The sequence below is a fragment of the Pelodiscus sinensis genome, chromosome 14 (genome assembly GCF_049634645.1).
Source record: "Pelodiscus sinensis isolate JC-2024 chromosome 14, ASM4963464v1, whole genome shotgun sequence".
In the NCBI taxonomy this organism is placed as follows: Eukaryota; Metazoa; Chordata; order Testudines; family Trionychidae; genus Pelodiscus; species Pelodiscus sinensis.
This window is the reverse complement of record NC_134724.1, coordinates 37,670,031-37,937,195: the sequence shown is the minus strand read 5'-3', so window position 1 is coordinate 37,937,195 and position 267,165 is coordinate 37,670,031. Positions and strand designations below refer to the sequence as shown.

Below are 267,165 nucleotides of genomic sequence, written 5' to 3'. Positions count from 1 at the left end.
GGTCCCTGACTATTACTACAAATATCCGAGGCAAAAGGGAAGCCTGGGCAGCTGTGGGCAGGCTGGGAACTCCAGGCCCCCTCGCCATCAATGAGGGCTCAGAGCTCCAGGGTCCCCCTCCGCTGGCGGTGCCAAGCTCAGAACGCCCCCCTGCTGCTCATGCAGGCAAAGAGCTTCAGCGGTTCTCCCGATCCCATGGCAGGGATCTCCCTTGCTACCCGTAGTGTCTGGGAAATCTGGGGGCCCCCTGCAGCGCCCATGGCTGCTAAAAGCTGTGGGATCTCCTGCTGCCCATGGAAGCAGAGAGCAACAAGGGTTCCCCCACTGGAGATCAGCAGGGGTCCACCCCTGCTACCCACGGCAGCGGGGAGCTATGGGGATCCCTCTGCAGCAGGGACTCTCTCTGCCTCCATGCCTAAAGCTCCTGGCTGAAGTCACGGATTCCCTAATCTTCAAGGCTAAACTGCAGCTTTAGTGATAAGCAACTGAACAAAGGGTCTTACAATGGAAATTGCTGAACATCCTTAATAAAGGCAGAGCTCAACCCTGCCTGTGTTTGCATACACATGATTGGATTCCTTACCCCACTACGCGCGTTCATAGACAGTCATTCCACAAAAGCAGCAAACCTGTGATGACCAACCTCTCTCTCGGGCTCAGACCCACTAGATATTGGCAGGTACTGTTGTTCTCCTAACAAGCCCCTGGATATATCCTGGTGGCTGTAGAGAACTGCAGCTGAAATGACCTTACCCTGTCAGTAGCAATCTGTCACTTCATGGATCTTATACTGCCTCTTGCAGCACCAAAGCATCAGAGCTGTGAGAAGAAAAGTCGTTCTGCAGGTTCTCTGTATTATTCTCTTTATTTGTGGGGACACATGGCCAGCATGGGGAGCTGCCTGGATTCTGCAGGATGAATTTCACATTCACACATGTGTCACTGTAATTTAAGGCGAGGGAAGATTTCCATTACAAGCCCCGTTTTTCCCTGAGATTTATATTGCAGATATTTGGATACATTTTGGGGCTAAACCTCACTGTGTAATTTCTCTGCCAGGAAGCAGCGATTTTTCTTGCAAAGTGTACAAAGCCAGCTCAGCCTTTTTGTTATAAGTCAGTTAAGGAAATCTCTTTCACGCACACGTCTACAAAGCATGCCCCAAAAAACACAGGAAATAAGCCACATTTTAGAAATCAATTAATTTGTCTGGATTTACTGTCAATTAACAATGTTCCAGCAAACCTACAACACCATAATTGCACTCTATCTTGCTTCTATGTTAACTTTAGGGTAGATCTTTGACGCATTATGCCAGCAAGGGTGATAGCAAAATTGAAAACGTTATGAACCCAGGTCTCCTTACGGCTATGCACCGACTGTCTCTTTAGGAATTCTTTCACTTTCATCAGCCTGATGAGGGAGGAATCACCCGAGAAGCCAGACCAGCTCATATATGCACGCTGGGGCCGCTAATCTGCTGATGACTTAGTCTTGTCTAGCAAATCAGTTGGTTTCTTTTTGTTAACTCTTTATCGATTTTACTTTGACGTAGCCCAATAAAACATTGACAGAAGCAATTTATGTTGTCTAGTGACTCTAGTTACAGCAAACCTCCATGGCAGAGTTAAAGAAGGTCTGAGCTTACTGTTGCTAGCAGACAGATTAGCTTTTTAACCGAGCGTACTCATTTCATTCAATCCGCTTCCAAAACTGGGATGGGAAGCGACTTCCTCTCTCTCCTGCTTCTGGGCATACAGAACTAGCCAGGCTTCCACTCACAAACTGTTTTCTCAGGCTACCAGAGAAGGGCTGGCAGAAGGCGGGGGAGCCCTTCATGGCTAGGTCTCCGTTTCGGATAGTTAGAGAGGGGCAAAAGCCGTTCCAGTCACTTGTGTGGTGGCCAATGTGAAATGAGCTGTGGGCGTTAATCTAGTCCTTAGTGAACAGGAGAGATCGACTCCTAGGAACCTAGGTCACAATTGGCATTGTTCCTCACGATCTCGTTAGAGAGGCCCAGGATTAAGACCAGCCTGCAGAACGTGCTCCCTCAGCTACGCAGAGGGTTCCTCCATGCCAGGAGGAAGGTACACTGGTAGAGGCCAGGGGGAGCTTGCACAATCAGAGCCTATGTTGTTCCTGTAGGTAGGCTGGTCTGTCCTCGGTAGCACCCATCACTCTACAACAGGTGCACGTTCCTTTATCCTGTGCCCTCCCCCAACGCCTAGTTCCACAGCAACTGGGAACATTACTATACCGGCCTCGGAAAGGGAGGTTGAACAAACACACCGAGGCCAGGCCAGGCTCCCAGACTGCTCCTTTCACAAGCCCCATATCGCAGGTAGGGGCAAGCGCAAGGGGAGGCTCCGCTGCGTTCCACATCTCATGACGATGCGTGCGCTCATGGGCCACAGCCAGCACAGCAGCCCCGGTGTCCACGCCATGAGCGGCAGCCTGTCCCCGCTCCTATTAGATGCGCCGACTGCGGGGCCTCTGCCCTGGAAGAGGGAATGACCAGCTGGTCAGCTTCCAGATGTCGCTTCACGAAAAGGAAGGATGAACCGTGGTGAAGGCCCGAGCGGGAGTCCCTGGACAAGTCCCCTGCTGTGTGTGTGGATTTAGACTCTGTGCCTCAGTTGCCCACCTGTCACTGCCCCACCTCCCTGGTCTGTTGTGAGATAGACGGTGAGGTGCCTGGACATGAGCCTGATGGGGGCCAGGGAAGCCCTTAGATACGGTGTCGAGAGACCAGTGATTCTGGGCGAAAGAGAAAAAAGAGAGCAACCCCCAACTCTGCTGAGGCTTAAGAGGGCGCCTGGGCTCCAGGTTTTGCTGACACAAGATGAATGGCTTATGCAGTTCCCTGCGCTAAGTTCCAGTCTTCTGCTGCCCCCATGCGCGGGTGTGGTGAAAACAGCGCGGGATGGGAGGGCCAAAGGGGAAGGAGCTCTCTGGCACGCTCTGTTGGTGTGGCAGGAGAACGGCTGCAGAGGGGGCTCCAGTACGTCGATGATGGCAAGCGATATAAAACCCTAGGCAGATGCGATAGACAGATCAGTCCACAGAGGAGGGACGGGCAGCTAAAGCTACAGGTGGCCAGGCTGCAACATTGGGCTGACACTTTGGGATCTGTGGGCAGCTCTGACAGGGAGAAGCCTGAGAACCCCTGACTGTCCCAGGAGACAGAGGGATCAGCACTCATGCGTCTGCTCCTTCTCGTGTCCTAGAGCAGGCAACATTTCACTCATGAGCACCCCTGCAAACGCATCTCTCGCCGTATCCAACAGCATTCCCACATGCTAATGGCTAAGCCGGCCCGGGGGGACTAGACATTCCCAGGGCTTATCAGAACACACACAAGCGGCCCTCTGGAATGTCACTCCAAAGTCATGAGGCTGGCATTCCACTGCTCTGTCTCTGAACAGCAACAGAAAGCCAAGCGAGGCCGCACGGCTTTGTCAGTTCATAATATTAACACAAACCACGTGTGTCCCCATTGTGGAAGTGAGCAGGAGCCCACGGGTAAGAATGGGGCTGATTTCTCCACTCCTGAGCTTACGGTTCCTCTCTTTTCAGTGCAGCTTTTTGTTTTCTGGAAGGCTTCCCGGGCTAGGCATAGTTTTGAGCAGGTGCATAACCAGAGGGGGCAGTTCGGGTCACCATCTCAGAAGTACAGACGTGTCTCCATCTGTCTCACTGGAGTCACCTGCGGCACTGTGAGAGAGGGAAGGGAGAGTAACCAGCGGGCTGGAGGAGGAGGAGGGGACACGGCCAAGGGAGGGTGCTGGTTCCAGGGGATGCTGATTCCTTCAGAGCACCATAAGCAATCTGCATGGAATCACTCTCCAGAGATCCTGTGGTGCAGTTTGGGTTATTTACAATTTTTACTTCATTTGACTCTGCGCTTTCTTTCCCATGTAGGTGTCACTCCCCCACCAGCACAACCTGTTCTCTTCTCCCAATATATTTTATACCCTGGTATGACTGTGCCCCATTGATTATCCTCATTCCACCAAGTTTCTGTGATACCTGTTATATCAATATCCTCATTTAATATGAGGCACTCTACCCCACCCATCTTATTATTGAGACTTCTGGGCTACGTCTAGACTGGCATGATTTTGCGGAAATACTTTTAACGGAAAAACTTTTCCGTTAAAAATATTTCCGCAAAAGAGCGTCTAGATTGGCAAGGATGCTTTTGCACAAAAGCATCCGTGCCAATCTAGACGTGCTTTTGCGCAAGAAAGCTCCAATTGCCATTTTAGCCATCAGGCTTTCTCGCGCAAAAAATTAAGGTGCTCATCTACACTGGCCCTCTTGCGCAAGTATTCTTATCCCTGAGCGGGAGCGTGAAAGTATTTGCGCAAGAAGCACTGATTTTGTACATTACAAAGTCAGTGCTCTTGCGCAAATTCAAGCGGCCAGTGTAGACAGCTGGCAAGTTTTTGCACAAAAGCGGTCACTTTTGCGTAAAATCTTGCCAGTCTAGACACACCCCTAGTGTTTGTATATAAGCACTTAAAAAAATTGTCAGCTGTCTGCCATTTCATGTTGTGATTGAATGGGACTCTTTAATTACATTGTTTCCCATCAGATCTTATTGTATTTTATCCTCTTCCATCCTCTCCTCTTCACTAGAACACAGTGAATCTCTATTAACAGACCCTCTGCTGAGAGATGTCTCTGTCCGATCCATGTGCTCCTCTGCACCTGTCGGCTTTCCTCTAGCCCTTAGTGTAAAAACTGCTCTATGACCTTTCTAAAGTTAAGTGCCAGCAGTCTGGTTCCACTATGGTTTAGGTGGAGCCCATCCTTCCTGTATAGGCTGCCCATTTCCCAAAAGTTTCCCCAGTTCCTAATAAATCTAAATCCCTCCTCCCTACACCATCATCTCATCCACGCATGAGACCCTGCAGTTCTGCCTGTCTAGCTGGCCCTGTGTGTGGCACTGGAAGCAGGTCAGAGAATGCTGCCAGGGAGATTCTGGATTTCAGTCTCTTACCTAGCAGCCAAAATGTGGCTTCCAGATCCTCTCTCCTACCCTTTCCTATGCCATTGGTACCTGCACGTACCACGACCACCAGCTCCTTCTCTCCAGCACTACACATAAGACTGTCTAGATGTCTCGAGAGATCTGTTACCTTTGCACCGAGCACGCAAATCACGCTGTGCGGTTCTCTCAGTCATCACAAACTGTCTGTTCTAATGAACGAATCCCCCATGACTAACACCTGCCTCTTCCTGGAGTTCCCTCCCGCTAAGAGGTATCCTCAGTGCCAGAGGATACAGAAAGATCATCTGGAAGGAAGTCCCAGCTATGGGATTGTTTCCAGTTGGGTGTTCTCCTTCCTTAAGACTTCTACCTTCTTCAACAGCACAGAGGCTGTCAGACTGGGGGTCGGCCCGTTCCAGTATCCCGAAAAGTCTCATCTATGTACCTCTCTGCCTCCCTTAGTTCTTCCAGTTTAGCCAATCTGGTCTCCACAGCCCATACACAGTCTCTGAGGGCCAGGAGCAGCCACACACACCCTGTCCATAGGGCAGGTAATCATACATGCTACATTGGCTGCAATACACTGCAGAGTCCTCACTCTGCTGCTGCGCTTCTGCCTGCCTTCTCTCTTCACTCCTGGAGCTCATTCCTTTGATGAGGTTTGGATTTTGTTGGGAGCAGGGGGTGTTTTTGATTTTAAGTTTAAAGAAAGTTACATGTATCAACCCCACAGACATCCTTTCCAAACGCCCTCACAAAACTCCTCTGTTAGCCACTCCTGTTCGCTAGCCCCAGGTTTCTTTTAGCATTGGAAAAAAGACCACTCTCAAAGGCTTAACTCCTGGAAATACTTGGCCCACGTGGGTATCTATGCAGCACTACTACTCGCTTATGTTAATAGCCCATTATACTGGGGAAACAGTGAAAAAGCCTTGATCCAAAATGCCATCCAGCGAACAAGAGGAAACAAAAGGAAAATACAGACGAATTCTTTCCCTTTTAGTCACATTAGGGGCTCAGGGCAACGGTGCCGCGTTTTTCAGGCAGGAATATGATTTTTCAGGTTTCCTTTAATTAATTAATTTTCCCAATTTGTGAGACATGCTGCTTGCTGGCAGTGGAAGCACGCACCTCAAGGAGAAGGCCACACCAATTAAAACAGTGCCTGACTGAGAAAATGTCAGTTCCGAATGAAACGCACAAAGAAACTGCTCCTCACTGACAAAGGAGTGTGAATGGCATTCACAAAGGGTGCGACCGCAGCGGCTGTTCTCACAAACCAGGCTCACTCGGATGAAGTACGCCCAGGTATGACAGCATCCGCTAGGGATTTCAATGCTGCTTTCAAACTAGCAGCACTGAAGGCAAGAATACCTGCTCTGGTGGGAAAGTCGTTCTCCTCGGCTACTACAAGTCAAGCTGAGTGATGTCTGAGGGCTGGTTATGGAGTTCCTGAGTGAAGGTCCACGCAGCACTAAGGTGATGGTAAGAAACACTTGCACTCCCCACGTCTAGACTGCTCCCAACTCCAGAGCCACCCCCATGTAATCCAGTCAGCCCAGATTCACTGGTCTACTTAGCATGGCCTGGATCAGCTCCCTCCCTCGTATACCTGCTGGGACATGCTCTGCACTGCAGCTGGGCGTCAGCATCCTGCACCTTCTCTGGGCCACACTCCAGCCTTCTCCCGGCTGAGGAAGGGTAAGGCTGTCTTTAAAGCTGGTTACCTTACCATGACATGGGCCTGAGGGCTCCCTGCTGGTGGTGAACCCCGAGGCACCCCTCTGGATAACCTCCCCCCCTTCTCCACAGGAGAGCAAGAGACCCGTGCAGAACGCCAGGTGCCCACGTGCCATCCCTGGCAGGTCACGCAGCTGGAGCCCTGACCAGACACTTTCAGCTCTAATTTCCACCCACTGCCCTCCGTAGACCCTTCAGGCCTGTGTGCCCAGAAACAGAAGGAGGGGGAAATGCAGCCTCCTCCGGAAGGGATGCTGGCAGGGCGCCTTGAAGGGGACGCTGTTCCTTTTGCAGAAGTCCCTTGGGGCTTGCATTATTCCTGGGGCTCCCGCATTAGGGATGTAACAGTACAGTCTATTAACTGATAAGCAAAACCTTATTGGTTAATGCTATCGACTACACACATTTCTTCCCCACCCCAGAAGTGGCTGGCAGCAGGCCTGGTTCCTAGGTGGGGGTGGGGAGCACACAGGGCTCCGCGCACTGCCCCTGCCCTGAACACTAGCTCCGCATTCCCATTGGCTGGGAACCTGCTGCTGGCTGGTCTGCGGTGCCAGGAGAGGCAGGAAGCTGCCTTAGCCCCCCGCTGTACCGCTGCCTGGGAGCCGCTCAAGGTAAGCCCCTCCTGCCCCCATTCTGACATCCCCAAAGCTCTCATCCTCAGTCCCACCCCGGAGCCCACACACCAGTCACATTATGTTGGGTCCCGGGCATCAACAATTTTCTTCAACTGGGTGATGAGGAAAAGAAGCCTGAAGACCCTGCTCTAGAGGGAGCCTGCGGGGGCTAATAGTTAATCAACTGGAGGGCGGCGAGCAAGAGTTGGCTGCAAACAGCTTTCAGCAAACAGCCGCTGCTTGCCTAGGATCTGGCCCGCGCGTGGGTCCCGAGTGTGAGAACACCGGGTCCACAGCAGGCATGGAAAGAGCAATCTAGCAAACAGCATCCGTCAGTCTCAACAGGCTCGGCCACTGACGTGAGTCAGAGCAGCGCCCGCAGCGACACGACCTGCAAGGAAACTCAGAGCCACTATTGATCCTTCTGCATCAGGACAAGAGCTGCTCCCCAGCTGGGGTCGGCTCGAAATCTCCCCCCTAGGAACCTACTGCACAATTAGGTGCATTATGGGGGTTTTATGCCTTCCTCGGGGGCATCCGGCCGGGCAGCTGTTGGAGCCAGGATACTGGCTAGATGGACTATTGGTCTGCTCAGCTCAGGCGGTTTTTATGTCCTAATTGACAATTTATAGCTCTCAAGGAGGCTGCAGGCAGCAAAGTCGCGTGTTCTCCTTGCATCTCGCTCCCGCCCCTTGCCAGCGGGTGGTGCAGCCTGTGGCTCCAGTCTCCGAGGGAATGCAGACAAGTTGGGACTTGAGTGCTGGCAATCCTCCGGGAGTCTGGAGGAAGATGCAGCAGAATTGGCTACAGCAGCCAGGAGTAGCAATCGGGATCAGGACGACAGTGGGTCCAAACGCTTCTGCAGACAGGAATGAATCCTCACAACAGCCCATGGAGGGGGCGTGTCAGTTACTCACCCCCTTTTCCAGAGGGGGAAACTAAGCCAGGGTGCAGACATCAGTTGCCCAAAAGTTACCCAGCAAGACAGTAGTAGCTCCTGAAATCCCTGCGGTGGGCTGTCTCCTACATAGTGCAGCCACCCTCAGATGAGCTAGAACTCATGGACGCATTAGCCAGACATAAGGAGGGTTACTGCTAAGTGGTCTGCTCCGGAGTGAGACGTGTTACCAGAACATTTCCATTGCTTCAGTGATTCCTGGGAGCCACACAGCTGGGCTGGGGCGTAATCCAGCCTGAGGGAGACTTTCCACCTCCTTACAGCCTTAGACTGTATCCACACTAGCCAGAATGAGAGCCACAATCCTCCGCCGCAGTGGGAAGCTGTAATGGAGACAGGACTTGGGCTGCAGGTGTTTTTCCCAATGCATCACCTAAGGTTGCCAGACTTTCCTTGGTCTTTTAGGAGACAATGGGCAGTTCCATCATGGAGAGGATAGATGGCCTTCCAAAAATTGTGCTTCATAATCTGTGCAGAAGTTCATTCCTGTCTGTGAAAGGACACCACATTCATTAGCCAGAGAAGCAGGCAGAACCTCTCAGCTGTGTGTGACAGAGCCTTTTACCGGGGGTTCTTCCCAGACTACAGGTTGAATCTCTCTAATCTGGCACTTTCAGGGCCTGAGCGATGCCGAACCAGAGAATTTGCTGAACCATGAGAAGTCAATATTGTCTAGCAGCATCACCAACACTTCCACTGCTTGCTGGGCTCTGAGAAGACATGGAGGGGTACATTAGAGCAAAAGAACAGCACAGAACACTGAGAGCCGGGACTGGTGGCTGTAAACAAACTTTATGGGAAACTTGGCCACACCCATGATGAGTGGACATCGGGCCAACTAAAATCATGCTGGAGCAGAGAGCGTCAGCCTGTATGCCATCTCCCTCATGGGTCGTTCATTTCACAGAAAGGAAAATCAGCCATGTTGGGCCAGATTCTCAAGGGTCCAGCAGCACCCGCAGCCAGAGCTGGGCTTTCAGAACTGGCAGCTCCTTGTGCGACCCACACGGCCAGAGTTTCAAGAGATCCTAGTGCTCGACATGCACAGCTCTTCTGACAACCAGGCCACAGCTTGCTCTTTTGGCATCTGGCCCTGACTGTGGGCACTGAGCCCTCTTGCAAGTGCAGCCAAGTCGGGTTACCTTGCAGCTTGTGCCAAGTGTCACCATGAGTCAGTGCCAGGCCTGGGAATAGTCCTGGTTCTGCCTCCTGCAAAACCACCTTTCTTTGTTCCCATGTCTCCAGTTCCGGAATGGGCAGTGTCACTGGGCCTGCACAGGCACAAGGGAGAGCGGGGGCTTTCTGTGCTGTTCTTGGACCCACAACCATGAAACTTAACGGATAAAGCAAACCAGCGGCCAAAATGGCGATTTGTTTCCGTTAGAATCCAGTGTCGCAAGCACTCTAGGAAATTGATCAGCACAGGGGAGTTAGAAGCAGACAGGAGTGGATCCAAGAGGCCAGGTTTCTGCAGTAACCACTAGTGCACACTTCCTTCCTGGCCTGACCTGATCTCAGCCCTTTGCCATCTGTTTCCAAAGACGAGTCCGTGGGATGATTCATAAATGTGCCATCTCAGCACCTTGCCAGGACTCCTCTTCCAATTCCTGGCCAGCAGCAACATGGCCTCCTGAACCCCAGGCAGGCTGTCAGTCCCGCTGCCCCTCACTGTGTGTTTCCCCAGCCCTGCTTTCCTTTCCCATCTCTGTCAAGAAGCCAGTGCTCTCATTGGAAAAGATCCAGACCAACTAGCGCAGAAGGCAGAAGGCCATTGTTTCAGTTGGCAGGCCGATCAATACTTTTCATGCAAAATTATGCTTTCTGTGACTAATAAATATTGATTGTTTCTGTTCCCATGCAGCACTGCAATAAACAAAGCTGAGTAGCCTCTGTACCTTCTCCTTGCATCAGCTCTCTGACTCTAGCCCCATCTCCCGCACATCACTAGACGATAGGCTTTCACACTTGCAATTGTTCCTGCATTTGCCTTAACCCACTGAGTACCATGCTGCCAATGTCTGTCGCACTGCCCCGCCGCCTTTGAACTGGGAGGGTCTGTGGGCTGTGCCACAACGAAGCACTGGAGCATTGGGGTGTCCTGCAGCATGGGGGCAGTGGAGAGGGCTAAGGGGTGCCCTTGTCATATAGCCTTTGGGGTTTGCCTTCAGACACTCACGAAAAGGGTGGAAGCGCGTAAGCCAGGATGCAAGAGGAGATGGGAAAAGACCAGGGCACATTGTGGGCAGGACCAACATAATACACTGGAGAAGTATGGCTAAGAACAGAACGCATGGGAGAACGTACTGCTTCTGGCATGGAAATCACATGGCCAGGGCCAAGCTGCTGGGAACTTGCAACATCAAAGCCCTGAGACTCAGCAGTGACGTGCCTGACTGTGACCTTCACTGACCACATCTGCACTGGATGGGCACCCAGACAGCCCTGACTAACCCCAACACCTGGTCCACTCTCACCTCACAGGGGTAAGCGACAAGGCGCAAGATGGGGGAGACTAGCTGGATTCGCCAAAGGATCGGACCTTCTCTGGCTGTTCCAAAATCCTTGTCAGGAATCTGCAGGGAGTATCCCCAGGATCCACACACAGTCTAGTGCTGAGTAAACCCCAAGTGGCTCTGTACTTGTCAACCACAGCTGGAATCTCAGCAGCGAACAGGATTTGGGGCATTTCCTGTTGCCAACTGGACCTTCTCCTCCCCGGGCCCAGTGTCATCCAGGGAAGGCAGTGGGATGAGAGGCAAAGTTAGCCCAGCTGCACTGAACTTCAGAAAAGTTGGGGGCTGATTCCTGTCTGGGTGGCCATTCAGCTCCTACTTCATCCAAACCATTTTGCCCGTCCCTAGAAAACGCCCCATAGCAAGTGAGAAGTACCTGCAGTTTTCTGGCTGCTGACACCAAGGAGGTGCCGAGTGGTAAGTACCATGGAAATCGCACTGGGGAGTTAGGAGACACCGCTACAATGATCAATATCCCCCCACAACACACCTCTCAAGGTCCAGGGATCTTACGCATATACCACATGTGGCAACAGGTATCTCCTCCTGCGCCCTAAATGTCTCGCTAGCACCTGTGCGGGTGAAATCAGACTATCAGTACCACTGCCAAGTGGACTCAAGCAGAAAAATGACAAGAGACAAAAACACCACATCACCTGGGGGTGAACACTTGTCACAACATGATCACTCCATATCCCACCTCAGCCTCAAAGGAAACCTGTATGCCTCCTTCAAAAGACACGCCCAGGCGCTTACATTCATAATTTTGTGAGACACCAAAAATCATGGAAGATGCTGGATTTTAACTGGTTAACATAATACAAAGGCAATTTCCCCTCCTTTAATATTTGCATGGGACACATCTACCCTGACTTAATTAGCTTCATTAACACTGGTCCTACAACTGACAGGTAAATTCTTTTGCTGTTATATAGACCTTGGATTCTGTAATTTCCACAGCAACTCATCTGCTGAAGTGGGTTTTACCCATGAAAACTCATGACCTAATACATTTATTAGTTTCTATTGTGCCACTGGACTGCCTTTCTCTTAAAGTTACAGGCTGACATGGCTACTCCTCTGAGACTCCTTGTGCTAAACAGTCTAGTCCACCTTGTATTTAGCTGTGACTCACAGCACCTTTCCCAGACCTGAAGACTCTTGAAAGCTTGTTTCTTTCACCAACACAAATTAATCCAATAAATTACTGCACCCACGTTGCCTCCCTAATGCAACGAGAAGGCATTTCACAGCATCAGGATGAGGGCAAGTGTGAAAAGCCGCCAAACAGAAAAGCTTAAGTAAACCACATCTCCCTTTGATAGGGAATGGACTTGTTAGAGAATCTCTCCACTTCTGCAGATCTTCCCCTTCCCCCACCATCTCCTGGGAAAAAGTGTAGGTGGGAGGAGGCTGCTGTAGTAGCAGATTCACGGGCGTAGGAGTTGAGGAATCAATGAGGCTTTGAGCACCGAGAGCCGGTGGGGAGAGCTGTTCTGCACTTCCCCGACACCAGGAATAAATGATTCAGTGGGGGATGAGGCTGGAATTACCCACTGGAGAGATATTTCATCGTGAGGAACTGCACTCGCTGCAGTGTTCATCTTAGTGAGGCTTAATACTGAGCCAAAGGTCAAACCTAAATGGGAATCATTACAGCTTCATATGCATCCAAACACCAGGCCATTTGCACGCATGTAGAGCACCCCCCCCCCCGGAGCCCGCCTGAAACTTGCCCACCTGGCTCCGGGTGTGTGAGAACAAGGTTTGTACACAACAGCCCCAATAGGTGAAGGGTATATGCGTAAGAGTCAGGGGATGTGTGGGCTCCAAGGGTGGATTTGTGAAACATTAATCACCTTTTGGTGCCTACATTGTTACTGACCGTCATCATCCCTGTCACTTTCCATCTTCCAGGCGTGCCCCCAATGCTAGCTAAGACCTCCCAGCTGGGGAGCAAATGCAGAGCCTGGAAAAGAGGGGGCATGGCTCCCAGTTCTGTGCTTACCCTCTTGCTATGGCCCCGTAACACACATGGGGGCCGAGCCCTGAGAGGCAAGGGCAGCACAACTTAGCTGGAGGGCTCAGCTACCCCGGCACTGGTGCTCTCTGGCCTCCCCCCACAGCTAGGGGGTGGCCCTGTTTGGCTCTGGGGCTCGGCTTTGGCCCAACAGCTCCATTTTATTCTGGCCTTTCCCCCTTGGCCTGTGCCCTCCCTTCTACCCCGCTCCCCCCTAGCTGCATGCTGAGTAAGGGCTTTGCGGGCATGAGGGGCCCTCCACGTCCCTCTTGTGGGTGGAGGTCTGGGCTTAGCCTCTCCCTTTCTGCTTCCACGCAGGGCACCGAAGGCAGACTGAGCATGGAGGGGTCATCCCTTCCCCCCGCCAGTGTGATCCAATTGTTTAAAAATCGCCGGCTGTTGGCAGTGTCCTGCCCAGCAGCCTGGTAAGTCTGGGTAAACTACCGGGTTTCTCAGGCGGGTGCAGTCCCCCGTTGCCGGCTGTTGTGGTGCGTAAGACGAGGTCATAAGGTCAGCGACAGCAGGGAAGGACACCGTGGGGCTGGGGAGAGCTTGGACAGCTGCGTGGAGCTTCACTAGCCATGCAGTGTACGTAGCCGTGAGAGAATCTCCTGCCTCAGCAAGGGCCAAAGGTGCTCAGCAGGGGCCCTCAGCCCAAGTGCAGAGGAAGGGGTGAGGCAGCAAGGTCAAAGGGGTGGCTAACTTTAGCGGAGCCCCGCAGAGGAAGGGAGTCAGAGAGGCAGGATTAACTCATTCCTTTCCCCCTTCCAGGCAAGATCCACACATGGCTTGGCCATGGGCTTCCTGCATACCAGTAAGTGCGACACCCATAGCTTATGGCTTTCCACTCGGCTTGGTTCCTTTCTCCCATGTAACTGTGTCCAGCAAAGAGCACAGCCTCCCAAGTCGACTTCCCTCTTCATCTCCATACAGAGAAGCTCTGATCCAGCGCTGGGATGTGCGTGTGACCCTGGCACGATCCTCGAAAGCCACCAGACTCCCAGCTAACTGGTTTATACAACTCCTTCCTCTCTTATGACCTCCACTCGGAGCTGGCACATGCTGTCCATTCGTACCGCCCTCCCCCCCGCACCTCACCTTGCTTGTGCAGCCCAAGGTGCAGCCAAAGTGACCCAAACTCCTCTGGCTAGGGTCGCAGCTGTTCTTGGCTGCACCCTTTGCCTCCCGCAAATAGATCAGCCACACATGCAGACAGCGGGGTAGAGGTCTCCCGCCCTGCCAGATGAGGGACCACTGAGCCCGACACGCAGGCGATATCCTAAACACACACTGTGTATAAACCCCTTGTAAATTGTTTACTTGGCTGCTGAAAAATGACGGAAGAGCAGCAGCTGGGGCCATGTTCTTCCCAGGTCTGTCAGGGATGGGAGTAAAGCAGACACACGCGCAGAATCGGTGTGAATGAGGGAAGTGTGCAGAGGAGTCTTCAGGGTCCATTCAGAGCTATGAGACAGGGAAAGACTGACAGCCATGGACACCTCCCCCGGGCAGGCAAGTGGAATTGGTCTTGGGTACCCCATGACCTCCCCTGACAGCTGTGTTCCATCAGCACAAGGATGCCCTAGGGCTGTTGTGGAGCCCGAGGTCAGCTGGGCCTGGACTCCACACGGTGCTGCCACTTTGAAATGCCGGGAAGAGCCTGGTGCTGGGCTCCCACGGAGGCGTTTCAAAATGGCAGCGCCGCGTGGAGCCCAGGGTCTGGCTCCAGGCTCCATGCGGCACTGCCACTTTTAAGTACCCCCTCTTTTCCCCCACAACCTGCTGCCTCTTTCTGACAGAGGCAGCAAAGGGGGGGAGCGACTTAGGGTTTGCTTATCAGATAGTTGACTAGTCCTCACATCCCTAGGCCTCACCCCTGGTGCTCATTAACAAACCCTTCCTGAGAACAAGTGTCTTGTACATTTCTAGTCCACTTTCCCCTCTTACAAACTGTTGCGAGATGCTACTAATCAGGTTCATGCTCCACTCGAGACGGCTGCTGCTTTTCCGACATGGGTGAAATGCTCTCTTTTTCAATCCATCCAAGTGTTTTTCAATCCATCAGGCTCAAAGAATGCAGGTGGTCAAACAGCAAGAGAGAGCTGCAGATTCATAGTTAGCTAATTCACTTGTACGGTGAATCAAACACACATGTCGCTCCAGCCATCATACTCGCATTAGTGACCCACAGTGGAGCAGCTCCAACAGGAGAGAGCCCCTCCACCCCAGCCAGGTACGCCCTCGCGCAGCCTTCAGAGCCCTCATACAAGAGGCAGGAGACCCCCATTCATATCCCATCCCCCCTCCCCTGAGCAAAGGGGAATTGACCCTGGCTCTCCCATGTCAAAGGTGAGTGTTGGATCAGGTAACTTAGGTGGCTGAATACTTACCTTCCCCTGCTTTGTGACTCCCCGTGGGGCTTCAGCGGGAAATGGGCATCTAGCGGGAGGCAGCTCAGAGGCAGGAAGGCAGGTGTTGAGGGAGCTTTTACCCTGCAAACCGAGGGGCTTTTCATGTTCTCAGCATTCAGGAGTTTTGTGGATTGCACTGGCGCACAATCGCACAGGCAGGCTGTGGAAGAGAAAGACCTAACCCCAGATCTAACCCCTGGGCCACCCGTATTCTCTGCATCATCCTTCATCTTTCTAAGACTACTCTGTCCTTCCTGCTGGGCAGGCTTTTCTTAGGCCTAGGCCTCTTAGGGCTTGTCTACACATGGAGATAGGCTGGAACTAGAACTGCTATTCCAGAACCACTTCCTGAATAATTCCATGCCTGGACGCTCTTCATCCACATTAATGAGCCTTGTCTTCCAAAGTAGCTTCACCTGTTGTGGACACTTCTAATGGAGGGCGCTGCAGATTGGCTTTAAGATGCAAATACAGCCTGGAAAGGAGGGAGGATACACAAGGTCACAGCTGCAGCGCTTTGGTGGAACCTCTCGAGAAAGCCTGTCTCAAGCTCTAAAGAGAATAGATGCTCCTAAGTCAAACCCTAGTAATGAGCTGCACTTCAGGAGGGGAAAGATTAATCATTGCTGGCAGCCAAGAATGTGCAAGTCTAACAAAAGCTAAAGCTTTTTTTATTGCAGCGGGGAAGACGACTTTAGCTAAGAATCGTTAAACCTATTGCAGGAATAAATTTTCTTTGAGTCAAGGCACAAAATGTGGAGTAAAATCCTCTTAAGCCACTGACAATTCCTAATGGAATAGACTTTTTTTTTCCTGCAAACCAAAAAAAGGGGAAAAGAAATTAATAAAACTGGGCTTTGATTATTAAGCGAATAGATTAGGTTTCAAATCGGAAAATATTTACTCAGACAAAACCTACTCAAGTCACTATTTTGCTCAATCCATGCGGCAATTAATTTTTAAAATTTGTGATTATAATTGGACAGAATAATGACATTTTCTGCCAGTATAAATACATATTTGCGAGTCCAGTTAGCCTAGAATTCAGGCAGTAAAAGGAGGGATGCTGAAAGCTTTTACCTTGCTAAACCCCAGGTAAAATTAGTGCTTCTGTGCTCACCAATAATCATTTTGGGGTCAGACATTTCCTGGCAGCTTATGACCGGTTGGAGGATCTGAGGTGAAGGGAAGAAAGCTTATCAGAGTTGGTCATTAAGTGTCCGGAAATGTCTGACTGGGAGGTCATTACAGCTATTACAATTGGGAAGATATTAAAATGAAGAAAAATGGAAGTTGTTTCCTTTGTGTGTGCAAAGTACAGGCATTCAGATCCAGATCAACTGGATTCTAATTCCTTCCAAGGTTGGTGACTGCAGGTTTGGCACAGCTCCACATCGAGCGCTGGAAAGCTGAAAATGGACCAGCTCCTTGCTAGGGAGCATGCACCCAGCTCTCCAGCAAGAGCACTTTCTTCGGACGCTCTGTTCCCACAGATGTAGACTCAAATCGCGTACATGCCGACGTGCCTGTCTAAAAGCTGGATTTGGTTGTCCTCCTTTGAAGGTTGCAGGCACTGATCTAGGGTTGGCCAATGGTTTCTGAGCAAGCTTTGTAGGTTTATCTGATACCAAGAAGGCTCCTGAAAGCAAGGTATTACTTACTGAGCTCTTAAAACAACATGTGCACCTGCCTGTCTGCCCTACGATCCATCATCCGCAGCCTGGGAAGCCAGAGAAAGTCCCAACTGCTTTAGACACTGGACCGCTCTGTGCCACTCACTGACCCTCCTCCATCATGCCAGAGTCTTTTTCACCGTTTAGTGTCCCTTTGATCTCTGGGGGCCTTGGCAAGCAGCCCGATCACTCTGGGCTGGAGCCTGCAGGGAGCATCTTCATTGCTAAGACCCTGGGATTCTTCCCCAGTGTTCCTTGGGAGGTCACGTATCTAGAGCTGGAGGGTAGCCTTCCTGTTGGTTTTTCCAAGAGCTCCCTATTAAGTTAAGTCAATACATCTCTAGAGGAAAGCACCCACCCCGGATGAGCTATCCAGTGACAGTCTCCTTCACCACTCACCCCCAGTATTCATACCAAGCTGACAGCAGCATGTACAGATTCAGAGCTCACAGCTCCACACCTGGCACAGTAGGGGCATTGCCTGTAATGTCATCGCAGATCTGGGGTCGCTGGGAACGGGCTGGTGGCTGGTGACTCATTTTGGCATCCTGCTTGTGTTTTCTATGGTAGTGGAAGCACATGCCGCGTTGTCAGTAGGAACAAAGAGAATATTAAACGGCAGAGGCCTGACTGGACACAATCTTGCTTGTCTGACTGCAGCACTCAACAGTAACAGTGCACGCCACTGCATACAGAGCATCCCCGGGGGAGTGTGGAGGGATAAGGCAGGATAGTATTTTTTTTCTCCGCAGTTATTGGTGTGCCAGAGTTATATTTCCTATGTTCTGTCTCTGTAAGGCTTGAACGCTGCCAACATCCGGGTGTGGGTGCCACTAGCTCCTCGAAAGCATTGCCGTGTCTGGCGACGTGAGCTGTTCTATGGGATTCTGCCTGTTTTCCTACATTCGAAGGCTGTCGGGATCATCTTGTCTGAGCTCTGGCGTAGCCCAGGCCTCAGAACCGCCTTGAGTTAATTTCGGTGTGAACCAGAGCAGATCTTTTAGGAAAACACTCAAAAAACTTGCCAGTGATGGAAAATCCACCCTGTGATAAGGTGTTCCAGGGGACTATTACACTCCCCGTTAAAAATTAACTATCTGAATGTGTTTAATTTCAATTTTCCCCCATTGGAGCCTGTTAGATTACTGCCTGCAGAGTGCCCACTATCCAGGATTTGCTCCCCGTGCAGGTGCTTACAGATTGCAATCAGGTCTCCTTTTAACTCTCTCTTTGTTAACCATCTTGAGTCTATCGTGTTTGCTAACCCTGTCCCCATTCCTTTGCCTCTTCTCTTGAACCCTCTCCAACCTACTCACTTTCTACCTGAATTGAGGACACCAGCATGGATCCAGGACTCCCACGGCAGTTCTACCATGCCAAGCACAGAGGTGATACAGTCTCTCTACCCCTCCCTGAGATCCCACTGTCTACACAGCCATGATTACATTTGTGGTTTTGGCCACGGCATCATACTGGGAATGGAGACTCACATTCAACTGATTCTCCTTTTTGATCTCCAGCCTTTTCCAGAGTCTTTGTTTCCAGAGCCCCCCCCCCCACCCCGAAAATATGGCCTGTGTTTCTAGATGTACCTAATTCGCCAGAGACTATTTCTACCAGAGAGACAAGAAAACTGCCAAAACAACAGAAACATTTATGAATTGTCAGTTAATTGTGAGCTGGAGATGCCTAGTGGTAGATAGAGCCCTGAGCGGATTCAAATTTATATCTGTGGATGCAGATACTCAGGGATATAAATCAGTATCTGCAGAACTGCAGAGCTCCCCTGGGAACCGCAGTAGTGAAAGGAGCAGAACATGGAGCTGCTGCTGCCAGGGGCCAGAGCCCTGCGCCAGCAGCTCCTCCATTGCAGCTTTACCCCCCCTTTCCTCCCCCTGCCCAATCCCGACTTTTCACTGCTGCGGTTCCCAGGAGAGGCCTGTGGTTCTGTGGCTCCCAGAATCTGTGAATATAGATTTGTATCAGCACAGGGCTCTACTGAGTGGGAGCCCACAGGGAACAGAGATGTCACCAATATCTTAGATAAAGGACGTTTCCAGAGTCACATCTCTCTTTGAGGAAACCTTACAGCTGAACCTTAATTCTAAATGGAGAAGTGAAGCAGTGACCAGAGCAGCGGCGGATTAGCCACTGTGCCAATGGGACCTGGGGACTTGGCCGACTAGAGAGCGGGGTCTCCAGAAAAATGGACATCCTGCTCCGCCTGTCCAGCTCTCCTATGGGATGTGGGGGAAGCCCCGTGCCCTGACCTTGCTCCCCAGTAGGAGCCTGGTAGGGGTGGGAGGACAGGTAGGGTGGCCATATAGCAAGTGTAAAAAAATGGGATGGGGGAGGAGATAATAGGCACCTGTATAAGACAAAGCCCCAAATATCAGGATTGCCTCTATGACTCAGGACACACCAGCCAATTAGAGCTGCCAAGTCAGCACTCAGGTAGGGGCAGCCATGGAGACCCTCCCCAGGAACCACAGAGTGGTGCCAGCTGCTTCCAGGCGCAGTGCAGAGCGAGGGCGGAAGCAGTGACCAGGCCCTTTAAATCGCCCGGGCCCTTGGGCAACTGTCCACTTTCCTGCCGGCCCCCGCAATGGGCCTGCCTTCCACAGCCAAGAAGTGACAGTTCACCCCTTACAATTCCACAGAGCACCAGCTCCTGTTACACCAACAATTCCTGGTGCCCCTCAGAGATCCTCGGCTGTTGCAACCTGTCTTGGGGGCTGCTGCAGGTGGAGCAGCTTAGAGCAGCCTGAGGTACCCAGCCATCCAGGTACCAGGGACAGGAGGCCCCAAAGTGCCCCCCACCCCGAGTTGCCTGAGGCCTCAAATAGCTGGTCCCAAGGGCGTGGCCCTTGGAGTTGCCCAGATCTAATGCTGTTACAGAGAAAGCCCAAGTAGCACCAGCAATTCAGACAGCTGTGCCAAAGGCCCCTGGTCAGCACTCAGTGCCCAGCAACTGCTTCGTCCTGTGCTCAGAACTCCGGAGACAATGTGACCCAGCAACATGAGATCTGAACCTACGGTGCAAACTCACCTAGGGCAAAACTAGCTCGTTTGCCATCAGGGTGACAGAAATACAAACCCTTCCTTTCTCTCTGCTCACGGAGCACTGAGCTAGCACCAGCACCAGAACTCCGGACTTCCCTGATGCCCACCCGGTTTTCATTCCTCAGGAACACACTGCAAGAGCTATAACCTTCCTTTAGGCTTCAGGTGTCGCGCCTGGTTAGCGATGAGCGTCATCGTTGAACCCCACCTAAGCGCTGCCTTCTCCCCCAAGCAGGAATAATTCCAGTTCAGCTCCTCGAGCTCCTCAGCGTAAACATTTCGTTCCTTTGTAGCTAAGGTAAACTGGCTCCACAGGCCGAGTGCTCCAAAGTTTGCCTCACAGCCACTGGCCAGTAAATAATGGAGCGACATGCAGGATCATTTGGCCCGGTGTCTCCAGATCCTGCCTGCTTAACTGTGCCAGAAAATTCTGAGACTTTCAGCATGGCTCTGTTTTCAAGAGCGTCAAGTCTGTCAAGCGCAGCTCTATCCTCATTCCCATGATAGGGTTTTATCAGATCACCCCATGCTCGGAGCCTGATTTCGGTGTGCTCTAACAGCCTCCAGCCTGCGTCTCTGCGTGCGGGTAGGTTATTCTCTCATTTTCTCTTCCAATATGACAAGCAATTCTGGGGAAATGGGCGATAAACTCTCCTGCCATTTCCTCTGATTGCACTCATGTGAGGCCGGGGATAGCTGCAAGTAAATCAATACACAGTGCTGAAAGGGGTCCTGCAGATAGCGAGGGAGATGGAATACCTCCCCCTCCTCCCTCCCAAGCTCCTGCCCCATCCATTTCCTGACTTCATCTCCCACCCCTGGGCTCTGCTTCAGTCAGAACGTTGCTTACAGGCACAGATGCAGTCCCACAGCTGAGGAGTCCGGGCTGAAATGCCTTACATGCAACCCTGACTCCACATAACTGTGTCCGTGGCAAAACCCCACAGACTTCATCACAGCCAGGATTTCCCCCTTGGTGGCTACTGACTTCACATCCGGCCTAGCACCTGTCAGAGTAACCAACCTAGGTATGGAGGGCCTGGAGGAGGAAGCAGGCCTCGCTCCTGGTTGCCTGACAGTCATGGCCAGTCCTCACTCAGGCAAAACTCCCTGCAACACTGTGACTGATTGTCCCTTAAGGGCTAGAGGCCTGGCGCTCCCCTCCCCCTCCCATTATGAAGGAGGCAGCACACCACCCGAGCAGGGCAGGCACTGTCTGATTTCCCCAGAAACGTGCAGAGACAGTTCTCAGGGAGGACAGAGGGGAGCAGGGAGGCTGCAGGGACTGAATAGGCTCCAGCAGAGAAGCCTTGGACTTGGTGAGGCAGATTCAGTCAGGAAAGGCCTGGGAGTGGCCTGCTGAGGAGGGATATGAAGGGGCTTGAGGGGGCTCTTGAGGACTTTACTTGTGCTGTTTTGTTAATTTAATAAAGCAGAACCTGAGAAGGGCAGTGGCTGAACAAAAGGGCTTGGGAGTCACTGAAAAAGCTCCTTGTGGTGGGAAACTGAGGCAGGGACCGTTTGCACTGCTGCCCTAATGCCACCCAGGAGCACCCAAGAGGGGACCTGGTCATAAGTGCATGTCTGCCTGCAGGACAGGGAGCGTACGTCACTCCAAGGCAGAGAGGCCATCCCAGTCCTCCAGGAACCAAAAGCCAGGAGCTTTTGTGCGTGTGTGTGTTTGGGGGGGGGGGTGATTAAGGTGAATCACTTGGGTTATAAACACCTCCAAAGGAGGCGGGGGCTGCACAGACAGGTTCAAATTGGTTTTCCTAGAGACCAATGCACAAAGAAAGGGTGTCTGATATAAAAAAGCTGGATTTCAATGGCTGGATCAGAGAGCAGGCCGAGTCAAAGGGACAGGACTTCTCTCTATGCAGGGGCCCCACCCTTTTCAGTAGGGTTGGAAAGGCTGTGGCCCAGCCTTATGAGCCTGAAGGGTGAGCTGTGGTGAGATTCTAGCACGCACGTAAGTACGGGTGATGTTTGTTCTGTTTTCATTCTGTAACACTTTGTTTATTCTGTAACACTCTGGTACGTTTGGTGAGAGAGAAGGAGCTGGCTCGAAAAGAGCAGGTGGGACCTGGTGACTGCTGGCCATATGCTGATCAGAGCGCTGGGCGAGGAAGTACCTCACACATGCCGGCTTGCTGGAGAGCTCACAGATTGGGCAGGCAGCTGGTCAGGAGGGAGAGAGGAGGGTCTCCGCCCCAGAGAGGTATGGCTGGGACCATGGGGTGGGGACAAGGCCTGGTTACTTACCCTGAAATGTGACACGGCCCACGGGCATGTGCCGGAGCGATAAGGACTGACTGGACAATGAACGCAGCCCCACGGTCCGATCCTGAAAGGTGCTGAGCGCCTGGAACTCCCACCGAAGTTGTTTGCCGTGAGGGTGTTCAATACCTGTCAGGGGATGAACGTAACCCTGAGGGAGGCTCTGGCTGCTGTTCTGTCTCCGGGTGGCTTTGTGCACGTTGCTCTCCCCTCTTTGCACTTGCGTGAGGGCCAGAATCCAGGCTGAGAAGGAAATCTTGCTGTGCTGCACGCGAATAGCCAGGGTGGGCTCCAAGCAGACTGCTCCGCTAGACTGTTGGCTAAACACTTCATTAAGGAATCATTGAGACACCGATTATTTATCCTGCGGGGCTGTTCTGCTCGCTGGGATCAATGCCGCACATTAAGCTGAGGGGCTAAAATTACTCCAGACACGCCCAGCCGCAAGCCTTGCTGGGTGCGTTTGCAAAAGAGTTTCAAAAGCAAACAAACCTGGCGGATTCACTGTGTTTGTTTTTGTTTGCTAGGAATTTCCAAAGAGCAAAAGTGATTTTCAGTGGCCCGTTCTGCTGACTTGGCATTGTCTCAGCCAGTCAGCAGATGTCCAGGTATGGACATGTGACAATTGGGCAGTTTTTACTAACAGTGCCATTTAATGCAAATCCCTGCCTTCTGATTGGCTGCTAACACTGGTATCAGTCACTGGATCACGTACAACTCCCTGCAGTCTCATTGGCTGCTGCCCTCAGAACTGACTCCTGCGTTTGTGCTGCTCCAAACACACTTTTAACCCCTCTGGGCTTTGGCGAGCGGTTTTCACAAGCTCTTCCAACAGAAGCGATGCTCATGGGCAGTCGGTGAAGGCAGGGATGGGGGAGGTAAGCCCCCATCCCCACTCCTTCTGCTGAGCCCCAGCCACGCCCACACGGGAGCCAAGCTCCCTCCCCATCCCCCCACAGGGCAGGGAGGAAGGCGGGAGGCACAAGGCCCCAGCCTCCATGGCCCTGGACTACAGGCAGGGTGGGTGCTGGGGGCAGCAACACTTTGCCCCCAGAATGCCTACAGTAGGCATTCTGGGGGCGGAGCGCAGGTGGGGCCAGGCGGGTCATTTGGGAAGGCAGAGCCTCCCCCCACCTAGCATACTGGGACTGTTCACTAGCAGCCAGCATGGGAGGTCAGAACACTGGGATTCTGTGCCCAGGTCGGCCACTCACTTCTTGTGTGACCTAATGCAAATTCCTTTCTGATCCTGGTGCCCAATTCGAGGGAGCTGGGGCCCCTCAGAGGTGCAGAGCACAAGTCTAGGTGGAGCCCCTGGGAGAGCTGCACCTCTAAAAATCAGGCTCATGCCATCTCAAGTTGGCTCCCAAAAACCAAAGGCCCCCAAAATCAGAGCCACTTTGAAAACGCGAGTCTAAACTTTGCAGTTGCCTTCTTCCCGCTGCAGAGTGGGTGTCATGCCTGCTGCAGCGGAGTGTGCGGGTCAAGTAATTAACATCTGGCAAGTGCACTGGAAGTGGGCACGAGTGTACAGTATTGGAATGGGCATCCAGGCTATTTAAAAGGGTGTTTTAAAAGGGCCTCGTGCATCAGTCACTGCCCTGCTACTGTGGCAGCAGCCAGAGGCCCAGGCTCTTTAAATCACAGCTGGAGCCCTGGGCAACATGTTCTGGGTGGCACTGAAGGGCTGGCTGGGAAGGCTAGCTCCTGTCCCTTCCACCCAGGGCCCCATTCCATCTGGGGCACAGAGCGGGGCCCTCCACCATCTCACCCAGGAGCCTGGCAAGTCTGGGCTCCAGCTTGGAGAGAGGCAGGGGGAACAGACAGTACAACCACATGTTCTTTGCTGGGAGCTGCAGCAGAGACAAACCCTGCCGTTGGAGGGATCTGGCTGCATTAAAGAACCATTTGGCTGCTTAAGACCTAGTCACGCGCTGCTCCTGCATTAGCATCGCTCCAAAGGGGCAGGGAAGGACTGGCTGCTGCGTGGCTCTAGAGTGACCAGAGGTCCTGATTTTAGGGGCACAGTCTTGACACTGGAGTCCCAAGTGTCCTCAGGACAAATGCAGTGTGCGGGCTGCGTTTCCAGGGAGTTTTCCACTCCGATTACCATGGAGCAGCAGCTCAAAGCAGCCTCTGGGGGTGGCCAAACGAGGCGCTGTCTCCCGCTTTTACTTCCTCCTGCATGTCTGACCGGAGCCTGCGGACACACAGGCTGCACATGATTGCAGGGTTACTGCCCCCAGCGAGGAAGACTGGTGGCCACAACCTACAGTTCCAGGAGGCTCAAGAGAACAGGCCGGGCTGCAAGGAGGCCGCCAGGGCATGATCTGAGACAGACCCTACGACTTGCCCAGTTAGGGGCTGGACCTCGGGACCACCCTGAGCATTATTCTCTGTGCAGAGCAGCAGCAGCAGCAGCCTAGCAAGCCTCAGTGACGCTGGGCCACAGGTGCTTCTGCATTCAGGCAACCTGCAAACATCTCCTAAAAGTGTCAATAGCCTCCCCTGTGCCCCAGGGGAGGGAGACACCCCCCAGCCACACTGCCCAGGTTCACCAAGCTGTTTGGAAAGCTCAGCGATCCCAGCCTGACTGTTGGGGCGGTGGCAAACCCCACAAGTCAGAAGCTGGCTCCAATACGCTGCTGGTCCAATACCGCCAATACCCACCACTACAGAGACGGACGTAATTCTGTGCTTGTACCGCACCGATCACAAGCTCCTGCTTCACGGGTGGGGCTCTAAGCACTGCAGCAACACAATTATTCACAATAGTATCTGCTGGTTGGTGCAAGCCGCTCATCCAGTGGGAGGGGCTCAGGATGCAGGGCGTGGTAGCGTGAGCTCTTGCTGTGGCCCTGTGAGGCCTGGGCAGTAGCACTCCATGCAAGGTGAATAAATTATTGCTAATTATTCTGACAAAGTGTCTTTTATTTAGAAGTCCAGGCTCAAAAGGCGCTTGCTGATTGGCTTTCGGTGATGTCATATCCTGAACAATAGTACAGTGTAGAGATAAGAATTTTCTCCTCTTTATTTGGAGTATAATTTTCATTGTATGCTGGCAGTAACCCTCCCCCCCCTGCCCCGGACCTCTCGCTGTGTGCGCCTGAGAAGATGAAATGCAGTGGCCTTTGCTTCTTACTCTTGCAGTGAAGCCGTGGCAAGCAGTTTTAATCCAGAAACACACTGTGTTATGCTGCTCCATCCACAACCCCCTCCCCCCATGTCCTCAGGAAGGAGGGGGAGAGAGCTGTATTTTTTCTTTTTGGCTCACGGTTACCGAGAATCAGCCTGATGGCAAACATGGGATTTGCTATTTAGAGGCTGACACCTAAGAAGTGCAAGCAACAGCAAGGGACCCGTCTGGAGTTCCAACAAGCGGGTGTGAGCAGGGCTTTAACCAGAGCAGCGAATTCCCAATAAATAATGTACTTGACATAATTCACCCTTTTCTCCTTCTCTGCCAGTTGATTTGCCAAATTCTCATCGGTGCACAAAATAATTTGCATGTTTTTTCACGGAAACATTCTCTCCAAGCAGGGCATTTCCATGCTCACTGGGTCTCTTTCATACATCACATGCTAGCGTTTCTCTCCCCTCGTTAGACGTGCCATCTAATATTCAACATGAAATTCGCTTTTGAGAAACATTTAGGCTTTCACCTTTGCTTGTTCCGAGGGTTTGTGCTGGTAAAGGCTGCTTGCTACAACATCCACAGAAAGCAAACCTGAAAGCACTGCGACTGGGGTTGAACTGGAACGCACTCTCAAATTCAAACGGACAGGCATTTTTCCGTTCTGTAGGATGTCCAGGTTTTGAATGTATCTTGTTTTGAAGCCCCCTGAAGCTGTTATAACTGAGGTTCAGCGCACACATGCGTGTGCACACAGAGGCTGAGGAAGGGTGACGCAGCTCTGTTGTTTCCTCCAGCCAGTAGGGACGCTGTGGTGTAAATGTTATCAGCCACCCCTCCTGGAGCACATCCCTCCCTGGCAGTGTCAGGGCCACGCTCCTATCGGTGTGCTCTTTAGAAAAGTGTCATGAGAAAACAGGGATCTGGTGTTGCCCTGGAAGCTTTTCCCTTCAATGTCTGTACAAAGTCGTCTGTCTTACATGGGGGGGCAGAAAGGAAACACAGGCACCATTTGAAAGATGCTGCCTGCTTTGTGGATCTCCCAGATGGCTGCTCTGGAGAAATCCGATGTCAGACAATGCGTGCTCGGGGCGGTTAGATCTGCCATGCTCAGGTCTGGTCCACCATTAGAAGCTGACATAGCGACATCAGTGAGCGACTGAACCGATGCAGCAGAGATGCAGCAATGTAGACAACAAATGCTTCCATTGACACAGCTACTGTCCGTGAGGTCTGGCATATCCCAAAACGGAGGTTGACTTAGACTTCAGGGATGTGAGACACTCACACACCTGTAAGACATAGCGAAGCAAACCTAAGCCCCAGTGCAGACACCACTAAGTTGACGGAAGAATCCTTTTTGTTGACTTAGCTACTGGAGCAACAGGAAAACTCATCATCACCGTGACAAGCGTCCAAGCTTTGGCATTACAGCCACCAAGGCCATCGCTGGGCCACTGGAGTGACTATAGTGTAGGTGAGCCTACCAGGAGGTGGCGTACCTACTCTGGTTGAAAACCCCCTTCCATTGGCATTTGGTGTGTCCACACGACGGGTTTATTCCAGCGGGGCCATGTAAGGCAGCCAAGTTACGCAGAGGGTGCTTCCCAGCTCTTCAGCTGAAGTGGATTTGCTCAACCGTGGGCTCCATGAAGACAGCAGGAGCTTCATGGAAACCCCTGCATGCCAGGTCCTGGGCGGGTCACAATGTTCTGTGGCAGAAAGCACAAAGGACACCGCCGGAGGAGCAGGTGTGAGAGGCCGAGTGGAGGACGCAGTCTGAAAAGAATTTGACAGCTGGGTTTCTCAGAGAGGCTCCTTCTAACCATACCCATGGGCAGCCTGTGTTAGGAGGTGGCTTGGCTGGCTGCTTTGAGATTAAACGGGAGCTGGGCTCAGACCACAGCTTTTGGATCCAGACATACATCTACAGCTGAGACTTTGCCCCAGTTTGAGGAAGGCAGGAGAATGGAGGGGGAATCCCAACTCAATCTGTCAGCTGGCAAAAGAGCATACTCTCTGCCTCGGTTTCCCCATCTGTGATATCAGAGTTTACTGTAAAGCACTTTGAAGTGCCCAGAAGTCAAAAGCTTTGTTGTTGTTATTTGCCATTACGTCGCAATATGTCACAGAGACAGCCCTGAGGTGGGAAGCTCAGAGTTGTAGGTGAACTCCTGGATAGCTCAAGGGAAGAAAGTTTGGATGCAAAATTCGGGTTCAAGTTTATCTCCAATTTCAAAACAACTCTATTGGAAGAAATGAGAACAAAAGGGAGATAAAACACAGCACCAGTGGCTGGCTAGAGAAGATCAGAATTAGCATTGCAGGCCTAATTCTGCTACTCTAACTCACTGGATGTAGGATTTTGCTCAGGGTATGACCCCTATAAGCAGTAGAGAAAGATCTGGCCCATCTGTTTACCCCTTGCCTTGAACTGAAATTTCGTGTAGCATTCCCATTTTTAATGAAGCTGTTTTTGATATGTCAATCTTTCCCTCCCTTTCACGTGTGGACATTATTAGACCCCCGAAAGGCTGTTCTGGGATGATATGAATCACAGTGCTGAATGTGGTATTTAGTTTAATTAATCGTGGCTGTCAGATAATGGTATTGATCTCAGATTGAGAGGTGTTGTGTTGGCCTGGATGATAATTAAAGCAAAGTGGGGAGTCTTAAATGTTTGGGGAGGACAGCTGGAAATTGCAGTGTTATGGGAGAGAAACACCCAGGTGCGTGTGTGTTTGTGTGTGTCCATGTCCCAAATCCATTCATCTGAAAAATCCAGCCTCAACACCACTCAGAAGTCAGAGGTCTTTCCCCAGAAATTCTTTGTTTCTGTGTGAGACAAATGTTTTATGGAACCGAGGCCTCACATACGTGAAGGAAGCGGAGGAGATTATTGATCAGAAATGCTCTGCTTTTGCTTGAGAAGCAAGACAAATGAGGGTGGTTACTAAAAGGCCAAGGATAACAGAATGGTTAGGAAAATGGCAGATGTCCTTGCATTAGGTAACCCCCTTGTCATCTCTCAGGAACACATTCCCTCCCATATGCCTCTCAGCATCTCCCCCTTGGCCAGCATCCAGCCAACATACAACCTCACAGGTGTGACACCAGATCTACAACGGAGGAGCTTTGGGGCAGCTCTGGTGGGATTTGAAATTAACCGGTAGGAGCTGCAGGAGGACTGAAAGGTGCCCCCGTCAGCAGAGAAGGCAGATGGAGCCAAAGCTCTGGCTTGCAGTCTGTGCACACAGGCCAGCCAACCCACTGCTCCCTGCCCGCGGGATCCCCATAATCTCCCAGCACAGGCCTGCTGTTACAAACACTCTCATCACTAACGCAGCGGGTGTAGGTAGGCAGGGAGAGCGCACCATCTAGCAGGGGGCTAATAAAAGGCCTGATGCAGAACAAAAAAGCCTGTCAACTGGCATGAGATGTGCTCCCCCCCAGGAAATTAAAAATGATACCCCGTGGTGTACACTGTGTTCACAGCGGGATGGGATGGGCCCTGGGACTGCTGGGGGAGGGCAGGGCTAAGCCGGGATAGGAAGAGGCATCACAAATCTCATCTCTATTATCTTTGGAACTAACAGACGAGGCACTGTGTAGGGGCTAGCTGGGCTCCTCGCGTCTCCATGCACGCCACTGCCATGTGCTGTCCCTGGGAGCCCTGCCCGGCAGGGAAAGCTCAGAGCTGGACAGTGCCCCACAAGAGCTGCAGGGCCTCGTTTGCAGGACGGGCTCTGATACATCACGTCCCATTTCCAAAAGATCTAAAAGACGTTTCCATGGAAATGGGAGGAGAACAAGCTGCGCAGCATTCGGCCCCTCTCCCCTTTGGACTAGGGCCAGCGGAGTCCAGGTAGCTACTGTAACAAAATCCACTAACGACCCTGGGCTGTAACCTAATCGCTTTTCTGTCCCCTCTTCCCAAGAGTGGGCAGCCCAAAGGTCTCTAGCTTCAAGGCGACTCTCCCACTCTCATTTTCTGCCTGTTATTGTCTGTTTCATGCAGCAGATTGTCCCTAATCCATGGAATAGGAGCTGTTGCAATAAAATGGGCAGCAAAGAATAGGATTTGCCATGCTGTGAAGCAGGGAGGGAACGGAAGGGAAAGCACACAGCGCCCTCTAGTGCCTTTTGGCCACGCTCCAGCAACCCCCGGGGCACAGCTCCTACACACAAGATCCACAACAGGCATGCACACGCGCACACACGCACACACCCACACCCACCCCACTGCTGCCAGTTGGGCTCATCCGTTAAGTTTATTAGAACTCCTTCATCTGCCAGATCCGCAATGTTCATCCCTCCCCCCCCCCCCCCGGCTCCCCGTCACAAGTGGCATGTGGAGTCAGATTTCCTTCCCTCCACCGGTTACCGGTGCTACATCCCAAACCTCTGGGCCAAATCTAGTGGCCTTTCAATGCCCACAGGCAGCTGAATCCCTACTCCTCTCTCAAGCCTCATTTCCCCACACAGCTCCCGTCCCCTCCCTTTCTACCAACAGTTGAGCATAAAGCACAAATGGTGTTACCCAAGGCTTCTCTGGCAGCCAGCGCCTGGCACCTGTGCAGCAGAGCAATTCCAGAGTTGGGGACCATCACTTCCCCCAATTTCCCATGGAAAACACAGTTCTACGTTTCTTCTGAGGGTGTCACATCTTCTCTCCGTCCTACCAATCAGCGAGTGCAAAAGAAATAGGGAAGTAAGGCCAACCCTGAGGGGTCAGGCTAACTTCTCCCGGCCACTCTGACCTGGGGTGGAAGCATTGGCACCATTGTGTTCCTGAGGAGCTGCAGGAGAGGAGCAAGGCCAGCCCCTCAAAGAGCTGGTCACTGTCCTAGGGGTTAAATTGGAGGGTTTTTATCAGTCTTTGTGTTCTCCAGGTTGAAGGGTGAAATCCATGTGAAACTTGTCCAATTCGGACAAACTCGGAAAAGACTAAACATGTGATTCAAGGTCTGGAAAACTCCTACCTCATAGTGGCTTTTCTGGAGTCTGCTCTCCCCAGGCATTGGATGGGAACCCTAAGCACCTAACTCAGGGTTTCTGCTTTCCAGTGATTTTTCAGGGGGCTCAGAGTCCGATGAAGTGTTGCTCATCATAATGCCAACGCACCTCTGTGGAGCCAGGCTCCTGGCCCTTCCCTGGCTCTGTCGCCTTCTTTCCTGATCCTGCACAGAGCAACCCTTCCCAGAGCTTCTCTCCAGAGGTCCAGCTTCTTGTCTGCCTGTCCCAGGCTCTCCGTGTGTCTCTCCCTCTCTCCTAGCCCCTTTGCCAGAGCTCCCTTCGCAGAAGAAGATCCCAAGACCTACTCTCTCCCTTGAACAGCTTCTCTTCTTCTGCCCTGCAGTCCTTGGTTAGTCACCCCTCCTCTCACCTGGGACTCAGTCACCCACCCAGCTCCTCCCCACAGGGGCCTTTCCTAAACTGGGCCTGGCTGCCCCGCCCAGTGTAACAGGTGCATTAATTGCTCCTGGCTCCAGGTTCTCCGTGTGTCTCTCCCTCTCTCCTAGCCCCTTTGCCAGAGCTCCCTTCGCAGAAGACGATCCCAAGACCTACTCTCTCCCTTGAACAGGGTTCTTTGCTAGTGTGGGAGATACCCCACCTCACACCACCCATTTCTAATTGCTGCCACATTGTCGTGTGCTCCCTTCTTTATTGCCAATCCAGGCTCACTAACTTTTAAGTTGTCCATAGCATTTAAATAGTCTATTCTGCACCAAGGAAAACAACAACAAGGTGATTTGCCCTCTAACTTTCAGGCCCTGGTGAGATGTGACCACAGGGCCCAATTATAAAAGAGGCCCATGATGCTGACATTTTTGTTTATTCTTGTGGGTCTACATTTTATAGCAGGTGCTGTCATTGCCTGGAGGGTACTTGCTGTCCGTACTCTTTCTCTGACTGTGCAATGCATTCTTTCTGTGGCTCATGCCTAGTGGGTAGAGCACTAGCAGGGGACACAGGAGAGCTAGGGTCTAGTCCTAGCTCTGGCACTGGCCTGCCGGGTGCCCTTTGCTAGCCACTTCCACCTTAAGGAGTAACTGGTGGTCCCGGTGGAGCTTTTCAGCTCTTTTCACTCATATCCAGAGCTCTCAGATTGCCTTTCCCTGTTTCCTGGAGCTCTACGGGCACATAAGTGCTTCGTGGTTATTAACCTCCAAGAGTATTTCCCATGGTCCAGCTTCCCACCTGAAGCGGAGGCTTGCTTTCCTGTGCTCTTTTAGCTCAAGCTCTTTATGGGGGCATCACCTCTTACTGTAGAGGAAAGCAAAGAAATTCCCTCCAGGGCTGGCAAGTATAATAATAGGCTTCTTTTGTCTCCTGACATTTCTGGGACAAAGCCCTGCAAAGGACAGGCTGCACAGGTAATGGGGGGAGGGGCTGACAGGGTGAATTCTGTGATTTTCAAACCTGGAGTACACGCTGACTAGCCATTTTCCACATCTTACTCCTCGCACAGTCTGGAGTTGGTCTAGGTGTTTTTGCAGCCATTCCTTCTCCCTGCCTCCACTCACGTGCTCATCTTCTGGCGAGTCTCATTTTGGGCAAAGGATTTCATTCTGTGGCTGCCTTCCACAGGCTGAGACCTTCTCTGGCAGCATTTGGCTCTTTGTGGGTTACCCGCTTTGTCTGGGGGACACCTGGTAGTTGCCAGCTTTTTCATTCTGTGCAGCTGCTTCAGAGGAGGGTGGAATATGCATGATACTCGAGCTGTATGTGAGATGCCACCTTCCCCTGCTCTCAGCAAAGGAAAGACAGTGGAAAACATTAAGTGTGGCAAAATTTTCCCTATTTTGAAATAAAAAAAGCTCACATTCATCCATTTAGAGAACCTGTGTCTTCCGGCAGTATTCAAAGTAGTGCTTGTGCGGGACTTGAATGATTGTATCAGTTTTGTGTTAGCCCGTCACATTAAGGTCAGTTTCGCTCTCTCAGAATAAGGAGGAGATTTCCATGTGCTTGATTTTCTACTTCTTCCATTGCCTGATCACATTCGGTTCCTTCCTCTGTTTAGTTCACTGATATTTCTTCTTCCAAATCGCTTTCTGTTCTCCTCCAGGAGCAGTGCAGCTAGCTTGTGTGAGAAAGTGGTCATCTGCGGGGAGATGCCTTTCCCTGACAGATGGAGATCAGTTTTCACATGCACTCACAATTACCGCAGTTGGTTCCCCTTATACTTGTATCAAATTTTCTGCCACTACATGCTGTTGCTCAGCCAGGTGATAAATGCCAGAGACAGCTGTGCTAAAGAAAGATGAATCTACTCAATAACTAGTAAATAGACATTATGAAGAAATCTCTCATGCACCAATTTTTCTGAATGGTGCCAGTTAATATACAAGATGCACGCAGTGTGCGAGCAGTTTGTAATATGGACTGTGCAGCATAGCAGCAGTTTTGGGGCTCTGCCTGGTGATGTTTCTGAAACAGCTCTCTGTTGGCTGAACACCACATAGGCGCATGGCAAAATCCAATTTGGTTTTTCAGCAAAAGTATTGATGAAAACCATGCGAAAGATGTGAAACTGTGTCAGTCAGAAGATCCTCTGTGCGGGGGCTAGGTCTGATTGTTACTGTCTCCACTTGCTGTTGTTTCGGTCCCTGGTACAGTTTCTGTGCTCAGTTGCCTGAGAGATGCAGCAAAGGGGGCAAAGGTGGGTCTGGGGCTCCTGGCAAGGCAAGGGCACCCCCAGGAATGCCCTCTGTTGCAGGACGGTGAGGAGCAGAGCGCCCTAGGCTGGCCTCAGTAGCCCTGTGCTGCTGCTTCACCGGGGCAAGTCTAAGTGAGCCTAGGAGAGGAGCCCACAGCTCATGTTCAGCACACCTGTGCTAGCCTACCCCACCATGACTGGCTGTGCAGCGAGAGCCATGAAGCCACACAAGTGCAGTGCTGACTCCCTCAGCAAGGGGACAGAGTGAAAAGCAGCATGTCCTCAGTCCATCACCTGCTCCAGCGCTGCCAAACTCACAGGGATGCATTGTGTGTGTATGTGTGTGGGGGGGAGTTGAAGACCCCCCTGTAGCTCCTGACTGGAGCTGGATGGCATAATGGCTGATACAAAGCTGCTCCCCCCCAAAAAAATTTTTTTTTTCTGAAATGACGACCTTATTTTAAATTATCCATCTTCCAAAACCAGGAGCATTTGAAGTCAAACGGGGTGGGGAGGGGGGGAAATGTATCTGCTCTGTGTTATTTTCTTCTGTAAGCGCACATGTCTCTAACATGTTCCCAAATTCTGTAGAACATTTAAACAATTGACATTTCAGGGTTTAACATTAGATGTTTATTCAGAATTTAAATTCTGGGTTCAGACTGTTAAGCAACATAATGAAGTGATTTAAAACCAGACACACACACCTTTCCTGCGTGATCCTGCTTTTGATAGACTACACTGATGACACGCATTTGGCGATTGCCAAGACTTGAAAGTAGTTGTTATTAACACATCACCATCTAATTAGGGAACTTCGCAGGAGGCTGGGTGTTCACAGACTTCCTTTTCTCTGCTGCTGACAGTGCTTGGATGAAAGTCACTTGGTGTTTTGTTAGGTGACAAGTGAAAATGAGTTTTGTGGCCAAACCACACAACTTGGCACAATTTATTGGACTCGGCAGCTCAAGAGGCATTGGCAGCACTGTGTGTTTTATGGGGCAGAGTGGCAGGGGGTGCTACACATCAAGATTGAGGTGCGTTTGGCAGAGCAAAGGTGGGGAACCTTACTCAATATCTGAGAACACAAAGCTCGTGTTTTAATCAGTGTTTGCCTGGTCTTCCGTGCAGCTCGACACAAAATGTCTCTTTCTGAATATTTATTAGCATCCTGCCCAAAAGCTTCTGCTGCTGTTACATGTTCTATTACTCTGCCGCTAGAACAGATACCACTGGCTAACAAACAAATCCCATTCCATTGCCACTGGCTATTATGAACTATCACTTAAGAAGTGCCAGAAAATTGCACAGCACTTCATAAGCAGGAACCGAGACCTGGTCTCTGCCCCCAAACCATTTACAACTCACATTGAACAAGGCCCAGACCCAAAGGGAAGGGTGTGGAAATGTTATTGGAGAAGAGGGAAAAGTAGGAAGTAGGTGCTAAAGGATTGGTTTGATAGAGCAGAGTGGAACTTATTAGCTACATGTGTGTGGGACCAGCATGATAAAAAACATGAAGCCAACTGTACATAAAACAAATCAGTTCTGCCTGTTACATAAAACTGTGCAAATGATCAAAAACGGAGACAGCATGAATGTATTCAAGCCAAAAAACATAATTCATTTCTTCATGGTTTCACTGGAAATTTGAGGTTCCTGCCATCATCCTGTCCCTGCTGCATCTCTTCCCCTCTCATTCTTTGGCTTCCCTCTTGCTTGCTCAGCTGCTTAATAGGTATCTAGCTTTGCTGGCTAAGACAAACCCACCTTTGCAAACCTTCTGTGAGCCTATGATCGCAAAGGCAAACTCAAAGTAAAGTCTTTAAATGTTCACCACTGGTAAAGGGAGAGAGCTCTGAGTGGCTAACAAAGTAAAGTCTTTAAACGTTCACCACTGGTAAAATAGTGGTAGAAATGTAGCCGTGTTAGTCTGGTGCAGCTGAAACAAAAAACAGGACTGTGTAGCACTTTAAAGACTAACAAGATGGTTTAATAGGTGATGAGCTTTCGTAGGCCAGACCCACTTCCTCAGATCAAATGGTGGAAGAAAATTGTCACAACCATATATACCAAAGGATACAAATTAAAAAAAGTGAACACATATGAAAAGGACAAATCAAATTTCAGAACAGAAGGGGGATTGTGGGTGGGGGGGGAAAGGGAGGGAGGTAAATGTCTGTGAGCTAACGATATTAGAGGTGATAATTGGGGAAGCTATCTTTGTAATGGGTAAGATAATTAGCGTCTTTATTCAAATTTGCATGTAAAGTGTCAAATTTAAGCATGAATGACAGTTCAGAGGATTCTCTTTGAAGTGAAGTCTTAAAAGGTCTTTGAAGTAGGATGCAGGTAATCAAGTCGTTGAGACAATGTCCTTTCTGGTTGAAGTGGCAAGAAACTGTTTTTTCTTTGTGATCCTGTCTGATATCTGTTTTGTGGGCATTGATCCTTTGGCGAAGTGTCTGAGATGTTTGTCCAATGTACATAGCGGATGGACACTTTCGGCACATGATAGCATAAATTATATTTCTGGATGCACAGGAATATGTGTTCTTGATCTTATAACTCACTTGGTTGGGTCCAATAATGGTATCAGCAGAGTGAATATGTGGACAAAGCTGGCAACGGAGTTTGTTGCAAGGGAAGGTACCAGGGTTGGTATTAGTGTGGTATGTCCTGTGGTTGTTGGTAAGAACCATCTTGAGGTTAGGTGGGTGTCTATAGGAGACTATGGGTCGGTCTCCCAGAGCCTCTCGGAGTTTAGTATCCTGTTCCAGTATAGGCTGTAGTTTATTGATAATGTGTTGGACAGGTTTAAGTTCGGGGCTATAGGTGATGACAAGTGGTGTTCTATTGTTGGTTTTCTTGGGTCTGTCTTGAAGTAGTTGGTTTCTAGGTATTCGTCTGGCTCTTTCAATTTGCTTTTTTATTTCTCTGGGTGGGTAGTTGAGGTAAAGTTGAGTTCACCACTGGTAAAGGGAGAGAGCTCTGAGTGGCTAAGAACCACAAACTCTGCCTGCAATTTCCCACAGCTCGTTTACAAGCCAAGAGGAAACTGCATCTTTTGTCTGTCTCCATACCATACTTTCCCCCCTTTTCTGTAAGCTTGTCCAGAACCAAGCAAGCTCAGCTGCCTTCAGTTACTCAAGACCATCCAAACTGGCTTCCTCTTTCTTATTTCCTCCTCTAAATTGAACAGTTAATACCATCAAAATGAGACAAGGAGAGGATTTTCATTATAAAAGAAAAATTACATGGAAAGGACAAGATGAGATGATTTAAATAACTCTATTTTAACATTCAAGTTTCACAAGCATTTTTTCTCCCCCATCCCCCACTTTCTGGAAGTTTAAGAAAAGGTTACTGTCACGTTACTGAATTTGAGGGAAGCAGCCAGATCACTGCTGCACCCATAGGTGGGGGTGTTGGCCCCAAAAATGGTATAAAAGGGGGCCATGTGAGGTGTTGAACAGAAGCTCACTGTCTGCTAATCCTAGGTACGCTGTTCATGTGTTTGTATAATGTCTGTGTGTGCAATTATAAGCATGTATTTGTATGGATACTGAATATTTCCCTGCATGTGGTTGAGCATTGGGCAGGGCCCGGCCTATGGACATGCTAATCAGCGAGGCCCTGTGGGACAATGGCACTCAATGGGCCAAGGACACACCTAAAGAACGAGTAGTGACTCATACCTAAGGGCTACCAGCAGTCAACACAGGAATAAGGTGGACCAGGTGACCTGCGATAGCCAAGAAGAGACCAGGAAGGAGGGATAAATAGGCCATGTGGTGGTCTCCATCTTGGTTCTCAGCTCAGCACTTCATCCCAAAGGCAGCATTGCAGGGATCGAAGAGCCCGGAAGACCTGTGGACCCATCCTGATCCTAGGATGTGCAACAAGGACTTTTGAGCCAGCAGCTGTAACATCTCTGCTAGAGCCTGCATCGAGAACTGGGAGATTTGATGCATGTAACGTACTATCCTTTAACAACCTTACTCTCGTGCTTTTCTTTATTGTAATAATAAACCTTTAGATGTTAGATGCTAAAGGACTGGCCGAGCGTGATTTTTGGGTAAGGTCCAGAGGGTAAATTGACCAGGGATCTGTGGCTGGTTTCTTGGAATCGGACAGAACTTGTTCAGGGTAGGTGGGATTGGGTGCTAGGACCCCCCACCTGTGTATGAGGCCCAGGGCCATCTGGGGCACGGATATTGCTGGGGTGTTGGAGGGGTTTTGCTCGTGAGGCTTCAGGCAGGCAGCTGAAGCGCTCTGTGGGACTGGTTTGTGGCCTGTTTGGAGAGGTCACCAGTCTGGGGGCTGTAATGAGCCCTGGATTTGAGCAATTCGCCCTGAGCGGACACCCTCAGCTGTGCCCAGACACGGCCCGGTCCATCAGTTACTAATGGTGGTCTTAGAATACAGACAAGTTATTGCTAACAAGTCACACAATGTTAATGTGATCTATGCCATCAAATGTCAGCAATGCCCCTCTGCCAAACTGGACAGTCTCTGTGGGAAAGAATTAATGAACACAAAGAAACCTGTTGGAGAACACTTTAACCTTCCCCGGGCACTTATTAATGGATCTCAAAATCACTGGGTTGTTTCAGGCCAATTCTACAAGCCAAATACACAGGGAAGAGTTGGAACTTAACTTCATTTACAAGTTTGATTCCTATCAGAGAGGAATGAATTGGCAGCACACTACCATCCACATCTTAATGACTTAACCAAACAATGGGTACTTAAAGAGGTGAAAATTATCAACTTTTTGTAACTTGAACAATCTACAAAAGCGACGAGGAGTCCTGTGGCTCCTCGTCGCTTTTGCAGATTCAGACTAACACGGCTACCCCTCTGATACTTGAACAATCTAATTCACTATTTTTAAAAAAAAATTTCCCTCTTCCTTCCCCTCCTTCACTTCCCTTACTTATTCTTGGATCTAGACTTTTAATACTCCAGTCATCTGAAGAAGTGTTTTGTGCCCATGAAAGCTCATGATACCATCTACATGTTTTATTAGTCTTTAAGGTGCTCCTAGACCCGTGTTTCTTACATTTTTTAACACCAAGGAACACCAAACAATAATTTTTTATGGGGAACACCAGGGATTTTTTGTTGAGCAAAAAGGTTCGGGGGGGGGGGGGGGAGGGGGGAGTTATTAAACAAAAAAGTCGCCTGCCCCTTTAAGGGCAGCCATTTTGAATTCTGTGCTGCTCTCCACAGCACACCTCCTACAGCCTTAAGAAACAATGCCCTAGACTATTCCTGGTTTAAGTTTTTCCATGTATAGACTAACTGAGCTAGGTTTTCATTGATATTTTATCTCTTGGGCCTGAGCCATACCCCTTTATCAATCCAACCCCTGCTCTGCCCTCCAACAATACTTGGGGAACCAGATGAATCAGGGATTGGGAATAAGGGACAGACTTTCATTTCTAAACTAACCATTTGGGCAGCCTGAGCCAATCTCAGCTTTCTATTGGCTAGAAGTAACTGCCAACCGATGCCTGTTTGGCTCCTTACGAGAAATGACTTTGCAGGGGCAAGCATGTCATTGTTTTGTGTGTTTTGTATTTTTGCCAACATTATAAAAAAGACACATACCTGTTTGTAACTGGTATTCTTTGAGCGGCGCAGCTCGTGTCTTTTCCATATCAGGTGTGTGTGCTCGCCACAAGCACCAGTGCTGGAAGTTTTTACCACAGCAGTATCTGTAGGGGAAGGGCTCTGGCACCTTCTGGAGAGATGTGCATATGCCGTGGTATAGGAGGCGCTGCTGGTCCCCCCCACCCTCAATTCCTTCTTGCCATAAACTGCAAGAGTGAGGAAAGAGGACAGGGTGGGATGTAGACCACCCTTGGCCTGGGGCACTGAGTGCTGGATCTCCACAGCCAGGTTGTTGCATGGATGTAGACCATCCTTGGCCTGGGACACTGAGTGCTGGATCTCCACAGCCAGGTTGTCGCATGGATGTAGACCATCCTTGGCCTGGGACACTGAGTGCTGGATCTCCACAGCCAGGTTGTTGCATGGATATGGCAGAGGCCATGGAGCACACCATGGCGCCCATCCCCTCAGAAGCTGCCTGCAGGGCGGCTCTAGCAGACACCATGCCCTCCTCAAAGCTCGCTCTGAATTCCTTCCAGGCACCTTCAGGGGCGATCCCTCACATCTGGCCATGGTCCGCCCCATTTTTAAATCAGAGCAGCCACGAGGGGCTTGGTGGCTGGCACCCACAGGTCCAGGCTAGGGGATGAACAGAGCTTATGTCCGAACAAACCCGGCCTGTTGGCTTTGGGTCGCCGTGGCGGCACCGTCTGGCCCTCTGGGTTGATGCCTCCGAGGGAGGCGGGGCCACGCGAGAGAACAAGCGCCACGGCAAAGAGCCCACAGGCGGCGCCTGCACCGGGCACCAGGGGGCTCCAAACACCGGGCTCCTCTGCCCCTCGATTGGCGTTAGCCCGGCCCAGGGCAGCGCGCGCCGCGAGAGGAGCGGCCCCGTGGACACAGCGGGACCCTGGAGCCAGCCCGCCTCAGGGAGGCGCTCGCGGGCCGGGGGGCACGTCCCCCACTGACCGGCCCCAGGCTCGGGGGCGGGGAGAGGTCACATGGAGGGTGGTCACATGACCGGTGCCCCCAGCAGAGGCCAGGGTTAGGGTTAGTCCCTCGGCTCGCGGCTCTGGCGCAGCCCCGCAGCCAGTCGCTCCCGCCCCCCGCGCGCTTGGCCCAGCCCCTGAGGCGCAGCCCAGGGCACGGAGCCACATGCGGGCGGCCGGCCACCCCCCCCCCTTCGAACTGCGCCTGTTGGTACGTTCCGCGCGCCGCCCCCGTCGGCCGCGCAGCTGCGCATGCGGAGCCGGGTGGCCTGGCGGAGAAGGGGGCGGGGGCGCGGCCGCTCGGACGTGGCGCGAGGCGGCTGCGGAGCGCGCGGGCCGGGCCGGGCGGTGCCATGTGGGGCCGCGCGCTGTGCGGGGCGCTGCTGGCCCTGGCCGCCGCCTTCCTCGCGCTGCGCGGGCCCGAGCTGCGCGCCCGCCTGTGGGCCCCGCCGGCCGAGAGCAGCCTGGCGGCGGCCTGGGACACGCTCATCGCCCGGCCCGCCCGGCCCTGGAGCAGAGTGGCCGTGGGGTGAGTCGCGCCGCCCCGCCGGGTCCGCTCGCCCCCCAGGGCCCCGGGACCCCCCCTCCCCCCCATCACCCTCGCAGGGCCCCGGGACCCCCCCCATCGCCCTCGCAGGGCCCCGGGACCCCCCCCCCCCCCCCGGCCTGTGACCTGCTCTCCTGCCTCAGCCGCCTTCTGCAGAGCAGGGTTCAGCTTTTAGCTCCTCCCTCCAGGCTCTATACCTGTAGCGGGCTGGGACTGGCCGAGTCCCGTGCACTCATTACCTCCTTCCCCAACTGAATAGCTGGGGTTGGCTCCTGTGCTCCGTCGGGGTGACTGACAGAACTGCAGCTAAATTAGTCCAACTCCGAATCCGTCCCAAAGACACTCTGCAGATAACAAAAGTGCCTCCTGTTTCATTCATGGCGAGAGGAAGATATGGGGCCTTCAGGAATTTTTTGAATGGCATTCTCTGTGCATCATACCAATGATCTTAAAATCTTCCAGCTGAGGATGCTCTCCTAGCTCCTTACAAATGGATCCAGCTATTAGCAAAATAAATTAATGGCGATTGCCTAGCTCCTAGAACTGGAAGGGACCTTGAAAGGTCATTGAGTCCAGTCCCCTGCCTTCACAGCAGGACCAAGTACCAGCCCTGACAAATTTTTGCCCCAAATCCCTAAGTGGCCTCCATAAGGATTGAACTCACAACCCTGGGTTTAGAAGGCCAATGCTCAAACCAGGAGCTATTCCTCCCTCATAACAAAGTTACAGTTCTTTGATGCTGGCCTAAATGTGATTGGAGGACTGTTTGAGTTGAGAGAAACTTAGTTTTGTTATTAGCAACTGCTTCAAATTGAACATGTGTTTAAATCCCAACAGTAAAACAAAAACAGTTCTGTATTATTTTAAGTATATTGGCAAACCTCGGTAACCAAAGGCAACAGCTTTGGTTTACATAAGTACCTAAAAAAAGGAGTGATACACTAGTCCCTATTTTAATTTGAACACGCAGTTGGAAATCTGTCGCTAGTCTACAGCCTTTCATGTCAAAAGCAGACCACTTTGTCAGTTTAAGCAGTACTTGATGCATTTCTTGAAGCTGTTTGTGAAATTCTCTGGAATCCTGGTGCTAACAAATTCAATAATGCAAAATACCACAACTTTCTCCCAAAACTTTTAGAAGTCCTGTCCCTTCCCCCGCATGCGCGTACACTCTTTTCCCAGCTCATTTTTCCTTTCTGTCGTCTTCTTCCAGAGTCAATGCCTGTGTAGATGTAATCCTCTCCGGTGTGAAGCTCTTGCAGGCACTTGGTCTTGATCCTGGGAATGGGAAAGATCATGCTGTCTTAAATTCCAGAAAGGATCTGAAAGAAGCCTTCATCCATTTCATGCAAAAAGGGGCAGCTGCTGAGCGCTTCTTCAGTGATGCGGAGGCCTTCAATCACATTGCACAAGCAGCCTCAGAATACCCAGGGGCACAGGTGTGTTCTGTATTTTAGGACTAGATTTAGAAGGCTTATCTTGTGTACACTAGCAAACTGTATACCAGATTTTATGGCCCTTTTTATCCTTCAGAATGATAGTGCAAGAGATTCGGGAAACAAAAACTTACACTGCTGCTTTATTATATTAATTAAAAAATAAACTTAACCACTGTATGTGAAGCTGCTAAGAAATCTCAACACTCAGCTAATGTACAGATGCTTTATTTGAAAATGTAATTCTTCTCTAACTCTGTTTATTTGGTAGGATCCTAAATCTCAGAATGTAGAGTTGTCTCTCCTTTCTGCACATTGTGGCCTTCCAAAATCTACATAGCACATACATTGGTTCTGATAGTTGGAATGGCTTTCACAAGAATTCTGTTGAATATAGCCTAGGCAACAAATGAAATGCCTGTTTTTATTGTGGAGGGGCAGGGCTGATACCACAAAGAAAATTCTAACTTGTGTAAATGATGCAGGTGGTGAGAAGGTGGATGCAAGAATAAAGAACTAGAAACATTTCCATAAATTTCAGCATCTCCATGATATAAGTCTTGGAAATGCACATCTCTCTGGCATTAGAGAGCACCAAAGAGAGTAGGCAGTCTTTCTAAAATACACACTTCCTAGTTGGATCATCTGCTATGATGTACACTGGGCCTTTGGGAGTTTTTTGCCATGAGCTAAGTTGGCACTTAGCATTAAGAAGGATAATTTCTCCTGATTGTTCGTGTGGAGTTCTCCAGGTGCACTTCCAAACCAGGAACAGTGCTGAATTCTTTTGCAGCTGACTTCTTATTCTAAGTTTTCATGATCTTCTGACTGTAGCAACTTTGTCTTTGTTAGCTGTTTTGCACCTTGATGTCTGGGCCTGTGGTTTGATTTGTAACTGGAGTTTTCCTTTGTCATTATTACCTCTTTGCCTTCTGCTTTTCATTTTCTGTCACCCGTTTAGATTGCTGTCCCTATCAAAAGGGTAACATTCTCTGATCCTTTCTAACCATTGTTTGACCTAGTGATGTAATAAAAGGTTAACTAATTAGCCTCCTCCTTCTCCCCCCCCCCCTCACACTGGCCTCCCCTGCAGCAGGGCCAAAGCACAGCTTCCTCCCTGGGAGTGGGGCCAGCAGCAGGGAGGTTTCGCTTTGGCCTGTGCAGTATAAAGCTTATTTAAGCCTTACACTGCAGCACCCACAGCAAGTGTAACTGTTACGATTTTTACATTTGCAACTGCATTTTTACATCCCTAGTTTGAACACTATGGTGATTCCATGGGTCGTCCCTGAGCTGTGAAACCTAGAGCACCATTAGGGATTTGCTCATCTCAAGAAGCTTTTTACAGGCTTTGCTTTCTTTGTACAGGGCTTATTGTGCACAGGTAGCAGGCTCAGGGAACGTTCAGATGAAGCCCAAGTAGAAGACAGGCTGTTTATGTCTCCATAGGGCCCATTTGTGTAGAGAGAGTAGTTGTTGTAGCTTTGGTGTGAGTTGTTGGGTTCACTGGACTTTCAAGCCTCTGTGTAAATTGTTCAGTTCTCTTTATTTCATTTTCTTCTGGTGTCTGGCTTTCCGCCTGTTTTTATCTTAAAACTAGTCCTCATAATTCCTGTGGTTTTTGATCAACTCACTGATTTCTACACTTCAAGGTGGTAAGAAGCTGAAGATGGAAGAAAAACAAGCTTTACCTCGAATTCTGGTTTTGGGTGCTTTGTGGGTCTGGTCTTGTACACGTTCATAGTGACTGGACTATACATTTCTTATATCTTGTGGTGCCGTTGGTAATGAATTTACCTGAAGATCCCCATATCTGGCAAAATGGTATCAACAGAAACAGTTAATCATAATAGCTCAGTAAATCTTGCTTTATTTATCAGTTACTTGGAGTTCTGGCATCAGCTTAGCTTATGATGTCTGTCAGATTCTCTCTCATCTGTGAACTTTGCCCTTGATTTTGATCAATCTTTTTATATCTTAAAATGATGGTTTTCCCAGCTCACCAATAAGGATAGAACGAACCCTGCCTCCACCCCCAAACTAAGAATAACAAATTAAATGGACATTTGGTAATGTTTATGGGGTGAACAGACTGAAATGTATAGCCCAGTGGGCTATCGGAAGACTAATACTGGCTAATAATGACCTGGGACAAGAATTGCTAAATTTGGAAAAAACGGTCTTGGGACAGAAAATTGTGGAATTATTCTGACAGTCCCATTATTAACACTGTACATTATTAACAGTGTTCTGACAGAGTTATTGCAAATATGTAGAACTCAGTCTATAAAACTGCTAAAGTGCATGTGTGTGATCCTGTTTTTAAATTCTCTCTTATAGCTCTATGTGGGAGGAAATGCTGCCCTAATTGGTCAGAAACTTGCAACAAATCCAAACTTGAAAGTAAGTGTCTCAACTTTGTCGTCAGGCTCCAAACGTCTGGTTTGTTAGAGAGTATTATGCACTATGCACACATCCCACCTCCTGCCCCCACCATTCCTGCTAACCAAACTGGTGAGTGAATCTTGGAATAGTTCACGGAGTGACTTTGTTATCATGAGAAAAGTCTGAAGAGTGCTACTTAACATGAGTACAGAGAAAATGCTGAAATGCCTACAGATTTTGCTCATTTGGGACATGACACTGTATCTTGTTTGTATTGTGTTTGTTTCTAGATACTTCTTTGCGGTCCAGTTGGTCCTAAACTCCATGAACTACTTGATGATAATGTAATTGTCCCACCAGAATCTATGCAGGAAACTGATGAATTCCACCTTATCTTGGAGTATCAAGCAGGTACTTTGAATATTGCAGAGGATTGAACATTAGAGGGGTAAAAGTTATTAGGTCTAGTCCATTGGCATAAGATACTCATTGCAGCTCAATCAAGGAAACATTTAGGATTTCCACAGGTTTGGTTTGACCCATCAACTCAAAACTAACAAACCAAAAAACCCCTCCCTAACTCGCTGTAGTTGTTTCATTAATCTTTGGGATTTCTTTCTGGTATAAATTTAACCCCAGATATGCAGATTCCAGAATTGGAGTGGTGGTGACAAGAGGAGAGAACCAAACTATAAAATGAGCTAGAGTAGAGAAGGCAAGGAAAAATGGTCCCATACTAAAAGTCTTACTCTACATTGAGAGAGGAAGTGCTGGGAATGGAACCAACCAGCCATATTCATTGCATCAAAGCAGGCGAGTCTTCTTGTCTTTTCATATTGTCTTAATTTTATTTTTTATACAATCAAGTTCTACATCTGCTATAAGGGTGTGTGGGATTATTCAGAAGAGATGGTCCCTAAGGTGGTTTCCTTATAAAATAGTTCAGATAAGAGCATGAAACCCACTGTGGTAGCAGTACTTTTCCCATTGTGTGAGAGCCTCCATGAATGAGAGGATTGTACATAGTCATTTGGGAGACCTGGCCATGGCAGTAAGTGGCACTGTGCTCCTGGAACGGACGCCCCACAGTGCTGACTGTTCCTAGAGTGCCACCTTTGGGATGCCATGTCAAACCAAAGTGTTGACCCTCAGTTGTCACTACATCATCTGGTAAATATGCTGGTCAGATCCCAACTATGGTTCCAGTTGAAGCTATTCTTCACTTCCTAGAAACTGTTGTATATTTTAGCCGATATAGAATGGCTGCCATATTCCATCCCTGAGGTTTGTGTCGATGAAGGGTGATCCCTCTATGGTCTGTAAATTGTTTTAGGATCGTTCTGGATGGAAGGGCCTGTTCCAAAAATCCCTGTCTGTACCTAATTATTCACATTGCCCATTCTCATTAAGTTCCCCTCCCCCCCTTTCTATCTTGTTGAATATCCCAATGGTAGATGGTAGCCACTTGCATAGAACTGGACAGCTAGCAACCTGTAAACAGGTCTTCTGACAAAGAAGATCACCAATCCAGAGCTTCCTTATCTTTTAAGCTGTATTTAGCTTTGGAAATATTCTCAGGAACTGATGCTGTACCTGCCTATTGAGTTGAAGTGGCTTAGGCTTCCAGAAGTAGATCTGAAATAGAAGTCTGTTGTAGGACACTAACAGGTGGGACAATTGTCCTGTTTTTTCCCCAAACTGACATTTAAAAAACCAAAACCTGCACATTGTGGTGGTGAAATATCGAAGGTGAAACATGCCTTAAGCATAACGCAACAGTGTTTCTGGCTTTATAATTTATTTTTAAGCTTTCTGCAAGTCAGTAAACTTCAGAAGAACTGTGTAAATTATCTGTATCGACAGCTGTCACTGTCAGAGCTAATCTGGTAGCTCCATCTGTCCTGTGAGCTGTGGTAGCCTGCTAGGTGAATAAACATCTTAAACTGATTTGAAACTCTTCCTTTGAATTCTGGCCCCTCTATATGCTATATCCTGTTCCAATATTGCTATTGTATCAGATTTCACTCAGTGCTATATCTCTCTGTCCCATAAGCTGGGGGATGTAATTAGTCTCACCATTGCCCTCAAACAGTATTAGCTTAGCAGGTTTGATGAGAAGTGTGTATCCTAAGTGAAGTCTACAGGTATAATTACAAAACACCTGCACTTCTATGTTCATGTTAAATTAGACTGATAGCCTTCCCTGAGTACAAAAAGGTGACAAATAGTCTGAACTCGTCCTGCATGAGGCTAACTGTAATACAAGGACTAAAAATACTTGGCTTTCTTTTGCATAGCGGCAATGAACAAGACGAGTGACAGCAGTCTTTTCCAAACAGAATCTGAACAGGAGTTTCATAGGTATCTGAAATGCTGCATGTGTGGTTAACAAGTTTATTCTGTGCCATAGCAGCAGGTTCCAGAATGATCCCAATACTTACAAAAGCCCCGGCTAATGAAACTCTCTTGTCCTTCCCTTTGGATTGCATTCTGTCTGTCTGAATGCAGAGCTTGCTTCTTCAAAGCTGCCTTCCTCCAGAACTCTTCATAACTGCTAGTTCACCCCAGCTGATATGTCTTTGTCTCAGCCAATGGACAACATGCTGTTTGCTGTGTGTAGAGCTTGTTGGAAGCATGTCTGAAGTACACATTCCATGTGGGTGGTGAGCACCTTTGTTTGGTGTGAGATGCACAGTTCCCCTGTGTGAATCAATTGAGCTATGGCTGTTGTGTCTCCCATAGACTTTAACATACTGCACTGTGAAGCTCTTTATAAACATTCTCTGATGTGCAACTTGAGTTAAATCCAGTGTTGTTGGATAGATGTCAGTATGAAAACAGCTAACCAGCTACGGATTTCATTCTCTAATAGTCTGGAAGAGATGAGCCAGTATGCTCTCTCACTTGACTCTCAGACCTGGAGGTTCTCTCCCCGATTACCCTAGAAATGCCCCTGCCTGGGCAATTTTCAGACTCCTGATCTTTCCTCCCTTCAGAGTGCAGGTAGCCATACAAATAATGCTTTTCATCTCTCCCTGCATTCCCTGCCCCTTCAGGCTGCCTCACCACCTGGCCCGCCACAACCCATTCACAACTGGTGTATGGATTTTTCTGTGTACTCCAGTGTTGCGGTTGTACCGGTAGACAGCTGGGAATTAGTGAACATCTGACCAGTTAGATTCTGGCTTGTCTAATCTGTATCCCTGTTCGACTTTTAACAGTGATTTACCCATTTTTTCCTTTACTTCAGTATCCAGAGGTACCCAGTAGGGAAGGGTGGGACCATTTTGTGTATATTTAGGCCTCAGTAGGATACACAACTCAAGTACCCAGCATTAGTACCCAGTCTGTGTAGCCAGGCCTAGAAGGAGCCATGATAGCTCTGGTGCTGAGATTATCCTTTAGTTATTTGGATTAATTGTTTTATTGTTGATTGGGGGATTTCTTCTAGGTGAAGAATGGGGACAGATGAAAGCTCCCAATGCCAACCGCTTTATCTTCTCCCATGACCTGTCAAATGGAGCCATGAACATGCTGGAGGTGTTTGTGTCCAGCCTGGATGAGTTTCAGCCAGACCTTGTAGTGCTCTCAGGGCTTCACATGATGGAAGGGCAGAGCCAGGAAATGCGAGAGAAGAGACTTCTGGAGGTAAGAACAAGAGTCGTCTCCCTAATTCCTGCCCCAGTAAACACTGCAGCACAGGGGGTTGACTTCTTGAGATTTCAGCATTCTGTTAGGGGATGTCTTTGTTCAACTTCCTTGCTGTCCCTCCTGCTCTTGAGGGCCAAAGACTTCAACTCTGAATCTCTACATTCAGCTAACATCAGGAACTCTAGGCTTGTGAATTGGCTGAAATCCTCGAACACTGACATTACTGTTGGTTGGAGCCAGTGAAGTCTTCCTAGAAGTATCAGCCACATTCTGGTGGTTAGACTGTGGTGGACCTTTCTAGTTATTGGAGCTGAATGCAGTGTTCTATCCCACGTTGGCTGCAGCGGAGACCTTGCTATTCTGTAGGGAGCAGCTGTGTCGGGTAATCCAGAAGGGATTCCTTCCTTCCTTGAAGCAGAAGCAGTTGAACCGAGCCTCATGTAAAAGTTGCTCTTTATCGTATGGCTGACTGTCTCCTGATTTAGCGTGTTCTCTTGTGCTTCAGGAACAAGCATTTCATGGTTATGGCTGGAAAGTCTTCTGCATTTGTCCATTAGACAAATATGGAATTGGGTCTAGATAAGTGGTTCCCAGCCTATGGTCTGTGGACCCCTGGTGGTCCATGACAGTAGTGCAGGGGGTCGGAGGGAAGTTTTAAATGTTTGGATCGGGCCTGTTGCAGTGGGCTTGATCCTTACTTTTCTTTTCCTTTTCCTTTCCCTTACTTTTTTCCCCTCTCCTCTCCTCCGGCGGTGGAGGGGACTCTGTGAAATGTTAATATGTTGTAAAGGGGTCCATAAGCTTGAAAATGTTGGGAACCACTGGTCTAGATTATGGTCCAGCGCTATTGTCATGCTCTGAGATTCTGAAAGTTAGAGCCTGCTCCTATTTCTTCCTCTGAGCAACATGGTCCCTTTGCCAACTAGATCGTTTAGAAATCTGACTGCACCCAGAGGTGAGTAGATAAGGGTGCATGTAGTGGGACCCAAGAGCTGTTTCATTCTGTTTCTTAAAGATGTCTTGTCTTTCCTTGTGCAGGCTGTGACCTCTATCTCGGATATCCCCACCGATATCCCCATACACCTGGAATTGGCTAGTATGACTGACCAGGATTTCATGAGCAAGATTATGCATCAGGTAATTAAAATGACAGGAGCAGCACACAGACTGACTGGTGGGTGGTAAGTGGAATTGGGATTGGGCTTCCCTCTTGTGAGAGCAGTGAGTATTTTAGCTCTATAGCCTGCAGAGCCATTTTGTACTCATACTCCAGCCAAAGTCACTGCTCTGCTGAGGTTTTCATACTCAGCACACCTTAGTTCTCTCTGATTTCAAAAGGCACTTCTAATTTTTAAACAGTATCATTGGCATGGAAGCATGCTGTCTGGAAGGGTGGCTGAAGCATCAAGAGGCATTTGAATGTGTAGCATATGTGGTATGTAAATACAATGAAAGCTTTGTTATCCGCCACTTATGGAGAATGGGGGTTGCCAGTAAATTGAATTTGCCAGATGACAAAACTTACTGCTCTACCCCACCCCCTATTTGCAGATCTGTCTCCCGGTAGCCCAAGGCAGGCTGAGGGAGAAGGAGCATCTACTGATAACTTCAGCCGGCAGTGCTGCAATGTCAGTTAACAAAGACTTGTGATTTAACAAAAGATTTCACTGTACCTTACAGCGCTGGCTACAAAAGTGCCATGTGAACATCTGTTCTCACTTTCAGGTGACATTGTAAATAAGCAGTTAGCAGTGGGCAGAACAAGAAGTAGGACTGAGTAGACTTACAGTCTCTAAAGTTTTACATTGTTTTGTTTTTGAGTGCAGTTATGTAACAAATCTACATTTACAACTTACGCTTACCTGTAAAGAGATTGCACTTCAGTATTTGGATACGGTGAACTGAAAAATACTATTTCTTGTATCATCTTAAATACACATGTATTTGTAAAACTAAAGTAAGCACTGTACACTTCGTATTTCGTAACTGAAATCAAGAGTGAAAATGTAGAAAAAAATCTGCAAATATTGAATATATTTCTGTTGGTATTCAACAGTGCGATAATCACGATTAATTTGAGTTAATTGCATGAGTTAAGTGTGGTTAATCAACAGCCCTTGTACAAATCAGTTGGATAGGGTGCTCATGCAGAAAGAGATCCTTCAATCTTCCCAAAAAAACCAGTCATTTTCTCCCCTGTGCATGTAATCCATTGCCCTAAGGCAGGGATAGGCAATAATTTTTGCCAAGGGGCCACTTCAAAAATTTTTGAAGTAGCCGTGGGCCACCCCGGAAGGGACGGGGCTTCCCCACCCCAGACCATGATTGGTCTGGAGGTTGGGGAGCCCCTTTGCCCCCTTTCTACTAGGCACCCATGCCCTGGAAGAGGCTTGGCACGTTGCCCTGCGAGGAGCACGTGGCACTTTGAAGTGCCTGTGGACTACTCACAGGGCCGGGGCAGGGCGAAGGAAGCTTCACGCAGCTTCCCTGCCCCCAGACCCTGATTGGCAGGGAGCACGGGAAGCCTCCTCCACTCTCCCCTCTGTCCTACAAGCAGCATGTGCTGCTTCAATGCTCTTGGCAAGGCGGACGGAGGTTTCGCACGCTCCCCCGCCCCCAGGCCCTAATTGGCCTGGGGGCAGGGGAGCATCAGGGCCTCTGTGGGCCAGATCCACCTGCTTGTTGGGCCAGATCCGGCCTGAGGAGGCCCTTTTGCCCACCCCTGTCCTAAAGTCTATAACCGTCCCCACAGCAGAACAGTTGAGTGGACTGTGGCAACATAATAGAGCACTGGGAAATGTGATTCTACCTCCACGTTCACTCTGTTTTTGTTAGCAGGTCTTCCCCCTGGTGAACTCTGTTGGGCTAAATGAACAAGAGCTGCTGTTCCTCACCCAGTCGGCTTCTGGTCCTCATGCCTCACTGGCTTCCTGGAACGAGGTTCCAGACGTGGGTATCGTCAGCGACATCCTGTTCTGGATCCTGAAGAAGCACGGCAGGACCATGGACAAGGCATCGAACCTCACCCGGATCCACTTCCACACACTGGCCTATCACATTCTGGCTACTGTGGATGGGTACTGGGGAAACCAGGTAGCAGCTGTGGCTTCTGGAGCCAGAGTGGCAGGGACACAGGCTTGTGCGACTGAAACCATTGACACTGACAGAGTCTTTCTTAAAGCTCCCTTGGAATTCGTGACATCCCGTACCGAGGCCCCCTCCAGAATCTCCTTCAGCCCAGATGATCCAGTGGTTCAGTGGCACAGAGAGGGAATCTCATTCCATTTCACCCCCGTTTTGGTGTGTAAGGATCCCATCCGAACTGTGGGACTTGGAGATGCTATTTCAGCTGAAGGACTCCTATATTCAGAACTCTACCCTCAGTAGAGATGCCTTTTTCTCCAGGAATATAGTGTCTGAGAAATATGGTGTTCTCAGCAGGATTTCAGACAGTGCAGTGGAGGGATGGGGGGGTGTAATATGAGATATTAAACAGTCTCTGGATATTATCTGAGAAGAGCCAAAGAATAATACATTCCAGCCACTTGGCATTGACTTGAGTTTCTCATTTTAATATAAAAGCTGTAGAATTTTAATTCAAAGACTGCCTTTTTGTTTTTGTCTTAAGCTGTCATGAGGAGGGAACCTGCTACCAAAATCCCTATTTGGAACAGAGTTGCTGATTGCTAACTTAAGCCAGTCTTGTCTGCAGTGCTTGAAAACAAGGCAGCCAGACAGAATTTCATGCCTATGAATCCCAGGGAGTACCCAGCAGTTCTCAGCCCTGTCTTGCTTCTGATAAAGCAAAACTAAAGGCTCTTGCATTATCTCCTAGCAGCATATTGTGACATTGCAAGAACAACTCTCCACTGGTTCCATATTGTGATCCTATCACTTCTTACAAAATGACTGCTCAACCTCAGTACCCATGTGTGGGAGGGAGCCAGAGTAAACAATATTGAAATGAGACGTACCATACATACATCCTCCATGCACAGAGCTGGAGAGAGCTTTCCTGGGCTATCTGTGAGTTGTGCTCGTATCTGGTCTGCGTAGCTGTGGCTGTACATATAGGATCCTCTTCAATTTCTGGGTGGCCAGAGTAAGATACTCAAGGCCTGTCTTTTAGGAGATAGATTATTTGCTTGTTTACCTTAAAATGAGCCTCAAATCTAAATGTAACTTAGCTGCACAGAAATCGCCCTGTGTTTTAGCTAGTGAGACTCCCCATTTATGCTTTTCTGGCTGGCGTATGCTCATGTCAGCTTCTTCCTTGAGGTCATACATAGACTATTGCTGATGAAAACTTGATTTACTTTTATGCTAGTGCTATAATTTTCTTGGACATGCTTATCTTTGGTTCAGAGGGGTTGGGTGGTCTCTGGAGAGAGAAGTTATTACTAGTTTAAGGTAGCTGACCTGACCTGTCCCTCACACAAGAAATACTAGGAAGAAGCCTTCTGATTGGCAGTATATTTGGTGTGTGTCGCAGAGTTAATTATGATTTGTGTTTCAGTATATTATTCCACTGCTTGTGGCAACTTTGTAAATCACAAGAACAGAGCATGCACGTCATACTGTGAGAACAAGAGAACTGTCTTGTACTGTAGGATATATTTCGCGTACAGTTTTTTAATTAAATGTTATTTGCCATTTTTCTCTTGGTAGTGTCTCAATAGCATTGTACTAAGGCTTTCTGTGCTTCCCCTTGAGAACTAGCTGAAGCCAGCCTACATTGTACAGAAGCAAAATGCAAGTCAGTGTTGATTGAAAACTCAATATGACTGACAGTTTCTTTCTCCTGCTACAGGTATGTAAAATCCTGCTTAAGTGGTTAACTGTTTAAATATGAAGTTTAATTGGTTAACCAATTAAGTGGGAGGCACTCCCTGGGCTAGAGCAGCCCCTGCCTGCGGTCCCCCAGGCTAGCCAGACAGTGGCTGCTCCAGATGCCCAAAGCAGCCCCTGTGTGCTGGGCCCCACAGGGCTCCAGCTCCCACTGGTTAACCTTTCACATCCCTGCTCGCAAGTGCACATGTTCTGCGTTCAGGAACAGATTTCTTAAGTTTAGAAATGATGGACTTCCAACACTACCAACAAGGGTTCTACCGAGTCGCTGCAAAACTTGCTGGCTGATGTCTGAGGAGACTGTGCTGAGGAGAGGATTTTTTTTAGTTGCCATATGCATGAAAAGTGAATGCTACAGTCAGAAGCAGCTTTGAGAGACATTTTCTTAAGGGAAAACGGGGTGTGTGCACCTCTGCTTAGTGTGTCCAAAGGACTGGGCAGTGTTCTACTCTAACGAACTGCAAGCTGTTCAGCCTGGCCATGCATTCGCCTCTGTCATTTAGGCCTACCGCAAACATCATCAAGAAAACCAGAATATAGTACAAGGCAGCAGGGCACCTATTAGAGCCAAGTCCGTAAAAGCATCCCTGCTGTGTAAGGGGACCAGATGGAATGTCTTACAGTGAATCTACCGGAGAGAATTGGCTGCAGTCACCATCAGTTGAATCTGGCAGTGCAAACCTCTCCCCGCATATTGTCAAACTAGCAGAAGGAGGCTGATGCTAGTTTCCTTTCATGCTAGTATTGCTAACTGGAATTTTCCTGTAGCGAAAACCAGAGAACTGATGTAATCTGGACTTATGGGTCTCACACGCATTTACAATCAGAAGAGCAGTGCCCGACAGGGCTGTGTGAGGTATACATTAGGAGCTGTCGCATGCCTTCCTGCTGCCACACAAAATGGCGTTCACCAGTAACTACTGTTGGCTTGTGGATTCAGATCAAATCCAGAATGCTGGAAAATACTGAGGCGAGTCTGTGCATATGGTGAGAAAACGATCATGATGGTCCTTTCTGGCTTTTAGGTCTGAATCTTTCTGCAACACCATGGCAAGAGGGAGGAACCAGGGCTGTAGCGTGCATCCTCTAGTTCCTTAGATATCCGAACGCCTCCTCCAGTGAATTCTATCTTGGGTTTCGAAGGGACAGCACTTTACTGTTTTTGAGGAAAAGGCCAATTTTCTTCTTGGAGCCATTTTAACAGGTTTGAGGTACCTGCCATTAGGATAAATGTACATTATTGCACAACCTTTGTGAACATGGATGCCAAGCACAAACTCACTAGCACCGCCCAAGACAATGCATCCTGCCAGTTCGGGAATTCATCCTTCGTTTATGGAGTAAGAGGGTTGGATTAGATCTCCCGAGGTCTCTTCCAACCCTAATCATCTGATTCTGTGACTTTAAGAGCCACATGAAGGTGTGTAGCAGCACCACTCAACTTACTTTTCTTCCAGGATCTCAGCTCTTAGTCAGGGAAAGCTGACAGTCTACTATCTTGCCTAGGCCCTGAAATTGTCCTATCATTTACCTTGGCCTGTCTCACCTCTCAGCAGACTGCATGGGCTGATGCACCCTACTTAGCCACAGTTGTGGAGATTCCAAATGTGTCTACAGACACTCATGGCCTTTTGTAAAACTTGATGTGAAGCCAGCTGCAGTGTCTGGGGTTCTTGTCTCTCAAGAAGCTTATTGTATATTGCTTATTGTATTTGCTTGAGGTATAGGCTGCTGCTTCTGGCACGTGCAACACTGACATTCAATGGAGTATAAGAAACAAAAGGCACATCCTATGCTGGACTGTGAAATCCACTGATGAGCTATGCTCTGCCTTGCTGATTTACATGCTATAATTTGGTGTTGAACTTTCAGGAACTACTGAGTAATTGTGTGCCATCAGCAGTTTTCCAATCACTTTCTGAAACATGAAGTGGCAAGTGGGAACAGACTCGAGAGTGGCAAAACCAAAGCATAACCCAGTCAGGTTACAGAAGTAATTTGTACCAATTCCTGCTTAGCTAGGGGAAGACCACTGTCCATGTGTAGCTATCCCATTGGTTCTTTGCAGTAATCTTGATGTCTGGCATAGGTGCCGGTATTCACAGATAGAGCAAATTCTTTTAAAGTAGTGCTGTCAAGTACTTCTGGCCCAAAGCCAGGCTAATGAAGGGGGTGCTTTTATTTAAGACTACAGGTGCCTGCTCACCAGCTAATACAATACAGGCCTGTTAGACTATGTCTAACAGGAAACACATGCCTGCAGTTGTATTCTATCGTGATACTACACCATTATCAGCAACGAGAAATGGCTGAGTAAGACAGAGGAACTGGTGCTTCTCACAGCATAGCCACTGCCTTTATTTTCCTTCACACTGGATGAGACTGTTTACAACCCTGTCTTTCACCAGCCAGGCTACAACAAAGGACTGTATTAGATTACTACAGGACTGTGAGATTACTACAGAGCTGAGGCAAGCCCCCATCTGAGTGGAGTGGGGAAGTCTAAGCTAGGGTAAGTGACAGGTGCTGGATTACTTTGCCTTCTCTACCCCTTTAAGAGTAATAGAATGTACCACACACCAGGACTGTGTCTACACTGGCATGAATTTCCGGAAATGCTTAAAACAGAATAGTTTTCGTTATAAGTATTTCCGGAAAAAGAGCGTCTGCATTGGCAGGCTGCTTTTCCGGAAAAGCCCTTTTTCCGGAAAAGCATCTGTGGCCAATGTAGATGCGCTTTTCCAGAAAAGAGCTCATCGTCATTTTCATGATCGGGGCTTTTTTCCGGAAAAGACTACTGGCCTGTCTACACTGGCCCTTTTCCGGAACAGTGTTCTGGAATAAGGACTTATGCCCGAGTGGGAGCAGCGTAGCTTTTCCAGAATAGTGGCTGACTTTGTACAGTAGAGCGTTGTTGCTTTTCCAGAAATTCAAGGGCCAGTGTAGACAGCTTGCAGCTTATTCCGGAAAAGCAGCTGATTTTCCAGAATAAGTGGCCCAGTGTAGACACAGCCCAGGGGCTTGGCAGAACTTGACTGTTTTGTGAGACTGATTTTAATTTAAAGCTTTTTTAGATTATCAATTTAAATTTTCATTGTGGGAAATTATTGGGGGGGTGAGACTAATTTAATGACAATGTTACTCTTGAGATTCAAAAAGTTAGTTCCTAAATGGCACTAATGTGAGCAATGCAACATGTTTTATACAAATCAAGGTGGAAGTCTAAGAAATTCTCAAGCAGCACTGCTCTTCCTTGGGCCATCTAAATTTAGATGAGCTGGAACTATTTTTGCATGGGTTTGTGTGTGCACAGTGAAATCAGAGTTTACTGATGCGTATGAGTAAGACAGACACCAATCCTTTCCAAGCCTAAATACGTACAGAGAGAGAAGGGTAATGGGAACATTGTCAAAGTGAGAAACACGGTAAGGAATGGATGGTGGTATAAAGATCATATCCTGAGCCTGTGGGGGGGAATCACTAGTTTTATCTATGTTGTTGATCAGGAGTCCGGTTGTGTATCCCTCACAGAATGCTTTAAGGAGTGATGGGGAAAGGAGGCCAGTGCACTCCAGCCCAGCACCCGAAACTGTTTTATGCATTAAACTTTTCTTTCAGCCAAACTTTGTTGCTTCAAGCACTATGCAGCCCACCTCACCTTGCTTCCTTGGCTGAGTGGACAAGGCTGTTTAAGGAAACTTTTTGCCACAATAGAGGAAGGCTGATCACAGGGAATGGTGGGATGTCAGACTTTGTCAGGAGGGAGGGGTGTTGGGCACTTAGGAGCCTAGAAGAGGCATGTTTCTGGGGACAGGGTGAGTAGTTTGTATCTCTTTAGGTCTGCAGATCAAACATTGTGGTGCCTCAAGAGCCACACCTCATTGTGAAGCTGTCAGCAGGGCCTCAGCTGCTGCAATCAATAAAGTGCAGCCAGCATATTTCATAACCTGCTAGAAGCAGCCCTCCCAGTCCTGCCCCTCCCCCACTTCCACAGGCATGCTTCCGGGCAAGATTATCAGTGCAAAGAGGTCATTACTAGGATAACCAGTATTTAGGGAAGGGGGAAGAAGCCACAGTCTTCCTGTTCCAGCAGCTCACCCTCCCATGGGCATTGGCAGTCATCTTTCCATGGGCTTGTTGCCTACTTTGGGCTCAAACACGAGTGGCTGCCTCCTCTCTAGTCTGACGGGTACAAAGCAGCACCTTGCCAAGAGGGGTTAAAGCAACTTTGGTAGGCTCACTTAGTTAATAAATCTACTGCTAATGCTGAAGCAAACTGTTTATTAAAGTCTCTCTACTTTAGAAGCAAAGAGTGCTCCTTGCCCAGAAAAATCAATCCTCCTGCACCCCATGAAATGGCAGTGCCCTGCAGCAGGACTATTTCAGAATAAAACGTCAACTAACAAAGTATCTACATCAAACTGATGTGTCTAGTAAGTCGCTTCCCATTCCACCTACCGTTGCTCTTGTCTAAGCTCTCCAGGGAAGAAACTCTGCTTTGTAGAATATCTAGCCCAGGGCCCTCAATCCAGGGGGATGCAGCGAGCAGCGGCTGTAATACAATGGAACTGCCAAACCAGTTACCTTGTGAGGAAGTGAAAACTGGTTTAAACAGGGCAATTCAGTTAGGGAAAAAAAAGAATCTGTAGCTGTTCCATTAGTGTGTTTAATAGATCCAGATCTTGTCAGCCATTTGTCAGCTAACCCCTCCTCCCCAGTACATTAACTTTGGTTCCTGATTGCACTTTAATAACCTTAGAGCTGCATTCATGTCATTTTGCACAATTGCTAATCAGAAAGTACAACGGGGCTTTCCAGTCCCACTGCTGGACCCTTGCCTCAGCTGCACCAGGCATTCAGTGACTAGGTTTGACTCTGGGAATGTTAACTGTCCTCTAGTGCAGTCTGATTCGTTACTGTCAGCTATGCAGAACAGCACTGATGCCACACTAATACAGTTGTTCCCTAATACAGCTACAGTTAGGGCTGGTAAATGACAGGTAGGTTAGGCGCTCAGCCCTCAGACAGCTGACAGGCCAGCAGCACTAGCAGCTGCAGGAAACCCATGGAACACACAGTAGGCTCATCCACCATCAGTCAGCGTGCTAAGGGGGGGTTGTGTGAAGGGCATTGCAGTGATCACACTCACTGGGGGCGAGGAAGTCGAGGACTACACCGATCCCCATCCCGACAGTTTGGCAGTGGATCCGCTGTGTGCTGAAAGAGCAGCTCTCCTGGCTGCTGTGTGCTGTGGCATGCAGGGCAGGGCAGCTAGAAGATACAAACAGTGGGTAAAGGGGAGAGAAACTGGCTTAACTGTTAAACTAGTCTCAGTGTATAACTGAGGTCCTTTCTGTTGAGGTCCTTAGCGTGGCTACAGCTGCTGGGGAGGAATTTCCGGGGCCAGGCTGGGGTAAAGTCCGCCAGCAGCTCCACTGTTCCAAAGGTGAGAATTCTCTTACAGTCTGCTGTTGCTAAGTGACCTCATTGGTGTAACTAGCAGCAAGCTGTGAAAGGCCAAGCCTGGGCCTGGTCTCACCTTTCTGGGGCAGGGAGCAGGTGGAGCTTGGTAGAGGGTCTCGGCCTAGTGCTCCTCCTCAGCCACCTTGTCCTAGCAAGTCTGGCTCAGGCCAACTATGCTACTGTCTCAGTCCCACAAGCCCTTCCTATAGTCCCTGCCTCATCACAGCTGGAGGACAAGGCAGCCCCAATGCACAGAAGCTGGGGGAGGGGGGTAGACCTTTCCCCGCCCAGCACGCATGGGGCTGAATGGACATGGTGCCAGTTCTCCTTTGTGGGCTGCAATCGAATTTGGAAGAGTTGGAACAGACCAAGGAAATGGGATAATTCTGTTCAGGCAGATCCTCCTGCCTGCAGCCAGGCATCCACGGTTCAAAAAGAGAACTCTCCACCGGTGTAAGCTCTCCAAAGGGGACAGCTGCAGCTTCTGCAGGGATGCTGGGAAAGGCAGAAATTAAAGCAGAAACTTTTCCTGACTCTGGTTGGCTGTGTCAGCCTGTCCCTTCTCACAGTGACTGTGGGAATGGAAGTGGGTCTGGCCTGCCACACCAGAACACACACAGCTGTCCACCTGCTAGAGGTGCTAGAAACTTCCCAGAGAGCAGGGGGCTGGAGACAAGTAGCTCCACATGATGAACCCAGCCTGAGGCAGCGGTTAGTGGGGTACTGAAGTAACTCTGCTCTGCCAGCCAGAGCGCCCTGGAGCAAAACCAGCAGCAGGCTAAGCTTGAAAGAGATGCAAATCCCATCTCCCTTCCTTTGCCACTGGCTGAGACCTCGCTCCCTCGCAGCACACCGCCCTGCGAACAGGCCTGGAGCTTGGTGTGCAGGGAGGCAAAGCCGCTCCCAGCTTAGCTGCCTGAGGAAAGAGCTGGAAACGCTTTCCCCAGGTTTTTGGACACCGAGAGGCTGGGCCTCGGTAAGCAGGCAACGGGCGCACTGGTCTTTGGAGCACTGCACGACAGCCTCTCACTGCCCCCGTGAGCACAGCCTGAACTGCTGCCCCTCCACCCGGCCTGCGGGCAGGGCTGTTTCCCTCCTCGGGCTGATCTGGCTTCCACTCGCCTGTCCTGCTACTGTTCTAGCACCCCCTCCACTGAGCTCCCTACAGGGGCTGGCAGAGCTTCCTCTGAGCCACTTAGTGCCTCTAGCAAGGGAGCCTAAGTGGAGAGCTGCTTCAAGCGCTGCTCACACCCATCTCAGCCGTGCAAGCAATGCGACAGGGAGGCAGGGCCTGGACCGTGGTTCCCTCCTGCAGCAGCTCTCGTGGGTAGCTCACCAGAACCTCTGCTGGGGGCCATGGAGCAAAGACTCCCTGAGGCCAGGTGCTCATGTCCCTGGGCAGCCAGCAGCAATAGTGCAGTCACTGCAGGCCATGCTGGGGCAGCTCCTGGGCTGCTCTTCTACTCCGTGGCCAGCCTGCTTTTGCGCTTCTCTCTCCTCCGCTCTTGGGACTCTGTAGGGGATGTGGTCTCTTCAGGGCCTGGCTCCGGTTCCAGAGGCAGCGACGGAGGCTTTGTAAGGGGAGCCGATGCTCCAGCACCTAAAGATACAACACACAGTTACAGCCAGTCCCGTACGTTCCTCTGTGCCACTGGGACTGGCAGCTAATTGCTCAGGCAAAAGGCTGGCAGCGGCAGCGGGCTCCGCAAGGACCGAGACAGGCTGTACCAATGTGGATGGACCAGATGGACTCAAGGTGCTGGCCTAGTCACAGTCCAACACTAACCATGCTCCACAAGGGCTGACACACAGAGACCTCGGCCTGCTCAGTGCCACAGCAACCGCCGCTAAACCCCTTGTAACCTTTCCACACAGACCCGCGAAGGAAACCAGCCCAGGTCTGGCAGAGGCAAAGCGTTGAGTGGAGCTTTCACCAGGATCAGCCCTGGTTCCTGTTCCGCTCAGCGGGGGGTGAAAGGACCCCCCATGTCCTACAGTCTCTGGTGACCACTGCCCTTCGGGGGACCAGAGCAGAACGCAGGGAGGGGAGCTGGAGCTGCTGTTCCAGTCCCTCATCCCCAGAGGTGGTTGGGATTCAGCCGGAGCTGACAGAGGCGGTGATACTGCCTGGGTGCCTGGCTCTGGCCTCCTCTCAGGGGCTGGCTGAAGGCAGCCCGGGGCTCCGGGAAATTGGGGGGATAGGTGGCAGCCATGAGGGTGGAGCTCATTCCAGTAGCCTTTGTTCTTCCCCATTGGTTTTGCATCTCCTGTTCTTAACAAGCACCATGTCAGCAGACCTCATTGTACCGACACGGCCTTCTTGGGCCAGACTCAGCCCGATTCAGCTCTGGTTTCCCTGCACCCCTTTCCATGCCCAGGCAAGACGTTTTAGAAAGGTTTGCTCCCTATTTACAGGTAAGCCCGCAGGCCCAGTGGTCACAACAGGACTCAGCTTCCCCTGGGTACGGCAGAGCTGGCCCGGGGGCGGCCAGGGCTCACTTCAGCAGGTCAGAAGGGTGCTGAATGGAAAGGGCCTGAGAAAGGCAACGCTTGTTTAACTGAAGGCGCAAGCCGTGTGCCAAGAGGCCCTCGAGGAGGCAGCTTACCTGTGACAGGTCCCTGGGGGCAGAGTTTCCTTCTCTCTCCGGGCTCCACCCCTCGTGCAGCAAGGATCCGCTGCCGGGGAGGTTGGGCTGAGCGTGGCTGTGGGGGAGGAGCCTGGACAAAGTCCCGGCACCTGGTGCTTCCGCTGAGCCCTACTAGGAGATGCCCTGAGCAGGGAAGGCAGGCCAGGCTGGCAGCACCGCTCCACCAGAGGGGAGCTGGGGAAGTCCCCAAGCTGCAGTCGCCTGCTCAGCCATGGGTTAACCAATGCAACAGGATTTCTCATTGCTAGCTGGACGGGGAAGACAGCTAGAGCTCAGCACTACCCCAGCCCCGGACGGGGGAGAGGGCTAGAGCTCAGCACTACCCCAGCCCCGGACGGGGGAGAGGGCTAGAGCTCAGCACTACCCCAGCCCCGGACGGGGGAGAGGGCTAGAGCTCAGCACTACCCCAGCCCCGGACAGGGGAGAGGGCTAGAGCTCAGCACTACCCTGCCCCGGACGGGGGAGAGGGCTAGAGCTCAGCACTACCCTGCCCCGGACGGGGGAGAGGGCTAGAGCTCAGCACTACCCTGCCCCGGACGGGGGAGAGGGCTAGAGCTCAGCACTACCCCAGCCCCGGACAGGGGAGAGGGCTAGAGCTCAGCACTACCCCAGCCCCGGACAGGGGAGAGGGCTAGAGCTCAGCACTACCCTGCCCCGGACGGGGGAGAGGGCTAGAGCTCAGCACTACCCCAGCCCATCTCATCCGCCGCAGGCCACACCCTCTGCACTTGTCACGTGCATTTCTGGTGCCTCCGTGCATCACCCCGCAAGCATCTTGCTAAATATCCTCCCTAGCCCTGGGCTTGGCAGGGGGAGAGATGCAAGGGACCTACCTGTGGAAAGCTGCAGAGTCTTCCCATACCCAGCTGCTGAAGACATGGCCTGGCCCAGGGTTTGGTTAGAGCCCAGAGGCTGCTGGGTGCTGGAGGGCTTGCTAGGTGCAGTGGCTCGCTGCTTTGATTTGGAATCTTTGACGGGTTTAGTCCAAACCAGACTCTCTCCCACCTGCAGGGCCGCTCCCACCTTCTGGGCCATGTCCACCATCTTCTCATGCAACAGAAAGAGGAGAAAGTCAGCCCCAGGAGCACTCCCGCAGCAGCGCCTGTCCCAAGCCGAGGCCACTGTGCCTCAGCGTCCATCTGCGGGTTTGAGCAGCCGCTTCATCCTAGGGCGGGGCTTAGAGTCAGGGCCGCGAGAACGAGCTGCAGCACTCGACAGGAGATAGCAACGCACAACGGCCTCCCCTCTTGCGGGGACTGACCCAAGTGATTGGCATCCGTCCCAAAAGGCCCCCTGCTTGCCGCATGCCAGTCGGGGCTTGTGCAGGTGGGGGGCGAACACGCTCTCCACAGGCTTCTGAAGAGCATGAAAGGGTTCTCGTTAATTGGGCCATGCATTCCCGGGGTGCACTTCAGAACCTTTAGGGAGCCTTCAAGTGTGCCCCAAGCTGGGTCTACACGGACCAGTGATTGCGCCACACACCAGTGCACTCCCTGCCCCACGGACAAGCCCTCTTATCCAGACGGCTGTTCCCACGCACCTACCTCAGGGTCAAAGTCGAGAGTGCTGCTCTCCTTGAGGGCGTTGACTCTCTTCTCCATCTCGTGGTACTGGCCCAGCGCGCCCTTCTGATCGCCCTGGTTGTACAGCAGCACCGCGTAGTTCAGAGTGACCAGGGGATTGCACCTGCAGCAGACCGCCTGGAGGGTCAGTGACAGGCAGCCAGGAGACCCGCTCCCAGCGCACAGCTGGCTCCCGCCTACAAAGGACGCGCAGGCAGCAGCCTCCAGCCACGTGTGCAGCACCATGGCAGCCCTCCGGGGAGGCCAGTGCCAGAGGCAGGCAGGCAGCCAGACTGCGCCCGTGGTACAGGCAAGGTGGGTCAGACTTTTCAAGGGGAAGCCCCTGGGTTCCACTGTTCCTAGCTTTCAGGCCGACTTACTGGATTTCTGCTGGAAAGTAAGTTTCTGTTGAAAGACCAAGCACGTTTGGTTCACATCTCGGGGGGAGCTGTGTCAGTGTCTCCCCAAAACAACGAGGGGTCCTGTGGCTACCGGGCCCCAGCCCACAGAAGCTTATGCCCAACTAAATGTGTTATTCCTCGCTACAATTGGTTCGGCAAATCTGTAGCAGGAAAAACAAACCCACACTTGCCCTGCCCCCAGAAAAATTGTCCACTTGGGACCAGCTCTGCAGGCAAAACAGCTGGGGCTGCCACCTCCAGTGGGATGCAGGAATGGCCCCAGGAGCGTGCTCTGGCTGAGAGCTGTCAGGGAACATGGGGCAGGATGCACTTCATGCTCCCTGGCAAGCGTGTGTCTGCGCAGCAGCCGGGGAAGCCTGGCTGGAGGGGAGCTGGGACACAAACCATGCGTGCACCATCGTACACAAGTGCTCCAAATGCCAGCAGATACCCAGCCACTTGCTGGGGACATTTGTTGTCAGTGTCTCTGTGCACTGAGCGAGTATTCCCTGCAAACCTGGCTCCTCCAACTGCTTAGCCACTTGCTGACACCCCTCTCCCCGCTTACCGGGTGTCCCGAGAACAGTCCAAGGACACTGGGGTAGGGGGAACCACTGTTGCACTGCTTAGCAGATCTACAGCTGGAGTGTGCCAGTAAGTGGTGCTTGGAGCTGCAGCGGGTGGCACCTTGGGGCAACCCTCCTCCATGTCTCCCTGCCCTGGCCGGAGCTGGGTGAACTGGAAGCTATGCAGCCAGGTTGTGTGTCAACACAGGAGGGAGGAAGTACCCTACGGACTCCTTGTCTGAGCCACCCACAAGGTCTTTATCTTTCCAGACCTCTATCTGGCACCCAGAGCAAATATCATGCTGCTGCTATACAAGTTATTCATGGAGATGGAAGCAAACTGTAATCACCTCCCCAGCCAAACTGTGTGAGATCAGCCAGAAGCGTCTGTGGGAAAGGGACAACTGGAGAAAGTACAAGGGGCGTCAGCCGAACAAACAAGAGAGACCCAAGGCTCGCACAGCTAGAGTCTGCTTCCCAGCAATCACTGGAGTTGGCTTTCCTGCTGCCTGGGGGCAGGTTTGTTTTCTGGGTAATGCTACACGGCTGTGGCATCACGCCAGCGCCAGCTCGTTAGAACGGAGTTTGGCAAACTCTGCCTAATTCAAGCATTTTCATTAGCACAAAACACACCGGAGCAAGCATCTGGACCCCTGACAAATCACGGAGGGCGTGGATTTGGAAAGCAGAGAGAAAGACACAGGGCTTGGTGGGCAGCGCCTTGGGTCCGAATGCTTGTTTCGGAGATGCAGCACACTCCCTCGTCGTAGGTACACGGCGTGGTGCTCACAAGTCACCTGTCACATAGCATCGGCAAAGGTGCAGTTCTACTCTGAGCAGTGGGGTCCTGGGGGTCTGGTCTCTCCAGAATGCCAGTCTAAATGTGCCCAGTTTGTGAGCTTTCAAACAGACAGACCTGCAATTTCTCCTTGGGTTCCCTAAGGCCAGGTCTACACTAGGGGATGAGTTGGAGTTAAGAGAGACAGTTCCTGCTCTGTTAATTGTGCAGCTGGAGTCGACATACACTGATCCAAACACTGGAGCTGTCCCCACAGCGGGCCTGCCGACTTCACTCACTCCTCATGAGGGGTAGGAGTACCAGCGCTGATGGGGCGTCTGCAGTGTTCGGTTCCTTACTCGACCCACTAAATCAGCGGGCCAGAAGATCATTGACCGGTGGGTAAGTATAGGCGTGGCCCAAGTCAGGCTGAGATTTTCCTCCCTACACATAACAGTACGCAGGCCCCGCTGCACAGCTGGCGTGGGAACCGAGGGCAGGACGTGCCCATGTGATTTCCCCCTAGTTAATAGTTCTGCTGATGAGGAGTGGGAAGAGACTCCCGCTACTCCCAGGGCTGTGCAAGGCTAACAGGTATGAATGTTGCTACTGAAGTGAGCAGTCAACTCTCCGTACGTGTGCTGAGCGCGGGGCCGTTCCATGGTCGCTTTGCAGCGCAAATGGGCTTATAACCTGCTGTGCTTTTCACAGGCTTCGGTGCGTCCATCATTCCTAAGGCGCCAGAGGAAAAGGACTCCTCACCCTTGCCCTCTGGCTCTTGAGGGGAGGCTAAAAGACGGGTGTTGTGTGGGGCCGCCTAGAGGCCGGTGCAGTTTCTCCTGTTAGCATTAGCGGTGGTTCTCCTAGAGCCCCAGTACCAGTATTAACATAATGCCGAGAGGCCCCAACCAAGACCAGAGCTCTGCTGTGCTATATGCTATATGCAGATTTGGGATGTAAAAAGTCATTTGAAAAGGTAACTGTGGAACCGCTACACATCTTAGTCTCACGCACTACAGGCTCTGCAATATGCAGCTTAGCTCAGTGAAGCCCTCCCCTAAGAGTGGGACCAGTAGGGGCTGCTGGCCCTGCTCCTGAGGAGACACTGCTGCAGGCCCCACAGCATATAACCCATGGCAGGAAGGGCTTGGCCAGGCAGCCATGGACAGGAGCTATTCCAGACATGCGGAACAGCCTCTGCCTGCCGTGGGCCCCGTGGGGCTGGAGCAGCCCTGCCCAGGGTGGGTGGGGAGCCACTCCAGCCCCTAGCAGTTAAGCACAATTGGTAAGTCTCACTCATTAAGGGTGAAGCTCACCGGTTACCTTTTACATCCCTCACATGGGCCCAATGAGAGACGGCCCCTGGCCTGCACAACTTACAAGCGAGAGACCAGAGGGACAGAAAGCGAAAGGGATGGCGGGGTAGGGGAGGGACATGTCGTGCCCAAACAACGGTCAGGAAAGAGACTTACTTGTCCAGTGCTACAGCTTGCTCATAGGACCGTTTTGCATTCTCAACATCCTCGAGGTTTGTCAGAGCAACTGCCCGAAGAAACACAGAGACACACGTAAGCTCGCTAGCACGGCCAAGCCTCCCGCGCACGCCTCACAGGGGTGGTTCTGCTTCCCCAGGCCCAGAGCCTGTTTGCAAAGGGGCGTTCTGAACGTCAATGCTCTCGGAGCCCCCGCGTCAGACTCGGGCAGCAGGGCTATCTCCACAGGAGCGATTTCAAACTGAGCGCTGAAAGCCCAGGACATTCTTGGGCTAACCCTGTCATCAGACTTTTGGAGCCAGCTGGGCCATCCCCACTCCGCAGCATGCCTTGCTTGTATGCAGAAATCAACCCCACGTCAACGCTTCCCCCACCCACCAGCTGCAGCAAAGGAAGTAAATGGTGCATTCTCTGCAACCTAGAGTCTTTACACTAGGATTTGAGGACATCAGTAACTCAGCCAGAGGCCGGGGGCTATTGAAGAGGGGGAGGTTCTGGGGCCAGCTATGTGCTGGAGGTGAGACTAGATGGTTGTGATGGTTCCTTCTGACCTTAGCGTCTCAGACCAGAAGTTGAGCCCAGTCCCAGGAAGACGAGACACCGCCTGCTCAAAGGCAGGGCTTCTGCACAGGCCACCCTGGGCCGTGTAAGCACTGAGTGACTCTGCCCGAGCATGGAGAGGACAATGCGCACAGGCCCCTCACCACATCTGGACAGAGTGCTGGTGAGGAGAGCCAGGCAGAGCACACCACGGACACCCTGCTGCTCTCGCCACTAAGCCATTGGAAGAGCAGCGCCCTGCAAGCTTCTCTGCATCATCCCACTGGCCTCCCACATGCGCTGGGACCAGCCGTGGTGGTGTGGGAGGTGCAGATGCTACTCGAGAGCTCACTGTTTCGGCAGGAGAGAAGGCACTGACTTTTGGTCACGGCTGACGGACTTCAAAACAGTCCACCACCTGGTGGTGAAAAGCTCTTGAATACCAGTGTCTCTTGCCTCCTCCTTGCTTTCACACCTTGTGTCCCCAAGGCAAGATTCATTCAGGTCTGCAGAAAAGCGAGTGGGCCGGAGAGAAGGGCCTTACCTGCCAGCAGCATGTAGAGCTCTCCCATGCGGGGCTGGAAGTTGACAGCAGCGCTGAGAAAGTGGAAAGCAGAGGCGTACTGCTGCATTGTCAGGTGGACTAGTCCCAAATTGTACAGAATCTTCCAGTCAAAGGGAGCCAAGTAGTTGGCTCGCTTCAGGCAACTGATAGCCTGCACAGAGGAACACGACTGCTCAGTGCCATGGCCTGCATGGACAAGACTTCCTCCAGTCTCCACCGCAGAGGAAGGAGCCTTGTTTTCTCTCTCTCCTCACCCAGATCAATTAACTAGAGATGGCAACGGAAGGGAATTAGGCACTTACTGCCACGTATTTCTTCTTGCCGAAGAAGCACATTCCAATGTTGTTCCATAAGGGGGGGCTTTCGGGCATAGTGTGGGCTACTACCCGGTACTTGGTGAGGGCTACATCAAAATCTCCGTGAGTCTGCATCATGCTGCCAGCTGCCAAAATGGCCTGCAAAAGAGCTTGACAGTGAGTGCTTGAGGCATGGGACTTCCCCCAAACATGGGGAGAAAAAAATTCAACAAGGTTATTAAACTAAAAGCCAGGCCAATGCCTGGAATGGAGAGTCTCTTTGGGGGAACACTCTGCTGGAGGCCACCAAAGTGAGAGCAGCTGAGAAATGTACATTCTGACCGGCAGGGAGCAGGGCACTGGGAAAGGGCCCCATGCTTCCCACACCCTCTTCCCCGATCAACACAGCTAATGAGCATTACACAAGAACATAAGAACGGCCGTACTGGGTCAGACCAAAGGTCCATCTAGCCCAGTATCCTGTCTGCCCAGTGGCCAGCACCAGGTGCCCCAGAGGGGGTGGACCGAAGACAACGATCAAGCGATTTGTCTCCTGCCATCCCTCTCCAGCCTCTGAGGAACAGAGGCCAGGGACACCATTTTATCCCCTGGCTAATAGCCTTTTATGGAATAACCTAACCTCCAGGAAATTATCTAGCTTCTCTTTAAACTCTGTTCTAGTCCCAGCCTTCACAGCCTCCTCTGGCAAGCACAGTGAGTCACTACAGCAGCTTCCAGAAGCCTGGGCTCTGAAAAGGTCCATATAATAGTTTCTTTTAAACAACAAACTGGCACAGAAATCTTCCCAGGGCGACTTGGGGAAGATGGAAACATTCCTTAACTCCAAGCAAAACCTGGACAGGTCACACAACACTGGCTGAGGGCAACACTGCAAACCATTAAGCATATGTGATTAAAAAGAGAATCACCGATACTGCCCCAAAAGCAACTCCATTTACACTAACTTACATTTGTCCTACCCATTATTTGCAGTACGTCCCAGTGAGCTGGCGTACAGCCAGGAAGGGCAATGTTGTCTTCCTTATTATAATACTTGCTTTGTATTTACTCATTGCCTCCCCCTCCATAGATTTCAAAATGATTTACATTAACCCCATTATTCAGACCCCACGATGACCTAGCTAGACTAAAGTTACCCCCACACATACTACCGCTGGGAAAGAGATTGCGTATGCATTGCAGTCTTTGCAGACTAGCAGGAGAGTATGTTCTACCGCACCCCCCTTATTCAGCCGTTTCTGTGCTCTGCTCCAGAAAGACTGAATTCCCAGCAAAGTGTTGCACAGCTCTCATGATGAATTGCACCAGTTTGAAGGAATACATTGGTGAAAAGCAATTTCCATTTGTTAAAAATCCTTCTGTGGAGAAGATATGAAACGTTCCATTAAAAGCAAACAGGCCCCATCAATAACATCCTCCATCCCCATCAGATGGAGCTCATAGAAATGTGCTTTGGAACAAGCTTTTGTGAGCATGGCTCCCTCCTCACCCTGTGCTCTAGTATGGAGGATAGTTTACATTAATGAGTTTTTACAGCCCTCGTGTCATCACTAACTGGCTTGTACATATTTCTCATGGTACCTTATAATTGCTGGGATCATATGTAAGTGCATTTCCAAGATGTTCAAATGCCTTCTGATAAGCCCCAAGCTGGGAAAAGATAGAGGAGTGTCAGAAATGCAGGCATAAGGGATTAAGTACCCAGATGACAAACAGCGTTTGTGATTATCACTTAAAACCAGGGGTTCAGAAGAGTGAGCGTTACCCTGCACACGTGCACTGGTCTTGCTTCCCAAGCCATAACCAGCTGGAACAAAATGGATCCCTCTGATCACAGAGGGGACACTGTGCAGCTTGACGCAAACTGTCTAGCCCAGGAAATAGCTTTCTATATTGTTTGTGTTGGGGAATAAGAACTATCTGTGCCACAGCACAGATTCCCTGATCACTTTTCCTCACCCCCCCCTCCCGCCACCCCATCCCTCCACAGGGCCCTTCCCTGGACAGAAATGCCCCCAAAAACTGCTTAGGCCACCTTCAACTACTAAAGTCAATGGGAGTGGAGCATGCTTAGCAGTATTGCAGGAGTGAGGCTAACCCTGATCTTGTTCTCAAATCTCAGTGGCTTCAATGGAGATGCTCAAGGAATTGCACCGGTATAATTAAAGTATAAATTCAATCCATGGTGTTACTTGTTGGTGTGTGACTTTGTTCAAATGCTAATACCTTCCCCCTCCTCCACAACTGCACCAGCTCCTGCTGGCAGAAGATCTAACTCATGGAGACCAGCAAGGTACGTGAAGTGGATTTTGGAGTCCAGGGATGTGATGCACCACAAAAAAGTGAAGTTAGTATGTACAGTTGTGCAAATTTCTGTCCATGCTACTCTGCACATGCACCGCTCTTTGCGCTGCCTCTCCAGCTCCCTCCATAGCTCTACTTATGCCCTTGAGTCCTGGCCTGCAGCAGCCTTGAGCAAAGGATGACAGCTGTACCAAGGACTGCAATGAGAAGGTACTTTGGGAGACAGATGAGCTTTTGCTTATGATCTAAGACCCTAGTAATAAAAGTGCCAGTGTTATTTAAATCACTTCCCATTTTCTCCAAGATGCGTTCGTGTTGAACAATTTCATGGCTGCTTCTCTAGGAGAATAACTTGCTAAGCTCCTTCCTCAGAAACAAGGTAATGACTAGTGACATTTTATTGTACTTGGGAGGATGAGTAACACAATTAGGGCAGAAGCCAAATAGAATTTCTACTCTGGCTCAGAACCAGGAAATCAAGTTACTTCCCTTCGGGAGCCAAATGAGAGAAAGAGACAGAGGAGCAAGCTCCACCTTGTCTTGATATGGCCTTTTGAGCAATATGACACACTCGCATGGAGATGAATAGACATCTACTCCATATACAACTGTCAGGTCATTTAAAATATAATTAGGCCCTCACAGTAGCCAACAGTGTTTAGTACCTGCAAATAGAGTAAACCCAGAGTGGTAAGGAGCTCTGTGTTTTCTGGAGAAAACCTGCAATACAAAACACAGTTACACAGCATCTTGCTTGGCAGTAGTAACACAAGGGGAAGTATGGAAGTCCTCAGACCTTGCTCAATGTAAGATGTATCCTTGTGACTACTGCTAATATAGCCCACTACTACTATCGCCCTCACCACCATCATGTGGTGTTAACGGCAAGTTCTATATGAGCACCTCAAAGAGTTTTACAAAAACTGATCACTCTTCATACTTCTCTGGTAATATTTTACATGGGCTAACTGATGCGTAGAAGGTTAAATAACTTGCTTAAGACAGCACAGTGAGTCAGGGACAGAGCTGCCAACAGATCTGCTTTAACCACAAGGTCACCATTCCCAATATGTAGGTGATACCTCTGTGGTTGATAACATACACCACTCTAATGATCCAAGCTGAGAACCAGACAGACCCACCCCCAAATGGACACTTAAAATGAACATGCCATGTGTTTTCAATTAGTTTGTGACTTCCAAGCTCTCATCTCTAACTCTAAGTCATGTACAGTTTTGTAGGCTCTTTAAAAAGGCCTCCCATTTTCAAGGCCTTTCAAACAAACTATGAATACAATGAATAATCAGCAGCAAAGAGAGAAAGCAGGCTGGGGGCACCACATACTAATGGACTTTCTGCTTATACAGAGTTAAGTTCCAAATCCCAGTTAGGGTCCCAAGAAGAAGGTGCATCGCACAAATACCTAGAAGTCTTAACCAGGTTGAAACCTTGTTGTGCAAACTGTGGTACAAAGATAAAGCAAGGACTGTCCCAACCCCCGAGTTTGGATCTACAGTAAGTGAGGCATACTTATAGTAGGGATGTAAAAACCCATTTAATTGGTTAATCGATTCAAGGAGATGTGGGTGGTGGGGCCATGCCCCGCCAGCTGAGGATGGGCTGAACCCTCACTTTCATACACAAAAAAAATGCACCCATTGAAGTATATAACACTCCAGTAAGTTCAAAGCAGCGGTGGACTGCTCACTGCTCTTTCCAATAGTACAGCTGTGACAGTCGTGAGCAGCAACCTTTCAGCTCTGTGTTTCAGGCTTTAGTAGGTGAATCACAGGATTTGAGAACTGGATTTTGTGCACCATTGCTCCCAGCACCTCCATTCATCTTCACCCTTCTCTGGGCAAGGGCTTCAAAGAGGTACCTCTGCGCCTGATGCATTGCCAGCTAGAGTAAGAGGATTACTGCCAAGATCAGAGATGGGCACACAGCTGGGAAATCCCAGCTATGCCCAGGAGCACTGCCATCTTAAAAACAGACACCTTCCTGTCCTGAATTCACCAATCAAAATTCTCCCAAGAGGTAGGGAGAGGAAATTCTTACTCCACTGCTTTCTTATAGACTTCTATGGCTTTGTCGGTGTCCCCTTCCAGCAGGTGAATTTTTCCCAACATCGCGTATGTCAGATCATGTCTGTGGAGCTGCAAGGCATTGTTCAGCTGGTCTTTCGCCTACGCACAAAACCACACAGAGGAAAAAGTAAAATCAATGCGGTTGCAGAGTTCACAGTGAAGCAATGATCCAAAAGTTGTCCACTGAGAGCACCAACCCACGTGTTGCTAGCTTGGAGGAGAAAGGAATCAAAGGCTCAAGCCAAGCCTGAAGAATCTTATTATAAAGGCCCAGCCTATGAGGTGCTTGTTGACATGAGCTCTGCAATGGGAGGCATGGGCTTTGAGGGAGGAACACAAAGCTGAGCACTTCAAGCCAAAGCAAAACATATCGATCTGCCACGAGAGACAGAGGCCTGTTTGTTCTGGTACAGAAGCCAAGATCCCTCAGGGGCTGCTAAGCTTAACGTATGCATTTACAGTTCCCCTCTCTGCCAAATGCTCATGCTAGCAATGAGCCCGGATTGCCATGGACATGAAGAAAGAATTCATCACCAGGCACATGTAAATCCCCTCCCATAGGGAACACTTCCAGACTTCTGTTGCTGTAACATCTTCTTCCTCCCAAGCTGAGGCAATGGGGAGCAATGAAAGTTTGCAGCTTTCTAGCACATGGCACATTAAAAAAAAAAAAAGATGCTGACAAGGTTAGACAGAAAAGGTTTAAGCAGTACTGGATATTAATTACCTGCAACTGTTAAACACCCAGAAGTCTCCCTGGGCTTCATTATATTTTATGAGCCCAAGTGATAGACTCATAGGCTTGGAAGGGATCTCAAGAGGTCTTCTAATCCAGGCCCCTGCACTCATTGCAGGACTGCATATTATCTAGTCCACTTACAACACCTGCTTGTCTGACCTGCTCTGAAAAGTGTCCAATGATGGAGACTCCACATTTCCCAGTGTTTAGGAAAAACTTCCCATCGGTCAGGGTGGTTAATGTCCAACCTCAACCTTCCTTGCTGCAATCTGAACCCATTGCTTCTCAATGTTCTGTAAGAAGTATGCACTAGGCTTCCCGTGGGAGTAGCATCTAACCACTAGCAAGCCCATGCCACGGAGACAGGGAAAGGAGGGGATTCCCTCCATCTCGGCTGCTCTGCCAGTCCTCAGCCCCTGCAAACTCCCTCTCAGAGTGTCAGGATGGGACATCAGACCCTTCCTATTTTCAGGAAAGGCTCCGTAAGGCTAAACACTCATCAACACCTTTGCCAAAGGCTCCAAGAGAGGAAGAGTCCGGTGTCCATGTGGTTTGTTATCTGGCTAGTCAGGCATGCTCTGGGGCTTCTCCTAATGGCTAGACGAGTTCTTTGGACAATGGAAATACTGTCTGAGAAATCTTAGTTCAGACAAGGCCTGTTGGACCCTGTCTAGAGTAGAGTTCTTGGTCGCTTTGTAGCCCAAGTTTACTGATTGCCAGTTATTCCATGGCTTAGCCTGAAGTGAACCACAAACATTTGGGAAGATATCTCTAGTTGCATTCACAGTCCTGTTGGTTATGTAACTCAAGTGCCAATCCTGGCAGAATGTTACCATGTAGCTGCTCACGAGATTGTAAACGAGAGCTCTGTTGTGTGAATGCAGACAGAACAACAGACCCGCATTATATATCCACTTAGCAATTAAACACCCTCCCTATGCTCACGCTCCCGCCCAAGCCCCAAATGTCCTCACTGCCATTCTACAGCTCCACAGCCAAGCCCTGGGGGTATGTCTATACAGCAAAGTTATTTCGAAATAACTACCCTAGCATGTACACAGCCAAACCTCTATTTCAAAATAAATTCGAAGTAGCGGAGGGCTTATTTCGAATTTGGTAAACCTCATTCTATGAGGAATAACGCCAAATTTGAAATAGCTATTTCGAAATAAGTGCTGTGCAGACACTTATTTTGAAATAGGGGGTCGCCAGCCTTCCCAGGGTGTCCTGGTGGCCACTCCAGCCTCAACCAAGAACACTTCTCTCCCTTCCCCCCTCCCCAGAGCCCTTAAAGGGGTAGACCCTGGCCACAGTGCCTGTGCCAGCTCCAAGCCTGCCAGCCCAGAGCCAGCAGTCACTGCCCCTGACCCAGTGGCCTCAAAACATGAGCCAGCAAGCCACTGGCAGCCAGCCCTCCACCGCTCCCCAGGACCAGTCTGCCAGCTCCCAGCAGCCTGCCAGGGTCTGGAGAAGGCGGGTGCCTTCCTGGTCCAGGGCGGAGATCACGGACCTTATTCAGGTTTGGGGGGGATGCCCCTACCATCCATGATCTCCGCACTAAATGGAGGAACGCTTCTATCTATGGCAGGATAGCTGCCAGCCTGGCCACCAAAGGCCACATGCGAACTCAGGAGTGGGTTTGCATGAAAATCAAGTTGGTCCAGCAAGACTCCCCAACCCTGAGCCCTGAGATTCCCCTCCCCCTTTTCCCCCTTCCAGCTCCCTCCTCCCAGGTTTCCCCCTCCCCTCTCCCACCTCCTTTCCCCAGTCTCACCAGAGTTTCAGTCCCTCCCCCCCAGTTTTGTTAAAGAAAGGGAGTTTGTGTTCATGAAAATACATGTCTTATTTGACATCAGGAAGGGGGGTTAGGAAGGAGTAAGTGGAAGGACGTGAGGGAGGAATAAGGCACGAGCCCCCAGTGGGGCAGACCAAGGAGGCTCTTAGTGCTCCTCAGGGTAGAAGCTCTCCTGCAGGGCCTCCTGGATACTGACAGCCCCCAGATGGACCTCCTGGATGGCAGCCTGCAGAAAGGGCAGCCAGGCTCGCAGCAAAGCGTCCAAGTGAAGCACCAGAGTGCCCAGGGGCAGCTCTGGCTCCGTGTTGCCGAGTGCTGTGGTGTCCCGAGTGAGGGCAACCAGAGCATACAGAGACAAAATGCTTTGCTGTCCCTCGTAGAGGTAGACAAGCAAGCAGGGAAACCTGAAAACTGGCTGTCCAAGGGGGGCCCCTTTAAGCACAGACCTCAGATAGCCTCAGGCAGCAGCCCCACACAGTAAGTCCTGACCTGGTGCCCTGCTGGAACAGGTTCCAGCCAGCCTTAATGTGATTCAGAGTCCACTCAATGTGGATGCGCTATTTCAAAATAGCAAAATGCTATTTCAAAATGCATTTTGTGTATAGATGTGTTATTTCAAAATAACTGATATTTCAAAATAACACTGTAGTGTAGACATACCCTGAGAGTCTGGGCCAGCCTGCCTTGGCCAGCTGGGGGTGTTTTAACCGCAGTGCAGATATACCCTCACTGTGTGACACTAAATGGTGTTAAACAAGGTTCAGGGTTTGCTACACAGAAACCTTAGGCCTGCTCAGTGCCACAGCAAACTCTACATTAAAACCCTGGGTAACCTTTCAGTACAGAGACCTAAGGGGAGGGAAACCAATTAGGCATGATCTCCACAGTCCTGGAGGTATGTCCACAGGCCTTGTGTGTCTCCCTTTGGTTCCTTTTCTCACTAATAGTCATTGGCATTGGGATATTTTATAAAACTTTCGCTCACTTCTTAGCATTGAGCTCATAATTAGGGTAAACTTCTCACAGCAGATCAAACATTTGAAAGAAGAAAAACTAACCTGACTAGACGCGATCCCCTTATCAGTAAAACTGCAGAAAAGAGAATTGGGTTTCTAGTAATGTTGTAAGGCCTGTGTACATGGAGGAGTAATGCCCAGCAGAGAGATGAATTCTAAAGCATGTGAATTCTGTTGCACACTAAGGGTGTGTCTACATAGCACCTTTACCTCGAAATAAGTGACACAATTTGTGCTACGCAAACTGTGTAGCTTATTTCAAGGTGATTTCAAAATGAAGCGCTATTCCGAAACGTCCCTTAACCTTCGCACAATGAGCTTTACAGGGACGTCAGAATAGCGAGCCCGTGATATTTCACTGTAACAGGCTTGCTCTTAAGATGTGGAATAGCTCCGCAGTAGAGACGTAGCCTATCTGACCTGGGTATACTCTGCTGGTGCACACTAAAACTCCCTGAACGTGTGAAGTTTAGTGCACATCAGCAATGGGCAAGAGAGGGTCTGTGGGCCAGACCCAGCCCACCAAGTAGTTTGATACTGCCTGTGGCCACCCTGCTGTTCCCTCATCCCCAGGCCAATCAAGGCCTGGGGGCAGGGGAGCACACAAAGTCTCCTCCCCCTGCCAAGGGTGTGCAGCTGTTCAAAACAGCTGGTGGTTCCCTCTAGCTGTGTGCCCCTGGCAGGACGGGGTGGGGGGGGGGGGTAAGAGACTTTGCATGCTCCCATGCCCCCAAGCCAATCAGGGCCTGAGGGTGTGGGAGCATGCCAAGTCTCCCCCTCCTGGCCCCCTTGCACCCGAGGCCCCGCCCCTTTGGGGCAGCCCATAACCTCTTCCAAAATTTGTGAAGTGGCCCCCCTGCAAAAATGATTGCTCAGCTCTGGTCTACATGGACTAGCTAGTGCATATCACATTGGTGTGCACTGCCACCCCATGCAGACATGCTCTCGGTGGTGCTCTTTGGACAAGACAAGCACTCGAATTACCTTGTTGAAATGCTTCAGGTACATGGAGCACACGCCCAGGTTGTGGCAGATCTCCTACATGAAAAGGAAAAAGCTGTGTAAGGGTGAATTGACACTGGCTAATCAGAAAGAGACTAGTACCAGCTATTGCTTTGGCTAGGAACCTCCGTGGGCTTTGCAGTTCAAAGGACGCCCAGCACTTCAACCATTGTGATAATCTATTTGGCTTGATGCTCAGCATAAAATGCACATCCCAGGGGAAGGCCTGTGTAAAGAGACCCGCACTTGGCTGACACTGCACTGGATTATCAGGGAGATGTATAAAGCCATCATGTGTGACCCCTATTAGGTCAAGAGCCCTACTCTGGGATAAACCCCATGGTGCCAGGGATAGGTGTAAAATGTTGGTCCAATGGGACCCGAATTTGAGAGTTATCCCCAGCTGACCAGAATACAGGCCCTCGAACAGAGAGGCTGGGATTCTTTCAGCACCCTAACCATTATGGTGGTCCCTAGGAAGCGTTTACACCCATCCAGGTCACTGCTAAGAGTCTGTGAACACACAAGAGCCGTGCTGCCTTTTCCCATTCTGGGGGATTGGAGGAGCAATTTCAGGCAGCCAAGCACCCCTGTAAGTTTCTTTCTTTCTCCACTAAATGGATCACGTTACCCGTGTGAAAACTCTTTATAGTCGCTACATAGATCACTAGCAGGCAGAATGCCATCTAGGAAATACTCTACCCTCCTATCCCGACAGGATGCCCTTCCCCACACACAACCCCTCCCTTGTGAAGAATGGTAAAGACACAAAGTGCAACTCAAGGCTGGGTAGAGGTAGCAGGGGGCTTCCATACAAAGCAAGTGAAAGCATCAACTCCGATTCCAACACTGATACCTGGGTTATGGAGATCCCTGCCAATGCCTGCCAGACGGGATATCACAGAATCCTAGAATCCCAGAGCTGGAAGAGACCTCAGGAGTCATCGAGTCCAGCCCCCTGCCCAAGGCAGGACCAAGCCCAACCAGGGCTTTGTCCAACTGAGACTTAAAAACCTCTAGGGATGGAAATTCCACCCCCTCCCTAGGGAACCCATCCCAGTGCTTCCCCACTCTCCTAGGGAAATAGTTTTCCTAATATACAATCTAGACCTCCCCCATGGGCTTATGGGTAGTAAACCATAGGGTTAAAGCCACACCCCAGCACATGCCACAGGCTTTGTGGTAGGTCTACACAGCAATCAAGTGGTGTATCTGCAGGACTTGGGAAACATACTCAAAGTAGTTTTAATCTAGCTAGATCAAAGCGAGCCTGAGGAACAATAGCAGTGAAGCTGTGGCAGCATGGGCCACTGCACAGGCCAGCCTCATCAACTTGGGACCCTGGCTGCCTACTTGAACAGCTGCTGTCCCTACTGCCATGGCATCACTGCTACTGGTATATGAGCCAGCGAGCCCAAAGATAGGAGAGCTGGATCTACACGTGTTGCAGTCACACCTCCGACTGCAGCGCAGCCATGTGCTCAAAAAGAGCAGGGTTGAAAGGTCTTCCCTTTGGTAAGAGCACAGCTGCAGACTGTGCCTGGCCCAAATATTTTCCAGGTTAAAATGGAGATCTGCAAGCCCAAAAATGTTCCACAAATTACTAACGGATTTGCCAAATTGTTTCACTGGAAGAAACCCAAACAAATTTTTTTTTAAAAAATACCGGAACATTTTAATGTTTTGGTTGGAAACAACTTCCATGTAGAAATGTCCCTTGTTTTTTTTTAAAACAATCAAAAAGGCTTTGAAATAGTCCAAGTCAAAATGTTTTGTTTACAATGAAACCCTGCAATTCTGTCAAAATGAAACCTCTTGTTTGCCCCAAAATTATTCATTTACTTTTTAAACAAACTTTCTAGTTCATCAAAAACATACAGGCACTTCTGTTTTTCATTTGACTTAGAACTAGGCGTAATTTTTCAGAATGGCTAGTGACTGAATGTCTGTTGCTTGCAGAGCCCCCAGTAAAAACTGGACCGGTCAGCACAGAGTGGGTGGAAGAAGAGATGGTGGTGCCAAATACGCACACATATTGGGCCTGAATTCAAGATGTGCTGAGCACCTAATGGTAGGGAGCCTCTGGGAATCAGGCCCAATACGCTTTGTTTTATAAGCATGAGGATGACCAATGACTTGCAGCACAAGAGCCCATGAGCAGAAACAGCACTTCCCTAGCAGGCTGTTCTCACTGAGCTGTGAGCAATCACCTCTCTTCCCTTAACCTCACTTAATACTCATTGCTCTTGGCAGATCTCTTCTTTCAGCTCGTCTCTTGCTTGGGCGGGTTTTATTTATTACTAGTGCTGTAACAGTGGACTCCATTTTGCAAAGATAAACAATACTCAGCACAGCCCCTGGGTTATTTGGGGACCACTGGAACAAGGTACCCAGGAGTACCAAACCCCAGGCTGGAGAGGTGCTTCCCACATCTACCCTTGAAGAGTACTGTACATGGCTATACAGGATTTGGCTGGAAGGCTGATGTTCTGCAGAATACAAACATGCTGACCAGGTCTGTTTAACTGGGCCCCAAGAAAAAATTCTAGTGAGCGCCAATTAGTAATGTAAAAGGTGCCGTATTTACCCAATCCTTCTGGTTGAGTTTAGCTGCTTCATTGTACACTTCAATAGCTGCTTTGTGCTTCCCCAACAGAAACCTGTGAAAGAGTTTCAACTTTTTACTTTTCTCTGCCCTTCCAATGTGAGGTCATGCTGCGTCGGCAACACCTGCCAGCAAGGAGGACTTGATTTACAAATCCCATAGGTCTGCATATGGCTTTGCAGTCTCCCAATGACAGCTCTGTCCCAAGGAGACTGCAAGCTAAGGAGGAGGAGCAGGATCTCTCTGCTCCATGCTGATCTCTAGCAAACCAGAAGAGTGCAGCTGAGAGAAGCGAAGGCTCCCTTCACAGGCCTCTGCAATATTCCTTTTGACCCAGAGAGAACAGCTCCTACTTAGTTTGCAGAGCTGGGCCTAGCTCCCAAACAGATAGGTGCCCCTCACCCCCCCCCCCCCACCCAATCACAGGTACAACCATGCACAGCACACACCTGCACTAATAGCCCACAAGCTGATCATCAGCATTACTGGCTCCCAAGCAGTACAAATACCACGAAGAAAAAAATTGTGGAAGAGCATCAGTGATTACAGTTAGGAAGATGCACAGATTCTAGCTGAACTGGGAGCGCTCAGCTCTGCAAACCAATCCACGGACCGATGGGGAGGAAACATGCGTGGGATCAAAACGGTATTAACTTTACCCCTGGAACAAAAGCAAAGCTTGCCCTGTGCTGCGGAGCGTAGGAACTGAGCGACACTCACAGAGACCGCGCCACCTGCTTGAGATTGTCAGCACTCAGAGGGTTCAGAATGGAACAGGTCTGAAAAAGTTCGAGAGATTCTTGAATCTTCCCTTCTAAGCGAAATAGCAAAGCTGCAAGGCAAACCACACAGGCAAATTAGTCCACCCCCCTGGTGAAGACAAGCTGCATCTCTGGCAGGCCTGGACCGCACAGGAGGACAGATAGACCATTCAGTTGTTCCCTCTTGTGACAGCAAGGTAACCAGAAACTCAGATCTGAGTGGGCTGAGGGGCAACGCAGACTGAACTAAGTGCACACAGAACTGTTTGCTCAGAGGCTTAAAGCCATGTTAGAGGGAAGGGAGCCCTACATCTTCATTACCAGAACATCTGAAACTCCCTTCCCCCCTGAAATGCTCCCATGTGCTGCAATGTGAATTCTGCAGCTCACCCCCCAGCCTGCCAGCCTGACACAAGGAGCCTCAGCTTTCAGGGCCATTTTCCTTTACAAACAAATCTTTCTTTTCATCTCTTCTGCAGCACAGACTGTGGGACTCTAAAGAACGGGGGGGAGGGGCTGAGAGTGCTTTTCATTTTCATTAACACTGCCAGGCAATGAATTAGCATTGGTTATGTTCGGAGTCTGACTGTGTAAGCAAACACAGCAGCCCCTGCATACTGATCAATGCCATACAACTGCATCCTTAAAGGAAACCATAGCCAGTTAGAGAACATGGCTCTAGCAAGCAACATATTTTGCATGACACACTCAAATGCACAGGGCCACATATAACCAGAGCCAGGCATCAGCCGTTCCAAAAAGATCTGAAGATAACAGTTCACTATGAAACACTCATGTACTCACAAGAAGAACCAATCCTCATCTGTTCATTACAGTGATAACCCCACCTTTCAAAATCACACCAGGCAAGTTTCAGACGTAACTGCATATCTATGCACTCAAACAGCATCAGAAGTCTTTTTAAGAGTTCACAGCTGGTATTTATATTTGTTGGGGATTTCTTTAGAACTGGGAATTGCACTGAAAACCAGAAGTAACTGAAGAGGACAGATTATTTTCATAGTCTTCATCTGACATACCTTGAACATAGACTGCATATTCACACATTCCCTGGGTCTCCTGGAGTTGTTCTTTGATAGCAATCTGAAACAATGAAATTAATATGATATCAAACAGAGTACCTGTAGGACAGCTGAACAGGATTACCTTATATTAACTGAACAAATAATAATAGTTTACAAAAAAGTATAAAACCCTTCAGATATTAGTATGTCAGTAAAGATAAACTGTACATTTAAGATGCTGTTTATTTCAGCCTGGCTAAATATCCAGTCCTAATTTAGTTGGAAAGCATGTTTTCTAGGTAGTGCGATTGACTGAACTGCACTCCACCAGTCTCAGAACACGAAGGCACAATATCATCAATCTTTAATTGACTCTGAATTTAACAACCCACATTTGAAAACAGACACCATACAGTGCCTTATTGCACTGCACTTGCAGATTTCCTTCCACTCACAGATCTGGCAAAGGTGACACTAGCATGTGATATGTTATGACAACAAAGTCCACACAATCAGAAGTTCTGCTCTGAGCTGCTCTGTAAAATGACTTCCGAAATAAATTATTTCCCCCGAGGACATTAGTGGCTAGCTTGATAACTGTTTAACCAATAAACAATTGCTTATCAATTAATGGTCCTGGTTAACCACAACAACCACACCCACCATCCCCATCCCCCTCCTCCTCTTCCTCCCCCGCCATGTTCTCTGCATTTAAAACTCAGACTGGCAGGCTGGCTCAGTCCCAGCCCGCTGATCCAAGTTTTAAATGAAGAGTATGGAGGGGAGCCATCTGCCACCCAGTGCTGCTGCCTCTAATACAGAGGCAGCAGCGAGGAGTGGCAGGCAGGAGCTAGTCCAGCCTGAGCTCCCCACAGAAAGAAGCTGCTCCGACATCCCACACGCTCTCATCGGCTTCCCTTACTCCTTACAGGAGGAGGAATACAGGACACTGATGGGGGCTGCTCTCAGCATTCAATGTAGAGGTCTACATAGACCCACTAAATCGAATGCTAGAAAAGCGACCTCTGGAATACTGATTTTCTTGTAAGTGTAGACATGCCCAGAGTGAGCTCCCTGTCATCCAAGAAATTCTCCAACAAAGATAAGGGAAGCCAAGACAACCCTGACATTTCTGAAGTAGGAGTAGCAAAATAATAATAATAATAATAATAATAATAATTCAAATGCCAATTCCCCTCTTCATATCCTTTTGCAGTTCCCCTTTAATGACTTGTGTTCATCTTGTCAAGAGAACATACTGTTTAAAGGACTCTGTCTGCTCTGCGTTACAGTCCTGCACCACTAAACAGTTCCAACCTACTCCCCAAATGGAAGAGATATCAAAAGGGTGCAACATGTCATGTGTAAAATAAATAACCTCCAATCAAGCAAAGCTAAGACCTTCTCTCTCACTCTGATGGGAGATGTTTGCTTAGCTGTTGCCTCTATGAAATGATCAGCACTATGGAATAGGGTTAATAATAATCTGGGAAACCCCATTTTTCATTAGAAAAAAATAGAAACCTGTACTCATGTTGATATTTGAGTTTTAAAAGGCTATAAGGAAAACCAACTGGGGAAAAAACACACACTTCAGAGTAACTTTTAGGATTGCTTTACTTATATTTTCTCTAAAATTCCCAAAACAAATGTTGTTGGGACACGTAATGCTCTCCACCTGACTAATTTGGAAAGTATCATTTTCCTCCTTAGTTTATAACTAGAAACCTTAATCAAATGTGTTTACCAAGCTCAGATTTCCTATAGCAAATGCAAATCTGGCTTAGGAACAGCTCTTACCTTACACGCATCATAATCTTTGCGGATATAATGCAGGTGTATCAGCCAGTTCCTTCTCTCCAAGATTGGCAGCTCAGGCACTGTGTGGAAAATATTGGCAGAACACACACAACATTCAGAAATGATCCAGCAGAGAACAGGCATATATGGTAACCAGATGCTCCAATATTATTTGGACCATCCTGGTTTTGGAGCTTGTGTCTTATATAACTATTCTACCCCCACACTCTGAAAAGTGTCCCAGCGTTTCACATGCTCTCTGGTCACCCTATAAACATCGAGTCAGCCAACTTCTCCTTGGTAATGAAAGTCTCTACATGCAGGACAGTCTAAATTAGCACTGCACCAGGAGCGTAACTAGTTTCTTGACTTCAAACCTGGAGTCTGCACGTCAGTGTGAGAAACCAGGAGTTCCAATGGACGGACAGAACACACGGTTCAGTGACTAGCCTAAACAAGCCTCTTTCACTGAAAATCCACTCAGCAGCACATCAGAGCAGCTTGCTGCCTTTGTACCCGTTGCGGCAAACCTCAGAGTAGTTAGTCTGTAACTCAGCTGTGTTAGTCTGTAACTGCAAAAACAACTAGGAGTCCTTTGTCCCCTTAAAAACTAACAGATTTATTTGGAGCTTCAGGGGGTAGCCGAGTTTGTTGTTTTTTTCTGTAACACGAATGGTCTGGTAGCACTTTATAGACTAACAAAACATAGAGATGGTATCATGAGCTTTCGTGGGCACAGCCCACTTCTTCAGATGACCGGATTTATTTGGGCATCAGCTTTCATGGGGGGGGGGGGGAATCACTTTGTCAGATGACACACTGGTTTTGTATACATTGTAGTTTATGGCCAGCAATGGCTTGTTGGGTTTGGGGCTTCCATAGATACAAAGGCAGTTTGGGGAATAGACATATGAGAGACGCTGTGAATAATTTAAACTAACTCAGCTACCTCCTGAAGCTCCAAATAAATCTGTTAGTCTTTAAGGTGTCAAATTTAGTTCTGTGAAACAGTGCACGGTTACAAAATGTCACATCTTTGTGGCATATGGTGAAGGCACTGGTGAAAAATCTCTGATGTAGTGAAAAAGAAAGAAATATGCTCTAGTACATCCATGGTAAGGTGCCTGCAGCAGCCAAGACAAGTCACAAACAGGTACTGCTTAGTTGTCTAGGCTCACGTTGGGTTTAACCCACTCCCAGGCATGTCTTTCAGACTTGAAATATATTCTTTGTTACTCATGTCTGCAGTTCAGATGCTGGTAGCCCAGAGGTAACCATAGCAACTGACAAAAAAGCTAAATGTTTGCAAGTCAATAGAATGAGAGAATAGAAGCAAAACCAGGCAAAGACTCTTGCTGCTGCAGCAGCCAGGAGGAGAGAACACTCGGGCACCTTTCTCTCTGCCCCCCCATGGAATGCAGACCCCACTATACAATCAAACGGAGGCGGACCCCTGGCTTTCACAATGACAGCACAGACAAATAAGAAACTGTCACCAGCTTCCAGCATGGGTCAGGATAAGAGAGGAGAAAGAGGAAATGCAGTAGAGAGAGTCCTGGCAGGAGATCCAGATTTTATCATCTTCTCAAAACTTTTAACTTGAATAATGTAATTAGCAAATTTACTTTTAACTTTAGGAATTACAGCAACCAGTAAGCATGCATTCTGCACTGCCCCAGTTGCAGTCTTCCACAGCTTACCTTTACAAAGCGAAGCAGAGTACTCAAAAATGCAAGTTAAACACAACACAACCTCTCACCCCATCTTAGCTGACAAGTTCCTCTGTGTTACAAACACCACTTTGAAGAACTTATATAGAGGCAATATCCTATTGCCTCTATATATAAATCCATGGTACACCCACTTCTTGACTAGTGCGGGCAGATGTGGTCGCCTCATCTCAGAAAAGCTATCTTGGCATTGAAAAATGTTCAAAAAAGGGCAATAAAAATAATGAGGTTTTCCATTTTTCCAAACAAATAAGAGAGCTAATTTTCTCTCAAAGATATTTTGATAAAAAGCCCAGTAGTACAGTAGATAAACTAAAAAGTAAGCATCTTGCTTAGATTCATTTTCACAGCTAACACACACACACACACACACACACACACACACACACACACACACACACACACACACACCCTTTCCCAGTGCAAGAGGTCACTGTTCATTTTCTGAAGAGAGATAATTTACAGATACAAGTGAAGAGGCTATAAATCCCTAGCTATGTAAGTGTCCCTAACAACAAAGCAAAGGCATATGGCAATAGTTCCCCCCCCCCCTCCAACACTCTTCCCCAGGGATTACTGGTTCAATAGACAGACATTCTTCTACACTGATGATTACTCCCAGTACATCTGAACTAGAGTGAGCTGGGCTGGCAACAGCACTGTCATCTACACACAGAGAGACTTTGTAATAGCCTAACTAGCAGGGTTTGACCAGACAAACCCTCTGGGGTTGCAGCAAGAGGTCAAAGAGCAGAGATAAAAGAGGACCCCGTGTCTCAACCCTCTAACGAGTTTGAAAAAACCTAATCAGGGACCATTTATTATAGCAGCCCACAGGAGACCTCTACATGGCATACTATGTATTTGGAATCCCATCCTAATTAGAGCCCAAAACACATGCTCTCACTTGACCTGATCTCATGGTCTTCTCAGCAGTGAGAAAAACTACTGAATGTGGCTGGGCCTTTGCCAGGTTAGTGGAGCATATTTATCAACCTGCTCACACTGGTTCATTCCAGCTGGACATAAAACGGACTGCTCTCTCTGAAGCAACTTGGTCAAGACCCAGGTCAGAGCTCGCCAGAATTTCTACCTCTGTGTTAAGGAGAGAGACTACTCCATGCCTTTCACCCTCATCTTCTGTCTCTCTCTCTTATGGGATCATTCAGCGAATCAGGCAGCAAGTCTGGAGTCAATGTATGCTCAAATAGGGCAGTCTACAGTCTCTGCGGGGGCTTGATGGAATCCAAAGGGGAATCTGTCCAGATTTACTGCTTTCCTCGTGGTCAGTGATTGATTGCACAGCCCACTTCCACCTATGTGATTTTTCTTTCCGACAGTGCCCCTTTAAGGAACTAACTGCCATGGAAGACGCAGACTGAACAATAAGATCTCCAGGACTGCGTGTCTTTGCAGCACTGTCACCTCTCCATTTTGCTTGCCTTATAGGGTTTCTCCAAGGACTGAAAACAGAATTCATACTTTTGTGAAAACCTCCATCTGAAATTAAATTTGTGATTCTTCATACTGTGTAACTGTAGCACATTTATATGCAAGGCATTAAAAAAAACTCTTCACTGTTAAAGGCTTATGAAGCCATTGGAGAGTTCGAGAGAGAGATCTTGAAAGACTTCAAGACAAGGAATGAGATACCAAGAGAAATGATTCCCAGATCAGCCATCATTCCCTAGGAGAGGATGCCAGATGGAGAAAGAACGGCTTTATACTGTGAAGAGGGGTAGAGTACACAGGCTTTCACTTACCCCACATTTTTCCCTACCATGCTCCATTTCACTCTCCCCTCCAAATAAGTTTTGAAAGCCAAGCCTTAGTGGAGTGAGATCAAACTGGGAGGAAGGCCATGAACTAACACAAGAGGCAAGTAATCAGGAGTCAAAAGGAGATAGGGTAAAGAGGAAGACATTAAAAGATGGGGACCAAAACCCAAATTCTCACAAAACCCCAGAATGCAGACTCTGGGGAGAGCTCTGGAGACAGTACAAACAGACAAGAACTTCATTTCAGAATCAGGATTGCTTATCAAATGTATTGTTTGTATGGAGAAGCACCCAGAGGTCCCAAGCAGAGCTCCACTGTGCTGGGCATGGTTCTCACGTTATAAAAAGATCATCCTTGCCCTACAGCTTACAGTCTAGTCACATGAAGAGATGCAGCAAGTGAAGATAAATGAGGAGGAGGAGAGAACAGAGAAGCTATCCTATGTATTTATAATAAGCAGCAGTCTTAATATGTTCACTTCCCAGGCATAATCAACCGGGGATTTCTCTCAGCTGCCTATTTAACTATTTATCGCAATCAACTAGGCCAACAGCCAGAGGAAATGCAGAAATAAAACCTCTCCCTTTCATTTTGATTCCTCTCAGTTAAGGGTAGGGGTTTGTGCAGGTGATTCTGCTTTGAAATTAAAGCCCTCTGTATATTACTTAATATCTCTAATAGCATCTCTATCAGCTGTAGAAAGAATAGGAAACACTGAATTTAGAGACATTCACTTGTTTTTTGCCATGTTCTAACTATAAAGGCTACATTTTAAAATCAACTATGCAATCAGTCTTTAGTAGGAGCTTGGGCTTTTAGGTGTTTAAGATTAAGAGAGATTGATATAACTGACCAGGTCCATCCCTCCAGTAACTGCTGCTTTTAAGACAATGGGGATATACAATTTGTCCCCCAGTGTATCTTACCTTGAAATTCTAGCCCCATTGAAGTCAATGGGAGTTCTGACACTAACTTCAGTGGGGCCAAGCTTACAACCTGAATGGACAGAATAGTTCTTTTGGCAGATGTGTGTTTGTTGTAAGACCCTAGCAGCCAGCTGACCTTGCAATGATCTTGTATGTGCATGGAGAGAACATTGTGAAGGCAACAGAAGTCCCTGTAGGCTATGCTGAAATATTAAAGTAACAATGTAAATCACATCCCACCAAGTAGCAAAAACGACAAAACAAAGTGGCAAAAATAGTGTTTGTAGGAAGGGTTGGCCTGATAGCTCCAGCCTGAAGACTTCAGTGTAGTCATAGGGGATTTACACAATGGACAGTGGCAGTGATAGCTTTTCACACACTACTTTGTAACAACATGCCTCAAACTAGTTCTTCAAAGAGCATTAGCAGAGAATTCAGTCTGCACCCCCCAGCTGGACAGACTTTCCCGCAGGGATTACAATTAATGCCACTTATGGTGAGGTGAACAAGAATCCAAGCTGACCTTAGAGTTATTTGTGGCTTTTATATAGCACTTGTCACCATAGTAGCCAAGTGCTGCACAAAATTAATGGCAACAAAGAGATGGTTCTCTCTCTCTGCTCCAGGGCTGGGTGGATAGACCAGCTCAGGGAGGACACAGGATTTCAGTCATCATGGTCCATTAAACTGGTGGTCTCTCTGTTGACACTGCCCGTCGGAGGAGAGGAGGGAGGAAGGGGAGATATTAGTGAAGTTGTGATGTTGACATTTCACATCAGTTATGAAAAAGAGTTGCTGTAATCCAGTGTTGGAGGCATAGTGACCAATTTAAAGAGAAAGTTTCTATTTATACAAACACCCCCCATGAGGATCAAACATGGTGAGGAAAGAATCTAATGCATACTGATTTCGAACAGTATTATTATTTTTAAACTAAAGTTGGAATGTGGCAGCATTCTGAAATTCGAGAGACGCTCCAATGCCTTGTAGCCATAACTGTCATTTCTTAATCTACTGGAGCAAGACAATTGGGACTGTGGGACATTCCAGATTCACACCTCTTGCCTTCATTGCCATGTTTACTTAAATCCTGCAGGAGAAGAGGCTTGCAAACATCTGTGCATGTCTCCTTACTTCAGCTTCCAAATCTGACAGTGCAGTGAATTAAAATAGAATCATATATATAGACTCTCAGACACTGGGCTACTAACGCCGAAATGCTGGCTGTTCCCTCTGGGTGGCGCTGTTGCTGAAATACTGGCTGTTCCCTCTGGGTGGCCTGTGCTGCATGGGGAGTGCAGGGCCCAAACAGCCACTTGCTCCCCTGTGGTGGCCCAGAAGTGGCCCAGAAGTCAGCCGAGTGCCACTGTGGGAGGCGAAGAGGGGCGGGGCAGTTACATACAGCATGACAGCGGTTCCAGGCCCCGCCCCCCTTCGCCTCCCACCATGGCGCTCAACTGACTGCTGCACTGCTAAGCCAGGCCGCCGCATGGGAGCAAGCGGCGCAAGCGACCCTTTGGGCTCCGCACCCCCTCATGCAGGATGGGGAGTGCAAAGTCCAAACGGCCATTTGGGCTCCACGGTCCCCCCGAGTGAGAGGCAGGAGCGGGAGGAGAAGTGAAAGAGAGAGGCAGGAGGCAGAGGAGAGCTGAGAGAGAGGGGGAGACAGTAGGAAGAGGAGAGAGAGAGAGACACGGAGTGAGACACCGGAGGCTCAGGAGAGAAGACCAACGTGGAGGAGAGACCTGAACATCCCATCTTATGACGGGCTAATTGGCTAGCTGCAAAATAATAGTGATAACAATGTTAACTTTCTCTAAAAAATCCTTGTTAACATAACAAAATAATAAGGTACAAAATCAAATAGATACAATGAACTCCTCAGAACATCCAGTGGATTCCCCTCTCACCAGAAAAGCCTTCAACCACTGAGGGGGGGTTCCAAAGAGGATGGAGAGAGGCTGTTCTCAGTGGTGGCAGATGGCAGAACAAGGAGCAATGGTCTTAAGTTGCAGTAGGGGAGGTCTAGGTCGGATATTAGGGAAAAAACTTTCACTAGGAGGGTGGTGAAGCTCTGGAATGGGCTACCTAGGGTTGTGATGGAATCTCCATCCTCAGAGATTTTTAAGGGCCAGCGTGATAAAGCCCTGATTGGAATGATTTTGTTGGTGTCGTTCCAGCTTTGAGCAGGGAGTTGGACTAGATGGCTTCCTGAGGTCTCCTCCAACCCTAATCTTCTATGACAAGATGGTGGACAGAAAATATTTTTGAACTCTAATACTGAGATTGTCATTTCATTAGTATTAGCATTAGTAACAAACTACTGCTTTGCAGATGGTAAATGTTTGGGAATCCCTTGCTCAGAAGGTAATCAGATGGTTTTAAACAGAGATTCTGCTTCTTACCAAAATGTTTATATTCAAGCTATAATGAGATAGTAAAAGCTTTAATAGAAAACCAACACAAAAACATTGCCCTTTATGTACACTGACCCATATTTGGGGTTGAGGACATCATAATAAAAGGCACAGTCTTAAGAAACTCATTAATGCTGTTAGAAAAATCTCAAAATATAAAAACACTAAACAGGAAATGTTAGATATTGCACTCCACAGACTGAGTATATTTATATTTTCATATACCGGTAAATTATATACACAACGAATATACAAATGCATACCCATGAAAAGACAATGATTGTTTTAAACTTTTCTGCTCCCCAAGCTGTAACCATCCTCTCCTCTTTGTTCATTTCCCCCTTTTTTATTTTGCAAACTGAAGCCAGAGTAGCTTTAAATCAAGCAATAAACCTATATGATATTTAGTTATCTACAGTCAGCTGGGGTTAATAAAACTTGTTGTATACAAGTTAGCAAGAAAACCATAATTCAGACCTGTGATCTCACTATCATATTAATAGCTTCACTTTACACAGAAAACTGAAATGAAACTAAAAAAATTAAAAAACAGTTTTAAGCAAAAAGCAAACATTCCTGACTCCACACCTCCCCCTAGTGGAAGATCAGCCTACGTCAAACAAGAGCTTTCTGTTACTGTAAAATTGCAACCTCAAACTTCTTCAGTAAATTCAACAGAAAAATTACAAATTTCTATTGTTAGGGTACTTTGCTTAGCTAACAAGGTATTAGTGCAAAGTTAAATAGCCTGTGTCTCATTTAAGACAATGACAACAACTCTGATTTACTCCAGATAAAAATGTTTTTCTCTGTAATTTGCAAACAGTTCCATTAATTATTTTAAAAGAACATTTGGCAACAAATAGTGTTTACATTTCACCTATTGAAGGTGAATAGGGAAGATCTAAAAATAAACAACTTGGGGCCACCTCACATTCACAGTTGCCATAGCCAGCATTCAGTAACTAAAGGGTTAAACCCAGGTAGCTAGAAATGTTGGCAGGGAGCCAGAAGAACCAATGGGAAGAGAGTGGTGAAAGCTGAACTGAAAGGAAACCTGCCCGCTGTTTTTCTTTTGGGAGAGTTTTAAACCAGGAGCTGGGGGGAGGGGGAGATTAATTGAAACTGGCAGGGATACCCATGCCCAGAGAAGGAACACACATGCCCAGAAATGGACTGGACCTTGAAGCTACAGCTACCTAGGAGACAGGAAATGTTTTTCGTTAGATGCGATCAGGTTAATTTCTTGGTTTTGTTGTTTGGTTAAACTGCTCTATGCTGAGTCCACGTGCCACACCTCCCCCCAACCCTAAACTGTACTTAAAGCTGAATCCCAGGGAAGCAATTCTCTGTGTTTTGTTTTCTTTGTTGCTCTATAACATCTAGCAATCAAGTCTGCTTTACCAAGTGTATCTTTTTGTTTTGTTAATAAAATCACCTTTTTTAAGACTGATCTGATTTTTGTGTACTGGAAGGTACAGGAGGTCTGTGTATGCATACCTAAGACTGAGAGGCCAGCTATCAGAGATTACAGGTGTTTTTCCCCAAGCTCTCTTGTGGTAAAAGCTTGGGTGCCCCTCTAGAAGAAGTTCCCATGTGATTTCTTCCTGGGTCCAAGAAGGAAGGGCATTTTTCCCACTTGGGTGGTGGCAGCTACTTCCCAAGGTCAGGCAGAAGCCTATAGAGGCAAGGTATTTTTAAGGTTTCTTGTAGGCCCCCACTTTCTGCACTTGAAATGTCAGAATGAGGAACAGCCTTGACACAGGGGGAGAACCAGAAAAGGAAAGCAGCACAGAAGTCAAAGGAGCAGCTAATGGGAAGGAAGGTATGAATAATAGTGCGGAAAGCAGCAGAGAGGTCACGAGAGAGTATGGAGAAGAGGCTCTGTGAGGCGGCCAGGAAGAAATGACAAGAAATGTAGGTGAAAGCAGTTTCGATAGAGTGGAAAGGATGACAGGCAAATGGAGGAGGGTCCGGGATGGAGAGCGACAAGGGAATTTGAGTTAGCATGTTTGACGAGCTCTGGATTATGGGAGGCCATGTGAGAAAAGGTGTAGTGTTTTTTGACAAACAAAATGGTGGCACCCAAAGAGGAAAAGGTAAATCTGTAGGAAATAAACTCTGCAGAGTCTGTAAATCACAGATACTAAGATGGAACTGGACAGCGAGGTATTCTCCTAGTGAAGCTGCCTATTCTTTTTCAGGATTATTTTTGCAATACTGATTCCAAAACTCATTAGCCATAAAATCCTGCCTGAAGAGTTGTCTGAAATGGGAACGACTATATGGAATTATACCAGCAACGGGAGACATCTTGCCCAGTCAGAGCGGGCTGTTTTCACTACCAGCTTACGGTGAGACATTTACTGTAAAAAAGAAAGCTTTGTGTGATAATGGAAGTGGCACAGGTTGTACAATGAGATCAGCATTAAGGTCTAAGTGGTGTAGTTTTGAATACTAGTATCAATGATAATTATGTTAACACCACAGCCCACAGAAGAGACTCTCTCTCTCTCTCTCTCGCTCTCAAAAGGAACACCTATAATTTTGAAAAGATACTAATACAACATTCATAACCAGTTTATTATTTATAATTGCAAAAGTACTGTATTTGATCAGTATTACAGTCTAATTCCCTGTTCCTTTTCAGAAAGATTCATCCTCTGGCCTGCAATCTCCTGTGTCTGGTCTCTGCTGAAAGGTCTTTTGCATGTGGTGGACTGAGCTAAAGCCAATATGCCATTTCCCAGTCATGAAAAAGGAAATTTTTAAGCACATACTGAGAAGGAAGAGGCACCGTAATTCAATAATGACATTTTTGAAACTTCACAGCTGATACATAACCAATCTCCAGAGGGAAGGTGTAACCGTCAGGCCTGGCAGAGATGCCTCTAACTTTAATATGCCTAACACTTTCCATTATAAAACCCAGTGCCAAACCAGTTCAAAATTTCAATGTCACATGTCTGTCTTAGGCTGACCTTTTGCCTGTGCAACCTTTTCCCCTCCTCGTTGTATGGCTGCATTATGATACAGTCTTTAATTGCATGATTACATATATTTCCACTCCCCCCCAGGATATCTGGCCCATTCAGTGCACAAAACAGATGATGGGGCTCAGGCAAATAAATCAGGACTGTGCAGTGAATATAAGTTGTTTACAAGTCCTCTGCCTCACTGGTTGCAGAAACTGGAACGTATGTATGAATGGCACAGGAAACTGCAGAAAGAGAAGCTATGGTTTCTTTTAAGACACTCCAGTACTATCCTACAGAACTGAATACAACCCCTGATTTGCCACAGAATTTTTATCTGATGCTGGGCAAGAGAGCTCCGCTAGGAACATATAGGTTACGTCTACACTCGCAGCTTCTTATGCCAAAAATATGCAAATGAGGCTAAGCGTGGAATATCGCTGAGCCTCATATGCATGCCCAATGAGATGCCAGGAAAATGCAATACATTCTATACAGTCAATACTTTCTAGATAAGAAATATTCTACCAGGGGAAAAAATAATATAAATCTCTATTCCACACGTTAATATCTACATCAGATGTAGAAGCCAGGTGCACACTTTCAATATCAATGTGAAAAGAGTATTTCATGTGTATTATACCTGAAGTATTTATTCATAATTTAAATTATTTCCCACTCCTGAATTATTAGGTCCGGATGAGCCAAAATCTTATTTCATTGTAACGCTCACAAAGTTGGATAGTAATCTGGATGATGCCAATAGTGAGCTCTTGTAGAGCACTTTTCATCACCAACTCTCAAGGTACCTTTCAAAAGGTGGTCAGTATCATGATCTCCACGTTACTGATGGGGAAACTGAGGCACAGAACAAAAATGTGACTTGTCCAATGGCAGAGCCAATCATGTGACCAGGCCAATGGCAGAGCCAGGAACTGAACCCAGGTCTCCCGAGTTCTTATTGCCTACCCCAAGATCCTCTGTTTTGCTGTGGCATTTCTTTCTGATATTTCTTCTAAGTTCTTGTCTGTTTAGCATGCTTTAAAACCATGAACTTAATTCAGAGTGGTGGTTTTTATCTGGAGTTTTCAAGCAGAGTCACTCTCAGAACTTCAAAGGCAGCTTTGAATTTGACTCAATTAATGGATTTATATTAATTTGAAAGTATTAGGAGTTCAGAAATGATAAGCTCTGCAATGCACAAAATCAAGTTATCCAGGTACTAAACTGTTAATGATATTCACCATGTTTGATCCTTTAGCACATTTCCAAAAGCAGAAGAGATTCCCATCTGTTGATCTGCCAGCATGGGGAGTACCTGGAGAGAAAGTCAGGTGCATCCCAAGTACAGATCATAAACTTCAGACACATGTCAATTTCTGCACAAGCTAAGCTATTACTTTCACAACTTTTAGTTAATGAAAGTGTGTATTTTGAGTTCCATTATTTATCTGCAAGTGTACATCCCTGGCTATTGCACAGGGGCAATACTAGAGAATGTGGGGCTTCTGTGTTTTGTCAAATTGGCAAGTATGATTTCATATTTTTTATATATATATAATCAAACTATTTCTTCTCCTTCAAAGACCAGTTCTCTGCAAGTCCAAAATACAGTGAACTATCAAGATAGCTGTGTGTTAAATGCTGACAGACAATTTAGCTGCACAAAAACAACAAATTGCTTGAGACTATTTCAACACCCAAGTCTAAAAAACAAATTATATTCTAAGATGTTAACACTAGTTGTGGAAACGTGTGAATCAGATCTCTGCATGCTGTAAAAGTAAAAGTTTTAAGCCATTCATAGGGAATGTTACAGTACCAATTAGCATACAAGTCGATTAAAATTACAGCTTTAAGACTTTTTTACATTACATGCTGCCTATATTCCCGTTAAATGTTATCTGCAATAGTTAGCTCCTACTATCCTGTATTATTACATTGTTAGAACATTGAATCCTGGTGTGTTGACCTCTGATAAACCTGTTTCATTGATTCTTTTAAACACAATGAAGTAACTTGCTTTGTCTCAGTAATGGAGAATTCATTGAGACAGAATGAATTTCAGATACAGCACTGATGGCTCTATCAGGTGTTCTGACTAGCTGTATACAACAGAAGCAAAATTTATCTAATGATAATTCACAGGACTTAAGATATCCAGATACATAGTTTATTCTAAAGAAACATTGTTGTGACAAACCAATGCCCAAAGCATATAAATAAAATTAGGCTCCAATTTACAGCAAAGCCATTTAGCAGAGGTTAGCCTATGGTTATTGTTTTCCTGAAGCGGAGACTTAATGAATATCAGGTCCCTACATGTGACATTTGCAAACCCCTTAATGTTAGTTAAGGATGCTAAATAATCTAGGAATTATCAGTTTCCCTGAATCTAAAGACTTAATATAGTTATTTCTCTCTCTACATTTTTGGGTGCTTTTTTTTTTTTAATTGGATTGGCATCCTCGTGAAAAAAGAATGCCGAGAGCGCCCTAAATTGAGGATTCTAGCTGTGATGATCGTGGTATAAATGTCCACCTTACTAGATGTGACTGCATCAGATCAGAGTGAAACTCTCCTACGCTACAATGTCTGTACAAGCTGCCTCCACCCTGCACTACTATGTTCCTCTTTTAGCATCAATTGCACAGGACTTAGTTGTCATATATTAACCTTAATCTACAGTGTCAACGTGCTTTGCTAACATCAGTGAAACCCCTACCTCAACTGTGTGTGGTAATTCACAGGGCTCAACCACTCGCCAGCACCGCACTGCGCATGTGCAAGACCCACACTGTGCGTGCGCGAACCGCCAGTGAAAGGGGCGACCGGCTGAAATCTACTCGTCCATGGCGAGTAGATAAGCGGATTTGTCGAGCCCTGGAAATTCAATCTCAGACCCATTCAGTAGATGGGGAAATGAGAGGTGAAGTAATTTGCTCAAGGTGACAGGAAATCAGACAACAAAAACAAATCCTCTGCTCTAACCACTAACACACAGTTCCACAAACTATCAGAAGGGCTAGGAATTGAGGGAACACTTCAGCTTTTATATCCACTGCTACCCTCACAATCCACAAGAGAAGTTAGTCACTTAGAAAATGATCTCCACGAGTCCATTTTGAGTAAGCACAGCTCAAGGAGTGAATCTACCCAACAAGCTGCTTCTTCATAATCAAGTGTGTGCTCCATATTCATTGTAACATTACTGGGCATATACTGTATCTACTGCATTTGGAAACATTCAGGCTCCCATTTAAAGCTTTTCTATCCTACTCTAAACTGCCATTGATATATGAGCCAGAGGGTGCGTCAAGCGTTGTTGTAGGTCTCAAAATGTATTTAAAGTTACTCCAGAAACCTATCAGCCATGACTAGACTAACAGCAGAGCCCAAACTTTCTTTTCTAAATAACCTTTTCCATGACAAAAGGAAATAAACTGGAGTTATGTTCCATAAGATCAACAATACACACTGGGAAAAGTGGCTTCTCCAATATAGTATTATCAGTTACTGTCAAATGATTTGATTGGAGTGCTTGAGGAAAGGAAATTTGAAAGATGGGAGCCTGTCTATTTCAATTCAAAACCAGGAAAGCATTTTAGAAAATATCTGATTAATTTAAAATGCAGCAGGGAGATTAAAATCCCATCTCAGCAGGCTGATATTAACTCCATCCAGATTCAAGGTGCAGGGCTCCCTTTATTCTACCACCATTTACTTGAGAAAATAAATAACACAGAGAGTAATGTATCTTGATGTGGCAACAAAGGAATTGATTTTCAGAGCAACTCACCCCACAGGGGATAAAGGACAAAATAATGAATGGTTTTAACTACTACCATGTCAGTTCCCGAATAATGGTTGTCACAGAGCACTGCTCTGAAGTGCTCACTAACTCTAAAGAGACTGCAAAAGTGACAAGGAGTCCTGTGGCACCTTACAGACTAACAGACGTATTGGAGCATAAGCTTTCGTGGGCAAAGACCCACTTTGTCAGATGCATGTGGTGGAAATTTCCAGAGGGAGGTATAAATATGCAGGCTAGAGATAACAAGGTTAATTCAGGCAGGGAGGGTGAGGCCCACTTCTAGCAGCTGATGTGGAGGTGTGAACACCAAGAGAGGAGAAACTGCTCTTGTACTTGGCTAGCCATTCACAGTCTTTGTTTAATCCTGAACTGGTGTTGTCAAATTTGCAGATGAATTCTAATTCTAAAGAGACTGGTGGCAAGAGTTATGGATTTCTAACCTGATTCCTGCAGAACACCCCAACCCCACAACCTGCTCCAGACCATTTATACTCTCAGGCCATGTCTATACTAGGAGATTAGTCCAAATTTACCAAGTTTGACTTCTGGCCACCCAATCTTACAAATTTGACATTCCACATATTCACGACGAGGAAGAACTGAATGTGGTCTGAGGCAGGCTCTGGTAACATGGATGCCTTCCCTCGGACTCAGAGCCCCAGGAAGCATTCTGGGGAGCTGCGGGAGGCTTCCCAAAGGCCAATAAGTTCGAATTAGCAGCACTGGAGCATCCACACCAACATTATTTCGGACTTACAAGTTTGGAAATAAGAGTTATTCCTCATGAAAAGCAGGACTAGAGCTTGAATTCCGCGGCCCCTTGTTCCAGAATAACGGGTGTAATAGTATGATGCATGGTTTACAAATTTGATCTTGGGGGGCTAATTTCGGTCAGGCCTCACAGAATGCTGATCACTTCCACTTTAGATTGAACGGTGTGTAAAAGAGATACGGTTTAATCTCAACCTTCAAGTCTTCTGCTATCAAAGACCCATGGGACAGGTTAGCTCTGACAGGTAGATAATTCAAAACACAATGCTTTTGGTAAATCTTTCATTAAAAGGGATCTAAAAGCAGGTTGGAAGATGATGGCTCCAAGTTTCTTACTGCTCCTGTCTTGTAACACACATTTGCAAAGACGGGGCAAACTTTCCATTTTGCATCAAAATGAGAAACCCATTACAACACCAGCAGGGAGAAGTCGCTGGATCTAATGCCCCGTGGTAACAGTATTCTATGCAGCATTATCTAGGACCAAGTCCCATGCACACCGTATGTAAAAGTAGCTAATTTATAACCAATTTTTAAATTGTTCCACAAATGTGATTCACAGTCAGGAAAGGAAGTTTAATAGCAGATTTCTACCTAGCACAAAGCCAATCTTCGGATCTCAACTCAGCATAATTAATAAATACTAATAATTAGGTCTTATGTTGAACTTTTCATAAATTGATTCAAAAGGGAGACCTCATTTTACAGATAGGGGAAACTGAGGCACAGAAAGGCTGCACCAAAGGTCCCACAGCAAGCCAGTAACAGAGATGAGAATGGAACCCAGGCTCCCTGAGTTCCCAGCACACAATACTACTTTCAGAAGGTATTAGTAGACCTCTTCCCCATAGGACGCACAGCGCAGAGATTCATCTGGCGGCAGCAGCTGGATTCTTTGAGCAGCAAGTGGGGCTGTGGCAGGCAGGGAGCCTGTCCAAGGGTCCTAGTGGGCTGCTGGCTGAGAGCCACCAAGAGAAAGTGCCTTCTGGTCAGAGCCTGCACCTAGCACCCCAGCCCTTCCCACACCCCAACTCCCTGCCTCAGGTCACAAGCCCCTCCCACCCTAACTCCCACTCAGACCCCGCAGTTCCTTCCGCACCTCCTGCCTTGAGCCCTTCCCACTCCCCAGATTCCCAGGCCCCAGCCTGAAGCCCCCTACTGTATCCCATCTGATCCCCGGCTCTGCCTGCGCTGCCCCTTTGAAGTGCTGGAGCGGCACTTCAAAGAGGGAGTGCAGCATTAATGTCTGCGATTAACGCATCAATTTTTTTAACACATTAATCCTGTCCTGTGTTAATCGGAGGCATTAACACAGGTCAATTGACAGCCCCATTGAATAGGCATTTGTGGGCTAGCCTGGAAATTTAACCACCATGTATAACATTATTTCTATGGTCCAAGTTCCAAACAACTGACTTACAAATAAACTTTTGGAACACAACCTGTTTGAAAGCTGGGGACTGCCTATAATACTATTGTAAGCACATCCTTAAACAAACCTTTCCTTGGGCGGGGTTTTTGAAGTTCTGTAGCCATCGGGAAGGGGGAAGCCTGAAATGATACAAAAGAACAGTGTTAATATGGCAAGGTGTCTTCAGGGAATTCCCCCACAAAACTTCCCAAAAGGACAACTGCCAAATGTCAAAGCACAAAGCAAAAATAGCAGCATCTCTGCTAAAGAATCAACTGTACCAGTTGGCTAACATCAATTTAGTTAAAACCATGAGGCGTCCTGTGGCACCTCTGAGCCTAACAGATTTATTTGGGCATCAGCTTTCATTAAAAAAAAAAAAGAGTTTTACCAAACCCACGAAAGCTTATGCCCAAATAAATTGGCTAGTCTCTAAAGGTACGTCTACACTTGTACCCTAGTTCAAACTAGAGATGCAAATGTAGGCAACCGAAATTGCTAATGAAGCGGGGATTTAAATATCCCGCGCTTCATTAGCATGATCTCCCTGGTGCATTACTCCGCTGAACAGATGTTCTGAAAGTGAAAGTGCACGCCGGGACGCGTTAGTTTGAACCAAACCCCTTGGTTTCTCATTTTTTGAGGAGTAACATTAGTTCGAACCAAGGGGTTTGGTTCGAACTAACACATCCCGACAGGCACTTTCACTTTCAAAACAGCTGTTCTGGGGAGTAACCTGCCGGCGATCATGCTAATGAAGCGTGGGATATTTAAATCCCTGCTTCATTAGCAATTTTGGTTGCCTACATTTGCATCCCTAGTTCGAAGTAGGATGCAAGTGTAGACGTACCCCAAGGTGCCACAAGGCTCTTTGTTGTTTTTGCTGATTCAGACTAACACAGCTGCCCCGCTTAGACTGATCAATTTAGTTAGTGCACCTACGTTTATAAAGTTTGGGGTAGTGAGAATTACATGTGGTACATTTTGCTTATTGAAAATACAACCATATAAAAAGCTCTTTAAAATCAAAGAGGGAAAGACAGAAGCCCATTACACGAGAACAACCGCTACCTACAAAGCTAATTACACCACTGTGGGTCTAAATTGGTTAGTGAGGCAAAATTCTTCCATTGGCCTAGCCATGTCTACACAGGGGGTCAGGTGCATTTAACTGCAGTGCTCAGAGGAGTGAATTGTTCAGAGTCCTGTGCACCACAGCTATGTCAGCCTAGCTTGTTCGGAAAAGAGAAAGGAAGGTTCTCTGTAGTAGTGAGTAATCCCATGGAACTTGCAGGAACTGCGTGGATGAGCATGGGTTTGCAGGACTGGGCCCGAAGGAAAGGAGACCTAACCAATTCTGAGAAGCATTTGATAACGGCATTTGAATACATCACTGGTAAGGTCTGGTGCTGCAATAGGGTGGTCTCATTCTTGTACCCTAGCATGACACCTTTTCTGAATGAGGACATGTCAGATCTGTTGTGCAGGGTGAGGTGATCTAGTAACCCCTTTTCTATTCTTGGCACTGGCAGACAGAGGATACATTCTTAGCATCCCTGACCAGTAAGACTTCCACTCCCACTCCACAAGCTAGTTGTGAAACTGCTGAGCTGTAGTGAAGATGAGATCTTTTCTATGTTGAGAGAATATACACTAGGATCACAGCAATGCACTGGGACAGATCAAAGAGACACCTAGCCCAGACTTCCTCCTCTGACTGTGCCAAATGGTAAGTGCTTCAGAAATGCCAGAGCCCTGCACACAAGACAGTATATCAGCATTTATTTCCCTACACACCAACATCTCGAGCAGAAGTAGAACTGCTGCTTGTAACACACCTGACATGTTGACAACAAAGAGGAAAGAATTATTCTAACAAAGATCATCTAACTCTTTTTATTGTTTTGACATATGGCTCCCTGCATGAAGCCAAAACAGGTGCTTAGGAAGTTAAGGCAGGCATTCACAAAAGGGAAACAGCCTTTAGACAAAAAAAAGCAGGAGTGACTCAAAGTAGGTTTCTACTCTCAAAACACTGAATAGATCACTTCCTGTGTGCAGTGAGGATCAGAACTGTGTTTTTAGTAACCAGTTAGGTGTGACTACAAGCCAATACAACTGAGCTAGAGTCTATTCCATCTCATACAGCACCAAGAGTCAAAGTTAAAGACCAGCCTTCTGTTTAAAGTAGGGTTGTTAAATTTAGATTAATTGAATAGTCAATGGAAATGCCATCCACTATTTGATTAGTTAGTCTAGAAGGGCGCCTCCGCCTTTGAACTGTAACAAGAGCCCTGCCTCCCTGCAGCGCCTGAGCCTCTGAAATGTACAAGAGGCCCAGTGAGGCTCTCATACTTTTCAAAAAAGAAGCCCTACAGGGAACTGGGACCAGCCGAGGATTCCCCACTGGCCCCGTGTCTCCTGCAGCGCCTGAGCTTTTGACATGTACAACCACCATGTATAACATTATTTCTATGGCCCAAGTTCCAAACAACCGACTTACAAATGAACTCTTGGAACACAACCTGTTCGTAAGCTGGGGGCTCTTGTACATTTCAAAAGCAGAATCGCAGCAGAAGCAGAACAAGTGGAGACTGTTTCAGTCCCTGCTCGCGCCATCTCCCCCATGCCTCTACCTCCCCTGCCCCCCGCAGAAACAGTGCTGGGGGGAACCAGCTTTTAAGCAGGCTCCCCCCCAGCATCAACTCCTGCTCTCCTCACTTGCTGCCTCTGATAGAGGCATCAAGGGGGGGAAGCAACTAGTCGCACCACTAGTCAACTATCCAATAAGCTTATGTTTGTCGGCTAGTCGCTTACATCCCTAATTTAAAGCTCTATCCTAGGATCTCTATAACCTGCCTGGTGACTTTGATTGCTGTGAAGTTGATTAAGCGACGAGGAGTCCTGTGGCACCTTATAGACTAACTGAAGTGTAGGAGCATAAGCTTTCGTGGGCAAAAAGTTAGTCTATAAGGTGCCACAGGACTCCTCGTCGCTTTTGCAGATTCAGACTAACACGGCTACCCCTCTGATACATGAAGTTGATTGTGTCTCATGAGGTCTCAGGGTTCTGTTAGTGACTGAATTTGGGAACCATATGATCAAGTGATTCTCAAGATATAGCCATGGGGGGGGGGGGGGGGGAGAAATACTTTTCTTAAAGTTGATGCATTCTGAAGTATTGTTATAGCCGTGTTGGTTATTAAAGAGACAAGGTGGGTGAGTTAATAAATTACTGGACCAACTTCAGTTGATGACAGACATTTTCAGTTGATGACTGACTCTTCTTCATTCTCACATGGCTTTTTGAACAACTCTGGAAGAACAGCTGCCATACACTTCAAACCAGGGCTGAGATCACACATCCTCCCTCCCTCCCCTACAGTGCCTGGCATCCACCAGCCTTTTGGTAGAAATCAAATTATAATACTATTTGAAAAAGTCTGCTTCTCCAAATAGGTGTGTAACATGCAGTTTGAAGGCAAGAATTAACAGAATGCGTAGCCTTCTAAGATTCATACCACCTGGACAGCTAGTAATTCTTTGTCCTAACCCACTCAGCCAGTGTCAGCTTGAGTCCAGTTTTGGAAATAAATCTGGACATGCTCACAGCCATATTGCTTAAAATCTGTGCATTGATGTTACTTGAAAGTGTGGACTAGGCCTCAACTTAGGACTAATTCTTGCCACTTACAACAATGGAGGACGTGGCAGGTCTTTTGAAAATCTCCCTGTGGCATGCCAGTGCCTCGCTGTGAACATTTTCTATAATCACATGTGTCTTGGCCAGGTCTACAAATTGTTAATCGGGGACTCAGAAAAGAGTGAAGCAGAAGTATGGATATAAAAGAAGAAAAACAGCCTCGCCTCCCCCCGCCTGAACTAGCAACTCCTTTCATTTCCATAGCTCAGACATGTGACAAAATCCATGTGCCACTCTTTCCTATTGGGCATTTTCTTATAGACTCCAAAAGGAGGGTGAAGAAAGTGATCTACTGTGCCATGCCCTGCCACTTCCCAGGACCCACTACAAGATCATTCCCTACAGTATATTCTCTATTAGTCTGGGAGACAACGCTTAACATGTCTGAATCTTATGTTAATATTTCATATTACTCCCCCCAGATGTCACTGCACAGAATTAGCCATACCACATAACACTGGCTGATTCCAACCAAGACGGATACATCCCTGGGCTTCAGCACGCTTATTGGAAGAGCCAATTCATTTAGACTGGACTATGGCCATTCTTCCCTGTGGCACAGGAAGCAATGCAGTGGAGAATAGGCAACGCTGCTGACGCTTTACAGCCCCTGTGAGGTAATAGAAACTCAGAGCTCCCAGGATGCACCAGGCTTGTCAGGTACTATTAAGAGACCTTTTCCACCTCCCTTAGAGCATGGTTGACAGACTAAGTCTTAGATTCAGTGAGGGGACTAATTATGGTGATTACATTTCTGTTTTAATCAGTTCATAAATCTCTTTCAGGTCTCCAATGATTAAAACATACGATGAAAACATATGATGATTATACTGCCAGCAGAGGAGGACAGAAGTGGACTACCTGCTGGGCAGCAAGGCACAGGAAAACTCTCTAGATGAAAAAGAAAACCCTTGCCCCTGTTGAAAGTAAGAGTGAGGTTGAATGCCTATTACACTATAAATACAGGATGGCCCTCCCTGGTCTGGCACTCTCCTGACCTGACAGGTCCTGAACAAGGGAGTTTGCCATAGCAGTGGAAGCCCCCTTGCCAACAGCTCCCTAGCTCACTACCCCTCAGTGCCCCCAGCTCCACTTCCACCCTAGCAGGCCCCGACTCCGGCCCCTACCACCACCAGTCCCAGCTGGGATGCCGTCAGCCCCTTGCCCAGGCCAGGCTGCCTCTGACTTCCACCCAACCTCGCTGCTGTCTCTGCTGCCAGTGGTCCTCTGTCCTGGGGCTGCCAGGTCACAGGCTTTAGCTCCGGTTGGGCTGCTGGAGGCCTTGGCCTCATGCTGCTGTGGGCTGCTGGCAGCTCCAGTTCTGGCTCCTCAGTGCCGCAGGCTGCCAAGGGCTGGAATCCCTGCCCCCTACCGCTGGCCCTTCTGGATCCAGGCTCCCTGGTCCAGGAACATCCGTGGTACTGCTGGACCACGGATGTTGCCAGACCAGAGAGTGCTGTTTTGGGGAGGTGCAACTTGTATTACTGTCCACAAAAACTGCAGTGTTGTTTTTAACCCAGTACACACATCTGGGACCACAGATCTAGCACAAGGAGTGAAGCAATATTTAAACTTTGAAGAAGGATGCTGCTTTGTGATAAGATTTTACATTATACTTTTCACAGATCAAACTGTCAATAGTTTCAGCCTAATGCCAAACTGAAAAATTCTTAACACCATGCTCAAGTGATTTAAATAAAAGTAGGTCACACACAGGCTTTCAGGGCATAATCCTTTTACCAGATGTGCCATGCCAAGCTGAAATGCAGCAATTAAACAATTTGTCTGTCAAAATTAAATTGATTTTCATCTGAAAACAAATTGATCTTGGGATGAATTCACTGAGAGCTGTTACTTGCCAAACTCCGCAGCTGGGGGTACCAAAATGTTCATAACATTTGACACCAGTGGTTCACTCTATTTCTGAAAGGAAGCAGGGGTCAGATGCTCTCCTTACAAACCCACTGTTACAGCAAAGTACTACTCTAGCGACCAGTATCTTTCTCCACCAATATCCCTTGGGGGTATTCAGAACCTGCTCATTCTAGTGACTGCATTTTATTTGTATTAGCCTGACCGCCCTGAGTGAGCAAACTGGATTCTGTTCTATATCACTCATCATTATCAGAATTATTAAGTGACTTATCATCACAGAAATTTAGGGCTGGAAAGGATCTCAAGAAGCCATCTAGTGCAGCCCTCTGAACTGAGGCAGGATAACGTAATCCTAGACCCATCCCTGACAGCTGTTTATCTAACTCATTCTTGAAAACCTCCAGTGACGAGGAATCTACAACCACCCTACATGACCTGTTCCAGTCCTTATTTCCACTTATAGCTAGAAAGTTTCTCCTAATACCGAACCTTAATCTCCTTTGTTGCAAACTAAGCTGATTACTTCTTGTCCTACCCTCAGTGGATATGGAAAACATCTGATCATGGTTTCTGCAAACAATCTTTTACATAGTTGAAGATTGTTATGTCCTTCCTCAGCCTTCTCTTTTGTAGACTAAATATGCTCAATTCTGTCAACCTTTCCTCATAGGTCAATTTTTCTAAACCTCTAATCATGTAGGTAAGCTCTCCCCTGGACGCTCACAGCATTCTTAAAGACCAGTGTCCAAAACTGGACACAATACTCTTCAACGATGCCATGTCCGCTGGAACAATTTCCTCCTGCATTGTACATACAACACTCCTGTTAAAACACCCAAGGATGACATTTTGCCTCTTTGAAACTGTGTGAACCAGAATAAGACCAGTTTGACTGTCAGAGCCCAGCCTGAGAATGCAGTGCAGTCAGTTATAAAGCAAACTAATAGACCCAGATAACTTCTCAGTCAGCTCACTGAGAATTTTAGGGTACATTTCAGCAGGCCCTGGTGACCTGAAGACATTTAACTTGACTAAACAATTATTAATCTGAATCTATTTTAACTTCTGAACCTTCTCATTTTCACCAGCATTCATTACGTTAGGTATCCAACAGCCACCAACTTTCTTGGTGAAAAGTGAAACAAAGATGTCATTAAGCACCTCTGCCATTTGCACATTTATGGTTACTATTTTCCCCTTTCATTGATTCACTACCCTGTCTTTGGTCTTCCTCTTGCTTCTAACATATTTGTAGAATGAATGTTTTCTTGTTATTCTTTATGTCTCTAGCTGGGGATGAGAAGAGGGCTACAGAATTGTTGGGTCCCTAGGCAAGGTGTGGGGGGGCCAGCTCCAAGAAGGGGCACGGCCTCCCATTGGCCAGCCCTTCAGCACTGTGCACAGTGTGCTAACCAGTGCTTTGGCCACTGTCATTGCTGCTGTCTTCTCATTGCTGCATAGACTTCCTCTAATTCAGTGGTTCCCAAAATTTTTGGCATCACACCCCCTTTTTGATTTTTGAGAAACCCTCACTCCCCCCCCCCCAAAATAGCAGCAAATCTTGTTGAGCAAAAAAAAAATTGAAATTTGGGGGGCAATGGGGGCATTGACAGGTGGGCTGGGTCACCTTGTGCACCCCCCACCCCCAGAATTTCTTAAGCCTCCCCCCAGGGGGGCACACACACCCAGTTTGGGAACCCATGCTCTAGTTAATCTGAACTCATTTTGAGCCTTGGCCTATCTAATTTTGTCCCTACATACCTGTGGGGGGGAGGGGTTAGATTCCTTCTTTGTAAGGTAAGCTAGTTTCCTCTTTTTGTGGGGTCCTTGTAGAGGTATAGCTCATCCCAGCTCTCCTAGTTAAACCAGGGCGCTCTCCTCTCAACCTTCTCATCTCCCCTGGGCCGTGGGACAGTTGCTCTTGTACCTTGAATAGCGTCTCTGAAACACGCGCGAGTCCCTTGAACCGTGTTTCCCGCTGCCAGGGATCCGACCCACCACGTGCGGAGCGCGTCTTCGGGCGGCGTTCTCCCGCCGCCACGCCCCAGGCCCAGGAGCTCGCGTTCCGCGCCCCCAGCCTCGCACCCAACTCCGAGTGGAGCGACACCGAGATCCCAGCTGCCGCCGGGGCCGTTTCCGGGGGGCTGGGCACGGATCTCGGGGCGGGGGGCGGCGCCAGCGCCCGTGCAGGGCTCAGGCAGCAGCACTAGGCGGCACCGCCCGGGCCCACCAGAGCGACCCCCACCCCTGGGGAGGGCCCCTCACTGCCCCCCCCCCCAGATACTGAACTCGCAACGAGGCCGCGCGGGCGGGGTCTGGCGCGGTATCCCCAGCCCCGCCCCCTCTCACCGGCTCCGCCAGCGCTCCGCCACAGGCCTGCTCGGCGTCGGAAGTTGTCCGTTTCCCTGGTTACCAGCTGAGCGGACCCATAGAGAGGGGCGGGCCATAGGACCGACAACCACCGCGCCCGCCGGAAAGAGCCTCGCACTGACGTCTAGGGGCGATGCCGGCCGGGGGCCTTCTGGCTGTGTCCAGCCAATCGCGAAGCCCGACGGCTGGTTGCCATAGCAACGTCCCCTACTAGGTCCGGCTGCCTAGGAGCGCGCGGAGCGACGCGGAGCCCCCCACCTCCCAGGCTCTAGGGACTCGGTGACGTCAATGGGCCCAGGCCAGCCCGGGGCGCGTGACGTACCCTGAGCGCGACGGCCAGCAGAGGGAGGGGGCTGCGGAAGCGCGGGACTGTGACGTCACAGTAGACCCCGACCCGCTCATACTGCCCCCCTCCCCCCATGCAAGCTGCCCAGGGCGGAGCCGGCCGCGCTTGGTCCAGGCGTTAGGAGCCGCCGCACAGACACGCCCCTTGGGAGGCGGAGCCGCGGAGGCATTGTCATGGCAACGGCAGCAGCCGCCCCCCCCCCCCCGCCTGCTCGAGGGCTGGGTTTCAAACCGCTCGTAGCAGCGCCACTCCGGTTGTCCGCGGAGGCTGCCCCCTCCCCGCAGCTAGCCCGAGGCACAGGCCCGTCCCGGGGGGTGGGCTCCCCCGCCCCGGGTCTGGCCCCACGGGGGGGGGAGGGGAGAAAGGGAGGAAGGAGACGAGTAAGAGTCTGTCACTTCAACAGCCCCTCCCCCCGCTGCTCGTCTCTGCCCCTGGGAGCCTCCTGCTGGCTGGGCTGGGCGCGGAGATATAACAGGACTGGGCTGGAGCGTGCCGGTTGCTTATGGGAATGCGCCAGAGGCCCCACTGCACCACCCCCACGAACCCCGCGGTCAGCACGAGCCAGCTGAAGCCGCCTCCCACACTCCTACCCCAGTCACGGACCACCTCCTGCACCCCACACCCTGCCGGAACCCCTCGGCAGCCCCGCGCCCTGGCCCAAGAGCAGCCCCGAGCCCTTCGCACTCGGCATTCCTTAATCCAACACCCCAACCCTCTGCCCCAGCCTGAGGAAAAGGAGCAGGGGGAGCAGAGCAAGGTTATTTATATTTGAGCTAGATCTGGGCTTGCCCTTAAAAAGGTTGACACTAAGGGCCAGAGCCGGTTAGGTACTTAAGTGCTGAGCATGCTCAGTTAAATCCCTTTGAGGACCCAGGCTCAATTAGGAAGAAAGAGTAGCTGAAATTAAGTATTAAACTAGACCATTAAAAATGTGCTTGTCACTTTTTCAAATGTGCCTTTACTAGCAAGACTTGGACAGAGATAAAAATAAACGTGATTAAAATCAAAATCCTGTGGAGAGTGGGGTCAGGGTGGCTCTTGTGGCAGTGTTAAAAGTTAAATGATCCCAGCAAGCATGTTTAAACAGCTTCAGTATACTTACGATTTGCTGAGAGAGAGGAGAGGTGATGGCATGGAAGAAGTGAGTTCACTGCTCTCATACTTTGGAGTTTACAGAAAGTGGGACTTTTAAATAAACAGTATTTCACAAACACATACAGGGAACTTGACACTGTTTTCAACAAACTAGGGCAATGAGAACTTAAGACTCCTAAGCGATGACATTGAATATTCAGTTCTCCCCCCTCCCCCCATTTAAAATATTTAGGATGAAAGGGTTTTTTATTTGATCCTGCCCCAAAGCTGTTATTACTTTAAGCACCTGTAATCTCATTCCCTTATCTAACTGTATGTCTTCTTTCAAACTCACAAGTCATTGTACTATTCTTTCCCCATGCCAAGTAAAGTAGCTACAACTGAAGAATCAGAGTATCAGTCCATAAGAAGGGAGGAAGATACCCAGACCGTGGCGTTTTTGTGTAAATACAAGAACTGCAGCTTTGGATGGAGAGCCAAAACAGTATTATTCTTGAAATCTGTAGCATAAATTCCTTGGCTCTTTGGATGCCTTTTGACATCTGGTTGCAGACAGTCATCAGAAGGGCTAATCAGCTCCAAGCTTTGCCTCTGCTCATGGACTGCTGGAACCTATAAAGGCTCATTTCTATAATGACTGGGTAGTTAGTGGAGGAAGCTACCCCACTCTGACATACACATTCCTCTTTCCCTATGCACACATTTCAAGAAGAGACTGGTACTACGGCTTTTACGAGCAGTCACCACCTCTCTCACCGGGAGGGCTTGGCAGCTCATTTATAACATATGGACATTAAGAAACTATCATCCTGACCACTCGGCCATGAGACTGACATCAGAATCCAAGTGGCCACTAAGAAAAATCCAGACCTATACGTCCTGTGATGTCATGGTCACTATTTTAGACAGACAAGCTATGAACAGATCCTCCTAATCAAACCACCAATCAACATACCTTAGCAATTTATGACAAACACAAAAATAACTAATAAAATTAACAAAATAAATGTTTATTAGCATTAGGAATGCTTTCTCTCCCTCTAACCTTAACATGGCAACATTCCAGCAGTTACAATGAAATTACCTAAGAACAATTATTTCCACAGTACGAGGTGCTCTCCGGATGGAAAATTGGAAGGTAGGAGTCATGGATCCATCAACCCGCCAGTCTGATTGTCATACCATCCCCCAAGTGCTGAATAGGGCCCCGTCAGCCAAAAGCTGAGGATAGAGCATGTGTGTGTTTTGTGGCTGAGGATTTACTTCACTCTTAACTTCAATACTGTGGTCATACTAAAAGGAGCTAAACACCAGGCAGTCATTGATCCCTATATCACCAGAGCCACAGTGAGCTACAGGGACTGTAGGGTTCTGAAGACAAGCTGTTCGGATTTGCCTTCTATTGGTGGGGCCTTGTCACAGAGTTAGCCCCAGAGCAAGTTACTGAGGCCCATTCAGTATTTTGCATATTGCTATCAAACAGCCAGTCCATACCTCCTAACCACAAATATTTGCCCTTAAGGGAAGGGCCTGCCAACTTACGTGAATGATCAAACAGTCTCACACTCAGCAAGAGATTCTGCAGCTGGCACTACTGAAAAGGATAATTCTCAATAAGTATGGAGAATTAGAGTACAAGAGCTGGGATAAAGAGTCAGCAAGTAAATAATCAGAGACAGGTGGCCCATGCACAACTTAAACACAACATGGGAGATGGCAGTTTTAATCAGTTGATAAGGTCTATACAGCTCACGATTTAAAAACACAATATGTCCCTTCATGTTAGGAGCTGAAATTGCATGTACATTGGGTTTCAGTTCTCAGGGGAGGGAACCACTGGACATTTAAACAGCTAACTGTGGAACACTTCAGGGGACTCCCACCCACACATCACTGCTAGCTCCAGGCAGAGATGCCATTTTAGGAAGCATTTTGATTCACATTTACATTTAAGGGAATATATTTTCAAGAGCTAGAGTGCTGCAATGATAGGACTCTTTAAATGAGAAGTGAGGCCTGATGTTCTTTGGTGATGTCTCTGTTGTGGGGCGCCCAGGCTATTAGAACAGAGTTCTTCAGACAGACACACCCTCACATTAATTCCCCCCACAGCAGCTGTCTAAAGAGATGTGCACAGGACACAAGTTGGTGAGTGGGGTGCATGCGTTCATTCTGCTTCACGGCAGTCCTGCATGAGGGCTTGAGGCAAACAAGCCGTTGGGAAAGGTGACGCACAGCAAGAGTGGGAGCGCAAAGCTAACCTGTAGATGTCTGAATTCAGCAGCATCTTCAAGAGGCGCAAGAGAGCTGAAGGAAATGACAGACTGGTGTTTCATATTGGGAACCTCTCTCTAGACTGCCTCAGCTCCCCCTTTATTCCTGCCCCCTGAACTTGGTAGGTTGTCAGCAAGCTTTTAAGGACAATGGCCTGGTGAAAAATACCACAGAAGGGATTCCTATACAGAAGTCAATTTAATAAAACCACCACCAATTGTGTACTTCAACATAGCTCTTGTTACAGAAATAATAAAAATGGACGCAGTAGCTAGAACTCTTAACCCTTTTAATTGAAAAAATATCCCAATGATTTCAATTGCTACTGCACTAGATGGAGTGTTTAATATTTGCCAGGATAGTTTGCCCAATAACTGAGCCCAAAACAAACAGACAATTCCACCATCTTCCTTTTTAACGTCACCATTTGTAATAACGTAAGTGAAACTCAAACCAGCAAGGAATGTTCCATTTGATACCAAACGGGAAAGGGGAGGAGATCCACAGTTAAACTCTTTCAATGCTCTTTGAGAAGTGGTCAGCGAGTACCCCCCTTTTCCTCCATCAAACGAAAAATTCCTAACACACTTCTTATAGGTTTGATTCTTAGCCAGGTTCAGAGCCCAGGTCCTGGTGGCATGGGAATAGCTAGGTTTGATTTGGGCAGATAACATTCTGGGTGAAAAAGACAAAGCATCCTGAATGGCAACATGCATTCGTCTCTAATGAAACGCACACCAAGTTAATCGGTTTGCCTTAGGAGGGGACAGTTCCGTTGCCAGCAATGGACACAAACCATGGAGGCCAGGGAATCAACGATGCAGGAAGAGGAGAAACTTGACTTCTCACGTAAAAGCCTTCAAAAGAGTCACTGCACCAGCACACACTTCCCCCACCCCAATCCCCGGGCTAAAAAAAGCAAACCCAAAGAAAATGCACAGCAAATAGACATAATCTTGAAGATTTTTAAAGAATAAATATTTTTTGTAATTAAACATTATGCAAACACGTGCCACGCTTGCTCTTTGTCCATGCATATGCGCTATATACAATTTTGAAAAATACTGTTGTCCTCTTTTGTTTTAAAAGTCATATACAAAGTTTTTTCCTTGCTATGTACCCCCCTCCTCCCCTTCCCGAGAATCATCTTTACAATGAGCCAATCAACATTCATTCATGAACTTGGGTGTGTGAGGAGGAGGAGGGAGAGGGAGAACCCCTTACCAAAGTACATCAAAATGGCTGGTTTGGACATGAAAAGCGGTGTCAAGAAACTGGTTTAAATTTCATCTGTACTACACACAGGAAAAAAAGAAAAGAAAAAAGGAGTCGGCTTGGAGAATGAAGCTACGTTACAAGTTAAAGTTGGAGGGTTTTTTTAGTGCATCTGTCACACTCTTATTGGCCGCCTAGAATACTGTTGTACAATGGTTTATCTACCTTTTTTATTACAATATAATTTACTTAAATTTTCTGTTAGCAAAACAGAATCCCATTACTACAGACCCAGCGGTGTAATAGGCGTAGTGCCTCTTTTTGTGTGTGTTTTGTTTTAATTGCATGAGCACTCTAGATGGTAAAGTTTTCAGAGTTCGTTTTATGCAGGGCCAGTCTCAGTCCTCAATGTACTCCCACAGGTCCTTCTCATAGCCTTCATGCACATGCTGCAACAAAACTCTTCGTCGACTCTCGCAGTATCTACAGAACAGGGGAAAAGCACATCGAGATGCTGGTTAGGAACAGAATGCCTGCTGGTTTGTAGCCACTATATATGCAAGTGAATGCCATGTTTTGCACACCCAAAATTCAACCTACCTTGAAAAAGATTATATTGTGTGGCATGTCTGAGGGACACACTAAAAACACGCTACGCAAGGCTTTGACCTGCAGAAACCGAAGTCCTTCGCAAAGCTACCTCAACATTTTCCCTATTTTACAAGCTGAAACATGAACGCATGGAGCGTCTGTGACATACCTACGGGCACAGTATGGGTTAGCATCAGAGCTGGAAACAGAAACCAAGTTCTGCTGACTCTCAGTGTGTGGTGTCCTGGCCACTGGACTACCTTGAGCTGACAGTCAAGTCAATATGACACAAATAGGGACTGGGTCCAATTTTGTTCAACACAAAATAGTCAAGCTGGAAGCAATGAAGACAAAGCAATGGTTGATTAGCCTAGCGCATGGGTTCCCAAACTGGGGGGGGGGGAGATGAAGAAATTCTAGGGCGGGCATGAGGCAACCCAGTCCCCCCTCTCCCCATCAAGTTTGCTGCCCTGTGTCTGTGTATATATAAAATCAGAAATGGGGGCGTGATGCTGAAAAGTTTGGGAACCACTGGCCTAGCGGGACCAAGGCTGCAAAGTTTGCCCACTACATCCTAAAAAGCCTCTCTAATTTGCACATTCAAAACAAGATTTCTCTGCTGAAGCAATTAACACTGATCCCAGAACTAGGTCCACTCCCTATCCATGTCACTGACACTGGGGCAAGGCAATGAATCAAGGGAAGCCATGTTCATTTCAGGTGCAGTTGCCAACTAGAAAGATGAGAGAATTTTTAAAATATTAAGGTTTTTAGTGGAGATTATAAACAGGGAAGCAAGTCTCCACTATCCCTTTACTGCTACTTACTGACACACTGCTGGAGATAATCCCTGTTGACTGGCTATGCCAAAGTCTGCCTCTCACTCCCTCCCACTTGCATGTTAGGGACAAAAAACTTTCCTCCATTAATTGCTTCCTTGTCCAGCAGGCATGGCCATGCCACTGATTCCAAAGCTAATCAAGGCAGCTTGGCAGCACAGGTGGATACCACCAGCAGAAAAGCCGTTAGCTGAGCCAAGGCCATTCAGCTGCATGGAAATGTTGAGCTGTAATATGAGAAGCTACAATTTAGGGACCAACTCATGAGTTAAGGGTCCCACCAGGGGTAAGAGGCATGTGACCAGGGCAGCAAATTCAGCTTCCAGGCATATTTCTCTGTCAGTGTTGCAGCTGTGTACCATGTCTGCTCTGCAAAACCAAACCACCCCTCAGCCTAGCTAAGGCAAAATGCATGTCAGCAGAGAGGGGAAGTTGTCTCCATAAATCTGCAGGAATCTTCAAACAGCCAGCAAGCCTGGACTCCAAACACTACCATATCTAGGAACAAGAGGGGAAGAGTGGCTGCCTGCCCTCACAACAGTCTTGCTTTAAGTTACACCCTTCACACTAACATTCAGCTCTGATCCAGCTGACAGATTTATTTCAATGAACTATTCCAGTTCTTCCCACTGGTATCAGCTGTTGCAATGTAAATCATAGCACAAAGTCCCATTGATTTCATAGAACATGCAATAAATGGAACATGCACAGTAATTGCTTTCCAATCCTCAGTTATTTTGCTGGGGTTTTCTAACTCCTGTTTTCCAGCAATGTCATGGGCATCACAAGCTGACAGGCCAAAGCCAGCTAGAGCTGAACAAGCAAAGTGAACGTTGACTAGAATTTCCCAAAGAATTCTGTAGCACTGCATAATTAAGGTAGCAGGAGACTGGTTAACCAAGGACCTGTGCATGCCTGAAAGGCCACAGAAATACCAAGGCAGGTTCGAATGCTGCATTTCCAGGCAATCTAGGCCATGTTTAATTTGTCTTATGCTGTTATCAACTGCCTAAAACAGACATCCAATATTAAGATCAACTGCATCAGAGCCAAAAAATCACAGCTTAACGCCAGTTAAGTTAAAATGAACAAGTTACAAAATCCTCCAAACTGCAGTCTAACAGGAATGTTCCAGTTTAGTATGGCTGCCAGCCATTACCAGAGTGGGCAGTACCTCTATCATACGACCACTTGTGTTTATATTCACAAGAGAAACTTCTCAGTCAAAAGAGCTCATTTTACTTGAGAAGTGGTTTGATTTTCCTGCTAGACATAACAGACATTTAGTAACTCTGGCCTGATGCCTCAGAACTGAAACCCTTCTACGGCCACAGTAATTTTCCATATCGTCCGAGCACTCCCCAAGGACTCTGAGGAGCAGTGGGATGTGCTTCCTAAGCCCCATCTCTGAGGCAGCGGTGAAGGAGCACGTGACCCTCCCTCATTTCTTGCATGATGCTCTCTCACTACAGCCTTTCCATTGGTTAGCTTACAATCAGGGCAAAGATGCAATGGAGCCCAGCTACCAAACTACAAAAACATTTTGGTTACTCGTCTCTGGGCAAATTTATTGTAAAACATTAAATCAACTTCTCCCTTCGCTCCATGAGAACCTCCCTTGGTCTCTTTCAGTCCCCTTCCTGCAGCAACTGCACTTTCCCGAGGAGCCTTACGTACACTAGGGCCAGGCTGAATGTTTCCCGCCACTGCTCAGTACAAGAGGAGTTAACAGTGCTGAGAGCCCTGCTGGGAACTTCCCTCCAGGACCACAGCAGTCTGATTTGCCCCAAGAGGGCTAAGTGACTATGCTATGAACCAGTGGTGGGAAATCTGTGGCCTGCCTGAGGCCCACTGGGGTTCTGTGTGCAGCCCGTGAGACATTGTTTACTGCTGCTCATGTGCAGAGCTGCCAGACTGCGCTGGTTTCTGTCCGTGTAGTATTTTTCTTCCCGGTATTACTAACGTGACGAAGAGTACACAAAGCGAGGTGTGTGCCAGCTGCACACTACACTGAAGCGCATTGACACAGCTGCCAGAGCCAATCGTCACAGCATGCAAATTCTAGGGACGCAAGCGCAGTAGCAAAACGACCCTGTCCCAGGAGACCACCTTAGCTATGACAATCCTGCAGCCTACTGAGATGAAGGCCCACTCACTAGCCTCGGTTGCCCAAGGGTGCTGGCAGTCTGTCCTCACTAGCAACCCAGAACTGCTAATACTTGATTGGTTTGGGTGCGCTGGAGATCTGCCTGCTCCTGCTGGACTAAGCAGACTGGAGATTGGTTGCTGATCAGGAAACAGGGTAGAAGGCCAACAATGAGTGTGTGTCTGAAGGGGTAAGGTTTGGGGCAGCTGTGGCCAACCCGAGGCCCACCCCCCAGGGCGGTTCACGGCCCACCCCGTGGCTCGAAAGCCACCCCCGCGACCCAAAAACGGCCCTCTCCTCCCAGCTCCCTGTGCTGACCTGGGCAGGAGAGCTCTCCAGCGCAGCCACGAAAGCTGCAGAAATAAAGATGGCAGCAGGAGCCTGCTGTGGCCAAAAAGCCTCAAAACACATTTAAATGCAGTTTCTTAAACAGGCAGAGCCTTTTTTTGTTGTTGTTGTTTTAGAGCTGCTTCCCCTCCCCCCCCATGCAACCAGGGGGTCCTTTTAAAGGGGCAATCCTTTTTGGGGGAGAAGGGGCTCGATAACTTTGTCCCCATCTCTTCATGCTGGATCCACTGCTATCTTGGCTTTTTGCCCAGAATGGGTTGGCCACCTCGGGTCTAGGAGAACCAGGCTGTCTCACAGGCGCTTTCCACAGGCTGTTCCCTGCCATCCCAAAAGTGACCTACAGAGGGACGGTGCCATGTCGGACAGACGCTCAGTCCAAGTGTACCTGTACTTATCTTGTACTTTCTGCTTGATGTCTTGCAGCGAATCTTGGGAAATATCTCGCTCCAGGTACCCAGAAAGCACCTCTGTAGCATTTTCTAAGTCTGCTTGGTTATTCTGCAAAAACAAAAAGTGGGCCAGTTTTTGTACAGACACTTCCTCACACCACCTAAGCATTCTGACTGAAATGAGAAGCAGATGGGGCAGGTCTGTTGGATAACACTTCAGCGTGTTCCTCTCTGCAGACTGGGACAGAGAAGGAGGAGAATTCATTTCACAACTGAACCAGAAGTTACTAAAGCCTCAGAGGGGCAGCCATGTTGGTCTTAACTTTAAAAACAGCAAGTAGCCCTATGGCACCTGAGACGAACAAAAACATACATTTATAAACTTATACAATAGATGTTATTAGTCTCTAAGGTGCCACAGGACTACTCGCTGTTTTTAAAAATTACTCAAGATATTCAAAATTTCCTGTATGTTTTTTGACATAAGTATTATGTTTCTGGGTTTAGTTTTTCCCCGTAGGGCAAACAGAATCACTTCCCTTCCTCTGTCCATCTTGGTCTTTGCTTGTGCATCCATATTCAGTGACAAAGCACAGCTTTTAGTACTGCTGTTACTCCATGCTCCTCCCAGAGTGGTAGGCCACACCAGTTTACTCAGACTTTGCATGAAAAGGTAAATGGATTTCCAGTCAACAGCCACCACAGAGCTGAGAATCAGGGACAGTTTTGGCTTTTAAGCACTCTCTTACTGCTACTGCCCTGAAACCAAGCAATGATGGAGAGAAACATTACATCCAAGAGCTAGGTGATTCTTCCAACAGATTGTACCCAAAGTTGGTTTTCTGTAGCTCTCATAACAGAATGATTATTTTACAGCACAAGCCAGCAGTATGACAAGGATTTACAGTGCCAGTTTACTTTACTCTCCCATTTCCTCAGCAGGGAATGCTTCACGTGACCCCTGATGGCCTCCAATTACATGGTCTCACCAGCATTCAAGAATACTGAATAAACCCCCATCTGTATGAGCTCTGAGTGCACCAGCCCCTCCCTGGATCAAGTGCCCAGGAGTACAGCAATATATTTCCCTACCTCGAAGATAATGGACTGGTTATTCTTTTTGAGGTAGAAGGCAAAGACATAAGTGTACATGAGTGTGGCACGACACTGGCAGAGGACGTCAACTGCTTTCTTCAGGAATTGCACCTCGATCCACGACATGTTGTGCTGCTGCATCTCTTCCATTTTCTGCTTCACCTGAGCATAGAGTTTGTGCTCAAAGCGCAGGCTCTGCATGTGGTTCATGTAGCGGTTGCAGTAGAACAGGTACCTCTGCAGGGCTGCTCTGGATCGCTGTGTTAATTCCCATTTAGGAAAAGTAAATAAATAGTTACAACAAAGTAATGGCTGGAGACTAGGCGAGAATAAAGGGTCTGGAGGACTCCAACGGTGACCAACAGAACAGTTTCCCCATTCAGAAGATGTTTCTGCTCCTTTCAACAGGTCAGGTACCGATAGGACCATGAAACTCACTGGGACTACTGAAACACACCCTAGCCATGAGTACGCATGTCCACCCCTCTGGGGAAAGCCAGGTCCCACTGAGGGCATTGGTGCTTCACAAGGAAAGCCCAACCCCTGACATCTGGAAGATTAAAGCACATCCTACGTTTACAGTGTACACGCACACCCCAGGGTTGTCATGCCAGGCACCGAACGAGGTGGGTTCCCAGCTGGAGGGGAGAGGACAGCGTGGCGGACTGTGTTAGTGCAGGGTTAAGTTTGGCCTTTCCTAGAGTGCTTCTTTTACTTTAACAATCCAATGGAGCTGTTTCAAAAGATACCAAGCCACCAACCCAATTAACAAGAAGACTTCAACTCTGGACCCTCTGCACCTGAGCTAATAAGTAACTTCAGCAGTTGTCTGCAAGAGTAGGCTGTTCTCCTCTATGGAACAGGGACTGAAGGACAATGAGCCGCAGGAGGTTATACAGGCTAAAGATGCCCCCATTTTATAGACAGCACAGCCAAGCACACACACGGCAGATTCTGAGAGGCAGAACAGCTACACAAGCAAGATGCTGTTCAATCATGTAGGAGAGAACAGGTCTCCTCCCAGTACTGCCAGAAACTACTGTGTAATCTCACGGGGGTATGAGGCTTTGCTCTTAATAAAAGGTGGTGTTATTTCTGTTCCCATCACAGGGAACATAATTCTAGAACTCCGCTTGCTCCCAGCCAAGTGTATCTCCATTTAAGGCAGTGGTCCTCAGCCTATTCTGCATCTGACCCATCTTAGAGCTCAAGGGTGAGAGAATCAAATCAGAGTGTGCGAACCTGGTCACAACCCTTCCTGGACCCAGATTACAAAAGAAGTTTGGGCCTCCCCGTCCCATCTAGTTAGGGCATGAATTCTCTTTCTTTTCCCATAAGTCAAAAGACATTGAGACTGACCACAAGAGGCCATGTCAGGAGAAGGAGGATCAGTTGCATGCCCTCAGCCAGAGGTTTTATTGTACGCACATGTGACCACAAGAAAACGTGGAAAGTGGAACACAGGCATAGGAGTTTCGTTCGGCATTAAATGGCTCCCAGCTTGCCTCTTCAGCGCTGAAGACACTCCACAGAGGCAGGCTAGCCAGCCAGAGCTGGCCCTAAGCAAGCTTCTGTACTTCAAAGCTCACTTTCCCCCCCATCTCAATGCATTTTCACAGGGGAGCAAAAGCACCTGTCTAATCACAGAGCCACCTCCCTGGCAGATTTTAAATCCAAGCTGCAACCCAAGCAGGCAAGAGAGCTAGTCAAAGTACCAGAGAAGTTCTGGTCATTGGGAAGAGCCAGGCACCTGTGTCGGAGGGGTTATTACAACTAATCTGTACTGGTCATGTGGTGAGAGCGCCTTTGAATGGCACTTACAAGCAGGCATGCAAGTCTGTCTCAAAGCCTTCCTCAGCATGGGTCTCCTTACAAAGAGATTAAGAACATGACTGTGTGCACGCTGGCTCCCAAATCATCATCGAAGGAAGAACTCATTTTTAACAGAGGCCTTTCTGCTCCTGTAGGAACCTGATGGTGTGTCCCCATTTCAACCTTAGCTCCTTTGTGGCCACACTGCCTTCAAGTGGAAAACAAGATTAACCACCATTCTGGTCTGGCCAGGGATCCAAGTGACATCACTACTAATCCGCACAGGTCCATGCTGTTAGACCCACAAAGCAAACCTAGATCTTCTCTGCAGCTCTTGGACTTTCAAGAGACAACTGGAGTAGTCAAACATCATCATCTCCTTACGGACACTCCTGAATTTAACACTACTATGGGGCACCTCACTGGAGTGTGTATACAGTGCAGCACACCAGGGCCTGATCCTGATTGCAACCTCTGGTCCCAACCCTCAAAGAAAATTAATACCCTAATTAGAACACTGATTTACATCCTTCCAAGTTGAGTGCTGGTTACAGGTACAACCACATGACTAAGAAATAATGTGTATATGACCAAGATAGATTAAAAAAGTGTTTGCTGAACAAATTACATTTTCAGATTATCACATGGAGACAAAACATCAGTTTCACAATATCGATATTTACATTATACTAGGGGAAAACAACCTCAGAGTATGGGAAAGAGGTGCAATATATTTAGTAATGGAGAATAGCATCACTGATCAACAATACAGGCACAAATCACAGGTATCCTAGTTTTCTTTTCACTAGCAGAGTAGCTGAGCCACTAATGATGTGCACCAGACACATACGATGTGCAAAAGGTGGCTGTATCACACATTTCAGTACGTGGCAGCCGTTTGTAGGAGAGGATGTTTCAGGAAGTATGCTAGCTCCCAGCTACAGGAGGAACAAGTGGGTGAACTGAACTGCAGCAATCTGCAGCACACAGGGGGCAGTCCTCCTGTTGCACTGCCCACATTTACAGCCTAGTGCAAGTACACCTGGGACTTCCTGTCAGTTAGCCTGCCTCTCAGGAACACCCACCGAATGCCGGCAACCAGCAAACCAGCCGGCAACAAGAATGGCACGCTCGTTTAAATATCCTGCGAACGTTCTACATCGACCTTATCCCGAAAGGGGGATTTCATCGTTGTGATGGAACCTGAGTCTTTTGGACTCTGGCCCAGCCGGTTCCCGGAGGTTAACTTTCAACAACAACGTAGAACCATAGAGCTGGAAGAGACCTAAGGAGTCATCAAGTCCAGCCCCCTGCCCGAGGCAGGACCAATCCCAACTAAATCAACCCAGCCAGGGCTTTGTCAAGCTGAGACTTAAAAACCTCTAGGGATGGAGATTCCACCCCCTCCCTAGGGAACCCATCTCAGTGCTTCCCCACCCGCTTAGTGAAACAGTTTTTCCTAACATCCAATCTAGACCTCCCCCACTGTAACTTGAGACCATTGCTCCTAATTCTGCCATCTATCACTACTGACAACAGCCTCTCTGTCCTCTTTGGAACCTCCCTTCAGGAAGTTGAGGGCTGCTCTCGAATCCCCCCTCACTCTTCTCTTTTGCAGGCTAAACAAACCCAAATCCCTCAGTCTCTCCTCACAGGTCATGTGCTCCAGCCCCCTAATCTTTGTGGTCATCCTCCGCTGGACCCTCTCCAATGCATTCACATCCTTTCTATAGTGACAACATACAGGATTTAAAGGGTTACAGAGCCCGAAAGAAAAAAGTTTCCCAAACTGGATGTTTTTCTAGTCCCTACCAAGAGTTGTGTACTCACCTCCTGTGCATCTCTTGCTGCCTTTGCATCATCCTCATTGTAGCGATTACAGTTGTACCTGAAAAAAGAGACAGATTGAAATCATGGACTGAAGTTAAAACATGTAGAATGCTGGCAATACAGTTGCCCTCTCTATCTGCCAGTTTAAGGTTCGAAACCTACCAGGCAGATCCATGTGGCTCCCAAGGGCCAAGACACACCCAACAGAACTCTGCTTTACAGTTCTGGTTCCGACAGACCATGTGGTTGCAGCCTCCATCCTTTTCGATGGTCACATGGCATTTGGGACATTCCTGTGAACAGAACAGACACTCATCGATGCTAGAAGCAGGACATGTGCTCTGATCTCTCCCCTCTTGTTAGAGCACCACAAAAATAGGAACCCAATTCAGACAACTTGGTTTACAACAGAGCCATGAGAAATTATACGTCCTCAGAAATTAAAGTGGGCAGGAGAAAAATCAACATGATTCTCTTCCCTCCTAACAGAGCCCAAGAGGCTTTCAAATACTGGAAGAGGCATGATGACACAGCTTTAAGAATGGCCCATCCAGTTTCATGACTAGTAAACTGACTTGCTAATTTGCTACTCCAGGAGGAAAGGTAATTTTGCAATTATCAGTAAAATCAGCAACTGCCCTACTGCTACCAGCAATTCCTGGGGTGGCTCAGAGGATAGGAGAGTATTTTGCAGTAAGACTAAGGGTATGTCTAGACTACAAGTGTACAGAGTTTTTTCGAAAAAAGTGCCCTTTTTTCAAAAAAAAACTTCACCTGCATCCAGATTGCCATTGCTTTCTTTCGAAATTAAATTGAAAGAACGTGGCAGTTTTTTCAACAGCGGTAAACCTCATGTTACGAGGAAAAATGCCTTTCTTCCCCAAAGAGCTCTTACGAAAGAAGGCGTTCTTGCATGCAGACAGGGCTTTTTTGAAAAAGAGCATCCAGATTGCCTGGGTGCTCTCTTTCAAAAAAGCAGATCGCTTCTTCAAAAGTCCTGTGGCAATCTAGACGACCTCTTTCGAAAGAGGCGTGTAGTCTAGACATTCCTTAAGTGTGCTCCTCGCATGTTGGGAGATTCTTTTTAAGCTTTGAAGACCAAGACTGAGATAGTCCAAGAGAGACTTTTTGGACTGGCTAAAATTGTGAAGTGTTTAAAATCTGGTTGCCACTTATGGAAGCCAATCTGTGTAGACGTAAACTTTAGGTTTTTTTAACGAAGTCCCCAACAGGTCAAGAGCTACTGCACTCAATATTGTACTCAACTGTTTCCTCTGTTTGGGTAGAACAGCCCATCACCCCACTGTAGGCAGCAAAGTCTGTTTTGCACAGTTCCTATAATGACACCAGAGATGCTTTTGCAGCATCTGGCCTTCTTCATGGCCAAAGTTTCAGGCTGCTCCAGGCTACGCACTAAATATCTGAGCATTATGCGCCCTGGGGGCCATCTGGGATCAATGACAACTGATCTCATTCATCTAAAAAAGCATCTGAAAACCTGAGACACAAAGTGAAGTTCTGCCTTCCCACCCCATCAACTAACTAGACCATTGGTTCACCCAACATGCCCAGTCTAAACCACACTTGCCATGCAGTACTCTCCGCATGCCTCTCCCCCCCACATGCCATCTCAATCAAGGCCTTGCATTGCCACTGCTGGCAAGGTTCAGTCAGCTCCAGAATAACCGCTGAATGAAGGGAGCCGGGAATACAGCACCGCCCATGGCACCATTCCTAGAGCTGGGGCCCCAGTCACATAAACCATTTGTGTCATGAGTAACAGTCTCTTCCTTTGCTGTACTCCAGAACTACCTCCCCCCCCCCCCCCGCCTCCCCCACGGCACTGTCAGGGAAACGTACCTGGTTTCCTGGAAGTAGTTTAACGATTGCTACATTGCACACAGATATTTGCCGACTTGCCTACTGTGTGGGAAACAGTTGGAGCAAGGCCCAGAGAAAAAATTCCCAAGGACACTCAAACCAATCTGCAAATGGCTATGTCTACACTGGCACTTCACAGCGCTTAGTAGCCTTCTGGCTCGGGGCATAAAACCCCCATCCCCAGTGGAAACTCCGCTGCAGCTCTGCAAAGCGCCAGTGTGAAGCAGGCTCCAGCCGTGCTCCCAGCACTGGTAGCTCCGCCCCTCCTGGGGGTGGTTCATAGAGCACTAGGGAAGAGGGCTCCCAGCACTCATGCTGAGAACGTACTTTCAGTTTAAAGTGCTGCCGCAACAGTGTAGGCAAAGCGCATGCGTAACCGGCATTACCGGCTAAGGGGATGTCTCTACACTTCACTTGCCAAACGGCAAAGATACCAAGAATGTGACTTCCACCGCTTCATGCACGCCTTGGGGGCACGCCTGTGCAGCAGAGATGCTCTTCCAATTGCAAAACAGATTTTCAATCAGTTTGCAGCTATTATTCAGCAGTCACTGCATTTATTTCAAAACACAATTCCACACACTTTGCGCAAAGCCACTTTTTACAATCTGAACTTAAATTCCTCATGTGCATTTCAGGACTGGCACCTAGAGAAAAACAGGATGTTGCTAACCTCACACACTTGGGTAGAAAGTTAAGACAGCTCAGCCACAATTTCTGCATAACATTGCAGAGATTTATGAACAATGTATCTGTTTCCACAGTTTAAAAGCATATATTAATGTTACCAGTCCAACAATTAGCCAAATATTGGTCCCACAGTATGCTGCTCTGAAGTCGAAGCGGGTGTCTGGCACAGCTAGGAGTAGTTCCCTTTGAATAGGTATGTCTCGAGGTGGCACAAATCAGTAGCGTTCCTCCTTAAGATCCATTGGGAGCTGAAACAGGCTGGTAATTCAGCAGTGAGATGCACCTGGGAACTCTGTGGTGGAACTTCCAGGTCATTCACTTGCCCAATGTTCTTTTTAACTAATACCTCCGACTTCCTCACTTAGAAGTACTGAAATTCACCCTGAGAAGGCAGCTCAGGAGGTTAAGTTCTTTGGGGAAGGGACCTATTTTTTGTCTTGTCTTTGTGCCGGGTCTGCCCAAATGTGGCCCTGTGCCCACAACTGGGGATCCTGAACTGCCCCAACGCAAACAAATACAAAGGCCCTAACCATAACCACGGTTCCGATTCATCACGTAACTGAAGTCGCCATACCCCTTCCAGGCCCACGGAACGTGAATTACACAGCAAGATCACTATCGCTCTGAAGGAATTCCTTCATCAGACTGAATGTCAATGTAGGAACCACAATTCAAGAATGCACACTAACGAAATGCTGAACAGGGGAAGAAAGCACAATAGCAGTAACAAGTCACTAAAAATGCTCGGGAGAGGTCATTTATGGATTAAGGGGCCAGGAGAGGGAGAGGGATTCAGGGAAGGAAGATTTTAAGAACTATGGCCAAGCAATAACATTTGATCAGGAAATCAAATTACCATACCAGTGGATTATTCTGGCTGGATTATTCTGGCTAGATTATCTAGCCACCTGCTGTGATGCAAGAAGTAACCCCATTAAAGTGCTTCAAACCCAAGTGAGTGTCTGATTATATGGTACAGTCAAATCCTGCACGTGGAAACAAAGGTCAAGGCAAACCTGTTCCTCCTTTGTCAGGGCCCATTTTGTGATGTTTATCACCCTCCACTACCTTATGCTCAGGTTCACAGGAATTCCATCAGTTCATAAACTGCAGTTCTTATCTCAAAGCAGGCAGAAGAACAGCAGTGCTTCCTGCAGCATATGAGATGAGCTATTCCCGAGACCCTCCGCCCCATGAAGTGCTACACAGTGTTGGTGCTGGGTCTGCATTCTAGCTCTCACACTCCGGATGTATTTTTGTGGTAAGTGCAGGTAATAACTGGATTGTCAAATCCCCAGCTCAGCTGGACACATGCAATTCTGCACCTTGTTTATTAGAATAAAGCGGCAAGAACTTGATGCCATGACACTTAGAAATTATTCCACTAAATGGGCTGCTTTAATGCACTTGCGTATCAGAGAGAAGATGCCACCCCACACGGGAGGCAAGACTGTTCGTGGTTCTACACAGAGCTGCAGCAGCAAGCAGTGAAAGGGACAAATCCTTAGTTCGGAGCCAAGTCTGCGAGAAGCCTTGTTTGTGTGTAAATATCCACCCAGGGTTCCCAAGCGTGGGAGTGGCACACACAGGCAGATGTTTAGAAGTGACCCGTAGAAGGCAGACAACGGGGCCTGGGTTCCTTTACAGTGGATAAGGGCCTGACCAGGGCCATTGATAGGCAAGAGGCAGCTGCCCCAGGGCCCAGGGATTTAAAAGGGTCAGGGGCTCCCAACCAGTGCTGCTATCACCACAGCAACAGCCAGACCTCTGGACTCGTTCAACTGCCACCAGAATTCCCAAGGCAGGGGCGGGCAGAGCTGACAGGTGGGCTGGGGAAGCCAGCCCCCGCCTCTCTCCACCTGCCTTCCTTCAGCAAAAACCAGACCTGACCATCCTGTGTTGAAAGTACAAACAAGCACAAGTTTAAAACGCTCTTTTCAGGCCTTTCTGAGGGACTGGGGAGGAGCACACAAGTACACAAACCCAGCTTTAAAAGAAACATTTAGTCTTAGCACAGAAGTTTTCTTCATGCCCCATCATATTAATAGGCTAGATAAACAATCTCAGATACTGCATTATAACCTGACACAGAGACCAGAGCTCTTTGGGGGCAAAAACAAGGAGCATCGGTTTAATTTGGAGCAATTTTAAATGGATTCAGGGAAAGACTGACTTGTTTAACACGTAAGCAAGGCTAGGTGGTGCTTCCAGCCATAAAGTTTTGCAAACTCCCACTAGAAACCACATTACCAGCACCAGCATTAAACAATTAATAAAAATCTGCACTTTAAATCTGATCAATTAATTCATAAAGAAATAAATGCCAGAATACAGTAATTCCTGAACAAAAAGCATATTTAAGCTGGATTTCATTTGTGTTCTCAGAGAAGCTGTTTGGTTTGCCCTCATCATTACTTTCCTGAAGGCCTCATGGTGCCTTTTTTGACAAGGCAAGCTTGGACAAACATGTCGCATATTCTCCGGAGCACCATGATTTTGAATATGCAGAACTCAGGGACTGAGATCTTCTCAAATCACACTTTGGCCTTGGTAAAACGTAGGGAGTTTTCCCGCACAGAGAAGCAGCCACAAGGAATGGCACTGAAACCTGTGGTAGTACCCAGAGAGGCCACCATCTTTTAAGGACAGCTTTTGGAAGCTAGAAGCAGCAGCAGCCTCTTTAGTCTCATTTACACTGCCTTATTTTTGGCCAGAGAGCCAGATTGCTCATACAACATTGATAGAGTGAGACTATTTCACCCAATAGGGAGTTTCAAAACTGGATCGTTCGAGTTCCTTTCAAGGTTCCTTTCTGCAAGACATGCCCAAGTTTAGAATACGGAGAATTATTCTGGGCCTAATTTCCCTGTGGAATTATTGAGTGTGGCTGTTTCTTCCCCTTGTGCCTGAACTAGGAACATGAATGGTTAATCACTTAACTGGTATCATGTTTACCAGGTGATGCTTACAGGTTACAGCACCTCCTCCGCCCACCCTGTTTAACCAGTTAAAACAATACGTTTAACTGATTAAATAGGGTTTTACATCCCCAGCCTGAACAGGGGTATGAGCATCTAATCAGCCTCTTGAAAGGGGTGGAGTAGCCTGGGATGGCTGAGAACCACTGTTGCAGAGCACACAAGGAAATCATTTCGTTTTCCGTCGAATTCGAAAGGACAATTCATTTTACCAAGAAATGTCCACAAGTCTGCCTGGAAGCAGAGCAAGTTTCAGAACTGGAGGCAGTCAGCAAACGAAGAGGGCCGTTCAATGGAAGCACTGCTTGAACCCAACATCCCAGTGCAGTGGGAAGTTCTGCTCCCACTAAAACATAACCGATTCTACTCAGACAGTAAGCAAGCCATGTCCCAGATGCAAAGCAGCTGTCTTCAGGAAGCAATGTTGTTACCAGGTTACACTGCAAAAAACCTTTCTACTCTCAGCAAGCTCCGCCCCCCGTCACACACACACTGCCTCTTGTCCTCCCCAGCAAAGGCCCAGGTTTGCTCCGGAATTGCACTCCCCACATGGGAGTTGTGTCTTGCTTCCTTGCCATCATGCCAACCCTTGTGTTCATTCCACACGAAGCGCATAAAACTAGCCCCCTGACTTTGGATAACCAATGCATTTGCATAACAAAATCGCAGCAGCTGGTCTGTCAAGTCTCACCAGGCTCCCTGCCCAACAGCAGTGAACAAGCCCTGAAAAGCCAACCCCAGGGGGACTTGGGAAGAGAGGTGTAAATGAACCCAGCCAAACCAAGCTGGGGTGGCAAACATCTCACGCTGACAGCAGAACGAGGCCCTGATTTCTGCACAGAAGCCCCACGAGCAGTAGCTTCAGTTTGCTTTGGGTTTCCTCTTAATGCTTTAGGACCAAAGCAAATAACCAGAAGCCCCATTTCTGCTTGCATCTGGGACGATCACGTTAGCTTGCTGCTGTGCTTAGTGCTGGACGCTGAGAACACCGCGCTGGGGTGGAGCATGTTCCTCCAGCCAAAGGGTTACGCGGCTGCTCTGGCTTTCATCAGGGCTGCTGTGAAGGAAACTGAAACCAACCTTTGTGTTTGCTGCAATCCAATTGGAAGTTTCACTGTCATCATCACACTTCTTAATCCACTTCTTTAACCACTGTTCAGGAAAGGAAAACAGACTCCTCAGACGTCATGCAGCTTTGAATCTCACTAACACAGACGTTCCATTATGCTCACGCTTCACATGAAAGGTGCCCCAAATTAACCCATTGCCAAACAGAGTGGAGTGAGCTTTAAACTTGCAGCAGAAAATCTGCTACTTACTACAAACCTCTCTAGTCCGGCACCCTGGGGACTTGACCAGTGCCGAACCAGAGAATTTGCTGGATCGCTGGAGGTTAATATTGTCTGGCACAGTTTCTCAAACTGTGCTCTGCAGAGCCCCGGGGCTCCGCGAGGCTGACTAACTGGAAACATCGATAGGTACAACACATACAATCAGTGGACCGCTGGGGCTCCGCATAAATTTACACGCATGTAAAGGGCTCCGGAGCCCAAAAAGTTTGAGAACCGCTCGTCTAGCAGTATCCCCAACACTTCCACTGCTTCCTGGGCTTTTAGAAGACATTTGGGATAAATTAGAGCTAAACAACACTGAGAGCCAGGACTGGTGGCAGTAAAACTGTATGGGACTGCAGGAACCTTGGCCATACTCATAAGGGGACATCCAGCTAACTAAAATCATGCCAGTGCCAGGATACTGCCGGACCAGCGAGGTTCAACCTGTTGATAAACCCTGAAACACAGTATTACAGGACCCCAGGCATGCCAGAATGCCATCTGCTCAGGACTGTCCTACTAGTGAGTCCAGAAGAGCGGTAAGTTTTGGAAAGTAAGAGGAGGCGGCGGCAGCAGCCACCATAAGAGGAACCTTTGTGTCCTCCCCCTCGGGGGGAGGCTGTGGTGTTGGTAACACTCTTGAAGGCGAGGGAGGGGACTTGTCTGAGGACCAGGTGTAAGCAGTGCAGGTTGCACCGGATGGTTTCGCTCTTCCATCTTCACGGCCATGGTGGGAGTGGGGACCACAGTGGCTGAGGGAGAATTCTGACACTGATACCATCAAAGCAGGCTTAAGCACAAGGCCCTGGGCATGGCGGTAGGCCCGTGGGGTCCCCAAATGGCCAGCTCATTGCTCTTTGCCACTGAAGAAGAGGAGAACATCTCCAGACTCCAAGAGGTGCCAACCCTGACAGTACCGGGGAATGGTAATGGGGGGAGACCAAGTTCCACAGGAGCATGGTCAGTTTGCCAGCTGCTGTCTAGGCAGCGCCGCAGCAATTGGTGCTTGTCACTTCCCTGACATGAAGCGGCAGAACCCTATGCCCCCCTGAATACAAGCACAGCAGCAGCATCGGTCAGGCCAATAGGGCAAATCCTGCGCATGCCCAAGGCTTGCTGTTTGGGGGAAATAACCCCTCGCACTCCCGAAATGAAGCCCAGGGATGTGAGCAAGGCAGCTGAAGGCTCACACCTAGACTGTCAATACCCACAGGACCATACTGCTTTGCCAGAGAGCCCCGCAGTTCTGCAAAGCCATGGGTTCAGCGAGGGTGCCCACGCTCACCTTGCACTTAACAGGATCATGCCAATTCTCACCGCAGTTAAAGCTGTAGGTGGAAAGGAGAACAGATTTACACAAGTTGCGCTATCACGCTGTGCTTGGGAGTCTATCAGTGCCACTACAATTCCTTCTACAGTGCTTATGTCTTTTGGTTACTCCATCGGATGGGCCTGGCACCAGACCTTGCTCAAGGCAATATACTGTGAGTGTGTTTCAGTTTCCCTGTAGTCCCATGCCCCCTGCTGGGTGCATGACACTTGAGATTGTTCCGGGAGGGGCCTAGCTCTCGCAGGGGACCTGAAACGGATTAGTTTTCCATGGGGAAGTAAAAGGCTGCCTTGTGAAACAAGCACCTGGGCTCTTAATAAAAAGCCTAACGTTAAACAAAATGTCACCTACGCATCGTGCTTGAAAATGGCTCGAGAGGTATAAACATGGATCCCTTACTTTATAGGGAGTTGCCACGTTTAACCATTTTCAGACTCCCTACCTCTCCCAAAGTGTTTCTGCTACTGAACATCTGTTTGAAGGAGATTAACTGCCCTAACAGTTTGCAGACTTCCATACAATTCTTGTTGCAAAGCTCCTTCCCAATACATCTCAAGAGCATTTTAAAACTTACGCTCCTTACCTTTCGGTAAAGTGAAAATCAACTGTAGTTAGGGTGAAAGCCCTTCAAAAGTACTTTATGCACGATGTAAATAGCCACCCTTTGCTACAGCGCCTCCTGTAGAAGGCGCTCTCCCACGTGGCAACCTGATTAATTCTGCTGTAACCCTCGGCCTGCGAACACGAATACCCTCCCCCTTACATGGGATCTTGAGGTCGCATGAGGGTGACTGGTTTTTCAAAGGCCATTGAGTGACTATGGGACTGACTGATTCCCAGTCCTCGGTTCTACCCCTAAAATGACCATACATTAACATATTAATCCTGCCATTTCTCAAATGAAATTCCAGGCATTTATCAATTCATTTCCCAGGGTTAGTTTTTAATTTCATACACGTCCACCACCAAACGCTCTCAGAACGATTCAGATAATGAGGAAACTGACTTGAGCAGCTCCAGTTTGCTGAACATGACTCCTGTTTCTTCATTAAATGAATCAATTGAGGGAGAGGATCCAAGGTATTTGGAATTGCTCCAGAAGTTTCTCTGAAAGTTTTCACCCTGTCAGCTGTTAGACATTTTCACTTGGAAGACATTTTCATTTTCCAATTAGGAAGATGGGCAAGAACATTTTCAACTGAAGCAAAAGAAAGATGAACCACAAAACTAATACTCACTTTTAAAAGCTCTCCCCCCCCCAACCGCGCTCCTCAACACAGCCATTTACACAGTACATAGCTTTTAGCTTCTGAATGGCCCTGGAAGATCTCAAATCACAAGAGTGTTTTTACCAAAACTGACGTCCACATTTGCAGCGAACAGGTTTAGCATCAGGATATTGAACTTTAACAACATGGTGGCAGTCTGGGGCAGGACACCATTTTAACAGTCGATTACACTACAAAATAAAATGAGACAACATGACACACAGAACTACCAGGAAAAGAGACTCTCCCCAACAACCTCGTCAGTTTCTTTTCAGCCCTTCCCCGCAGCCCCACATTGTCCCTGCGTCCTTTAAGCTTAAGTGTCTCCAGGTATGTCCACATTGCAAATAAAACCTGCAGCTGGCCCAAACCAGGTAACTTAGGCTCAAACCTCCCCTTGAAAAGACACACATGTTCTCAATCCCTGTAGTAATATACCTCACTGCTCGGTCTGCATTTGTACTGTAGCCACCTATATGGACTTCTACGTATTACAAAGCACTGGAGATTGTAACAGGACATGCCCAATGTTACATTAGTGCAATGTCAAAAAGGCCGATTTAAACAAGTGTCAAGACGCGAAAGTTTGTTTGACTGCATCCTTAATTTTCCCAAGCTATTTCTGATTAACAGAACAGGCTGTTTACAGTGTATCTGAAAATACACAACACAGGTGCAGTGAGGTAGTTAATGAACTGAAAACTTCTCAACTTGTGTCTTTAAATCTTAGTTTCTAAAAGTTGGTTTATTCACCCCTACTTAGAACACATGAATATTTTATTCAAAGCTGTTATACAGCTTCATGTCTTAGACTGTCACCTGGGGTCTCTCTACACTTTAATGGGTGGTATATCCTGGTTCTGAGGCTGTAAAACATTTACCCAAATACAGTGACTACCACCTTGGAAAACAAGGGGCAATTAAATCCTTTTCAGGATGAATATAACACCTACTGCATTTTCCTCATCTACTGTGGCAGTACATTTCTAAATTCTAGGTACTATTCCATGGTACCCCTCCTCCCCCACACAGCACATGCCTTTCTGGGTCATGTATCTTTCTATAACTCTGGGTTTAATATTTTCCCCATAATTGTACATAAGCTAAATGGTCTATAAACACTTGCTTCCAGAGTCCTGTCTTGTTACAACGGATTAGATCATCTCTTGACCAGAAAACTATAGCCACTGATCTTGGGCAACTTGGAACATAATGGCCATAACAGAGTCAATGACAAATGCCTGCCAATTTCAAAAAAGCAGAACCATAAGAATAGGAAAAATTCTGACCCTCAAGTTCTCATATGCATATCTCCTGTCACAATTTAAAAATCTACACTGCCCCCCAGCACCTGGTCTGATTGAAATCAAGTGTTAACAAGGGGGCCCCCCCATGTAACAGCAACTACTGAACCATATAATTCAATCAAAAACTTGTCCAATACACCACTACACATGGAAATAATCAAAGATAGTTAAAAAGTCTTCCTGTGTCTGTGCAGAAGAATAAAAACATTAGAATAATCATTTATTTCATTAAAAAATGCAATTAAACTTACCTCTACAAAACTATTAGTTATTAAATGCTGGTACTTTAATTTAACCTTTGAATCTGTGATCAGACGCCTATGGAAAGGAGAGAAATGCAAAAACATTAAATGTAGAAGAAAACACATTTCTTTGCACACAGTCAACTAAAGAAAGAGTGTGTGTATTAACACTGGTTGCTTTCCCAGATAATACTTTCAGTTACATGGTAGGGATGTAAAAGTTTTGCTAGTTAACTGATAAGTGATGCTTATCAGTTCTGGTTAAACAGTTAAACTCCTGTGGGCTGCCAGCAACCTGTGGGGCCAGAGGCTGGTGCAACCGGCAGTCCACAAAGCTGGCAGCCCACAGGGGCTGGAACTGGCATGAACTGGAGACTGGAGGCAAGTGGGGCTGGGAGCCAGAGATTTGTGCGGCCAGGAGCTAGCAAAGCTGGAAGCCCATGGGGGCTGGAGGCTGGCAGGGCCAGCAGCCCTCGGCACTCGTTCAACAGTGTAAAAGATTTACATTTCAGTTACACAGTTAGTATTTTTAGAAGTTTTTTACATCCCTATTACACATACCCATGTATCAGGATCCACAAATTAGGAACACTTACCTGTTTCCTATTTGTGCAACATTAGAATACCACAATAGCAACAATGTCACTCTTACAGCTTTCCTTTCTGAGCCATAATGCAGAAGCACAAATGACAGTTGTACAGTTCAAGTTAAGTCTGGTTTGAGACGTGCACTTGTATTTTTCTAAGGCTTTCCTGAAGACTCCAGGAAGTACAATAAGCAATTTTGCTAATTGTAGTCATGACAGATTTGTATGTTTCCTGTAAAACTGCTTTCAAAACCAGAACACACTGGCTGCACTGCTGACCCACAGCAGGTATGTCCAAATGTTATGTGGATTTCAATGGAATGTTAATGATCATCAATTTAAACCTTAATGGGATATGGCTGATATAGTCATATACAGAAAAGCAACAAATTAAAGCTGCAAGATCACCACAATACATAGTCTTCCGGACAATGGCAAAAGCAAACAACATCTCATTAAATCAATCATTTCAATTGTTCAAAGGTTTTAAGGGAGTACAGGAGCACTCAATTATGTTTATTAATCTAACTTTGGGTTGTATAATTGTTGTGGATATACTGAGTTTAGGATTGATGCACTGTAAATAAGTACATTAAATTATGTATTACTGAAAACACATGCACAGGACTTCTAGGGCTGTCAATGGCAGTTAACGCACGCAATTAATGCAAACAAATTAACTAGTGCAAATATTAGTAATCCAAAATATAAAGTGAGCACTTTAACCTTTGTTTCCTGTGTTGTAACAAATAAATTTACAAATATAGAAAAGCATCCAAAATATTTATAACACATTTAAATTGGCATGTATTATTAAAACTGCAATTACTTACAGCAGTTAAATCTAACAATTAATTGACTTTTAAAAATTGTTTGACAGCCCTAATGCCTTCAGGTGTACAAGGCAGCACAGCTGAGACTTGCTGGAGACTATGACAATATCCTTATGAGTATTTAAAATCTCAGCCTATGAAACGGGAATAATTTAAGCTTTGCACAATTTATGGTTAAACACAATCACTTACTGGAGCTCCAGAAATCCCAGGCACACCTGCACCCTGAACATTCTGTGCAGGAGTTGAAAAAGGTTCATAAAAGGGCAACAAAAATGATTAAGGGGATGGAATAGCTGCCATACAAGCAGAGATTAATAAGACTGGGACTTTACAGCTTGGAAAAGAGACAACTAAGGGGAGAGATGATAGAGGTCTACAAAATCATGACTGCTGTGAAGAAAGTGAAGGAAGAATTATTTGTTCCTTCCCATAACACAAGAACTAGGAGTCAGCAAATGAAATTAATAGGTAGCAGGTTTAAAAATAAACAAAAGGAAGTATTTCTTCACACAATGCACAGTCAATCTGTGGAACTCCTTGCTAGAGGATGTTGCAAAGGCCAAGATTATAACAGAATTCAAAAAAGAGCTAGATATTAATGGAGGATAAGTCCATCAGTGGCTATTAGCCAGGATGGACAGGGATGGTGTCCAACTGGGAAGGGGTGACAAGGGAGGGATCACTTGAGGATTACCTGTTCTATTCGCTCCTTGTGGGGCACATGTGGCAGTTCTTGTAAACACTAAGAAACTTTACATGACTTTTCTGCATACATACACACACACTAGCCTGTTTATAACCAAAGGGCCACTTCGAAGTAAATACTGAAATTAATGCACAATATTTATAAACACACAATAAACATTGTAATAGTGAGCTTTTCTATGGGACCTGTCATCCATAGAGGTGTGTTTGCTTCACGTAAGCAGAGCTTTCACAAGCTCATATTGTAATAGATTGAAATGAATATGCAACGAATTGTACAGCGTGCCAAACAAACTCGAGCACTTTCAATACTTGTAAGTGCTAGACCTAATGAAAAGTATAAGAATTGTGCATACACTGCATGGGATTTTCAATTTATAATGTCTTCAAGTATGTCAAAAACTTCTATGATCATTCAGGACCAAGTCCATAGCTAGTTTACCAGTTTTTAAAATGAAGCTATTGGTTACCTGAGAAAACAGTGAATTTTAATTTGACTCGTGATATATGTGTATGGAAATTTACTAATAAGTTCACCTTTGGGAAGAGAATAGAAATGATAAATTTCAGCTCCAAATTTTCCAAATGCTGTAAATAACAAAAGACAAAACCCTCAAATGTAACTAGAATACAGCTAATATGGCACTAGAATTTATATTTATCAAACTAAGCAAATAAACCACTTTCACAATTGCACTGTGCTTCTGTCTGATGGGTTTGAAAGGGTCACTTTTAAGTGACAACTGCATTTCTATGCCATTCATCTGAGGATCACAAATTCCTTAAGTGGTTGGGAGTTAATGCTGTTTTAGAGACATGGAAACTGAGGCAGCCAATTCCCAGCTCCCCTGCTCTAGGCAAGCTTCCTTCCTTAAACTAAGTTAACTTGCAGACTGATCTCCCTGAAGAAACTGAGCAGAAGCAGCACCTGCTTGACAATTTGTTACCCACTGACCTCTACCAACAACAGGAAATAAAGCTTATATTCTGGGGAAATGCTTTTACCACCGCTCCATTAAACTTCACCCCAGCACAGATAGTAGTCACAGATCGCAGAGAGGTAGCCAGTAAAACAAAAGCAGTCATGTAGCACTTGAAGACTAACAAAATAGTTTTAGGCTAGTTTTAGGCGATGAGCTTTTGGGGGCAGACCATTCACTTTCAGAATATGATCTGAGGAAGTGGGTCTGCCCCATAAAAGCTCATCACCTAATAAACTATCTTCTTAGTCTTTAAAGTGCCACATGACTGTTTGTGTTTTACCAAGCACAGTAGTGATCATTTAACTGTGTGGCAGTTGTCTTGACCAAGTGATAAGGTTTAAAACATTACTGCACTACCAAATATCTTACTGTCCATGGAACTTAAGACCTAGAGCAGTGGAAGGACAGCAGGATGATGTGCTATGGAAAGAGGTAGCTAGTTTGGATCAGAGCACCCAACACTGAAAACTCAGCCAGTTCTGCCTGCTCAGGGGTAGCAGGACAACCACTAGTATGGTTGGTGATAAAAACAAGACACTAATATTGGAGAGTAAGCACTTGTGACTTGCTGCATCCTCCCCTCTCTCACACAGAGTTCCTCAACACTGTCCTTTCAATTTTGTCAGAGTCTTCTTAGCACTAGGCCAAATGGGAAGATTTGCAGATACTAAACTGTTCAAGATAGTTAAGACCAGAGCAGACTGTGAAGAATGACTGGGCAACAAAATGGAAAAAATAATCCCAACTATACATACAATATGATGGGGACTAATTTGTCTACTAGTACTCAAGAGAGATCTTGGGAGTCACTGGGGATAGTTCTCCAAAAAGATCCACTCAGTGTGCAGCGGCAGTGAAAAAAGCAAATAGAATGCTAGGAATCGTTAAAAAAAGGACCGAGAATATCTTATTGCCTCTATATAAAGTCATGGTTCACCCACATCTGGAATACTGCATACAGACGTGGTCGACTCATCTCAAAAAAGATATATTGGCATTGGAACTAGGGGGTCACCAAATGAAATGAATAGGCAGCAGGTTTAAAACCAACAAAAGGAAGTTTCTTTTTATAATGGAGATTGCCTATCTCCTAGAACTGGAAGGGACCTTGAAAGGTCCCCTGCCTTCGCAGCAGGACCAAATACCATCCCTGATGAATTTTTGCCCCAAATCCCTAAATGGCCTCCGCAAGGATTGAACTCACAACGCTGGGTTTAGCAGGCCAATGCTCAAACCACTGAGCTATCCCTCCCCCCTTCTTCACTCAGCGCACAGTCAACCTGTGGAACCACTTGGCAGAGGAGGTTGTGAAGACCAGAACTTTAACAGGGTTCAAGAAAGAACTAGACACATTCATGGAGGATAGGTCCATCAATGGCTATGAGCCAGGATGGGTAGGAACGGCGTCCCTAGCTTCTGTCAGGGGCTGGGAATGGATGACAGGAAGGGTGAGGATTACCTGTTGTGATCCCTTCCTCTGGGGCATCTAGAATTGGCCATTGTCACAAGACAGGATACTGGGCTGGATGGACCTCTGATCTGATCTAGTCTGGCCGTTCTTATAGGAACAGGACATGTTATACCCTAGAACTTCACCATAAGTTGTAGAGAAGCTGAGTAGGCAGACTTTTGCTGGTTGCTACTGGATGGCAGAGGCTACATGACAGCAGCAGTCATTTAGCACCAGTAATAAGGAAAGCAACAGCAGTACATGTATGTGAAAGCAATACCAGCAGCATTAGACAGGGTGGGGGGCACAGAAGAGCCTCCAGCTCTGGAAAGCTTCGAGACGACAACTTTCTTCCTCCTCCCACACAAGATCAATGACTATAAGGGCCATAGGAAGCATCCCTGGCAAACCCGCAGCTACACTGGTGGATCTGGAAAGTCTCTCCTCACTGCAGAAACTGTCCTGCTCACCTGCAGCACAGCTTAGAGACCTTCTGCCTCAGACAGGGCAAGGAGGAGCTGAGTCTGTGCTTCCTCTGCGTGCCTGGGGTAAAGAAGCCCTGAAAAGTGTGTTCTTGTCATGAAAGCTTTTCCCTTTAGCAGGAGAAATTCAGCCCTTTGTAGTCGGGGAGGCCAGGGTTGGAGAGCTAGAGAAATGGTGACCTCACAGGAGCGCAGAATGGAAGTGGAACAACTGGCAGAGCAGGGCTTTTGAGTCAGACGAGGGAAAACTACTTTGGCTCGCAGCTGTTTCATTCCAATTAATAGCCTGAAGCATGTGAAAGGGTGAGCCGCCTCGAAGCTTCAGGGAGAGCAGGGTGGGGACCCTACAGCCCGCAGCTTGCCTTTCTTCAGCCCACAAGGCTCAGGGTTCCTGTCCCCTGCATGGGGCCTGAGCAACACAAGTGGTGGGTCAGCCCATGGGCTCAGCCTGGCAGGGGGAAGGGCAGCAGCTCTGTGCGCTGCAGGCAATTACTCCCTGAGACCCTGCAGTGTGTAGGCCCCAAACCCCTGCTCCCTCCCATCCAGACCCCACTCTGCTCCTGCACCCTCAAGCCTACTCCAACACTCCCCTCACCTTCCAGATCCTGTCTCCCCACCCACTCCTGTCCAGACCTCCCACCCAGCCCCCACCTGCTCCTTGGCAGCACCTTCCCACACCCTGAATCCCTCGGATGCCCAGAAGAGGTCATTCGTCCCTGGGGTAAGCCGAGCCTCAGCGCCACCCCACCCTCCACCACGGGACTGGAGCTTGAACACAGCGTCTTTCCTGTTTCTCAGTGGGGGGCAACAATGGGGGAGGGGAGTGTTCCTCCTCATTTGGAGGTCAGGTCAGTGAGGGTTGGTTGTGGGGTTTTTTGGGCGGGGGGGATGAGATTCTCACGTGTGTGTGTGGCTCATGACTGATATTTCTGTGCATCAGTGGCATCCATCCCAAAACATTTCCCCCAGCCCCGAGTTAATGTGTTAAGGCTCATTCACCTCTTGTAGAAGAGCCTCTGGGAGGTCGCAGATTAGGGAAGAATGGAAACAGGAAGGTAAAAGACAAGTGCTTGCCCAGAGAAGAGTAATTATTCACCCATGGAATTATATGAACATAGCTCCACTGCTGTAAATCTGGACCCCAGTGTAGAAGATCCCTACAAATAAAGTCTATTTAAAAGGTGGCATCTAAAATACCATGCAGTTGTCACTGCACGACAACGTGACTCCCTCCACCAAACACACACGGTCTTCCCCCGTCATGTCTGGTTATGAAGATATTCAAGATCAGCTTTCCACTTACAGTCAACCTGGCTCCCCTTTCTGACTGACTCAGTGATGCCTCCATGTACAGTGACACTGCGATTCACTCTCTTGGAACAAAGCGATGTGAAACAGCCAATGAACATCAATGAACAAGTCTGGCTCCAGAGAGGAGGAGCAGCAGGTTGACAATGAGCACGCTTCAGTGCAGACGCTAATCAGCCATGAAGAGGCAGACTGGATGTAAGTGAGGATTAGGATTGTGAAAGGTCGACCTGTTCTATCTGTTCAATAATAAAGGGCTCACTTCCCATTAAAAACAAGAAAAAGAACCCATAGAACTCATCTCTGCATAAGGCGGCAGTCACTTACCAGAGCTGGCCATTTTCTGAGCAATGCCACTTATGACCCTGGCTACCATAAAAGGGTAATTGAATCTCATGATGGAGGGTGGAATTCATGCAATTCCCTATGCTGAGGTGAGAAACGCATCTCCCCCAACAGCCCCGGTGGGTCAGGCAACACTACACAGGTGACCAAGGCATTACAAGAGTGCTCTTGTGAAGCTTCCGGTATTTTTTGCTGCTTGATGGCCTGCTGCAGAAAATGCTATATTCCTAATCAGATGGGCGGACACCAATGACTGTAAGGCAGTTAGCTGGGGTTTTGGTGGCAGTCTGCCAGGGCATTTATTCTACTTGGATGTTTAATAAGTGTAGCAGGGATTCTCCCCTTTAGCAGAGCTGAAAATGGGCACACCAATGCCAACACAGCAGTTTCTTGAACTTTAATCTAGTTACACGGTAAGCCATGAAAGGAGCTTTGATTGAGCCATTCTACACACACAACACTTACGGGAGGGCAAAATGGAAAAACATTAACAGAGGAAGAGTAACATGATGCCACCCTTCAACTGTGGTACTTACATAACTGTATTGTCGTCAACTAAGATATCACAGCCATGAGCAGGGCATGAAATAGTCTGAAAAAGGAATAAACGGGTCAAGTAAGGTCTTGGAATATTTTTGTGCCCCTCATGAAGAACCCCAAAGGATTTTATTGCAACTAGCCATAGCTGCTCAGCAAAAATCAGAATTCCAGATTCGTTGGCCAGATCCACCTCTAAGCAGCATGACTGTGTCCAACCTGGGCTACTGTACTTACAGTGTATGCAGTTCAGACCCACATGCACTCTGTAGATAAAGACATTAACCTCTAAGACTTTTTATTCTTTTTTGTTCAAAAAGACTCCTGCCTCCATCCATCCTTCCCTCTTCCCAACACAAGATCAGCACAAGTCACACATACAATAGTTACCTGTCCCATGCCTTCCTCCATTATTTTGGTAGTTAAATATTCGCTCCAGCACTGCATACAGAACTTATGTCCACACTCTAGGCCAGTGAAGTACTGCAACAACAAAGAGATGTGACACGGTGTACATTCTGTCCTTCCAGGAGCTGTGCCATTCTGCTTATTTCATCTCTTACTTGCAGTGCAGCATCTGACTGTTCTAACAACCCCACCTTGCTACTTTGCATTGCTGTCAATGCCACGCTGTTACACCAACTTGCAACACGCACTCAAGGTAGCTGCAGCCTGCATCCTATCAGCAGCAGGAAAGATGCAGATGGAGGATTCGTCCCTCCCTTCTCAACTACTTCTAAGTCATCACTCACTGCACGTTACATCTGTACTTGGAGCTGAGTGGGCATGGGAGGGTGAACCCCAGCTTTAGTAGACATTCCTGCTAACTCTCATTGATCTGGTATGCTAAAAGGAGCAGGGTAGCCATGGTAGCGAAAGTAGCACCGCAGGTTACCCCCATCCAGCATAAACCTGTCCAGACCCCAGGGGCATTGAGGCAGCTAGACCATACCACTGACACCCAGGCTTCCCCAGTGCCCATGTGGTCACAGCTAGAATATTACTTGTGCACCTGGTGAGAGACTTTCTTCCTACCTTTTATTTTTTGAGTGCAAAACACTAACAAATGCTGCATCATGGAACAGTGCTCAAGTTTGAATACCACCTCTGTTTCCTTCACTCCTCTTCACTTGGAGATCACATTCAGCCCTTCTGCTCCAGAGTGATTACCAACCACACCTGCCCAAGGCACGTACCCAGGCACAGACACGCAGCAAGGGATAAAGAGGGACTCAACTGTGTTATGGGGCTAATGGTGAGTATCAGGCTTTTACATAGGTAGAGCGCAACATGAACTGATGTAGAAAGCATCTCTCAATATATCAATTAGTGTAGCCTTCCTTGGAATGCAGATGTTCATCTGATCAGAAGGGCAAGAACCTAGTTGGCAGAAATAAATTACCAACAGATTTGATACAAATGTTTAGCTCTAACCAAAGTGTGCCAAGACACCATTTGGGACTCATGTGATTACGTGAGGGAGTAGGGGGAAAAAAAACAAGAGCAGTAAGTCTGACTGCTAAAGTAGAATGACTCTGAATACATGGGATTCAGACAAAAGTCTCAAGTTGTGGTGGGAGAGGTCCAGGTTGGATATTAGGAAAAACTATTTCACTAGGAGGGTAGTGAAGCACTGGAATGGGTTACCTAGGGAAGTAGTGGAGTCTCCATCCCTAGAGGTGTTTAAGTCTCGGCTTGACAAAGCCCTGGCCGGGTTGATTTAGTTGGGATTGGTCCTGCCTAGAGCAGGGGGCTGGACTGGATGACCTCCTGAGGTCTCTTCCAGCTCTATGGTTCTATGATTCTCCCTCGCTGCTCCTGTGCAAGTTCTAATTTGGAACGATTTCAGGACTGAACCCTCACTTCATTTTCTACACGTGAAGTGTCACACACTTGTGAAAGGCACCACATTTCTTTCAGAAAGATGTACTGTTGTGAACATCGCTCAAGATTACACGCCTTACATTTCCGTGGGCATCTGACACTGGGGCATAAGGAATTTACACTTCCTTCCCTGGCATGACCACCCAACTCAGGTGCCGCTCTGGAGGCACTCACACTCTTCAAGGCCCTGCTATGAAGGTCCTTTGGCCTCCACTAGAGCTATCTAAATAAGCAATTCAGCTCCATGCTGCCTTCCCCTCTACTAACCTTGACCAGCTCTAGAGCAGGCCCAGGGAACTCTGTCTTTCAGTGGCAGTTTCCTGTGGGAGAAGCTCTCCATCTTGATCACCAGGCAGTTACCAACAAGGCAGGCAGCTAGACAGCCATAATCTCCACTCTGGAGAAAAACTGGCTCTGTTTTCAGTTAATTTGTGCACCCCGATGACGATGACATCTGAGGAGCTGCCAACATCCCTGTGCCTGACCTTGAGATGGAGCTTCAGGAGAATGGCAAGGAATGTATTTTGTTGCAGGCTGAGGAATCTCTGGCAACCCTGGGTGGAACTATGCGAGGCTCAGATCGAGAGCGTACTGATCTACCACAGGTCTATGGTAACCATGGCACAGAAGGCTCATCTGCATGGGATGGGAGTTTGCAGCCTAGAGATCTCATTACCAAGGGTATCCTCTAAAGGCTTGTCTACACTGACAAGTCACTGCACCAAAGCTTCCTCGCTCAGGAGTGAAAAATCACCCACCTGAGTACAGCAAGTTTCAGCCCAGTAACTTGCCCCTGTAGATAGGCTCCCAGCACTGGTAGCTAAGTGCCATGTGGAGGTGGTTTTCCTACAGTGCTGGAGCCACGACCACAGGGTCATGCTACAGCACTGTTGCCAAAGGACATATCAGCCCAGGAAGAGAGAAGAGCGCAAGGTGTATCCTTGGTGCAACGTTCATTTTGATGGCTTCCCGCAAGCCAGAGACCCGGTAGCTCCTACTTCCTTGTCAGTCTCTGCCTCCTCCCAAGCAGTACACAACACCTACTTCTCTAGCTAGCCACTCCTCACCGAGAAGTTCCTCCACATCTGCCTGAGGCTGACTGGCAAGAAAGGAGGAACCCATAAAGGCCCCCCCACACACCCCTGGCAATTGAGACAGCTGAAGAACATTCTGTTCCAAAAATGGCACCTCAAGAGCAGACATTACCTTTCCATATTGATAAGACTAATGCCTTCACTTGGGGGGCGGGGGCAGGATCAGTGTCATCTTCCTGCTTTTTGCATAGTATCTATAAACACTCCAGTATTGGTATTTTACTACTGCTTGATATCTGCATCTGCGCTTTTGTAAACAGTAACTGAGCACAGAGTCAGGACTCTGCTGAGCCAAGACTGATGTTTACCAGAACAGATCCATTTAAAACATTTTCCTACAGTAAACAGCTCCGCCAAAGTGACAGATCCCAGAAAGGCATCCGTACAGCTACAGAACAAGTGCACAGCATGGATGGGCTGCAGAACAAGCTTCCCAGAAACACTGCCCTCTTAATGCTCCCATCGAACCTGACCTGAAGAGACAGCGTTCTGTCTACTGGGCCTTTCCAATTCCTCTCCTCTCCTCACCTCTCTGCCAACAAGCGGTCGCAGTAGGATGGCTGATGGCCCAACATCTATGCACTGGGAATCAAACAGGCCAATTTTCACTTGGGCCATCAGACTGTCACTGCTGGATTCCGACTGGTGCGAGAGCAGGACAAGGCTCTCCCAGTATTCCTGACCATGCTCGTGTGTCCTGGAGGTCACCATTCTACCAGCTGGAGTGGGGATTCAACCCAAACTTCTCCTGAGCAGGCCAGATGGGTTACTATACAGAACACAAAATCTACCCTCCCACTACCCCTGCAAGGCAGAGTGATGCCATCTGATCTTTTCACCACAAACAGTCTTTCGTGAATTTTTAGCACTCTCTAAATCTCAGAAATCCCCAGCATTCGATAAACTGGAAGGAACTCTTACAAATGACAGTGCTCTGGATCACCTGGGAAAAGTCAAAACTGTTCAAAACTACTAGTTGAGTCTCTCATTCTACCTCCTTTTCCCTGACATTCACACTTCTGTCCAATCGCTACTGACCTTTTTGGTGAAAAACAAACAAAAAAATGTAGCACTTCTGTCATTTCCACATGACATTTTCTGTTCTTGTCACCCCCCCAGCAATCCCGGAACTGTTACTATCCACAGCGCAGCCTCCATGCAAAAGATTAAGTTAAAACTGAAACTAGATAGTTGACAGCGAGCCCAGGCACAGATCCAGGCCTTTCCTATGAAAGAGAAAAGAACCTGGTTTTCCTGCCCCATTTCCCCCAGATTCTTCCTATGCTGAAGAAATTGAGGCTCTCCTATTCTGCTCAAGCTGATAGTGTCTCCAAGAAAATCCTCCTGAGTGAAGCTATTCTCCTTTCAGCTAAGGACTGGACCGGGCAGGCGTCCAAAAATCACCTATTACAGGTCAAACACACCAAAGAAAGCAACAGAACAACACTGGCCATTACCTCCAGCCTTCAGCTAAACCTTCCTGCACATCTGCAGCCTACCCTAGGTGACGATCCCTCACTCAGACCTTGGGAGACAGGCCAGTGCTCGCTTACAGTCCCCCAACCTGAAACAAATGCCACCAAGAGCACACTACGTCAGAGACACTAACCCAGGAACCAACCCCTGATAAACTCCACTGCCAACTCTGTCCACACAGCTATTCTAGTGACACTACCATAAGAGCTACGCCATCGGGCACATTCACTTGCACATCTGCTATGACCTTACATGCCTGCAATGCCCTTCTGCTATATGCACTGGACAAACTGTACTGTCTTTACACAAAAGAATGGATGCAAAACAGGCATCAATAACAGTAACATTCAAAAGCCAGCAGGAACATTTCAACCTCCCTGGACACTCAGTCCCTTACTTAAAGCTGCCAGACTTCAGGAAAAACACTTCCAAACCAGACTGCAGTGCTTCTGTCCACATGCAAACTTGATACTCACTACAGAAAGTGAATACCCCCTTTTGGTATTCTCACCGTCTCTATTCGGGGTGGATGTGGCCTGCTCCCAACAAACTGGCCTCATTAACACTGCTCCTCCGCATAGTAAAGTAACACTCCTATCTCTGCATGTGTGTAAATATACTTGTCAAACTGAAGGATCCACTTGATGCACCTGACGAAGTGGGCTCCTACAAAAGCTTATGCCAAATAAATTTAAGTCAAGACTTTAAGGTGCCAAAGAGTGATAGGCAATTCAGTTATTACACTGTTCTGGCCAATACACTACTGCCAACTGTGCTGAGCTTGCTGTCTGGAAAACCCTCCAGACTTAATTCACTAGTATTCCCATGGTGGCCCAAGAAACAGAACTGTCGAGTGCAGTCTATCTTTGTGTCTGCTTTAAAATCACTGATTATGGAAGATTTACTGGAAGCTGAAAATTGAAGCAATTACGGCTGCACTGAAAGCAGAATACTGAGAGACTATTTGCCTGGGAAAAGAGAGGGTGAGATTTTACTTAACGGGAAGTTTATGAAGGGCTCCTCAGCAGAAAGCTAAAGTCCAGCTATGCAGAGCAGAAGCTTGGGGCCCAAAGTCCCACCACTTGGGTGGGGGGGGAGGGGGGATGGGGGAGTCAAAGCATCAACAACTTCACTTTACAGGGTCAAGAGGTGTGGGGCCCTGGGCAACTACCGTGCTTGCTGTATCCTAATTCTGGCCCTGGATCTTATATGCAGAAACACAGTTGTAGTATAGGTAGGCTGCGTGGTTTTACAGCACATCGGGAAGGTCTCAAAGAAATTTTGAGAAATCCTGAGCTAGATCATCTCCCACTGTGATATTGAGGAAGTCAAGCCCATTCTTCAGTAGACGCACAGTCAAACAATCCAGGGCCCAAAGAGTGAAGATACTAGCTTTGTGGACACTGGCCTACACCCAGATGCGTAAAAGCAGTGTCTGAAGGGGCTAGGTTAAGTGTCACAGTGATGCACAGGGCATTAATATGAAGAGGCAGTAGGGATATGGGGGAGGTGCCCACGTGGGGCAGGAGGCTGGAGTTGAATTTACTGTGCTCCACTTGCGACGTGGAACACTGGGAAGTGGAGCGGGGAGTGAATACGTGCGCACACTAACAGCTAAAGTGTCTGAGGGGGGAGGTAACAGACACATACCTTTTATGATGGATAAAAGGTTTATTCCAAGTGACTTTTCGCTTTTTTAAAATTTTGTATTAGGCGTGTTAAGTCTGGTTGTTCCTGGCTTTAAGAGGAAACTTGCTAGAACTCTCAGGTGAACACATTTAAAAGTAAAGAGGGTTCTTTCCCAGATATTTACATTAGGCAGTTTAGTAGTCTGAATCAAATTAGAGTGTATTTTTAATATCATTATACAACAAAGTGGATTCACAAATTTCTCCCCTTGGGGCTCACTTTAAGGATGAGGAGGAAGTGCAGAAGGCTCTGAAGACAAAGGGAGAAGGAATGGGCAAATCTATTTCCTGAACAGTGTATTTGCATTTATGGAGACTGGCTAGCAAGCACCCAATGTACATTGCACCAGTGCAGCACAAGACTGAGAATCTCCCAGGTGGTGGCATCTGACCCTTGCTCATCCTTACACACAAGCAGCTCGCACTGCTTCCTGGCACATGCCTGACAGCCAGGCCAGGCAATAAGACAAACTCTTTCAAGGCAGCTCATAAAAGCCAAGTGCAAAATGGAGACCTAGAAGTTGGGCTAAACACACCAGCGTGAGAATGGAATGGTCTCATGTCTTCCTTATAGAAAGGCTTCCTGGTCCCAAAAAGATCAAAGCAGGTTGCCCTTTGGTTTGGAGATCAATCCATTTGGAATTGTAAGTTAAAATAAAGAAAAGGAAGCTCCTGATGGATACTGGTTGCTGGCAAAGCCAGAGAAGCTGAGAGGTTTGTGTGTCAGAGACTTACATTGGTCTACTGATCTTATCCTTCCTCTCCCTGTTTGTTCTGTTCATCTGCAGCACCCCAACAGCCAGCACTCCGGGGCTGGGGCTGTCACGTTACTTGACTGCACAGCACACAGCAGCCCTGGAACCCTGACACCAATAGCTTACATCTGGGACTGTGCAAAACAAGGAAATCTGGCAATCCTGCCAGGACTCAGGAGGCTGAGCTGTAGCCACTGGAGAACAGCTCCACTGAAGCTATTCAGTGAACACAGACCCCTGTGCGCATAGCTCCCCATCTGCTAAATCTAGTCACTACAGAAGTGACTGTCCTTTTATCTTCCCTCAACTCCCATTTCAGTTTTATCATCCTGCACTTTTTAATTGGTCTATTCCAGGCTATCTTGTCCTTTTTCAGTTATATCCACCAGTGTTTTCAGTTATATCCCTCTCGTGTTTTTTCACAACACTGATTTTTAGGATCATGTGAATTCCCCCCCGCCATGTGTCACTGTGCATCTGACTTTTTGAAAAATAATATAATTTAATTGATTGGTCTGTGCTTAACTGAATGGCATTACAGCATTGCTACTCACAACCTGACACCACACCTTAACATGTGCCATTCTTCATGTTTCTGCAAACACAATAATGGTCAGTATACCATTGGAATGTCACACGCCTAACTCAATACATGACAGATTTACAGTGCACCTTTGCATCAGGCTTTGTTACTTAACACCTCTGTCTCTGCTCAAATGTGATTAGGTAAGACTGTGGCAGGACTTCTATACGAAAACATTTAATGCATCACAAACGTATTGCTCAGATATACTCAGAGCATCCTCTCGGCCATGTCCTGGCTGGAGGCTAACTCCGAAATGTTCCGTAATTCTCAAGAGGTTACAGACTTCAGTCATTCTGGGAGCGGGGGGGGGGGGGGGGGGAGAAGAACACTAGAGTGTAAGGGTGGCTCACAGCTTCTATCCTGTGGGAGCATGGGAGGGTTCAACACTTTAGACCTGGGGGGAGTGTGAGGTTTGCAGTTTCACTCCTGCTCCCCATCTTGGGGGGAGGGGAGAAGAGGCAAGGGTTTCAACAGTGATGCTCTGGTCCCAGCTTCTGCCCTGTGGAAGGTGCTACTGCTCCACTCCTGGAAGGAGAGTGCAGCAGGGCTGGGGCGTTAGCTATTGGGGGGGGGGGGGGGAGAGGGGGGGGGAGGAACACGACAGTACAACACTGGGGCTGAAACAGGCACTCTCCTTGTAGCTAAAGCCCTGAGCTCCAGCACCCACTGTGAGCCTCAAGCCAGGAACAGAGCTGAAGGGCTGAATAATCCAAGCCCCAGCACCCCTCCATCTAAATACCTGAGCCTGAATGCTCCCCTTCCCCCCCCTCCCCCAATTTCTGAAGCCCTGAGCTTTTGCTTTTTTCATTTGGTCTGCTCTGCTGTCTGATTACACAGGGTGTCTGGTTGACAGCTAACTCCTTACTTCTGGTGTTCATATCCTTGAGGTCCTACTGCATCTGCATGATCAGAACTAGCATTTGCAAAACTTTGAAATCAGAAAATGTGTTTGTGCCCTTTTTTGCTTCTCTGATGAATTACCATTCTACCCTCAATTCATGCCGCAAATATTAGGCTTTAATTTTTTTAAAAACTATTCTTTGTCTCCATCTACTGGTAGAGAAACCTCTATTTAGTCATATGAGTAGCCCAGGAGAGTTAAGAGAAAATGCTACCTAGAGTCTGAAATCCCTGATTCTCAAGAACAATCACATTTAGCAAACTTGAAAAGTAATGTCCTCTTGGAAAAAATCCAAGAGAAACAGCATATTATCCAAGTTATTCCTCTGCAGTGTCCCCAATACTACTCCGCAGCCTTGTGCTTGTAGGAGATGAAAATAGGAAACTGATTTTCAGCAACATGTCAAGAAACTATACTCTATTTTCACTCTGAAAACCTAAAAGTTACATCTGTGAATTGTAGGGTTTATTTTTAAAAACCAGCAACAAACAGGAAAGAAATTGGGTTTTTAAACCTACTGTAGCAAACTGAAGAGTGGGATTTAAAAGTAGAGAATCTCTGGAGGTGGGGGACAGAATTACATAATCTGACCGTCTCTAATTTCAATGGGCCAACAATACTTAAGGATGAGTGTTGCAGGAGAAATAGCACCCTGAACTCTGATCCTGGGGGAAAAAAAAAAAAAAAAAAAAAGGCTTTTCAGTTTTCCCTAGATTAGAAGTTTCAACTCCCTAGTGTTACTTAAATGTACTTTTGAAAAGACCATTTATTTTTGTTTGGAGGAGCATTCCTATTTCTCAGTGCTTGCACAGGGTTTAAGTGGTAATACATTTGAAGTAATCTGTTTGCCCCCAAAACACGCAATTAAGTTTTCACTGACTAATGGGGAATTTTCAGTTTAAGATGACAGACTTGCACTGAGCAATGAACAATTGCTCTGTGCACTGAGCTGCCAGGTACTCACCGAGTTGGGGTAGTTCAGATAGCAGATCTGACAGGGCATGTCCTGGGCTGATGACCTTGTGTTCATCTGACGTGTTCGAGACTTTTTACTGGGGTTAATTACGTGACACTCAGCAAAGAGCTTCTCCAGGTTCCCATCAAAGTACCTACACGATGCACACAGGAAAAGGATGAGAATATAGCCCCCCACACTTATAAATCTGAACAGAAATAAATTAGACACATTATCTAACAATTCTTTCCTTTCAGAAATGGCAGACTGCAATTTTCAATGAATTTCAGAATTCTGCTCGTACCAATTCAAATTGTGTTAGTGTCTTTGATCAGGTTATGCTTTGAGAAAATTGTACTAAATTCACAGCTGTGTCCAGAGTTTCAGAAATAACAGTTAGAAGCTGTTACTTTTACACAGAATAGTTCCAGACAATAACCCTTCACTGGGACACAGGCCAGGATTGTACTGCAAAGACTTAGGAAGCTGGCAAAAGTTTGAGTCCATTTCCCACAGAAACCTATGGGTGTGTTGCAGGGAACTGCCAAGTCCTCAGGTGCATGCCACTCAAGTGAGTACACAAATCTGAGGAAAGTGAAGACCTGGCATAGATTTCACTTTCTATAATGAAAGTAAACTTAGGTCATGCAGTTACAAATTTGAGTGACAGAACAGGAACAAAGGCACCCTTCAATAAAATAGCCCAGAGACAGTAAAACAGAAGTGATGATATGTTTTGGAGTCAAAGGGCTGGTGAGGTTTTCTGAGAGTCACCTGCTATTTGAAAAAGGAAGGCAGTGTATGGTGTGGCTTTTTTTTTTTTTTTTAATAAAGAAAACTGATATTGCATAAGGAAATGAGAATGGAGACTGGCAAGCAAGCTGACAGGACAACAGCAATAGAATGTTTCAAGCCCCACAGACAGTTTCCATCCTGACAGCTGGAAGACTAAACAATTAGCACAAAAACCCACAGAGACTATATATTCCGGTGCCCTTTGATCACAAGGCATTTAGGTTAAAGGGGCAATGGGAAGATTTTTTCCATACAATTCAATTTCTTTACCCTAGTTTGTAACTCGCTCGGAGCCTTTTGTGCCAGGGAGACAGACAGAGGAATGGGTTGCCTGGCCTATTTGGTCTGTGAGCTCCAGCCTCATCAACAGGAAAGCTACAGAAAATGTCCTTATTTAAAGGAACAGGAGAACAAGACACCAAGGCTGTGTCTACATTACACATTACCTTGGTGCAAACACTTTGCCTGGGAAGGTGGAGAGCAATGCCGTTAGAATAACCTTAACCCTGCTCCCCGTCAACAGCACTTTTCCTGCCATTAACCACCACCATTTGCGGTGTGAAACTGATGGGAGAGCTCACACATTGGCTCAGAACATGTTCACCAGAAGTGCTGCAACTGCACTGGAGCATGTTTGTACTGCGGAGCAGTCTCCAGCATGTAACTCCTCTGTAGCTTTTACTGCCAAAACCATCCCAACATGTGGGTCAAAGCTCGTATGTTCCATTTCCCTGCATCACTCATCTACTTGACACTGAGGTTTGCAGCAAGCACAGAGATTGTGGGTAGAGCCAGTAGAAAAAGATCAAATACTATAAACCTACCAAAGAGTTACTTGTTTGCCACCACCTGATGAAAATGTTCCGATCGGTGCTAGTTACACACTAAGAAAGGTTCTTTTCCTACCTCAGGACTGTCCCACAATTTAAAAGTTCCACACAAATGTCAGATGTTTAATGCCATGAGGAAGTTAGGGAGTGCTTACTTCTGATGGCAGACTGCAGCTCCCTATTCTGACAGAATATCACCATGAGATCAACACAAGGAAGATGAAAGCCAGTTGCTTTTCATAGTAAAGCAAGTGCATCGGGCTCTGAATTTAGAATTCAGGATCTTCTGTGCAGTTCATTATCTTCAGAGGGTTTCCCGAAGGGAAACTGGCCTTGTAATTAGACCCTGCAAACAACTCTGGTGTACAAGAAGCAGAATTCTTTGCAAAAAATTCTTCTGGGAGCTACATTTGAGACAAATCAGCTTGAAATCAGCACTGCGACAAAGAAACAAGCTATGACATTTATATAAGTCCCACCCCTATTTCTGTGCTATCAGAATGCTTTACAATCTAATGAATACTTCTCCCAACTCCGCTACAACTTTTGGAGAAGAAAGGCACAAAAAAACATGCTAGTTGCTTGTGGAGGAGCAGAAAATGAACTAGGACTCCCAAGCTGCAGGCTAGGACCCTAACTCCACCCTCTGTCCCCTGTAATCCATTATCAACATTCTAACAGGAAGTGTTTTCTTAGCTAAGTGGTGTCGCACACAGAGGGACTCCCATGCTTCCACTTGGTTAGTGGACACTAATAAAACCCAAGAAACAATTTCCTTGGTGACTTTTGTCATTATTTGTCCTCCATCTCCAGCCCCCTCCCCCACAGGCCACAAAAAAGCACCACTAAACTTCCAAGCCTCATAGCCACTGCTACCCAGGATTTCTGTGTCCTCCCTTCCTCACTGGCAAGCGGAAGAGCACTTTGGGAGAAGAGACTCAGGTAGATCACTACTACCTCCTCCACATATCACTGAGCAGCAGCAAGGACTTGACTCTGAAAACCCAACTTCAAGATATCACAAGATCTTCCATGCAGCTAGAGCAGTTGCAGGTGACTCACCAAGCCTGACAGATTAACTCATTTCATTGCAAATGGCTGGGGGGCGGGGGGGGGGGGGGGGACGACACAAAAAAGGCTATTTGTTACAACAGCTCTTCCTCCCCCACAAAAGTCAGCCAGTTAAATCCAATCCAGGTGGTGTTTGCCCAAAAGTTACCACTATCTAAGAAGGGGTCAGTAGAACTACATTTGCTTGTCTTTACTAAAGAGATATGAAGGACATGAACAAACTTCTAACAGTGCAAGAGCGGTGAGCTGTACTCTGATTGTCCGAAGAGTCCAAATGGGATCAGGAAGAAATTAAATGAATACTTTGCACTGGTCTTTGCGACAAATGAAGTGAGGAAGGAAAGAATCACTTGGGAAAGAGTTGGGAGTCTTTGGAGCTGTCAGGAAAAAAAACTCCTTTACTGGGTCAGAGCAATGGTTCTCTCCCAGCCCACTATCCTGTCTTCTAGCAGTGGCCAGCATCAGATGCTTGAGCGCATAAAAAGAACGGGGCGATTATTCCATGATCCATTCCTGTGCTAGCTTCTGGAAGCCAAAGACATAGGAACACCCAGAAGATGCAGATGCACCCTGACCATCTTATCTAACAGCCAATGCTGGACATATCCCTCCATTAACTTGTTAACCCAGTTACACTTCTGGCCTCTATGTGCTGTGTAAAGTACTTTCTTATGCTGGTTTTGAACCTGCTTGTCTATTAATGTCAGGATGCGTCCACTTGTTCTTGTTATGTGAAGGATAACTAACATTCCCTTTCTCCACACCATTCGTGATTTGTAGGTCTCTCTCTCTCTCTCTCTCTTCCCCCCTCCCCCCCCCACAAGGTGAACAGTTCCAGTCTCTAGTCTCCTCATATGGAAGCTGTTCCATACCCTCCATCATTTTGTTTGACCTTCTCTGCACCTTTTTCTAATGTTAATATTTCTCAGATGGGATGACCAGAATCGCACACAATATTCAAGGTGTGGGCATACTATGGAGGATATTTTTGTCTTCTCTCTCTTTCCCAATGGCTCCTAACACCATTAGCTTTTTATGACTGCTGCTGCACACTGAGTGGATATTTTCAGAGAACTAGCAACAATCACTCCAACTAGGGATGTAAAGATTGGTTAAAAATGTTGAGCTGTTATCCAATTAAAACTATATAGTTTAAACTGCTCTGGTCCCTCAGGACACCACTATTTACCTCTTCAAACTGTGAAAACTGGCCATTTGTCTCCTAGCCTTTAATTTATTACTGATCCATTAGAAGGCTCTTTTATCCAATGAATCCACAGGTGATGCACCAGGGTGGGAGGTAATGGTGCGGTCAAATCCCCCTGCCCCGATTTCAATTGCTGAAATCGGGTGCCCTCACTTCGCTCTCCCCCCACACCTCTGCAGGCCTGGGTAGCCTCTGCATAAATCCTGACTTAACAGCCTTTGGTAAGAGATCTTGTCAAAGGATTTCTTCAAGTCCAAGCACACTATCTGTACTTGATCATCCTTGTCCAAGTGCCTCACACCTTCAAAGAATTCTAAAGGATTGGTGGAGAATGATTTCCCTTTACAAAAACCACGTTAAACTTCTGACCCCACCGATAGATGATATTCATTTTCGTGTGTCTGATCATTTTGTTCTTAGAATAGTTACCAATTTGCCAGGTCTTGACAGGAACTGTACTAGCCCACAATTGCCATGAGATCTTTAAGAAAAGATCAGTGTCATTGGTACAGAGTAGGGCTGTTAAATTGTCAGTCAATTGAATAGCTGACTAACCCTGTGAATTCTTATTGGTTAGTCAGCTATTCCATAGTCCCGAGGCAGGGCCGGCAGCCAGTGCGCTCGACCCCCACTCCCAAGGAGAGCCCTCCCTGCCACTCCATGCTGCTGCCTCTCTATTAGCAGCACAGGGGGCCAGGCAGCAGCTGGTCCATCAGGGGAGCCTGTTTAAAAACCAACTCCCCTTGCAGACTGGCTGCCCATTGCCTGCAGCTGCTGATACAGAGGCAGCAGCGTGAGGTGGCAGCAGCCCATCTGGGGGGGCAGGAGGGAGGAGGGGGTCCCAGAGCAAGCACAAGCTGGAACTGAGCAAGGCTGCCTGCCCACCTGCTGCCTAATACACGTGAAATGCAGAGCCGCAGCAGGAGTAGGTCCAGGACCCAGCATGAGCCAGGACTGAGCCATGCAGCTGGCCAGCCTGCTAAAAAATTTACTGGCAGAAGAGGGGGGAAATGTGTGTAGTCCATAGCATTAACCTATAAGTTTTTGCTTATCGATTAATCGACTACACTAGTACATCCCTAGTACAGCAGCTGACTGAAGTGGTAGCACGCGTATCGGTTAGTAGTTCTGTTATTTCATATTGGAGTTCCTTTGGCATTCAGGTGACTTCAATTGATCACTTTTCTCCAAAACATCATTCAGGGACAGTTCCTCAGATCTGTCACCTAAAAGAAATGGTGCAGGTATGGGAATCTCCCTCACATCCTCAGCTGTGAGGACTGATGCAGAGAATTCGTTTAGCTGCTCTGCAATGATCCTGCACTTGAGTACCTTGATTGTTCAGTGGCCCCACTGACTGTTTCACAGGTTTCCTGCTTCTGATGCACTTAACATTTTTGCCGTTCATTTTTCTGTGTTTTGCTAGTTGCTCTTTCAAGTCTCTTGGGCCTGCTTAATGTCATTTTTATACTTGACCTGCCAGAATTTATGTTTAGTGTTCTCCTAAGTAGGCTCAGGCTTCCAAGTTTTAATGGACATCCATTTCACCACCTTTCATATGCTGTTTAGCCATAACGGTATTTTTTACCTCTGTTACTACAGTTTGAACCACTCTAGTTCAGCACTCTCTGGTCCAGCAACATCCACGGCCCAGCATGATTTTAGTGAGCTGGATGTCCACTTATCACAGGTGTGCTCATCTCCCGCAGTCCTGTAAAGTTTGTTTACAGCCACTAGCCTGGGCTCTCGCTGTTCTGTGCTGTTATTTAGCTCTAATTTATCCCAACGTATCTTCTAAGAGCCCAGCAGGCAACGGTAGCGTTGGCAGTGCTCCTAAGCACAAGCATGGTTTTTATGCTTTCGCTACTCATTGATTGTACCAATACAGTAAAAAGATGTAACAACACTAACACTTTGTTCCGACGAGAGCTGATAAGCCTTGGCATATATACGATGTATCAGAACAGTCAAACATTATTAAGCAGCACTGCAAGCATGGTTCCATTTATCCACCTGAGCGACAGAAAAATGAAAAACCTCACTCACTACAATAGCGACCTCCCCTGGTTCAGCAAATTCTCTGGTACGGCACCTGTCAGGTCCCAAAGGTGCCAGACTAGAGAGATTCAACCTGTATTATTTGGAATATATACATTTAGTTTGAGCCTCTATTGTGGTGTTTTTAAAATGCCTCTATGCAACTTGCAGGCATTTCACTCGTGTTCAAAAGAACTAGACAGATTCAAGATGGTTAGGTCCATCAATTACTATTAGCCAGGATAGCTAGGAATGGCATCCCTAGCCTCTGTTTGTCAGAGGCTGGAAATGGATAACGGGAAAGGGATAACGATTGCCTGTTCTGTTCACTCCCTCTGGGGCACATGGCATTGGCCACTGTTGGCAGACAGGATCCTGGGCTAGACAGACCTTTGGTCTGACTCAGTATGGCCGTGCTTATGTTCTTAACTGTTCCTTTTTAATTTCTCCTCAACTTTCTCCCTCGCTTTGGTGTAGTTCCCTTCTTTGTAGTTAAATGCTAGTGGTTGGGATTCTTTGCCATTTTCCCCCTACAGGGATGTAAAATTGAATTGCATTATGATCACTAGGATTAAGATTTTGGCACAGATTTTTATTAAAATTCACAGGCCAGCAGCCCGAATCCGGCCACCTGGGACTGATGTGGATGTCATTGAAGACTCTTAAATGGGATCCATCACTTGCATGACCAAATTATATCCTTAGTGATCATTATTACTGAGCAGGTTAGCTATACTCACCTCTGGTATCAGATCCTGTGTGCCACCAGCAACCAATCATGAATTGCTACTCTCCTTGTGGGTTCCAGGACTAGCTGCTCCAAGAAGCAGTCAATTTCTAGACACTTCTCTCTGCATCCTGTCCTGAGGGGGCATGTTCCTAGTCAATATCAGGACAGCTGAAACTCTCTCCCCTATTACTGAGAAGCCTCTCTAATCTATTTTAGCATTTCACAGTCCCAGCCACCATTCTGGCTCAAGTGGCTAGTAGTATAGTCCTACAGCTATCCTGTTATTCAAGCACGGAATTTCTACTCAAAATATTCTGTGGTACCGTTTAATTTAGTTAAGATTATTACATTTGACTACACATAAGCTATTCTGTCATTTGTATGGGTTTTGTTGCCTGGTATTACTGTGTCCCTCTAATCATCTTTTCACCTATTTATTTATTTAAATATTTTTACCCCGCCTCTATTTAAAATATTTGAGGCAGCTTATAAAAATTTTAAACACAATATATATAAAAATTTAATACACGAGACCCCAAAGGGACATAAAACCAGCTAAAAACATATCAAGAAACAACCACTTTTTGCCTGAGGTCGTCTTCCTCCTGAAAGGCCAAATTAGTAACAATTTCAGAAGAAATATTTCCCCTCCTTCCTTCCAATTTTTGCCAATAGCTCTATAGTTACAATATGAAAAGGTTGAAATGATCCTCAACATGCCATGCTGGACTATTGGCTGGGGATAAAGCTGTCTCAGAGCTAGGTACCTAAATAGACTGCAATTTCCTGGCAGATTTCAGAGCAGATTTGAAAGCACTGATATACCTCTAAGTACTAGCCATATGTTCAACTTTCCTCAATCACAGGTTCAAGAATCTTGGTAATAAATAATCATCATCAACAACAAAAATGTGAGGGTATTAATACTGCCGAAGGGGGCCTGCCTAGAGGAGTCAAAATCATGCAGTGGTGGGACGGACAGAAGGGAGATTCTGTAGGCCAGACATTGCTCTGGCAGCTAGGCACGGGATTGCGTTCAGAGGATTAAGGTGAATAACAGCCCCTCTAATTGGAACTTCGTAAACAATTCTGCTACACAAAAAGTAAAATCCAGCTCACTCTCAGCTATGTAGCATCTGCAAGGCTAAAAAAATAAATGAAATAAGCAGTAATATTTTTATTCCACACATTTCCTGCTGCAGGACCTTTAGCCACATAGTTTTGAAAGAAACCAATGTGACAATTTAAATATTCAGATGATACATGACAAGAACTCCAGATGGTACATGAAGAGAATTAGAGAAATCTGTAAGCAGGCTGAAGATCCATCATATGGCAATGAGTTCCAAGGATTTGGTAGGCAGTATGGATATACAGATCAGTGATTTTAAGAAAACCACATATTCCTATTCCGAAGAAGTGGGCTGTGCCCACGAAAGCTCATGATACTATTTATGTATTTTTTGTTAAAGATGCTACAGGACTGTTGGTTTTTTTCAGTTACAGATTAACACCGCTACCCCTCTGACACATTTTCCTAGTACAGGTTACAGTATGTGAGTGCCTCACTCTAGAAAGTGACTGTTAAAAATAGCACCTGCTTACTGAAATAAAAGATCTGCTCCCTCTGCACAGTGATATTTATTTTAATAACATTTTTGCTTGTTGCAGAAACTTTACAACTAGAACAGAAAATAACGTCCATCCCAGAAGAACAGGACAATTTACACTAATGTAAACAGCAAGGTATCAGAACATTTAGTAATAAAGACCTTCTGGCTAGTGCATTTAGTCCAGGGGTGTCCAAACTTTTTTCAAAGAGGGCCAGATTTGATGAAGTGAACATGCGTGAGGGCTGACCATTTTGCCTGACATTCTTTGAACCATTAAAATTAAATGCAAATTAACTATTTTATGCAAAGTTTATTGCAAACAGCATACTTTTCATTTCGTCACATGGATGACAAATCTAAACAGGTGTTAAATCACTCTGCCTTTCCTATCTGAAGGCCAGATGAAAAAAAAAGCCAGGAAGCTGAAATATATGTCAGGAACATTGTAAAGTACATTACATATTATTGGTAATAAAGGTTGTCTGTCAACTTTTAAGTTCAAAAAATATGAACTGATTTAGACCAACTGACATTAACTGAGATTTTACAATGTATTCATCTCAATACATATGGATTCGTTAGAGGCCATAAAAGATAGATATTGCCAAATTACCTGTGGGGCCGTATTAAAGCGGAACACGGGCCGCAATTGGCCCGCGGGCCGGACTTTGGACATGCCTGATTTAGTCATTTCTCTTAGTCTGATATAAAGTAGCAGTAACTTGATTCTTACATAGTGTATCCAACAGAGTTTTTTACAAACTTATAATTCTGTTTCTTACCATGTATTTTTTCAAGTGTTTGCATTAATAGCTACCTGAGCCAGATTTCTGTATAATAATGGAATTGTATGAAATCTAATTTGGGTAAGTGTCCACCAATATCGAAAATTAATCCCCACCTACGAGTGAGTATGTAGGATATCAGCTATCCAACAGTGAATCATGCTTAACATCTAGTTTTAAAACTAGAGAAATGTAAATCATGTCCATTCTTCACACTGACAGAATTATGCTCATTGGGAAGTACAGGCATTAGGGAGTCCATCTTTTAACTAAGACATTCTTGTTGCCTCTGTCTAGTCCATATGAGATTCAAGGACACTGTCCTCTTAGTAACAAGACTCAACTCAGAACTCACATGCAATTAAGCAACTTCTCAGGTTTAATGGGAGTTATTAGTGGGTACTATGCGAATTAATGTTTAGAAAAGCGTGCAACTTTGATCAGAACAGCACATGAAAAGTTTTGCATTCAAAGATATTTTCTTCCACATAACAAAATTCTGTACTTGGACTGGAAGTCTGGGTACCATGCAAAGATGCCAGAGGCATTTGGAAAATGGTCTCAAAATGAGTTTTAGATGTGACAGGAGTGTTTTAAACAAGGGTACCTGCTTCAAATCATTAAGACGGAGAGAGTAGGTGCCCACTCCCACTAACTTTCCAAAGTGGTTAGGTACCCTAACCAGCACGTGCGCCTTTGAAAATCGTGCTACATTCCCAGATAAAAGCTGTATTAACACGGATTTAAAATTCAGAGTAAAATGCATTACATGGGTACTGAAATTGCCTCTAAACGAGTATTACAAACCAAAGAAATTCCTTGTTAAGGTAAAGCTTTGAAGATGTTCAAATCTTAAAAAAAAAAAAAAAAAAAAAAAAAAAAAAAATAGATGCAAGCACTCTTGAAAATCTTAGTTTGTGATGCTAGGCTATATGAGGAGATCTTGGCCCCAACTGCTATATGCACCTTATCTATTACATACAGCCAACACATGTTTCACTGAGTCAACCATGCCAGCCCTCGTGGCTCCTTCCTTTTATGGGCCAGACAGACTAGGTTTGTGACACAGCCACATAAGAACCACCCTAAAAGATCAAACAAGCAACTTAGACTTCTACTTCCTTCCTACACGGAGGAGAAGGATTTAATACATTACCCCTTCAATCAGCCCCAACTGACTTTTTTTGCTCCTAAGAATGGGGGTGTATGAAATACCTTAAGTGTGCCACTAAAACCATGTCACCTTCCGCTGGTGTATTACAAAAGGACATAACATGACATTTTCCAATCTGGATTTGTGCAATTTGCCAGACACTCTGCAAAGTCAAACTGTCTGACATCTTTGGCTTCAAGGACAAGGCACAAGTGCCTTACCGATTAACAGAAACCAGAGCAGGCAAAGGACCTGTGGGCTATTCCAGAGGTCAAACAGGTCCAAGCCGGTTGCAAGCATCTTCCCTTTTACTAGGATTAGATGGAAGACCCTGACAGATTGTAACAGAAATCTTAATATGGAAGAGGTTGAAAATTATTGGCTATCCTGTAGTGCAGGGCTATTCAACATGGCCCACAGCTCGTTTGTTTGTGGCCCATGATGCAGTTTGGGTGTAGGTTGCTGCTTGGGTTGATGTGTGTTTTAATAGTTAAACTCCTGGACTGTTATTGCTCATTAAAAGAGCCGCCATATGGGTGGAAATTGGGTAAATATTACATTTTATTGATATCAGCAGAACTGATTTAAATGGGGCCTGTGTGTTGTGTTGTCTCTCTTTAATCTTTGTATTCATGCCCGTCAGTGTGAAAAGCTATTTGTATATATTTCCAAATACATTTGCATTTATATGTAACCACACTTAAGTTGTGGCCCTCAGCATGTGCTGTGAGTAGCACTGTTGCTTCCAAAGTTGAGTAGTCCTGCTGTAGTAGCAAACGAAGGCAACCATTTCTCTCAAGAGTCAAATACCAGAGTCAGCCTTCCCTGAAGTCCTTAGTGGGACTCAAGGTGTTAAGGACTCTGGCTCTGGAGAAGCAGTGCTGCTGGCCTTTACAGGCGTAATGTAGTCTCATGTATTATGACAACATTTGGGTTGCAAACACAACGGGGGCATTTAGGATTAAAAATTCTTTCACTGGAGTTTGTAATCTCATGGAATCCAGACAACTTGTTCTTCTTTTACTTTCATGACTCAAATAACTCACGATGCGAGGCACTGACGGGCACAGCAATTAAGTCTATGTCACCACACTTTCTGCTACTATGCTTTGGGGCTAAATAAAAAAGGAACTACTGAATTCATACAGGCCACAAATGAAAGTTGCTGACAGTGCTATTTTTTCCTCCAGAAGAAAAAAAATAAGGTTTGCCTTCGCTACAACAGGTGGTGCAAGTCATGACACTCGCCAGCTCAAGTGAGAGCAAACACGACCCAAAATACCACTAGACCTGCACTGAGCCATTGGATTAACAGCTGGGGCATGGTTGCATCCCACTGTATTACTAATTTGAGCACCAGCAGCATTCGAGTTTCAACACGCCCTCCAATTGACCAGCTAGTTGGGTGCTTTCGGTTCCAGCTAACTCAAGCTAGAGATATGTGTATATGAATAGGAGTCAGGTTAGCAGCAGCAACACTGAAAGTAAAGCTGCACCTTAAGATAGCAGGCCTATGCGCCCTATCATGGGAAAAAAAACTTGTTTATTGCCAGTGATAATGACAACAAAATCCAGCCTGACTTTCATATCCCAGGCTGAGTTTATATACTGGGCAAACAATGGTTTTTTTTTCCTGGTTAGCCACAGATTTTTTTAAAAAATTTTTAAAAATAAAAATCAGACACACGAACATGGCAACTTACATAAAGCATTTTTAACATCTATGATTCATTTTAACAGTCATTTTGAGACTGGTGATAGGCTTTAAAATTAGATACTGAAAAGGGACACTTGGTTCTCAAAGAAGGGATTGCAGGTCAGTGGCTAGAAAAATATGAGAAGTCATGAAACACCTGGAGGAGACTAACAGGCTGACCATGAAACTCTGAGGAGAGGATGATCAAGGGCTGGAAGGAAGAGGGTTCAGAACCCTGAGAGCTAGTGTCTGGAAGCCTTTATCCCATTCCAGTTTGTCTTCAGAAGTTGCAATATTAGAAGACAATAAAATTAGATACTACTCCATAAGCTGAAGATGTCACATGTAACCATGGAAAGCAGCCATTCAGATAACAGTGAAAAAAATCCTAGATCCATCTTTTGGTATGCTCAGCAGTGGAGAGATTCAAATGTAGCAGCTCACAGCCCTGGTACAAGTGAAAACCTTGGAAGGTAACAAAACTTCTGTTCCAAGTACCTGTCTGTCTTTCCTAACAGACACCCTCATTCCCTGTAATAATGATACTTTCTAATCAAAAACTAACTGGTAAAATTCATACATCCAGAAGTACCTTCAGCTTTGTGGAAATTCAAGCACAGCATCCTGCCAACTGCAATGACAACAGCATGAGTCATTGAGATCAAGAATGGAAAATTGCGATACTTGAGCATTTTTTTGTTCTGGAGTTGTGTAGCATGCTGCACATCAAATGTTAGTCGCTGATAATATTATTTCCACACAAGCCTCAGTCCTCCAGCAATCCGCTCCACACAACAATTTTGCTTTCAGACACACGTGGAGGACAATGGATGCTTAGTCATTGTTTCTCTTGACTGGATGCCCTGCTAACAGCATTACAGAGAATCTGATAAACCTGCTCTGATAATTAGAGAAACTCATCGACAATTATTTGGACTCTACATAAAGTGTCACACAAAAGGATAAAGTTAACCTGTTGAATATAAAATGTGCATGACAAGTGCGAAATATGCCATGGGACAGTCTAGATCTCCATGTTTGGAGAAGATGGTCATGATAGATTATAGAACATTGGTAATATGGGTGAAAACTAAGAAGTGGTTTATATTGCTAAAGAAAGGCCACAGGATATGTGGGTACTCAGCATCTAAGAATAAAAATCTGGCTACTTATTTATGTGCTTTATCTTCTTAAGCATCCAAGTTTGATATTAAGAACCAAAAAGAGTTGAACATTGTTCTGTCCGACTCTCCGACACTGCAGAGGGGGATGTGTAAATGAACAGCATGTTAAAAAAGGCACATTTCTTCTTTAAAAAGGCATACTGCTAACACCTTTAAATACTGAAACATTTCAATTATCTTTTCCCATTTATTGGCTGATTTCTGGATTCCACTCAGACAAAGAAAACACTAGTCATTTTAAGGACTGATTATACCAGCACAATGCCAGAGAATATTTAAAACAAGTGTTTGGTTTTGTACGACTACCATATCTACATTAAGCAGATGGCCACATTCTTTGAAATAGAAATCTCACTAAAATAGAGGGACGAGTGCAGAAGAGGGGTTCGTTCTTCTTGCTTCTTTTCCAGCTCTGCTACCAACTCACTGAGTGTGTGAAATCTAAAGCCCTGAAGCTCAAATGACTCTCTCCTCTCCATGACATCACAAAACGGCAATTCTAGTCTTGAGAAGCACTCAAGTTAGTACCATGTCCTAAAAAGAGGCTGCCAGCTGGGTGTTCTCTAGGAAGACTTTTCCCTAGCCATCCACTCTTTGGTATAAAACACCTGAGTATCAGGGGAGTGCTACAGAGTAGGGATGTTAAAATGCATGTATTTGTGTAAATGTGTAACCACTGACATTTTAATGGTTACAGGTTTACACACAGGAGAGCAGACAGGAGCTGGTAGATCCCCACGAGCACTGGCTCCCACCTGGTGCCACCACCTCACCTGATACAGAGACAGCAGGAGGGAGAGTGTAACCATGCTGGTTAACCCATGAGCCCTGGCTTATCAGTTAACTGAACACAAGTACAGGTAACATCCCTACTACTTACCCTGTAACTCCTGAGGAACCTCCTCCCCTGCTCCCAATGCATGGAGTGATTGCACCTCCAACACAAGGAGTTGTTCATAAGAAGGATCTCGGAGAGGGATGGAAGCAGAATGGGAGTACATATCCCACTTCCACCACACGAAGGCCTCACAGACCCCATGTTCTATGTGTAGTCCCCTTACTCTAAAGGGGCCTCTGTTTTATTCTGAAAAGACCCTGTGTGCTACAATCCAGACTACAATTCCCATGACCCCTTGGGAAGAAACAGGAAGGAAGGACTCTTGTGTGAGAGAAGACTGCTCTCCATGTGCTTGAACAAAGAGGCCTAGCAGTCTGGGACTCTGCCTTGCAGTTTGGAACCAAAGGGGGAGCCAGGCTGCTGCCAAGGTCATTGATCCAGTGCAGGGGCTGTTGGAGTGCAGCTACAGACCGTTGCCTGTTGCAATTGGGAGTTAGCAGGCTGCTTCTTATAGGCACAGCATGAGGCAGTAAGTTTTGGGCCTTGTTGGAAAAGTGCTGCCTGGGACAGAGCTGCTGTTTAGCCTGGACCAAATCTCCACTACAGCTGCAACATCAGCGCGCCAACGCAAGCAAGTGTCTGGGACTGAGTCTAGGGGTGTGCACACTCTGGGGTGGGGTCACTGGTAGTACAAATGTTAGCTGTATAAGCTTCAATTATTGTTGTGTGTTTTGTTAATGCTATTCATTTCTAATTCTGTTAATCCCTGTTTATTTAAATTAAGTAAAGATTGTTTATTTTAAAGTATTCTATTAGATGTATATGATTTGTAGTTGTTCTGGAATTAGATCCAGATTTATGTTGGAATTAGTATGTTCCTGGAGGCTCTCAAGGCACCAGTGAGTGTGTACAAGGCCAGCCAGGTGGAGGCACCACCATTTTACATTCATTGCCAGCAAGGGACTGCAGCAAGGGGGTGAAAAGGGCTTTCCCCAACTAAACACCATCACCACTGGGGTGCTCAGGATCTCTTTTAGGTAAAAACATCATGCGCCCATGCACACCTGCGAGTAGTAACCCGGGGAAAAAAAAGGAGGTAACATATGGGACCATTCATGGTGAAAGTGGGAGAAGCGATGGAGATGAAAGTGGGAGAATCCAGGCTGTAGTTCGCTACACCATCCTCAGGCATCCTAGTAAAACCCCTACTTGGGGCTGGACTGGGGTTTTGCGGGTCCTGGGTCTGCCCTGAAGTGTGGCTGTGTGGCCTGCATTTATTGTTCCTGCCCCGGCAGCAAACTGACTTTGTCTAGGGTGAGTCTGGCACTGGCTCTGCTGCGTCAAGAGGCTTCACTGGGTCGCCGGAGTGTGCATTCCCAGAGATTTCATGGTCACCCTGGAGTCTGAGGCTATGAAGCCTGAGTCCATTAGTACTAACAAACCCAGGCCCTATAAAAGCAAGTCCTAAAGCATATACTAGAGGGGCCTGGAGCCGTGCGGACCACCTCTGCGGAGATGGTGTGGGCAGCTGCGTCTGCTGCACCCAGAGAGGCCTAAGAGTGGTTCTGGCCACAGTTTTCCCTTCTTCCAGAACAGATGCAAACTCAGTTGACTAACGGCTCTTGCTGCTGAGAGTCCGAGTCCTGCCTCTGTGCCCTTGGGCCACTGGGTGGCTTAGAGCTGCTCTCTGGGGAGAGCGAACCTGCCCTGCCCTTTTGTGGTGTTGGAGCCGCACCAGTGATGGGAAGCCATCTCCTGGCATGGTGCCAGTGACTTACAGCGCCCTGGCTCTTTGACAGAGTCCTTTGTTGGTGCTGATTCCTGTATAGCGTCCAGGGCACTGAACACCAAGGAGGCTGGGCCTGGGCGGTCGGGTGCCTCAAATCGAAGTGTTGCTTTCTCCAGGAACTACTTCAAATGAAAGTTTCTTTTTTGTGAGGTTTGAAAGTCTTGCCAATTTCACAGTGCTCTGAGTGATCTGCCTCCTGCAAGCACCTACGGCATGGGTCATGAGAGTCGCTAATCGGCACAGACTCATGACAAGTACTTAAATCCCTGGAACAAAATACAGGACTATGTAGCACTTTAAAGACTAACAAGATGGTTTATTAGATGAGCTTTCGTGGGCCAGACCCACTTCCTCAGATCACCAGACTAACACAGCTACATTTCTATCCTTAAATCCCTGGGATTCTAGTAGGCTCCACAGCCCTGGGCAGGTGGTGGGACAGAACCACCAACTACTAACGCTACAGCAGTAACTACAATCCAATGGAGATGGCTAAGGGAACACTAGTGAGCAAGCAAACATGCTTCCAACACCAGCCGACAGTAAGAAGGAACTGCGGGGGCAGGGATGTGGTATGCCCACATCTTGAATACTGTGTACAGATGTGGTCTCCTCACCTCAAAAAAGATATTTTGGCCTTGGAAAGGGTTCAGTAAAGGGCAACTAAAATGATTAGGGGTTTGGAACGGGTCCCATATGAGGAGAAGTTAAAGCGACTGGGACTTTTCAGTTTAGAAAAGAGGAGACTGAGGGGGGATATGATAGAGGTCTATAAAATCATGAGTGGTGTGGAGAGGGCCGATAAAGAAAAGTTAGTTATTAGTCCCCATAATAGAAGAACTAGAGGACACCAAATGAAATTAATGGGTAGCAGGTTTAAAACTAATAAAAGAAAGTTCTTCTTCACACAGCGTGTAGTCAACCTGTGGAACTCCTTGCCAGAGGAGGCTGTGAAGGCTAGGACTATAATAGAGTTTAAAGAGAAGCTAGATAATTTCATGGAGGTTAGGTCCATAAAAGGCTATTAGCCAGGGGTTAGAATTGGTGTTCCTGGCCTCTGTCAGAGGCTGGAGAGGGATGGCAGGAGACAAATCGCTTGATCGTTGTCTTCGGTCCAACCTCTCTGGAGCACCTGGTGCTGGCCACTGTCAGCAGACAGGATACTGGGCTAGATGGACCTTAGGTCTGACCCAGTACAGCCGTTCTTATGTTTATATATACTGAGCACCATGAAGGTAACACTCTAGTGGGCTTCACAGCTGACCCGATAGGGGCCGCTATGGGGAAAAGTTTCCAATGTCTGTGCAAGCAGCACATGCACACTTGATTAGAATCCACATGAAGAAGAAACCACGATTGAAGTCACCACCCCGAAATACAAGACACAAAAATTACATGTCCAAAAGATGAAAACTAGCCAGGCTAGCATACACTGTACTGATGCCCTGTATCAGTCAAGAAGGATTTAGTCACTGCAGGATTAATGCAGAGTCTATTTCTGGCCACCCAAGACTCAACATGTTAGACAGAAAAAGACTAAAATACAAGGACAACATGCAAAGGGCACCCCATCTGAGTATTGCAAGTATCTGCAAGGTAACAAGTACACGTTTGCACTTGCTTCTCTCAAGGGCATTTGGAATCCTTGCAGAAATACAAAATTCCTAAAGCACACACACGGGATGGAGATGAGGCAAGAGCAACAAATGTCCCCTCGTTATCGGTGCTAAAACAACTGCTGGGGTGCACTGACACAAACAAGGACCAATTTCCCCTGCCTTGCATTTTCCATACATGCTGTATTAATCTGATCCTGGCCAGATCAGTCCAGTTGCCACACTTCCTCCTGGGTTTTAAGTGAAGGGTGTCTGTCTACCCAGAAGATGGCTACTTACCTCTCCATCAGCTTCTCTTTATCCCAGTTGAAATGGCTAAGTAGTATTCTGGTGATGGTTGCCGGATTCTAGAGAAAGAGAAAATAAAATAATGTACAGTAACTACGAGGACACTCATAACTCAGGACACTGGTGATCAGTGAGTTAAAAAGGCTCTTGACAAGCAAATGTGGAGGTCAAGAATACTAAATGTTTATCTCCATGGTGAATGAACTACTAGTCCAAGCTAGGGATGTAAAAAGTAGAACCGTTTAAATGGTTAACATCAATTTATAAGCGGGCTCCTGCTGCACAGCAGCTCCCAGCTTTATATATATAAGCTTTAAACACGCTGCAGGCGCTGCTGTATACCACTAGGTTTTTTAATGGTCACATTTTTAACCGATTTTTTTTACATTTAGTTCAAGTAGTTAAGCACATGTGAAAAACAGGCTTGTTTAAAATGTACCTGAGCATAAGCATTGTTCATAAGTTCTACCCTAGATATTCAATTAAGCAAAATGGAAAAAAAAATATTGTAAACTCAATGCTCCGCATTGTCACCACAGTGACTTCACGTCTACTGCATATCACTAAAGCAGGGGCTCTCAAACAGGGGTTTTACAAGTGTCAGCCTCCACCCTAAAACCCTGCTTCACCCCAACATTTATAATAGTGTTAAAAACTATAAAAAAAGTTTTACATCCGAAAGGAAGTCACACTGAGGCTGGCAGTGTGAAAGGGGTCGTCAGTACGAAAGTTTGAGACCAACTGCACTAAAGAGAAGGCGGGTGAGGTGGACAGAACCTCTCTAAACCATAGATGTAAAACCTCAGTTAGTTAACTGGTTACATGTTAAGTTTAAATGTTAATTGACTAAATCAGGGCTGCTCCGGGCTGGCTGCTTCCTGCAGGGCCGGAAGCAGCAACTGAATGAGCTGGGAGCTGCAGACTGCTTGATTGGAGCAGCCCTCAATCAGACTGCTTGATTGGAGTTACCCTGGAGCAGGCTAGGAGCTGCTCCAGGGTAACTGCATGTTGATGCTTACCGAGTAACCAGTTAACTGATTACCTGTTCACATCCCTACTCTAAACCAGGACTCTAGTTCAGCAACATCTGCAGTCCAGTAGGACCACGGAAGTTCCTGGGCCAGAGTCTGGCTGGGCTGGCGGCAGATGCTCCAGTGGGCTGTTAGCAGAGCTGGAGAGCGGGACCTAGAGGAGCTGCAGATTGCTGGTAGGGCTGGAAACCCAGACTGCTGGGCTGTAGGCTGGCAGGGCATCAGGGTCAGTGGCAGGAGGGGCGTGGGCATGGAGGTCCGACAGGCCTGCTGTGACCACAAGTCCAGCTGGGCCTGGCCGCTAGCCTCCTGGCCAGATGCCCTCCCCCCCCAGCTGCCAGCTAGGAGCAAAGCTGGACTATCGGGCTACGGTAAGGGGACCAGAAGTAGTGACCTCCCCTTGTCTGGCAAAGTTTCTTGGTCAGGACCATTCAGATCCCAAGACCAGAGAGGTTCAACCTATTGTATCTTCTACTGGATCAACTTCTCTTGGTGAAAAGCAAGTTTCTGAGCTGCAGATACTCCATTCACAGTCTAAATACACGAACAGACTGTTTAGCACAGAGAAATAGTAGGGTACTGGGAATGTTGAACATTCATTAAAGGGGGTAAACAGTGAGCTGCTGACTTTGGCACAAAACAGAATTACTCAAGAGAATTAAGGCCAAAACAGACTGAGAAGTGTTACAAAGGAATCTTCACAAAACTGGGCCACTGGGCAACAAAATGGCAGATAACATTTAATGTTGATAAATGCAGAATCATGCACATTGGAAAACAATTGCAACTAGCCACACAAAACGATGGGGTCTAAATTAGCCATCATCACTCAGGAAAAACGTTGAAGAAATCATGTTGTCAGAAAACTATCCATCCACTCAATATGCAGCAGCAGACAAAAAGCTAACAGAATGGTAGGAACCATTACAGAAGGGATAGATAAAGACAGTAAATATGCCACTACATAAATCTATGATATGCCCTACTTGGATTACGCCATGAAGTTCTGTTTGCTCCATCTCAAAAAAATATTCAAAATAGAAAAAAAGTGGTGAGTAGGGCAGTACAAAATAGCTAGATATGAAAAAGATTTAAAAGCCTGTTTACAAGATTTAAAAGGCTGTGACTGTTCAGCTTGGAAAACAGAGACAACCAAGGGGGGATCTGATAGAAGTCTCAAAAATCAGGATTGGTGCAGAGAAAGTAAATAAGGAAGAGTTATTCCCCTCTTCACAACACACAAGAACCAAGGGTTATCCAATGAAATTAATAGCAGCAGGTTTAAAAACAAACACAAGGAAGTATTTCTTCACACTATACCCAGCCTGTGGAACTAGTTGCTACTAGGGATGTAAAATCTCATTTAGTTAACTGGTTAAAAGTTCAGTTTACCCAGCTAGCGTATTAAACTGGGCTGGAGCAGCTTCCTGCCTGCAGAGGCTGGGCCATGGGGCTGGCTCCTCCAGCTCTCACCAGTTAATCGCAACCAAAAAGCATTACCTGTTAGGGTAATGCTAACCAGTTAAACACTCACATCCCTAGCTGCCGATGCTGTAAACACCGCTATTAGTAAACATGCTCAGGAATGCAACCCCATGCTCTGGGTGTCCCTAAACCTTCAATTACCAGAAACCAGGACTGGACAATGGGATTAATCGAATTGTCCTGTTCATTCCTTCTGACGCATCTGGCACCAGCCACTGTCAAAAGACAAGATACTGGGCTAGATGGACTTAGACCCAGTATGACCATTCCGATGTTCTCCTGGAAGCCCAGTGTGGAGCAGCTACTCTGCCCTGTCCTCAGTTTCCCCTGTGGGCTATCAAATTCAACAAGACACAGACAGCTAGTGGTGCCCCTTTAGGGGTGTGGGTGTAAGTTTATTTAACCAAAGCCCAATCAGACAAGCAATCAAGTGTCCTTGTACCTTAGCACAGGCGGGGAGGGAGGCAGATGGTGGAAAATTACTATTTGTCTACTCCATGGGAGTCCTCTGTCCAGGCTCTTCGCTCCTAATGCCTTCATGGCCTGGGACCCTGTTCTGGAGTCAGGTCTGCCCTCACACCAGGGGGAAGAGCTCTCCTGACTGAGCGCCCCTACACAGGCCAACCTGATGCAGCTCCTCTCTGGAGCAGCACGTAGGTTCCCAGTTATCCAGGCCTCTTTCTTTCTGGAAAGATCCTGTGATTGGGAGGCGGCTTTGCTAGGACTGTGTCACTTTATCCTTTTGTAACTGTCTCCGTCCAGGAGCACCTTTCTTGGGTCCCCTTTTCCTGACGAGCTCCCCTGAGATGTTCCTTTTCCAGGCATTCTAGACCTCTCCTCTGCATTTTGGGGTTGGTGGAATCATTAGAAGCCCGTATCTGGCCCAGGTATTCCCTAATGTATTAAGTGCCACCCTGTCACCGGGATGGATCTGGGCTGGCTCATTCCCCTACAGAGTTTGGTCCCTGACCCTGTTGGCAGTGCCCTTTTGGTATTGGAGTTGATTTTATTGCCTGACCACCTAGGTCACAAGTTACAATTTCAAAATTTACAATCGCTAAAACTTGCACTTTAGGGAAAAAAAAACCTTCATTTCAATAAGGCAGTGTTTGTCCAGTGTCTCTGGCAGCGCCCTGCCAAGCATATCTGGCAAATGCCATATATGGGTTTCTCCAGCTAATCATCCCTGCACCATCATACACATTTAAATCAGTGTTTTGCTGTAAGACAGTGACCTCTGCCTTGCACTAGAAATCTAAGCAAGTCAACAAGAAAACACAGCAGTGAATTTGCCAGAAAGATGCACAAGGATACAAACTTTTCCTACATTATTTTTCCCTGCTGCAATGTTAAAATGCTCTTAATTATCTTCAAGTACTGTCCTCGACGGGCTGCAGCAGCCCATCAGGCCCTTGGACCACTAAATTCACAATTCTGTATTTTCCCCTTAAGCCCTTCAGAGATCAAGTGGGTACAGCAGGAGTGAATAAGGGGACCGTTTTGGAGTCAACTGCATCACACTGGCAGGAAAGCAGAAGGTGGATACAGAAGCATCAGACATCTGAAGACCAGGGACCAGTATGCTATTTTGAAGAGGAGAAACAATTTTTAGTCAAATGCTTTGGATACAGATTGAACTTTGGTGAAATAACATTTGTTTGATTTGTAATTGTACAGCATTTTGACAAAAATGAACTAGTTTCATTTGCGGAGTCTACGATTTCAGGAAAATAGCATTGCAGCTCTCTACATCAAATCTTCTAAATCTGGAACTCCAAGACATCTTCAGCAATGTAACAATAGAGAAAAAGTAAAGGAAACTATTTTCCTCTCTTCCTTCAATGGTAGAAGGCTTCAGTGTCACAAGAGGGAATGCTACACCTACATACCTGACATACTGATGTCACATTACAGGCCCAGCGAGTTGCAATGTGTTTACGACCAGAAAAGTGGCTCATTTCTACAAGCCAGCTGAGGTGCAGTTTCCCTTAGCTACTTCACTACCAAATTACATGTCTAAAGTCAAAGATTTACTGGCAGCATACCAACCTCCTACCAGATCTAAAAACTGGGTTATCTGCTTTCCACAGCACAAGATCTAAGACTTAAAACATAGCTGGTTTTGTTGACACAGAAGGCAGGATATGACAGCTTTGTAACTCCATCCCTAATCTAATACAAGTTAAATCTTTGTTCATGAATTAAGCTAACAGCACCTTGAAAACCAGGGAGGAGAAAAGTTTAAACGGCTTAATTTGGTAAAAATCACCATGTGATTTCAGCCACAATTAACTGCAGATGTGAAAAACCTTTGGCATTAAGGGCTGTACTACTTAAAGTGACTACTAACAGTCCAATATGCAGTGATAAAAAGAAATATTTGCAACTGACATCTGAGACTACATTTCTGAAACTATACTGCACAATCATCTTTAATGCTACTACTACTGTATGAATATATAGTTACTCACACTCTTTTGGTTCTTATTCCCTATGCACTGTGCTAAGTTTACAGAATAGTTTAAAAGCTGCATTTTAATAGACACAACCAGCAGATTGTCTTGCTTTATGTTCTTATTCATTGAGTTACTCCTATTGCACATAAGATTATAATCCTTTGTGCCACCAGAAATAGTTGCTACAGGCAGGCTGTGATGATGCACACACAGGATTTAGTCTGAAACAGCAGCAGGAAGAAGTAGGTTATAAGGACATCTCCTGTTTACAAAAACACATTTTAATAACCAAATAAAGCAGCCAGAAACAGATGGCAAGCAAGGGAGAGACTAGCTTGTGTTCCAATATTAGATTTTCATTCAAACAATGTTTGAGGACAGCCAGAATACATTTACCACACAAGACCAATCACCTATTAATTTTACATCCTTAAACCTAGAAAGGTTGCTTACTATTCACTAGAAGCTAATCAAAAAAGTGAGTGATATCTTGAGTGTAAGTGAAATAGAAAGCAGCCATTTTGTTGAAAAATTCTAGAAACACTTTAAAGACAAGCTGACAGCTATTGTAGAAGGGAAGATACTCCCAACTGTTTCACAGAATTTGAACGACTGCCACTTGTTTGAGGATTTATTCTGTTCTAAAGGAATCTCTCTGCTCTCTACTTGGGTATCCAGAGACAGGAAGATTAAACATGAAAAGAAGAATGCAGGAAAGAAGCAAATGGGCATCCTAAAAACTTCAGAATGCAGGTTTGTGAAGTTTGGGGGGGGGGACACTATTGGGAAGTGATGAAGACGACTGAAGTGTAAACTCCTTAAATTTTGCGGATTGATTGTATTTATAGCTAAGCAAAAATACAAATCAAATTGTTAAAGTCAATTTGTTCGGCTACCAAATAAAACCTTTGCATTAATTGTTGGCCAATCCCCACAGAGGGGTCACAGAAGGGAAAAGCTCCACACTCCTAAAAGAAAAAGTTAAAACCCCGTGGGCATATTAAAATGATACATGAATTGTGAGCTAGCTTCAGAAAAATTGAGAACACATTTAAAATGGGGGATCTGAAAATACAGGCAGTCCCCGGGTTACGTACAAGATAGGGACTGTAGGTTTGTTCTTAAGCTGAATCTGTATGTAAGTCGGAACTGGCATCCAGATTCAGCCGCTGCTGAAACTGACCGCCAGTTCTGACTTACATACAGATTCAACTTTAGAACCCCAAGCGTTCCCAAGTCAGCTGCTGCTGAAACTGATCAGCGGCTGATTCCAGGAAGCGGCTTCCTGTAGTCAGCGCTGGTCAGTTTCAGCAGCCGCTGACTTGGGGACGCCTGGGGCAGAGCAGCTGGGGTGCTGCTGGGTTGCTCCAGTAGTGCCCAGAGCGGCGCTGCGGGACCAACTGGCAGCACCCCAGCTGCTCTGCCCCAAGGTCCACAACAAAAGCCTGGTCTGCTGGGGGGGACACTAGCTGCGCTCCCCCCCCCCCCCAGCAGACCAGGGACACGGGGAGCAAAGCCGCAGTGGCAGCGGGGCTCCACGCCTCTGAGGCTTTGCTATGGCAAAGCCTCAGAGGCGCGGGACCCCGCCGCGGCTGCGGCTTTGCTCCCGGTGCCCCTGGTCTGCTGGAGACAGTCCCCAGCAGACCAGGGACACCGGGAGCAGCTTTTCTCGCCCCGGAGGTTGAGGTGGCGGGACCGCTGCCTGCGAGCTCCAGGGCGAGAAAGCCCCGTTCGTAAGTGCGGATCCGACGTAAGTCAGATTCGCGTAAGTCGGGGACTGCCTGTACTGGAGTGACATTTTGTAGTATCTGATTGTCATTGCATTCAGTTTCAAGACAAGTTTTCTAGGCAGCTAATAACAGAAATGCATTTGAAGAAATCAGCTTCTCACCAGTACTTGCTGTTCCAATCTAGCATTCAGTACAAACCAATAGGCTTTTAGTAGGAACTCAGCTCATGTTTAGCTCCCCAGCAAAACCGCTCCACCTCCTCATGACACAGCATGGATAAGTTCCTCATCTTGGGCTAGGTCTAGACTACAGGGCTTTACCGGAAAAAGCTACGCAAATTGTGCTCCGCAATTTGGGTAGCACCCCCCCTCCCCCCCCCCCCCGATAGCTTTTCTGCCATTTGGGCCAGTCTAGACAGGGCGAAATGGCGGAAAAGCCTCCTCTTTCGGCGGAGCCCTTACACCTCGTTTGCTCTTCCTCAAAAAAAAGCAGAAGAGTGAGTACGTTCCTTGGATACCTCCGGTATCCCGCAAAAGCCCTGTAGTCTAGACGCAGCCTTGGACATTACCATTATACAGCATCTACTTCAGGGCAGCAGCTTTTGCATTTCTACAGTTTGCATCAAAGGTTAAACTGACAGCAGGGAATAGAACGACCATGCCTCCATATGGCCTATTGGGACTCTACATGGCCAAACCCTTCTAATGCTGCTCGACTGTACACACAAACAATGCCTTCTGTCATCCTGCTCACACAAGCTATCCACGCCAATACTCTCAAAAATGCTGACTCTGCCCAAATCTCTCAAGTATTTGAGTGACGGGCTCAGATACACTCCACAAGCGGACACACCAAGAAAGGTGAAATTCCTTGGCTAGTGGCAGCTAGCTGATCTCCGAAAAGATGTTTCAGCAAATACAACAGAAAGTTCTATCTGTTGTAGAAGGACATCTTGTACAAGGCGGTGTAGAACAGGCATCTCTGTAAGATGTGCAGTGTAGAAACTGGAAGTTAAGTACTTAAACCACACAGCCAACCACCACAAACATCTTTTTAATAAAGTAGCATCAACATATTGCTGCAGTCATCCCATGCTACAAATAGTTAATCAGTCAAAACAGTAACCATTTTGTCAATATCCAAGTGCCAAACATTTTTGAGCATGCGCAGAACAGCACTGGATGGGCTTATCCCAAAATCCTCTGCGCCAAGTCATTGATCTGTCTCGTAAAACTAGCTCACAGGTCAGGCCAGTGGTGCTCTGGGTCCACTTAGTGAGCTGGTATTTTAGTGACGTAGCTGCTAAAAGGCAAACACATTTATATGATGCAACTTGTACAAAAAAAACTATAAACCTCTCACCTGCCTGAGCAATATAACAAAGCTTGATCCCTCCACAGCCACTTGCTAACATCCAGTCAGCTATTAAGCTTCCTGGCCTCCAGCTACTCATCTCTGGGTTGCACACACTTAAATTAATGGGGGGGAAGGGAGGGGAGTCAGGCTGACTGATGCAAACACCCAGTATAAAGGTGCACCAAAGCCAAGAAGCATGGCTCAGAATGCATAAAACTCCCAGTACATCCTAGTGTCCCACCTAGGCGAGTCAAGGGCTTTACATCTCCCCCTTGGTGGCAGCGGCTCAAGTCCCACAGTGCCACACAAAAGAAAGCAACCAATGGGGAGGCACAGAATATTAGATATTTGTTTCTACTCCTTGGTTAGTAGCAGGCTTGAAACCTACATTACACACCCCCCCCCCCCCCCCCCGGCAATAACCTAGCTGCATGTTATTTAGCCTTCCCCATCCCTCACTGAAGACAGGACTACCAATTTAAGCTTAACATGGTGGGACCCCAACAGTCTGTCACTGAACACCACTATTCACTAGGGACGTGACAGTTTCACCAGTGGAGCTGAAGCAGCACCCCACCTGCCGTAGGCAGGGGGCAGCTCCAGTCCCGCAGAGGTCCACCATGGACACCAGTCCCGCAGAGGTCCACCATGGACAGGGGCTACTCTGGCCAGGCTGAAACAGACCCTGCCTGTAGGGAGCCCTGGCCCGCCACAGGCAAGGGGGGCAGTACAGGAAGGGGCTGCTCTTGCTAGGATGGAGCGCCCACCTCTTCTCCCACCACTCACCCACCTTTATATTGTTTAACCACTTAGCTAATTCAAGGGGATATAAAATCCCTGCTTCTCACTCAGGCTGCTTATGTGGAGAAAACTCCTCCCCCCCAAACAACCCCACAAGCCATGACCAAATCCTTAGGAAGATGCAGCCTTTCCATTCCATTCCTTTCCATTCCTGTTCATATCCTAGGTCCCGTCTGGATTCCTAGAAGCTCTGCCTTACTGGCCTTCTATGGCCACTTTATCTTCAGTCCTCATCTAATGTAGCAGGAAAGATCAAATGCCTTGCCTCTTTCTGACCATGTCACCCATTTTGAATCCCTCCATCACGCCCTTCTCTCCCCCCAATCCAAGTATCAGCTTAATCCTGCAAAGCCCTGCTGCACTCCAGGCTTGTCTGCACAGCAAGTTACCCTGCTGCAATCTTCAGCACACCAGCTGGTCATCCAGCAATGTCCCTACATCTTACATCAAGCCAAGCCACTCTGGGGGACAGAGTGCCCCCAGCAGCATTCATGCAGCAAATTAGTGTACAGCAAGCTGGGGCACCTGCCCTACTTACATACCTGCTCTAGTTGTCAACTCTGTAACAAGGTCAGTTTCGCCTGTCTGCTCTGTCACTTCCAAAACATTGCCACACACTCCAGCATGCCACTCCCATGCTTGGAATTGGCCTTCCAGAACTCCCTGTCCTCATACCAGCCTCTCCCAAAGGCACTGCTGCGGCATCCTCTGAAAAAAGGCTGGCTGGCAATGGCACAAAGCAGTGATTTGAAATTCAGTTCAAGATTTCTACAAATATACAGTGTTATGGCAGACTGTTGTAGCCTAAAAATGGACATCAAGTGTAATCAACTGCTTCATTTTGTTGTTTGAGCTCTCTGGAAAGTTTCTAGCTTAACCATTAATTGGCACAAGGTTCCTTTGCCTCATCAAGCTCTTGAAACACTGAATACACAAGTGACAATTCCAGAATGAATTCCCCAGTGAGGAACGCCAGTAGCATCTCTCAACTAGAAATAATCTTGATTTGTCCAACTTCTCAAGCATTCTTGAAAATTATTTGTCGTCTCAGATGATTACATAAACTCTGCTACTGCATCGCAACACAGAATTAAAAACTGCACATGGATTACAGGAAAGCAAGGCATTTAAAAGGTCAGATTTTGACATCTGTTTTTGAAAGATAAGGATCAGTGGTCTCAGAATAGGAACAGATTTTCAACTGAAATACTTACAGATCTTCATTCAGGATTGTTTTGACTATTAGCATTTCATTGTGGCACATGTATATAAAGTTAGGCCTTTAAAAACACCAGAAGGAAGTACCACAAATTAGAGGCACTTGCCAATAGTGACCAGTGTCACTCGACACCATTCAAGAAATAGAACACACAGCAACACTGAACTTTGGTTCCTTGGCAAACAGTTCTTCTGTTTAACCCAGAGGTTCTCAAATTGGTGTCATAAAACCTCAAGGGACTTAATTACCCCTCCTATTTTTAAATATGTAAGGAGGAAGGTGTCACTCCTAGGCTTGCTGTATGAAAGGGCTCACCAACACAGGAAGTTTGAAAACCTACCCTTTCCAGAGTTAGCACCCATTGTAGTCAGAGAGCTTTAAGACAGTAGGACAGCTACCATTACAGAATATAATCCAGCCACGTTTTAGCATAGCCATTACAGGAAAGAATAGAAAACTTTTATCCTAAGGTGTTAACGCCCCACATGGCTAAGGCCCCTCTGGATGCTCCATGCCAGGGCTACTCACACAGCCCATGTAAGCACCCACTGGGCAATGCAGTAAAACCACCTCCCTGAACGGTGTTAAGCCATGCTCAGCCTAGGGAGGGCCATGCTGTGCAATTGTAGAGACTCTGAGCTGTGTTGAACCAACCGTCTTCTAGCAGCTGTTCAGGTTGCCCAGTTCCCAGCAATAGTAACCACTTGAGTTGCGATTGTGACCTGCAGTATCTCGAGCACCCTGCGTGTTTTTGAAATGCCTGTTCCTAACTGCCCAGCTTGCTGAGCACACCTAACAGATCTTCCTTGTTGTGTAGGGCTGCCCAGCTGGCTCCACGCCCTAGAGCCACGTTTCTCAAACTGTGGGTCCCGACTCCTCAGGGGGTCGCAAGCAACTTAGAGGGCGGTGGCGGTATCACAAAGTTTGAGAACCCCTGCCCTAGATGCCCGCTTGCCTGGAGTAGACCGCAGTACTCGATCTCCCGGGGAGAAGAGGCTGTGCAGGCTCAGCTATGGACCTGCTGTGGAAGAGTGGACATGGATGAAAAGAATGCGGGGGGAAGCAACGGGTGTGCCAAGCTCTCTTCCAGACTCACGGGACCAGTGTTTCTTATACTGTGTTCTGCAGCACACCGATATGCCACAGAGAACAACAAAATGCAAAATAGCCACCTTTAAAGGGGAAGGCGACCGTATAACTTTTCCCCCGACCCTTCCCCCCCTTCCCCAGCCTTTTTTGGGGCTTGGCTTTAAAAAAATCCTTGGTGTTCCTCATAAAAAAAAATTGTTTGGTGCTCCTTGGTCTTAAAAAGTTAAAGAAACACTGCGCTGGATGGAGCAAGTAATTACCTTCCCTCTCCCCACGCCCCACTGTGTCAGCTACATACAGTGGAGGGCCTGCCCTAAGCTCATGGCTGGTCCTGCCAACAGAGGATTTCCCTGATTGTAAATATAGATGGTAATATTGGCCCCAGGCAGTGCGTATGAGAAGGAAAAAGCCAGAGGAGAACCTGGAGAAGCAGCTGAGTGTTTCATCATGAGAGGAAACATCTTCTTGGGAACAAAGCTCCCTCGAGTGCCATGGCGCATGCTTGGGGATTTCTGAGCAGGGAAATTGTCTGCTCTTTTTACTGCATGCAGGGAAACAGGACTTGGTGTACACAGACTGTCACTTACATATGGATTTTTGCCATCCTAGCAGAAACCAACATTAAAGGCTCCAAATGCTTAGGTTTCAGGGGCAAGAGCCTCATTTGCTAGAAACCAGAATTATAACTGGATGAAACGTAGAGCCTCCTGCATCTCAAGATAAAGTGCAATATGGTATAGATCAGGGCTACTCAACTTTGGAAGCCCCAGGGATCACAATGATACTCTCAGCACATGCAGAGGGCCGCAACTTAATCCTAGAACACTAGAAAGGGAAGGGACCTCGAGAGGTCAAGTCCAGTCCCCTGCCCTCACAGCAGGGACCAGTACCATCTACCATCCTGAACCATTAAACGCAAATATATGCAAATAGCTTCTTTCACATTGATGGACATGAATACAAAGATTAAGGCAAGACTACACAACACGCAGGCCCCATTTAAGTAAGTTATGCTGTTGATAATAAAATGCAATATCTACCCATTTCCACCAATTGGCAGCACTTTTAACGAGCAATGACAGTCCAGGAATTTATTAGAACGCATAGCAACAGAGGACCATTATATTGACTCACCGCTGTGGAGCATGTTCCCAGTGGAGGCCATGTTGAAAGGATCCCACCTGCGGGCTTCATGTTGAGCCCCGCGTAAACCTAAACCACACCATGGGCCGCAAACAAAATGTGCAGACACGTGCACAAGCGGGTCAATGCAAGGTGTCTGTCAGCCTAACTTTGTAATGTAAACCAGGCCTAGATCTGTGATTATCTTGGAATCCAAGAGGCCTCAGATGGTGGTCATTAATACCTTTCAACATTTACTTTGGTCGGTCCATGAACAGTCTTTTAGAACAACTTCCTCTAGTTGGAAGACGAGGAATGATTGGCAGCCCTTTCAACTTCCACATCTCGTCAAGCCCGGATAACAGCCCCACTGAAGCACAGAGACTGATGAAAACATACTCAATGTGCTCAGATTCATAAGTCCGACAGAAAACTATTTTGCCTCAAGAAAGAATGGCTAAGCAACTGTGTCACCTGCATGTGTGACCGTGCCTCTTCTACAAAGAACTCAAGGCCTGTCTATATTTACAACACTACAGCAGCACCAGTGTACCACTACAGCAATTCAGAGTAGACATTCTACTGCAAAAAAAAGGGTTCTCCCATCACTGTGGTCAATCCACATCCTGAGAGGTGACAGGTAGGTCAGCTGAAGAATTCCTCTAATGTCTACACCAAAGGTTAGGGAGTGAAAAATCCATGCCCCTGAGAGATAGCGCTATATCAATGCTAGTATAGGCCAGCTGGTGCAGCACAGACATACACCCCAGCAAATAGTTAGCTCATACACATGCACAAAAATAGGATATACAGATTCAGATTGGAACTGTAAAATTGACATGTGACATGACCTATTTTGCATAAACCTTTTAAAGTTATGCACATTCATATCCATAAGCCGATGTTCATAAAGCATGGGGGAAAAGGGGGGGGGGGGGGGCGCGTGAGAGGTCCATCGATGGCTATTAGCCAGGATAAGCAGGAACGGTGTCCGAGCCTCTGTTTGCCAGGAGCTGGGAATGGGCAACAGAGGACAGATCATTTGATGGCTCCCGATTCTGTTCATTCCCTCTGGGGAACCTGGCGTTGGCCACTATCAGCAGACGGGACCCTGGGTGGGATGGCAGAGATGCAGAAGCGTGAACATGTACATGGCTAGCAGATGAGCCTGGGCTCATCAGTCAACCTTCACGAGGGGTAAGCGGACAGGAGCCAGTATCTGTGGGGAGCTAGCTTTTGAGCCAGCTCCCCATGTATACCGGCTCCTGTGGAGCTGCCTGCCTCCCCGTGCTGTTGCCTCCGACAAAGACAGCAACGTGGGGCCACCTCCTCCTGCACGTAAACATGTAACTGCTGAAATTTTCAGCCTTTATACATTTACCTGTACACATTTTAACATCCCTACTAGATGGGCTTTTGGTCTGGCCCGGTACAGTCATTCTTACGTGTTTCAAATTGACAGCGTTACACAATGGTTTATTACAATGCGCCTCTGGATCATTACTTGTTTGCTCACACTGTACAGCCCAGCATTCCAAATTCATTACATGGCTCCGTGTCAGAGTTGTAATTGGACTTGGTAAAGAACAACTGCTTCCATTTTTATCTGGCTTAAGTGCCTACTTACTCTGAGGTCTCTCTCCCTGTGGTACCCACTTACATACAAGCTTGGAAATGGGGTGGTTGCCTCGTTCAGTCCTACCTTCATTTCAAGAAGCTTTGGGGGAAGGGGGGGTAACCGAGTTAGTCTGATCAGGATAAACTTAAAAAACAACCAATAGTCTCGTAGCACTTTATAGACTAACAAAACATGGAGATGGCATCATGAGCTTTAGTGGGCACAGCCCACTCCTTCAGGTGGGGCCCACGAAAGCTCATGATACCATCTATATGTTTTGTTAAAGTGCTACCAGACTATTTGTTTTTTAAGTTAATTTTAAAAGACTGCCATCAGACATGGGAAAACAACAATGCTGCTGTCTCAGCCAATCAAGGGTTTCCAAGAGAAAAAGGAGCAGATTGTGTGTTCTCCTGTCCCTTGCACATCTTCCATTGAGGACACTCTGATAGCAGAATTTTTTTTTTTTTTGTCATCTGAAGACAGCAGCACTTTTCCATTCATGTCCCTGACCCACTTTAAATAGGATTCAAGATGCCATCAGACTGCATAGTCTACCTGCTCTGGACACTGTCTAGTCAAACCAGTCAGACACCAAACGAGTATCCAGCCCTCTTTTCATAGAGTTGCTATTGCCATCGCCTCCTCCCTTTTATCAACAACTAAGGCTGTGGCTAGCCTGAATGAAGAGGCCATTACTGAAAAGGGACAACCCCCAGAGCACTCTAGTATCCGAGAAGGACCACCACAAAACAATGCAACATCTTGGCTTATTCCACATGTTTTAAGAACTCCCGTTATGACTAAAGCTAAGGTTTTCTAGGGATGTTTTCAGTCCAAGTCATGGACAGGTTATGGGGCATCCATGAATTTTTGTTTACTGTCCATGACCTAGTTCCTGACTTTTACTAAAAATATCCCTGACAAGACGGGGAGGGAGAGAGTCCAGTTTCATAGAATCATAGAACCATAGAGCTGGAAGAGACCTCAGAAGGTCATCAAGTCCAGCCCCCTGCTCTAGGCAGGACCAATTCCAACTAAATCAACCCAGCCAGGGCTTTGTCAAGCCGAGACTTAAACACCTCTAGGGATGGAGACTCCACTACTTCCCTAGGTAACCCATTCCAGTGAAATAGTTTTTCCTAATATCCAACCTGGACCTCTCCCACCACAACTTGAGACCATTGCTCCTTGTACTGCCACCCGTCACTACTGTGAACAGCCTTTCTCCATCCTCTTTGGAACCTCCCTTCAGGAAGTTGAAGGCTGCTCTCAAATCCCCCCTCACTCTTCGCTTTTGCAGACTAAACAGACCCAAGTCCCTCAGCCTCTCCTCATAAGTCATATGCTCCAGCCCCCTAATCATTTTGGTTGCCCTCCGCTGGACCCTCTCCAATGCGTCCACATCCTTTTTGTAGTGGGGGGCCCAGAACTGGACACAATACTCCAGATATTGCTTCACCAAAGCCGAATAAAGGGGAATAATCACATCTCTGGATCTGCTAGCAGTGCTCCTCTTAATGCACCCTAATATGTCATTAGCCTTCTTGGCTACAAGGGCACACTGTTGACTCATATCCAGCTTCTCATCCACTGTAACCCCCAGGTCCTTTTCTACAGAACTTCTACTGAACCGGTTGGTCCCCAGCTTGTAACTATGCTTGGGATTCTTCCATCCCAAGTGCAGGACTCTACACTTGTCCTTGTTGAACCTCATCAAATTTCTTGTGGCCCAATCCTCCAATTTGTCCAAGTCACTCTGGACCCTATCTCTGCCCTTAAGCCTATCTACCTCTCCCCCCAGCTTAGTGTCATCCACAAACTTGCTGAGGGTGCAATCCATCCACTCATCCAGGTCATTAATAAAGATATTGAACAAAACCGGTCCTAGAACCGAACCTTGGGGCACTCCCACTAGAAACCGACCGCCATCCTGACATCGAGCCATTGATCACTACCCGCTGGGCCCGGCCTTCTAGCCATCTTTCTATCCATCTTACCATCCATTTGTCCAATCCACATTCCATTAACTTGCTGGCAAGAATATTGTGGGAGACCGTATCAAAAGCCTTGCTAAAGTCAAGGTATATAACATCCACTGACTTCCCCATGTCCACCGAGCCAGTTACCTCATCATAGAAGCTAATCAGATTGGTCAGGCACGACTTGCCCTTTGTGAATCAATGCTGACTATTCCTAATCACTTTCCTCTCATCCAAGTGCCTCAATATGGATTCCTTAAGGATCCCTTCCATGATTTTTCCAGGAACCGAGGTAAGACTGACCGGCCTTTAGTTCCCTGGATCGTCCTTCTTCCCTTTTTTGAAGATGGGCACTACATTTGCCTTTTTCCAATCATCAGGGATTTCTCCTGATCTCCATGACTTTTCAAAGATAATAGCCAAAGGCTCCTCAATGACATTTGCTAGCTCCCTCAGTACCCTTGGATGCACTAAGTCCGGACCCATGGATTTATGTACGTTTAGCTTTTCTAAATAGTTCCTAACCTGTTCTTTACCCACCACGGGCTGTCCATCTTCATCCCATCTTGCATCACTTAGCGTAGAAGTCCGGGAGCCCACCTTGTCCGTGAATACAGAGGCAAAGAAAGCATTGAGTACTTCAGCTTTCCCCACATCATCTGTCACTAGGTTACCTCCTGCATCCATTAGGGGCCGCACACCCTCTCTGATCACCTTCTTCTTGTTAACATGCCTGTAGAAACCTCTCTCGTTATCCTTCACATCCTTAGCCAGTCGCAATTCATTTGCGCTTTTGCCTTCCTGATAACCCCCTGGCATTCTCGAGCTATACCTTTAAACTCCTCCCTGGTCATTTGTCCAAGTTTCCACTTTTTGTAAGCTTCCTTTTTGTGCTTAAGTTTACCAAGGATTTCCCCTGTAAGTCAATCCGGTCTCCTACCATGTTTGCCTCTCTTGCTACGCGTCGGGATGGTTTCTTTCTGTGCCTTCAATAAGGCTTCTTTAAAATACTGCCAGCTGTCCTGGACTCATTTCCCCTTCGTGTTAGCATCCCAGGGGATTCTGCCCATCAGATTTCTGAGTCAAAATCTGCTTTTTTGAAGTCCAAGGTGTGTATTTTACTACTCTCTTTTCTTCCTTTGGTCAGGATCCTGAAATCTACCATCTCATGATCACTGCTTCCCAGGTTGGCACCCACCTCCACTTCCTCTATTAGTTCCTCCCTGTTTGTGAGCAGAAAGTGAAGCTGCGCACGGCCCCTGGTCGGATCTTTCAGCACTTGTGTCAAGTTTAATGGGAAGAGGGGGGGCATCACATCCATACGACCATTGGGGTGGCCGCTTTGGGACACTCAAAAGTGTGGAGCCCAAGGTGGGCTGCCCCAAACCGCCCTATGGATGGGATATCTCTAGGTCCAGGCTCCTCCCACTGCCCACAGAAGCTGGGAGCAATGGGGTAACCTCCCTATCCCGTAAAGGCTGGGAGCTACACTCCCCCCGCATACATCACTGTGGGAACTGAGGGGCCACTGCTACCAGCAGCAGCTGCTAAGAACAGCCCCAGGGCTAACATGGCCAATGTCAGACCTCTCTGGAAGTGCTGGAGTCCACAAGTTAATTGGCACCTTAGTTCTGCCCAGTGTTAGAAGGCAGGCTGCTGCACCACACACACTCACTCACTCACCCACCCCAAAGCCATTCTTTGTGTAACTCGGGGTAAGCAAGACAGGGCTGCACAAAGCAGCAACAGGCACCTTCACAGAAAGATGGATTATTGGCTTCAGAAGGCTCCACAGCCAACACTGAGGAAAGGTAACTGCAGGGTAAGAGAAAGGGCACTGACAGACCCCGGGACAAAGTGAAACAAGGACCAAATAGGGATGTAATAGTGTAGTAGATTAACCGATAAGCAAGTGCTCGTCCATTAATGCTAGCAACCCCATCCTCCTTCCCTGCGGCTCTGCAAGTAAATTCTTAGTGAAGTGGCCAGCAGGCTGGCTCAGCTCGTGCCTGGTCTTGGCATCAACCCCTGCTGCAGCTCTGCATGAGCTGGAACGGAGCTAGCCTGCCCGTGCCCTGCTCTTCATCAACTGCTTGTAGTGCAGAGCCATAGCAGGGGTAGTTGCCAGGACCCGGCCCAAGCCAGGACTGAGTGGTTGCAGTGCTAACCCACATTAGTTCATCATGCAGTCAACAAATTGTGTTGACTACATGATTAACCAACTGCATGCTTAATATCCCTAGAATCAAATATGGAGCTATTTCCATAGCCAGATTCTAGAATGGGACACCAGGGCTGGTTACAATAGCACAGTAAAGAGTTTTCAGATCACACCACTCCCAACCAACAACAAAACATTTTATGTTTCTAACAGCCTTCAAGATCTATACGACTCTGCAGCCTGCACCTCTGATAGGACAGGCTTAGCCATGAACCTCATTTGTCTCATCTGAAACCAGTAAAGCGTAGTCGCATCCTCTATTGTGCACCATCGGCTTCCTTTGCTCAAATGGACAAGTGTAAGAAATTAAAGAGTACACACACTGCATTTTTTACAATTCAGTGTTAATTCCAGGTATCCGCAATATAGGGAAGGCTTTTTGTTTGAGTGAGAGCCTCAAAGCTAAACAAGCTCAGCTGTAAATAAGAAATCTTATGTATACAGTACTTATTACAAAAACACTTTTATAAACTAGGAAGGGTTTTTTATCTAAAAACAAAAATGGAGAAAACTGACTCAATCCACACTGGCCTTAAAATCATACGTGGAATACTCTGGCCATTGACAATGGCTCTTTGGGTGGGTTTGTTCTGCAGATCTTTTTGGTAATACAGGAGAACTACCCCTCATTTCATAGATGCTTGCCAGGCATTTTAAGTTCTTATCATACAAAATCCTTCCACCAGTGTGAAATCTGACAGTTGAAGTCAGACCTGTTACCAGTATGATTAAGTTTGGAAGGATGCATTCTGTTTAGGGCAACTAATGAACTTCACAGTTTATGGAATCACGGAATCGACATTAAGCTATCCAACCCCCTCTTCCCCCTCCCCTCTGACAATGCAGGATTGTATCCTTTGAGACAATTCCTAGGGTTTTGCCCAGTCTAGGTTTAAGATCCGTCAAGAAATGAGGCTTTTGAGACTTGTGGGCGACTGTCCAATCTCAATTAGACAGTATTCAGTCTCAGTTATTTCAATTTTGTCCCACTAATCCTGTTTTCACAACATAAACCCTTCCAGATTTGTGCCCACTATTCACTCCCCACACCCACACTCTCTCTCCTAATGAAGGTTTATACATTTAACTTGTAACCTTATTTCAATCATTTCCTCCAACCCCATAATCCTCTGCATACTAGAGTTCCTAATGCCAGAGTTTGCATAAAGGATCCAAGCACCTCAGGGGACTACAGTTTATTGATTTTTCTTAATATGAACAAGATCACTATGAAGAACTAAATTCACCCGGATACTCTTCCTCCCTATACCAGCACATTGGAAAAGTTGGTCCCTATTTGCCCAGACTATTCTGGCTCTCGTGTTGTTTCCCACTTTATTTTGGGATACTGAACATAGCGTATGTGTGCTTTTTACCATTGAGCAAGAATAGGTGCAATCCCCAACCATATCAATTACTGTGTATACACACACAGAACCCCGTGGTGAGGGCTTGGTGATGCAGAGGCCACAAACCCCCAAGATCAAGTCTTATTCTAGGACACAAATGAAAGGTAATAGTGTCATAGCTTTGCATGATCACAACAAAACACAAAGATTGTCCAGCTTGGTACCCCAAGCTTGATGAGCCTAAGTACTGGAAGAGCAAGAGTTAGCTAGAGTTACAAGCAGAGTCATAATGGGAAGTTTATTGGTAACTGCCCATTGAGCACCAAACTAGGAAGGATAAAAATAAATGATTTAATAAACTGATTTTTAATCATCATCTAAATCATTAAGAATACTGCATTTCTCTCTCATTAAGAAACAGAGAATTAAATCTAACCACAAACATGCTAGACCTACACTTCATCTCATAAAAATGAATGAATGGCTCTAGTTCAGGGCTTTCAGTTCGTTTCTCAACAGACAAGTCACATGTACAAAGAGACGGAGACTGGATAGGATTATTGTTGTTCTGTGCATGTGGGGTGGCAGAGCTGGGCCTAGCAAGGCAGAGGAGCTAGTTAAGACGCTGCCTTGATAGACATGATATACAGGCAGTCCCCGGGTTACGTACAAGATAGGGACTGTAGGTTTGTTCTTAAGTTGAATCTGTATGTAAGTCGGAACTGGCATCAGCCGCTGCAGAAACTGATCAGTTTCAACCGCGGCTGAATCTGGATGCCAGTTCTGACTTACATACAGATTCAACTTAAGAAACCCATGCGTCCCAAAGTCAGCTGCTGCTGAAACTGATCAGCGGCTGATTCCAGGAAGCCCGGGGCAGAGCAACTCTGCCTCGGGCTTCCTGTAGTCAGCCGCTGGTCAGTTTCAGCAGCGGCTGACTTGGGGACGCCTGGGGCAGAGCAGCTGGGGTGCTGCTGGGTTGCTCCAATAGCGCGGCTCCTCGGCGTTACTGGAGCAACCCAGCAGCACCCCAGCTGCTCTGCCCCAGGCGTCCTGATTCAGCCGCTGCTGAAACTGACCAGCAGCGGCTGAATCAGGATGCGTGGGGCAGAACAGCTGGGGTGCTGCCGGGTTGGTCCAGAGCGGTGCTGCGGGACCAACCCGGCAGCCCCCAGCTGTTCTACCCCAGGGGTAGGCAAGAAAAGCCTGGTCTGCTGGGGGGGGGGGGGAGGGAGGGCACTAGCTGCACCCCCCTCCCCAGCAGACCAGGGGGACAGGAGCAAAGCCTCGGAGCACGCCCGCAGCGGGACAGCCCAAGCGCGCCTGGGCTGTCCCGCTGCGGGCGTGCTCAGCGGCTTTGCTCCCCGTCCCCCTGCAGAACGGGCGCGCTTGGGCTGTCCCCCTGCGGGCGTGCTCAGCGGCTTTGCTCTCCGTCTCCCTGGTCTGTAGGGAGACGGGGAGCAAAGCCTTGGAGCACGCCCGCAGCGGGACAGCCCAGGCGCGCCCAGGCTGTCCAGCTGCGGGCGTGCTCTGAGGCTTTGCTCCTGTCCCCCTGGTCTGCTGGGGGGGGTCCAGCAAAGCCGCTGGACCCCCCCAGCAGACCAGGTACACCAGAGCAAAGCCACCGCCTGGGTGGCTTTGCTCCTTTGCCCGGGAGCAAAGCCACCCAGGCGGCGGCTTTGCTCGGGTGTCCCTGGTCTGCTGGGGAGGTCCAGCGGCTTTGCTGGACCCCCCCCCAGCAGACCAGCGAGACCGGGAGAAGCTTTTCTCGCCCCGGAGGACACGGGTGGCGATCCGCCACCCGTGAGCTCCGGGACGAGAAAAGCCCCGTTCGTAAGTGCAGATCCGACATAAGTCGGATCCGCGTAAGTCGGGGACTGCCTGTATAGGAAAGAATGGAGGCAGAATAGAAAGGCAAAGTAGACTGGAAAGAAAAAGAGAAGACATTCTGTACACACTCAGCTTCCTATATTCCCTCCCACATGCTCACAGAAATACTGTCATGGCTTATGGGCATAACAGATGCCCAATCTGGTAATATTTTGAAGGAATTCCTTCCCTGGGTAAAAAAGGAAAACATATAAAGTGTAAGCAGTGAAAGGAGGAGATACTGGGCCTAGTTACAAGAATGAAACACCGTAAGGAAAACTGCTCATTGGAATGAAGTGATGTGGATGTGCCTGAAGAACACTGTGGATGATCAATTGGTTAACTTAAATAATTCACTTTGCAAAGCATCGTTCTTCAGGACTTTCTCTGTACTCGTAGTAGAAGTGTGAGCTAAGTCAATTCCCAAGCTGTTTGTTATGTTGGATATTGCGAGAGAGTTTCAACAAGTCATAAGGATTCGTTTCTAAAACATTAGCTTAGCTATCACCCAAGTATCCAGCACAGAAAGCTGAAGTAAGACGAATCTAGAGCGTCCAGTTGCCACTGGGTATCATTTTCTTTTTATATTGCATAATACATGCCCCCTATTTTGGCCACAGACTGTAATGATGATTTCATTAATCTATTCCGTTTTACTTCAGCACAGCACAGCTTTCCCAAGAGAACCCCATCCTATGTCTTAAAAAACAGAAATGCCAGTGAACTTAATGGGGCTCACTCCAAAATTAAGTGTATTCTATAGTCAGTCCTAGCTTTTTTTATTAATTTGGAATCAGAGCTGCATCCTTACTAAAAAATGTAAATGATTAACTGAATAATTAGTGAGAAGAACGACCATTCAAATAATTTTAAAATTTTGTTTCAGGATCCCATTTAAGTGGGAAAGATTGGTCTTGGACTATCTGCAACAACTTCGACTAAAAGTACCAGTGCGTGACTCTGCACTGCTGCAACTTAGCGTATTTCAAGACAATAAAGTATCAGTAGCAAACAAAAAGATTTCAATCATCCAGTAAAACCACCACGAAGGATGTGTTTATGATAAGGACCAGCAAATACCCACAGGCCACCACAGATGAAAAGATTGCTTGTGGTTCACGTATGCCACAAATTCTTTTTAAGTTGTTAACAATAAAACACTTCATTGACATGGTTGAGTCCTTACTCCAGGCTACACTCCACCTGGTAGAGCAGACAGAGACAGAAGGTTCGAGACATAAGGCATGAGAAGGAATTTGAACAGTGTGCAAGAAGTAGTGAGAAGCTGCCAGTTTCAGCCTTGATGGGAGGCACAACGTACGCAATGATTCAGTAATATGTGCATGTGACAACTGAAGATGGCGTTGCATCTCTTTGAAAAACAATAGATACATCGGGAAATGCCCATGCAAGATAATATTTAAAAGTAGTGGCAGTGAATGCTGTAATAAATTGAACAAAAATTCAATTGTTGCATGCATAGTTGTGTCAGACAATGCTGCAAATGTGGCAAAGAGGAGAAAATACTTCTGTTTCTTTTTTCAGGTATGCTCCGTAACACATGGCCACAGTGCCCATACAATGCATCGTTTAGCCAAAGGCTTAAGGAACTCTCCTTCAGGAAAGATAGAAAATGAAGTTGCAAAATATTTCCATAACCACCATTTTGCTTCAGCTTCACTGAAGAGAGCAAGAAGATCCAAACTAACTCTCCCTTCAGATGTTGGATGGAAATCTGTGATTGACTGCTTTAAACAGCTTATTAAGAACTGGCTTATTCTCATACAACTTTGTGAAGAAAACAGTGATTAAGTAGATTTGGTATCTCATCCAAAGTATCTAACATTGGACTACAGAGGAACATTGAAAATATGCTCACTATACTGAAGCCTTAAACTTCAGTGAAATTGCTGCAGCACTGCTGATGCTGTAGAAATCTGGAGACATCGACAAAAGAAGTACCTCCCCAGAAGGCTAAACTCTAGGGCACTAAAGAAGCAAATGGATCAAGCTCTAACTCCACTTCATTTTCTTTCAAACATTCCTGACCCCAGCTAAAAGTAGATGCCAAACTTCTGAAGATGGTGCTGCTGCCAGGACATGGACATCTCAAAGTCACTCCTCAGCTATAATAAATTTCAGAGCCAGAGTGAAACCTTCCAATCAGTATACTGTTCAGAACCTCACCAGTAAACAAGTCACTCCCCTGAAATGGTGGAAATCATTAGCCAGGCACCTTGAAACTGAGCTCCTTCCCTTGCAAAGCCAACTTTTCCCAGCCTTAGCTTTCTCTGCAGGCACAGAGAGAATATTGTCATGGTCTGGCATTATTCATTCTAAGGTATGAAATTGACTAGGAGATGAAAAAGCAAGAACACTAATAGTCTTGTTTCAGTCTATCAATAAAAATGACAGCAGGAGTGGGGAAGATGAGAGCTAGTTAACATTTGGTGTTGTGAATATGTGTCTGTTAAGTGTTAAACTTTGAAAATTAATTTTAAAAAGTTTAAGGAAAACCTTCAGACAACAACTCAAGAGACTACTGCAATTGCAAATGTACAACATTTATGTAACAGTTAAGATTTGGTTTAATAAAATATAAGTGCTATTGTGAGAGAGATTTAGTTCTTACCGTCCCTAATGTACTGCTGCTGCATCTGCAGCTTGACGGAGGTAATAAATATAATGTGCTATTTCCTAAATTAATAAAAATCAATATAAAGTGGGTTTTACCCACAAAAGCCTATGCCCAAATAAACAGTCTTTAAAGTGCAACAGAACTCCTTGTGTTTAATACAAATGAAGTTATCTAAACAAATTACACAAAGTATCTCTCCTAAATGTTGTAAAATGCTATAAAGAGTTGTACATGTAAAATTAGTGATCAGATCTGCACCTTGTTTAAGAAATGTGAAATAATATTGGTGGGAAATTTGATTTAAACCAATCCACCTTGCCTCAAACTAAAATTTGAAGGAGTTACAGTCTTTGAACGAAGGACCTCCTTGTATTCCTGTAAGTATTTGGCCTTTTCCCCACCACACCTATCTAAAGGATTCATAGGAATGATACTTATATCACAATGGGATTTGTTCACTATTTGACAATGGCCTTGTTCAAGTGTGGACATGCATATGAAAAAGTCAACTATATCCAGTCTAGGTCCAGCCATCACCTCTTTCCACATCCCCCTCTGGCCCCATCAGTGATGTCGACTCATCCACTCATTTGTCAGCTTCTCACACCAGCTGCTTTACACATGCCATGGCCTCATGCAAGAAATGCCTTTCCCAAGCTCATCTACAAGGCATAGACACAACCTTCATAACATTCAAGTTCCTCCTCAATGCCTCTCTGTCTATGCCTGTGGAAATCACAGGCAACACTGATGAGCCTGAGAAGTGAGTGGGGAAATGTACACTTCCTACAGTACTGAAAACGTAATACCCTCCCCTTTCCCTCTACCTGTGCTATCACTGGCAGGTCAGTCAGGGTGTGATGGTGCAATCCGACATCTGTGACATCAAAACCCAGCGCTTTTGCCAACACAAGCTGTGTATACACCAGGGGTGGGTAATCACTTCCAGAAGGAGTGGGGCCAGGACACTTCCATGCTTCCTCACCCACAGACCCTGACTGATCCGGGTGTGGGGAGCACGCACATCTGGCCGTTCCCTCTAGGCATCCGTCCCTAGCAGTGGGAAGAGACTTCACATGCTCCTCCCTTCTGCCCCTGATCAATCAGGGCCTGGGGAGGGGGAGCACGTAAAGTCTCACTCCCTGCCCCTGCCCTGAAAGGAAGTGCTGCGCATAGAGTCAAACAGCAGCTGAGCAGCAGCTGGGGGAAGACTGAGTGCTGAGCCCCTTGCAGGGTGGGAATAGACTTCACAAGCTCCTCCAAGCCCCGATTGGCCTGGGGGCAGGGGGAGTGCAGGAGGTTTCCTCCTGCCCTGCCAGGAGCACACAGAGCTTCTAAATGCTACACACTGCTTGCAGGGCGGAAGGAGACTTCTTCTGTTGGCAGTGGCTACAAAAAACCACCTGCTCCTCTACCCAACAACAGCATTTGGATCCTTCTTCCCTCAACTGCTGAAAGCTGGAGTCTGCACTGGGGTGACTGTTGCAGCAGCCGGGGAAGGACCCAGCTCTGGCATGCCTGGGCAGCAGCTCAGTTTGACTTCACACATTTCCTGGAGAGGTTCACTAAGACAGGGAGCATACTACTCACAAACTAGCTCCGAAGAAGTGAGCTGTGCCCACGAAAGCTCATGATACCATCAACGTGTTTTGTGAGTATCAAGTGCTACCAGACCATTTGTTGTTTTTTTTCCCCTGCAACAGACTAACTCGGCTACCCCCTGAAGCTCTATAGACAGAGTCCCAATTCTCAGCAGCCAGGAATCCTGCCTAGTGTTGCCCAAGACAGTAGGACAGCAGCACCTCCCTTCAAAAGAGGCTGGCAAGATGGTTAGTGTTTCCAGACGTTACCACGATGGTTACACTAAGTTTAAGTACTGGCCGAAGTTTCAAACAACTGCCGAAAGCTAGGCTAAGGGATGGGATTTTCAACAGTCTCAGTGGTCGAGGCACACAAGTCCTGAGTGCTTCTAAAAATTGAAGTCTTAGGCACAAATGTGAATTGTTAAAAATTTAGAGCTGTAAGTTTAGGTCCATTAAGGGTGAGAAAGTGAAACACTTACTGCAAGCAATCCAAGGTATTTAGATAGTTAATTATACTTGAATGAACCAAGTATTTTGAATACTGAGTGTAAGTACTCTGAACTAAATCGGGTAAATATTAGTTTTTAAAGTCATCTTTAAATTCCAGATAAGAGCATTTAAAATGCTCAGAAAACAAATTCCAAGAAAATACAAACTATACTGGAATGGAGTTGACATGGGAAATCAAACATTATTGCAAAGTGTGAATGCAAAATGTCTTGGATCAGTTAAGTGCAAAAAATTAAGTTGTGTGGAATAAGAATGCCAAGTGCTGATTAGACAAAACCATTGGCTTCTCAATATTCTCAACCAAAAAACCCCCAGGATAGTTATGTGTTCAATGGCAAACTAATTTTCACATCTGACTACAAGACAGAATGCAAATACTTCAAAAGCAGAGCCAGGCACTTCTTCCCTCCACATAAGCTTGATAGAGGTTTTGGCCGTTTTTAATTCTCGTGTACAACTTGCATTGGTATCCTGGGCCTTGTTCAAACACATCTTTCCTAGTACACTGTATCTACAACAGTGGTCTCCAACCTTTTCACACCCAAGTTCAGTGGTCCCCAACACAGTGCCCACAGGCACCATGGCGCCCGCCGGGGCATTTGTGCGCACCCGCCAACAACCTGGGCCGGCCCCGCCCCCGCCCCCGCCCCCGGCACGCAGGAGGCGCCGGCCCCAGGCGCCCAACATGCACCGGCACTGGGTGCACAGCGCTCAGGCGGCCCCAGCCCCGGGGCATATGCGGGCGCTCGGGCGGCGCCGGTACCGGCCCCAGGCGCGTGGCTCCGGCGGCAGCACCGGCCCCGGGCCCACAACGCAAGGCACTCGGGCGGCCCCAGCCCCGGGGCACATGCCGGCAGCAGCGCCGGGTGCAAGGGCATCCCAGTCCCCTGGTGTGCCCCCGGACGTGCAGCCCCGCCCCTGGGCGCCCGGCACGTGAGTGGCCCCACCCCCTGGGTGCCCGAGAGCCTCTAAAAGTTGGGGACCACTGCCAAGATCACTTTTTAAAATGTCAGAACAAGCCAAGATCTACAGCCCCATCCTTCCCTCAAGACCCCGCCCTCTCAGTTCTTCTCTCCATCACTTGTTATCCCCAGCCCTTATACCCTCTCAGGGTACAGCTACGCTGCCACTTTTTTTCAATTCTTCTGTAGGAGGAGGTTTTTCCAACATCTGGCCTGTCTAGACTGGGCCAAACGTCGGAAAAACCCCTTCTTTCAGAAGCCCCATTATTCCTTGTGGAACGAGGAATACAGGGGTTGCCAAAAGAGCATGTTTGTTCTTCCACTAAAAAAAAGCAGAAGAACAAACGCATCCCTGGATGTGGAAGAGTTTTTCTGGGATGCCTCTGGAATCCCAGAAAAACTCCCGCAGTCCGCGCTAGTGAGAGTATGGCTACACATACTCCCCCACCCCTCGCAAAGGAGGGAAACCCCGGCGCACACCTCCTCCAAGGACTCCTACCCCACACAGCAAGTCCCTAGGGTTCCACAGACATGGGCTGTGGTACTGTGCTGGCAGTTTGGGGGAGGGGGAGCAGCCAGCGCACTTCCTGAAACCCTGGAAGTGACTGACAGCTACCAGACTTCCTTCCACCCCGCAGGAAACTAGCACTACCTCCATTGTCACTGGAGGTAGGTAGTGGGACTTCTTGGGGGTGAGGGAAAAATGGGAGGGCCTCCGAACACCTCGCTATCGACTGGTTGAGCCTTCCCGATTGACCAGTCGATCGCGATCGACAGGTTGGTGGCCACGGATCTGTGCATGTTTACAACCAACGAGATGGCAGTTTTCTTGCAAATCCTGATGCTATTGCACAACTCCACTAAAAAACCCTGCAGTAGTCTGTTTGCACACATGCAAAGCCTCTGCATCCTGTTTAAGCTAATCGCACTAGCCACTACGTCACTTTGTCCAGTAGAACAAGAAAAAACTACATTCTACATTAAGAGGCACAATCTTAAATATCACTTATGTATGAAAGTTAACCCATCATCGGTACAAAGGTACAAGTGAAAAGTTACAGAAAAGTTTTCCAGTCTGTTCTAATGTTTCTGATGCCACTTTGTGTCGTCATTTTCACCTACTGAGATGGCTCTTTCATAAAGGAACGGGGAAAAGGAATGTTTTCCAACTAGGAAAGTGACAGAATACAGCAGTTTGGAGGGATTTGAAGATGCAGTGTAGAAATGTAATTTTTAGAGTTAATGGCAAATTCAGTAATTTTTCAGCTGGAACTTCAATACACCCAGAACTAGCGAGTCACCATCTTGTCAAAACTCAGTGCTTCATGTCCCTAAGTTTTGCTCTCTGCATAGCTCTGAGCAAGATGTGAAACATTCGTAAGTCGGACGCACAATGGCTGCCTTATTTCATTGCCATACCATAAACACTAAGTTTACTCTTATGTCCTATAAGAACGGGAAATTCATACACGATTAAAAACCACCTTCAGTTGTAGCAAGGTAAGGTGACATACAGAAGAACATCTATTGCTTCAAGTTAAGAGTAAAATGAAAACTACACAGCGTCAATTGTAATTGTGCAGTGACACTGAGCCATTCATTTAGCTATGTGCTATAGCTTGGGCATGTTAAGTTCTTTCATTTCATCTGGTGAGAACTAGAAGTAGAGCCCTAATTCATTTGAATGCCCTAACTATATATTAACTAAGTATGTTTCACCTATGCTTTTCATTTAAGTTGTGATATGTGATGGTCATGGAGGTGAACACGTAACAGGAGCTAGGTTTTCAAGTACAGTAAAACTCCAATTGTCCGGCATTTAGTAGTCCAGCACTCCCGATAGTCCGGCACCAACTGGAACCTGGAAGTACTCTGGCCAGCTGGACCATTGGAGCTGCTGTGAGCCGCATGGGCGCTCACGGCTGGGAAAAGGAAGGGGAGAAGAGGGGAAGAGAATTATACCCCTGTGACGGGTCTGCTGGGACCCGCACTGCATCTGGCTGGGGGGCGGGCAGGGAATGGCATGACAAGGGGTGAACCCTCCGACGTTTTGCCGCCACCGCGAGTTTCCAGGAAGGGAGCGGGCTCCCCAACCCCAGACTGCAGTAGTGATCACCAAGCAGGGGGGTGAGGGGCGGCGCTGCGGGACCAACCCGGCAGCACCCCACCTGCTCTGCTCCGCCGCTTCCCCAAGTCTGCTGCTGCTGAAACTGATGAGCGGCGGATTTGGGGAAGCGGTGGAGCAGAGCAGCTGGGGTGCTGCCGGGTTGGTCCAGCAGCGCCACCCCTCACCCGCCTGCTCGGCGATAACTACCGCAGTCTGGAGGGTGCGGAGCCCGCTCCCTTCCTGAAGACTCTCGGCAGCAGCACAGGGCTTCCTCCGCCTCCCTGCAAAATGGCAGAAAGTTGGCCCCTCATTGTGCCATTCCCCGCCCACCCCTCGGACACAGTGCGAGTCCCAGCAGACCTGTCACAGCCCCCCACCGGAGTACCTCCCGATACTCTGGCATATCCGATAATCTGGTACCACCTAGGTCCCAAAGGTGCCGGATTATCTAAAGTCTACTGTACCATGACAGCACTTCCACTAGGGATGTAAAAAAACTTCTAAAAGCATTAACCATGTAACCAATTCAAATTTTGATTGGTTACACAGTTAAGTGAGTTCCACAGGACAGAGGGGAGTTTAACCGTGGAACTTGTGTCACCCTCCTCAGTGCAGTCCTGGGCTTCTCAAGTGAAAGCTGCCAATCCCACTGATGGATGGTGATTTTGGCAAGAAGATGCTAAGAGCAAGAACGAGACCAGCAAATTCGAGTTTTTTTAAATACATGACCAGAGCTGGAATTTAACACACTGCTAAATATAGAAATCTAAGGCATTAGCCTAATATATGCCACTTAGCTGAGAAGCTCAGGTTAATTTTTTCACAAGATGACAAAGTGATGTCACTCTGCATCCCACCTGCCTTCTCCCCTCTCCCAGGTGGCCAGGGGGAGGAAGCCAGGTCTCAAGTGCTGCAACCTCAGCCTGGCTCAATCCGCCAGTCACTGGCAGGAGAGAGCCAGGCCTGCCAAGACAGGAAGGGGAACGGAGGGGAGCCAGGGCTGAAGGGGGTGTAGTCAGGGCTGTCCTGCCCGGCGGGGAAGGGGGAAGACCCATGGCTGCCTACCCCCAGAGAGTGGGGGGTTGGCGAGCATAGCAAGCAGGGGGTGCAGCACCCTAGTAAATGTACACAGATACAGTGGACTTACATAGCCCACTAAAGAAAATAATTCAAAATATATAGAGAATCACAGGACCAGAGGGGACCACCAGGGTCATCTAGTATAACCCCCTGCCAAAAGGCAGGCTCTACCGTGTCTAAACCATCATATAAAAATTGATCTCTAATGCCAAAGTACCACTATTTTAAAACTTCTGAAATTAACTGATAGGTCAGCCAATTAACCAATTGGAACAAACAAGTACCATGTAATAATTTTTAAAAGCTGTGCAGTAATAACTCAAAGGAGCTCTTACCGGAGAGCTTTGTTAGAATTTTCATTGTACTGCTCCTGGGAAACACAATGCATTCCTGTTATAATGAAACACCTTATAAACACCATATGACAGAAGAATGAAGTTTAATAAAGCATTCCTTCTACTATCACAATGCCTAGGGCCCTAAACAGTATTTTATTATCAACTAAGTACTCTCTGAGAAGACAGACACCAAGGCGTCACAATTTACCTCATACAGGCTACTAGGCCAGATCAAAACACAATGCATATTAGGTTTAAATAGGTCTTTTTCTTACAATAGACTGTTACTCTGAATGCTAGCATCAGGCAGTTTGGAGTATGTAATAGTGTCAAGATTCCATCTATGACATTAGGTAAGATTTTTAATACAAGCCACTTGGCATCAGCATTTTCTGCAAACACTGGCACATCAATCCTATCATGGGCTACATATTTGATTATGTTGCCAGCAATGCTGAGTCCAGTCAACACTGAGAACATTTCATAAATCCCATGGCCAGAAATCAGTACATTCTGTGCTAACCAGAACATCTAAGGAAATCCATTGTTTAAGTTTAATAGTACCACTTTTTCCGAGCGACAATAGGTTCACATTTGCTATAAAAGAGTTCTATTTAACAGCCAGAGAGAATTCTGGGGAATTTCCACATGCCTATTTGTGCCGTACTCTTGAAAACACGGTTCCGCAATATTTCAACAAACACTGCATTGTAACTTAGGAGTGTCCTGGATATTCTGTGCGTCTGTGTCAAGGTTTTTATTTGGTAGGGGTCTGACTCTCCCCCCACAGACATTAACAAGACTTGCTAATGTCAATGGAAGCAGGACTAGGCCCTAACTTAGGTACCAATTTTCAACATTACAAGTGCTCAAATACATTACATTTCATCTGTTCAGCTAGTGAGAATGGTTAAATTTAGGCTACCATGGTGGTTTTCCAGTAGGCCTGGATCCTGCAGTGCTGAGCTTTCCATCTCAATCCAGCAAAGCACTTAAGCACAGGCTGAAAACTAAGCACATTCTTTGCCAAATTAGGGCCAGAATTCTCAGCATCTCACAGGATAGAGCACCAAACTACAAGTTATGCAATTATGAAATCCTGTAAGAGAAACTTTTGGGAGTCTGATATGTCAGTGCATTCTTCTTGAGTCTTGAGCAGTATTTTTGCCATGTCAGCCACCCTAGATTTTTAGCCAAGTATTTATAATATGTTTACCAGTTCCAAGAAAGCAAAAGACTAGCTGTTCTACTGGTAACAGCAGTGCTGATATAATTCAAAAGATCAAGTAAAGCCTGTTAACCAGAATGAGAAAAAGACTGAAGTCAAACCAAGCCTTTTGCTTAAAATGAAACAAGGAGAAAACTAAAACGAACAAGACTAATCATCCACATCACCGTTCTACTGAGACTTCAAAGTAGAAATATGGATCAAAAGACTGAAGCTTAATTTTCTACAAGTGTGTTATTCATATAAAATGTGAATGCAAATAAATGTAGTCAAGATAGAAGTATGACAGGATACAGAAAAGCCTCAGTGATAACACAGGGTACATCTCTACTACCGGTGGAACAACACTGTGGCAGTCAATTCCATTGGAGCTCATTTCCACTAAATCAACCACCGAATTAGCGATGTAACAGCATAGTCAATTTAGCTTATCAGTTAACGCTACAGACTACATGCATCCACCCCGCTCCCCCAAGGTACAATTTTTTAAGCAGGCTGGACAGGCTGCCTGGCTCAGTTCTGGCTCACACCCAGTCAAGAAGCTCAGATTTCCCTCCTCAGACAGGGGCTGCTGCCACCCCATGCTGCTGCCTCTGTATCAGAGACAGCAGCATAGGGCAACAGGCAGTCAGTCTGTAAGGGGAGCTGGTTTTTAAATTGGCTTCCCTTGCAGATCAGCTCCCTCCTGGCACCCCATACTGCTGCTTCTGATACAGAGGCTGCAGCACAGAGTGGCAGGGGGCTCCTGAAACTGGGGCCAGAGTGCACTGGCTGCCAGCCCTACCCCCAGGGTCTATGGAATAGTTGACTAACCGATAAGAATTCATGAGGTTAATCAACTATTCAATTAACAGATATTTAACATCCCTATACCGAATGCACTCCCATTGACTACAGTACTCCACCACAACTAAGTACAGCAAAGTTTCCTCCCATCAACTTAGTATGGTGTGGATATAAAGCCAACAGGCAAAACCCAACCTGGGACCTCTGGAGCTTTGTGCATGAGCTTCTACAGCTTGAGCTAAACGTCAGCTGGCTCTCAGATAAGGCTGGAGAGTAAACTCATTCTCTGTCAGTGATCAAAGTGCTATTACATGGGACAGTGCACCCAGAAGGTGCATGGGTTACACAGACACCACATAAAGATGACCTCAAGTATGTTGACTCCAGCTATGTTATTCGCATATTGGAGTTGTGTAACAGGACAACTTTACCCGCATCATGTAGACCTGCCCATCGTTAGTCAAAAGTTTCAGAGGGGTAGCCGAGTTTGTTTTTCCTGTTACAGACTAACTACGAATAGTCTGGTAGCACTTTAAAGACTAATAAAACATGAATATGGTATCATAAGCTTTTGTGGGGCACAACCCACTTTTTCCGATGTCAGGAGTGTTCTTCAGATAACCAACACTCCGGTCTTCTAGAGAAGTAGATTGTGCCCATGGAAGCTCATGATACCATCTCCATGTTCTGTTAGTCTTTAAAGTGCTACCAGACTATTTGTTGAAGTTTTTCATAGTTAGGATTATGTCTGAATGATTGACTATTAATAAAAAATTGACAGGAGAAATTCTTGGCAAGACAATCACTTGTATTGAAGTGCCCTTTTTAAGGAAGAAAGCCTCTCTTGTTAGTGGGTCAAGTCTCAGACATCTCCCAGCTTATGTTTGCTCAGTTAAAAATCAATCCAGTAAATAACTCTGCAAAAACACTGGGGAAAATATGTAAGAAATCTGCACACTCATTTTGAAGATCAAAACGCAAAGTGGTTTGCAAAGTGGTGCTGCGCTGTACACAATCAGATTCCAAGATAACAGATAACATTCTGACCTATGGTTTAAAGACTAGTTAGCTGAAAAATTCCAGACAGACAGCATGAGTTTAAGTGGCTTATCACATCTCTTCCCCTTGTATTAGCTGAATCCCACAATAGCCCTTCCTCAAAAGAAGAGTGAGTTCTTAATCAGATATTAGCAACATAAACACTGAGCACTCTACATAGCAAACATTACCAAGCATCTGCAATCCTTCTTATGTCCCTGGAAGCATGCAAATGCAATCCCTGGGAGGTAGTCAGCAGTTTAAGAGTTATCAGGTACTGTTTCAGCTGCATCAGACTAATGGTTTAAAAAACAAAAAAAAAAGATGCACCTAGTTCTGGAAGCTGCCACTGTCAGATTAAAAGGTTACCAAGACTTTACAGATCACTTCGTCACCGAACACCGAGCCGAGAATTTATATCACTTAAGATAATCATCTCCACAATCACTCTGGAACTGTATGCTCATCCCTGATGGGGAAAGGCAGGAAACTACACCATGTTTCCATCCATTGTAGAGCACTGAGCATCAGAAAAAAATGGCATTATCAGTCAGCATTTCAACAGCATGACAAATTCTATCACCGTTAGGGATGTAAACTCCAGATTAATGAGTTAACCAGTAAAATGTTAGGTTAACTAATTAAGCAGGATTTCAGGTGGACGACTGCTTCAGTTGGGCTAGAACAGTGGCAGGCCGCAGGCAGCTCCCAGGAAACTGGTTAACCATTACTCAGTAAACATCCTACAGTAAGGGTGATGTTTACCGGTTACCTGGGCACATCCCTAATGACCATGGAATTTGCAATTAAGTTTTCACAGACTCAAATGTCAAAAGGAACCATTGTGATCATCCATTCTGACTTTCATCTAACAGGGCAGGGAATTTCTCAAATTAGTTCCCAGAGCATCTTTCAGAAAAACATCCAACTCACATGTAAACATGGTCACTGATGGAGAATCCATCGTGATCCTTCGTAAACTGGCCCCTGGAAAATTACCCTTAAATTATGTAATTCGCTTCCTAATGCCAGCTCTCAGCCATTACATCACGCTAGACCTTTCTCTGCTAGATAGAAAAGCCCATTATAAAATATTTGTTCCTCGTAGAGGTATTTATAGACTAACCAAGTCACCCTTAGTTAAGCTAACCTGACTGACTAAATGACTGGAAGACATGCCTTATAGCAATAGAGTCAAGGAGCTCATCATGACAGCTCCTTTCTGAACCCTCTCCCATTTATCAACTTCCTTCACGAATCACAGGCACCTGTCCTGGGCGCAGCATCCCAGCAGCAGTCGCACCAGTGCCCAATACAGAAGTAAAATGATCTCCCCAGTCCTACTCTAGAGTCTCTTCTTTTTGCATGCAAGGATTGCTGTAACCCTCTGGGCCACAGCATCATATTGGGATCTCATGTTCAGCTGATTACACACTACCCCTCCCACTCAATCATTTTCAGGGTCACTGCTTCCCAGGACAGATTTGTCATTGCATAAATATGGCCTACCTCCTTCCTTCCTGGAGGTCTACATTTACTTTCAGCAACATTAAAACACTTGCCTTGCACTCAGTTTACCAAGCAATCCAAATAGCTCTCAGTGAACAGTCCTCGTGGAGGTTTACCACTCCACCCATTGAGTCACCTGCATATTTTTATCAGCAATGATTCTGTGTTTTCAAATAAAAATGTTAAACAGAACAAAGCCAAAAACAGATGCCCACTAAAAACACACCGACTCAATGATAATTCCTCATTTACAATTACATTGAGACCTATCAGTCAGTTTGCTCTATTTGTGGCCTACAATTTTATTCCAATTAAGTTAAAATTTCTACTGTGTATCTTCTACAGCTTTTGGAGGCAGGCCAGTCAGGGAAGATAAATTTACTTCAGTCTTATTCACACAGCAAAGAAAATTAATGCTAGTAGGTAACAAGCTGTTCTCTTGCAAATGTTTTAGCATGGCCAAAGACCCACTGAACCTGCAAGCACATGGAATATATTACACTAGCAAGATCCTGTGTTCCATCCATGTGTAGCTGCAATAGTTTTAATTAGTGTTTTTCCTTTCCTGAAACTAAGTTTGCTCAGTCAAAAAAATTCAGCAAGGTTGGTCTAACATTTGCAAATGGATTCTGATTAGAGAGGTTAGTGTATAGCTGGTTAAGCAATTAACCAACAAGCCAAAGTTTATCGGTTAATGCAAAGGATAACATACAACTCCCCCTTTTGCTGCCTCTGTATCAGAGGCAGCAGCGAGGGGGCGGGGGCAGCAGGCAGGACTGCAGAGCAGCCTTTGTCCATGAGGAACTTGGGCCTCCTGCAGACAGGGGCAGCTGTCACCTCCCCTCCAAGACAGGCTCTGCCTGCCATCCCGCACTGCTGTCTCTGATACAGAAGCAGCAGCATGGATTGGCAGGGGCTCCCTGGGAGCAGGGAGTACACTGGCTGCTGGGAAATATTTTAGTAACCGCTAAAAGTTGTTGGGGCTACACAGTTACTAAAATACAGGATATCTAACATCCCTAATTTTGATCAGAGTCCAGTGCATTCACTAACTGACAGAACTGACAGACAATTCTAAAAAAATTCCCAGATATTGGGCAACTCTACATCAAAAATCTCACTAATATGCTATGAATTATTATGCATTATAAAACAATTATAAACATGATGTAATCTACCGCTTGACACTGCACACTAGTAATGTTAATGCTTATTCAGGTATTCTCTAACATCCCTACCACACACTATCAGTAAAGTTCTCTTATAGCATCCAGTGTGAGAGAAACCAAAACATTTACTACTACACAGAAGTGGAACAGCAATCACAGATGTGCCGCAGAATCTGGGCCAATATTACTATGCAACTCTGAACAAGGTTTACTGAACCTGAAATAGCAGCAACAATCTTGATTGAATGCCACAGACAACACAGACTAGAATCCTGGGAACAGTAACGGGTGGAGACGAGCAATCACTGGAAGAATCGTTTAAAAAACCTGGCTATCTTTAAGTAGCAAGTTGATCCATCAATGGATTTTAAACCCATTCGCATTCCAATCAGCAAGTGATGATTTTATACCCTCTTCTGATATACTCTAGCACGTAAGTTGATTTTAAATCAAAAGTTTACTTATTACTATTCCAGCCTAAGCACGGAAACTGATTTTCTAAACTCATGTGTGCAAACTTAGGACTAATTCAGAGCCATAAACATAGCAAAGCTTTTTATTGCTTATATATCAAAAAAAGATCCTACAAGTTGTTCTGGGCTGGCAGACTATGAGGCATGTGTGAAGCCCCAATAAAATTAATGCTCTCTGCTATTATATGCTTAGTCTAAGGTCTATTTTAGGGAAGTTCTATAGACTAGATGACCACAATGGTCCTTCAGGCTTGGGAAACTGCATCAGGGTCTCTTGCATGTAGAGAGCGATGGGCTGGAGGCTCTGTCTTGGATTTTTTTGTGTGTTTTTTACTTGAATATAACTCCTGTCCTGTGCATGTATAGTGATAGATACACAAAAGACCACACTTTGACTTAGAAATGTAATGAATGAGGCAGAGAAGCTGCTGAGTGATTCACATTCAATTCTAGAAGAGTTCAATTTTTCAATCTAGCTCTCAATGGCCCTACTTCTTTAGCTCTTTACATACACACTTGGTACAGATGGCTGACAGCTCAGGAACAAATCAGGACTGATTTATATCACTTTAATTTAAATAACAAATTTTAACAATTGAAATAATCAAGCAGGAAACCTTACTTACATCTCCGATTTTAATTGTGTTTTTCTACTTTATTTTCCTAAAGAAATGTTGAGTCTCTGATTGGTACACCTTCTAAAACACGTGATTTGTAACTAAATATAGCCCTTACACTAAATTTAGTACTTTTTACTAAACCAGAAAATACAGTCTGTCTAGGCACATGTAAGCAATTGTATAAAGCTTTACATTTATTCCCATTCTTAATTTTTGCATATCTTATAATAGAAAATGGTGAATGACATTAACTTTGTTAACAAATTAACTTTTGTACTTATGATTGGTTAATAATGCCTCTGAATTCCAAGTGTCATTCAATTATTAAAATGTTCAAGTAGTATTTTAAAAAAATTTTAGTTAAAATAAAACTACCTTAGATGTGCTGCATACATAAGAAACAAAAGTGTCTAAACAGACTCTGCATTTAAAACAGATTTAAATTACAGAAGCGTTGTATTGTTAGGGTATTTACTCATGGATATCGGACAACTTCCTTCAAGATCTCAGATCTAGCAGATCTCTTCCTCACACCTCGCTTTTTTCAGCTCCCAATCAGATTCTCAGTTTCAAATAAATAGCCATTAACCGGAACTAGTTGAGTAAATTAAATGAGGAAAATGCAGAAGAGGTTTCTACCATCAATAGGTGATTTAGTACAGCAACAAACTCTTGTTCCAGGGGCTTAGCAGTGATTTCCCCAGCAGTTCAGCAGTCTGGCTTTCTTTCAAACTTCAGCAGCAGAGAAGTACGGCTTGATTTTTAAATTTAAATGGACAAACTTACTTGTATTCTCAGTTTCAAATGTTAACAGTTTACACACACAAAAAATCCATTCTCATCAATTGTAACCAGCACTAGGGATGGTAGAGTTTAACCGATTAGACTGTTAACCAATAGGCTGATGCTTATTGGTTAAATTCTGCCAGCAGCTGGCTTCCAGGGAGCCAACTGCAAAGCCTACAGTGAAACCTCTTCCCCAGAGTGGAGGCCCCCCCCCCCCCCCATAGCCAGGCCCCCAGGGAAGCAGCAGCCAAGTCTCCTCCCCAAGAGTGGGGTCTGCAGGGGCTGGTGGTCCCGCTCCCAGGAAGACTTCACAGTATAAAGCTTAAATAGAGCCCACAGTGCATGTAACCACTAAGATATTTAGCAATTACACGGTTACCTTTTTAACCGACTTTTTACATCCCTAATCAGCGCTAAAATAGCAGAGATGCTACAGGCAAGGATTTAGCTTTCTGCAAGCACATTTGTACAAAAAGCAGTGTGCCTAGCTTCATTTTCTCTGGTTCTAGCACCTAGATAGAATGTTATCAATTCATGGTCAGTGCTGTTCACCCACAAAGCTTTATCTACACAACTTATAATTAAACAGAAAGACTAAAGGAAAAATAGAAATTATAGTCAAAATAACTCCCTGATTTCCAACACACAATAAATAGCCTTGCTCTTAACCCGAACATGGGCCTTTGTAGGCTTGTGTAAAGCAAATGCATGCCACTGCTGTGAAGCAGTCAAGAAGCTGGTTCAGCTGCAACAAATGCATCAAAAGATTTAGTAATGAGTCAGCCCTACAAAAATACTGTCATATTGTCTGAAGGCAGTAGATGAAGCAGCCCTTTCAATTAAGGGAAGGAATATTAATAGTCACCAGAACTCGTACCATTTACTAATTTGTAATCCAAATTTTGGGCACTGTGAATGCATCCAGCCCTGCTAGAGTACTAGAGGGGGCTAGTCTGGTTCAAGTTGCCTGTGTTTTAACTTTAATTTTACATTAGTGACACAGCCATCTCTATGGTAAAATACCATGCTGTAAATGCCCTAATAATGCAGCATAGTACAGAGCCAACATAAGCGTGACAGTGTAAGTTACCTTTGTATCAAAATGCCAACATATACTGAGACAACCTTCTAGGTTTTCAGTTGTTGAAAGTTCTGATATAAGAGATTTTTTTTACACAAGAGATGTGTTTCAGTAGACACTTTAATACATATACCACTAAGTTAATTCTTTAGTTTCCTATAGCCGGGCACCCAGAAAAAATAATCATCATATTCATGTATTAACTACATAAGTTTCTAAATAGACTCAGGAATAATTGAGGGTGACAAATCTGGACATAAGAAAATAATTCTGTTGCATATTAAGCATCTCCCCATTTTACTGTATAATTTGACTAGTGACTCAATCAGAAAAAACACCTCACATCTTGCAATGGTAACCAAAACGTACACAAAACATATGCATTCTGGTCTATACAAACCAAGTTCTTTGGATGGACCAATAAAAGGCTTAAAGACATTTTTCCCCCCAGTTCTACTACATGCCCATTAAACTGCTTTCAGGTTCCTGAAGTCCAACAGTTAATTGACCAGAGATTGTGTGTGTCTGTTTGTTTTTAAGAGACAGTTACAGGGCTGAACAAGACTCACCCAGATAAAGTAGTTATAACAAAAGAAAAGATCCCAATGCACAAACGTGCAGGAGTCCACACATTTGAGGAAACCTTTTATTTTGTAACTTTAAAGTTAGCTGAGAGAGTCATAGTCATTCCTCTCTGCACATGTGCTACCACCCGCCTGGCAATGAGACCACAGAGATAAACAGCATGTCATGCTTACTCAAATGGTCCATGGAAGTCAGAAGATGGCAGACCCAACTACTTAGCCAATACGTGACCGGGACACCCGGGGGGGAGGATGTGTTCACCCCCGGATTAAGACGCTGCGAGCAACAAGTGTCCCGCCGTCCCGCGCGGAGCGGGGGCTGCAGGCAGCCGGGGCTGAGGCCTGGCACGAGCCCACCCGGGATGGGTTGAGCCCCACTCTGCCGGGGGGCGCCGGGAGCGGGATGAGGGGCCGGCAGGGGGTTCCCCAGGGCGGGGGTCCCGCCGCGAGTGGGATTCGCCCCCGTGCGGCCGGGGGGGGGGGTGCCTCCTCCGCCCGCCCCGCCCGCCCGCCGCGCGGCCCGGCCCGCACCTGGATGACCTCGTTGACCTCGCGGATGCACTCCACCATGTGCTGCAGGATCTGCTCGGCCGTCAGCACCTCGTAGCGGTAGTCCTCCTCCTGCTCGTGGCCGCCGCCGGGGCCCGGCCCGCCGCCCAGCCCGCTGCCGCCGCCGGGGCCCAGCCCGCCCGTCTCCCCGCACAGCAGCCCGTCGCGCTCGCCGCCCACGCCCAGCCCGGGCTCCACCAGCTCCACCTCGCCCAGGTCCAGCGTGTCGTCGTCGGGCTCGTCCTCCTCCTCGTCGTCCTCCTCGTCCTCCTCGGCGCCGCTGTCCTCGCTGCACTCCTCGTCCTCGTCGAACTCGTAGTTGTAGCCCTCGTCCGAGTCCATGGCGAGCCCGGCCCGGCGCGGCCCGCGGCTGCCCGCGCCGCCCTGCTCCTGCTCCCGCTCCCGCGCCGCGGCCTGCGCTGCCTCGGCCCGCGGGACGCCACCACCCAGCGCCGCCGCCGCTGAGCCAACAAAGGGACGCGGCGGGCCCGCTCCGTCACCGCGCGCCGCCGCCGCCGCGCGCACGCACGCACGCACGGCGGGCCGCCGCCGCCGAGCGCGGCGTGGCGTGGCGTGGCGTCGCGTCGCGGCCGCCATCGGGAGTGGGGCGGGCCGGCCGGCGGCCGCCCGCCTTTCGCTTCCGGGTCTCGCCATCTTGAGTGTGGCGGAAGTTCCCCGCGCTTCCTCCCGCTACCCGCGGCCATCTTGGAGGTGGCGAGGCCCCGCGCTGTCTCCGCCATGTTGAGCGTGGCAGCGCTTGTCTCCCCCTTCCCCCAATGCTCCACGGCTTCCAGGCCGGCCCCGGTGGTCGCTAAGCAACGAGGGCTCCATTGGGCACCGGAGGAGGACTGGCCCAGGGACCGCCTGCAGAGCTGGGCGCCCCATGGCCAGACAGGGGAAGGGCTGTGAGACGGGTGTGGAGAAAGCCAACCCAGGAGAGGGGTTAATTCCTTCCCCGCACTGGAACTAGGGGGCACCACGTGCAATTAAGGGGCAGCAGGGTTGAAAGAAGCAAAAGGAAATACTTCTTGGCACAACTCACAGTCAACCTGTGGAACTCCCTGCCAGAGGATGTGGTGAAGGTCCAGACTATAACAGGGTTTGGAAAAGAGCTAGATACATCCACAGAGGTTAGGTCCATCAGTGGCGATGAGCAGGGATGGTGTCCCTAGCCTCTTGTGTGTTGGGGATGGGTCACCTGATGATTGCCTGTTCTGTTTGTTCCCGCTGGGGCACTTGGCCCCTGTCAGAAGACAGGACCCTGGGCTAAATGGACCCTTGGTCTGACCCTGCTTATGTTCTTAAAGACCCTCCCGGGAAACATGGGTGGGGCCAGAAAGAGTTTCAGCTCAGCCGTCTCCATCCACACAACACAGGGGCTTTGAGGAGTGTTGGACACCTGAGGACAATGGTAATTGAGCTCTGGGGTAGTAGCTTCTCATTCTCCACCCTCTACATCTCTACAACCCACCACCCTGCGCTCCCCAAGCGAAAGCCTTATCTCCCCTGGGCCACTCCAGGGCCCACCCCATCTTCAGCAGGTCTCTTATCCTATGTTGGCTGTCCAACTGCTCCCAGGGTGGGCAGGACTCAAAGCCCCAACTCTGTGCTCCCCAGGCAAATACTGTATCCCCTAGACCAGTGTTTCTTCCAGTGGTAGGAGTACCCTTAAGGGTACTCGAGAGAAGTCGGGGGGGGGACATCAACACAACTGAAATTTGGAGAAAATTTTTAAGTTTTTCGGTCACTCCCAGGGTGGGTGGAGAGGGGGGACAGGACTTGAACCCACCCTGTGCTCCCCAGGCAAATGCCCTATTCCCCTCCAAAACCCACACCATCTCCCTACTTTCTCCAGGTCCCTTATCCTGCCTTCCTAATACAGGAACCAGCTCCATCCCTGAGGCAGTCTGTGTTGGCTGTCCAGCCACTTCTAGGGTGGAAAGGGACTCAAGCCCCCAACCCTACAATCCCCAGGCAAATGCCCTGTCCCTAGGGCACTCCAGAACCCACTCACCTCCCTGCCTTCAGGGTGTTCCCTCCCACATTCCGACCCCCTTGGCCCAAGACCAGAGCCTGCACCCAAACCTCCTACCCCAGCCTGATGAAAGTGAATGAGATTCAGGGAGGAAGGGGGATAGAGTGAGCAGGGTGAGGCCTCAGAGAAGGGGTGGAGCATGGGTGGAGCCTCTGAGAAGGGGGGAAGGAAGCTTGGCAAGGGTATTTGGGTTTGAGGAAGATCTTACATTGCACTTAAATTGAAAAAGTGATCATGTGCTTAAAAAGGTTGGAGATCACTGATGTATCATGAACTTCCTCATCTTCAGTCCCTCCATTGGGCTCTCTTTTCTGTTGCTGGGTAGTAGAGATGCCGGAAACTGAACAGTGGCATCTTACACTTGCTGAATTATGCAGGTTCCCTGGGTGCAGTAGCTGGAGAAAGAAACGAGGTTAGAAGGATATCCGTTCCTAGGAGATGCCACTTCTGTCAGGACAACATTACAAGAGATCACACCATTGTTTTTGGTAATGTGCCTTTTTCTCCAACTGATCATCAACACTACTAGAAAGCTATGCTTGATTCTCTGCGATCAGCGGGATTAGAATTGTCTTTGGTTTTTGTATATAAATTCATTACCAAACAAACAAAGTTTAAGCTGAAGTTGTCAAATCTTGCTCTCAAGCTGAATTTCTGTGATATTATAACATCAAACTGTCTGCACAGCGATTGTCTTTCCCAGGCTCCTAGACACTAAGAAACAGCAATAGTCACTAGCTCATTCTCCACGGGGTTAATTGCTAGTTATTTATAAATCCTTAAGTCTTATTCTGGAATATCAAATTCCTGTTTAAATAACTAGTAGGAATATATCAACAGCACAGTACAGGTTCACTTAGTAATACATATTTAACCATTTTCGGTTGCTGACACAGAAACATTTAACATCGTGTGTCAAGAACCCCAGTTCAAGTGCAGAACAGATAACTCTAGCAAACTGACAAGTAATAATTAACATTTGTCTCCTGTTTGCTAGAAAAACTTCAGCTAAAGAGGCACCCCGTGAAATCTATAGTCGCCTTGCCCCAAATATTTTTCCTTCTTGTTATTCAAACAGAAAGGTTTCAGACCACAGCTGCCTTTCACACCTGATTTTTTTCCTTCTGGGATTTCATCCCAATGATAAATGTGTATAAACCATCACAAGATCATCTTCCTGCCACAAACACTGCCCTTGTGCAAATCTGGAAAATGACATTCTCCTCCTACAGAAAGAGAAGGAGCTGACAGAATGGAACTTATCTTTAACATGGAGAAACTGACATTTTTACAAGATTATGTGTCAAGACTTTGCCACTCTCTGGTTTCCTTTTCATACAGTTTTATGGAACTCAATGATCTATGGGTTAATTATTCAGCTCAATTCCATAATGTAGATATTACCTGACTTACTACTTAGAGATAATATTGCTTTGTTGTAAGTCAACATTTCTGTGTACAGGCAGTCCCCGGGTTACGTACAAGATAGGGACTGTAGGTTTGTTCTTAAGTTGAATCTGTATGTAAGTCGGAACTGGCGTCCAGATTCAGCCGCTGCTGAAACTGACCGCCAGTTCTGACTTACATACAGATTCAACTTAAGAACCCCAAGTCAGCTGCTGCTGAAACTGATCAGCGGCTGATTCCAGGAAGCCCGGGGCAGAGCAACTGTGCCTCGGGCTTCCTGTAGTCAGCGCTGGTCAGTTTCAGCAACGGCTGACTTGGGGACGCCTGGGGCAGAGCAGCTGGGGTGCTGCTGGGTTGCTCCAGTAGCGCCGCTCCTCGGTGCTACTGGACCAACCCAGCAGCACCCTAGCTGCTCTGCCCCAGGCATCCTGATTCAGCCGCTGCTGAAACTGACCAGTAGCGGCTGAATCAGGACGCCTGGGGCAGAGCAGCTGGGGTGCTGCCGGGTTGGTCCAGTAGTGCCCAGAGCGGTGCTGCGGGACCAACCGGCAGCGCCCCAGCTGCTCTGCCCCAGGGTCCACAATAAAAGCCTGGTGGGCTGGGGGGGGGGCACACTAGCTGCGCCCCCCCCCCAGCAGACCAGGGACACAGGGAGCAAAGCCGCAGCGGCGGGGTGCCTCGCCTCTGAGGCTTTGCTCTGGCGCGGGATCCGCTGCCGCTGCGGCTTTGCTCCCGGTGCCCCTGGTCTGCTGGAGACGGTCCCCAGGAGACCAGGAGCACCGGGAGCAAATCCGCAGCCACGGCGGGGTCCTGCACTTTTGAGGCTTTGCCAGAGCAAAGCCTCAGAAGCAGGGGAACCCGCCGCTGCTGCGGCTTTGCTCACGGTGCCCCTGGTCTGCTGGGGACCGTCTTCAGCAGACCAGGGGCACTGGGAGCAGCTTTTCTCGCCCCGGAGGTCGAGGTGGCTGACCGCTGCCTGCGAGCTCCGGGGCGAGAAAGCCCCGTTCGTAAGTGCGGATCCGACGTAAGTTGGGGACTGCCTGTAGTTGCAATTGTGTCTAGAGTAAAATTTTTGAAGAAGAGTGGGTTTTGTTTGTTCTTGTTTTTCTTTGTTTCCAGACTGAAAAGTGATTTAGATGTAGGTACAAATAAAACAAGGAATCCTGTGGCACCTGAGAGACTAGATTTGGACATAAGCTTTCATGGGTAAAACCCACTACACCAGATGTAGGTGGGTACTCTGCTATTTCATTCTATGTTGCAATAGGTTAATTACATTAACAGTTTTAATCACTGTTAATACTGAAATTTACAAGAGGATATATTTCATTGTAATCACCGCCTTTGGTAAAGAAATGCAAAGTTAACTGATTTATTGAACTGGATCCTTTCAACACACTCATTTCATTTAGATGTGATCTATACTGTACCTACAACTTAGATCAACCTGATACACTGCTCAGGGCTGTGAAAAATCCACAGACCTAATTATCTCCTCTTGAGATAGTGGCTTTACTATAGCATCTGAAAATCCTCTTTTGCACCTATAATAAGTGTGTAAGCTACAGCACGCCTGTACAGCTATGGCATTTGTAGTGAAGACATACCCTTATAGACTAAGGAATTCTGTAATGTACAACTCTGGCTACTAGCTGATGTAGGTTAAGCTAACTGCTTTAACTCAGGGTACGTCTAGACTACATGCCTCTGGCGACAGAGGCATGTAGATTAGGCTACCCGACATAGTAAAATGAAGCAGCGATTTAAATAATCGCCGCTTCATTTAAATTTACATGGCTGCCACGCTGAGCCGACAAATCGCCGCTTCATTTTACTATGTCGGGTAGCCTAATCTACATGCCTCTGTTGCCAGAGGCATGTAGTCTAGACGTACCCTTTGTCACTAGCTTCACAGACATGATTAAGAGAAGGCAGAATCATGGCTCCACACACTCTGCTCCCACCTTACACACTGAAGAGTCTTAGCCTGCATGGTAACTGGAGCTGATCTACTAACACCGCCACCTCCTAACCCTTGCTGCTGACATCTGGAAATGGGTAGGCAAAACAAACATATAAAGTGGCATGCCCTGAGTTGGAGACTAGTATATATATGAGTCTAACTTCTATCTACTGAAAATTCTCTCCTGAATATAGAGGAACATCTACTGGTACCTATAAGAATGTGCAAAAGTCTGTATTTATGTCATGACTTTTTTTTCTCATGTAATGAAGCTCTTGGTTAGGTCATCTCTGTGGATAAAAGCATGAGTCTCTGCTACTTGAGTTAAAGGAGGAGGTCTCAACATTTCACAGTGAATAGCTCTCATAGATGCCTGTACATGGTCTAGCCAGTAGAGGGCAACAAACACACACCATGTTAACGTGGGATGCCTTTCATCACAGCAAAGAGATTCACAAACATGTACCAAAATATAGGAATCATTTCACCCAGTGCTGAAATGCAGCTACATCTGGGGTGGAACATATCAGCTGCTTGACAGTGCACAGCGCCTGCTTCAAAGAGAAAAGATCATATCCAAACAAAAGTACACAGGAAATTTGTGAATAGACAGACTCCAAATACCTGAGTTAGACTGGCCAGGACAGTTGAACTAACATGCCTATACAGACAAGTGCACAAGATTTTTAATTATTAATATTTTCCATCATTAATAGTGTGGCAGCATCTAGAACAGGGCTATTCAATACACGGCGTGGACCGTTTGTTTGCGGCCTGCGGTGTAGTTTGGGTTTATGTGGGGCTGAACACGCAACCTGTGGGTAGGAGGTAAAATAAAAAAGTAGCCAATATAATGGTCTTCTGTTGATACGTGTTTTAGTAGTTAAATTCCTGAACTGTCATTGCCCATTAAAAGTGCTGTCATATGGTTAGAAATTGGGTAAATATTGCATTTTATTAATATCAGCAGAACTGACTTAAATGAGGTCTGCGTGTTGGGTAGTTTTGCCTTAAACTTCGTATTCATGCCCATCAATGTGAAAGAAGCTATTTGCATACATATTTGCATGTATATGCAACCACACTTAAGTTGCAGCCCTCAGCATGTGCTGTGAGTTTCATTGTGGTGCCTGGGGATTCCAAAGTTGAGTAGCCCTGATCTACAAGCTACAATCAAGTCAGGACCCTGTTATATTAAGTGCTGTACAAATATAAAGTAATAAACATATCTTGCCCCCAAAGAGTTTACAAGCCATTTAGTGGTCAGGACTCTGGTTTTTCATCTCTTCCAAAAGGCAGCACAGCTGCTCCTAGGAAAGAGAGCCACCTACTGGATCAATATCACTTCCTGAAGCATGAACCAAAGGTCAGGAGTGGGCAGTAACCATTGATGGCCAGTCCAAGAATTTGGTAAGTGGTCAAGGGCCACACTCCTTCATGATATTAATGGGGGGGTGCAGGGTCTGGGTTGTGGGTTGGTGCAGAAGGGAGCTTGCTATAAAGGACTGGGGTTCAGGGGGAGATCTGGGAGGGAGTTTGGGAGAAGTATTGGGGTTCAGGAGAAAATGTGGGATCTTGGAGGGAGTTTGGGTGACTTTGACTTCTTGATTTAGTTAGTTCATTGACAGCCAATAAACTCATTAACTAATGCCCCTATATTACTAGTCTAGACCTTGTACAAACACGTGCCATTTGCCCTGTACTGAAAGCAACAAAGCTGTGAGCTGAAAGCAATAAAGATGTTTGCATTTTGTACATCTACAAATAAAGAGATGTTTTACAACAACAACAAAAATCAAATCATTTTTTATTGTGTAACTGTCCCTCAAGGTGGAAGTAAAGCTTTCCAAAGATGCCTGAACTGAAGAGCCAAAACCTTTCCATGGCTTTGAAAATCTCACCTATACTTTCTGTAGTAAGCTTGCCTTTTAAGTTACCATTTGTTAAAATTCTCCCATTCACAAATATGTCCACAGATAAGAAATTGCCTGTCTGCTAATACTGAAATTGCTCATACTTTTGTCACACTTCCCTGTGCCCTTGCATCTCTCCTTTCACGAGCACTGTATCTGAAAAATAGAGTGTCTGCATTAATTTGTTAAAGCTATAAAGCGGCAGAATATAATGTAAGAGAAAGCCATATGTACTGTGGATGTCAACAACTGATTCAACTGCAGTGTCACGCATTGCTTGTTAATTGGTACAGAATTACGTCAGACTGAACCAGGCTTCTGGTACAGAAGAGGATAGTCAAAGTTCTCTGCATCTTTGGGTACCAATTCAGAATTGTCTTTATCTTCTTTACTAATAGCTGTGCTATACTTCACTTAACTGTCATTTTTAAAAGACAGCCACCACCACCACTTCATGTTATAGTCACTTTAACTCTTAGTGTGATGTTGTCCTGAGCCAACTTGTTCCCAAAGAAGAGATTTGCAATATAAGAGCCCAATCCTGCATTAGTGTTACTTCCAGCAGATAACATGCACATGTAAAGTTCCTCAAGCCCATAAATGTTCACAGCATCGGGCCCTCGAGTTTTTAAATCCCATTCAGATATTCCTTCTTAATTCTCTTCAAGAAGATTAAAGGGGATTTATAGGAGTGACTGCAGTGCAAGTAGGAAATGAAATCCCTGTAATCAGAAATGTGAAATTGTAAGTCAGAGAGATGCATGCAACTGCTGGCTTTCATGAAGGAAGAATTCTGCCTTCCAAGGGCCTCTGCCCAGCATATAAACAGGTCCGTTTGACCCAGGACTGGGAGCTGGTGTCACTCAGGACTGAGTGTGCTGGAGGAACATTTTGTTGAAAAAGCAAAGCAAACAGGGAATTAGAGCAAGCTGTCCAATCAGTTATCTAGGATCATGCATACTAAATTAGTGCGGAGAGCAAACCTGTCCATCTTTAGCAGCTTGCCCCTTCATTTAGACCCCAGTTTCTTTAAAGTGCTACATAGTTTTTCCTTTTGATTTATGCTTGCATCCAGTGGGACTTAAGGATATGCTTTGCTGAACTGGGCCACTGTTCATCCAGTTCTTACTGTTCCCCTTCTGTGGGCTCTCCCCATTCTTGCTGGGGAGGAATACATATTCGACATGGCTGCTAGTTACAGGCAGATTCAAATGATGTTACAGTGAGTGTTAGGTGAGAAGAGACATTTCTCTGCTTTATGAAAACAAATAAGAGACTATTATGCTGAAGACTGGGATGCCACTTGACAGACCACAGAAGGTCTCCATCCCCCTGAAATTAGGCAGCTTGAAATAATACAAGTTTGAAATTGGCCATTACAATGGGATTCATTCCCTTTCTTTTGAGAATAATGGCAGGGGATACTTATGTCCATGCACGTCCTTCAGCAGCACAGCTGGGTCACTTCCTGGTACAGCACTGGCTCAAGGGGAAATTTACTATTTTTTCCTTCTCTTTCCTTCCCCTGCCTCCGCCCCCTGCTATTTATTTGTACCCTGGACAAATACCTTACTCCATTCATCTGAAGAAGTGCGTTGTGCCTATGAAAGCTCATGAGACCATCTACATGTTTTGTTAGTCTTTAAGGTGCTGCAAGACTATTTGTTGTTTTTTAATTTTTTTTCCAGAACATCGAGGGGACTTAGGCACCTATCTGCATCTTTCAGTGCCAAAACTCCTTAGGAAATCTGACCCTCAGGTCAACAGAGCATCTAGGCACGAACCTAACCTCTAGTCCAGTTACCGTCAGTAGGCTTTATACTGTGCTATAAATACAGCACATGCATAACTGCCTCTGGTGCCATAAAAGCCAATTCACAGACACACTCCCCATCCCAGAAGTGTGTTTCCCCGAGTCCGGGACTGAGTCTGATTCTGATCTCAGACCGGGGGTCTCGGGAGGATGCAGTAGAACTGAATGTCGTGGCACAGAGCTGAAACTGGGAGGAGAGAGAAGAGAAACAGGGCCAGTGTCACTGTCTGCAATAGCAGCCTCCAAGGGTGAAGGCAGAGGTACTGGTTGCCACGGAAACATGGAAAATCTAACAGATATTTCCCCAAAGCATTTCTGATGTGGGGATCTCAGTGAAGGAACCATCTCCAGGTGCCCCCGCTGCCAGTTTATGGATTAGACAACATGGGCTAGGGCAGTTCCTGAGACAATCCCCCAAATCTGGGCCTATTTCCCTATTTCACCTTGATGTTAAACACATCTTGACAAAGCCGAACACTCGCAAGGGCCCAAATTACCGTTTCCCAAGGATCCTTAACTCCGCCCCCTGGTGCTATCTGACACACGCCGACCCCATGCTGTGTGGGGCTGCTCTTAGGGCCTTTGCAGAGACAGTGCGAAGCAGGAGAGTGACAGGGGGTCCCTTCTGGAGGCTGCATCTTTCCTCAGAGGCCCCTCTAGCCCTCAGGCTGGAGCTCCCTTCCCTCAGCTTCGTCCAGCATAACCTTCCCCCCAGAGCTCCCCACATCTACGTCATTGATCCGCAGCCACAAAGTGGGGCCCCAAACTCTGCCCCAGGGTTCCCCAGACACTCGTATCTCTCAGTGCTCCCTGCCCCCCCGAGATGGGTCCCGCAGGCCCTAGGGAGGAGTCTTCTGGCCAGGTCCAGATCCTCAAAGGTTTGGGCCTCTGGACCAGGAATGTGACACTACCAGCCATGCACAATGCAGAAAATGCAGCTAAGGGAAGAGCCAGTGAGTGCCAATGAGACCCTGCATGGGGGCCTGAGCCCTGCAGCCAGGGCCCAACCCATGAAGCCATGTCACCCCCAGCCAAGGGCATGTTCCACCCAGGACCTTAGTTACTGCTGGCCATGGGGCCCACACTAGCCAGCCCACTCAAGCTCTTCCACCCCCCTCTCCAAGTGGTGATGGCTGCTCAGCATTAGCCCAGTATGACTGGTCCCTTTGCAGAATCAGGCTCTTGAAATGAGCATGCCCAGCTGTCGGGGGCCTTGGCCAGATGCTTTCCTTCTCTTCCTCCTCCTCACAGCAGGAAAGGGCCTCTCAGCACAACAGGGCCCAGTTCAGAGTAACCCTGCTCCCATTTCCTCCACTCTGTGCATAAGAATGGCCACCCTGGGTTGGACCATGGTCCTTCTAGTGCAGTGCCTGTCTCCCGACAGTGGGTCTGGTGTAGCCAGGTGCTTCGGAGACAAAGCATGGAACAGAGCAATGACAGAGCGGTTCATCCCTTGTCATCCAGTGCCAGCTCCTGGCAGTGGAACCTTTAGGGAAACCCTGTCCAGTCGTAGCCATTGATGGACCTACCTTCCATGAATTTACCCATCACTTTTCTGAACAGTTGCACTTTTGGCTACTATTATGAGCTGCGTGATTATAAATGTGGTGGCACCTGGCAGCCCTAGCCAAGGCCCATTGTCCCTGTTGCTCCACAGATACAGAACAACAGACAACCCCTGAGCTCCAGAGAGGTTACAGTTAGGAATGTGAATGGTTAACCAGTTAACAGGGAGGAATCACGTGCAGGGTGGTCATGTCTGGTACCCTCCTTGTGTTCCTCCCCAGGATTCACCACAGCTGGCTGGGACATAAAGGATGGGCTGGACCCCGCTGCACTTATGGTGAGGCCAAACCCCGAACTCCATCCAATCCCAGATACCACTCAGCCCCCAAGTAGGACTACTACTTGCCCCACTGAGAAATGACCCTTTTGCAGCCTGAGCCTGATTCCTCCCCAGCCTTTGTCTTGCCTGGGAATCCACCCAATATGCCCCAGCAAAAGCCCCAAATAAAGCACTGAACTCCCGTCCAACAGAAGACGCTGAAGGTGAATCCTGCCTCTGACACGGAGCACCAGGGTGTGAATCCATCCCCATCCCCAGAAAGGTCCATTCTGCAGAGACAAACACAAACCTTCATAGACACAGGGGAAGGTGCTTGGGGGAAGAGGTGGAGTGGGGACAGGGAAGGACCCATACAATTAATGGGGGGCTGCTTCTCAGTTCCATCCCCAGGCCTGTAGCCTGATGGAAAAGCTGAAAGTAGCTGCTGAGCAATGGCTCCTCCATGTGATGCTGGCTTGAAAACTGCTCTGGGGCCACAAGGCGTCTTGTCATTGCGTAGGTAGCAATGTGTGCTGGACGAGGTAATTGAGATGTGTGGCATTTGGACAGGGCAGTGCCGCTATTTCTCCGAAGGCTGCTCTTTGTATGGGATTAAATATCAGTACTGCTTTTGAACAAACTCAGTTTACCACAGAAACACAGGCTGTGTCTACATTGGCATGATTTTGCGCAAAAGCAGGTGCTTTTGCGCAAAAACATACTGCCTGTCTACACTGGCAGGGAGTTCTTGCGCAAGAGGCCAGTGTAGACAGGCAATATGAATTTCTTGTGCAAGAAAGCCAGATGGCTAAAATGGCCATCAGAGCTTTCTTGCGCAAGAGAGCGTCTACATTGGCACGGATGCTTTTGCGCAAAAGCATATCTCTTGTGCAAAAGCACATGCCAGACGCTCTCTTGAGCAAATACTTTAACGCAAAAACTCCTGCGTTAAAAGTATTTGCACAAAATCTTGCCAATGTAGATGTAGCCACAGGGTAAACTGAGTGTGGATGCCTGGTTTTGAAATAGGGAGCAAGGAAGCTATGTGTCATTGTTATCAGGGGAAAAACAGAAGACACTTAGGGGTTTGCCAGCTCCACTTTGCCCTGGACGTTGCCTTGTGACTGATTAGTCATTCCTATGGCAGTAAGGACAAGTCACACTCCATGGGCCAGCCACATCTGTTTTGCTGCATCGTGATGTTTAAACTCTCCATTCCGTCCCAAGCAGCTCTCTTCCTCACTGACACATTGTTTGCACTATTCTTCTGTCATTGCAAGGTAAAGAGACAACAGAGAGCCGTCTTTCAGCTGAACCGACGAGCTTTAAGGCAGTGGGGATTACTACCAACAGTGACAGCTCAGGGCTCCTTGAAAGGCTCCCCTGACAAGTGAGATGAATGACGGCGTCCCATCTGGAATTACAAAACCCAGACAGTAGCAAAGTGGAGGGTAAAGGTGGGCAAACAGAGGCTCAATGCATCCACTGGGGGGGTATGTGTGATTGCTACCAGTACAGTGTGGACACAGCGGTGCAGGCTAGCCACAGAGACAGCGCATCCTCCTTGCCCTGGAAACAGGGGAGCAGGCGGGCTCTGTCAGCCTAGCAGCGCCAGGTGCCCTGAGCACAGCTCAGCGCCTAGCAGTTGGCCCCAGCCCGAACAAGGGGCTGGTTGATGTGCAGACGGAAAGATGGCACACCCTGACGTTGTGTGGGCCAGGCCCAAGGGGCTCTGACCCCTGCCCACCCTGGGGCATGGGGCTGAGCCAGGCCCTGGGCGGGGTGGGGCAGGCCCTGGGGTCTCTGACCCCTGCCCACCCTGGGGCATGGGGCTGAGGGGCTGAGCCAGGCCCTGGGCGGGGTGGGGCAGGCCCTGGGGGCTCTGACCCCTGCCCACCCTGGGGCGTGGGGCTGAGGGGCTGAGCCAGGCCCTGGGCGGGATGGGGTTGGGGACTCCCCAGATGCCCCCGCACAGGCCCTGAGGGGGCCCCTCTGAGGGCAGACGCCTGGACTCCCCTGCCCCGCCCCCTCCTGAGAAGCCCCGCCCCCTCTGGCTGCCGCTCCGCCTTTGTCAGCGAGCGAAGAGAGGGGGTGTGGTCACGGGGCCTGTCACCTGACCCGGCTGGAGTCACATGACCGGTGCCGGTTGCCATGGCCGGAGCGGCGCTGCTGCTGCTGCTGGCGCTGGCCGGGCTGGTGCCTGCGGGCGCCGTTTGGCCCCGGCCCCAGCTCATCCGCCAGGCGCCGGGCGGGGGCCGCTGCCGCCTCAGCCCCGACCGGTTCCGCTTCGGCTACGCGCGCTCCTCGGCGGTGGGGCCGGGCTGCGCCGTGCTGGACCAGGCCTTCCAGCGCTACTGGCGGCTGCTGCGCCAGGCCGGCCCGCGCGCCACAGGTGAGGGTGGGGGGCGCTGCCCGTGGGGGGAGGGGCAGAGCGCAGGCATGGGGGGGGCGCTGCCCGTGGGGGGAGGGGCAGAGCGCAGGCATGGGGGGGGCGCTGCCCGTGGGGGGAGGGGCAGAGCGCAGGCATGGGGGGGGCGCTGCCCGTGCGGGGAGGGGCAGAGCGCGGGCATTGGGGGGGGGGCGCTGCCCCTGCGGGGAGGGGCAGAGCGAGGGCGGGCTGTGGTGAGCTACCCTAGAGCGGGTTGTGATCCCACTCCACTAAATGGGCCCCAGTGGGTGCGGCCCCCTTCACTATAATATTCCCAACGCAGGTGAGGGGCTGGCAGGCTTGAAGCATCTTGCTCCCCAATGGTGCAGGAACTCGGCCGGAGCTGGGGTCCCTAGGGCTCATTCAGGCTTGGGGGCAGCAGACATCGTGCTTGTGCCCCTGGGGATGCTTCATATTGCTCCCTCCTTCCTGCTTGGCCAGCACCAGTAGCACTAACTCCTTGTGCAAAGTGGGGGGCAGGGAGAGCTTGCCCCATGTCAGTGCTGGGCATTGAATTCATACCTGTCAAGGGGCTTCAAATTGTTGCAGAACTCCAGACCAACAGCAATATTTCTATTGCCTTTTTAAAGGGAGACCTATAGAGACCATGCTTTGAGCACACATCTTCCATTGCAGTCTTTGCAGGACTAGCTACTTGAAATAAAAAAGTATTACAAACATGCTACTGGCTTGGTGACTTCTGATTATCGGACTGAAGGAAATGGAAAGAGTGTGAGTTGTGACACCAGATTGGCTTACCGCACTGGATGGTTTATGATGTGACTGTATTGAGTAACCAGTACCCCTCTTCCTGTCAGCTGGGAAACTGCCGCCTTTAGGCAAGGTCTCTGCAAAGTGTTTGCATGTCTGGTTATGCAAAGTGAACGTGCTGGGCTAGCTTTTGGTTCCAGCAGCCAAAAATGAATGCTTCCTGATGGTCTGCCTATCTTGGCTCCTCCAAGTAGGGTTTACAATTAAAAATTAACATATGGTTAGCGGGTAACAAATGAAATCAGGTGGTGATTTTTATATCACATCTGTGGTACATGTCCTATAATAGTTCAGGGATCATCTGTATTCTAACACAACTTTTTGTTTATAGTGAGGCCTGGACTTCTTGGGCTACTACAACACTGATCTGTAGCGGTTGTCCCACACCTACTACATGCCAAAAGCATGTTAGCCTAATGTTGGCAGACAGCTGTGTGTGGGTATGCTTAGAATTGCATGTGTGTGGGTATGCTTAGAATTGCATGTATGGGCCCAGGGAGGCAGTTGCTTTTCCCAGCATCATACAAGTAATGTACCATTTGTTTCTTTAAATATCCACATGACTGTGTCCTGTCTTCTAAAAAGCTTAAAATTGTTACACTCTGTACAAGATGATATGCTAGTAAGCAGAGCGCCAACCTGGGCTCTTCATTTACAGAGAACCAAAACATATGCTAGGGTGCTGGAAAGTAGGTGGCTGCAACTCTTCTAAGGGATCCCTTCTGTGGACTCATACACTGGATTCATGTGAGAACAAAACTGGCTAGTACTAGTGGCCAATTGGAGTCTAGCAGCCCCACTGATAGATTGTAGACACACAGAATGAAAATAGTACCTAGCGTTTACATCATGAGTAGCTCTTAAAGTGCATCACAATGGATGTCAGCAGCATCCATGTTTAACACATGGGGAAACTGAGGTAAAGGAAGGTGAAGTCCCTCCACCCAGCATTACCCACTCAGTTCCAGAACTGGCAATAAAACCCAGATCTCCTGATTCCTATTCCAGTGTTCTCTGTGCACCAAACAGTTACCAATTTTAACATAGAACTAGAAACACAAACAAAATCACCCTGAGAGCAGGTTAAATGTTTGTAGCAGATATCCCAGTCCTTACTGTGAGACAAGCTCAGCAATGAGTGGGCAAACATCCCCTGAACGTGTATAGATAAAACTCAAGCACTGTCAAACAATACACTTCAGATTGTTTAAGCAAAAGAAACTTGCTCTGGTTTATTAAAGTCAATGATTAGCAAATTCTCTCCCCCTCCCCCCCCCCCCCCTTCTCCCCGCTTCCCCAACAGCTGAACAAAGCAGTTTCTCTCCCCATTTCCCTTGCCTTGTCAGGTCAGTTCTGTCAAACACCGGCAGACACCAGGGCTGTGTCTAGACTGGCAAGTTTTTCCGGAAAATCATCTGCTTTTCCGGAAAAACTTGTCAGCTGTCTACACTGGCTGCTTGAATTTCCAGAAAAGCACTGATGATCTCATGTAAAATCATCAGTGCTTTTCCGGAAAAACTATGCTGCTTCCGTTTGGGCAAAAGTCTTTTTCCGAAAGACTTTTGCGCAAAAGGGCCAGTGTAGACAGCATAGTACTGTTTTCCGTGAAAAAGGCGATCGGGGCTTTTTTGCGGAAAACCGCGTCTAGATTGGCCACGGACGCTTTTCCGCAAAAAGTGCTTTTGCGGAAAAGCATCCTGCCGATCTAGACGCGCTTTTCCGAAAATGCTTTTAACGGAAAACTTTTCTGTTAAAAGCATTTTTGGAAATTCATGCCAGCGTAAACCTAGCCCAGGGCTGTGTCTAGACTGCATCCCTTTTCCATAAAAGGGATGCAAATTAGACACATCGCAATTGCAAATGAAGTGGTGATTTAAATCCCCCCTGCTTCATTTGCATAAACATGGCTGCCGCTTTTTTCCGGCTCGGAGCTTTGCTGGGAAAAAGCACCATTCTAGATGTGGATCTTTTGGAAAATAAAGCCTTTTCTGAAAGATTCCTTATTCTAGCCTAGTTTATGCAAATGAAGCAGGGGGGATTTAAATCCCTGTTTCATTTGCAATTGCGATGTGTCTAATTTGCATCCCTTTTACGGAAAAAGGATGCAGTCTAGACACAGCCCAGATTCCCACTTTCATTGGCAGTCCAGTCTTAATTCTAAAAGTGGTGATAAATTAACTAGTTTGTGAAATATAGAAAAAATCTGAACCCTCAGGGTGTATCTATGCTGCATTGTAATGAAATAAGATATGCAATTTGTGTAGCTCAGATTGTGTATCTTATTTGAATGTTATTTCAAAATAGCTTATTTTGTCAGTTTCTAAATCAAGCGCTATTCTTAAATGTCCTTTGCTCCTTGTAGAATGAGGTTTGCAGGGACATTGGAATAGTGAGCCTGAAATAACGGCCTTGCTGTGAAGATGCGGGATAGCTTTTTTGGGATACTCCAATGTAGACATTCCTCATTGCACTCCCATCAGTATAGGATGCGGCTGTTGAATTGGTCTGAATGTTCTGTTCTGAACTGCATTCCTTCCTTTTGCATATGGGACTCAGGTTGCCTTACAAATATCAATGAATTAACCTGCCTTCTTAGCCCAGGAGTCAGTGCAGTAATGTCATCCCCATTGTACAGAGGGAGAAACAGGCGGAGCTATCACCTCAAAGGCATTTAGGTGCCCAACTGCCTCTGGGAATCTGAATGTCAGCAGCTTTCCCAAACTCTCAATGATTTGTAAGTGTGGGAACACAATCCAAAGCAGTCCTCCATCCTAGTACTCACATACTAGCCCGAGATGGCTCTTGGGTTGGACATGATTTGCTAGGGTTAGGCTTTGCAGCCTGACCACCTAGTGACTAAGTCTGGCCTCAGGGTTAGTCCCAGGTAGGCTGCCAGTGCTCTATTTATCTGCACGTCTGCAGTAAGGACCAGGACAGCACTTCCTGCAGCTCCCCTTGACTAGCCCAGGAACAGCAATCCATTGCCAATGGCAGTTGCAAGCGGATGTCCCTGCGGATGAGAGGCAGCAGCGTGCGAGGTGGGGAGGCAGGTGGGAGCTGGTAGACATGAAAAGCGGCTTTCAAGCCAGCTCCCATGCGTATCAGCTCCTGCCTGTCTCCCCTCCCTCCCCTCTGCCATGTGTAACCACTAAAATGTCAAGCATTTACAGAAATACCCGATAGCTAACATCCCTAGTTCCAAGTGTGAGTGTGTTCTCTGTCGCTTTCTCCTTGGGTCTCTTGGTTTCTTTCATTCTCTTCATATCCCACTCATGATTTCAGTTCTACTCTACCTTGCTTCCTGCCCTCTCACTCAAGGCTGTGGGTTGTGGGGGCTGCAGTAGCTATATCATAGAACTGGAAGGGACCTCAAGAGGTCGTCCAGTCCCCTGCCCTCACGGAAGGACCAAGCACTGTCTAGATCATCCGTGACCGGTGTCTGTCTAACCTGCTCTTCAATATCTCCAGTGACGGAGATTCCACAATCCCCTTGAGGCAGTTTATTCCAGTGTTTAACCACCCTGACAGTTAGGAATTTTTTTCCAATGTCCGACCTAAACCATCCTTGCTGCAGTTGAAGCCCATTGTTGCTTGTCCTATCCTCAGAGGCCAAGGAGAACAACTTTTCTCCCTCCTCCTTGTAACACCCTTGTAGATACTTGAAAACCGCTGTCACATCCCCTCTCAGTCTTCTCTTTTCTAAACTAAACAAGCCCAATTCTTTCAGTCTTATCACTCACGTTTTCTAGATCTTTAATTATTATTGTTACTCTTTTCTGGACGTTCTCCAATTTCTCCACATCTTTCTTGAAGTGTGGTGCCCAGAACTGGACACAGCACTCCAACTGAGGCCTAATCGATGTAGAGTAGAGTGGAAAAATGACTTCTCGTGTCTTGCTCACAACTCTCCTGTTAATGCAAAAAAAGCAAACATGATTCTGGGCTGCAACAGTTTTAGATCTCTCAGCTCTTTTTGTTTTTAGCACAGCCCTCAACATGCTTGCTTGCTGTTTGAAGAGCTGCTGGAAGGATTCTCCTGCCATGTGTTACCACCTCTCAAATGCATCCTTATCCTCTTGTCCTCTCTGAAAGCCTGTTCAAACAAACACACTTTGCAGCCTGGCCTGGAGCAGATGGAGGTGTTGTTTCACACTGTGAGGACTGTCCCTGAGAACGCCCTCCCAGCAGGAGCTCCGATCCACGCAGGGGGTTGCCAGCTCTGGGTGCCTTAGCTGATGGCAGCTGTCATGGTATCGGGTTCCAGGGGTGAGGTTGTCCGTGGAGATTCCATCAGAGCTCGGTGCTTTCCTTACACAACCCACTTGGCACTCACCTTTGCATGCTCCCTGGGAAGTCGGGGCAGTGGTTTTCAGTTATCCCTGGGACAAGGCGCCTTGGCTGGTGGGTGTCCTGCCAGCTCTCGCTCATCACTGAGCAGACAACTCTTGCTTTCTGGCAAGGTGGCTTAAAGAACAGCTGGTGCCTGATGGAAAATTCTCAAAGGCCTTTTCATTGGAAACAATCCTGCCATTATTGACTCAGCCTTGGATTAGCAGAATCACGGCTATTGTTCTGCACTCAGAGAGAGCTGTTTATAGCCTGCACTGGGGGTGGGTCACGCCTCCCTATTGGCCTCCCTCTGCCTACTCAGAAAGTTCATCTAAAAAAAATCCCTTCTTCTCCTGACTTGGTTCTCCACTTGGCTGGGCTGGGAATTGCTGGTCCCAGGAAGAGTCCTGGCGAGAGCGAGGCCCTACCTCTTCAATTCAGTGGTGGGTCTTTCTCTCCAGTAGTGGGGGCGTGTGAAAGGGGCTTTCCCTGATACCCACAGGGATTGGGTTTCTGCTTTGCCCAGCCCGGGCAATGTGGCAGCCTTTGCTAGTGACCTCCCCATGTCTATCAGTCTGCAGCCTGCCCCTTCTCCACATAATGGTTTGTCCTAGAAATATCATGTGTGGTTCTTTAGATCCTCTCTGCAGGCTTCAGCTCCCAGCACTCGGTCCCTCATGCAATCTGAATACCAGGTAGACCCGAAGCCATGGAAGTCTTAGTCTCTGTAACCGACATGTGCGCTCTCCTTTGCATCCTGTAGCATGTTGGTCCCTTCAGCCATGGTGCGTTGGCTCTGGTTGTCCCCAGGAGTGTTAACCAGTGGTATTGGTTAAGGTGGGCAAAGTGTGAGCAGTGCCACCGGGCCTGGTGGGCAGCACCTCCTGCCACTCTAGCTCTGAGCTAATAAAAGAGAGTTCTTCTTCACACAGCGCATAGTCAACCTGTGGAACTCCTTGCCAGAGGAGGCTGTGAAGTCTAGGACTATAATAGAGTTTAAAGAGAAGCTAGATAATTTCATGGAGGTTAGGTCCATAAAAGGCTATTAGCCAGGGGATAGAAATGGTGTCCTTGGCCTCTGTTTGTCAGAGGCTGGAGAGGGATGGCAGGAGACAAATCGCTTGATCATTGTCTTCGGTCCACCCCCTCTGGGGCACCTGGTGCTGGCCACTGTCGGCCGACAGGCTACTGGGCTAGATGGACCTTTGGTCTGACCCAATACAGCCATTCTTATGAGCTCCCTCTGAGACTGGAGTAGCTGACCATGATTCCCAGTAAGAGCTATGCATTATGGGCCCTCAATTAATCCTCCTTGAGTTTGCTTTGGACAGCCCCCACCCTTTGCTCGGCTTGGCCTAGCCTCTCCCATTGGAGTCAGTGTTTTTGGCCGGGACTCCAGGGGGAGCAGAGTTAGGCTGATAATGGGTGCTTGGAAAATCCTGCCCCATATCCAAACCAGGCTCTGGATTGTAGGGAGGAGTGGTCAGGGCTCACCTGCAGAGCCACCAAGTGCCCCTGTATCCTCTCCACTCTTTAATGTGCCTGGGCGTAGTCTCCCCTGACCCCATTGCTGCTTTGACCAGACACACACAGGGAGGCTGATCAGTGGGCAGTTTCTGCTGTTTTCACTGGATGGGGCCCGGTGATAAGGGCACTGTGCACTCTGAAATGCATGGTCATCTCTCCCCTCGGCGTTTGGGAAGGGGAGGAATGCCCTGGGGTCTGGTCTCCATCCCAGGACCCCGCAGCCTCACCGCTGCTCTCCAAACAGGGTTACGCTAACCAGAGTGTGTGAGCTGGTGAGTGTGTGGACTCTGGTCTCTTATGTATCCCCCCCACTGCTACGATTGTGTTTAACTGGTGCGAGTCAGTCTAGCCAGTCTGGTCTCTCTAGCACTGAGGGCAGACTCCACTGGTGAGCGCGGCCCTTCCTGCTCAGGTGGCTTGTTAGTGATCAGCCCCCTGCTGACTCTCCTAGGATGGCCAAGGCAGCGCTCACCAGGTCCTGACTTCCAGCTGGCGGGGGTAGCGTGGGGGGGGGGCAGCGTGTTACTCGTGCTTCCGTTGCCCTGGAATGAGACTCAGGCAGCAGCCTAGCAGGGGTTCGGCTGGCTTGGTTGTTTGCTCTTGTAGGAGAGGCCTTTGGCTTTGGAGCTCGCTGTCCACTTGGTCTGACGAAGCCCCTGTCTCTGCTCTACGAACAGGCAGCATCCTCCCCTCTCTCTGGATTAAGCCTTGCCCTTGCCCCAAGGACAGGGCAGGGCTTTTCTTGGCAACTGGAGCAACGGTAGCGTGAGAGTCCAAGCTTTGTGGCCTTAGTTAGACTGGCTGTAGGGATTCTCTGGCCAAGCCTGATTTGCTCTGCCCTGACCTACCCCAAGTGAGCAGGGACAGGTCAGCACGTCAGCAGGTACCTTGCAAAGCTGGGCTGGGGCGGCATTTGGGTAATCCATGTTCTGTGTGTGTTACAGAGGATGCGCGCTCCTGGGAGCCTCTTTGCACGGAGCTGCTGGTGTCTGTCGCCACGCCGCATTGCGATGGCTTTCCCGACATGGACTCGGTGGAGAGCTGTAAGCATCAGCCAGTCGCTCAGCGAGAGCTGCGCTAGCTGGCTCAAAGATCTTGGCCAGCTTTAAGCCGGGCGGTCATTGGCTGCAGCCAGAGAGCGTTGCCGGGAAGCTCTGGACGCAGGGTGTACGTGGCTGTGCAGAATGTGCCTGCCTTTCGGAATAATGGCCCCTGTCAATGAGACAGTTAAAGCAGGAGTCTCCTATTCCCTGGAGCCCACAGTGCTGGGGACCTATGGTCCCCCTGGGTCACTGCTGTGGAAAACATCAGTACTCTGTCTGTTATACCCAGGTGCCCAAGTCCTGCCTCACTGCAAGCAAGTGGCTCTGTGGGAGTGTGGGACTGTTGGTGGGCCTACAGGTGTCCAAGCTATAGAGTACTCTCTACCCTTGATCTCCTGGCAGATTGGTGGCAGAGCATTTTGACTTGAGCCTGTGTAAATGGGAAGGCTAAGGAGGGGATTGGTTGTATCTGGTTCCTGCCCATCTTCCATTCTTGCAGAAGTCCCCCTTTCAGTCTCCTGTCTGTTGGTGCACGCCCGTTAGTGCTGGAGTCTCAGGAGTGCCGAGGCACTAAGCGAGGCGGACGGTGAGGCTTGGACTCTGGTGGGCTGGAGGGTCCCTGGGGAAAGCCATCCAGAACTTAGCAGCATCCGCCTCAGTCCAGGCCCTGGCACCAGGGAGGGCTGGGTCGGCGCTGCTAACAGCCCTGTGGTGCTGTGTTTCAGACAAGCTGTCCACGTCTGAGGAGCTTTCGCTGCTGTCTGCAGAGAGCGTCTGGGGAGCCCTCCGAGGTGAGGCTGCATTTGCTGCTTGTGGTGCCTGGCCCTAGGAATGATTTTGGGGGACCCCTGCTGCTGCCTCTGCTCCCTGGCCCACCGGCTGGAGCATCATCCTGCTCCAGCGTGGTTGTGAATTGGGCTCCGCTCCTTAGGGAGGACTCCGCACCCAATGCCTGACTCTATCTGCTTCCCGCAGGCCTGGAGACCTTCAGCCAGCTGGTCTGGAGAGACGAGGCCGGGACGGTGAGTGCACACACATTGATGCCATGCAGGTGGGGGTGCGCTGCCCTGCCTTGCTGCGGCTGGACTGCCAAGTGCCATCCGCAGCCCAATGGCGGTGCCCCTGCCCGACCCTCCTGTGCCCCGGGGAGGCAGCTAACACTGCTGTAGCGCGTGTGCTCTCCTGGGGACATTGGGCTGTTTGGGTATTTGCTCCAGGCCTTCCCCGGCGGGCTGCTCATCTCCCCGGGGCCCTTTCTTGCAGTTCTACCTCAACAGGACGGACATCGTGGACTTTCCTCGCTTCGCCCACCGGGGGCTGCTGCTGGACACGTCTCGCCACTACCTGCCTGTGCGGGCAATCCTGGAAACGCTGGTGCGTGCCCGGGCATGTGCCCCGCCTTGCTGCCAGGCTGGCCAGCCTCTGCTGTGGGCTTGTAGGCAGAACAGTCTGGCTGGCCACTCCCTTCTGTGGGATAGCTGGGGGCTTCTTGAGGGCCTCTGGGTCTGGGCCCGGCAGTGGCTGCAGCTGTGTTTGACAGGGCTGCGGTCAGATGGTTCCTCCTAGCCATGGCCAGCCCCTGCAGCCAGGTACAGCTAAAGCGCCATGGCAGCGCTCACGGGCAGGGAGAGGAGCTCCGAGTGAAGCTGCTTGGTGGGTTTCAGCCAGAGCACAGAGAGGGGGGTGGATCGGCACCAAGGACAGATGCTCCGAATGGTGCACGCTCCTGGCTTGCTGTCCTCCTTAGGCGCCTTGCAGGGTTCATTCCTTTGGGAACTCGCAGCTGCCTCCTTTGGACTGTTTTCGTTCTCTGTGTGGATGAGATGGGGGGGGGAGAGTGCCCCGCAGACACCCCCTCCAGCTTGCAGCAGGAGCGCTAGTCCTGCGGCTGATGGTTCTGTGCTTGTCCAGAAAGAACTGGGCCTGAGGGGGGTGTTGGATCCTCTGTAGGTGGTCCTGGGAGTTAGGCTGGTGGTATCTTTCCCCCAAGCCTTTCCCCTCACCCTGAGGCTAGTGCAGGATCCCCTAGTATTGGCAGCACAGTTACTTGACTCATTTCCTCCTGTGAACACGACTTCACAAGTGTCCAGGGCAGAACCTCTTACCAGTGACAGCGTGTAAAGCCCCCGGGACTCAGATACCAGAGGGCTGGGGGTGGGTATGGCCCTGTCCTGACGACCGGCACGTGTTCAAAGTAGAAGTCGAGTGGGAATCGATCTGGGTGTCCGGATCCTTGTTGGGAGGCCGTGTGAGCGCACGGGGTGGGAAAGGCTGGCCGAGTGCCAGAGCAGGGCCCGGGCGTGCTTCTCTGAACCCGCTTGCTCTCTTATGGCTCCCCAGGACGTCATGGCCTACAACAAGCTCAATGTGTTTCACTGGCACATCGTGGATGACCCCTCCTTCCCCTACGAGAGCACAGCCTTCCCGGAGCTCAGCCGAAAGGTAGCGCTCCCTGCGCAGCGCCCTGACCTTTGACTGGCTCCCAGAGCGAGGCCCAGGGCCCCTTCGCCTTGTGGGCCACCACGAGAGCCGGTGGGAATCCCCCGTGTCCCTCAAAGCCGCGTGGGCTCGGTACTGTCCTCTCCCGGTGGAGGTGTGTCTGCCTGTGCGGTCTGTGTGAAGGGGGCTCAGCCCAACTGCTGCCCAGCACCTGATCCTGTCAGCAGCCCTGTGGGAGAGACTGCCGCCCCCTGCGTGCCTGGGCTGTGTGCTGCCGGGAAAGATCAGGTTTGAACAGAAGCCTGGATCACCCGTGAAATGAGTCCAGCGGCTCAGTCCAGGCCCTTGACAATATTCGCATCGCTGAATTGCAGCACGCATACGTGGCAGTGAGGTGTCGGGACCCAGGGCTGGGATAGCAGGGCAGGGGTGGCAGGGCAGGGGCCATGCTGTGTGGGGCGGGGGTGGCAGGGCAGGGGCCGTGCTGTGTGGGGCGGGGGTGGCGGGGCAGGGGCCGTGCTGTGTGGGGCGGGGGTGGTAGGGCAGGGGCCGTGCTGTGTGGGGCCAGGGCGGGGATAGCAGTGGGGTCTGCAGGTGCAGGGCTGAGCCATGTGCTCACTTTACCTGGCGTGACAGGTCGCAGCCGAAGAGCAGCTCTCTCTGATTTCAGCCTAGAACGGGAGGAGCACTGTGGGTGACAAGCCATCGCTTCCTTGCTAGCAGCTGAGGGGGTGGGGTCCAAATCCTTGGGGCCAGGTCTGGGTCTCCTGGGGCAGCGCCCCATCTTCCTTCACTCACGTGACTGTCTGATGTAAGGAGGAAACTTGGGCACTTCCCGGAAACCTGCTGCTCAGCCTGGAAACTGCAGCTGGCCGGGAAGTTCCCAGCCACACGTTGGCCTGCAGGGGCAGCACAGAAAGCCCTATCCGGCTCCTTCCCCCAGCCCTGCAAAGCCGTGTGGGCAGGGACAGGGGCCCAGCTGGGAGGAGGCAGATCTCGGCGGCCTCTGTGCCCAGCACAAAAGCTTTCCGGTCGTTACCCGTTGCTGGGGCCGGGCCCGGGCCCGGGGCCTTTCCTGTCAGCGCAGCAGAGAGCTGACCAGTGCCGAGGGCTGCTGGGGGGCGGGGTGGGTCTAGATAGAGCAGGAGGCACTTGATTCTTTTGCCCCCCCAGGGGGCTTACAATCCCGCCACCCACGTGTACACGGCGAACGACGTGAAGCTGGTGATCGAGTACGCCCGGCTCCGGGGAATCCGAGTCATTTCAGAGTTTGACACCCCTGGCCACACCCACTCTTGGGGCCCAGGTAAGGGACGAGGCCAACCTGGGCACAGAGCAAAAGGTGGGCTGGGAATTCGGGGGTTGTGCCCAAAGGTGGATCTCAGCGGTCTAGATCTCGGCACAGACACCCAGCTAGACCTGCGTGCATCCCCCTGTCAGTGACTGCTCTCAGCAACCCTCCCTGCGTGTCTGGTGGGCTGAGGATGTAGCCAGGCACGGTACAGAGGTGCTGTCTGTGCGCTCTGTCCTTGCTCCTCGCTCCTGATCTATAACACTCCTTGCTGCCCCATCCCGGGCCCACGTCGCCTCTGCCAGTGCACCGCCACATGCCCCTGCTGCCTCCATGAGCATTTGTAAGGGGGAGGGGAGCGTGGAAGGGCTGTAATCCAGGGGAGGCCAGGCCCAGTAGGAGCACACAAGCTTGGGGCAAGGCGAAGAGAATTCCAGCTGCTGGCTAGTCCATGCTCAGTACTGTGCTTTCCTCCGGAAGCCATGGCCATGCAACGCTTGCCTTTCCCCACGCAGGCGAAGAGCCTGGGCTGGAGGGCTCAGGGTACGTCCCCTTCCCCTCCCAGCACCCAGCTGCCCGCTGCAGCGCAGCCACAGCATTCTCAGCCTTGCTTGGCAAACTTGAGGCTGCCCAACCCAGGCAGTAAGCACTGGGCTGGGAGTCCGGAGGTCTGGGCCTATTCCCAGGTCTGCCTCTGACCAGCTGGCTGACCCTGGGCACGTCCCTTCCCTTCTCTAGGCCTCAGTCTGCTCCGTCCATGGGGTGATGGGACATACCCCACCGGTGCGCTAGGATCCGGGGTTGGGACATGCTTGCGGGGGTTGGGGATGGGTGTCACCGAAGCATGCGATGGGAGAAGATGGAGTCAACCCACAGCTGCCTGTCCTGGGCGGATGCTTTGCTTTCTCCTCTCCCTGCCCCCTGGCTTGCTCTGCCTGGCTGTCCTGTCCGGTGGCCAGCGTTGGGGAGCAGCAGGCGGCTTTGGCCTGCCAGTGGTGGCACATAAACTCTTCCTTACGGTGTTCTCTGGTACTGACCCAGGTGCTCCAGGCTTGCTGACGCCCTGCTATGCAGGCTCGGTTCCCTCTGGGTCCTATGGGCCGGTCAACCCCACCCTGAATGCCACTTACTGGTTCATGAACGAGCTCTTCAGAGAGGTCAGCTCCGTGTTCCCAGACTTCTACCTCCACCTTGGCGGCGACGAGGTTGACTTCACCTGCTGGTGGGTTGTGCGCCTTGGCCGCCGCTCGGCGGGGGCGGGCCAGCAGGGACAGGCTCTGCGGGGCGAATGGCCATAGGCCGTGGGCGCCGATCACTGGAGGTCTAGTTACAGCGGTGCATAGAAACCCCAAAGGAGATTGGCTCCTTGCTGTGCTAGGTGGTGTACGTAAGCCCCAGGGAGATGGAAAGGAGACACGGGGGGCAGGGCAGTACTGTAACTCCCCTGCACAGAGGGGGAACTGAGACACTGAGCCATTGGCTAGACGCAAGGTGAGAGAGATGAATGCTGAGCCCTTCCCGAGACGGTTGTGGGGTTGCATCCTTCGGGCCGTGGGGGTGATCCCTCCCCGCACTGTGGCGTGACTCGTCCTCAGCACGGCCCCAGGGCGCAGCGTGGCCTGTGCGTTCATATTGCTCCTCTCTCGGGCGCGCAGGCGGTCGAATCCGGAAGTCCAGGCCTTCATGCAGAAGATGGGCTTTGGCCAAGACTACACCAGACTGGAGTCTTTCTACATCCAGAGGTGAGGCGCACAGCGGGGCCTGCAGGAGCAGCACTGCAGTCAGCAGTGTCCTCATGGGCTCACGGGCCCGCCCCACCACTCTGCCCCGGGAACTCCCACCCCACACCAGAGCTGGCACCTGCCTGTGGCCCACCACGCCTTGTCCGGAGACCTCAGCCCAGGTGTGCAGGGCCCTGGATTGTGGGTGGGGATGGGCTGGGGGCCCTGCTTAGGACCAGTCTTGGGATGGGGAGGGAGAGAACCAAGGTAACGTCCCGTCTTGCTGGGAGCGCCTGGCCTAGGGAAGGTTCCTGTCCAGACACAGCTGGGGGCTCGGGCGGGACTCTCCTTGGTGCCAGGGAGCTGGCCCTGTTGATCAGTGCTGCTTCTCTCCTGACTGCAGGCTCCTGGACATTGTCTCTTCCTACGGCAAGGGCTACGTGGTGTGGCAGGAGGTGTTTGACAATGGCGTGAGGGTGAGAGCCGTTCCCTGCCCCGTAGCCATGGGGCTCCAGTCATGCCCTGTGCCCCAGTGTGGCGCGGGATTGGGGGGCCCCTGTGTGTGTGAGCGGGGGGATACCTGCTCACTGCATGGCCTCTTCCTGCACCGGGCCCGGGCTCGTTCTTGGCCCAGGGGTTGGTGGAGGTGAGGAATTCTCCACCCTTGCCCATTTGCTCTCTCTTGCTCCTGTGGCTTGGCCCCGGCAGGGCAGCCCTGTCCAGGGCGTGCTTCCCCTTTGGGCCAGAGCTCCCTTTGCAACCTGTGGCTGCCTGGTCACAGCCTGCTGGGCCAGCTGCTCGCTGGACCTGCTCCAGGCCTCACCCTGCGGCCTGCTGGTGGTGGGGGTGGGCGAGGAATACAGCCAGGGACTGTCACTTGCAGGAATGGCACTCAGAGCTGCCCCCCCAGGCTGAGGCTCCCTGCACCTCTCTCCAGGGCCCCTTCCACTCTTTCCCCAGCTGAAACCAGCCACTCCTGCCTGCTGCTGGGGGGGGAGGGAGTGTGCGGCGGCCACTCCTGCCTGCTGCTGGGGGGGGGAGGGAGTGCGGCGGCCACTCCTGCCTGGTGCTGGGGGGGGGAGGGAGTGCGGCGGCCGCTTCTGCCTGGTGCTGGGGGGGGGAGGGAGTGCGGTGGCCGCTTCTGCCTGGTGCTGGGGGGGGAGGGAGTGCGGCGGCCGCTTCTGCCTGGTGCTGGGGGGGGGAGTGCGGCGGCCACTCCTGCCTGCTGCTGGGGTGGGAGGGAGTGTGGCGGCCGCTTCTGCCTGCTGCTGGGGGGGGAGTGCGGTGGTCGCTTCTGCCTGGTGCTGGGGGGGGAGGGAGTGCGGCGGACGCTTCTGCCTGGTGCTGGGGGGGAGGGGGTGCGGCGGCCGCTTCTGCCTGCTGCTGGGGGGGGGAGTGCGGCGGTCGCTTCTGCCTGCTGCTGGGGGGGGGAGTGCGGCGGTCGCTTCTGCCTGCTGCTGGGGGGGGGAGTGCGGCGGTCGCTTCTGCCTGGTGCTGGGGGGGGAGTGCGGCGGCTGCTCCTGCCTGGTGCTGGGGGGGGAGGGAGTGCGGCGGACGCTTCTGCCTGGTGCTGGGGGAGGGAGTGCGGCGGCTGCTCCTGCCTGCTGCTGGCGGGGTGGGGGGTGCGGCGGCTGCTCCTGCCTGGTGCTGGGGGGGGGAGTGCGGCGGTCGCTCCTGCCTGGTGCTGGGGGGGGAGGGAGTGCGGCGGCCGCTTCTGCCTGCTGCTGGGGGGGGAGGGTGCTGCTCAGAGAGGGCTGCAGCAGGGACTCCCCTGGGAGCGCTGTCCAGGTACCTGCCCTTGTTGCCATAGTAACTGAGCACCTCCTGCTGTTCCTGGATTTGTCCTCCTGGGAGGCTGGCAGGGGCTGCGGGAGTGGGGGGCGGGGGGGAGAGGGAGGGGGCCTGAGGTCCCGGAGACTTGCCTGAGGTCCTGGAGGAAGTCCAGAATCCCAGTCCCATGCCCTGCCCACCGGGCTGTCCCAGCCTCCCCCTTGGGCTGGGCACGTGGTAGGAGGGACAGCGGGAGTGCCATCCCTTGGGTCGGGCAGGGTCGGGGTGTCTCTGCCATTGCCAGGGCAGCAGCAGCTCCCCCCGTCTGCGGCAGGGTCCCCGGCTGAAGGGCAGGAGGCCAGCGTGTCTAGCAAGGTGCTCTGGGGGGCTCTGGGCTGGCCCTGCAGTGCTGTGTGCTGCAGATTGCCTCGGGGGCTCTCCTCTCGTGGTAGGCGAGTGGGGCCTGCTGAGCCCTTGCATGGAGCATCACGTGCGTTTCTGGGATGGGGGCCAGGTGAAGCCAGACACCATCATCCATGTGTGGCGGGAGAACGCTGGGGCATACCAGCAGGAGATGGCTCGAGTCACGAAGGCTGGTTACCGGGCCCTGCTGTCTGCCCCCTGGTACCTGAACCGCATCTCGTATGGGCAGGACTGGCAGGCGGCCTACGAGGTGGAGCCGCTGGCGTTTGAAGGTGTGTCCCTTGCCCAGATGGGCTGTGTCGGCCCCCCCTGCAGGGGCTGGCTTGCAGCCTCGCACGCAGCTGGCTGGCCAGGTTGTGATGCGGAAGTCCTGGCTGGTCCATTAACAGCGAGCAGGCCAGTTGAGTGCTTCCTTTGCTGAACCCAGCGAGCACAAGCGCATGTGGCCTTGGCTCCAGGTACAGCTGCAGCCTGGTGTGAAATGGTCAGACTGTCCCTCGGCATGTGGTGCTGACGGCTGCCATCCGGGCCTCCAGGGAGTCTCTGCAGCCCAAACGGGTGGGGCAGGCTCTGTGGCTGGAGGCGCTACCAGACTCCTCTCTGTGGGCACTGAGGGCCGTGCTCAGTGGGTCACGTTGTCTTCTGTCCTTTGTCATTTGACAGGCAGCCCTGAGCAGAGAGCGCTGGTCATTGGCGGAGAGGCCTGCATGTGGGGGGAATACGTGGATGTAACTAACCTGACGCCCAGGCTCTGGTAAGAGAACCCAGCAGCGAGGAGCTCTTCTCTTCTCACAGAGGTGACTTTCCTTGGCCCACTGTCCGCCCCACCGGGGGGAAGAGATTTGGGCCTGTGTCTCAGTGGGAGTGCACAGCTGGGGTGATCCCCGCGCTGGAGTGCTTGGCCCCCATCAGCCTGGATTTGTGGCTGTCTGCTGGCTGTAGTGCGGCCCCGCAGCAGGGAGCAGAAAGGAAGTGCCCCCGCTGTGTGAGTGCATCCCAGCTCTGTGCAGCGTGGGGCGTGCTCAGAGTGGGGTGCACTGGCAGAGCAGAGCAGGCAGCCGCCTGCCAGCTGCGTGTGAATCCTGTGGACATGCACTGGCCCCAGTGCTGGCTCAGAGGGCCCTTTGGAGATGAGTAGCTGGGCTTAGGGGCGCTGCAGAATACGGGGCTTTGGTCCTTGTGCCACCTCCATCTAATGGCCTTGTGCTGAACTGCATGGCCTGAATCGCTGACGGTCTCCAGCCCCCTCAGGCACAGCTAAGTGGCTGTTACCCTAGGCTGGACCCGGCGTGGTTCCTCGAGTGCTTGTTTTCCAAGGGCCTTTAAAAACCCCACCAGCTAAATGATTATCAAAATAAGAATGTAAGTGGGGCCAGCCCGAAGGTCCATGCAGCCCAGGGTCCTGTCTGCCCACAGGGAGTGAACAGAATCGGGAATTACCCAGTGATCCCTCCCGTTGCCCGTTCCCAGCCCCTGACACACACAGGCCAGGGGCACCCTTCCTGCCCAGCCTGGCTTATAAATTTTGATGGACCGATACAAATAGTTGTTGGCTTAAAATGGCCAGTGGCCTGCTCCTGTCATTCTCATGGCAGATGGCCCTGCTCCGGGCTCGCCAGCTCAGCTGGCAACGGAGAGGTGTCAGCTGGAGTTCTCTAGGCCCCGTGGGACTCATTACCCCCTCCTGGGAGGATGGCACTGGAAGGCGTATGTGAGGTTGTCATGCTACCGTCCCACTTCAGTTTTCTTCTTGCCTTCTCCCCGGGTGAAACTGAGCGAATGGGTCTCACTGCTGAGCGGTACGATCCCCTGGCCCTCAGAAGGACTTAGCCAGTCTTCCTGTCGTCAGTCCTCTAGCACCACTGGTCTCCCCCGCTCGACTTTCCCCTCGTCTCCACTTACGCTTTACCATGCAGGGGCGGCCTCTCATATTTTTGCTGCAAAACGTTACTGAAGGCGAGATCCTGGGGCGTCTGTTCTGCCGTCGCATCCTGTTCAGTCTGTGTCCAGGTGCGGTGGCCATTGCCACAAAGGTGTACACAAGCAGTGTGCTGTTCATTGGGGAACATCTGTGAGGAACCAGCTGGCAGGTTTCCTTAAGTATTCTCTGTCTCTCGGCTGCGGGCTGGCCTCTACCCACCTCCCAGGGTCTGTCTACGCTGCAGTCACTGGGTGTGTTTGCCACATGTGCACATGTACCCAAGCGAGCTTTAATATAGTTCGGTGCCAGTAACAGCAAAGCTAGGGCAGTGCTGGGCAGGTGTGTACTACTACTAAAGCCTTGTACTCCACGTGGAGCATAGGTCATCTACAAGTCTCCTCCACTTGGCTCTGTCCCTAGACAAAATCCGTCTGGCTATTCTGGGGCCGGCACTAGCTCGGTTAAAACTCACTTGGGTGGGCTGGCCTGAGCTGCAGCCATCCGGAGGTAGCACCCTTGGCAAGTGACACTCTGCTTTCCCAGTGACTTACAAGCACGAGTGGGTCAATGCTGCTAATTTGCCGAGGCGCCGGTTCGATTTTAAAGCTGAAACCAAACACATTGGATTTGCCAATTGAATAAATGTTCCAGCCACTCTTGGAACGGAACAGAACTCAGAAAAGCCCTTTCTGTTGAGCGCAGGGAGAAATCGCTTACTCAGTAACACCACGTCCTTTTCACATCCACCTTTACCATGGGACAGCACTTTGCCAGTCAGTGTGCTCAGTTGTTCTTAGCCAGACAGCAAGTTTATTATTTCAGCCAGAACCACCTAAGGATACAATCCACAGCCTTATGGTCACATTTAGATAGCAGAGGGGCCAGCATGTGCTGAATACAACATGCTGCTTATACAGCCATCAGTACAAATCACCAGCACTTCTTCTTGCGCTTCTAAGGGACAGTTACCAGTTCCCTAGTGTGTGTAGAGTATTTGTCACATGTCAGGTAACTGCAGAGAGCAAGGCTGAACTAGTGTTTGGTACGAAAAGGAGGAGATGAAAACATCAAAAGCGACAGCTCCGAGTTGTTAATCGAGGTTCTTTCGGGCCAGTTGTACATAGCCGATCTCAGGTTCCTTGGGGTCTCCCTACAAGGGGAGGTGACTCAGCTAGCGGGCTTTCAGGTTTTTAAGTAATACAGGCTCCGAAATGAAACCTCCGGCCTCCACTGTGCTGGGAACCCTGGGAGGGGAGAGCCTGCCCAGGCAAAGGGCTGGTCCAAGATGCATATCTCGTTGTGTATCTTGCTTCTGCAGCTTTTTTCAGAAAACTGAGCTGCCCCTCCTCCCCCCGCACTGCTTCCGGGAGTGTTGCAGGGGGCGTGGCTCTTGTTTCCAATTGGCGTCTGACAAACGAACTCTCAGTTTTCCTGCTGCTTCCCACAACAAACAGTAACTGGTGTTGGCTTATAACAGATTCGTTTGATGCTTTTTTTAATTGGAGGTTTTTGTTTTCTTCCTTTCAAGGGTTGTATTTCTCTATGAACTCCTACTGTTAATAGGGATTTTCTCCCCTTTAACCAATTTCTTTAAATATTCCAAAGCTATATCCTGTATAGGTGCTTCTGTCTGTCAGTGTTCTTTTTCCTCCTTGTTATTTGGAATTAGCATCCCTTCCAAAGTGTAACAACCCTTGCAAGAGAAAGCCAGCAAAATCCCGTCGAGTTCTGCTGACTTGAGTGGAGCGAGCCCATTCAGTTTCGGTTGCATATAAAGCATTTCACGTCCTTAAGGGTTTGCAGAACAAGAGAATGTTTTGAAGGAACAGAATAGATTAGCCACATCTGGAGAGAGTGATTCCTAAAGCAAGCAACTGTGTTGGGAAGTTTAGCCCACGGAGCCTTTAGTTTTCTGGGCCTTGCAGCAAGCTGCTATTTAAACTGTTTATTTGATTTACAGTTGCCCACCCAGAAAAAGTCTCCGGTACTTAATTGGCTCACAGGATGGAACAGATACAGATCCTGACTGTGTAGCAAAGCAAAGTGTCTTGCCCATCAGACTCCAGAGGAAGGAGTGTTCGTAGCAGCCAGCTAGTGAGACGGGGGCAGGTGCAGATCAGGAGGGGAACTTGTCTGAGTAACAGAGCTGTGCAGAGTTTGTTTCCTGTTTCTTAGTTCTGGGGGGTCTGAGGCTTCTCAGCCCCGTCTCCTGCATGCTGGGGACTGGATGCTGGTCTCATTGCTGTGAGTTCCTTCAGGAGGAACTGGCACATGGAACAGGCGGAAGGGTGGTAGCTTCAACCCTGCTTGTTCAGAGGAAATACGAGAGTAGTTGCTTTTCCCTTTTAAGGGTCTTGGGGACTAACAGTTATTCGTGATATTTAAGGCACGTTTGATATTCGACTTCTCATAACTCCCCTGCCGCCTCCATCACCATTCCATTTTTTTCCGGCCTTTGAGCGGCTTTGGTTCAGTTCAACCCTGTGTGTGCTGACACAATGATAGCAAAGCGTAGCAGCCTGGTAATGGTTCCGCACACCCAGGGCTTGCACCCGGAGCCCCCGTGCTCCTCCGCAGGTTAGTGCGTCCTTTCGGCAGACACCCCTGCATTGCTGCCTCCTCTCAGTCAGTTCAGAGGTGTCTGGGAGCTCATGCTCTGAGCAGCTCTCTGGCTCCCTGTGCAGAGTGACCCATCCCTGTGTCCTTTCTCCAGGCCGCGAGCAGGGGCTGTAGCTGAGAGGCTGTGGAGCAACGAGACGGTGAGAGATCTGCAAGACGCGTATGCGCGACTGGCGGGTTTCCGCTGCACGCTGCTCAGGTAATGGTGGCTGCCTTCGCTAGCTCCTTCCACCCGAGACTCTGGCTAGATGGGAGGGCAGGGGTTGCCGCTGGGGTGCGCAGGAATGGGCACCCCTTTGGAACTGCGGAGGGTCTGCAGGGAGGCAGGCTGTAAGTGGGAGCCAGGTGTTTCCTAGGGCCCTGGGATTATGCAAAGTGAGTGGTCAGGACCTCAGCTTGCCATCTGGGGGGCTGGCAGCACTTGGCACAAAGCTGCCAGGGCCGTGCTGCAGCATTGCCTCGGCGCTGCCTCCAGGACACGCCGGCACCGTTTGCTGGAGCGTGTGGCTTTGCCGTGCGGGTCTCCGTTGCTTAGCCTGTGAAAATCGGGCTCCTCCCTGGCCTTCCTGAGCCCTGACGTGTCATCAGATACCTCAGAGCTCCAGTGTCCGGGCGAGAGGCGACAGGAAGCCTTCACCTCAGCATGTCCCCTGGGCAGGGAGCCGAGGAGCGCCTCCCCCTCCAAGGTTCGACTACCCGGCTTCTGCTGTGACCTGTTCCATCTCCGTCTCTTCTGTTCCAGGCGCGGCGTCCAGGCGCAGCCTCTCTTTACGGGGTTCTGTGACGTCGAGTATGGTGGGTCCTGATTGGAGCGTGCAGCTGCCCCCACCCGCGCCGTGTGTGTCCGGACGAGAGCGGCGCCGTGTGCTCCAGGGCGTCCCCGTTGCTCTTGCTCTTGCAATGAGCCGGTTTAGATAGTTGCCTTTTTTCTACGGTTTGAATTTTAAATCCAATAAAGGAGGAATCCAGAGGGAGAAGGCGCCTCCCAGTCTGTGCCGGTGCCGGGGCAGGCTGCGTGAGGCTCCTGGCCGCCTGCAGGGCTGCGTGCTGGGCTCCAGTCGGCTGTTGCCCGGGATGCGCGGGGTTTGGCCCGTGGAATGGTCCTTACAAGGCGAGCCCAGGCTGGAGCTGCCCTCTTGCTTTGTAGTGGCCCATGCAGCACCCCAGGCCAAAGGGAGAAGCATTCGGGATGGACACCCGTGCCCCCCAGCAGGGGACCCTGCCTGTGCCCTGCACCCCACTCCTCGCGCTGCAGAATAGCTGCTCTCCCCTCTGCCTCCATGCCAGCCTCTGGGAGCAGCGGTCTCCACTCAGGGTTGGTCCCTGTCTTCGCCATGGTGCTGCTGCTGGGGCCAGGCTGGCCTGGCTCACGCTGTGGGGCCCAGCATAGCTTGTGCGTGGTCTGGGTCTGTCTCGGGCTTTGAGGGCACAAGGGGGTTAGCCAGCGGGGACAGGCAGTTGTAGGCTTAGCTGGCTCCACTTAGCTGTAACACCCCCCCTTTTCCTAGCGCGGACGCCCCATTGGTGTGCAACCCTCTCTCCAGTGCCAATGCGCAAGCTGCCGGGGATGGAAGAGTTTAACCGGGTAGCCAAAGAGCGGATGCCTGTTGGTGACCGTGAAGGGTTAAATTCTGCCTGGGGCTGCGGGCAGCTCCCGCAGCTCAACCATGTGACTGCTGAGAATCGGATCCGTTCCAAGGTTAATATTTGTATTCGTTGTTTCCATCCCTGCAAGCTGGAAGTGGGGACAGGCTATGCCAGGCCAGTTAGCCCAGCCCTTGCTTGGTCTGCATTTCCTCTCTCCTTGTCCCTGTGAGCCCCGGGGCTTGCAGCCCAGCTGTGCTTTCCTCTTCATGCCTGTCCCTGCTCCCCCTCCTGGGCGCTGCTTCTGCTCTTGCCTGAGTCTTGCCCAGGGCCGTTATGAGGCAATCATTCCAGCTTCCTCTCGCAGCTTCCCTCTTGCCATCTGCTTTTCAGGGAGCCCAAAGGGAGCTGCCCACCACTATTACGGTCCCATCTGGGCTCTCCCTCACAGGTCCTAATTTTCCAGTGTGCTGGGGGGCAGGTGTTCTGCCCCAGGTCCTCTCCGCCCCTTCACCTGCCTGTGCTCTCGCTGGCCAGCCCTTGGTGGGTGGGCAGCGTCAGGCAGGACTCATCAGCGTATCATCCTCCCAGGGTTTGAGTCCTGGCAGCGAGGGTCGGCCCACATTTCTCTTGGGGTTGATTAGATGCTCCTAGAGGCAGCGACCAGATGGGCTGTTCACTAGATGATGGCTGAGGCAGGACACCCGTCCCTGACGGCGAGGATCTCCTGGTCTCCATCCAACTGGCATCTGGTTCTGAGTTGACCGTTCTGTACTGGACAAGATGCTGCACGGTAGGAACTAGGGATGCCATGTCCCCTTTCAAAAGTTAATTAGTTACATGGCATGTTGAACCAGGTAACTGGAATACTGAGGGTGGGGGCTGCTCTGGCCAGGCTGGGCCATGCCCACTGTGCTACGGGCAGGGGCTGTGCCCTGGGAGGGGGCTGCTCCGGCTGAGCCAGCCACTGGTTAATCGGTTACCCTGGTAAGGCGAATGTGTACTGGGTAACCGGTTAACCCTTTACATCCCTAGTACGACCACTGTGCAGCTCTTCTTTAAATGAGCCAGTGCTGTGCTGTCACTTCTCTGCTACTGTTCACATTAGACGATTATTAAATTTTCATTAAAAATCTCCACAAGTGGCTGCGTTTGAATGTATTTTAAATCTCTAGTTCTCGAATGTGTTCTTAAAGGGAGAGTTATGTCTGCAGTCCTTCCTGCCACCACTAGGGGGCAGTCTTGGGAGAGCTGCTGTTTCTGTAGGCAAGTGGCTTTCAGCTCATGGTCCGTGGACCACTGGGAGGCCACAGAAGGTGGTTGTTACCGTAGAACGGTGGTTTTCAGCTGTAGGCCATGGACCCTGGCAGTCCACCATCTGTGTCTAAGCTCTCCAAAGAGGTCGTCACCTGCGTTTGCAAGTTTGTAGGGGTCTGCACAAGACGGAAAGTTGAAAACCTCTTCTGTAAGCGCTGCACGAGTTAAAGCCCAGGGACAGGGGGGGAACATTGCCAGGGGCCCTACATTGTAATATGAAATAGTGTAGCACATCCCAGCCTCCTCCCTCGCAGGGTGCTGCTGCCGGGCACCAGTCTGCCGGGGCCCACGTGGTGCAAACGGAAACAGCCTGAACATCTCATCTCATTTAAAGACTGTGGGAAATTAATGCACTGCCTAAAATGCATGTTGCTAAATACAAAAATCAAACCAACAGGAAACTGCTGTCTTCAAATAATGTGGGATTGTGTTGTGCAGCTTGTGCTGACTGGAAGACTTCCCAAACCAGCAATAGAAATTGGTGCCTTGTTGGCAGGGCCTTAACTAGCATGACCTATGTGGTAAAGATCAGTGCAAAGCAGTGTTTCCTAGTGGTTACAGTACTGGACTGGGACTCAAGTACCTGGCTTCTATTCTTGGCTCTGCTGCGGTCCTTCTGGGTGATATTGGGCAAGTCGCTTACATTGCTCTGTGCCTCGGTTTTCCCATGTGTAAAATGCCCTGAAGTCTAGGGATGAAAAGCAGTATGCAAGAGCTAGGCAGTAGTATTGCTTCTACGGGTGTAACTCTTCTAAACATCATTCAGCTTACAGAGAGCAGTTTTTTGGAACATCCAGAAAAAACGATTTTAAAAGCCATGTCTAACGCTCACGATTTCATCAGGAGTCTGGCACTACTTGGTGGTGTGTTTGAAGCCCTAGCTGCTGGAGTCCAGGGGTTATGTGAGATCTCCGTTTTCATTTCAAGCCCTCACTGGTACGAAGATAAGCTTGCGAACGTGACCCCAAGGAATACAAAGACCCCAACATTTCTTTGCTTTAAAAATCACTCATGACTTTTTTGGTGGGGTGGAGGAGAGTCATGGTTTTGGAATGCTTGAAATAGTTAATACTTGATTCAATACCTTTGCAGCAGAATACAGTGTTCTAATCCTTTCCATTGTTATGTTTAGGCTTAGCAGAATTTATTTTTTTTATACAATATAGAGAGGTGGCTGTATTTTATAGAAGCCTTATTGAGGGCACAGCACAAACCATCCCAGTATGCAGAAGGAATAGCAAATATGGCAGATGACCAGCTTGGCCAAACAAAGAAATCTTTGATGAGCTTAAACACAAAAGGGAAGCTTGCAAGAAGTGGAAACTTGGCCAGATGGTGATAAAACCATTGTTCGAGCATGCAGGGTGTAAGCAGGGAGCCAAAGCGCAATTGGCGTTACTGCTGGCAAGGGATGAGAAGGGGAACAAGAAGGCTGTGTCTACATTGGCACCCTTTTCCGGAAAAGGGATGCTAATGAGACAAGTCAGAATTGCAAATGCCGCAGGGGATTTAAATATCCCCTGCGGCATTTGCATGAACATGGCTGCCACTTTTTTCCGGCTCGGGGCTTTGCCGGAGAAAAGCGCCAGTCTAGACGGGATCTTCCAGAAAAGGCTTTATTTTCTGAAAGATCCCTTATTCCTGATTTTAAGAAAGATCGCGTCTAGACTGGCCTTTTCTGCGGCAAAGCCCCGAGCCGGAAAAAAGCGGCAGCCATGTTCATGCAAATGCCACGGGGGATATTTAAATCCCCTGCGGCATTTGCAATTCCGACTTGTCTCATTAGCATCCCTTTTCCGGAAAAGGGTGCCAATGTAGACACAGCCAAAGGGTTTCTACAGGTATGTTGGCAACAAGAAGGTGGTCAGGGAAAGTGTCGAGACCTTGATTGAATGGGAGAGGCAACCCAGTGACAGACGATGTAGAAAAAGCTTAAGTCCTCAATGCCTTTCGGTACCTCAGTCTTCCCAGCCAAGGTCAGCTCCCGGACTGCTGCACTAGACAGCATGGTACGGGGAGGAGGGGAGCAGGCCGCAGTAGGGAAAGAAAAGACGAAGGAGTATTTAGACATGCGGGAGATTCACATGTCCATGGGGCCGGATTCAGCTGAGAGAGTCGGCTGCTGTGATTAGAACCACTGGCCGTGATTAGAACCACTGGCTGTTATCTCTGAAAACTCACAGCAATTGTGGGGAGGTCCCAGACAAGTGGGAAAAGGCAAATGGGCCCATCTTTGAAAAAGGGAAGGAGAATCCAGGGAACTACAGACTGGTCAGCCTTACCGCAGTCCCTGGAAAATGCTGGAGGGGTCCTCAAGGAATCCGTTTTGAAGCACTTGGAAGAGGGGACAGTGATCAGGAACAGTCAACATGGATTCGCCTGATTGCCTTCTGTGATGAGGTAACTGGCTCTGTGGACGTTGGGGAGGCAGAGGATGTGCCAGACCTTGACTTGCGCAAGGCTTTTGAGACGGTCTCCCACAGTATTCTTGCAGCAAGGTAAGGAAGCATAGATTGGATGAATGGACTGTAAGGTGGATAGAAAACTGGCCAGGTTGTTGGGCTCAACGGGCAGTGATCAACAGCTTGAAGTCTGGTTGGCGGGTGGGCGCTGTCAAGCAGGGTCAGTCCTGTGGCCGGGTTTGTTCAGTATCTTTATTACTGCCCTTGATGAGGGGATGGATTGCACCCTCAGCTAGTCTGCGGAAGACACAGGGTTGGGCTTGTGGGGGGAGGGCTCTGGCTGGGGTGGAGGGGTCTGTATACAGGCTGCCCAGGGGAGAGAACAAGCCCAGCCCGCTCATGGCAGCAACTTGGGGCCAGGGGAGAGGTGCCTGTCCATGGCCGCCACACCTCCAGCAGGCACAGCCAGGGAAGGGTGTGTCCCCCGCAGCCGGCACTGGCCTGGGCTAGTCTGGGTGGGGGCCAGGGGAGGGGTGCCTGTCCCCTGGCAGTGGCAGCTCTGGGGGAGCTCTGGGTTGGGGTCTGTGGGCAGAGGAGAAGCAGACTCCCCCAACCCCAGCATGGTGCTCCCATGGCTGACAGGGAGAGATGCTTCTGGCCGGTCATGGCGGCTCCGTGCTGGGTCTGGCGGGAAGAGGTGATGCTCTGTGTGACCGCACAGGATTTGCTAGGCAGCTGCCTGGCCGCCCTTCCGTGCAGCTTAGAGGGAGCTTAGATGGCTTAGACAGATTGCACCCTCAGCAAGTTTCCAGATGACACAAGGCTGGGAGGAGAGGTGGATACATGGGAGGGCAGGGATAGAGTCCTGGGTGACCGAGAAATTGGAGGGTTGAGCCCCAGGAAATCGGATGAGGTTCAACAAGGACAAGTGCAGAGTCCTGCCCTTGGGATGGGGGGATCCCAAGCACGGCTGCAGGCTGGGGGCCGACTGGCTAAGTAGCAGTTCTGCGGAAAAGGACCTGGGGATGACAGTGGCGGAGAAGCTGGGGATGAGCCAACAGGGCGCCCTTGTAGCCAAGAAGGTGAATGGCGCATTAGGGTGCATTAAGAGGAGCAGTGCAGCAGATGGAGGGAAGTGACTGTTCCCCTCGAATCGGCGCCGGTTTTGCTCCTCCCTGCTCCAGAAGGGACGTGGACAAACGAGAGTCCAGTGGAGGGGGATGAAAAGGAGCTGGGGGCGGGGCATGTGCCCTGCGAGCAGAGGCCACGAAGCGGGCGTTCGTGTGCGGAAGAGAAGGGCTGGGGGGTTGCTGGCAGCCTGGCTGTGTGCTGGGTGACTGTTGGTGGAAATGCATTCTCGTCCGTGTGTGCCCGTAGGGGGGCGCGATGGGCAGACTCTTCCATGCCTAGCGTGTCGGGGGCTGCGGAGGGTGTCGTGCTGCCTGCTCTGCAGGGCACGTGCAGCATGGATGGACTCTGCCGTTTGAAGTCTCTAGCTGTGGTGAGCCCTTAGCTGTCCTGTGGGCAACAGCTCAGTGGAGAACGTGATCCCAGCAGGGCCAGGCCAGCGCTGCACACGCCCTGTGGCGGGAGGCTGCCAGGCGCCCTCCCTTGTAACTGCCTGGGAGGGAACGGGGACAGGCTGTGGCAACATTTTGCTCCCTTCCATTGCCTCCTCCTTGCCCCTGCAGCCGGGAGCGGCTGGCGTGCTGCGGCCATTTCGAGTGCCGAGTGGGTCACAAGGCCGGGGGGTGCCCGGACGCTGGGAGCGGTGGGGGAGGGGGCTACACCCCGTCTTGAGAAAAGACCCGAAGTGGGGCCGGCCATCCCCTCCCAGCTCTAGGCTGGGCTGTCCCCTTCTGCCCCGGGCGGCTCTGCCAGGGACCGCGCCTGGCTTCCCCTTGTGGTACCCACCCGGTCCCCTCAGCCAGGCTCCTGGCCAGTCATGGGCTGGGGGAGGCAGGCCCGGGGGGGGGGGGGAGGGGGCGTAGGATGGCATCTGGGAGCTGCTTGTACTGCAGGCAGTGTGGCTGAGGTGCCAGCAGGGGGCAGTGCTGCTCTGGGGATGAGCACCCCTCTCGCGCGGTGGGCATGGGGGGGGGGTTCTCATCCCTCCCTACTTCCAAAGTGGCTGTGGTGTTCCCCAAGCCGTGGAAACTGCCCCCCTGCCATGGAGGGAAGCCAGGGTGAGCAAGCAGAGGCTGATGGGCAGGGCCGGGCACCTGGGGGGCTCGGGGGCTGCTGCTGCTGTCAGGCCCTGTGGGCAAACTGTCCAGGGGCTGCCTGCCTACAGAGCCCCCTCTGCCCCCGGCATGGGCCTGTCCCTTCTCCCCTGATCCAGAGCAGGATGGCTCCCTCATTTCTTCCCCTCCCCTCGTGGCCCTTTCATCCATGTGTCAGCCGCCCTTGGACCGTGGGTGAAACAGGACTTAGTTGCTGTCTAGGGCCACCACAGCTCAGTGGCCACTGAGGACCTCCAGCCCAGCAAGGGCTGTCAAGCCAGGGCTGAGCCAGGGAGCAGGGCTAGGTGGACCCAGGACGGGCCTGGGTCACCTGCCTCCTAGCCAGTATGGGGTGATGAGCAGTTCTCTAGAGAGTAGACTAGACTCCACAGGCTCTGTTTGATTCTGGGCTTCTCGACACCTGCCCCCATGGGGCCAGACCCCCACCAGGTGGCCGCCAAGTGACCAGCTGCTGGGGATGACTTGTGATGGGCGTCAGCCTGGGCCGGACCTGCCCAGCTTGCTTGGAGCTGCTAGAGCCACTTTGCTACAGTGGGTCTCCCTTGCTCTCCGCAGCGTGGGGGTGAGCTGCTGCCTGTCTCAGCCAGGGGCTGCGATGGGGGGGGAGCAGCCTGAGCCACGGCAGGGCTTTGCTGTGACTATCAGTCCGGATCTGCTGGGTTGCCTAAGCCGATTTCCAGTGGTGGCTTGGGAGTGACGCTGCCTTTGGGCAGCAGCTGTGGGTGCTTGGGGGGCACTTCCAGGTGCTGCCAGCAGGCGCAGGGTGGGCTGCTCGGCTGTGCTATGGCCCTGCACACCCACGGGGCTGGGGGACTGACCTAGCAGCAGCCCGTTCTGGTCCCAGCGTCGGGCTGCCCGGGAGGGAGGAGCCAGGAGTCGGCTGCAGAGCTGAGCAGAGGCTGGTGTCCAGGATCCATCCCTTCTGCAGCCTGGGTCCGTGGCTGGGGCTTGGTGCACAAGTGACCCCCCCCCCCCGAATACCAGGGCAGCCTCCCCTGTGAGGCGGGTTTGGGATCCAGCCAGCGCTCTGCCGTGCTCACCCCGGGCGTCAGGCCAGGCTCTGCCCGCTGGGGCATGGTGTTCCCAGCCCTCGCGGGGGGGACGGAAGCAGGGGCCACAGCACGGAGGGGGCTGGGAGCGCAGATGGAGTTAGTCATCCTGCAACGTCTGCTGTGGGGGAGGCAACGTGCCGCCAATGCTGCCACCTGTCTGCTGGCACCGATGGCGTCAGCGGCGGCCCGGCCCAGCCCTGGCACAGCCTGGCAGACCGGCACGCTGACAGTTCGGGGCGGTGGGGAGGGATGCTCCATCATGTGGAGCCCAGGAAGCAAATAACAATAACTCGGGGCTGGCTCTAACCCAGGCGACAGTGGCCGGCCTCAGAGCAAGCTCCTCGACCCGCAGGCCGCCTGTGCCCCAGCACCGCCAGGAGCAGCCTCACGCAAGTCGACCCACCGCCACAGCAGAGCAGTCAGTGCCGTGCCGCACCCCCCGCCCGGCAGCCCAGCGGCCGCTTGCCCCGCGGCTTGGCAGGCCCCTCCTGGTTGCTAGGGCCGGCGCCATAACCCAGCAGTTCCCGCTTGGTGGAGCTGGCAGGAGCTCAGAGAAATCCCCTGCCCAGACCCCTGCAGCATCACCCCTCTCGCCCACACCTGGGGTTGCTGACCCTCCAGGATTGCCCTGGGGTCTCCAGGAATTCGAGATGACTAAGTAAAGCCCCTGTGGTGATGAAACCTGCAGGAACCCCTCCCGCCTGAGCTGGCGGCTCTACCCGCCGAGGGACTCCGATCCCACGCCCGGCCGCTGGGCACCTCTGTCAAGCCCGGCCCCTGCCCGCTGAGGGACTCCGCTAAGGACTGCACCTGCCTGCCCACCTCCAGCGCCGCTCCCCTCGGCCCTGCAGGGAACCCTGCTCACAGCCCAGGCCGGAGAGGCCTGGTCACGCGGGTGGAGACGCCGTCTGGGAACCAGCTTTCTGCTCTCCTGCTGCCCGGCCGGTGGGAAGGGAAGCAGCAGCGCGCCTGCCTCCCTGGTGCCTCTCCAGAGCTCAGGGGCTAGACCCCGGGCAGGGGTCCGTGGATGGGGAACGCAGTGAGCAGCACCCACCCCTCCCTGGATCCCTGCAGGAAGGCCACTGCCAGCACCTGCTCAGCTCTCTGCTCAGCTCCTCCACTCCCGTTCCCTTCTGGTCCCGCCGAAATGCACCTGTGCCCATTGTGCTGCCTGCTGGCTCGGTGCTGCCTGGCCCATGGGCTTGCACATCCGGCCGGCGGCCGGGCCCTCTGTGGCAGGCTGGTTCCAGCACGGTGGGGGCTGGGTGAAGGTGGAGCCACGCTGTGGCGGCTGGCGCACGTTGCCATCGGACGGGCACGGGGCTAGGACTTGGAGCTGCTGGGGCGAGGGGCTCCAGGGCCGTCTGTACCCTAATGGCATTGCCCTGCACCTCCTTCCATCGGAGCCAGACAGAGGCGGCTCCCTGCCCACCCCACGCCTGGCAGAGATGCGGGTCTGGGCGAGAGCCAGTTGGCTTAAGCTCAGCCCACACAAGCAGAAGGTGAGGCCAGGGGGGAGGGGGAAGCACCCCGAGGCCTGGCAGAGGCTGGTATCGCCTGGCCGCACCCGGGCGTCTGCCCCCGCCCCCGTGGCCAAAGTGGCCTGTGTGGGCTCGCTGTGGGGTGAACGGCTCCCCTCCCTCACCCGCGCTGGGCTACACTCCAGGGCTGAGTGCAGGGACCAGCCACCCACCGGGTGGGTACGCCCCCCCTACACACACCCCCTCGCTCTGTGCTGCCTGCTGGGCCAGTGTGAGGCCTGTAGAGAGCGGCTGACGCATGTACCTATCCTAACGCTTCCGTGCTCTAGGGCTCTGGGCTGCCCCAAACTCCCCCAGACAGGAGGGGGAGCATTGATGTCCCTGGGGCCCCGGAGACCAGGGCTGCTGCTGAGTTCTGTTGTGAGTTGTGTGTCGTCGCCCGAAGGGAGGAAACACGCAGGGTTCCCAAGCGGGACGTAGCGACTTTTCCCGAGGGCTCCGCGCGGAGAAGCCAAGCGCGTGAAACCTGCGTTAGACGCAGAACATGCTGCTGCTGAGAGCATCCGTGGGGTCAGTGGCCGGGACACCCCACTTTGTCTCCGCTTGGAGCAGGCACTGATGGGTCGGGAGGGCTGGCTCTGCGCCTGCTCGCCCCCTGGGAACCGCTGGCCAGGCCTTGGCTCTGCCATTGTGAGGGGGGGCAGGTAAGCACCAGCAAGAAGCCAGGGTTGGGAATACTATCGCTTGTCTGGGACACGCCCCTCGCTTCCACCCTCTCTGCGCCCCCGGGGCACCTTGGCATTCAATTGATTGTTACGGAAAGCAGCCAGCCTTGCACTGAAATTAGTTTAGCAATTTACACCTTTGTAACAGGATTAGCAGAACTCAATTCTTTTGATGTCTGAGTCTTCATTTGCATCCTTAATGAGGTGGAAGCCCATCCAGGGAGTGTTTGCGGCTCCAGAGAGGACCAGGTGGGGCTGGGTGGCCATGAATGAGTCCTGAGGCCAATTCTGCCGTGGGTTGGGTGTTCCCCAGGGCCCAGGGAGGTCAGTGGGGCCCAGGGAGCCAGCATCCAGAGGAGATTGAAAAGGGAGACCCAGGGTTTGAAGAAAACATGCTTCTGCGAGGTAAGGGAAGAAATTCAGCATCTGAGACAGGCTTGAGACAGGGGCTCCAGGCCACAGAGGGTCAGAAATGAGGCTCAGGATACCTGCTAAGTTTGACCAGCTGGCCACCCTTTTTGCAGAAGCTGGGGAGAGGTGGGGCTGATAGGAAGGAGGGGCATGTCCAACGAGAATCCTGCTGTATCTTGAAATGCAAAGTCGCCTGCGCTGGGGGTTGGATCCTGGGGAAATAGCAAATAGACCCAAATGACACCCAAGGGCAGGCTTCTGCTGTGGGAAGGTGCCAGCCCGGGCTGGTTAAGGTTAACGGGATAGAGATGTGGGCTGGGCTCTATGCGGGATCTTACTCAGCGACGTGTTAGCAAACCTTGGGCTCAGGATTGGTTGTTGACTATCAAGAACGGGGAGACTGGTAGCAGGGAAAGGTTTGGCTCGCCCATGTGCTGGCTGGAGGGACATTCAGTTTCAGGGAATTATGAACTCTGCAGCGCTGGGTACTGTATCTTCGTTAGCAGTGTCAGCCCTAAGTGCTCCCCCCAGCAAGCGCAGCTCTGGATCTACTGCAGCATCGGGACGAGGGGTGTTGCAAGCGTCCCAGGGCCCCGGGTAGCAGCTTCTCCGGTAAAACAAGGTCTGGCAGACCTGTGAGGAGTTACCAACATTTTGCCAGTCGATGTGCAGACACTGGGAAAGTGAGACTAAAGCAGTGGTCCCCATCGCAGTGCCCGCGAGCGCCATGGTGCCTGCCGGGGCATTTATGTGCACCTGCGGAATGATCTGGGCTGGCCCCTGCCCCGGGCGCATGGCGCGTGCGTGGTGCCGGCCCCGGGTGCGTGGCACATGGGCAGCCCCTGCCCCGGGCGCGTGGCACGTGCGTGGTGCCAGCCCTGGGCGCGTGGCACATGGGCAGCCCCTGCCCCGGGCGCGTGGCATGTGCGTGGTGCCGGCCCCGGGTGCGTGGCACATGGGCAGCCCCTGCCTCGGGTGCGTGGCACGTGCGTGGTGCCAGCCCCGGGCGCGTGGCACATGGGCAGCCCTTGCCCCGGGCACGTGGCACATGCGCGGTGCCGGCCCCAGGTGCGTGGCACATGGGCAGCCCCTGCCCCGGGCACGTGACACATGCACAGTGCCTGCCCCGGGCGCGTGGTGCATGGGCGGCCCTGCCCCCGGGCGCCCAGTAGCCCCAAAAAGTTGGGGACCACTGGACTAAAGGATCTGCATCCCTGCAAGCTGCACCCAGTACAGACGCCATTTGCTTTGTATGTAAAACTCAAGTTGGGCTACAGCGACTGGCTTCTGTTGCTTTATTGCAACCTTGTTTGGGTCCACAAGGAGATCCCACAATGGTGGCAAAAAGTGTTGACCCTGTGGAAACAGGATTGGCCTGTTAGGGTCTGAAATATGGGGCCAGACCTGTGACACTGTACAGAAACCAGGAGGCCAGCGTCTGATGCGCACAGCTTGGGAAGCAGTCTCGGTGCTTGGGGAACAGACTGGGGAAGTCGGACCCTATCAGACAGTGACCCAGGATGGCGGGGTAGAGCCATAGGTCTGGACAAAGGAAATCCGCTGGGGAAAGCTGTCAGCGTCTGCAGAGCAGGTAGGAGGAGGAGTCCGACTGACTAAGAAACAGGAACAAGCTTTCTCCCAACATTTTTGGTTTTTGGAGGAGGCCTCTGGACAGGGCACACCACCCTCCCAGGTATGCAGCCTCGAAGAGGGAATGCTTTCCAACCGCTGCTCCAGCTTCATGTCTGCCGGTGAAGGGAATCTAGGAAGAGATGTTGGAAGCTGATGTAACACGAGAGTCCCAGTCCATTGTGCTAATTCAGAAACTGCACTGTTGTGTTAATTACTGAAAATGGAACCAGTCACCCATAGCCACGAGGACACCTGTCCCTTGCCTAGCATTGAAAATTCCTTACTGGCATTACAGTCAGCAAGTTTCTTCTCCACCATCCATTTAGCAAGTGGGTTTGGGCAAATTCCAGCGGCGCCAGAAGATGAAGAAAAAAAGCACCTTCATAATAGCCATGGGACTTGATGAGTTTACAAGAATGCCATTTTGGTTAGGTAAAGCTCCGGGGCTTTTCAGAGAGTGTGGAGCATTGTCTAGGCCCTGAGAACTTTCCGACCATTTCAACATGGCTTGCTGACCTCACTGGCAGAAGACACACAACGTGCTTCGAGTTTCTCAGTTAGTACCATTGATTTATTAAGGACTTTGCTCAACTTGCTCTGCCATGATATGAATTGCTCTGAGACCCCACGGATAACACTTCTAATCTGCCCAGCACAACAGAGCACAACGCGCCAAGTAGCACTGAAGAACTGAAATCTCTTCTAGTGCAACCACCTATCATAAGAACGGCTGTACTGGGTCAGACCAAAGGTCCATCTAGCCCAGTATCCTGTCTGCTGACAGCGGCAAGCACGAGGTGCCCTGGAGTGGGTGGACCGAAGACAACGATCAAGCGATTTGTCTTGTGCCATCCGTCTCCAGCCTCTGACAAACAGAGGCCAGGGACACCATTCCTACCCCCTGGCTAATAGCCTTTTATGGACCTAACCTCCATGAAACTATCTAGCTTCTCTTTAAACTCTTTTATAGTTCTAGCCTTCACAGCCTCCTCTGGCAAGGAGTTTCAAAGGTTGACTGTGCTCTGTGTGAAGAAGAACTTTCTTTTATTAGTTTTAAACCTGCTACCCATTAATTTCATTTGGTGTCCTCTAGCCCTTATTTTATGGGAACTAATGAATAACTTTTCTTTATTCACCCTGGTTTGGAACTACTGTTTAGAGTGTATATTGACCCCAGCAGCCAAGGATGGGGAGCTATCTTTGCTCAGGAATAAGATAGTAGGAAGCATGTGATTGTTTATGCAGATCAGGGCAAGGAAGGATGAGAAATCTAGTTCATTCACACTGGAATTCCCTCGCACTGGTCTGGGCAGCAACCGAAAAGTTTCACCATTCTCTGACAGCAACGTCAGCCGAGTGTTTCGAGTTGACAAACCACTGACATATCTGCAAGCTGGCATGGTAGGGATGCTGGAGAGATGTTGGGCTTCTCGTCGGGTGAGCCGTAACTTTGCCATCAGACACCAATCAGGCAAAATTCATGTCAGATCCAGTGCCATGAGGGATGATTCCAAAAGGAGACTCGGCTGGAAGGAAGGATTTGGAAATGTCTCCATTTCTGAGCGTTCCTATGGAGGAGATGTAAGTTCGGTGCCAGTTGTAGTAAAGGCCTGAGGCCGGGGATGAAGAGCTAGAACTTGATGTCCAGCCAGATTTATGGAAGGAGATTCCATTACAAAGCCCAGCGATCCAGGAATCAGGAAGGTATCTAGTGCTGACAGCTGATTGCTGGAAAACGTTACCAGCTGGGGCAGTAGAACTGTAGCGACACAAAAGTACCTCCAGGAAGAGAATGGGAGATACTCCTAGGAAGGAAGGCTGCAGACCTTAGATCGAACAAGGAGCCAATACCAATTGCTGGCATCAGAAGTTTCCCACAATGCACCTGGGCAGTTTGGACAGAAAGGCAGAATTGAATGTAAGGTGCTGAGGGGTGGGGACGAAGGGCAGCATTGCTCAGTGGTGTCAGACAGGTGACATTTGCAACCGGGCACCGCTGGGCTTGCTGCCTCCGTGATGAATGCTACATAATTCCTGGAACCCTGGCCCTCCTGAGTTACAAATGAAACCCCAGTTCCAGCCCGCGGGGTCAACAAGGAACTTTGCCTTTTCAATGGGAAGAGTCATGCGTGCCCTGGAAATCCAATTGCCTGTCAGTCCCAGCCCGATGACCCTTGGCTAGGAGTTAATGGGCTTCACAGGCCGGTCGGGCTATTGGCAGGTTGTTTGTGTCTCTTTAAAAGCTGCCTACTGAATTGGATTGTGGATATTGATCCTGCATTTCCTCCTTGTGCCTGCTCCCCCTCTGTCTGCGCTATGGGCCTGTCCGGCTCGATTACAACTTGTAGCTTGTTCAGTCTGGCGGGTGGGTTGGGGGCAGGCAGAGGGGTCTTTCTCGGCTCTCAGCGTGGCGGTGGGAGGGTGGCGCCGGTCGAAGCTGGGGTGGTCTGTTCCCTTGTCCCAGATTGTCTGGGCCAGCTGGCAGACCAAGGTCAGCAGCAGTCTCCAGGTAGTGAGCGCCGCCTCCTCGCGGTGTCCCAGAGACGGGGAAGGAGGACGTGGCCAGGGGCGTCTCATCAGGGCACCCCGGGTCCTTGGCTCGGGGCCTGTCCCCCACCTGTTAGTGGGGTCTGGTCCCTGCCGGCCACGAGCCCCCTGCAGAGCCTCCAGGGAGACTGAGCGCAGGCTGGTGGAGGCCACGTGCTCTTCAAGGGCCATTCCCACCCAGACCCTCCCACATAGCCGCCGCACCACCTGCCAGCCCCACCCCGCCTCGTAGTCAGCGCCCCCCTGCTGCCCCTGGGCTGGTGAGACCCTCTGGCCCCGACTGCTTCCTGAGCTTCCAGCCACCTTTGCAGCCAGGCCTGGGCTCAGCCAGGATCCTCCTCCTCCATGCAGTACGTTAGCCCAGGCCAGTGGGGCACGGCCGGGCTGCAGGGCAGGGCGGCGGGTGGGATGTGGGCAGGGCCAGGCTGTGGGGCAGGGCGGTGGGTGGGACACGCAAGCAGGGCTGGGCTGTGGTGGCGGGTGGGACAGGCTGGGCTGGGCTGCGGGGCAGGGCTGCAGGTGGGACACACGGGCAGGGAGTGGCTGTGGGGCAAGGCGGCGGGTGGGACACGCAGGCAAGGCTGGGCTGTGGGGCAGGGCGGCGGGTGGGACACATGGACAGAGCCGGGGCGGGGCTGTGGGGCAGGGCAGCGGGTGGGACACGCAGGCAGGGCCGGGCTGCGGGGCAGGGTGGCGGGTGGGACACGCGGGCAGGGCCGGGCTGGGGGGCAGGGCGGCGGGTGGGACACGCGGGCAGGGCCGGGCTGCGGGGCAGGGCGGCGGGTGGGACACGTGGGCAGGGTGGGGCTGCGGGGCAGTAGCAGGAAGTGTGCATCAAATCTCCCCGCAGTACCCCAGCTCCAAACGATGCCACGCCGGCCTCCGCCTCCCAGGCCCGGAGACGCACCTCCGCTCTGTGTTCCCATGCGGCTCATTGGGGCGAGGCAGCCTGCCTTGGCACTCGGCCCTTGCTCTGCCGCTCTGGGTGCCCCGTCACCCGCAATCCTGCTGCTCCCTGGGACGCGCTGCAGAATCCGGCTGCTCGTCTCCACTGACTTTTCTCGCTCCTCGCTTGCTGTCAGGCCCCCGCCCGGTGCCAGGGTCTGCCCGCAGCCGCTCCACAGCGAGATCCGCCGCAGCAGGAAGGGGCTGAACCGAATTCCCTTCGAACCAGGCCCTGGTCTCTGGAGGGGCGGCGGCACTTCCGCTTGCTGACAGCTGGACCGCAGGTTGGAGCGACAGCTCAGTCCCGGCTCACTTCCCGCGGGTGTTTCCTGCCCAGTGCTACGGCGCCTGCAGCGCTCACCCGCTCGCAGCTTCCCCGGCAGGAGGCAGCTCGGCTGGCGCATTAGTTCTGGCCTTGCCCCCCCCCCGGGCCGGGTCCTGAGTGCGACATCTGGGCCTCACTGTGTCAGCGTGAGATCTCTCCTTTCCCTGCGGGAGCCTGGCGCTCCCCGGCCCAAAGCAGGCAGGACCTGAGTCGGCGAGGAGGCTGCTTCGGAGCCCCCCGGGCGTGGCCAGGCCGGCGGTCGCTCCTTGCTGGCACTCAGCGCTGCAGCCACGGCCCCGCATGCAGGGAGCGCCAGGCCAGGCCTCAGGCACCGTCCCCCGCGCTGGGGATGGGGCAACTGCTAATGCGGCTCTTGGTCCAAGGAGAAAGGAAAAATCTGTCTGCCGGTCCAGCTGCATGGGGGTGTTGCACTGCCTGGAGGGGCTCCTGGCTGTGAGCACCAACCCCTGGGCAGGCTGTCAGAGGCAGGACAGGCCCCCGGGTGCCCTCTAAGTTTTTCCATCCATATGCGGAATACATTTTATTTTGTGCACCAAAGCAAATGCAGATGTGCACCACCAGTAGAAACATGCTACCAGCTGTGGGCACTCTGCCAATCAGCTGGATGGCACTTGGATGGTCCAATGCTCAGCGTCCAGGGAGCCCTGCAGATGCCGCACACCGGCGGTGTGGCCTAGAATTCGATTTCATCGACTGTCACAAATGTGCACGCCTGGACCGCTGTCCCAGTCCTGCCATGGAGGCTCAGGCAGTCCCCTGTGGCTCACCAGTCTGCCTTGCCCCGGGCAAATTGGCTTGAGAGAGAAATGGTTGCTTGCCTTGAAAATCACACCGTGGTCAGGCTGCTTGGAGGCTCGCGAGGCCAGTTGCATACCCCAGATCTGTGGGCCCCCTAGAGTCTCTGCCAAAGACACCGCCTGCCGCCGTTCTGAGAGGCACCGGTGAAGGGTGACTAAGAAGGAAAAGGAAGAGCAGAGTGATTTCCAGGCTAAAGCAAACACACACAGGGCAGCGCATCCTACCAGTGACGGGGGCGTAGTGAGCTGTCCATTCAGAATGTCTTCCGGGGCAAACTTTGGGACAGCCCTGGAAGATCTTGCGCGTCCGTGTCGAGCCTCTGGTCCTAGGGGATTTCCGACAGCAAAGATGAAACGTTCCCACGCGACCCCTCTTGTGCATTTAGCCTTCCAGGCGGTGGGACGAGCACGTGAGAGCGGCCTTCTCCAGTCCTTCGTGGCACGATGCTCCAGCCGGGTCTGTTTAGTCTTGGTAGGTCTCCTGAAGGAGTGGGGGCTGGGGGGCCGACTCCCATGTCTGGGTTCACAAGTTTAGAGCAAACCTTTTCCGAGAAATAAAGCAAATCTTGCCTATTTCCTTCCAGCCTGGGGCATGGACCTTGCCCGTGCGATTAACACAGGCAGCAACATACTAGCATTTCATATTACTAAGGACAAATGCAAAGGGCTCCACTTAAGAAGGAACAATCGGTGTCACGCACACAGAATGGGAAGCATCTGTCTAGGAATGAGTCTGGCAGAAAGGGATCTAGGGGTCATAGTGGACCACAAACTACATAGGAGTCAGCAGCGTGATGCTGTTGCAAAAAAAGCAAACATGAATCTGGGCTGCATGAACAGGAGTGTTGTAAGCAAGACACAAGGGCTACGTCTAGACTGGCATGATTTTCCGGAAATGCTTTTAACGGAAACGTTTTTTGTTAAAGGCATTTGCGGAACAGAGCGTCTAGATTGGCACAGATGCATTTCTGCAAAAGCAGCTTTTGCGGAAAAGCGTCTGTGGCCAATCTAGATGCACTTTTGCGCAAAAAAGCCCCGATCACCATTTTCGCCATCGGGGCTTTTTTGCGCAAAACAAATCTCAGCTGTCTACACTGGCCCTTTTGTGCAAAAGTTTTGTGCAAAAGGGACTTTTGCCTGAATGGGAGCAGCATAGTATTTCCGCAAAAAGCACTGATTTCAGACAGTAGGAAGTCAAGCGGCCAGTGTAGACAGCTGGCAAGTTTTTCTGGAAAAGCGGCTGATTTTCCGGAAAAACTGGCCAGTCTAGACACAGCCAAGAAGTCATTCTTCCGCTCTACTCTGCGCTGATTAGGCCTCCGTTTCAAGAAAGATGTGGAGAAATTGGAGAAGACCCAGAGAAGAGCAACAAGAATGATGAAAGGTCTAGAGAACATGAGCCATGAAGGAAGCCTGAAGGAATTGGGCTTGTTTAGGTTGGAAAGGAGAAGACTGAGGGGAACATGAGAGCAGTTTTCAGGTATCTAAAAGGGTGTCACAGGGAGGAGGGAGAAAATTTGTTCTCCTTGGCCTCTGGGGATAGGACAAGCAGCAATGGGCTTAAACTGCAGCAAGGGAAGTTTAGGTTGGACATTGGGAAAAACTTCCTGCCTGTCAGGGTGGTTAAACAGTGGAATAAGTTGTCTGGGGAGATTGTGGAATCTCCATCTCTGGAGATATTTAAGAGCAATGTAGACACATATATTTCAGGGATGGTCTAGATGGTGGTTGGTCCTACCCTGAGGGCAGGGGACTGGATTCGATGACCTCTCAAGGTCACTTCCAGTTCCAGCTGAAACAAAAGACAGGACGAGGCAGCACTTTAAAGACTAACAAGATGGTTTATTAGGTGATGAGCTTTCGTGGGTCGATGTCTTTTGTTTCAGCAAGACCGGACTAACACGGCTGCATCTCTATTCCCCTTCCAGTGCTAGTGTGCTGTGATTCTGTGATTCATTGACTCTGAACTCTAGAGACAGTCCCATAATTTGAACAGAACCAATGGACGGGGGAGCTGGGCTGGCTCCCAGTTCTGAGTCTGTCAGTTCCTAGCTAGCACAAAGGGCGTGGCTAGAGCAGGCATTTGGGTTTCTTCTCCACTTCCTGGCCCCAGCTCTTTGATCATCCTGCCGGCCCTGCTAACCAGCCGAGGTGTCCACCCCGAGCCCAGCGGGAACCAGACTGGAACGACGGGACTCTGAGGATGAGCCGCTCTCATGGCAGGGCCGGGGAGAGTTTCTCTCTGTGTAGAACGGGATCAGCTGGGGTCAGTATCTCCTGGGGGGCCCTGGCCAGGCTTCTTGGGGGTGGCTATTGCAGTGGCGGGCCGGGGTGGAGGGCCCCTCCATCAGAGCAGCATTCCTACCTAAGCGTTCCCTTTGCCCGACAAGCACGTTCATTCTCTGCACAGCCAGTGGCTTGGCCAGTCCGTCCTTGGGGCTCAGCGGGAAGCCCTGGTTTAAATGAATTGGTTCAGCCGAGGAAATGGATATAAAATTAATGAGAACCTTTAAATAACCCAGCTCTGGAAAAATAAAACACCGCTTGCTAAGCTGGGCCGGCAGCAGACAGGACCTATGAATCAAGCTGCCGTAGCCGGCTAGCTGCTAAAGCATTGCAAAGTGCTTCCCATCCCAGGTCCCCTGGCCAGCGGCCCTGTCCCCATCCTGCAGGGGGAGACACGCAAGGAACATGACTCCCCGCGGTTACCCAGCCAGGCAGTGGCAGAGGGGAGAGCAGAAGCCGAGTTCGGGAGCTCTCTGTGTGACCCACTCAAAAGCGGCCTCCTCCTCACCTCTGTTTTCAGTTGGGTTGGGCAAGGGGCAACCAGTCGCCTTTTCTCCTCCCCCGGGGCCGTCTCAGAGGAGAGGCGGTTGGGAACCAGGGTCTCTCCCACACGAAATGCTGGCCGTTCAAAAGGGATTTTGGTTCTGAGTTGGAAGAAAGAGTGGAAATGGCTCCTGGAATGGAAATGCAGGCGCAAACGGGTCTATAAAAGGGTTTATTTCCAGAGCGTCAGACCATTATCGTAACGTATTTAATACGGTCACTACTGAAATCAGTCAAACGAATGGCATACACATGGGAATGGCCCGAAGCCAGACAATGAAGCTGCAACCCAAAAGTGCCGTGTCCCCAGCAGGAGTGAAGGGAGCGTGTTCGGTGTCTTTCTGGGAGGCCGTGACAGAAGAACGTGATTTCTCCAAAGCCAGAACCTCAGACACACGGCCTGAACCCAGGCTGCTCCTCAGGCTGGCTGGCTCTGTGCGGGCTGACGGCTGACAGACCCAGACCCCCTGAGCAGGCGGGGAAGCCCTCACAAGGGAAGCGGTAGCTGTGGCCGTTTTCAAAACGCCCCAGACACAGGCTTGTCGTATCCAAGCGACCTCTTTAGCCTTCTTAAAGGAAAGCGAGAAGGGCGAAATGGTTCCTTCCCGCGGGAGGGGAAATGGCCACGTTCCCAGAAAACGCTCGGAGGCATTTCTCCTGGAAAATGGACGTGAGGGGGCACACGCCCCCCACGTGGGCACAGGGGGGGCAATGGGAGCACAGGTGACTTCATGCTGCTACAGCTGCCGCACATGCCGGGTGTGGGGCGGGGAGTTACAGGGAGGAGACCTCGCCCGTGGGCCAGGACGGCAAGCGAAGCGCCCCCCTACGTGAGGGAAGTCCGGAGCCTGAGGGAACTTGGCCGAGTCAGGAGGGACGGACAGACCCTGGAAGCCGGGCCGGAGAGCTGGTTATGGGAAGTCAAGCCCCGGCGAGAAGGGCAAGGTCCCACTAGCCTGTGCTGAGCGGCTGTTCCCTGATTGCAGCAGGGCCTTAACCCACCGGAGACCGCGCTGGCCCTCGCACGAGACAGCGGAGACTTGTGGCAGGGTGAGTCATTCCCGGATGGGCTGTGTGTGTGTGTGTGTGTGTGTGTGTCTGTCTGTCTGTCTATGGTGTGTGTGTGTGTGTCTGTCTGTCTATGGTGTGTGTGTGTGTGTGTGTGTGTGTGTCTGTCTGTCTATGGTGTGTGTGTGTGTGTGTGTGTGTGTGTCTGTCTATGGTGTGCGTGTGTGTCTATGGTGTGTGTGTCTGTCTATGGTGTGCGTGTGTGTCTATGGTGTGTGTGTCTGTCTATGGTGTGTGTGTGTGTGTGTGTCTATTGTGTGTGTGTCTGTCTATGGTGTGTGGGTGTGTGTATGTGTGTCTATGAGGTGTCTGTCTGTCTATGGGGTGTGTGTCTGTCTGTCTATGGGGTGTGTGTGTCTGTCTGTCTGACTATGGGGTGTGTGTGTCTATGGTGTGTGTGTCTGTCTGTCTATGGGGTGTATGTGTCTGTCTGTGGTGTGTGTGTGTGTGAATGTCTATGGGTTATCTGTCTGTCTGTCTATGCTGTGTGTGTGTGTGTCTATGCTGAGTGTGTGTATGTGTGTCTGTCTGTCTATGCTGTGTGTGTGTGTGTGTGTGTCTGTCTATCTATGGTGTGCGTGTGTGTCTGTCTGTCTATGCTGTGTGTGTGTGTGTCTGTGTGTGTGTGTGTGTCTTTCTGTCTGTCTATGGGGTGTGTGTGTCTGTCTGTCTATGGGGTGTGTGTGTCTGTCTGTCTATGGTGTGTGTGTGTGTGTCTCTCTGGTGTGTCTGTCTGTCTGTCTATGGTGTGTGTCTGTCAGTCTGTCTGTCTATGGGGTGTGTGTGTCTGTCTGGTGTGTCTGTCTGTCTATGGTGTGTGTATGTGTGTGTCTGTCTATGGTGTGTGTGTGTGTCTGTCTGTCTGTCTATGGTGTGTGTGTGTGTGTCTGTCTGTCTATGGTGTGTGTGTGTGTCTGTCTATGGTGTGTGTGTGTCTGTGTGTCTGTCTGTCTGTCTGTCTATGGTGTGTGTGTGTGTGTGTCTGTCTGTCTATGGTGTGTGTGTGTCTGTCTGTCTGTCTATGGGGTGTGTGTGTGTGTGTGTGTGTGTGTGTGTGTAGGCACATCTGATTCCAGGGCTTGTCTACAGACCAGTCAAGGTAGAGCAGAGGCTGGAAGCTGCCCAGTTTGGGGCGTGCTAAAGGCAGCATGGCCTTGTCCGCACTAGCAGCTCGCAGAGTGTTTCCGTGCTACCGCTGCCCCTTTCAGCCTGATGTGGGGTGGCTCTTCCCTGCCAGTCGCCTGGTGTCCTCGTACGCAGCTGAGCATAGACTCATAGACTTTAAGGTCAGAAGGGACCATTATGATCATCTAGTCTGACCCCCTGCACAGTGCAGGCCACAGAATCTCGCCCACCCCAGCAGATCCAGTGGGGGCCAGACCCCCGTGTCCGTGTCAAAGGCCAGTTGGCTGAGGGGCGGGGTAAGAGCACACCTGCGGGTGTCATGCAGGGAAGAGATCCCCTTTGGAAGGACTGACCTACAGCTCACCCGGACTAGAGAAAGGGGCTTTTTGACGGAGTCAGCAATCCGAGCGCCCCCGGAACACATGTGTGAGCTGCCCCAGAGAGGTACCCATGTTAGTCTGTTTGGCAGAACGGAGGAGTCCTCACACACCTGCAAGACTAACACGTGGATTTGGGCAGGAGCTCACTTGGTCAGATGCATGAAGTGGAAACACATGCCAAGATGGGTGGGTTATGATTAGCACCTGTAGCTTTTTTTTGGGTGGGGCGAGTTCTGGCTCCGCCCCCCTGTGACTCAGTCTCCCACGTGCTAGAGTACAGCCGCTAGAGTTCTCAGCCTTGTGTTCGCTGATAAGAATGGTGTGTTCTGAACTCGGAGTGAGCTCACACCTTTCGGTGCAGTGAAGACAAGGCCTTAGACAATGCTGCTGTCGGCATCGAGACCAGGGCAGGCAGGACTAAGGGTCAGAGCAGGCCTGAGCGAAGCGGAGGAGTTTGCAGTCAGATTCCCGGCCAGGGTCAATACCAAGGCTCAGAAGCAGAGTCGGCGTTTCGAATCCGGGGCAGGTGATGTGCACAGCAAGCCGAGGTCACGGCCCGGATCCCAACGGCGGCCACAGGAGATGCACAGACACTTCCTGGAATGGCCCAGGGCTCTGTGTCAGGAGGGGAACCAGCCTGTCAGAACCCTTGAGGCAGGACTCCCTGCGGTCTGTGTTCACAGTTGGCCAGGGGCCGAGCCAGCTCTGCTTGCTACGGGGCCAGCCAGGTAATTGGAAGCCTTGTCTGCAGGTTACATTTCGATCAACATCCCCACGCGCTCGGGTGTGAAAGATCCGTCCCACTGCATGACGCGGCAGTGCAGGCCTTGGCCACCGTCGCTCTGGGAAGTGCTGGTCCTACAGCTGATGGGCAGCTCTAAGGGCCGGGGAGGAGGGGTGAGCATGCCACGATCCCCGTGGCCCGGTGGGCTGGCTGCTCCAGCCCAGCCCCTGCCACCTGAGGCCCCGCCATGACCAGGAGTGGCGCTGAGAGTCAGGGCTGGAGGGTCAGGTACAAAAATCAGGATCTGACCATGTGCCACACGCTATAGATTGCCAGCTCTTTGGGGACCGCCTGTGGTGTGTGTCGTGCCGCATCTGGTTTGTGAGCGTGGCTGCTAGGCCCTGTGGAGACACAAATAGCTCCCGGCAGTGTGGGGACCCGCGGGGGGGGGGGGGGGGGCAGCGCGGGGAAAGGCCCCGGAATATTCATTTGAACGTGAAAACTCGGGTTCGACTGGGCCGGGGACCTGTTTGTGTTTGCTTCCCACAGAGGCCGGGGACCCTGGGCGTTTGCGAGGGGGCGCCCCACAAAGCACAGCATGACCTGCATGTGTCCGATTGCCTCGCCCGAACCTTCCCCTGCCCACATCTAGGTTACTTGCAGAGGGATCCAGTCGGGCTGGGAAGAATATCACATGACACCTGGAACTTCCCAACGTGGCCCTGAATTGGTGCAGCTCTTGGCAGCTGGGGGGTGTGAGGCTGTGGGCTGTGCTCATTGGTTGTGCCTCTGAATGTTGTCAAATTGAAAGTGGCTTTCTCAGCTTACGGGGCTCAATGCAGGGAGCAGTGGGTGTGGCCTGAGCTTGGCCCCAGGTCCAGCTAGATGACATGACCAAGGCCCTCTGCTGCAAAGGGCTTTATGGACAGAAGAAAGGGCAACACTGGGGGGTGGGTCAGATCTCCCCATGCACGTGCCTGGCTCTGCTCCACTAGTGGGTAACTTTCCTCTGGCGTGTGACTGTCGTACGCCAAGCCCGAGGGGGCACGTGTCCCACGGAGCGGAGCCTCAAGAAAGCAAGTCACGTGGCTTTTCATCCCACTTCTCGCTCAGAATCCCAGCCTGGCACAGACCCCCGCTGCTGGCCCCTCCCGCCAGGCATTACACAGGAAGGCAGCGAGAGGGGGACAGGGTGGAAGAGACGCCGAGGAGGAGGAGGAGGAGAGGGAGGGAGTGGGAAACACACAGGAGAGGAGAGAGAGCCAAGGGCCAGGAAGAGGGAACCGGCCGTGTCTTTCACAGAGCGAAATCATGACGCTGCCCTGTGTGTTGTGCACTCAATTTGCCCTGCTATTGATCCCAGTTAGTAAATAGGAGCTGTGAGCCCAATAAAAATTATTTATCCTCCCCAATTCCTTAATCCGGATCCAATCCCCTCGTTAAGGTGATTGACGGTGCTGACAGGCGGAACACGGCGCAGACTCCCTGCGGTGCTGGGAGCAGCTCTCGGTTCCCTTCTCCGGCTCCCATCACCGCCTCTAACGACACTATCGATCCAGCCCTGGCAGTGGTAATTGAAAGCCCATCTGAGTCTCCCACTAGCTTGTAAACCGCCCCAGTGAGAGCCGGGGACTGTGCGCCTGGAGCAGCCCACGCGCTCAGCGGCCTGGCCGGGCGGGGGATGCTGGCATTGCCCACGGATCCCGCTGCTCTTTCCGGACGGGTCTCACTGGCCAGAGTGGAGAACCCATCTCCTCACCTCGGCCCGCCCGCTCACCCGTCGGCCCCTCATGGGGCAGCCCCGTGGCTGAGATGCTACCGTCTGAGCAGCAGGTTTTCACAGCCCCTTGGGCTGCCAGCCAGGAGGGCAGGTGCCGTGGTGGGTGGGGGTTGGCGCTCTGCCGGATGGCGGGTCCCCAGCCGTCGCCCCGGGGGGATGAGTTCCCGTCCCTGCTGATCTGGGGGGGGGGGGGTGGAGATGGTGACTGATGTCCCCTCTGCTGCCCACAGAGTGGCTCAGACGACCAGATCCCAGGGGGGCTGTGGCCTGGATTCCAGGCTGCTGAACCCCGGCCTGCAGTGAGGCCCTGTGGTGTCCAGGAGCTAGCGAGCCCCAGAGCCATCTGTGTCCAGCAGCCTCAGTCCAGGGCCCTGTCGTATTCCCGGCCCCCACCTCCTGCCTCTTCTCTGCTGTGCCAGATGCTACCAGGCAGGGCCTGCACCCACAGGGCCTAGGGCACCCCCAGCAGACGTTAAAGCTGCTCCCCCCTTCAGGGCGCCAGGTTCTGCCCGGCAAGCTGCTTGGGTAAGAACCCCGGGGCACCCTCCACGTCTCCACGCTACCCTGGTGGGTCTGAACCAGCAGAGCCTTCCCTGCCGTGCCACAGCCAGCTTTGCCAAGCCCCCCCCCCCGCCGTGGGACGTCCCTCCTGCCAAGGGCCGCGTTCGCGAGAGGGCTTCGGGGGGGAAGGGACCAAGCCGGGAAAGAGGGCCAGGGCTGCATCCTTGACAGGGCTGGCCACAGTCCTCACTGGGCCCTGGGCGCCAGGCCCCCAGCGGGGGCGCGGTCTCAGGAGGAAGGGGCGGGGCTAGGTGTCGCCAGAGGCCATGCCGAGTCTCCCACACCCAGCCCTCCGTGTTGCTTGAGCCGCGCCACACAAGGCTCTGGCGGCGATTTAAAGGGGCTCGGGCGTCCCAGAGCCCCCGGCCCTTTTAAATCTCCGGGCCCCCTTTGCCTCCTCCCCGTTGGTGGCTCTGCCCTTGGTGGATTTATTGCTGAGCAGCGAGAAGGACTTTGAGGTTGGCTGATCAGCGGCAGCTCCAGCTGAAGGCACAGGCTCAGCCCCAGTGCGGGCCCGTGTGAGCCCGGGCATTCAACCAGGCAATCCATGTGGCACCAGAAAGGTCACCCCCAGCCCTCCAAGGTGGGGTGAGCAGAGAAGGCTCCTGCGGTTCTCCCAGCTGTCCTGGGGCTGGCTTGGGCTGGCCTCGTCCCACAGGGGTCCCCCAAAGGGGAAGGGTCCTGCCGCTGAGAGCCATTGACCCCCGGGGGCTCTTCAGTGCCAGCAAGTTAGCAAGAGAACATTTCCATGCAGTTGACCTTTAAGTATCAGGTAATTTATCGTGTGTTTACCCACAATGACACTGGGCCCCTGCTGGGGATTTAATTACTAACCCAGATTGCTCCAATAAAGCTGCAGGGAGACAATTACTAGGTGATATTTATGATCAGGTGTAAATATCACCTTCCTTTTGCCTTCCCATTTCTTCATTCCCTCGGTCCCCCGCTGCTTTTAACGCTGGAGCTCTGCTGTCTGCCGTGGCCAGTGGGAGCGACGGGTCTGGCAGCATGCAGCACCATTGGCTGGGAGGCCGCGGCGTGGCCCCTGCTCCCGTGTCCAAGCAGGGATTGCTGTGTACCGCGATGTGGCCCCCGCTCCCGTGTCCAAGCAGGGATTGCTGTGTACCGCGATGTGGCCCCTGCTCCCGTGTCCAAGCAGGGATTGCTGTGTACCGCGATGTGGCCCATGCTCCCGTGTCCAAGCAGGGATTGCTGTGTACCGCGATGTGGCCCCTGTTCCCGTGTCCAAGCAGGGATTGCTGTGTACCGCGATGTGGCCCCTGTTCCCGTGTCCAAGCAGGGATTGCTGTGTACCGCAATGTGGCCCCTGCTCCCGTGTCCAAGCAGGGATTGCTGTGTACCGCGATGTGGCCCCTGTTCCCGTGTCCAAGCAGGGATTGCTTTGTACCGCGATGTGGCCCCTGCTCCCGTGTCCAAGCAGAGATTGCTGTGTACCGCGATGTGGCCCCTGCTCCCGTGTCCAAGCAGGGATTGCTGCGTACCATGGCGTGGCCCCTACTCCGGTGTCCAAGCAGAGATTGCTGTGTACCGCGATGTGACCCCTGTTCCTGTGTCCAAGCAGGGATTGCTGCGTACCGCGATGTGGCCCCTGCTCCTGTGTCCAAGCAGGGATTGCTGTGTACCACGATGTGGCCCCTGCTCCCGTGTCCAAGCAGAGATTGCTGTGTACCGCGATGTGGCCCCTGCTCCCGTGTCCAAGCAGGGATTGCTGTGTACCGCGATGTGGCCCCTGCTCCCGTGTCCAAGCAGGGATTTCTGTGTACCGCGATGTGGCCCCTGCTCCCGTGTCCAAGCAGGGATTGCTGTGTACCGCGATGTGGCCCCTGCTCCCGTGTCCAAGCAGGGATTGCTGCGTACCATGGCGTGGCCCCTACTCCGGTGTCCAAGCAGAGATTGCTGTGTACTGCGATGTGGCCCCTGCTCCCGTGTCCAAGCAGAGATTGCTGTGTACCGCGATGTGGCCCCTGCTCCCGTGTCCAAGCAGGGATTGCTGTGTACCACGATGTGGCCCCTGCTCCCGTGTCCAAGCAGAGATTGCTGTGTACCACGATGTGGCCCCTGTTCCCGTGTCCAAGCAGGGATTGCTGCGTACCGCGATGTGGCCCCTGCTCCCGTGTCCAAGCAGGGATTGCTGTGTACCGCGATGTGGCCCCTGCTCCCGTGTCCAAGCAGGGATTGCTGTGTACCGCGATGTGGCCCCTGCTCCCGTGTCCAAGCAGGGATTGCTGTGTACCGCGATGTGGCCCCTGCTCCCGTGTCCAAGCAGAGATTGCTGTGTACCGCGGTGTGGCCCCTGTTCCCGTGTCCAAGCAGAGATTGCTGTGTACCGCGATGTGGCCCCTGCTCCTGTGTCCACGCAGGGATTGCTGCGTACCGCGATGTGACCCCTGTTCCCGTGTCCAAGCAGGGATTGCTGCGTACCGCGATGTGGCCCCTGCTCCTGTGTCCACGCAGGGATTGCTGCGTACCGCGATGTGGCCCCTGCTCCCGTGTCCAAGCAGAGATTGCTGTGTACCGCGATGTGGCCCCTGCTCCTGTGTCCACGCAGGGATTGATGTGTACCGCGATGTGGCCCCTGCTCCCGTGTCCAAGCAGGG

The 267,165-nt window shown here is 49.2% G+C and overlaps 4 protein-coding genes across 12 annotated transcripts; 2 read left to right on the top strand and 2 right to left on the bottom strand.

Moving 5' to 3' along the window:
* Nucleotides 1-39,937: 39,937 nt before the first annotated feature.
* On the top strand, nt 39,938-52,348 carry ADPGK (ADP dependent glucokinase). 3 transcript variants are annotated; one of them, XM_075897558.1, is made up of 7 exons: nt 39,938-40,201; nt 41,433-41,658; nt 43,996-44,058; nt 44,331-44,451; nt 47,492-47,688; nt 48,730-48,828; nt 50,530-52,348. In XM_075897558.1, exons 1-7 carry the CDS (start codon nt 40,026-40,028, stop codon nt 51,076-51,078), a joined length of 1,431 nt encoding a protein of 476 aa, XP_075753673.1. In that variant the 5' UTR covers nt 39,938-40,025; the 3' UTR covers nt 51,079-52,348. The 3 variants fall into 3 exon arrangements, with proteins under 3 accessions (XP_075753673.1, XP_075753672.1, XP_075753674.1); XM_075897557.1 differs by having other exon boundaries at nt 50,527-52,348; XM_075897559.1 differs by lacking the exons at nt 39,938-40,201; nt 41,433-41,658; nt 43,996-44,058; nt 44,331-44,451 and adding an exon at nt 44,696-44,853 and having other exon boundaries at nt 50,527-52,348.
* Nucleotides 52,349-57,189: 4,841 nt separating this feature from the next.
* BBS4 (Bardet-Biedl syndrome 4) lies at nt 57,190-106,187 on the bottom strand. Of its 4 annotated transcripts, none has more exons than XM_075897556.1 (16): nt 105,757-106,187; nt 97,918-97,969; nt 82,007-82,086; nt 80,222-80,285; nt 79,141-79,252; nt 78,403-78,475; nt 75,798-75,851; nt 71,235-71,362; nt 69,842-69,896; nt 68,454-68,522; nt 66,858-67,010; nt 66,535-66,706; nt 65,430-65,499; nt 62,195-62,336; nt 61,484-61,694; nt 57,190-59,602 (listed from the first exon to the last, which is right to left on the bottom strand). In XM_075897556.1, the coding sequence occupies exons 2-16, from the start codon at nt 97,952-97,954 to the stop codon at nt 59,463-59,465; spliced, it is 1,560 nt and encodes a 519-aa protein (XP_075753671.1). In that variant the 5' UTR covers nt 97,955-97,969; nt 105,757-106,187; the 3' UTR covers nt 57,190-59,462. The 4 variants fall into 4 exon arrangements, with proteins under 4 accessions (XP_075753671.1, XP_014428637.2, XP_006122245.2 ...); XM_014573151.3 differs by lacking the exon at nt 105,757-106,187 and adding an exon at nt 105,406-105,719; XM_006122183.4 differs by lacking the exon at nt 105,757-106,187 and adding an exon at nt 105,335-105,718.
* A 3,481-nt stretch (nt 106,188-109,668) lies between these two features.
* On the bottom strand, nt 109,669-205,863 carry ARIH1 (ariadne RBR E3 ubiquitin protein ligase 1). Of its 2 annotated transcripts, none has more exons than XM_075897554.1 (14): nt 205,343-205,863; nt 164,983-165,050; nt 147,369-147,513; nt 138,411-138,503; nt 138,020-138,075; nt 130,797-130,863; nt 129,323-129,429; nt 127,926-127,968; nt 126,387-126,458; nt 119,920-120,050; nt 119,759-119,815; nt 116,113-116,386; nt 115,017-115,129; nt 109,669-111,190 (listed from the first exon to the last, which is right to left on the bottom strand). In XM_075897554.1, the coding sequence occupies exons 1-14, from the start codon at nt 205,700-205,702 to the stop codon at nt 111,106-111,108; spliced, it is 1,671 nt and encodes a 556-aa protein (XP_075753669.1). In that variant the 5' UTR covers nt 205,703-205,863; the 3' UTR covers nt 109,669-111,105. The 2 variants fall into 2 exon arrangements, with proteins under 2 accessions (XP_075753669.1, XP_075753670.1); XM_075897555.1 differs by having other exon boundaries at nt 116,113-116,373; nt 119,758-119,815; nt 205,343-205,861.
* A 12,572-nt stretch (nt 205,864-218,435) lies between these two features.
* Nucleotides 218,436-241,327, top strand: HEXA (hexosaminidase subunit alpha). Of its 3 annotated transcripts, XM_075897551.1 has the most exons (14): nt 218,437-218,708; nt 226,316-226,414; nt 227,140-227,205; nt 227,390-227,436; nt 227,678-227,788; nt 228,755-228,856; nt 230,027-230,159; nt 231,186-231,366; nt 231,800-231,886; nt 232,269-232,341; nt 234,150-234,330; nt 234,722-234,812; nt 238,693-238,797; nt 239,341-241,327. In XM_075897551.1, the coding sequence occupies exons 1-14, from the start codon at nt 218,468-218,470 to the stop codon at nt 239,402-239,404; spliced, it is 1,581 nt and encodes a 526-aa protein (XP_075753666.1). In that variant the 5' UTR covers nt 218,437-218,467; the 3' UTR covers nt 239,405-241,327. The 3 variants fall into 3 exon arrangements, with proteins under 3 accessions (XP_075753667.1, XP_075753666.1, XP_075753668.1); XM_075897552.1 differs by lacking the exon at nt 226,316-226,414 and having other exon boundaries at nt 218,436-218,708; XM_075897553.1 differs by lacking the exons at nt 218,437-218,708; nt 227,390-227,436 and having other exon boundaries at nt 226,382-226,414.
* The last annotated feature ends 25,838 nt before the right edge of the window (nt 241,328-267,165 follow it).

Coding starts and splice junctions, on each gene's coding strand:
- HEXA (XM_075897551.1), top strand. CDS start 218,468: ATGGCCGGAGCGGCGCTGCTGCTGCTGCTGGCGCTGGCCGGGCTGGTG. Junction 230,160..231,185: donor CACCCACTCTTGGGGCCCAG/GTAAGGGACGAG, acceptor GTACTGACCCAG/GTGCTCCAGGCTTGCTGACG. Junction 231,367..231,799: donor GAGGTTGACTTCACCTGCTG/GTGGGTTGTGCG, acceptor TCGGGCGCGCAG/GCGGTCGAATCCGGAAGTCC.
- ARIH1 (XM_075897554.1), bottom strand. CDS start 205,702: ATGGACTCGGACGAGGGCTACAACTACGAGTTCGACGAGGACGAGGAG. Junction 138,076..138,410: donor TGGAGGAAGGCATGGGACAG/GTAACTATTGTA, acceptor TTCCTTTTTCAG/ACTATTTCATGCCCTGCTCA. Junction 127,969..129,322: donor AAATGTGGACGTCAGTTTTG/GTAAAAACACTC, acceptor TTCCACCTACAG/CTTTAACTGCGGTGAGAATT.
- ADPGK (XM_075897557.1), top strand. CDS start 40,026: ATGTGGGGCCGCGCGCTGTGCGGGGCGCTGCTGGCCCTGGCCGCCGCC. Junction 41,659..43,995: donor CAGAATACCCAGGGGCACAG/GTGTGTTCTGTA, acceptor TCTCTCTTATAG/CTCTATGTGGGAGGAAATGC. Junction 44,059..44,330: donor CAACAAATCCAAACTTGAAA/GTAAGTGTCTCA, acceptor GTTTGTTTCTAG/ATACTTCTTTGCGGTCCAGT.
- BBS4 (XM_075897556.1), bottom strand. CDS start 97,954: ATGGCTACAGAACTTCAAAAACCCCGCCCAAGGAAAG. Junction 65,500..66,534: donor GCTCTACATGCTGCTGGCAG/GTAAGGCCCTTC, acceptor TTCTTCGGGCAG/TTGCTCTGACAAACCTCGAG. Junction 62,337..65,429: donor CAAGCTGTAGCACTGGACAA/GTAAGTCTCTTT, acceptor GGTCTGCTGCAG/GTGCAATCCCCTGGTCACTC.